At 46.5% G+C, this 288,358-nt stretch overlaps 7 protein-coding genes and 1 non-coding gene across 12 annotated transcripts; 7 read left to right on the plus strand and 1 right to left on the minus strand.

The window, feature by feature from the left end:
• Positions 1-31,639: 31,639 nt before the first annotated feature.
• LOC142784647 (uncharacterized) lies at positions 31,640-33,019 on the plus strand. Its single transcript, XM_075883077.1, has 2 exons — positions 31,640-31,809; positions 32,522-33,019. The coding sequence occupies exons 1-2, from the start codon at positions 31,664-31,666 to the stop codon at positions 32,880-32,882; spliced, it is 507 nt and encodes a 168-aa protein (XP_075739192.1). The 5' UTR covers positions 31,640-31,663; the 3' UTR covers positions 32,883-33,019.
• A 6,142-nt stretch (positions 33,020-39,161) lies between these two features.
• LOC119185470 (palmitoyltransferase ZDHHC2) lies at positions 39,162-41,147 on the plus strand. The gene is made up of 3 exons (XM_075883040.1): positions 39,162-39,403; positions 40,109-40,348; positions 40,757-41,147. Exons 1-3 carry the CDS (start codon positions 39,162-39,164, stop codon positions 41,145-41,147), a joined length of 873 nt encoding a protein of 290 aa, XP_075739155.1.
• A 14,348-nt stretch (positions 41,148-55,495) lies between these two features.
• LOC142784615 (uncharacterized) lies at positions 55,496-238,034 on the plus strand. Its single transcript, XM_075883041.1, has 8 exons — positions 55,496-55,712; positions 56,310-56,394; positions 60,414-60,593; positions 69,135-69,203; positions 70,565-70,625; positions 78,386-78,571; positions 236,066-236,135; positions 238,031-238,034. Exons 2-8 carry the CDS (start codon positions 56,377-56,379, stop codon positions 238,032-238,034), a joined length of 588 nt encoding a protein of 195 aa, XP_075739156.1. The 5' UTR covers positions 55,496-55,712; positions 56,310-56,376.
• LOC142784703 (mediator of RNA polymerase II transcription subunit 28-like) lies at positions 98,601-125,274 on the plus strand. Of its 5 annotated transcripts, none has more exons than XM_075883200.1 (6): positions 98,601-98,931; positions 103,467-103,560; positions 108,650-108,716; positions 111,754-111,866; positions 119,066-119,389; positions 123,633-125,274. In XM_075883200.1, exons 2-5 carry the CDS (start codon positions 103,513-103,515, stop codon positions 119,351-119,353), a joined length of 516 nt encoding a protein of 171 aa, XP_075739315.1. In that variant the 5' UTR covers positions 98,601-98,931; positions 103,467-103,512; the 3' UTR covers positions 119,354-119,389; positions 123,633-125,274. The 5 variants fall into 5 exon arrangements, with proteins under 5 accessions (XP_075739315.1, XP_075739313.1, XP_075739317.1 ...); XM_075883198.1 differs by having other exon boundaries at positions 123,637-125,274; XM_075883202.1 differs by having other exon boundaries at positions 98,601-98,915; positions 123,637-125,274.
• Positions 131,540-131,612, plus strand: TRNAT-CGU (transfer RNA threonine (anticodon CGU)). The gene has a single exon. It is a non-coding gene; the product is annotated as a tRNA-Thr (tRNA).
• On the minus strand, positions 143,130-146,038 carry LOC142784725 (uncharacterized). Its single transcript, XM_075883227.1, has 3 exons — positions 145,933-146,038; positions 144,168-145,815; positions 143,130-143,143 (listed from the first exon to the last, which is right to left on the minus strand). The coding sequence occupies exons 2-3, from the start codon at positions 145,498-145,500 to the stop codon at positions 143,130-143,132; spliced, it is 1,347 nt and encodes a 448-aa protein (XP_075739342.1). The 5' UTR covers positions 145,501-145,815; positions 145,933-146,038.
• LOC142784726 (palmitoyltransferase ZDHHC2-like) lies at positions 184,757-187,030 on the plus strand. The gene is made up of 3 exons (XM_075883228.1): positions 184,757-184,980; positions 185,719-185,958; positions 186,365-187,030. Exons 1-3 carry the CDS (start codon positions 184,757-184,759, stop codon positions 186,819-186,821), a joined length of 921 nt encoding a protein of 306 aa, XP_075739343.1. The 3' UTR covers positions 186,822-187,030.
• Positions 238,035-251,976: 13,942 nt separating the features above from the next.
• Positions 251,977-264,828, plus strand: LOC142784616 (uncharacterized). Its single transcript, XM_075883042.1, has 3 exons — positions 251,977-251,984; positions 253,518-253,792; positions 264,431-264,828. Exons 1-3 carry the CDS (start codon positions 251,977-251,979, stop codon positions 264,691-264,693), a joined length of 546 nt encoding a protein of 181 aa, XP_075739157.1. The 3' UTR covers positions 264,694-264,828.
• The last annotated feature ends 23,530 nt before the right edge of the window (positions 264,829-288,358 follow it).

Genomic DNA, 288,358 nt, shown 5'->3' on the forward strand with positions numbered 1-288,358 from the left:
GATGAAGATATGTACTGTGACGTCCTCCGCTACGCCACCGATTGCCAAAGAGAGGGAAGACCACTCAACCCCTTGTCTATCTGGTTCCCTCTTGGCTATGTGTCTCAATCACTTCCCACATACAGGGATCCGAGCTGGGGCCGGGAAGTAAGAGACGCTGCGATCTGTTCCTGTTTACTGATGCATTTCATTTATTACCAATTGCGAACGGCGTACGAACATGCTGCCCTCTTAAAACAACCGCTACATAAAATTATAACACATGGTTTAGACACTCGCGACGTGTGAGGCAGGATACATAAGGGAAACAACTTTGACAATACAATGGTGCGACAATACAAAGTAAACGCATGACGACACAAACACGATGAAGTTATCAGTTACCAAAACCCGCAATGTCTCAACAAGCCACCTCCCTTCCCGCAAAGCAAATCTAAATAAGGTGCATAAAGTCTGTCTCACGAAAGGTCCATGTTGACGGGAACCTCGGAGCTGGCTGCTCGAGCCGGGGCTCAGGGCTTCTTCCTGGGGTCATTGTCCAATTCGTTAGCGTCTTCATCGTCTTCGTCATCGTCGCCTTCGTCGTGCCTCTCAGTGATTTCCATCTTAGCCCTCTTTCGTAACGTTCCATTCACTCGCCTCCTATCCCTAACTTTCATTCCTCATCGTACCGTCCTTGCCCCAGTCATCATCTCATCGCCTCTCATCGCTATCTCTTCGCACCGTTATCTTCCTTTTCCATTCCGTCTCTCTACCATCTCAAACTCAACGCTCCGTCTCCCTGACTCTCCTCGCATCGTCTCGTAGTCCCTTTTCGTAGGACCCGACTCTGCCCCTCCGTGGCACCTAACCAATTGCCACTGTTGACACGACACATTTCTCTGTCAGTCGGTGTGTGTAATCTTCGACGGCCGCCCCCGGGGCCCGCACCAGTGGAAAACCCTCTCCCAAGCATAGCCGAGTAAGTAACTATGTACAAACTCAAGCCTCAGAGAGAGAGATGGGCGAGCTGTCCAAAGACACGTGAATTACGGGCGAACAATGGTCTCAATGCTCCGACAAAGAGCGTCGTCTGTAATGGCCATCGTCCGGAGTTTCCAGTGTTGTGCCGAAATGTTTTCGGCCGAACCAATTGCCTCGGTTTCTGGCACCCGATGACCCGTTGTCCAGATCAAGTCTCAATGTTTCCATGCAGCTCGGTGTCTCCCGCGAAATTCTCCGTAGCCGCCGCTTCTTCGTCGTTCACCGCCGCGGGCGGCCATCCGCGCAGAACGCAGTAATGAGCCCTGGAGCCACGGAGGCTGACGAAAAGTCAGGCTGGGCCCGGCACAGACACTGCAGCAGGGTCCCATTTCCCGAACCAACAAAAGGTGCTCTGCTGCTCCCCCAGGCCACAAATCTGAAGGGTGCGCGCGGCTATTGCCACCGTACACTGTCACACTGTCCGTAGACAACAAGCTGCCACCCAGTCCTGGTGTTTGCGCGCGGGAGGGGGGGGGGCGAGAACTGTCGACATAATCCTTCCAGGTACTCCACTCCGGAATGCACATTCGTTACTCCAAGGTTTTATTTTTCTTTCTTTTTTTAATGCGTGGGTTTAAGAAACGAACGTAAACATCTTTAAAGGGGCGAGGTTCAGTCCGTGTTTGCGGGGACGTCACAGAACCTTTAGCATTTGGCTCTCCTCACTTTTACCTTTCTTTCCTTTGAGCAGCTTCCTCGCCTTTAATTCAACAGTGGCATCACTTTCTTTTATGTCGTTCAATGTTCGCGGTTTCTGAAATTCGGTGAAGCAGCAGGCAGTACCTGACCTCGCGCGGGTGCATCACGTAGGCTTGCTTCTTTTGCAGGAGACAAATTCGTATTAAGCCTAACGTTGCAGAGTTTCGGGAAAGGTTTAAAGTAGATGTCTTCTTCTCTCTCATAGATGCGCGTGCACGAGACACAGGAGCTGTTTTCATGACGCAACGCTGAGGAGGGTGTTCACTGTCTTATTGACACCGAAGGCCACATCGTAATGGTAGAAGTGGTACTTAACTGCTAACGAGTCAGATTTGTCAACGTATATGCGCCCGTAAAGAGGTCAGAAACGAGCGGGTTTTATAAAGGTGTCCGAAATTTTTTGATCGAGCCGATATTATTCGCAATGTTCATGGACTGTCACGCTGCTTAGCGGAATCCAGGAGCGTCCTCTCATCAATGATCATTAGGCAGACGCTCCGAACGCTCCCTTGTTCGGCGATGCTAGCCTCTGTGTTGACGCGTAAGCAAGGAACAAACACAAACCACTTTGTATGTTGCGTGCATCAGTGAATATACTGGACCATCCGTGACGTGAGAAATCTTATTCATTCGTGCGAGAGGCGAAGTTTTCGTGAAAATACGTGACAACTCACGCTTTCGATTATAGCCCACAAAGTAAACATATCAGCTTTGCTAGCAGCTGACGATCAACGATCAGCTGCTAGCTCGTGAGCGGCGAGTTCCACTTCTCGTCCTGTCGTGCGTTGATTCTTTTTTTTTCACTCTCGCAAGTCACTTTGATTGTATTTATTATATATTATCCTTCAGCGAGCTAAAGAAAACAGTTCTTTTTGTGCGTTACATACATGCTAACTACAGTGAATATTAAAACGCTGCATGCTGCCAATGCGCTTGAGCTCGACCAGCGAAGCGAATTGATTGGAGCAATGAAATATGCAGTTACGACTACAGTCCACGCTAACTTCTCCTGCACTTCCACGGTGCCGTTCAAAAGACGTAGTTGTTCCACAAATTTTTACAATTTTGACGTTGCGAAAAGCGTAGGCATGTCTTCGTTTCCATATCCTTGTTCCGATCGCGCTGATGGAACCTGCAACATCCGAGTTCAGCGAATTGCGCACTGTTAGTCTGATCATGGCTGGGACAAACATCGCTACTTAATGGGAAGTTAAATGCTTGTGTTCCGTTGGAGAAGTAGCTGCATGATGCTTACAGCGCAAGTAATGACGACAGCGTAATATGTTTGCAAGCCATCGCTACGTTAAACATTCTGTCCTGTGCAGCCGCGACGGCCCACTACTCGCTAGGGGCCTACTACTGCGGCAAACTCGGCGGGCAGGCATCTCTGAGTGCCGTTCACTTCACACATGAATTCTAGTTCACACAGTTGTCTGTAGCACGTACAGTATTACGCAAAACATCGCTGATACACGGACGATCAGCTGACACCACCACCATTCGCAGTGCAGCAGGAAGCGAGGTAGCGAACATTCAGCAGTTCCTATAGTTTGGGAAAGTAATTTGGTCCGATATACATTCATGAGACGATCAAGAGTTCGTCTGGTGAAAGCGGCACGGAGATTACGTCCGTGAGTTCTATATTTTCCTATGCGAGTTCACGGGTTCATCCTTCCTCCGCAGCCATCGTGGATTGCACGGCGCGCCACCTATAGGCCATAGGCGTTGCGAATATTTGCTTGTTGGACATTTCAACTGCGTGCTTGATACTACACGGGACGTCAGGGGTCTCGACCAAGGCGCCAACAATTTTTACGCCAGAGAACTAGAGCAATTAGTTAAAAATGTCAATTTAGCTGATGGCTGGTTAAATCTACATTGAGTAAAGCTTGTTGCAACCTATTCTTGTGGCATTCACCAAAGCCGAATATACAGAGTTTTAGTACCCGATGACTTTTTAGTGAACCTACAAGCATGTGAGGTGGTATAGCTTGCGCCAAGCCAGCACAAACTCAGCGATCACGCTCCGTTACTCTTCACCTGTAACGTGAGCACAACAAAGAGAATCCACAAATCTTGGAGGATAGAACCAACTATTCTTCAAGATGACGAAAGTATTTGCGGGCTTCAAACTGAGCTGGCGGCCTCAGAGGCAGAAGTAGGTTGCATAACTCCGAGTACACCGACTACACGGGGCCACTTGAAATCTCACCGGCACCTCATATCTCAGCAGGCCAGAGAAGCACACCATGCTCGCTTCAAGGCCAAGAGGAATGAGATTCTCCGACGCATTCAAATCATAGAAAGAGGTGGGTCAACTACGTTCCCTGGGTTCGAATACGTTGAAGTACAATAAAATCAAATATTGAAATCTTTTAAAGTAGAGGTCTTTGGCTACAAGGCTCGCAAAAGCAATGCACATAACCACAGATGAAACCGAGAACTTCACTTTTGCGCAAAGAAAACGTGATGCCAGCCCTGCTACATCGATGAGGTGCTGAAAAAGGATAGTATCATTGTTAATGACGCGGATGAAGTTCAAGAAGTTTTCCGATAGTACTTAGCAAAAAGTGTTTGCTGCAGAGCATCACGCTTAGGACGACGAGCTTAGTGCCAAACTCTCAGCCTTTCGCGAAGGTTTGCCATCGCTAGGCTCGGAAGATGGTTTAGTATTAAATACGGAAACTGATAAAGAAGAGGTATGAGACGCCCTAAAATCAATTATTACGTCCATGTCACTGAGCCCAGACGGAATACTCACGAAATTTTATCTGCTTTTCTTTGATATTTTGGGAGATGCGATCATTTATCTCGTAATTATTTTGTTAAGTGATGGCGAAAAACCACAGTCTTTCTCCGAAGGAAAAGTGATCCCATCTGAAAAAGGCTATGGAGGCGTCACATCCAAAATCGTGAAGGCCTACTACCCTTCTAAACACAAACTTTAAGTTAGTAGCCACGCAGCTATCACGGTGGCTGCGGCCTTTCTTGGAAGAGATCATGTCACCCTTGCAGTCATGTGCAGTACCAGAGCGTTCCGTCTTATTCGTACCTCTAACAATCATCAAAGACCTCTTCGCGTATGCCAAAGAAAAACACATCACAGCATTATTTATTTCTCTTGATAAGGTCAAAGCACTGGTATCTTTACACTATTTTGTGCATTTTTGGCCTCCCAGAGCAGTCTGTGTGACTGGTAGAAAGACTTTATGAGGACCTGTCAGGCTGTCTTTGCTTCAACAATGAAGGGACCAGAAGCTAAGCAATTTAAAAAGGAGTGAGGCAAGGCTGTCCGTTGTCTGCGGTATTATTCATTTTGTCTCAAGATCCTTTCATTAGAAAGGTTGCAAGCTGCGAGCGCATAGTTGGTTGCAAGTTGCCAGGCAAAAAAATCTTCAAAATTGTTGCATACGCCGATAATATTTCGGTATTTTTTCGTAACTTCTCTGGCTATAGTACATTCCTTGACATTTTTGCTGAGTATTCCTATCTTTCTGGTGCTCTTATAAACATTGCCAAGTGTAAAGCATTGCGCTTTGGAGGCTTCAGACAACTATTACCAGGAAACGTAGAATACGTTCAAGCTGCTAAGGTTTTGGGCAATTACTTTGAGGAAGGAAATGTCTCAAAAAGGACCTGGGATGGCGTGCTTAAGAGATCCACCGATGTCATATCAGCAGCCATTCATTTTAACTTGTCACTAAAGGCAAAAGCAGCAGTCATCAAGCCACGGGAATGCGCTTTTGCGTTTTACATAGCACACTTTGCCCTTCTACCTCGCCGTGTAATAGGGCGCCTTACCTCTATTGCAGAGACCTTTTTTTGGGAGGAAAACCAGCAAAGGTACAAAGAAAATTTTTGCAGCTTCCCACAAACCGTTGAGGCCTGGGTCTCCCAGACATACCGATATTTGCGAGAGCGGTGGCTGCAAAAAACAATACAGAAGCTATTTGATGACGGCAACCGCCTTGGTACAGGCTCTTTATGTACTGGAGCAGTACCCTAAAAGGAACTTTCACGGCAAATACTTACATTGGACCATGAGCGTGATTCCGCTCGTGGTCCAATGTTTACAGAGCATTACATAACTGTTTTACAGAGCTGCCAGTGGGCTAAAACGAACAGTGGAATCAATAGGTTCATGCAGTCTGGAAAATGTTTCATCACGGTAACTAAGTAGAATAGTAACCAGTAGCATACAGAAAAAAAATAAAAGAGAAATAAAAAGCATCCTGCATGAAAAAAAATGGAAATGATGGCATTGCAATCGCGTACCTAACTAGGTGCGCGAGTTTGACTCGTTGAGAAGATGGACGGCATTGCCTACGCGCGACCAGTTAGTGCATTGGGGAGTCGTTCGAAATGACCGATGTCCAAACTGCGACAAAAGAGAGATGGCACAACATGCGCCGTTTTAGTGCTCGGTGGCGAAAGGTGTCTGGCACATGGTACAACGCCTCTTTGGGTTTCGCACAGTGCCCATGTGTACAGAACGTGGGCTGTTTGCAAGACTGGTCTTTGCAGTGACCTTGTGCGTACTGTGGCGGCGACGCTGTTTAGTGGGAGAGCGACACAAGCCTCATAGAGGCACCTATTCTCACTCCGGAATATACGGCTCATTGTGTGGATTTACCTAGATCAGCCGCTGAAAGCGCACCGTGAAGAGGCTTACCTTCGACGATGGCACACACGTTTCTTCAGAGTAAGAGAAGGACAGCTGAAGTTTCCGATTCCGTACTAGTCATGCGCCCTCTCTAGTACGCAAGCATACGTGGAACTCTGTGAAATGTGATTGACTTCAAATATTTTATTTTCCTTCAACTTGTAACATTTCGATACGCAGTGATCAATTATATTTTTGGGCCCATTTGTAAGATTTATACACGGTCTTCACAAGTTTTCGATGTTTATTTTGTGTGCGTACAATTTAAGTGTACAATAAACTTCCCTTTCTCAATCGCCGAACGCCAATAGCTCACCATGCCCTTAGTAAGATGACTCCCGTGGCCGACATCTTATGATTGGGACGGCTTCACTCGTGGGCAAGAATTTCCACTCCAGCCTTTTTTTTTAATCTCCTTGGAAACGATGCTTTGTTTCATGGCGTGGGAGTCATTGGAAGCTAAACAAGCGCATCAACTGGTACCAACAGTGCAATATTTCATGATTGATTTCATGTAAAGTCGGACATCACAGCTTTACAAAAAAAACATTCTTAAAACCTCGTGAAGCTGCTGTCGTGAGCCTTTTAGCATCATTAGGTTGTGATCGACCCTTTCTCAAACGCAGCCTAATATTTTCTTATTTTTGTCAACTGCATCACCTCGCTTGTTATATATTAGAACTTCTCCATGGTCAGCCTTGCATTCACTTTTCATTCTAGCGAATAAACACACAAAGCCAAAGAGGCTGGGAAACTAGGACAAGGAGGAGGAATAAAATTTATTATTCGAAACCAGCAGCTTTAGGTGGCCGGGCCTTGGCCTCCCTTGAGAAGACGTCCAGGGCTTGCCTGAGAGACTAACTTGTCTGATTTTTTTTTAAATGCTCTTTATTTTGTTTTTTATGTCGTTAAAAATATGCCTTGCAAGCGATAGGAGGAGAACTCAAACAATCACGACGACCACAATACTCATTTCTACTTTTATTTCTGAAAAGGTAAGTCTCTTTTCGGACGGTCAAGTCCCCTCAAAACTCTGGACGAGCGGCGAAACGAGAAGCGAACACCATGCCCGAACGTTCAGCTCGAACACCCACTACTACCACCTCATTACCATACTTTCGCCTTAGCCGAACATTCGCACATTGCCTTGGTTGTATTTTGTATGTTTTTGACTGCGGTAAAAAGGCAAAACCGGCAATCTTATCCTTTTACAGTGCTTGAAAATCATTTTCTCAACAGAAATAAAAATAGTGGGTAGTTTGGCACCTACTTCCATGTTAGTGTTCGTTGTTACAGTACGACTTACAAATCCGAGTTTTGCTCTAATATGATTTATCAACAACTCGCTCAAGCCAAGATTCCAAGTTTCGCTCCAAGGAACCATTTTTTTCAATTTAGCACAAAGCGAGCTTTGACGTTTTCATTGTGCAGCGCCTGGTACTCCTCCCTTTCATCCATGTTACCCACTTACTCGCTCTCCGTGAAAATGCTTTCCTGGCAGCTTATCCACAAACTACAGCTCGTTCGTCATATGCTGTATTTCTATTCCCACATACCTCTTCTCAAAGCTACTCATCAGGACAGACAACCATAAAATATAATCAGGCAACCAACAATACAAACTGCTGCGTTGCAGGGGATGACCGTTTAGGTGATCTGTATCGGACAAATTACAACTAAATGGTAATAAAATGTTTACCCAGTCAGGCACATTTTGTATTTTTCTTTAAGGTTTTACCAACATACAAGTTGATTCGTACAAGTCATTACATCGCTACATCTCGTGAACATAAGTACATATCAAAGCCTTCTGTGTGCGCTTAAGTGATTATTTACTGCCGTAACCTTTTCAGTCACGGTGTCCTCATTTGAAGACGTGAACTTCAAAGGCACGTCACACGCCACGTGTTTCTTCAATGGCTTGAAACTCGGTCTATACATTCCTGCAGGCACCTGAGCGGACAGCTATCGGTCATTTATTCCATTGCACTGCGTATTGCTGCAGAGTACCACTTTGCTGAAGACACTCCCATGTTCAACGATCGTTCGACGCGTCGTGGTCAAGGACCAACGTGAGAAGTTTTTTTGTTCCCAGTTCTAAAGAAATAAAACCGAAAACCAAAGTGAAGTATGCATGCATTTATAGCCTAACATCCGATTCTTTTATGCAAGTATTTAAGCTGACTGATAGCAGTATAGTTCGATAATTAGTTTCACACTTATTACCAATAGTTACTGACACTCACACTAACACATTCATTCATATTTTTTGTCGGAATGTGTTACTGAGTGCCTTGAAATTATGCTTAGCAAAGTTCGAAACATTTTTAACAGTGCATCATATTCGTGACTGAAGTCTGAAGATGATAAAGAAGACAATGCCTATTTTAGGTCTCAAGACAAGGAAAAATTTGTAAGCACTCATGGTTGCTTTCCACATAACCTTTGGCGTGTATAGGGAGAACTTTAATTTTATGAAATCAATCTCCCGCAATCAACCATCAGAAGACTGAGAGGGTGCCTGCCTTGCCTATATAGATGCGTGACGACACGTTTCGCCAAATTTGAATCTGGAGGACAGACTCAAGTCTTACTGAGAATCGCAGCGGGAAATTAAAAGAAACATACATGAACAAACAAACAATTCCCACAGCGTAGGCACTGTGGCATGTGCATAGGGGTTTTTATTTGTTGCTGCTTACTAATATTTATCTTGAATAAGAATCATCCCTTTCGGATCATTTGCATTTTAATAACCTATTTTCTGAATCATTGGAAAATCATAAGTTATTAAGCCTCCGGAAGCGCTCGGAAAAGAAACAAGGGTGTCGCTCCTTGCTCAAGCCGCTAAAAGCTATCATACTGTAATAAGTACGCGGTATCATGCTGTGGCATTGTTCGCCAGGAGTTCAGCCTTTTGATCTAATATAGCATAGTGACGCTACGACTTTTGACAAGTAGCGCCAACTTTGACAGAAATGTAGAAACCGAAATGTTTATCGCGCGTTCTCCCTTCCTTCCAATGCGCTGCCGCTCGCTTACGTGCTCGTGTTGAGCGCGCCCCTGACCACCTGCAGTGCGGCTCCATAAAGATCTCTGAGCTGGACAAGCACTTTTGTGAAGCAACTCTAACAAAAAGAGCAAAAGCTCGTTAGTCACGTTTGTGCTTTGAAGCAGACGACGGAAGATGAGGATGCCCGAAACACTGCGAAATGCATTTCTCAGGTCCTTCGTAATAATACCGTGTACGACGTATGTCTAGAAGTAACTCTCATTCAGTTGGCATGAAGGCGCGTACTCTCTTGATGTGCTTTGTCGACGTTTATTACAACCATATAATTGTTGTTTTGGTGAATCTAGCAGTGGCAGCTATGTACTGCTATGTGCAAACGCTTGCGGCGTGCTAAAAAATTAAAACTGAACCTTTACGGCCAGGGCAATAAAATGTCCACGAATCTTTGGAGTCGTGTCCCGCTTGCCGTGAGAGCATGACCCACTGACTTCGCCGCGAAGCAGTAAGCTGCGCTTTAACCACTGCGAGTCTCAAGTCGAAGTGCTCACCTCATTTTTTCCGGCTCTCGTATCATGCTAGCGCTGTCTTACGCGAATGCGGCTGCGTTCAATTTCCCGACCTGACCCGCCAGATAAGCGATACAGCTTTACACGTGGAAAGCGCCTCTTGGTGCTAGCTGCATTGTTGTGGCCACCCAAAATACATCTATACTTTGGACTTCAGTAATGTTTCCTCGGAGCCACTTCTTTCCTAACGGAAAGGGAATTTCGCACAGCGAGTATCTCGATTTAGCGCGTGAAACTGACAGCACGGCGCCAAGAGCCCCACATTATAGGAAGGAGGGCTTTGTCCATAGTGGTGGGCTCTTCGACCGCGGCGCTCTGCCATGGTGGTCTAGTGGCTAAGGTACTCGGCTGCTGACCCGCAGGTCGCAATATCGAATCCAGCTGCGGCGGCTGCATTTCCGATGGAGGCGGAAATGTTGTCGGCTCGTGTGCTCAGATTTGTGTACACAACCCAGCAGACTATCACACAAATGAGCGTCCAGATTGAAGCATTGTGCAGACGGGCATCGACATTTTATTCGAATCCTCTGACGCCAATTATCGTTCAGAATTGTCAAATATATGGGATGTAGAAAAGTTCTAGCCTTTCTTTCCAAGACTTATTGTTCAGTCCTACTCGCCCCCCTCTTCTGACCTTTCTGACCTTCTTGGGTACATCGTGAACTTTCTTACAGCGCAACACCTGAAAAAATACAGGACAGGGAAGAAGTGGAACAGAGAGAAAAGACGGTGCTGACTCACAACTGTTGTTTATTGGAAAAAACGGGGTGAAAAGTATATATAGGTCCCGGCAGCCTGCACCACAACATGCGCAGAATACGAGGTGCACCGACGTAGCGTTATCACACTCATGGCAATAAACAAGCTTGGGTGTCCTGGCCCTTGCGAGGATTTATTCGCTGGACTGTGGTCCATTAGCTGAGCCGAGTTCGAGATCCCATCTGTGCACGCTTGAAACACAGAAATAAAATGGCTGTGGCTTTAACTCGTTATGCTTGGTTGTGCGTAGCGAGAGGTACGGTAGATCATATTGTTTAGCTCGGTTCTCTTAACGGTTACGCTTCTCGAGGCATGCGGCTCGTTCTAACTCCACATCCTCAGTTCACTGCCTTTTCTTGATTTCGTTCCGACGACGAAGCGTGGCTTCTTTTGGTCTTTCCGACTCATTTATCATATCCGGCGATGAATCCCACCAAGCCGTCCCTTCTGTATATATACGACGCAACGCCGGCGCAGCCTCTGTTGTTGCAATGCAGTTTTACCGGCTCCTCCCCTGCGCTTCGTCAGAGAGCGTAGTGAGCAGCGCTGCCGGCTGTGGTGCTCGATGGATGATGGCTCAGCTCGCGGTGTGGCGAACGGTCACAGTGAAGCGGCTAGAATAAGCCAATGCAGGCCTCGCTACAAAAAGTTGCTTTTACCCCCAACGAACCACGGCGCGCTGGCCTTTTTTTGATGAAAGACAGTCGGGTTTCCGATCAAACTACTAGTATATTTTCTTGGCTAATGAAATTATTGTATACTAGTCTTGCCTTTGCAACAAAAAACATCAGTTTTGACTAGGAAGTGGGTTCAGAATAACTGACTAAATTTACAAGAATATGTTCAAGTTTCTGACGTACCACCGGTGACACCAACGTAGGTGTCTACGGAAAATTCGATAATCTAAAATACTCGTGAAGTGCTTGGCGTCACAAAATGTAATACACGCTATTGAAACCTTTTAGGTTGTTAGTTTTCCCGACGAGGACGGCTTCCTGCTCTTCTATAGTAGAATACCACGTATTCTAAATTGTTTAACACTTTTCCTAAACCCACAGTTCCACGATTTCGTAGCATAAGCTATGCGGGCCGAGTTTGAGCAGTTCAGCGTGGCTTACGGTGAGCAGTTCTGCGCAGGCGTGATAAGCAGTGACGTCAAAAGGCGCACAGCTAGCGTTTCGGAGAAGGCCTGGAAGTAGCTCCTGAAGTGGCGCGCCTTTAGTGGGCTGGCGCTTAACTTGCGTGAGATTGTTCACTCGCTAATCCGTTCGTCCATCCATACATCCGTTCATCCATCCTTTCATCCGTCCATTCATGTGTGTTCATCCATCCGTCCGCCCGTAGCTTCTGTTGCGTATGGGAAGCCAGCGCTGCCCAGGTGGTGCGCCTACCCTTTCTTCATATGTGCTTAAAATTTATGAGATGCGTCGCCCTGGTGAGCTGGTTGAAAACCAGTTATTAGAACAAAGCCGCCGTGAGGTGTGTACTATATACGGGCTCATTTTAACGTGCCTTCGAACACGTCGCGCGCGCTTAAACTCATGGTGAACGCCTTGCGGCACTACCTCAGGCTTTTCTCGATGTGCGTCGTGTTGTGAATACTTTGGAACGTGCAATAACTGCGAAGAATTAGACACTTCGCTGAAAACTTCAACGCAGTGCGCGATCAGCGACGCCAGTGATTATTCTTCGCTATGTATTCAGCGATGTAGTGGGCGCGGTCGGAGACTTACGCGAGACTGTGTTGTCGGAAAGACGGACGCTGTCCGCTGAGACGTACGTCTATGACACTGAAGACACAGTGTGACCTTTCGACGTAATTCCAAGCATTGTACGGCGCAAACTTACAGGTATGTGTGTAGTGCTTGCGAAGCTCGACGTAGTGTGCCGGTGGCTCGTTACGTGCCTGTTTTGAAGTAAAATTTGTAGTTTCTCAGGCAGCACAGAGATAGCATTCGGCCCAGTGACCGCTGTTTTGAGCGAGAACATCCCATTTGCGTAGTTGGTAGTCGCAGCTCTTCCACTAAGTACTACAGAGGATGTTTCGCTACGCGCTTTCCTTTATGGTGTGCTCAATGGCTAGCGAAAAATCCACAAAATATTTGTATCACAGTCTTTTTTATAAACTTTCGAGGCAGACGGTGAGTCGCGAAATGAACCTCTAAGGCAACTGTTACATGAAAGGCCAATGTAAAGCGAGGATTAGCGATGTTAGCGGAAATGCAAACGTGACGCAGTGGTCGTGCTTTAACGAAGTCGACTCGCCGTCGTCTTCAGACGGTTCGCAAGCTTGCTGTCGGCCGTCGTCTAAGCATGATACCTAAAAACATGCCTTTCAACAACCTGCTGGTAACTGATCTTCTGGTGGTTACTTGCTTGACGTGCATTGTGTTGTAACATGCATAAGTAATCATGGTTTTAAATGCGAAGCATTTCTTAGCGAACTTCGGGGACTTTGAGCGTATCTATCTATCTATCTATCTATCTATCTATATATATATATATATATATATATATATATATATATATATATATATATATATATATATATCTTTCTATCTAGCCGCCTACGACCTTTAGCTCTCCTGGCCGTTCCGCTAATGGTATCGACAGCAAACTAGGTATAGCATAACATGACTGTATGACGACCATATTTGACTAGTCGTAACATGAAAACTATCACATATATGTCATCAATGTCATGATTTCAATTTCATGGTCCTGCTGCTCTTGCTGTGGCTTCGTTCACAAAAAATGTTGCAAAACTGGTATGGTATGACATGATTGCATGGCGAACACAAGCAACAGGTCATAAAATGAAAATCGACATTCATCTTATTAACATGGCTACATGCCACGATCATGATGCGCTCGCGGCCGTTTCGTTAGCGTCACATATACTGATTCATTGATATGTGGGGTTTAATGTCCCAAAACCACCATATAATTATGAGGGACGCCGTAGTGGAGGGCTACAGAAATTTCGACCACCTTGGGTCCTTTAGCGTTGTTACGAAGCGCGCCTCCGACGACGTTACGAAGGGTGCCACGAATCTCGCCGCTGACCTCCACTGTTACAAAAGACGGGGACGCCAACACCATCCAAAAGGCGCCACTGCTCCGATCTCCGCCGACACGGTCATCAGCCGTTCGGTAGCGTAGGTTTCTCAGCTCGCGACTGCTTCTGCGCAGAGCTGATAGACGAGCGGACGAGACGATGGTGAGTTAAACAAGGTTTATGTACAGCATATATACAGAGGCGCTGCAAATTCGGCACTGGGGCTGCCAGCTTAGAGACTCGGAGAGCTGAGCTCTCTTTTCTGACACATATGTCTACCGCTCGCGACACGCAGCAGGGCTTTTATATGCATTGGGTGGATTCTTTAGTAACCAAATGTCCAACCAGAAGCGCCGCTGGCCGTGAGGTCAGAATCCTCCAATGGGGTCACCGCTGGGCCACGTCATTCTCATCGAATCCGGAGCCGCTGTGCTGCACGTGGCTGCACTCAAGGACGAGTGACGTCGCCACGCGATGCGTCCGACTCGCCAGACAGGAAGGCGCCGATTGCTTCGACGGGCTTGCCGGCTGAGGTGACTCACTGTGCGTGCACGGCAGAAACACAACGCTGCGCGATGACGCCGTTGAGTTGTTCGCGTCAGGTGGGCTCGCGTGCTGGCCTTGACACAGATTGCCTTTTTCAGAGGCATGGACGTTCGCTGTGGACTCGCAGGCATAACAGCGTGCACCCAAATCTGAGCACACGGGCCTAGAACATTTTAGCATCACATGTACCAAACTTGGTGCTACGGTACATGAATGGGTGACGAAGGTATGCGACTTGTGCAAACATGATAATCATGTGATGTGTGCCATGTAACAACATGACCACATGCCACGCTCATGATGCTCTGGCGGCTGTTTCGCTAACTTCCCTTATACGAAATATGATATTACGGAACGTGAATGGATGACGAAGGTATCAGACTGGTGCAAACGTGATAAAACATGAGATGCGTGTCATGTAACAACGTGACTACATGCCACACCCATGATGCGCTCGTAGCCGATCACTAGCTTCACATATGCTAAATTCGGTATTACGTGACCTCAATGGAGACGAAGGTATGTGACTAGTGCAAGCATGATAATCATGAGATGCGCGTCATATGAGAACATGACTACGTGCCACACTCAAAGCGCCAATGCATCTCGACGTGACATGGTGCACGTGCGCGCTGGCGTTGCCACGCCAGGCGCCAGTCCTGCCAATACTCACAGGCGCACCCGCGCTGCATTGCTTTGACGCATGCGCATTTCAGCGCGTCCGGCATCCCTCCGTCACGAAAAGAGGCAGATGCAGGGCTGTCTGGGTAACATCGGCTCGAAATGCAGCATGTCGCGCTGAAAAGCTGTCAGGCTTGCCGACAAACGCTGGTCGCTCCAGTCGCGCCTGGCATCCGTCACTGTGCCTAGCGTCCGCACGCGCCAGCGTTGCGTTAGAGTACATAGAGCCCTTCATGACGTGCTCGCGACCGTTTATAGCTCCACGTATACAAAATTTAGTGTTACGTGACTTCAATGGATGACGATAGTATAGGACTGGCGCAAACATGATAATCCTGACACGCGTGTCATATAGGAATATGACAACATATCACTCTCATAGCATGCTCGAGGCTGTTTGCTAACTTCACCTATACTAAATTTGGAATCACGTATCGTGAATAGATGACGAAGGTAAACAACACTTCTAAACATGACAATCATGGCACGAAAGTCATCATTTATATCCACCTCGTGACGTTCGGCTGATTTTAAAGTGGCACATGAACTTCCTCACGTGCTCCGCATATAATCAATTTTACTGTTCGTGTAATCGGCCAATTTTTTTCTGGCATTCATCGTATTGTAATTCGGTCTGGAACGGTGCACGGGACAGTCAGATATGATACCGTATTTACTTGAATGTGACGCAAGGTTTTTTTTTCTTTCATACTCTTTCTGATAAAGTCGACCAATGCGTTCAGAGTACCGAAATTTCATCTTTTTGAGGGGTGAAGTCTTCGCGCCTTGGGTCATATGCCCCGTGTCGTCGCACTTGTCGTAGTAGCCAGTTGCATAGCATTGCATGTAAAAAAAATGGCGTCACAGCATATTCACAGAGTGAATGATGATCAGTTAGGCGAAGCGTTCGTCAGTCCATCCGTGCTTTCGTGCGTCCGCCCCACCATCCGTCCGTCCATCTGTCCGTCCTCGCATCTGTCCGCGCATCCATCTATGCATCCGCGCGTCCATCCATCCGTCCATCCGCTTTGCCCCACTCGTCATGATTCACCTTGTGGATATGCTGTGATTTTTTTCTTCCAAAGTTAATGAAATGTGTGGGGGGGGGGGGGGGCGTGCGCGCATGCGTGTGTATACAAAAATAGGTAGCAGGGACGCGCGACTGAAATTACTATTATTAGTCTTTTTTTTCTATGCCGAGCGTGAAGGTGGCCTGATATTACCGTTAATAAAGACATCACTGGCGCATAAATTCCGCCAGCTAATATTATTTTCTGCTGTATTTTTTTCTACTAAACTTTAATATGCACCGTACTGTAATATGTGACAATTTTCAAAGTGCCGAGTGTATTTTGCATCAAAAGAGGTATTGGTGCTCTCTCTATTACACCCAAAAAGAGGGCACCACTACAAAGGCAGGTTAAGCATCTCCGTCGACAAGAGTAGAGCCTAATGGAAGAATGCCGTGAATTTCTTTCAGCCAGCCGTATATGTACAATGCGCTGACCCATTTCGCTGGTGGGGAAGACAACCGTATAATTAAGCCGAATGCCTTTTGCCGCTTGACCTACCATCTGTTTCCCTCCTAAAGCTGCGCTGCAGTGAATGCACACCTACGTCGAGTTGCTAGAATTCCTACACCCTACATGCAGGCTGAAACCCCGGGCACGCGTCAAGAAATTTCTTCCGGCGCCAGTCTCATACCATCCGGTCCGCTGAACCGCGTGGCCTGGCGAGCACTGCGTTTAACGTGTTGCTCTAACTGTCGGATTTTCAGACACGATCGCTTCCTTACTCTGCCTCATACCTGTTTACCTGAGCATCCTAACTTGCTTAAGTATGATCGGTCTCTCACGCGATCATTTAATTAGTGGTGTCAGTTCGAAACGCTAGCAGTATTCCTGGACAAAGCTGTTCGTTGCAATTGGTGTGGAAAAGCAGTTAGTGTGTCGACTGACCTGTCGTCGGTTTACGGAAGCTTGCAGCACGCTGTCGATGCGGACGGCATCGTGTGTACTTACTTCGCTATAAAGCCGTGCCACTTGCGGCGTCGTGTTGTGTAGATACCACAGAGTCAGTACGAAAACACTGAAGTGATCCGGGAGGTAAAAAGAAAAAAAAACTACAGGAGGTTGTTTGCACAAGCACTGGCAGCCATGCGAGTATGTGTCTGCGTGCGTGTGTGTTTTGTGCATTCCTCTTTCCGTGCCTGTCTTTTTTTTTCGTTCAAACATTGAAACTATGAAGAAACGAGCCCACATAGCCACACATGTGCTGCCATGCCGTTGCAACAGCTCATGCTAATTTCAGCGCTGCCGTTTTCTTCATTGCTTTGGTTAAACTCGTATTCCTGTTTTCGTGTCTCGTCTGCTCGTTGCATCGACACCCGCAGCAAGTTTGGTTTACAGCACATTGCTTCCGGATGTTCTTTCAGTCTTTTCACGTAGTTGTTGTTTCTTTAGAGATAGGTTTGTTTATAGAAAGAAAAAGTCAGAGAGGTCGCTCCGAGCAATAGCATGCTCTAGCCGGCTACTCTGCACCAGGGATGAAAAGGGGGTGGCAAAAGAGCAATGCACGGTTGATAATGGTGAGACAAACAGGTGAATATATACAATACTTTCCAGCTGAGAGAATTGGTATAGCCACACATATAGCCCAGTTGTTTTTAAAAAGGCTATAACCAATCTTATGACCACAGTTGCACTGTTGGACTCAGGCTAGGGGTCCAACACTGTCTCATCAGGTATATAATGAACTATCGCGAAATCATTCACTATAAAAGAAATAAGTGTTTCTAGTTGACCTACGTATGCTGGGCAATCACAAAATATGTGCTCCAGTGTTTCTGGCACATCACAGCGTTCAAAATTGGGACCTGTGTCACTATAGGCGTAATTGTTTCTTTTTTGTTGAACTCTCCAAATGAAACGTGTGCTGAGAGAGCAAGATATCGGAGAAAGCCATTCACACAACGGTGGTGAAACTATTCTGTTTATTTCCATACATGAAATACTTGTTTGCGTACTTGTTCCACGTGCCACGGTCAATCACTTATCTCGAACCGTATTTTACGCCTGAATACTTCACTCTGAAATACAAGTTCACAACGACTAAACTATTTATTTATTCAATATGTGTGATGTTTTCGTGTGATGATTTTAATGGGTTCATGTGGTCATCTGGTGGGGCTTCACAGACATATAGTAACATAAAAATTTTAAGAGTGGGCACTCGGGACAAAAGCCGTGGAGCTACGCAAGTTCACGTCAGCCGTAAGATGGCAACACATCACTCACTGCTTCAACAAAACGCGTTTTTTTTATTTACTACAGTACCTTTTATAGTGCATTATACATCTACCTCTCAGGGGACCAGATTTACGTTAGCCTAAGCTGCCATTCTGTAGCCACCAAAACAGCAATTCTCCCGCTCCTTTTTTTGTTATTGTCACTCTTGACATGCTGTACAATAACTTTGAAAAAAGAATTCCTGGTATTATAGCATGGCTGCCTATTGTCAGGACCAATGATTAGACATAGTATATAAATTAAGCTAACATTATACAGCAGTAACAAACGTAACAGCTAAAAATACATATATTAATCGGTCTTAGAGGTAACCTAATATACATTCAGTGAAGTGATTAGTCATCACGCATGTAGTGTTTTTACGTGTAGAGTAGGAGGACGCTCACCAACATGACCCTTTTGTTCTGTTTCGCTCCCTGAGTCTCACCACATTTTCATCATCTAGCAGTACACATGCCTCGTCACAAATACTGCGTTTTAAAAATGAAAAAAGGTATGTTCCTTGATTTACATCTAATTGCTTAGCCATTATTTGTCGCATCTGAAATCATGCGGGTTGTTCGGCCCTTCCGTACACTGCTGGTAGAGTACATACACACCCCGACATGGGCATGTATTACGGGTAACTATAGCGAATTATAGGATTAGACACAATAATAAAGAGATCTAACAAACAACTTTGCCAATGACAGTATAAGGGGAGGTACTATTAGTAATTGTGATGTAATTGTGAGGAAAGGAAAGTGGACGAAAAGATAGCTTTCCGGGGGAAGGTACCCCACTGCGGTCATTGGTTGTCGCTGTTTAATTGAAAGAAGCGCTGTCCTATTGTTACGAAGGACTATCTTCGCAAATGTTTCTGCTACCACTTTCCCATCGCTTTTCCGAGCGAAGCTGTTCTTTGTCGACACTTGCACACCCGGGATCCGTGGTTGTGTTGCGTCATAAACGACTATGTGCCACAGCCATTGAATAAACATCACTGCTCATTACTGCATGGTCCGCCAAAAACGGAGGTGACAGTTAGCCCAACAAAACGAGTATGTGCCGCCGAAATATGTGTGGCTTATCGGAAAACTATCATCGTCATGAAAACGCATATGCCACAGATGTGGTGAACTAGAAGGCTAATTCAATACAGCCACAGAAATTGGGTACACGCAGCTTTCAAAAAAATAAGAAGAAGAGAACAGCTATAGTCAAACAGATGTTGTGCTCGATACTACAGTCACACTAGAACTACGTGATCCTATGTGGTTATAAAAGGTGGTGACTATACGACCCTTTCAAAGCTCAACAAATGGCGTTTATTAAAGAGCAGCTTTGCATCATATCGTAGCATCTTAAACGAAGACTTCTTCGTGAACCTGTGTATAAGAGCGGTGTGGTCACGATACATTGAATAGATACTACTCCCATCAATATGTATTAACGAGACTTCACTTAAGAATATTTATACAACATATCTGAAAGACATGGAAAACATCAAAAAGCGTTCGCTTCCAGCTTAGCTGTTTCATTGGTGTCCACGAAGAAGACCTGGTTGAATTTTTCTCCACTATGTTTAAACACTTACAACCACCTATAAAGCTGCGGACATTGGCCATAGGAAGCGCCCAATTTCGCTGAACCGCATAATATAGCAGTTGAAATGGCTCACAGCCTCCCCATCATTTCACTTGGTCCATCTTTTCATCACATGCTTCCTTTGCAGCACGTTTATCCAACAGGCTTTGAAAAAACTAATTAATGTAGCATTGTCTTATGTTTCGCTATATACACCAGTATGATCAGCTTTCCTTGTATGTGCCGTTTGTGAGCAATCAATTCAAGGAACTGCCGCTCGTGCACGCCCTCGACCCTGTAGAAACCAAGCTTTCAGATCATCTTGGGCCACTACACCAAAAGTCGAATTCGCAGGACCGTTTTCATCCGCAGTCACCACTGCTAGAGCATGCAGGGCATCGACCGGAAGATTGACGACACGGATGGCAAGAAGCAAACAGACCTACCGCAATACATGTGGCCAGTACAAAACGCCTATCCGACACCAGGCAACGTCCAGGGTTGGAGCCAGAACCCATTTCAAGTGACGAGTCAAAGCCAGTGGCCTGCTTCAGGTGCTGTTTACGGACCTTCCAAGAGTGGCCTTCAGCCACCCCGTGGAATCGCACCGCAGTTCACACGCTCTGCTCTACAAGCCACGACGATGCAGCAGAAAGAGGCGAACGACAAACAATACACGACCATAGACCCAGCCCTGTCGCCAGTGGGGCAGCCAGCACGTTCGGGTCACAGCTCAGCGTCTTTCTCTTTCCGAGGGCAACACCCCCACCTGGGCGACGGCAGCTGTTGTGACTCGATGTCCAGCTCCACGTCCAGCAGTGGCCACTGCTGCATCTGCAACGCGATGAGTGACAGTGACCTGATTCCTCCTCGCATTAGGCGCCGCCTTGCAAAGGGTAGAGATGGCAAACGGGAAAACAAGTTCTCCTGGACAACTTGCGCCCCCGTGGTATGTGTGGCGTTTGTCGTCACCTCTTTGTTCCTACTCGGCATTTCAACCCGGTTACCATTGCACCGCGTGGCATTCTCTTTCGCCGTCACGCAGCAAATGCGAGAAGCTGCTAATGAATTGCATAAAGAAACGTCTCCGGCTAGCGACTCGCCGGCAACGAGCAAGTTGACTGAAGAAAAAGGAAACGAGGACACTGCAAAAACTGACCTGAGCATGACGACAGAGGGCGCAACGAAGCTAACTGAAACATCTGCACCAACGGTCAGGGCTAAAAACGTGGCTCCAGGTCTGAAGAAAAAACACACCAAGCATGCTCTGAAGACGCATTCTTCACCCAAGGGAACTTCCAGAAAGAGCGAAAAGAGAGGCCGGAAGGAACGCGAAAAAACCCGGGCCATTTTATTACAGCAAGCAGTGAGTAATTACAATTTTTCGTTTTGAAACTTACGTGTGTGAATATTACGGTATCAAAACTTCAATTTCAATTAACGCTGGCATACTTCTTGGCGTCGCAGTCGAGTTTTCTCCACATTCATGTTGTATTTTTTGTGTACTATATGTAGAGAACTTTGTAAGAGGCTACGCAAAATTAGTTATCTTGAAATAATTTGACCACTACAGGCTCTAGCGCTGTCTCGAGGAGTTAGCGAACGGGTGATTGCCGAAGAATTTTGCGATCTTATACTGAGAAATGGAGAGACCGCCCAAACGAGCGAATATAAATCCTCAGCAGAATCAGCTTCAGCGGTTGTAACAAAGTCCTCTGCGATCAGTTCATCAGATCTGGATGACAGCTTCACACTAGAGGAACTCCAATATGTGTTGTCTTCAGTAAAACGAACAAGTTCACCAGGAACAGATGGAGTTACATACACTGCTCTTGCTAATTTGTGCAAAAAAGGAAAATTACACCTGTTGGACATCTATAATAAAATTTGGCAAGAAGAAAAAGTTCCGGAAAGTTGGAAGATATCAAAAGTAGTACCGTTGCTAAAGCCAGGGAAGAGCCCTATGCAGTTGGACTCGTTTAGGCCGGTTAGTTTGACAAGTTGTTTTTCAAAAGTGATGGAAAAAATGATCAATAAACGAATTTTATGGTGGCAAGACATGAAAAAACTTCTACCAGAAAGCATAGCCGGCTTCAGAAGAGGTAGATGCACAATGGACTGCATTCTGGATTTGGTCACAGATGTGGAAAACCAACGAACGCAAGGAAACATCACTGTCGCTGTATTCCTTGATGTCCACCAAGCATACGACACAGTGAGTCACGTTCACGTTCTGGAAGGCCTGGCGTTACAGGGATTCAAGGGCAAGATACTGCGTTGGATCGCTGACTTCCTGAAGCACCGGAAAATTTTTGTAGTTACGCAGCAGGGCCCAACGTCAGAACATGTCGTCAACCAAGGAGTGCCACAGGGCAGCGTACTAAGCCCTACTCTCTTTAATGCAGTCATGGCGCAGCTCCCGTATAATCTTCCACCCAACATCAGATGTTCAGTATATGCTGACGATATAAGTATATGGACGTCGGGTCCATCGTTTTTGAATATACAACAAACTCTACAAGAAGGATTGGATAATGTAGACCATTTTCTAAAACAAAGAGGTATGGCACTGAGTCTGGCCAAAACAGCCATACTTCCGTTTACATTAAAAAGACCTGGAAATTTCCAGATTATTCTGCAAAATCAGCCTATTAAAATGGTTAAAACTCATAAATTCTTGGGAGTAATTTTAGACCGGAGACTAACATGGTCGCCTCATGTCCAGTCCCTGGAACAAAAAGTGAATCAGGCCATTCGAATCCTCCGGCATCTCTGCGGGGCCAAATGGGGTGGTACTACAGAATCGTTATTAGCCCTACATGTTGCCTGGATACGCCCCATCGTAACTTACTCACTGCCCCTGCTGCACGGACTCCCAGCCTCCACCGAAAGGAGACTTCACTTGTTATTGGCAAGGAGCTTGAGGGTATGTCTGGGTTTACCATGGTCAACTTCCAGTGATTTGGTGTATGCGGAGGCTCGAGAGCCACCTTTGGCAGTACTGCGAACTAAAGAAACATCTCGAAATTTATTTAGAATTTTCACGCAACATGAAAGTCATTTTTTATCTGGTGCACTAACACAAAGAACGGCAACGAGACTACAGGATACTATATCATCATTTCAAGCAGTAGTACCAGAATTTAAACAATGGAAACCTTCAAAACCACCTTGGACGCTGCCACTTCTCAACGTTATCCGTGAAATAGACGGCATAGAGAAGAAAGCAGCCATGGCACCTCTAGTAGCGGCACAGTTGGTACTTCATCAGCTTCATGTAATGCATAATGAAAAAACGAAGATATATACAGATGGATCATGCACAGAAGAAGCGTCAGCCTGTGCGGTCTTTATACCCGAAATGCAGGAAAAGAAGATGTACAAATTATCGCACAAATCTTCATCGACGACAGCAGAATTGGTGGCTATCTTTGAAGCAGTTAAGCTTATCTGCGAGAATCCAGATCCACGAAAATGGGTGATATGCACTGATAGCAAACCTGCTCTTCAGCTAATCAGAAATGTGAGATCACCTTACAGAAATGGTGAAATACCACAATGTATCGCAGAAACTGTGGAATATGCCTCATCGCAGGGTCACAACATCGTATTCCAATGGATACCCAGCCACATTGGAATAAAGGGAAATGAAGATGCTGATAGTCTCGCAAAGAAAGCATTGAAGGAAGGACGGGATTGCACAATACCTATATCTGGGACGGATATTCGACATTTTATATCGCAAGGAGCTAACCATTGTTCGATGGAGAAGTGGTTTGAGAGCCCTAAATCAAAGGAAACGGTACTTTATGAAGTTGATCCACACAGAAAATTTTCCATAGCGACAGACCTTCCACGACACCTAGAGACATTGATCCACCGACTTAGATTGGAAGTAGCATACACAAACAGCTTCCTGCACAAGATACATCGATCACACTCACCGGAATGCCATTGTGGTCATGCAGAAGAAAATGTTCGCCATATTCTTTTGGAGTGCATTAAATACGCGAAAGAAAGAGAAAAATTAAAGAACAAATTAGCAAGTTTGGACAGACGGCCCCTCACAATAAAGAAACTACTTGGACCATGGCCTGAGATGCATCTTCAGAAAAAGGCAATAATCTTCCTGACAGACTTTTTAGTGGAGACCGGACTGGACAAGCGCCTATGACTGACAGCCAGAAATGAGTATCATGTAAAGTGTGGTCATGTATATACTGGCATTAGAGTAGGAAGGTGTGCGTGAAAGTAGTTTATGACTGTGTGAACTGCGTGAAGAAAACTGTGTATTGACATGTTATTTGAACTGGTTTCAGTGTGCTATTATGTGTTTTTTTTCCTTTTCCGTATTGTTAAATTTTGGGTACCGTTCTGTATTATTATTTTATTTTTCGCTGCAGAACTCTGTGATATGGAGTAGCCGAGGCAATAAGCTCCTCAACCTCTCCACAGCAAAACAGCTAAAACAACAACAACAACAACAACAATTTGGCAAAGTGTTTGTTAACACACAAAGACATATACTTCAAAAATACGGGATAAATTACTACAATTTTTACATCTCGAAGTGACCGACAATTGGCCAGAACGTGTGTATGTATCGTAGTAAAAAAAACATAATATACTGTGACATATTCTAGCAATTTTCTTGTGTTGTTATTAGGCTTTATATTTTCAAGTCATGCTTAAAATTATCAAAATTGTCTTGTTGCGCAGCCTAGCGAAAGAGCCTTGAAGCTGGAGTACGGAATATGGAGTCAATTCCTTTGCTGAAGTGGGTGCCTAGTCTAATGCTGTCGTGCGTGACAGTCCTCAAACTTAGAATATGTATATTATTATACAGCCCCACTCAGTTTTGTGCCACTTATGTTGTAAAAGGAATATCACCGTGAAAAACGGTGCTGCCGTCGCGGCCACCAGTGGAACAAGTTGGGCCGTGGGGCATAAGCGCTGATTGCACGCATGCACAGTAAACTACCACGCACACACTGTTTGCAGCATGTGAGCATAGGAGTTTGTATTCACTGCAGATAGAAAAAAATCTGATTACAAATCTTTCGCGGCATTCACCACTCTATCGTTCTGAGATCAGACACATTGACGGGCAAAGGCCTGACCCCACGTACACGTCGCAGCACGTCGGCGCGTGTCTTTTTGACGCGGCACAGAGCCCTCTTTCACATGGAGAGAGCCACGTGCCCGTGAGAGAGCCACGTGCTTCACGTAGCCATGTGTCCACTCCCTCTACAGAGAGAGTGAGTGGGATTGACTTTATTAAACATATCCTGAGGAGGCCGATAAGGGGCCATTTCGCCCCTAATTCAGCCTGAAGGCTCCATTCATGCAGGATGGAGCTCGCAGCCGAAGGCTTGTAGCGATGTCCCAGGCCTTCTAGACCGCCTGTAGTTGCTGCTTGTATTTGTTACTCTTGAGGGCTTCCTGCCAAGCCTCTTGGGTATTTAGTTGTGCTGCGCTGTGGGTAGGGCACAGTCAAAGCATGTGTTCGAAGTTGCAATAGGGATGGTTGCAAAGGCAGCATGTGGGTGTTGTGTCGGGGTCGACTCTATGTAAGGGTAGACTCTTAGAGTTAGAGCTTGTGCTTTCTTGAGTTTTGGGTGTGGTGCTGGGACGGCACGTCTTTGTCACCGGTAATGTGAAGTGATCTCATGGTATGTGAGTGTTTTTTCCTAGCTGCAGAGATTCCCGTACCGCCCACCCCTCTACGGGTCGTTGTCCGAGTTCACGCGCCATGCGGTTGACCTTTTCGTTGGGATTGCAGTGGTCGAGTCTCGATACCTGTCCTAAATGGGCTGAGAACCAGGATACCTGAATTTGAGCTTTCTCTTCTTCAATAGAAGTTTCTTTGCTCTCGTACTCTCTCATTGCGTTTACGGTGGGTTTTGCTGTGCTTCCAGCTACTAGGCCAGCCGCGAACGTTCGTGCCATGGTCTTGGAGTCTGTGTACATTGTGGAATGGGCTTGGAAGATTTGCAAGGCTAGCGCGATCGCCATTTCCTCGGCGTTTGGGTGGTTGCCGCGTTTATGAGGTTTCCGTCTATATCAACTACACCTATGGCAAACGCCTCTCTGCCGTAGTAGCGGGCGGCATCTACGAATAGCACGTGCGTGTTGTGTTTTTGCCTTGTTTATGAGCGCCCTCGTTATGTCCTTCCTTCGGGCTTTATTGAACGTTAGGTGAACGTTGCGGGGGATTGTCTCAACTCTAATGTGTTTCCTAGTGTCATTGCTAAATTTGGTTCTTTTCTCTGGTTGTAAAATTGGGTGGATTCTTGTGCCTCGAAGGATGAGTTGGCCGGCCTGCGTCATCGACAGGCGTGTGATCTGTGCCACTTTCTCAGCCTCAAAACTTTCTTCGGCCATGTTGTGCAGACCCAGTTGCTCGCGTTTCTCGTTGCTCGTGCTATTAGGCAAGCCGAGTGCCATTTTCAGTCCCTTATGGAGCATGAAGTCGATCTTTATGATTTCAGCCTTCGTAAGTTTCAGAAACTGGAAAGCGTATGCTACGTCACTTACGAGAAAGGCATGATACGCCTTCATGATGTTGTCTTCAAGGAGGCCTGCCCTCTTGTTGGCGATTTGTTCGTGCTTTTATCAAGGCGCTTGAGTGGTTCCGTGTTGTGGCTCTCCTTGTCTCTTAACGTTGGCCCTAGTACCTTAACCGTGTATACTTGCGGTATCATTTGGTTGTTCTCAGCTTTGAGCAATACTTCCTGCTCCTCTTTTTGCGAATTTCGTCGAGGATGAAAGAGCGTTAGAGTAGATTTGGTGGGGAAGAGTGCGAGTCCAGTTGGCCTAAGAAATTCATTGGTTGTAGTTTCTTTCAGTATGTGTTCATGTTTTACGGTGGCAAAGGCACTGGCCAGGTCCAGGGCTAATATGTCTTTGGACGCGTGGAGGAGCCCGTAACATGTGGGCTCTCTTAGCATAAACATGGAGTCCTGTGTGGCCCTGCAGAAGCCAATAATATTGTGTCAAAAGGGCCCATTGTTCTCAATATGGTCCATGATACGGTTTAGTATTGCATGCTCAGCTACTTTTCCAATGAAAGATGTGAGTGATATGGGCCTTATCAATGCTCAGCGGTATGGTTTCTGGATGAGCGAAACCTTGGCACTATACGCCATTCTTTTGGCACGGTACCCACTTCCCATGCGTCATTTATCTTCTTAGTAATGATTACGATTGTTCTATCGTCAAAGTTCTATAGCAGCTTATTGTCGATGCCATCTGGCCCTGGCGCCGACTTGCCATTGAGTTGCTGCAGAGCACCGTAATTCAGCTTCGCTGAATGTCCAGCTTTACTTGTGGTCAACCTCCATATGAGATATTTTCGTTTTCCCAGGCTACTGCTTTGCTTTCCAGTGGGAGATATTTTTCGCCCAGCGTTTTGAGGAGAGCTTGGGATCGATCCACCACTGTCCTGGGCGTGCTTGTGCACCAATCGTTAAATTTGCAGCTGGGTGCCGCCTCTGGTGGGTTTGTCGCTGTCCGCCATAATGTGTTTGAGCAGCCCCCATTTGCTTCCCCTCCGCATTTTGCCATCTGCTTCATCACATGTGCTGTTACACTGCTGGGCGCAAAGCGTTTTGGCGTGAGACATAATTTCACGGCCAAGGGCCACGTTTTTTGTGCGTAAGTGTCTGTAGAGCTTGTTTTTACGCCACGCTTCTTTTAGTTCATGCTTTTTCTGCAGCAAACTGATCAGGTGAGAGTTCGTGGCCTGGATGGATTCTTGAGTCTCAACTTCTTTGGTGGCCTCATTTGCTGCCATTTTTATTTCATGAAGTAGGGCTTTATACGCTAGTTCTGTACTGCACTTCTGCTCCCTTATTTTACGAAACTGGTCCCTGTCTATGATGAGGAATTTTCTTGGCGCTTTGACCTCGTTCACAATGGTAATTTTCAGGATGCAGTGGTCGCTACCTAGGTCCTCTGCGAGGTTATCCTAGGTAGCTCTGACGTTCTTGGTGAAGGTTAAGTCGGGCATTGTGTCCGGCTGTACCAAATTACCTTTTCTTTAAAGGAGGGCAAGGTCGTTTATAAGTGGCAGGTTCAGCGCATTTGCGCTTTGTGCAAACTTGGTGTCTTTGCCTTCACTTTTTATGTATCCCCACTTGGTGCTCCTGTCGATAAAATCACCCGCTACGATAAGCAGATTGTCACCCGTCATTTTTACCGTGGAGGTAAGCAATCTGTTGAAGTCTCTTTTCTTATATGATGGAAGACTGTAAAGTTTGAGCACAAAGATGCTTGTTTTAACAGCCCTGTGTGCTAATATTTCTCCCTTGACCGTTTCCAGGCCTTTTTTGTATGCGGCGGCGTCCTTTTCGGTGAACATTATGTCCTTCCGGATGAAGGTAGCCACTCGTCGCGTCTTGTTCTGCTTGAGGTGCAGGGTCGGCCTGGTTAACCTGTACCCCTGTATGCCAATGCTTTTAGCAAATTTGCTTTCTCCACATTCCTGTAGCAATATTATATGTGGTTTTTTATAGGCTAGCAATAGTTGTGTTACTAGTGCTTTGCCTTTCTGAAGTGAGTTACAGTTCCACTGCCAGGTCTTAATATTGTTACGGTCAGCGGCCATTTTGGCTTGGTAGCTTGTGTGTGTCACGGCTCGTCACCTCCACGAGATTGCGTACTTCGACTGGTCAGACTTTAGCTCTAGAAGTGATGCTCGGCACACTTGCCGTAACCGCTGGTTTTTCCACGCTTAGGTTCTGAAGAACAGCCACCACAGGTGGGTTGGCTACCATCTTTTCCTGGCTCACGAACCTCTGGTCAACTTTTTCAGTAGAAGTCTTGAAAGTTTCCATAAAGTTGCAAGCGTGTTTACCAACGCATCAATTTTGTCGTTGAATTTAGTTATCGCAGACTCTGTGTTTGTCAGTGGGGCTTTTTTATTGCTCGAGACCATCTCAACCTCCTACGTCGTATCGCTGTCGCTGTCTATGGCTTTGCCTTTGTGTGTGTTATGGATCATTTGTTGTATGCGTGTTGTCGGTTGTGCCGGTGAGCTCGACTGGTTAATTCCGTGGCTGCTCTCTATTCTAGCTTTTGAGGCCTGGAGCTCTTCAAGCTCGTTCTTGAGCGCCCTGTTTTCTTGTTCAAGCACTAGTATGCGAGAATCAGGAGCATGCTATGGCTGTGCCTTACCTTTGGGCTGGCTACTTGTGCTTTCTGATGCACCTTTAACCCTGCTGGCCCAGGAGTCATTACTCAGCATCTGCTGCGGCTGCTACGTGGCTGCTGGTCTTGTTCTTTTTCGGGATCTCGAGCACTCTTGAGATGGCAGGTGGTTGTTGAATCTCGACAGGGTTGAGGGGCACCCTCCAGAACGAGAACGCCCTCTGGATCAGGAATGCCCTCTAGATCAGGATCTTCCCCTGTATGGAGAACGGTGATGAACGCTCGAGGTGGTCTCCTGTACCAGCACCTGGTTGTGGCAGGGCTCCTTGAACGTGACGGATGTTGGCGCGTCTTGACGTTGTTGTGCTTGCTGCTCTTGCTTTCTGCGTCTTCTTCTCCTTCTCACTATGTATGTAATGTACAAGCGTTTTTTTGCATTCGCGATCGCCGGTGAGTTGATTGCCATTGCAAAGCTTGCATTTCGGCTCGCAGTCATGCACGCCGTCTTCTTGTAGCGTTTCACCGCAGTTGTGACATTTCTTGCTCGTTGCGTTTGTGTGCAGGCCAACATCGGCGTGACGACCGACTCCTCCGCACGTTCTGCAAAAATCAACTTGTCGCTCGCTTGTAGAGCGAGCAGGGAACCATGGCGATTCCGCACATCACCGTGCTCAGAACATCCAACTCGTCTAAGAGAATTGTGACGACTTGGTTTTTTATGCGTCTTGCCTCGACGGCAGAATAATTTCGGTCGTGCACAATCAGGGATTTGAGCGCTGCGTCGTCAAGGGAGAGATCAACGTTCTTGATGACGGCCTTGCATGTTATATCGGGCGCGGCCACGATTGCGGCAATTTCGAACAAGCCTTGGTTTGTGTAGTTTCTGCACGCTCACGTATGATGTGGCATTATTTTGGTGAGGTGTAGAAATAACAATGTTTTGCGTTTTGTCTGGGCATAACGTGTCCTCCCGTGCTTGTTCGTCAGCGATCTTGGCGGCCATGATGACGGCTCTCACCAGCAGAACGAGGTCAACTCTGGCTATGTCCAATCCTTCTCTTGGTCTCATGATTACCCTGATCAGGTCATTGGGTAGGTGGGGTAGCCTGGAAGCAGATACCACTCGATGTAGTGCCGATTGACTCTTTTTGAAGCCCCTGGAATTCTTCGGTTGGCTGTTGTGCTCGACCGTCCCAGTGGCCAGCTCGTTCGGCGGAGTCGTCTGTCTAACGGCGTATCATGGTGGTGGCCCATCCTGGTCCGTCGAAGATCTCCGCACTTAGTTTCATTCATTCCATGGTTATGGTGGAAGGCATTTTCAGTGTCAGGTTGTCGGCTGCGGCGTACGGAAGATGATGCAGCAGCTGCCGCGTCTGGTCAGGCCCTTGGCTTCGTCTAACGGCCGTACTCCTCACCAACCCTGGGCGTGGTTAGGCTTAGCGGAGACGCTCGCCGCTTCTCAAATTTAAAGTCCAAAAAGATGTTCAAGAGTTCACTAAATGCCAAAAATGGCATCTACAGTGAAACCGCAAAGCTTGCTAGTTCGAATAAGCAGAAAGTCAAGTGATCTTGCAGAAAAAAAAACAACCGAAAACATTTAGGAAAACGGGGGTTGATGTTTTCACGTCCGCACTCCTCGACGCCACCTAGCGGTCCCCCCTTCCTACAGAGAGAGGGCGCGGCGCCACGTCAAAAGGCTTCGCGCTGACGCGCTGTGACGGATACGTGTGGTTAGTCCTTAAATGGACACTAAAGGCAAATACTAAGTCGACGTTGATTGTTGAAGTAGCAGTCCAGAAACCTCGTAGTGTTACTTTTGTGCCAAAATTGGGCCCATTTTGAATTAAAAACACGTTTTAGCGGTCCGCATCGGGTTAGCGCACTTCTAGTTACCTGATTAAGAAGCAGACCAACCAGACCGATTCACGTCACTATTGCCGTGCACAACCTTGCCAGACTTTACTGCACTAGTATCAGCAGACCAAAAGCAGCGGGAGCCACAGCAGCAACAACGGCCATTGATCAATTTTCTGTCATTGGCTTCGAGATTGCAGACATTTTTTTTGTTTCAACTGCACCCGGTAGATGACACCACCTGTCCCGTGTAACCACGTGAAAATTGATTTTTCGAACCACTCACGTCATTCTCTATAGTAACCACAGGTGGTTCTTTTTTCCATGATTCAAGCGGAAACGAACTAGAAGCATTTTATTGCGTCTCTTGATGTACGGAAAGTTCTTTTTAGTGCGGTTAGATCGATTACTAATGATTAATTGTAGGCGGTCCTTCTGATGTCATCCTGATCATATTGAAAATGTCCTACTGCAGCGTTTGTGCTCTTGTGAATTTACTTTAATTTCTCGGTAAGTAGGGCACTGTTGTTGATAATATTGTCATTTTAGATGTCATACATTAAGCTTTCACTCTGACGTAAATTTTTATTTGATTTAAGGTATCGTTAGGATTTACTTTGCACTAAAGAAAATAGGCACCATAAAAATAGCTGTTGGTCTCTTTAACGCAAATGGCTCTTGCTTCCTTGCGTGCAGATCCTTCCTAAGTGTAGTCATGCATTCTACACTTACTGTCGGCGTGCTCAGCGCGAATTTTTCTACCTGCCCGATACCAACATGTGTTACGAGTCCAATGGGGTGAACGTCTGCACCAGAGGAACAAACAGGTTCGCCACCCTGGAACACTGCGTTCACAGTTGCGTTTCTACCACGCACCCGGCTGGCAAGTGCTTCGGCAAGCCGATGTTCACGCGTTGCGCAAGGTATGTATAGGACATCTTACGATATGTCTCGATCTGTGTTTTCCACTACAGACCTGAACTGTGAAGGGAGAGTAGAACCGGAAAGGAATCTATTTGGTACTGTCAGGTTCTAAATACCATTTGCATTCATAATCAATAAGTCGTCCAGCAATGTTAAGTTCTGATCGTACAGTATGGTTAGTGGTGGCATGTTGCAGTTCTTGTTAGGTGTCATACAGCCTCGGAATACTACTGGTGACTCACGAGCATATATAGAAACCACCATAACCATTAGAATACGTCTTATTTAATATTCCTGTGACTCCATAAAACTCTCTAACCCATTACTGCATAAACCACCTTATTTTATCTTGTTTAGCCCGTTGTCCAGCATTCGTTATTGCTCATCTAACCAGCCACTCGCATGATACGATTTCTGAAACCTCTAGCGTCAATGAAATGTGAGGATGGCATTTTAAGGAGAGGTGGATTTAGCATGCGATAAATACAAAAATACCACGTCGTCGTAGTCGCCACGTTGCTGTCTTATCCTGCACCACCTCTACTAATCTGCTACAAGTATCTCATCTCTCTGTTACACGCAGAGGACAACTCGCACAGATAATGTGTTTCCCTGTAGTACATTTAGCATGATACGGTAATACCGTATCGTAAACGTTACAGTATATGCGGCACTGCTTCTGAATTCCGCCGCGTCATTCGCTGTGTATAGGCGAGATGTCCTGTCCGACTGGTGGTACTACGACCACAGCAAGTGCGTGCCCTGGTCCTTTCCTTCTGGTGGCTGCCCGGCCAACGGAAGTATGGTGTTCGCAACGGCCAAAGAGTGCGAGAGGCGTTGCCGAGATCCACACCATGGACCCCGCTGCGCAAAACCTGACCTAGTGGCCTGCAGTCGACGCCACCTCAAGTACCCGTACTTCGCCCACGTGTCATCCGAAGACGGCCGCATGAGGTGTTACCGCTCTTCGTTGGCCACACTGCGGCAGCACCAGTGCCTCGTTGGTGAAAACCGGTTCCCTAACTTTGGAACCTGCGCAGTCGCCTGTCGGCAGAAGCCGCCATCTTACTAGCAAAGGCGACACTGTGCATCGTTGTCGTGCTCTTGATCGTGTTCCTCCCAGTTTTTGCGCAGCCCGAAACCCCAGTTTTTCGCTCGGCGTTTGTGTACACGATGTTCAAAAGCCAATTTTTATGCAAATTGGTTGTTATGAAGGATGTCACAACCACTTAGCAATCGTTTTTTTCACTCTTTCAAGCGGAAAATATATTTAATCTTTAATAGATACAAGTATATTATGGTCTTCAGATAAGTAACACGTAAAATTTGATGCTTCAGATATCCGTTTAAATTAAATATATCAATGTATTTCACTATATCTTAAAAGCATGTAAAGATGACAAGTATATTTCTACTGCAAAGTCACAAATATTCGAAAATTGAGAAAGCCGTCAGGAATTGCAAACTTGGCATGGCTAATCACCCACTATAGTTTTTTTTTTGAGCACACCGCTACACATAGGACATATTTAAATATCGACAACATTGAGGTGATGAGCAGTGTGATGGAGCCCCGCCGCGGTGGTCTAGTGGTTAAGGTACTCGGCTGCTGACCCGCAGGTCGCGGGTTCAAATCCCGGAGGCGGCGGCTGCATTTCCGATGGAGGCGGAAATGTCGTAGGCCCGTGTGCTCAGATTTGGGTGCACGTCAAAGAACCCCAGGTGGTCAAAATTTCCGGAGCCCTCCACTACGGCGTCTCTCAAATTCATATGGTGGTTTTGGGACGTTAAACCCCACTAATCAATCAAATCAATCAGTGTGATGGAAAAATTTTATGTTAAGCTTGCCTTTTTACGCATATTGCGCTGATTTGAGATTGCTGGGCTGAGCACTGAAATGGCAACTGTTATGGCTACATTCATGTGAACTTGAACATAAACTGCAGGCTACATAAAGGGCGAGGAAAAGCTTCATATTGAAGGCTGTTTCAAACAAATCAAGGTGTTTTAGAGTCTCGTGCTTGCATGCGGACCCGAAACTGTATAGCACACCTTAAACGGAGATGGCAGTCATTGAATGAGGCAAACAATTCGTTATATGCTCTAAAAGCTGTCGTCACTCTGAGAGTGCATTACGTTAATTCAGAAAACATTCTAATTATTACAGCGGCAATAGCTCAATTTCCATTTTGCATTACCAATTTCGAATACGTCAGTCGTTATTCAATCTCCGTAAACATTTAGGTTTATTAACACATCAATTGTAAATATAATGAAGGTTCGCATCGCTATTTTCTCATGTCAACACACGCGCTTCTGCGACAGCTTCTGAACGTAGTAACAACCGCATTCTATCACGGTTAACTACAGCTAAAAAATAAAATAAACGCACACACTTCCTTAACAGGAATGAACAAAAGATTTTTTTGTTAATTTTGGGTAATGGGATGTTGCGATGGGATAAAGGGTAAAAAAATGAAGTATATAATTAAGGTTGGCCTTCTCTGTCTTCTTAGCATAATATTAAAAGGCCTCCTGAATGTCGGGTCTCGAGCTGCGGAAGGCAGTTTACGAATACTCCTTGGCCTCACTATAGGCATTGAAATATAGAGGAAAGGCTGAACACCGCTTGATGTGGTTTGTCTGCGCTGGAAGCGAGTGAGTGAAACAACATTATTAGGTTCTCAATAGACGTGAGTTAACTCAGCGTCACCTGACTAGGCCCACTCGGGGACGGTCAGGTTGCGCGGGCCCTCTAGACGGCCAGGATTGATGATATGTGGGGTTTAACGTCCCAAAACCACCATATGATTATGAGAGACGCCGTAGTGGATGGCTCCGGACATTTCGACCACCTGGGGTTCTTTAACGTACACCCAAATCTGAGCACACGGGCCTACAACATTTCCGCCTCCATCGGAAACGCAGCCGCCGTAGCCGGGATACGAACCCTTGACCTGCGGGTCAGCAGCCAAGTACTTTAGCCACTAGACCACCGCGGCGGGGCGGACGGCCAGGATTTGACGCAGGTTTTGCTAGAAGGGAAACTGCAGTCCGGAGGGAGGGAGGAGCGTTAACGTGTGTCCGCACGGTACTAAAACGAAACGTGGAAGTAGTGATGTGGCCGTGGCTCAGGAGACGGAATACAGCGATTAGAAAGCGCTGCTTCTATAAATCTACAATGCAGCATACAATGCAGCATGTCACGGCGCCTCTAGAAGACCTGTCAAGTTGTAGAGAATGGAAGATGGGGAGAAAGGCATCCCTGGTCCAGCATGTAGTGAGGGACAGGTGTCACGTCCAACAGGGAATTCAACCCCGCGTCCTCAACGTAATGCAGCACCCACTTGAAAACGGCTGTGCGGGTGGGCACGAAGAAGTAGATCTGCATGTGTCGTCAATGGCAGTGAATATCGGTGAACATGGTGGCTCGCTGTGGATGTAGCGCAGGTCAGTGACACAAAGCAGGTAGCACTGTGTACGTCGGGAAGGACCTGGTAAAACCAGGGCAGTGCACGAAGCTAACAAAACAAAGCACGACATCAGAACTTCATAAGGACAAGATCTTATTAACAACTCACTACAACAACTTCTCATTACTCGAGATAGGCACGCCCTCAGGAATGCCGTTGGCGGGTACTATGCACTAAATTGGCTGCTTTGCAACTCCGTCTTGCGATGGGAGTTGAGGTTGACCCTATGTCTAGTTTCTGACTTCAAACTTATTTCTTGGTACATTAAGAAGGCAATTTTTATCGTTTCCTGGTAAAATTAACTCTTTCGAAGATTTTATGTCCTGTCAGCCGATGTGCGGAAACGTCCTCACTGCAGCGAGCTCATACGTGTCAATGAGCATCAATGCAGAGTGCGGCGTGCATGTATATACGGAGTGGCGAAGTTGTGTGCGCGTTAGAAAACGCGTGGACGCTGCTCACACAGCCCAAAATCTTTGCAGGTGCAAGTTTGTCGCACTCCTGTATACACGCCGCGCCTGCTCAAGAGTGAAATTCATAAGAGCACTCAGTTCAGTTCAGTTCAGTTCAGTTTATTCATTCATTCAAAATACAAAATTCGTAGAGTGTAGTATGCAGACGAGGGTCCCAAAGTCAAGCGACTGCAGGGGGACCCTCGGTTAATTATAACAATAAAATTATTAATTATAACAGCACGTAAAATACGCAACACAAAGAAAAATAAACATTGAACTTACATAAAATAACATCAAGTAAACAAACAGGCACTCATTCGCAACAATGTAAATCTGGGCTGTTCATCTTGAATCATACTGTTACGTGAAGGATAGTCGCTTGCACCGTAGACCATTTACAAGGTATATTTACAAAAGCGGTCCCACTGCTGACCGGTTCAGGTCAGAGTGCGAAGCGAGAGACCTTCGTTCTCTTCGTCGGGCGCAGCGCACGCGCACATGGTTCGAGAGGCTATAATTATGCATGAAGCAATAGTATTTGAGGACGGGCTGGTGTTACGTAAACTCTGCTAATAAGTCTGCTGCTTCAATGTCGAACTTTCGTATTAACTTTTTTAGTACAATGAATTACTCTATCTTGAAAAAACTGTTGTTCGCATAAACCATATATACGCAAGCACAATGAATTCAAGACAATATCAATTCACTTCTTTGAAACCTATTTGAGCCTTTGCTTAAAAAAAATGATGTAATTTATTCTTCAATAATAAAAAAACTGTACTGATACTACTGTTCTTGTTCTATCTGGCTACGCATTTGACGATAAAATTTTATTAGGTGCCTACTTTGGCTTTAGCATTACCTCTGAAATTGAAGTCTAGCCAAAGGCAAACCTCAATGTCGGGTCACAAATCTGGGCACTAGAGGCAGTGTTGGCTCTTATGGAAGTGTGCCAGACAATATTACGCGAATCGGCTAGAAAGGGAGACGATGGAAACGAAATGGGGGCATCATTAAGCATTAAGTTTCTTGAGCACTGTACGTTACGGAACTTGAAAGAGCGCCAGTGATTTCGCAGTATTTTATGGCGTAGCATGTACGAGCCAAGATGTTCAACTAAATGGTCATATTTCGGCATTCTTCGGCTGCAGGCAAAGCTAATGTTGTACTGGGAGCGTTCTTACTCTTGCTCTGCTCAAGCCTGTCTATCGAAATAAATAGTTATGTCTTTATTGACTTAGCTGACGCATTATTCAGCGCCATACCAACATGATACCTCAGAGAGCTCCATAGGCGTCCGCGAACCAAATACACACATGAAGTCATGAAGCAAATTTCAAATGTGAACAGAGTAGTAACGTCGCCTCAGACCACATAAGCACCCTTAATCAATCAAAGGTTCATAATGAGCATGGATTACAACCTGAAAAACAAAAGAGCAAGACGATTGCAGCTGTCGGGTTTGGGCATTCTATAGGAAACCATGAACCAGAAATTAGCATTCCAAAACGCGGAAGTATCCGTTCTCCAAGTGGAAGTTTCTCGGATTCAATATAGCTGTGCCACGCTCAATCTTCAGCGAAAGGTAGCGCAAAGACGTGTTTCGAACAGCGAGAGTCGATTCTTTCAGCGTATATCGAGTCTCGGCTGTGGACCTTATTGTATTGCCCTGACGCACACATTCCAAGCCTTCACTCCGGCCTTTAAAGCAGCCTACATGCAGGTGTCCGGGACAGCTTGTGCTTAAAATACACAGATGCACATGCATCCGGTACACATTACCGGCGTCACTACCGCAGCTGAAACTTCTCTGCAATGTTGTCGCTTTAAAAAAAATTCGTTGCCGAGCAGCATGTTTTACGGCAGCACAAATGCAGCTTGCAGTGGGAGTTCGCAAAGAACTTGCGTCCCAATTCATTCAACATTACTGAACGCGAGAAAGGACACTGCACAATTGAAGGTTATACCATGTGTTTTCTATAGCACTTATTAACATTGTCATTGCGCACAAGCTAGGACCTCTAAACCTAACTTTATAAATTGACCCTATTCAACGTCAACTGGAAGCCCATGACGCAAGTCAATCGTGCCAGCTGTGCGTGTTACCCTATTCGGTCTATAAGAGCATGCAAAAAAACACATTTTAGAAAGCAGGAAAAGGCATACAAGGCGTGCAACACCCACATTTTTTTAACCTGGTCCAAGTGACTCATTAAATGCCCTTTACGAGTCCAGTCTTGCGAGAAACTTCAATGCGAAAGACTTCTGAATCCCAGCTAGGTCGGCTCCCTTCGTGGCTTCTTTGCCCGATGGGAGCTTCTGCGGCAACGCATCTGCCAAAGTGCGCGCACTTTTGCGGCGTCGGACACAGGCCAACGACGACTGCTTTCAGAGAGATCGGTGCCGTGCCTGCGTCAATGTTTGTCGCATACTACCAGAGCACCTGCAAACGTTACAGCAGTGCCTGCGCTTTTTCCTCAGCTCTCCAGGTAAGACGTTTGCTCGTTATTTCTGTCCGACGAAGCACCAATGCTTCAGCACGCTTCGGGTGTCAGTCAAAAGGGTTAATCTGATCACTCTTACTCAGATTTGATCCTTATCGCTAGGCTAAATCATTGCGGAGCTTTAGTGCAGACAACAAAATAGATCACAGCGTGGCGTATGTATTCCGAGTGATTAGAAATGTCAAAATATAGAATAAATATTTTAAAATATTTGTAAAACTCTAAAGCAGGCAGATAGCTTTCTCTAAGCCAACTACCGGGGATTGAAATGGACCACAAAGCTCGACGCCATACTGAAACCTAAGAAGAAGCAGTGCGAGTTTCATGCTTGCTTTCGCATGTTCTTTTCAAAAGAGCGCAAAAATGTGTTGACCCTGTTTACTACGAACTAAAAAAGAAAGAAAGGAATATCCACACGTAAATATCCTAGGGACTACGAAGTTTCCGTGATTTATCCAAGTGGTTTAGGTGGCCAATGTTCATAGACTTAATAGACACAACTAGCACATAGTAAGCTCTTTCAACATAGGGACGTGCAGACTTAAGCAACACTGCCGAATCGTGGGCAGTGCTAGATTGCATATAGCTGATCTCCGTGGCCGATAGCTGATCCCTGTTGTTGGAGTTTCTGATAGTGGAGCAACACTTCGCTTGGTTGGCTCGATTGCTGCCCAGTTAAGAAAGACATCGCCGTACCCCGCTTTTCAAAATTTAGGTGGAGGGCTAACTTCATCTGCATTTTCTGGTTGCATGATGGCAAACTATTATATAAATTTTGTTATACTAATATATTTTCTATTTTCTTTTTTTAGTTATAATACATCAAGAGAGTGAATAAATCTTCTTCATGTCACGTTCTTGGTGAACTCTTTCATGTAAATAGGAACATCATCATCATCAACATCATCTATAACAACGCATGCTGCCATCGGTCGACCGGCCAGTTACTCTCATCGAGGATGGTAGCAACGCCCTTCGGGGGAGCTTCACAAAGCCCCGTCCGCTCGCCTGGCTTCCCGTGTTGCTGGTGTCGGCGCTGATTTCCTGTGCCTACTACGCCTACGTTCTGGTTTTCTGCCGGCTTATTGTAGCAGAGGAGAGCATAGCCAAGGCCATAACGTTCAGCACCGGATTTCATCTGCTTCTGTCCATGAGCATCTGGTAAGACGCAGAGTGCCTAACCGGGACGTTCGTTTCTCTGGTGCTGTGCACATGTTTTGGGTGTCGCTCCTATAGGTCTTCTTGCGCTTTGTTTTGCGCGGGCACGTTTCTACGGGAGTGAGAATATTCGAAATAAATAAATACCGAACGCAATATATTTACAAATGTACACGGGAAGTCCTCCAGCCAAGAGGGTGGAACACCACAACCAACAACAACACGAGTAAAAGTGCAATCGTTATCTTCAGCGTCTCGATTGATGGAGCCTTCCTTCTTATTCGTCTCGACTTTTAACAATAATAGCAAGCTTATGGCATCTGATATCAGAGTAACTTGAGGAATAATGTCATTGCCAACGTCACATAGCTCATTGCATTTGCTATACGAGAACGTTGAGATCAACTACACAGATCCTGGGGAACGTGGTGCGATCACTTTCGCATCAGGCTGATCACCTGCGCTCGTACCATCACTGCGTTCGTACGGAGCAAAAGCTTAACTTCGTAACAAACTTTAATTTGCTGCGTCTCCCCCCAACCGTTTAACATGCGCTTCAACTTCTTTCTTAGTCTCTGAAATCCAAACAGCCACCTCATATATCATCTTTCCCACCCTCATTCAACTATATTCTGCACAAGTGTTTTGCGTTGTGGAATTTAGTATGATTTATTGTTTACGTCGTACTGCTCACGTGTTATTTTAGAGGTCGTACGCGAAGACGACGGCGACGGCGATTCCCGACGTTCCACCAGCGTACCTGTTGAGCGTGGACCAGGAGCAGGTTCTGGCCAACTGTCGAAACGAGCACACGTGGCATGGTCTGCTCGAGATGCTGGCATCGCAGAAAGGCGTGTTCACTCGGGGGCCTGACGGTTCCGCGCGTTACTGCGTGTTATGCCATCTCCTCAAGCCGGACAGATGCCACCACTGCTCCACGTGCCGAAGGTGAGCCCGCGTACACTGTGCACTTGAACATGGGACGTCATCTGGTGGCTATAAAAGAGATTACTGCATCAATAAAAGATTTTGTTAGGGATGCATGTTGACGCTCCTTAAAAAAAAAGAAGTCAAGAACCTACCCTTCGTTTGAGTATCGTGCTCCTTTGATGTGTGAATGCTTTCTGTTCATAAAGTTTTCTCGTTCTGAGGGGCGTGTCATCTTTTTCGTCCTACAGTAGATTTGTATACGGACGCGCGCGTAAAATTAGTGACTCTTATAGAGCGGTTTTCCTCTTTGTATGTTATTCCTAAAGTGCTTACAGTACACCGAACTGAGGATTATAATGTTTTACGACCTCTCTCGCAGTTTATCGATATGCCACAAACGCAGACCTCCCATAAATATTTTCTCAGATGCGTCATGAAGATGGACCATCTCTGCCCGTGGTTCAACAACTGCGTCTGCATAAGCACCTACAAGTTCTTCTTGCTCACTCTCTTCTACACGGTTGCACTGTGCCTATACGGCTTGGCCACCCTGACAGCCCACTTGGTTGAATGGTGGTCGGACGCGTGGCTTCGGAAGCCGTACGCTTTCCACGTGGGCTTCCTCCTGGTCGTGGGCACCGTGCTGGCCGTCGCTCTCGGCTCCTTTCTCGTCATGCACCTTTTCATGGTGTCAAAGAACGAGACGACGCTCGAGAGGCTGCGCGACGCGACGTTTCAAGAACTCGGGGACTCGTTCGATCTCGGGAACCGCTACGAAAACTTCGTAGAGGTGTTCGGTCCGCGAAAAATAATTTAGATGACTCCAGTATTCACGAGTGTTGGTAACGGCATCCGTTTCCCGACCCGGCTGCACCCCACGCGAGTCACGGTCGAGCCTCGAGTATCTGCCGTCGTGGTGAACTATTCTGCGGCTACCTACTCGATGGGGTCATCCGGTTTCGATAGCAGAGCTGACGTCGTGAATATAGAACGATAATCGATTGAGGCCTCTGGAGACTCCTCTGAGAAACGTAACACGACTGAATTTTGATGGTTTTTTCTTTTGAATTACGTTCTCATATGACTTACAATAAGCACATCACATGCTCTTTGTTGCCCGAGCGTGGTGCTCCGTCTCCTTTTGTGCCAAGCTACACCACTTCTGTTCATTATATTTATCTTTGTTATATTATTTTGGTACATCTGCGAATCGAATATAGGTCTCTCATAACCTTTCACGCCCCCCCTCTTCCCCCTTCTGCCGCTTTCACCACACCGAGCTTCGCACAGTACCAACTGAGCACAAATAAGGATTAATTTCTTTTAGTAAAAATGACACCTCTTTTAGGATTTTCAAGATAGCCACACCGCTATCTCGACTCCACCTCGTATCTCCAACAGGTACCATGCTGTGATCCTACGACATGCGCAGACCAGTACTCTACTCGTACGTAAAACCGCCTTTATGATAGGCCGCAATGAATACAGAAATGCTTCAAACGTGGAACGCACCCACTTTTGAGAAATGCACAATGAACCTATATGAAGTAACTACCAAAACTGTATATATATATATATATATATATATATATATATATATATATATATATATATATATATATAGTAGATTGTAGTGAAGAGGAATGCCCACCACTACCCAAGCGACATGACACGTTCGCGCGAGGCGCGAGCTGGGACTGCCTGGTAGCTGCTGCGACGACGCCCGTATATTCGGCCAGCTCTTGCTGCTTCTGTCCTGACGCTGCTACCTCTTATCGTCTTGCGTTTACATTATATTTTGGTGGAGGCTGCTGCGGTTTACACCGACCCTGGAATTGCGTAGCCGAAAGCTGCCGTCCGTCATGCCTGACGACGCTGTCTCCACTCCCCCCGGGCTTCGCCACCCAGGGGCTGTCCCGGTGCCCAGCTCCTGCGTGAACCCGACATCTTCAGCGGCACAGACGAGAAAGACGTTGAGGATTGGCTGGAATCCTACGAACGAGCCAGCGCTACCAACAAATGGGAGGATGCCATGAAACTGGGTACCGTCATGTTTTATTTAACGGATGTCGCCAAGCTGTGGTACAGAAACCACGAGGCGGACATTCCTACTTGGACGACCTTCAAGACCTGCATCACAGCTGTTTTTGGACGCCCTGGGGTGCGCAAATTTTGTGCAGAACAACGCCTACGAAGCCGGTCCCAACAAACTGGTGAGACATTCACCAGCTACATCGAGGACATCCTCGACCTCTGCCGGCGTGTTGACCCGACGATGCTGGAAACTGACAAGGTACGACACATTATGAAAGGCATTTTCGACGACACCTTTTAAATGCTCCTCTCGAAAAACTCGGTCAGTGTCTCGGAGCTCATTGAGCTGTGTCAGAGTTTTGACGAACTCCGACGACAGCGTCTTCTCACGCGAAACCCTAACGTCCCGGATGACACCCTCTCAAGCTTGACAACCACCTCTGACCATCACTCGCTGCTATCGCAGATCAAGGAGTTTGTTCGCGCTGAGGTCGCTCATCAGCTGTCGCTGCTATCAACAGCCGGCCAACCACCATCACATCTGCCAGCGAACATTCCTTAGGTCATCCAGGAGCAAGTTTGCGCGGCTCTGCCACCTGCCCGTGACACTTCGCCGTTGTCGACCCCTGTGACCTGTGCCGAGATGAATGCACCTCTAAGCTATGCTGAGGTTGCCGCAAGGCCACCTCTGCAGACATTTAGGTCACTACCATTGGCTGTGCCCATTCCTACGTTCACTCAGCCAAGGTCCCTCCAGAGTAGTGGACAACGGCGTACACCCGACAATCGGCCGATATGCTTTGCCTGTGGGTTGCCTGGCCACATAGCGCGATACTGCCGCTGGCGTGTCCCTGCCTATCAGCAGAACTACCCCCAGAGCTTCGAACCTGTCTCTTATGCGCCACAGCGCCCTTCGTTCGCAGGCTCCCAGCATCCCGTCCAGATGTCATCGTACGCCGACCACCACCCACCTGTTAACTGTTGCTCGCCATCACCTCGACGCCGCTCGCCATCGCCGATGCGTCGTCGTCCTTCATCGCCGAAGCGGGAAAACTGATTGCCGCAGTTCCAGAGGCAGGAACTGCGACACCCGCGAAAAGACCAAGGCCTCTCTCTTCACCGACGAATGTACTGGACGTATATGTGGACGGCGTCGCTGCACTCGCTCTCGTCGACACTGGTGCCGCAGTTTCAGTGATCAGTGCCACACTCTGCTGCTTGCTCAAACAAGTTATGACGCCACAAGCAAGTATATCGCTTCGTACAGCAAACACAGAGCACGTCACGCCGGCCGCATATACTGCTCGCATTGCGATTGACGGCGTTATATATGTCGTCGAATTACTGGTGTTAATTCCTGCTCCCATGACCTCATTTTGGGCTGGAACTTTCATTCCGCTAATAAGGCAGTCATCGACTGTTCGCGCGCTGAGGTGGCATTTGAAGTGTTTAGCGATGCTACTTTACACGACGCTGTTGAAACCGGGGACAAACTATTTGTTGCTGAAGACGTTACGATACCGCCGCACTCTTTCGCCCTTGCCATGGTGTCTTGCAACGTGCTCGCCGAGTCAAGTGCCCTTTTCACGCCATCTGCCGTTTTCGTTCGTCGCAAATGTTCGCCGCTACCTCATGCCCTTTTGGAACTTCATGACGGTGTCAGCAGACTGCTCATCTCGAATATGCTGTCATCTTCTGTAACACTACTTCGGGGCGAGTGCGTCGAGGTGTTTACAGTTTCGACCCTTCTGCAATTATTGACATGCCAACTGGTTCTTTCGCCAAACACGGAATCGCTGGAATAACGTGTGCCTCTACGCCGCCACTAGACCTGACATACTGAGCAGCTCCATCGCCGACACGTTAACCGTTTCGCAACGTGCTCAGCTTCTACGACTCCTGAACAAGTTCCGTTCTTCCTTTGTCTGCCAGCATAGTCCCCTCGGCCGCACATCGGCTGTGTGTCACCGCATCGACACGGGCACCAATGCACCACTGTTTTTTGCGTGTCCACGACAGAGCGCCAGGTTATCAGTGACCAAGTAGCTGACATGCTCAAGCATGGCGTCATCCAGCCTTCGAATAGCCCCAGGGGATCTCCAGTCGTTCTTGTTAAGAAGAAGGACGGGTCAATTCGCTTCTGTGTTGACTACCGTCGTCTTAACAAAATAACTCGAAAGGACGTTTACCCCTTACCGAGAATCGACGATGCCCTTGACAGCCTCCAAGGGGCGGAGTTCTTCTCTTCTATTGACTTACGGAGCGGCTACTGGCAAGTCCCTATGGTGCCTGAAGATCAGCCTAAAACGGCCTTTGTCACACCTGATGGCCTTTACGAATTCCGCGTCATGCCTTTCGGTCTTTGCAATGCGCCCGCAACATTCGAGCGGATGATGGACAATCTTTTGCGTGGCCTGAAGTGGAAAACATGCCTGTGCTACTTAGATGACGTGGTTATATTTTCGCAAGATTTTCCCACGCATCTCTGCAGGCTAGATGAAGTACTACAGTGCCTAACTAACGCCGGCCTTCAGCTCAACCTGAAAAAATGCCGCTTCGGTGCAAGTCAGCTCACGATCCTCGGCCATGTTGTCTCTAAAGACGGTATTCTTCCTGACACCACCAAGCTTCAGGCAGTTGCAGAGTTCCCTAAACCCTCATCTTTGAAGGATCTGCGAAGCTTCCTTGGCCTCTGCTCATATTTCCGCCGCTTTATTCGGAATTTTGCGATGATCACCGCCCCCTTGACTGAACTTTTACGGAATGACTCGAAAAGTTACACTTGGTCACCCGCCTGTGATGATGCCTTCAAAAAGTTGCGCCACCTGTTAACCTCACCGCCAATCTTGCGTCACTTCGACCCGACTGCTCCGATTGAGGTGCACACCCATGCAAGCGGTGTTGGACTCGGCGCCGTTCTCGCGCAGCGCAAATTGGGATTTCAGGAGTACGTAGTCGCTTACGCAAGCCGTACCCCTACCAAAGCGGAGAAGAACTATTAACAGAGAAGGAGTGTATGGCAATTATTTGGGCTCTAGGTAAATTTAGAACGTACTTATATGGTAACGCTTTCGACGTTCACCGATCACCAGGCACTTTGTTAGTTATCCACGTTGAAGGACCCCTCCGGCCGTAGTTTGCTGGGCTTTGCGGTTGCAAGAGTTTGACATGCGCGTTGTCTACGGGTCTGGCCGACGTCACACTGATGCCGACGCGCTAACGCCTTCACCTGTATCATTGGAAAGCTCTGCTTGTCTATATGCCGTGGACGAAACGGTTGCGTTTCCAGCAAACTGCGACATGGCGTCTGAGCAACGTAAGGATGACTGGATCAACGCTCTTCGGTGATTTCTATCAGACCCATCGACTTCTTTATCTTCTCGAACATTGCGCCGTCAAGCGGTTCCCTTTGAGATCCGCGATGACCTCCTTCACCGCAGGAATTACAAGTCTGACGGCCGAAAGTGGTTACTGGTCATACCTCGCCATCTTCGTGCTGCAATATGTTCGGCTTTCCACGCTGACCCTCAGTGCGCACATGCGGGCATCTTCAAAACATACGCTCGGCTTTCCTCCCGGTTTTATTGGCGAGGCATATACACCTTTCTGCGCAAGTACGTTCAGTCATGCCCGCAGTGCCAACGACGGAAAGCTCTGCCTCAACACACCTCTGGTCCGATACAGCCAATTCCTTGCCCAGCCAGAACTTTCGACCGTATTGGAATCGATCTGTACGGACCTCTTCCATTCACGGCTTCAGGAAACCGTTGGATCGTTGTCGCTGTTGACTACTTGACGCGATACGCAGAAACAGCCGCTTTGCCTGCTGCCACAGCACGCGACGTATCATCTTTCCTTCTGCGGAACTTCATTCTCCGTCGTGGCGCACCGCGTGAACTCCTCAGCGACAGAGGACGTGTGTTCCTCTCTGAAGTCGTCAACGCACTCCTCGACGAATGCCGTATCATTCAACAGACTACCACTGCCTACCATCCCCAAACGAATGGCTTGACGGATAGATTCAACCGTACCCTTGGCGACATGATATCTAAGTATGTTGCCTCAGACCACTCCGATTGGGACCTCATTCTGCCTTTTCTGACATACGCCTACAGCACTGCTCCACAGGAGACTACGGGCTTTTTACCATATTTCCTGTTATATGGCCGAGACCCTTCCACCACACTAGATACCATTCTGCCCTACCACCCCGATTCCTCCGAGTCTACGCCAATCTCTGAAGCTGCCCGCCGCGCCGAGGAATGCCGTAAGCTCGCCCAGTCGTTCGCAACCATCGACCGATGGAGACAAAAATCTCGGCATGACGATAACCACCCGTAACCTAACTTCGTTCCGGACACCTTTGTGTGGCTTTGGAATCCAGCTGTCCCTACAGGTCTTCCTTCGAAACTTGTTTCAAAATACCAGGGACCCTACCGCGTTGTCTCGCAGACTTCACCTGTTAAAAACATCATCGAACCCGTGACGCCATCCACAGACCAGCGCTTTCGGGGTCGTGAAACTGTTCACGTACAGCGGTTGAAACCATATTACGATCCGCTCGTACTCTGTTTTCCGTAGGTTGCCAGGATGGCTCTCTTTCTGACGGGGAGAATATGTAATGAAGAGGAATGCCCACTACCCAAACGACATCGACATGTTCGCGAGAGGCGCGAGCTGGGACGGCCTGGTTGCTGCTCATAGCGTCATATATATATATATATATATATATATATATATATATATATATATATATATATATATATATGACGCTATGATGAATGGGTGACGTGGCCTGGCTCATACCCCATGTTTATTCTACTGACTTCTTCATCCTCTGCTTCTACCAACCGTCGCTACCTTCTTACATCACATGATTCCCCCTCCCCCCAAAAGAATGCGCGAGCTACAATTTAGAAAGCATGAACAAATGGAGTTTTATAATAAAAAAATAATGCAAGAAAATGCAGAAGTTCCATGCCACACGGCGGTTCCATGCACTTGCACAAAATGTTCACAGGAAAGGCAGTCCGGTGATATCTAGGAGACCTCAGGTGGGCGAGGTTGGCTGTTCCGTTCTGGAGAGCATAACCATGCCTTCAGCGTTAAAAAGAATGATGGCACAACCTGTTTAGTATTGAGGAACGAACAAGGTTGGGAGTCCTTGTAGCGTTGGAAGGTCGGATGTCTCATGCGTTGGATTCTGAGTCGTGGCTGCGACAGACGCTTTGCTTCTAAAATGCGTGCTTCTTGACGGATTGTGACGACGTGATGCCTGCGGGCTGGCGGTATGCAAGAAGTGCTTCCGCATCTTTCTTGGCGTTTTCCGTGGTGTTGCGGTCTGTGTAACTGCAGGCGCAGGGAGCGTCTCTCGTGACTTTCCTCTGTGCGAGAAAATTTGAAGTCTTGGAATACTTTTTGGGTTAGAGATCTTATTTTCCGCTGTTCTTCAAACGGTGAGTGTGCTTCCGTTGAATTTCGCATTTGTCGATGCCTTCGTTGCAGTCTATTTTGTTGTCGCATGAGGTTGCGCGCTTGGCTATGCTTGCTTTGCTGATGCTGCTCAGGAGATGGCTGTAGTGGCAAGCCTTCCGGAATGGGACATTCATTTACTTTGAGGTTTGACGCGTCCTGTAAACAGCTGATGCATGGTGAACAGGTTTCTTGCTTATCGGGCATGGTTGGTGGTGCGCCATCATTGCTAGCCTGCCCTTCAGAGGCTTCTGTGACGTGGTTAATTACGGACGCTTCTGAAAGACAACTGTGTACGAGGTTTGATGTATGATTTGCTTCCGAATTGGTTGAATTCTTGTATTGGTGACCACTGTATGAGGGTACCACATGTGACGTCGCATCACCAGGTTCAAAATGCAAATTTTGGCAAGTTTGCGAGGCCGTGGAAATGAACTCTTGCGACAAAAAACATTCAGAGTTGGCAAATAGTTCATCAAGGGCTTCTTTTTCGCGGCTCACTATGAATGGTTCTTGCGCCTGATAGCATGCGACGTTCGATGCGTCTGAGCCTTCTGTGTTTGGAGTTTCTGGTGGCTGCGCACTGGACGGCAACAATGCAACAGGGGTAGTTCGGTAAGGTTTTAGTTGTGAATGGCCCTCTTTCTGTGCAACTAACGATGCGAGCTGTTCTGACGCATGAATCTGGGTGGTAATTCCAAGGCTTGGCGTAGCATCGTCCGAGCTCCGCAGCTCTATCCCGACCAGTGTGAGCATGCTAGATGTGAGATGGACACTGTGAATCACGAAAGAGCCAAGCGATGGAAAACCAGGAGGCGGGCCAAGTCTGCGAGATGGGGAGTAAGCTGCTCCAATGCGTGAAGACTGATTTTCACTCTTTGAGTCATCTTGGTATTGTTTGGTATTTTCCCCATGTGTCAGCTGGTCTACCATGAACAAGGCGTCCTTATGACACGAATAGTGACCGTTAGGAGCCTTTGAAGAGCTGCGTCGTAGAAAACTAGGTGGTGGGCCATGTATGCGATACGAAGCATGAAAGGCATCAGTAGGGTGAGCGACGTCTCGTGTCGTATGTTGGTGCCGCGACTTTGAAAATGCCGAATTTCGTGAAGAGAAACCTGGTGGAACGCCACGTTTCTTCAAAAATAAGCGTGGGCTGTGACGGCCGAGTGTGGTTGTACGCAGATGGTCGGTAATGAGGAAGTCCTTGTCGTAATCGTTAAAACGGGCAATCATCTCTTCCCTGATCTTTTGCCATGATTCGTCGTTTTCGAATGTGTGTGCCAGGTAAAACTTGAATGCCTCACCGGAGATGTAGTCAGTGAAGTTGGTGATCATTTCCCGTTCCGACCATGATGCAGCGACGGCATGAAGCTCGAACAGGTTGAACCAGTCCTATACGGGTCCGTCGTCCGCTGATCCGGTGTACTTAGGGATGTCAAGGTCGTCTGATCCTGTTGTCATGATGCTTGGTTATCTTGGTGGTCCGCGTTCTTCTGTGGTCCGCGTTCGGTCACTGCGTCTCGCTGAGGTCTTCGATGATGATGGCCGGGCGATGAAGTGGTTGCGAGGTCTTCATCCTGTCGACTCGTGTGACGCTATGATGAATGGGTGACGTGGCCTGGCTCATACCCCATGTTTATTCTACTGACTTCTTCCTCTTCTGCTTCTACCAACCGTCGCTACCTTCTTACGTCATATATATATATATATATATATATATATATATATATATATTTATATATATATATATATATATATATATTGAAACCTTTGACTGTTTCGCCTGCGGGACAAAGCACCAAATATCCAACAGCAGCCACACACAGTGCGCCTAAGATCTACCCCTGCGCGCATTCCCTCTGCATGCGCCATCTTTACCAGGACAGCAGAACAGCGAACAAAGCCCACACCAGTCTTGCCAGTTCTCCTATCATAAAAATGGCGATGAAAATCTGCCTAAACCGTACACGTTTTGGGTCAATAAGAAATGTGACACGTCAGGGGTGGTAACCTGCAGCACGGCGGCGGAATGCCGCCCGTGGAGCAGTAATATGTGGTCCTCAGCACGACGTCAAAACTTGCTATCTCCTTGTCACAGGCCGAAACCATTATCCACTTCATTTCTAACACGCTTGTTGGGCATGCCCCAGGAAATAAGCTGTGCAGATAAAGCCGTAGCAGTTGTGACATCAAGTGGGATTTTGATAAGTAACCTATCTTTGTAACCGACCCTTCTGAACGGTCGCAGCCAGAACGCCCTTCCTGTGTGCGTTTTTGCTTTCTCCTGAGTGCACGTGCGTTTTTTTTCTCTCCCTCTCTACACCCTCTTTCTTGGCCTTATTTCTCCAACCCCAGTACTGGGTAGCAAACCGGATGCCAATATCTGGTGAATCTCCCGGCCTTCCTATTCTCTCCCCCTCTCTCTCTCTCTTCCTCTTTGCAACCTTTTGACATGTATCCTTAAAGTTAACATGATATCTGTTCCAGCTTAGATGCATAATTGTCTACTCCCAAAATTTTTCTCTTCAGCAACAAAGCCCCTTCTCTCACACCCCGGACCACACAATGTCACCTTGATTCGACCCGGCCTTACGCCTCAAAACGTTGTTGACCCCTGCTATAAGTTCCGTCGTCGGTGAAGTTCGACTACGCGAGTGGACGCAATGCCATTAGAGGGGGGAGTTAATGCATCATTTTATTAACTTAGAATTGGCCGAATCTTACCTCTGATCAGCATTATTTTTTTACCATGGCCTGTAGCTCCAGCCCGTGTGCTTCTCGGACAGTTAAAACAAGCATCGAGGAACTGAATGATTCCCCCTTCCGGCTATTCATGCGTGAACTTTAGGCCTTTTGAACGAAAACTAAACAACTTTGAAATACTCCAGGCGCATTTATTTTACTCGTGAGGCTCTACGCCCCCTTAGCACCACCAGGCAATCGTTCACATATCTAAACATTTTTTGGTCTAAAAGTCTGATTAATAGGCACTGCAATGCTTCTTTCACAGTTTGCTAAAATCATTGTGCTTAAAATGGGAGCTATGCTGCCAGTACACTTTGCATCTGTCTTAAGAACTGGTCTTTAAAAAAGTGTCTTGGCAAGATAAGAGTTACATAATGGTCACGTGATTGCGGAGGAAAATAAACAAGTAGTGGGGATAATTATTTACTTATTGGGGGCATTTGTACTCAGGGAAACTCCGAATACAGATAGGCTCTAAAAGACTTTTTAGGAAAAGCAATTTAAAAAAAACTTCCAGTCAAATGCCCGGAAGAGCTGCGAAAGTTCGAAGAGTCTGACTCCTCGATAGCATGCTTTACGTTCCTGAGAATGTTAGGCTGAAGAATAAAACTTAGAACTTATACCAGAACAATTAGATGAAGTACGGAATCACTTCAGGGCGATCCACAAGTTTCTACGTCAGTCACGCGTCCAAGGGCTTTGTAGAGAACAAGCAACGCTGCTTCACCGGTAAAGAATTGACCGCATACAGGCCGGCTTGGTCATTCAAGACTGTGTGAGGCGTCTCCCCGTTTTGTGTCTTTTGTGGTGACATTGGCGGCATCGAACATTCTATTTGACTGCGCTCGAAGTTTGACAGAGAAAGAACAAAGATGGTACACAACTTGCAGAAAGGTTCTCTCAAGCACAGGACATATGAAGATGTCATTTTTCCCGGAAGAACCCATGGCGGCGAGGAGGAGTGTGTAATGGATCCTGATGTCGTTCCATGAGACACTGGGCTGAGTGAAATTTGGTGATGAGCCCCTCTAATTCAAGAGATGTTAAGGCGGAACAATTGCCGGTCATTTATGCCAGGCTAACCTCGCCTTTGCAGCATATCACAACCACCACCTCCTCCATTACATCATACCGCTACCCGCGAGCACATCAGCCGAGCTCCCTTCAGGCCACAGGATACCCAACCCATGGCCGAAGAGATCGAGGTTGTACAAAACACCTATTTGTCACTACCTCGACACTAAAGACTGGAGTGACGGGTGTAACCTCCAACGCACCCAAAACCGACTAAAGAAGGAAGCGTGTCATACGCCCGAAAGCAACATACACGGAACATTGATGCACCACCTCTATCCAACGAAATATGGATAAATGTACCCGCTCTACAACGTACCGGATGTCTCGCACTTGCTCTTGGAATGTCAATGTCATGCAAACAACACAATCCGACCGAAGAGGAGGGTGAACTAAGCACCAAAAACGAATCACGACTACCTAATCGAAACATGTGGAAGGCCAAGCTCGTCCTCGAGGACCCAGAAGACCAGTGACAACTCGTCGCCAGGGCCAAGAGGGCAGTCGAAGCCAGAGGTTTCCGGGACTAGAGGGAACCCGTAGGGTGGCAGGCAACACTGCAGGTTAGTGCAACCATGTACTGTCGAGCACTAGGCAAGACGTGCGACTGTACATGTTTAACCAGTGCCTGGTGGCCGACCTTCTCTGCCTGCCACAGCAGCGGCAGATGCTCAACTATTTCACCAAGGCTGTGGTGGATTAAGGTAAGCCCCGGGGCCTTCGCAGAACCTTATGGGGCTACCCTTCCGGATGAGTAACCAGAAGCAACCGAAAGCCACGTTGGTGTACTCTTCTACCCATTGAGAAAAACGGGTGGGTTCTGCGGTCGGCACTGGGAATCGAGCACGGTACCTCCCGCATTGGTAGCGGACGCTCTAACCATGTAGCCACCGCTGAGGGGAATGACATCGGGCTCGGAACACTGTTTCGGCATTAGATGCTTATTTCTCTCTGTCTTTCGGCATCAATGGAAAATGCAAAATCTGACTTCGAGGAATTTTCATTTTTCCGAAAAAATTCAAGCACTTCATCAGAGTTCCGAACCACAAAAGGATCAGTGACATTTAATGCCACACAAATGTCGCTGGAGTAATCCAGAAGTTTCATTGTGCCGCTTAACCTCCTCTGTGATATTGTGACAACTGAACGGTCGGGAACATGGTCTTTATGAATTTTTACCGTGAAAAAAAAACTCATAGGAGTCTTTGTTAGCAGCAAGTACTTTTTTTCAGATAACACAAATTGAACTCTTAGCACTATGCAGCGGTCTCGTGCCAGCGGCAAGTTACATATTTATCAAGTTTTGTCCACATTTACATTACATTTACTTCTAGTATCATCCCCTATACTTTCCCTGGCATCATTATCTGTTAGTTCTCATTATAAATATGTGTTTGACAGAGAAAGCGAGCCCTTAAATTTACACTTCTTTCTTACGATGCCAGCGCCTGCTTTTTAATCTTGGCTTAGGCAATGTTTGCAGCTTTGAAGTGCTTCGGAATCGCTTCTTTTGCTTTCTCACAGTATATTGACATATATATAACGACAAATGCACCTTTTTAACGCCTAGCAGCCGGGAAAGCAAATATTTGCAACTGTAAAATTCGTTCCCACGCTCTAATGATGCATAAAAAAACCGTGATGTGCACTTAGCACAAATTTGACAAACTTTGACAGTACTGTGGCCTGGCAACCCTTTACGGAGTAGAAATGTCCAAAGAAATGCAGCAGAATTTGACATTGAGTGTTACCTTTTTTTCTATCACAAAACATGCTGAGTGAGCACTCCTTTTCCTGATGCAGGTGAAGGATCAGGAGAGAAAGAGAGAGAAAGAACTATTTACTGAAAAGCAGAGAGTTTAACCGGCATATGCGAATGGCTGACTCGGCGTTGGGAAGGGAATTGAAAGTAGGGAGAGAGAGAAAATCACATAAGGTGTTGAAATAGAATAAAAGATTATAGAAGACGTCCTCGTTGCAGGTGGACGCAGCTGTTCTTATCTTTCAGGCTCCCTGTGTGTTTCTTCGCACAACTGCAACTGCAAGATAAATGTACATATGCATATAATGAAGAGAGGAGGGCCTTATTTATGCCTTTTTTGCTATCAAAATGATAAGTATGCAGACTTTTCGGGGCACGACTAAGATAGGAAGTGTGCAAGCTTAGACGATGTAGAAGCAGCTTTATTTCTTGCAGTAATGCACCCAAATGCATTGTGACATTCACTTCATGAAGGTAGTTTTTGTTTAAAGCGTCTTATGCGACCATTTTACTCAAAACCGAGTTTCGCTTTACACATTTGAATTTCGCGCGTAAAGAACACTGGTCTGGAGGGCATCATTGCATGAAAGACCACGGTTTTCCCTTTGGCTTGCGACAAAGTAGACTCACTGCTTTATTTTAGTCATTGTATTACTTTATTGATACACATTTTTGAGTACGGCGTAGTGGGCGGAACAGGTGCTTAGATGACAGTTGATTGAAAGACAGGGCCTTTGAGATTTGTATTTTTATACAGGACACCGCAGAGAACACAGAGTTTCATACAATAATACCTAGAGGGGAATCTGGCGATAGTGTCTACGCGGGCCCCTTCAGCAGCGCTTGTACCCTCATGGGAGTACAGTGTACTAGAATACTCTAGTACACTATAATGGGACTTATGGGAAGTACACGCTTCGGATCTGCTTCGAGTGGATCACGTTCTTGAAATTCCCAACACTTGTTTGCTGTATGTAAAACAAAGTAATTTGAATGCATGTCTAACCAAAACTCGCTAAATTTTTTCTACACAAACTTTATTGCAAAAGGTTCTTGTGACTAGGTGGTAAAAAGTAAAACCTGGACAAATTTAACCACTACGGTGCGCATTGCTCTGCCATAGCGTTCGAGATTTGGCATCAACAAGTGTAAATAATTATTCTTCAAAACATTTCAAAACGAACACTTTTGTTTTGCCTTCGAAAGTACGTAATAATTATTTATGTAAATAACAGTGCAGTATTAATTGAGAAACACTTAACGTTTTTTCTGCTGCGATGTCAAGTTGTCTGCCCCCCACGCACCTCTCGTTTTGTTGTGAAGTCGAATCGGAAGAGAGTGGTGGTGCGTCGACTTCATGTCGCCATTGTTTTGCACTTATTTTAAACAACTTTTGACCAGACGCGCTAAAAACAAACGTGAACGCGATGTAATACCCTGCATTAGCATGGGACGCTACATCTATGCACAGCAGTGAGTAGACGACGCTTCGCTCATACTGTCAATCCAGCGTTGCAGTAAATTGAGAGGCCTAGCAAGTTTCAGCTTCTTTTAACAACAAAGGCGCAGCTTCAGTCAATCGCACCCACACCACTACCAACTCCACACAAAGAACGAAACTGAAACTGTTGAAAAAGATTCGTAGACAGTTTGCTGGCTAATATGATCCTAGTCGAAGCCTGCAAATAATTCCTCTGAGGCACGCAGGAAGGAAAGGTTTTTTTCCTTCCTCCGTGCTCTGAGGGTACACGATTGCAGCGCCAGATTCCTCTCTAGGCATCATTGTATGAAACTCTATAGCGGAGAACGCCGTCTCATTAAAAAAGATAGAAAAGAAAGTACAACTTTTGAAGTGTGCACCTTCTATTATAAAAATATTGGTATCGTAGGCACATACACATTGTCACTTTTTTTAAAACTAAGAGAAGTTTTGGTTTTGAAGATGACAGCTAGCGCCAACATAACGTCACGGTAAACAATTATAGAGGGCGACACCTGCGCCTCATGGGCCACAGAGCGCGCGCGCTGCAAAAACAGAAGTGTGGTCGCCGGAAGTATCGCTGTATGAACGAAATATGAATCAGCCGCTGGCTTCCGCGGGAATTTCCTCGGTGCCTCAGAAGTGACTAGGTAGCCCACAAACTCCTCATTCTCGTTTAGGTGCTTCAGCATTCGATTCCGTTGTTGCGTTGCTCCTTGGGCCAATGAAACCAAAAATCGAGCACAAGTGGTAGTGTGTAGGTGTTCTGTGGCGAGCAGTGAGCGACCACTTTTCAGCGGCTACGGTGTAAGGTTTGTCAGCTTTCTTTTCTCTTTTAGTTCATTGTTTTTTCACTAACTGATTAATTATTGATTGATATGTGGGGTTTGTTCTCCCAAAACCATCATGTGATTATAAGAGACGCCGTAGTGGAGGGCTCCGGAAATTTTGATTACCTGGGCTTTAACGTGCGCCCAAATCTGAGCACACGGGCCTAGAGCATTTCCGCCTCCATCGGCAATGCAGCCGCCGCAGCCGGCATTCGATCCAGTGACCTGCGGTGCTTTTTCACCAATTGGCAAGCGTTTTTCTGCGCGCGAAACTGCTCTCATTAGACATTGTTCGGAGTATGATGCCCCACACGATTATCTTTGCCGGCCAAAGCCGAGTACGTACGGCAAAGCCCGTCTTTGCTGTACGTACTCGGCTCTCCAGAGCGGAGAGAGGGGCTAGTTGGGCTAGATCACTTCGTACTGCCGAGAGAGTGCTCTACGAAGTGCTCTCTGGCACTGAGTCCCTGTCGAGCTCGAAGAAGCGACCTCGGCAATCTCGTAGCTCACTCTGCCGCTGTACTTAGTAACCTTGCCTGTGCTCACTGGTGCTTGTTTTCTTGGTGTCTGTTGGTGCAGTGACCCGGCTGTACTCGGACCATTTCGGGCTTGCAGCGTGCCTTGGTCGCGACTTGATCTGCCAGTGATGCCGAGGACACACCAGGTGAGCTGCTTGAAAATTCCAACTTTTCTTGCTCGGTTCTGGTAAGCATCGCCGGTTGGACCTCATGGCGAAATGTTTGCATAATAGTGGATCTCTTTGTTTTCGTTTTTCTAACACAACATGAGAAATTAAATCAGTGTACGATTTCAACTGTGTTACTCATTCGACAGTAGTATGCAAAGCATGCAGCACATTAGGGCACCGAATGTGAGAGTGGAACAAAATTTGCTTTAGGAAATATGGTATGACACGAAGAATTGGTAATGACCATTACGTAAACATGAAATAGGAGGGTTGCACATGGGCGTGGCCCACGAGATGGCGCCAGCGTCGAAGAGGCAACGCATCCATCTTTGTGGTCTCCCTCCTTGCCGCCGCGAGCAAGCAGTCGCAGAACTTACACTAGTACGTGGGTGTTATATGGTACACTCACGGCTGCGCGCCTGTGCAAGATTCCTGACCTGTGCTCATAATGGTGAACTGTGCCTTATTTGGTTGCTACAATCACTCGAGTAAGATGGCTGGTCATGACAACGCGTCTGATGTCGGCTTTTTTTTTCACGCCTAAAATGATTGTAAACCGATCGAAAAGGTTTGAATGGTTCAGCTACACACTATGCTGCATGTGCGTTAAACATTTCATTTCCGGTAAGTGTTCAGAACCTATGCAACATCATAGAGGCTCGATTTTGTGGTGAAACACTTGTGTTTTCGCGACGTGCGCTATGAAGCTTTGTTTACGCAGCAAGAGAGACGAGCGCGCGGACTACGACCGCGATCGCTGCTTATCACCGGTATCATTCAGGTAGGTGTGGCGTGTTACTGATTTCGGTGTGTTAGTAAACAGTCAGTGACGCAGTGCGTTCTCGTTTACCCATGCTTTAAAGAGCCGAGCACATTAACGTCGATCAGTTACAATCGAGACCGTATGTGATTTCTGAGTGCGCAACTACCCGACGCGCGTGATTGGACCCTGCAGCAAAGAGCATTTTTTATTGCAAGCGGCTTGGGCTCAACCATGAACAAACTATGCCAATTGTATCACCTCACATGCTCTTGCAAATGGTGAAGCCCTTCCACACAAAGAATTCGGGAAACGACACCACCGCGGTGAAAAAAAATATTTGTCCGAACACTCAGCAAGAGGAACCAGTTTTGTTTCCGTCGACGACGTGGCGGCTGTCTCTAACTCGATGCTGTTGGACCCATCCGCTAGAGACATAGTTGTGGAAGTCCATCAATTTACAGGCTTTAAGCTCGTCCCTTGTTGCAAAGCTTGGGACGCCAACAAGGTGGTCCTTAATGTCCGTGAGCTTGATGCGGGATTAAGACTTCACATCCCACACAGATTCATCGCTGCTGAAGTCGATCAGGTCGATATCCGCCGCAAATGTGAACCTTATGTTCGTAGCGAAGTTTCGCCGGACTTCGGAAGTCACGCGCGTAAGCACTCAGTGGAATTTCACCACGTTTGTACCGTACGTAGTGGCACGCACACAACCTCTCACTGCCGCTCGCCACTTCAAAAAGGGCGTGCTTAGACCACTGACATGGCGGTAAAGGCAAACGCCGCTAGCGCCTCAAGCGGATGACGTCACGTGCAACCCTCCTATAGATATGTTCCCATTCAACGTGAACTTGGTTTACAGCGCGACACCAGAAACACGGACACAAGGAAGCAGGCAGGCAGAAGAGAAAGAGACTCCAGAGCCCTCCACTATGCCGTCTCATAATCACATGGTGGTTTTTGGATGTTAAACCCGACATATCAATCAATCTATCGCGAAAGAAATGACAGCATTTTGCATTAACGAGCTCATACCAGTGCCATCCTGTCTTTTCTTTTTCTTTTTTCTCTTTTGCTCCTTCCTTGTGTCTGTGTTTTTGATGTTTCACTATAAACCAAGTTCACTATAATTCCCAGCCAACTGGCCCAACTTTCTGTCTTACCAAGATATGTCCCTAAATGGACTGATTTTCTGTGGCTGGTCTATCTTTGCTTATATGTTGCTTTGTTGCACTTGGTTCTGTGTATACTTTCTGTGTACTTTCTTCTTAACTATTAGCATTCTTAAATGCATCTTGAGATGCGCAACATTACTGCCTCCACGGTAAATGGGTTCTGCGGAAGCTCACAAGGCCAGAAGAGGCTCATTTTAGGCTAAAATGAATTTTCTTAACACCGAAGCTGCTTAAGCCTGCCATAAAAAGCTTTGGACGGCACAAAAAGCTATCAACCTCGTTAACCATTGACTCACCCAAAGATAAATACCGTGGAGGCACGTTTCAACTTTGCTGAAGCATCTGTGCGGAGCGCTTAAGCGGTGCATATGAGAGAATAACTAGGGAACTGGAAAGGCAGCGGCCACTGTGTGGAAACATCTCCCACTCCCCCCCCCCCCCCCCCCGAAGTGACGGAAGCCCTGAGCGAACGACGACGTGCCCATAGATTTATGGGAGGTGCGAACACCGTATTTCAGTGAGAGTTTCTGTGCCTGGAGCTAGGGCATCCGTTTTGCGTCTGCGACTCACTGTGGTTTAACTCGCTCAAGCCTCTCTTCGTGGAGAAGCAGCCAACAACACTTAGCCTTGAAACTACCTACAAGGAAGCAGATCAAACTTAAAAGTCAGCCAGATTCACTGTTTCAGGCCTTGCATGACTTAGCGGTAGCTTTGCCACTTTTTTACACTTCACACTTTTATTTTTCTGATGGTGGTCATCGTAGCTTCATGCTGCGAGTGGTAGGTCACAATCTTATCCTTTCTGGTTGAAATGTTTCGAAAAACTTTCAACAGAGGAACTTCTGTACTCTGCCACCTGAGCCTTGGTTTAATTGAAAAGTCCTGCTTGAGATGGTTTAAATACTGGCGGTGGCTAGTGATCTTCATATAGTCTGCTAGAACATGGTTGTCATGCGACAAACCTTTAGTAATGGCAATGCGAGATGGATTTGTTTAGTATGTGTAGCTTCTACACTTAAAATGTTGACAAATAATGATTTCTTGTAAATACTTACTTCATTCTCTCTGTGGTAGTTTTCTTTGTGATGCACATTAATTTCTTTTTACAGTGGAAAAAAATCTTTGTACTCGGCTGTGATTGGGGACAAGATTCTTGAAGTCAAGTTTAATTATCGTTCAGCCTGAGGATTTCTCGTAGCACCGATATTAGCATGTTCATCCATTAGGCTTGCCTCTCATGACGCCAAATATATGTGATATATTAATGTAGTTTACTAGCAGCTTTGCAAGTTGAGAGTAAACTTTGCAAGTTGAGAACAAATCAAACACTCTACATCGACGAGCCACCGAGACAACCTTGTGACTTGTCCGCACTTTCACTGCAGTCTGAGAAGCTTAATACATTAAACTTGTTTAAGTCGTTATTGGTGCTAAATTCATAATTTGCCATCGTAAATACTCTGTAGAGTGTGGAAAAAAGGCTTCAAGGACAGTAGAGCTTCCTATTCACAAGTAGAACAAGAGAGATAGCATGATGAGTCTCTCTTTGCATAGTTTCGTCATTGGCCTTGGCTTTGCTTCTCATTTCACGCCACAGTTGTTGCTACTAGAAAAGGAACATATGGGTCCTTAACATTGGCTGTAAATCTTAAAATCGCAAAGAAATTTAAGAAATTTCTGTGGGATTTTGTAGGTACAAGCTTGACTGCTGACTCGAACGTGGCGGGATCGCAGCCTGGCCGCAACCGCTGCATTTCTGATGGAGGCAAAATTGGTTGAGGCTTGTGTACTTCGATTTAGGTGCAGTTTAAAGAAACATAGGTGGTCGAAATTTGCGGAGCCTTCCACTACGACACCCCTCATAATCGTATAGATTAATATTCTATGCACAGATGCACTTCTAGCTGATTTAAGTGCATTGTCATCAAGGACTGCTATAACGAGTGTCTAGCCACTCCGGGTTAGACCAGACACCCTCAGTTCTGAACTGATTCACCGCCTTCTGAGGGCACGTTCCTGAACATTATGGACATACCATGCCCTCTCAATCGCTGCAGGCTCCCCAAGGTGCTGCTGCCTCCAGCTCTGCTTCAAAGACGGCCTACTGCCAGCACAGCCTCGCACATCGTGGTCGCCTGGCAAACGAGCCAGTTAATTTGTACGTCGCTTCAGCATGGCCACTGCCGAATGGCTCACCTCATGGCCTGGAAGACTCTGAAAAAGACAGGCTAGGTCACGTAAGTTAACGCAGTTTGCACTAACACCTTCTGTTCAGGTACTACCAGTTGGCTTTGCTTCATGAGGTTTCTCATGTCTGCATCTGCTAGTTGGCAGTGTCGACATGAGGACTTAGTTCGTTTCTCTATTCATGAAGTCAAAGTTTTTCCTAAGAGAAACTCTTTAGTTTGTTTTAACTTTCAATGAGTGTGTAAAAAAACTCTCTCAGGCAGTAGAATTACAGTGGCATCCCAGAATTCTTGTTTAGATTGGTTGAGAGAAGTTGCTACTGGGGGAGTGTTGCAGTATGCGAATGTGCAAAAGCTGCTAACCTACAGAGTAATGCATGAGACCCAGGTTATTGAGGGGTTCTTTTCATGGCAAGTTAGTTAATGTGTGATGTCTGTGATCCTACAAAGCAAATGGGTGTCCAATATGATGATCGTTTGAGAGTGCTTTTTTTATACCGCACAATACGTTTGAATGAACTAGCGGGGGTTTTCCTTTATGCTGTTCAATACTCTGATATTTGTGGGCATTAAATTTTCTCTGCTTAGAACTAATGTATATTCATTTTATTTGTAGCATCTCTTTATTGTCCACTCTGCTGTATTCTAATAAAATCTGTATCTTGAGTTTTGTATTTATCATTAACCTTTCTTTGTTCAGTGGGCTTTAATACTCGGACGGTGTGCTACTATATTATAGGAACAATGCCCATAAATCTATCATTTCCTTGCAAAGCAGTTCTCTTTGGTGTAAATGAAACGTTATTTTTAGGCGTGTGCAAATTTTCGAATGCTTCGAATATTCAAACGAATAGTAGAGTATTTGAATTCACTTCGATTCGAATTTAAATATAGAATGTTTCGAAGTATTCGCCTTGCCGTTGACTTGCCTTACCAGAGAAGTCGCATTCGTATGGAATGAAGAACAGCGAAAATCGTTTGACGAGCTGCGGCAACATCTTCAGAAGCCACCAGTCCTCGCACACTCTGATGATGACGCCCCGACAACAGTGCACACTGACGCTAGCAATGTTGGCTTGGGAGCTGTACTCGTGCAGTGGCAGGATGGCGCTGAACGAGTAATTGCTTTCGCGAGCAGAACTTTTTCACTTGCGGAAGAAAACTATTCCACCACGGAAAAGAGTGACTTGTGGTAGTGTGGGCCGTTATGAAATTCCGCCCATATCTGTATGGCCGTCCTTTTAATGTTGTCAGCGGCCATCACTCCCTCTGCTGGCTGACAAATTTAAAGGACCCTTTAGGACGGTTTGTGCGCTGGAGCCTGAAGCTTCAAGAAAATGACATGACGGTGGCCTACAGATCGGGGAAGCGACACTCCGACGCCGATTGCTTTTCTCGTGCGCCATACGAACCTGCAACAGCAGATGATGACGATACAGTCTTTGTCGGGTTGTAAACACTGCTACTATCACACAGCTGCAACGAGACGACCCGGAACAAGGACCCGTATTTCGTTTTTTGGAAGGTCACGCTTCAGCTGTACCTAGACTGTTTGCGAGAGGGCTTTCGTCGTTTTGCTTGCGCAACGACGTCCTGTATAAAATGAACTTCACGTCACACGAAAACGGCTACTTACTTGTCATGCCAACATCTCTAAGGAGTGAAGTATTACAGGCATGCCACGATGAACCAACATCCGGCCACTTGGGTTACACGCGTGCGCTGTGCTGAGTGAGGCAGAAATACTATTGGCCAAGACTGACGGTGACTGACCGTTCAACACTATGTTCGGACGTTCCTTGATTGCCAGCGCAGAAAAGTCCCGCCCGTAAAACCAGCAGGCCTCCTCCATCCTATTGACGTGCCCGTTACTCCATTCGCTCAAGTCGGAATGGATCTTTTGGGCCCATTTCCCGCCTCATCGGCAGGTCGCAGATGGATTATAGTAGCCACCGACTACCTCACTCGTTACGCCGAAACCAAGCCTCTGGAAAGGGGCACGACAAGTAAAGCAGCCCGATTTTTCGTTGAGAATGTGGTGCTGAGGCATGGCGCTCCTTCAGTGGTAATAACTGACAAGGGAACTGCATTCGCAGCCGAACCATTACGGACGGTTTTAAGACTTAGTGGCACATCCCACCGGCGAACAACAGCGTATCATTCGCAAGCGAATGGTCTTACGGAGCGTCTCAACAAGACACTTGCGGATATGCTCTGTTTGTACGTCGATGTCGTTCATAAAAACTGGGACGAGATCTGGCCGCATGTCACGTTCGCCTATAATGCGGCTTATCAAGAAACAAGAACGCCATTTCGCCTTCTTCATTGTCTTGAAGTCACCATTATACTGGATGCTATGCTGCCGCACGAGCGCAAAAAGGTTGAGACGGATGCTGATTATATCACCCAGCTTGCCGAAGAAGCCAGACAACTTGCACGCCTACGTATTAGTCGCCAGCAGGACTACGATTCAAGATGGTACAACTTTCGTCACCGTCTAGTCTCATACAAGCCAAGAGAGAAAGTTTGGATATGGACTCCTATTCGGCACCGTGGCCTCTCGGAAAAAAATGTTAAGACGGTACTTTGGGCCCCTATAATGTTCTACGACGTCTCAGTGACGTTAATTATGAGGTTGTTTCTGATACTGCGCACTAATCCTTAAGGCGTCGAAGGAGTGCTCCAGAAGTTGTGCACGTTGTTCGGATTAAAGCTTATTTCTTTGAATGAACTCGTGCGTTTCCAATGAGTACAAACCACTTTGATCATAAAGCATTGGAACTATGCTTTTTTGCATGGGAGGCTAATGTCACGGCTAAAGGCCAGGCAAGAAGACGGAGGACTACGAAGTGATGAGCGTAGACAGCACCCACGGTTGCTCCAAGGAAGACGACGACGAAGCGGCTGCTTTTTTGATCTGTTAATACAGACCTCGTTTCTCCTGGTTGCACCGTCCTGTATCCTATTATTTTCACGTCGCGACAACATGAACGAATAGATCTATACTTGTCCCCCTTGTAACCACCTGTAATGGTAGTTTCACTGCAATGTAGTGGTGTTGAGCCATGAAATCGCCTTGCTAGAAAAATTTAGCTTTGCCGCGAAGTCCTACTTTAAATTTTCAGGGGCCCTGCAACACTGGTTAAGCATGGCCAGCTGACGCTGCTAATCGGTAGTCGAGGCAACGGAGAACGTGTGAGCTTAATATTATTGCGCAGCACGCGACCTGGAATTCACAAATTCTCAGTCGGATAAAAATTGCTCTCTTATTATTATTTACAATACTGCTAACCCCAATGATAGGGGCTCTAGCAGGGTGGTACAAAACATATAACAAGGTTTTTTAACAAATACACCAAATTCAGACAATACAAAATTCAACTGACAATGCAGACAAGCATTTCGTAATACAAAATACATCAGGGTTACAATTGAAGGAGAGCCTGAACTGTATCGCAGTCAACTACCGTTACTACGTCTTTATTGAGTTCATTCCATTCTGTTACAGCTCGGGGAAAAAAAGAATATTTAAAAACATTGTTCTTGCATTTAAATGGCACTAATGAGTATGGATGTCGTAGCCTTGTAGAATAACCGCTGGAAAAAGAAATGTAGTCACACGTTCGGCTCTGTAAATTAAAGGATTGCTTCTTTCAGCAAATGACGCCACTATGTCAAAAATCGCTCGTCACAGCCATTGTACCAGCCATTGGCTGATTTGAGCATGGTTGTTATTGGGGCCGCCGTGGGTAGCCACGTATTCAAAGAAAAAAAAAGAATGCCCAAGGTCACGACACACACCCAACATATTTTCTTTCCCTATGCCATCTCTCGCGGCTTTGCTTCAAGCGCTTTCGTCGAGACAAGAAGGGAGAATGAAGTTGTAGCATGTGGGAAATCGCTAAACTCCGTTCATACTGGACAGGCTCTAGAAGCTTTTGCAGCGGTTAATTCGCGAGGCAATAAGCTTCTTTAGTGAATCCATTCCATGGCTACTTGAAAAGTTGTTGAAAAACCCTTTAAATGAACACATGATCCTCAAATCGATTGAGCATTTTTTTAAGCTTAAAAGCTTGCTTTGTTGACTTATAGATTCTAACTGTAATGAATAATGTTACGTATTTTACAGGTTATCACTTGCATCCTACCGAAAGTCAAATCCTGCTACTTCTCTAAGTTGTCTTGACTTCATTTGAACGGGAAAGAAAATAAAGCACTTTTGCATAGAGGCCTTATTTATATTTTAAAAAAATTGTGCAGGACAGTTAGGTCATGATAAATATGCCCATTTTTCTTTTTACATCGTATATTTTATTTGATTCGAAATTATTCGACCAAAAACCCTATTCGCTTTGAACTTAAAATTCACTGTTCGTACAAGCTTAGTTATTTTTGTTGTAACACCTTCTACGGTGATACTCTTGGGCAAATCGTAGGCTACGAGTGAATGCACGACTCATGCGCCAATGAGTGCAAAAAAAATTAGATGCCTTGTCTCTAGGTCTTAATTGCTACCACCCCAATAATCCTCTGTTAAACAAGGCAACGAGAATCTCTTAGTGGTAGCTAACACTTCAAATAAGGAGGTGTGCATATGATTCTTATTAAAATTATGTACTTTATCCAACTTGTAGCAACACAGACCGAAGTTTTTCTAGACTCCGTTTTTAGTATGGCACGTGGAAATGAAAAATTTATCTGTGAACGCTCATTTAACTGTGCTAAACGAGTGTACCGATTTATGTGTCGTGATATTAGAGAAAAAAAAACTGTGCAATCCATTATTGTAACAGCTTCATGGCACCGTCATGCAGTCGGACCTGGCCTGTTGAGTCGGACGCGTGCGGCCATCGGAATATTGGCATTTTTTCGCTGCCACTGTTAAGCAAGGTGGCTTACAGCTTGCGCATTGGAACAACCACATTGTCTGAGTGGATGTCGAGACTGATTTCTTCAGTGCTTTTAGCCGCTTAATGGAATTCACCACCTGCCCCGATGACCTGGCCAATAACGAGGGCTTATCATAACTACGTAGCTGAGCCAAAGCCAGTTTTAGTTCAAATTGCCGTTTTTAAATTTAAAATTGAGGTTGTCACGTGCTTGTGTCAGTGATAAAGGCAATACTCGAACTAGTGAATATGGAACTGCATATTTTAAAACCTGTGTCCAGAAAATGAGACAACCTGTGCAATGAAACGATAGTCAAGCATAGTTGTCAGTTTTTGTCCGTAATCTTATTATCGATGGAACATTTCTTCTATGCATGCATGGTCAACTATTGCAGTGTTATCGCTGGAATGTTCGATAATGTATGCATAATTGCTAAACTCTTGTTGCTTGCATACATTGGAACAGCATAAGCAATGAAAGGTTTCAGAATATTTTGGCGTGGCCTGTCCCCATAAGCGGTTAGAAACGTATGCTTTAATAATATAGAAATAGCTGTGGTCTAACGTCCCAAAACGACGTTATGATTATGAAGAACAGTGTAGTGGGGGCAAGATGGCAAGATGGGCCAGTTGGATTACGTTCATAATTTAATATAGACCACTAAAGTATGGACGGGCAGAATACTGTACTTGTCAGCCTCTTCTGTCCGTCCGTTTTAGTGCGCTTCAACAAAATTTTCAAATATGAACGTAGTAGGGGCTTTGAAAATTTTGACCAGGTTCTTTAATGTGCTCCTAGAGCCAAGTACATGAGCCTCGCACATTTTTGCATTAATTGAAAGTGCGGCCAATACCGCTGGTATTCGGTCCCGCGACCATAGGGTTAACATTCGAGCGTAATCGTCACTACACCACCATAGTGTGCATGTATTGATTTTGTGAAGGAATTTGACTAGGGCAGGAAAATACAGATGCACCTGTGACAATATTGGGCACTGTACATTAGTCAAAAATGCAGTTAAATGTACATACAGTTAAAGGCAGTTAATTGTACGTACAGTAAAATGTATGTGCATGACACTCCAGTGAGGTTACTACAGTAATTCCTTAACTCGAAGCCGTGAAATCCAGGGAAAATTTCGAGATAAGCAATATTTCTACTTAAGCAAAACGTCGAAAATATTTGCCCAGGTCACTGCAAAAGAAAAGCCAGTGTTGTTGGGAAAAGCCGCACTGCACGAGAGAGCTACTGTAAATAAAGGCACAAGAATTCGCAGGGAAAAAGAATTTATCACCGAGGACCAAAAACTGTGTAATTCTCGTCTGTTTCGCGTTCTTGCTCGGTCCGAGAAAGGCGTTTTACAGTTGCTCAACTCATCGTATGAGCCGTTGTTCGCCACCACTGCATTCGGCCTTGTTGCGGAGCAAGTGTAGCATGTGTAGCATAACATAGAAGCACTGATGCAGTTTTAGATTTTTTTTTCTTGAAGGCAGATTAACATAGACTTGCACCCTACACCAACATGTCAGTAACTGTGCTTTTGCATAGCATTTGTCTACGTGAACTTCAAGTATTTAATCTTTCTAGTGCAACATGTAGATTACGAAACATTAATCAGTTTATCGTGTTAGCAGCAACATCTTTTTTTCAGAAATGGAAGTTGCAGCAAATTGACAGGCAGTGTTTCAACAATGTGTAATTGGTACTGACTGAAAAAAAAAAGAATGTTCAAAGTGCTCTTGAACAGAAGTTGTATTGCGAGCTCATCTAGATGTCGAACAGAGTTCGGGTTTTTGTATCTAGCTCATGAGTGGGACTAAATCTACATTCTACTTTAATCGTGGAGGCGATCTCTAGTCGCTTCTATCATTTCTATCATCTGGGTGGGGCCTCTCCGGCCTACCAAAGTTATTTCAAACTGTAATGTAGATTGTTTATGTGCCTGTTTCAATTAAAGTCCTTCCATTGCAAGCTTTGAAACTGGTTTGCATGTTTTGCTCGCAAAATTCCAGAACTTGAGGTAGCAGTGACTCTACTTGGGCTCGTCTCTTTGTAGCTCTGTTTAGCACAATGATTGTGTGCTAGGCTTTGTTGGAATGTTCACTTGTTGTTATTTAAGTTTTGTTGACAGCGCTTATCTTTGCGAACCGTGAAAATGCTCTAGGCATGTGATTCATAGTGCCATACCTATAAGACCAGGGCACGCTATTATGTAAACATATCCCGAGTACTTCTTGTTGGGCTAGTTGGTAAAAACATGGCTGAAAATAAGGAATGCAAGGCAGAATACGGCTTGGGTTTTACTTGTATAGAGTCTAACCTGCATATATTGAGATCTCGAAGATATTGCAACTATACTTTCTTTCAGAAGTTCCCTTCAGCACTGTGAAGGCTGCAGGGCCCCCTGCCAATAAGAAAGGCGATCAGCCCCTCTACATGTATTCATCCGCGCTGTGTCGGCTCATTGAATTGTCCTTCCACACTCATTGCATGTAACGTGGGTGGTTTATGAACTTTAAAAAATAAGTAATACTGTCAAACTGGCCATTACTCTTCAACTTCAGGAAGTTTGGCGTCTTAACTATATGATTTGTGGCTCTACGGAAGATCGGTAGACGCTCGTGCCAGCAGATATCTTCCCTTTGTGGCTCTCTGACGCTGTTCGTGGCTCTGGTATGACTGCTTCTCTTTCGACGTGTTCCTTCTAGTCTCTCGCTGCAATGTTTCTTGTCTATCTTTTTTTGTTTCACCGAAAGAGCATCTGACACACGCGGAACGCTGTGCGAGGTCGCATGTCTGATATTTGGCGATGCAGTGTTTTTCGCCTGGCGGCACAGCCCTGGCATCGGCGCGTTAGGCTTATCAGATATGGCTACACAAGCAGCATATCTCACTAATAACGACAAAATGTACCTGATGCTTCATCCTCAGAGTAAGATCAAACAAATCGATGGCTCATTTGACCATTTATTTGTTGCTGTCAGTGCAGTGGGCGTTTAGCAGGTGCAAGTTCAAATCAAGCGGGCGCTGCCATGTTGAATTGTAACCATAGTTACTGCCAGTAGCTGACACAAAAAATTAGATGTTCAGGAAATAAATGCGACGAAGAAACACATTGCACACACCAAGCAAATGTCACTTTTCGACAACCCTGCCAATTTGAAGGCACTTGTATGAGGGGCTACGTTTTGCTACACAAGCGTGTGGCTTTGTTACACCCCGTAGCTTTGGTAGTGCTCAACCAAAGTGGTGTAACAGAGTATAGTTCAATATATCGTATGATTCAATAAGGAACATTAAAAAGGATCAGCCATATTTTCAGTGTGAAAGCTTATTTTACCGCACTGCTTTATGTTAATGCAAGAAAGGTAGCTTTACAGCAGTGCGTGAGGACTCTTTAAGCTCTTATTTTTCAGCGTTAGTAGTTACATGTGCAGGTTATATATGAAAGCAAGGATCATGTGCAAAAGTAATACAGCATCTATGTAAATAGCACCACTACCCACATGTGCAGCTATGTGAGCTCTTTCGGCGCCAAAAAAGCCATTAGTCTGCCTCGGCCTGAATTTCAGCCTTGTTCTGTTGGCATCGCTGAATGTCACTCTTCGGCTTGCTACAATTTCGCATGTGGCATGTGTTGTCACATAGCATAACATGTGTTTAGTAACTCGGCCCTGCATTCTTTTTCGTGTGCCCTTTCAGTTCTGGGCACAGGTCTTGGAGAAACCTGACACAGCACTTCTCTTGTCACCCAGCCGGCAACGACCACGGGTGGGTTTCTGCTCCTTGTGGCGTTGCTCTAAGGTTTTGGAAACATTTTGCAGTACAGTATCGTCGGGAGAGTGCAACGCTGTTTGCATTATGCTTCCGTGTTTGGGGCTTACGTACCAGTGCCTTGAAGAACTGTTTATTTTTCACAGCAACCAGTTCTAGGTACAATAGAATGAAGTTTATTGGACCACATTTGAGAGTACTCAACGTTGTTGGCCAGGCAATAAAGAGCACGCTGCGTGAAGTCGTCATCGTGCTTACTCAATCTCATTGTCGACTCTAATGTAGATCGACCTTTTACAATTGCTCTGCATAACACACCCACAAAAGAAAATCGTGAGCGCATTCAATAAAGACATTTATGTACCATGTCGCTGAAGAAAAAGTGAGATTTCAGTTTAGAATGGTGGCTTCATGGCGGCACCTCAGACCTGTACAGACAAGCTAGCTTCAGGGCAATTGGCAAGGATTATCTGTAGAAAAGCTTCTGCGAATCATTGCTTAAAGTACTGCTTGCATGCAAGGAAATGTAATATATTTCACAGGCACGGCCGGAAGATAAACTTAATGTTGTAATCATGCCACAGCGTGCCTGATTTCTTGTTAATTTAGGTTTCGGTTGTAAGTCTACCTTGGAAACTAAACAAATTTTGGTTTCGATTGAAGTCAACTGCCCACAAATAATTTCAGATTTAGATAAAATGGGTATATCTACAATGGTATAAATATGGTACTAGATAGGGGAAGGGGAAGAGATGCAGGTAAGGTGGGCATTGGGGCTTTTTGTGCCAGTGCAAAGGAGGCAATCAAAAGCGAGCAGCTAAGCTAAAACTGAGCTCTCCACATGGCCGATAACAGAGGCAGCTGGCGCTCCCCTTATCTTGCAGATATCATGAAATGATTGCCAAAACTGGGCAAAATGACTGGCTACTAAATGTGTGTTGTCTCCACACACATGCTCAATATTGGAGGTGACACGACCGAAAGGTAGAGACATTGTGTATAGGCACTAGAGCTGCCTGTGCAGTCTATAAGCACTACGAAATTCTTTCAACAGCAAGTGTTTCACTTTTTGTTTCTGTATACGTTGCTCGGAACGGTGGCTTGACTGTAAAAGGAAAGTTTGGGGTGCCTACACCATAGGTCGGTATAACAAAAGTGGAACTCACTCAGTCGAAATACACAATTTGTGTTTTGCACTCGCTCGGACTCAGGCTCGCCAAAATATTGCGCCCCGATTCGTAGCTTGATCTGTGTTTGAGTGAGTCCAAGTGACTCGACTTATGAGTGAGTTCGCCGACCTATGGTCTACACCACTCTTCGCTTCTTCACATCTGTGCCTACAATTTTTCTTTCCTCAGGTGGCTGATGGTGGTAGAGCTGATAAGAAGACAAGCAAGTGCTCGTCAACAAATATTAAAGGTAAGCTGCACACCTCTGTCAAAATATGCCGCTGTGAAGTGCAGGTAGAAAGGGAGTATGGTTTCGCTTAAATACTGTACGACATTGTAGAAAATAAAGGTGTTAGATAAGGGAAGCAGCATGGAAGGCAACCCCGTGGCAGGCTTGCAAAAAGGCAGAGCAACGGGAGAACGTGCAGAGGGCGAACACATAAACCGAGCTTCGGCGAGACTGCACTCCTGTGTTTATTGCAGGTAGTTTTATGGAGGGAAAAGAAGGGCGATTGGCGAGCGAGGCATGGGCAACATGACTGGCATGCCTTCACTGGGTTGGTAGCAGGAAAAGGGCATTGTGGAGGCCTATCTCTACCCAGTGTCATGGACAGTGTACTTGCATGACACCAGGGGTCTCACGACACAACAAAAAGGATTTTTACAAACTAAAAGTATATCAACTACGATGCCACATGGTTGGGATGAACAAAAGGAAATGCAGTCGGTAAAGATGGCACATTTTGTTGGCCAATGAGAGAAACCAATGCTCAAAGCGCAATGAAAACAGCAGGGATAGACACCAGTCATATGAAATCTGAAAATCCGTCGTTTTTTGCTCATCAGTGTAAAACTTTCTGCGTTTTTGCAGAGGAGTGGAAACATTCAGAGACATTCGCAACCTGAGCAGGCCAGTACCTGCATGTGTAACAGGTCGTTACATAAAAATGAAGGGCATGTGGCTTTACACTCTCAAAAAACATAGTCTTGATGTTTGAAACTGAAAATAGAAGCGAACCTTTCTTGGTGGTCTAGTGGCTAAGGCACTCTGCTGTTGACCTGCAGGTCACAGGATCAAATCCCGGCCACGGCCGCCGTATTTTCGATGAAAGCGAAAATGTTTCCAGCTTGTGTGCTTAGATTCAGGTGCACGTTGAGAACCTCAGGTGGTCAAAATTTCTGGAGCCCTTCACTAGGGCCTCTCTCATAATCATGCGGTGGTTTGTTTTGGGACATTAAACTTCTACAAGAAGTGGGCAATAAAAAAAATCGCCACCATATCCACAAAGTGAGTCACCTTACAGGAGCTTACTCGGTGGTGCATGGGGCCTTTCTTGGCGAGACCATTTCTGTAGGAACGCGTGTTAACGAGCCAGCGCATGATGGGTACGCTGAAGGCAGCATTGTCAGGCACGTTAACCACCTGTCCCTTTATGCTATACTGGCCGCTGGCTAGAGTCTAATTCCTAACGCTCGTAAATAGCAGATGTGGAGCTATCTGGCGTTTTTCATTGGGGTTGAGAGCAGGCAAGTGTTTTTTTTTTCCTTCCAGTTCGGAGGCGGCGCGAGTTTGCACGCGACCAGACCGAACACCACTGACACCCTCCTTTTTTCCTCTCTTTAACATTCATTTCTCTCCTCCACTACTCATCTCCCGTGTGGTGGTGTTGAGGTAACCTCCTGAGAGAGAGACAGTTATGACGCCACGCTTTTCTCTTCACTCTTCTTTTTTACAAAGCCACTTTGTGGGGAAGAGTGGGCAGGTTATTGAAAACCGAAGCCTTAGGTGGCAGCTTGCCATCTAGTGAACATTTTGGAATCACCGGAGAGGCAACCTTAAGCGGCGACCGCAGAAGTGCACACACTGGCAACACTAGTGTACACGCCGGCAGCCGCCGTACATCAAGCCGTGAGCAAAAGGAGCAAGCTCCTAATAAAGCAAAATGTGTCCTCCAATACTCCAACGCCTACAACACTGCTCAAGGGGGGAGGCTACCACAGAAGGGTACCTTTTTTTTGTTGAAATCTCCCAATGAAATTTCAGGGTAGTCTAATTATAAAGCCGTTTGAATAACCACAAAATTTCATGCATTTAGGTTTACTGGTTCCGAAATTACAGCCATTTATTAGGGTAGTGCACATAGGTTTTTCAGTCAGGCGCTTGTGAATTTAATCAATGGGCTAGCGCCGTGAAATTCACTGTGATGATTTTTGGGTGGATGCATTACACTACGACAGAGACCTTTTTTTCAAATTCCTTGCAGAAAATTTTTAGCAGAGCAACAAATTTGGTGTTTGCCATTGAGATTTTATCAATGAAATTTTAATTATCACAAATTACAGATGCGACAAATTTAAAAAGCAGTTCTGTCACTGTTTGGGCTATTTATTCGAGTACATAATAAAACAAATCTGATAGAAATGAGATGAACGGTTGAAGAGATATCGCCAGACAAAACAGCCTCACTGGCCAAAACAAGTCATTTTGAGAAAACGGGCTTTGAAAGTTTCGAACTCGTATTTTGGTCTAAAATTACCCTACAATGTAGCTAGAAATGTTTTTTAGGACTCTTTTCCTTTTCCGCTTTTCCTGCTTGTGTTGCAGCCGTTCCTGAGCCTTTTTCACTAGAAAAGGGTCTTTCTCCGCTGCCCATTGATTGCCGGCATAGCGCTGAGGTTTGGTTGCAAAGCAACACGTTCGCTTTCTTCCGCAGCTAAATCCTCGCATGTCCAAGAACCTGTTGGCACAGTCGATGACGCCGTTGCACAGTTGACGACGCCGTTGCACTGTTCAAGGCCGTAATCGCTGCAGTTAGAGAGCACAGCTCGTCAGGCGCAATTGAGCACGAAACCCCAACACCAGCCTCACTTGTGACGAAGGAGCGTTGCGCGGATGGTGTAGCAACCTCGACGTCATGATAAGCATCAATGCAGTCATCGTCTTGAAAAGACGAAGAAGAAGCTGCTCAGCATCTATGCGACTGTCGCCCAGCATTGGCACGTGAACAAGCCTCACCATGCGTACGAGCCTCATCGGACGCTTTCTTGAACAGAACGCGTGCAGAGTCTCAAACTTTGCCCTGCTCACTCTTAGCGACAGAACAACAATCAGCGTCCCGTGAACAAGGTGAAAGATTATCTCATAAAAGCGGTAAAAGATTGAAGAGCACGTGTGAGAACCGAGGGAAATGATGGCAAACGGGACACACAAAGCACGCCCAGAGAACAGTGGTGCTTGCAAGGCCGTGCCGAGCAAGCACAACTGTTCTCTGGGCGTGCTTTGTGTTGCAATTTATCGGTTTTCAAAGAGCGAGCCCCTCTTAAGGCATTCCTTGTGGACAACTTCAGGTCCTGCATGGTTTCACTGAGAGCTTGCACTGCCATCTGACATGCATAGCCGCGTAGTCTGAAGTGCCGAGGCGCTCTAGTGCTTTGTGTGGAACTATCGCTGTAGAAGTTTCATTAGCCCACATCTGCATCCAGACACTCGTTGAGCTTCTATTTCTCGTGAAGTCATTGAAGGTGTTAACGACGGCAGTCAGTCGTTCACTGGTTCTTGATGTCCACATGGGCTAGTTGTCTGGCTTCTCAGGCACGCTGAAGGTACATGGTGATGTCAAGGTTTTCTTCGTCAGTGATGTTGGGTGGTATGACATCGAGCATGATTGTGAGACTATTATCATGAGACAATTTGAAAGGCTCCATCTGGGTGCTTTCTTATAGTGCCGTGTTGCAACCAAAAGTTTCACGGGTTGAGAGTGTCCCAATTTATGTATTCGATGTTGACTTACAATACTACCGTCTTGACAGCTGTCTACAGCAATGCAAAAATTTGTGAGAGTTGGTAGAGCTTTGCTGTCGTTGAGTTTTTCTTTTTAGTCTGTGTGTGTGCATTGTTTTAAGACTTCAACTTTTCTTGTGAACCTGTGGCACGTTCTGTACAGGTCTGGCTTTTTTGGTGCAATTAACGGAAATTAAGTGCACTCAATTAGGGTTTCTTCTAGTATTACGTAGGTGGCATGAAAGAAAAAAGTAGCCCTTCATTCTTTTGTAGCACAAAGGTACAAGAAAAGCTGTCCGCATTTTCTCGAATATGCCTATATATTGAACTAGTTATTTCAGAGTGTCGTGCTCTAGCTAGGAGTGGTCAGATGTGCCTTGGACATTGTAGAACAACATAGTTCTCCTCACATAGTTACTGAGGCATCCTTTTTGACACGTCAGCTGGGGCTTGCATGGGGTGGGGAGTCCTGTTTGTTTGCAGCTCAAGACGTGGTGACAGCTCTGCTCTTGCAGCTCTTGATTGCTCTGTCTAGTGACAGCATATGTGTCTCTGGCACGTGTTTTGCAGTGGGGATTGTGAGCAGGTTCTGTACGGTTTAAAATCGCTGTTATTGAAAGTTCTGCAGCAGAGGAAAAATTCATACTTGTCCCAGATTTGAACCCGGGACTACCTTTCGAGGACTATCTCTCTTAATATCTGAGCCCGCAAGGAATCTAGTAGATATCGGCCTTAGGGTAAATTAAAAGCCGTTAGCACGGGATGCAGACATTCTAATTTTGCATCCCCGAGTTATGAGTTGACTACTGATTTTTGCTGATGCAATCAGTACCACTGGTCAGCATAGATAACAGCATTTTCACTTTCGCTCGGTAGTGAAGTGTAAATTAGTAGAACAGAACTGCTTCATATTTGCTTCATATGTCCACTGTGTGTACGGAGGGCCAGAATTTTAGCAGGCAATGGGTGCAATATGAGAATTCTCTTGTAAGCACATTGCCTGTAAGCATCTTGTGCTTCCTGTCAGCTGAGCCTGTTCATGATGGCCATCTGCAGGCCGTGCAGCTGCATTGACAAAAGACCAGTGTCGATCGCTGTTTACACTGGTCCAGCCTAAGGAAATCACCGGCTGCCAGGTTTCACGGTTAGCGCGTCTCGTCAAATCGTCTGTGCGGACAGGTGCCAGCAACGAGTCTGAGCAAGCGCGAGCGCTTCCACAAAGTAAGCAGTTATTGTCGTTGTCCCTAACACGTTGTGGTGGCTTAGTGGTGTAAGCACGACGGTGCCATTTTAACTCTTAAAAGGAACACTTGAATGAAACAGTGAAGTTGTCTGGATTAATAAAATTCAAGGACTCTGTAATGTCACGAGTATTGCGTTCGTAAGTTCATCATTAGGGGAAGAAAGCGAAGTAGAAGTGTCGTATGCAAATTTCTCGCTGAAGCCTCCGCCCGTAACTTCACCGATTTCAACACGATTAACAGCTATGCAGGACCGAGTGATGGTGTTTGGTGTGGAAATGGCAAGGCGGTTCCTGCACCTTCACTTTCGTTTCATGCTTTTTCTCACTTGCGATGTGTGGCCTCATGATCAAGTGGTGTCTTCAGGAATGTGGAATTGTACTTTACTGATACAGTAGACTCCTTTTAAATGAAACCGGAAGGGACCAGGAAAATGCGTTTCCTTTAAGAGGAGTTTTGTTTATTGAGGGATGAACAAGGTTACAATATTGAAGTACGAAACCAAACATATCACCGGCAGTTGTTCCATTTAAGCAGCAATTTCATTTAAAAGAGTTTCGTGTAAAAAATACTCTTTCTTTAGTGTCCCTCTAAGCTGGGGTGAAACCTTAACAATGAGTTAGAAAATTTGGCTGTAATGTAGTAATATAAGCTATGGCTATGAAATTTGCAAGGAATCATAAAGACAGATGCAGCTTGGCACAGGGGCTCAAAATCATTTCATCTTGTAGTTTTTATTTTTATTTTTTCTACATAGCAAATTTAAAAAAAATAAGCTATCTGCAGAGCGTTGCAAATTTGCAACAGTGTAACTTAAACACTGCACAACAAAAGCTTGATTTATGTTTTTGCATTTCTTAATGCATGAAAACTGCCAGTTAGGAATGTCATTTTTTTATATACTAAAATTCAAATGCACGTATGCTACAGATTCTAGTTGCATCTATCTAAATGACTCAACACACATTAGAATTTTGTTTGCCTATGCTCTATATAGTTCCTGAAAAAAGATACATAAGCCTCTCAAATCCTTTTGAGAGAAATGCAGAGACCACACGAAAATACATGCTCATTTCTCATCAACATTTCCAAGCCCAAAACCAAAAGTTATTTTTGAAAAAGTGAGTACCTAAGTGGGATAATTTTTTTGAAAGGTAAAGAAATTTTCCATCAGGTGATGGCAAAATCGAATTTTTCTACTGAACAAAGTCTCTCTGCACCATCGAGTGGAAGACTGTTTTAGACACAAGTTGCTTTAGTTAGTATGGTATACTTCCGTGAATATGAATTTTCGTGGGCTTATATCGAGCCCAATTGTTATGTATAATGTGGAACTTCGACTGTATGTCATTCGGTTTGGCGACGACCCGCATTTTACAACGAATCTGTTTAATCCCAGCAAAATCCTCATAGAAGCAATGTAAATAACCCTTGGTTATATAACAGTTTTATGCGGACCCCGCAGTTTTTGACGAATTTGATTCCATCGAAAGAATACTAGAACCAAACGTCGTCCAAACATTCAAGAGTGCAAAATATAAGCTTGTGTTCCCTCTGGCTGGAGTAGTTACCTACAAGCTATAGCCACAAAGAGTAGCTTCAGCTGGCCGAAGAGCTGATATTTTTCACGTTTTCAATCCGTGGAAACTTGCTCTGATCGACATACAGCTGATCTCTTTGCTTTGTTGCAGTCACAGGCTCGCGCATGCATAAGGGGGCGACACAGCTGTTTTCACAGTGCAAAATTACTTTCACTTGATGTCCATCTTCGTGATAATAGCGAGAGATCACTAGTTGCACTTCACAAGCCAACAAATTGCAACGCGCACAGCTCAGTCGTGCACGAAGGCATTATACGCGAACTCATGGTCTGTCGCCATTGTGTGATAGCAATGACACTGCGACTCTTCTGATGGGAGGCTGCTGACAACACTGTTTCAGTTTCGTTTTCTCGAACTGCTTATACAAGTTTGATAATACGACGCCTGGATTATACAAGTATTGCATTTTCGCATGGTCCCCTGAAAGTTGTATAATGGTGGTTCCACTGCATCAGACTATTATTTTTAAATGATTCACTAGAACTTCATGGGATCATGTTTTTGATAAACTGGCTACTGATAAATGGTATAGTTTAGCATGTAACGCAAGATCATCTCTTATCTGACAACCACTTACGATCATAATAGAAACTGATATCGCTAAAAGGGCTAGTATCTTCCAAGTAGTCTCGATCGTCAAAAAGGTCTCAGTGGTCTCTTTTGCTGGTTGTCGAGGTGTATCAATCGGCCAATTCCGCCTAATGCCGAGGCTAAGTTTAAAAAAACATTGCTGAAGAAAAAGGATATATGCCCAGTCAAAGCACTCGTAACTGTAACACACAGAGTTTAGTGCAAATTTTTTGCTGAGTGCATTGCTACAACAAGCTTTATATATCTGACCAAGTTTTTGGAGAAGCTTCGGTCGCCCATCGCTCGGCTACTAATGCCTAAAAATTCACAAGTTGATCATATTCCATGACAAAATTAACAAGTTGAGCAGTGACGAAAGGGGGATCCTTCCAAGGAGGGCGTGCAGCGATTAGGATGGAAAGGTGGGCTAGTTGGTAATTCATAATTGTTCAGCCAACTGGGAGTGTGGGAGGAACACACACAAAAAAAGCAAAGAGGAGGCACGCAGCACGAACGCTCGTGCTGTGTGCCTCCTCTTTGCTTCGTCTGTGTCTTCCTCCCACGCTCACAGTTCGCTGAACAATTATGAGCAGTGATTAGTTTGAAATTTGACCTCTTTCAGCTGCGCAAAGTGATGCATATCTTGGCAGTCGTAATCATCAGCGCCCAGTGTATGCATCGCCATTGTCAGCTTGAAAAACTCGAACGTGGTAAGGTTCTCGCAATGTTCTGGCATCAAGGGTGTAAATTGTAGATATCACACACTTAGAGTATCCAGATTTATCTGCGATATCTAAACATTCGTCACTCTCTACAGGTATTCCTGCCAGTCCTTTGTCTTATTACTGGCGGCGGCGAATTGCTGACATTCAGGCTAAAGGAATCTCGAGCAAAAAGGGGTCAGAGCTGCCACAACACATAAAGCCATCTGTACCACTGGCAGAGCATAACGACTCAGAGCGGAAGCCAGCACGCCCATTGCCTGTAGATGCACTTCCAACAGGTACGCAGACGTTTTTTTCATGCTTCTTGACATCAATAATGCATGGTAGGTACCCTGTTTATAAGAGACACCTCATATAAAAGGCGAAAATCGCTGTCTGGAGCATGCCTTATAAAGGTGTTCATCTGTATATTCAAGTCATTGCAGCCACATAATGTCTCATTGAAGTACGCCCCACCACATTCGTTTGACAGGAAAGAGTTTAAACTTTGAAGTTATTCGAAAATAAAAATTAAGTGAAGATGTATTTCTCACAGCAGCCTGTTTTTGGTCCCCAACTTTCCAGGAGCAAAAGTGGTACTTAACTGTTCTTTCAATGTAAGACCACTGTTTCTCTGCTGCCGTTACCAAAAAATGCATGGGCCTAATCCTGTGCTTTAAACAATGGTGGGACAAGCATACCTTTTGGAGCATATGGGGCAGACATGGCACCCCCCCCCTCTGACTTTCGTGCGTAGGCGGTTGTACTCTTTCCGAATTTTGTGGTAAAATTTTGTTTTTATGTTTTCTTAATGAATATTATTGCATTTGAGTCCCAAGCTCACAGTAAATGATTTAATGATCAAGTCCACACATTCTACTTAACCTTGCCCCTTCTGCCCACCATTTCACCAAACACTCAATCCCGCACTCACGTGCTTGGCACTTTTGCAAATGACCGAGAAGACAAACAGGCGGTGCTGTAGGTTTTTTGCCCTTCTTATCCACAGGCAGTGCTATAAAGTTCCTTATCACTGTCTGCAAACACTTTGAAAGACGATAGTCTTTCTTGGGGACCTTCGACCAAAAAATTTTGGTCTGTCTGTCTGTACATTTGTCTGTTTTGCCCAACTATATTCAACGTTACTAAATCATCTAGTAACGTTGCCTATATTGGTCTGTCTGTCTGTACATTTGTCTGTTTTGCCCACCAACATTGCTTTAGATTCAGCATTCATAGTTATGCGATTGTCAATTAAAAAGCAATTATTACACATATCTGAGGCGCCATAACAACACGTCGATGTTTTGTATGCGTGCCTTCATATTAGAAGAGGCACACACAAGTAACTATAAGGACTGTAGCGTTTATCGCGCTGCACTGACAGTGCAATGTGATGCTCGAAAAGTTAACCGTTTCCAACACTTTGCTAAGACCACGCGGTGGTGGCACCTGCCCGTCACTTTGCGTTCTACACCTTATCACCTCCGAGACAGGCGCGCATCTTTCTCCGCAAGCGCGCACGCCTTCGTTTACGAAGATAACTGCTAGATGGTGCTCTGGTCTAATATGCCTCTATGCACTCGTTCGCCTCAGCTACACGCTCGAGGCACTCTAACGCAGCGCCTCCAGAATACGATTCACCGATTTTCTTGCGCAGAACATCAAATAAACGTTTTGTTCACTCTCTCCAGACACAAGACTATCGTCTTTCGACGACGTTTGCAGTTAACATCCAGATTCGGGACCAATTTTTTTAGTCGTAAGCACCATCTTTGACATTTGACACGGATGTAGGTTCTCTCTACACTGCTCGCTCCCCTTCAGTAGAAAGGGTGAGATACCGCAGACGTCTCTGCTCCTCGTGGTTATGAATGTCTGCTCAGTTCAGAATAGGAGTAGCCTTTGCCATGGCAAGACGCACGCTCGTGATTCACACACACGAAACTACTGCTGAATCCTCCTTGGTGGTGGCTTCCTCCGCGTTGTTCTTGTGCTCTCTTATGACCCATTGCTTCTTGTTAGTGTTGCATATTTAGTTGCCTCATTCGTGTCTCGGTCTCCCTGGCGCTTACCTCGCACCCCTCGTCTTCGACAGGCAGCCCGGGCACCTTCGAAAGCTGCCCCGTCGCAGTGGTCTAGTGGATAAGGTTTTCGGCTGCTGACCCGCAGGTCACGGAATCGAATCCTGGCTGCGGCAGCTGCATTTTCGAAAATGCTGTATGCCCGTGTGCTGATTTGGGTGCACGCTAAAAGAACCCCAAGTGGTTGAAATTTTCAGTCCTCCACTGCTGCTGCTCTCAAAATCATTTGGTGGTTTTTGGACATTAATCCCCACTTAACAACCAAATCAACCTTCGGAAGATGCCAGATGTGACACCTAGCTGAAGGCACGTGTCGCGTCTGCCACCTTCCAGATAAGTCACCGTGGCTTGCCCTAGATAAGTCACCCTGGCTTACTTTTTTTCCGTCCCACCACTTTGTTTTTCTTCCTCCTGCGCTCTCTCACAAAGGTGCCCTATTCATTTTGTTTTTCGGCCGGGCCACTTTTGTCGACGCTGCCAGCCTCTTTTTCACTGCTCGCTCCATCCTTTTCCTTCTCCTCCTCTTTCTTACCTCTATCTTTCCCGTTGTCTTCCTTCAAATCCGGATCCAAATGTGCAGCTTTCTAGCCGCTGATGTCTGCATTCTGCGTGGTCTCACTTTCCTTTTGCCCGACGGTGTTGTCGGCTGTACCTTCCCAGCTTTAAGTGCTGCTGTCGCTTCCTGTATTCTCATCTCCATTCTCTTCAACAACCACCTCTTCACCATCCAGGGACATTACAACCTCATCACCGTTCTGAGACTACTTGACCCAATTTTAGTAGTACCGAGACAACTTGAGCTCTTCACCTACTTGAAGTCATTCCCTTCACTCATTTCCATGCATTTCATGCCACTCATGTTCGCTACACTCTCATCATCCCCTGACCCTGCCTCATAGTTGATATTCTTCATGTCAGTGGCGTCATGCAGGTTCGAAAACCAAGTTTTGGTAGGCATGGAATCCCTCTTGCAGTGCTGCTGTATCTGACATCATCTGACGATGCCTCATCGGTTGTGGCCCGTTATTTAAGACCCCTCTAGCCTCGAGCGATGTGCTGGTCCCTGCGTTGGGACCAGCACATTGTGTTGGGACCAGCACAAAAAGATCACGCTGTGCGCCGGTGTAGGAGCTTCAAGCCCTGCCTGCCCACTGTTTCACAGGCTTCGAGTTCCATCGCGCCTCTCCCACAGGGACGCAACTTTACCGTGCCGTCTGCGGTTAGAAGTAGCTTTCACGAAAGCGTACTCTTTTAGGGGCGAAGTTTCTCAAGGCGTGGGTCTGTCCATCCCTTATATGTGTGTATGTATTAGTACGTAGCCACCGATGGCACATACCCACTCTAGAGCGGGTATATGCCACAGGGGATGCAAGATGGGGGATGGTGGTACTTAAAGTGTTCACTAAATGGACAGACGGACAAACAGTCTAGCAGATGGACGTGCGGACAGGTGGACGCATGAACAGACAAACAGACAGATGGATGGACAGACTCGCAGACGGATGCATGGATGGATGCAAGGATGGTCGCGCAGACGAATGGAAGCAAGAACGGACAGACTGAAGCACGGATGGGCTGACGGACGCTTCGCCCCACTCATCATCTTTCACTCCGTGGATATGCTGCGATTTTTTCTTGCATAGGAATGGCAGGTGCGTCCAGGTGTGACTCGTGCGATAGTGATGAGTCAACAGAACATCAACTGTGTTCCTGTGATTGTTTTGCGTGTGAACGCAATGTGCTGCATAAAAGGCTGAACAACTTGATGATAGACCTTTTTTCAGAGGGCAGATCCTCGGATCATAGCTCTACACGTCTCAGGCCAGCAAAGCGAAGCGGGCGTTGCTAGGTTTTTTAATGTCAACTGAAGTAAATGAGCGCTTGTGAGCGTGCAATGGACAGGCGCACATGTACTCACATGGAAGGCATGGTTCAACAACAAAGGCATGGTTCAACAACATGGAAGAGCTCCCCAGCTGGGACGTCTGTGAGATGAAGTTGCGCGAGTTATTCGGTCAATCTGTCGGGTGCAAGCAGGCTGCTACGAAAGAACTTAGTAATTATGTCCAGACATCCACGGAGTCTTACCTGGCCTATATTCAAGATGTCTTGACCCTCTGCCGTAAGGCTGATACCACCAAGACCGAAGCCGACAAGGTTGCGCACCTACTCAAGGGCATCGCTGATGAGGCCTTTAGCCTCCTTGTATTTAAAGGCTGTTCGACAGTTCAAGACGACATTAAGAAGTTCTGACGCTTTTAAAAGGCCAAAGTCGTCACATTGCTCACCACTTCACCCGTCTTTCCATCACCACTGCAACGTCAACTTGTGAGCACCTCGGTTTTGAGACCCAGCCCAATCCACCCTCTGCTGACATTACGGGGGTCGCTCGACGCGAAATCGAAGCGATGTCACCAGCACCCTTGAGGGTCCCGACGCCGAACGATCCTCAGCCCACCATATCCCTCATACAGAGCATTGTGCGCCAAGAATTGGCAAACACGGGCCTTCAAACGATTTGTTCTGTGCATTGACCTGATGTCCATTCACCTACCTTGAACACCCGTCAGCACTACTGGCATCCCGCTCCACGTATCCAAGATCCAAACGCATAGAGGACGCCTGACGACAGGCCAATTCGCTTCCGGTGCGAACGAGTGGGACACATTTCGCGTCTTTGCTGAAGCATGTGGACCTTGCCCTCGTGCACAAGCCCAAACTTCACGAACTTCGATGCATAAGCCCGCCCTTCTAGCCAAGAACCACCCTGCCGTGATGACTAAGCTCATTACGACATGACCGCCACGACCAATGCCCAATACAGCCGCTTGCCTTCACCGCGATGTAGATTCTCGCGGTCTCCTCCGCTGCCACCCCGCTCCCCATCCCCGTCCTTCGCCTGAGGGTTTTTTTCGTAAAACTAACTGGTGCAGCTCCTGGAGGTGACGCTGCTGCTACGACTTGCCCTACAATTCCTCTGTTGACCCTCCCGACCAAACAGAACTTGATTGATGTAAACGTGGATGGTTTATCTGTTGAAGTTTTAGTCGACACTGGCACCCTAATTTCTCTTATGAGCTCGCACTTTCGTGACCGCTTAAAGAAAGTCTTGACTCCAGCCCCTTCACGCTGTGTTCGTGTTGCTGACGGCAGTGCAGCTGCCGTCGATGGTGTCTGCACAGCACAGGTTACTATAGCCGGCCATCAAACCTCCGTCCTCTTCACTGTTCTCACCAACTGCACGAATGGCGTTATCTTTGGTCTAGACTTTTTGCCGGCCACGTGACATCGCCGACTACTTGACAGGAACTCAATGGACACCACGAAGTCCTTCCCGTTCGCCGTCGCCCAGCCGCCGCATGTCACCGCACCACCGGCAGTACTCTGGCCCAACGCGGGGCCGGTCTCCAAGCCCGTATCCCGGGAAACTAAGGGCAGCAACCGGTGGAGGTGCGGTTGCTGTGCGACGAACTACCGAAGATCCTCCGACGACGACGACGCCGCGACGGAGCTTTCCGAGCACAACGCCAACCAGGCAAAGCCCTGACGGCGAAAGCTCACTTACTGAAGGTGGCCTGACGACGCAACATGGAAGCAGCGGAACAAGCCGACGCAGCCGTGACCCGACGCCACGCCTTAACTGTAATGCAAGACGGCGAACTAGCGACATCGACGTTCTTATCGATGGCCACAGTGTGACCGCTCTCGTCGATACTAGAGCCGACTCTTCTGTCATCAGTGGGTCGTTCGCCGCGAAGATAAAGAAAGTTAGTACAGCTTGGAAAGGCCCTGAAATCCGCACAGCCGGAGGTCATCTCGTAACGCCTGCAGGCATCTGCACAGCGAGAGTCACCATTAACGGCCGTATTTACCCTACAGACTTCGTAGTCCTACAGCGTTGCTCGAGAGATGTCATCCTTGGCATGGACTTCTTATGCCTCCATGGTGCTGTCATCAACCTAAAAACAAAGTCGATAACGTTATCCACAGAAGAAGCACTACCGCCGCGCACGCCGTCAGGACACCATGCCTTGAATGTGCTGGAAGAACAAGTCACCATTCCGCCTCGCTCAAGCGTCATTATTTCAGTCGGCGCTCCTAAATCACCTGACTTGGCAGGCGTCGTTGAAGGCAGTCAGCATCTGTTGGTCACCCGAAATATTTGCGTCGCAAGGGGAATTGCAGAGCTGCGGGGAGGCAAAGCAACGGTTATGCTCACGAATTTCAGCAATGAGTACAAACATGTGAACACAGGAACAACGGTCGCATACATCGAAGAAATTGTCGAAGCCACCAGTGCTTTCGCCCTCGCCGATTCTGCGGAACCTGCTCAGAGGAACCAAGCCCCTCCCATAGCTTTCGACGTCAATCCCAGACTTCCGAACGATAAGCAAGAACAGCTCAAGGCCCTGCTCCTGCAATACGAACATTGCTTTTCGTCGTCATCGAAAATTCGGCAGACCCCAATCACGAAACATCGCATCATAACCGAAGAAAATGCCAGACCACTCCGTCAGAGTCCGTACAGGGTTTCGACGCGAGAACGTGAGGCCATGAAGAGACAAGTTGATGAAATGCTGCAGGATGACATTATCCAGCCGTCCAAGAGTCCATGGGCATCCCCCGTGGTGTTAGTGAAGAAAAAGAATGGGACCCTACGTTTCTGCGTCGATTATCGCCGCCTGAACAAAATCACAAGAAAGGACGTGTATCCTATCCCACGAATAGACGACGCACTTGATCGGCTCCATAACGCCAAGTACTTTTCGTCAATGGACCTCAAGACTGGCTATTGGCAAATCGAAGTCGACGAAAGAGACCGAGAGAAGACGGCGTTTATAACACCGGACGGCCTCTTCGAGTTTAAGGTGATGCCCTTCGGCCTTTGCTCAGCGCCTGCAACTTTTCAACGCGTTATGGATACAGTACTGGCAGGATTGAAGTGGCCGACTTGCCTTGTGTACTTGGACGACGTCATCGTGTTTTCCTCGAGTTTCGACGAGCATCTTCGGCGCCTTGAAGCTGTACTTCAAGCCATCAAGACTTCCGGACTCGCACTGAAGCCAGAAAAGTGCAGATTTGCGTTTGAGGAGCTCTTGTTTCTGGGGCACGTTATCAGCAGGTCTGGAGTTCATCCCGATCCACGGAAAACAGCCGCCATCGCCGACTTCCCGCCGCCCACTGACAAGAAAGTCGTGCGCCAATTTCTGGGCCTGTGCGCCTATTATAGGCGGTTCGTGAAAAACTTCGCCCGCATCGCCGATCCTCACACTAACCTTACCAAGGCCGACGTGGAGTTCAAGTGGGAAACGCCACAGGAACACGCTTTCCAAGAGCTTAAACATCGCCTCCAGACGCCTCCGTTACTTGCTCATTTCGACGAATTCGTCGAGACAGAAATACATACTGACGCAAGCAGCGTAGGTCTTGGCGCCGTTCTTGTGCAGAGGACTGACGGACTTGAAAGGGTTATTAGTTACGCCAGCCGATCGCTATCCAAAGCAGAAGCAAATTATTCCATAACAGAAAATGAGTACCTCGCCATCATCTGGGCTACGTCGAAAGTTCGCCCCTATCTTTACGGCAGGCCCTTCAAAGTTGTGAGCGACCACCACGCTTTGTGTTGGCTGGCCACCTTGAAGGACCCTTCAGGTCGCCTCGCACGATGGAGCTTGAGACTTCAAGAATATGACATTACTGTCATTTACAAGTCCGGCAAAAAACACTCCGACGCCGACTGTCTCTCTCTCGTGCGCCTGTCGACCAACCACTACCCGACGACCCGGATGACGACTACTTCTTGGGAACGATAACTACCGACGACTTTGCTGAACAACAGCGGGCCGACCCGGAACTTAAGGCCCTAATAGAATACCTCGAAAGCAGGACCGCCGAAGTCCCGAAGGTATTCAAGCACGCACTTGCGTCGTTCTTTCTCCGAAACGGTCTTCTACAAAAGAAAAACTTTTCACCGCTTCGAGCTAAGTACCTCCTTGTGGTGCCTTCAGCTCTGCGACCAGAACTCCTGCAGGCCCTGCACGACGATCCGATGGCAGGGCACCTCGGTGTTTCTCGCACGCTCGCGAGGATACAAGAAAGGTACTACTGGTCACGTCTTACCACCGACGTCACTCGTTATGTGAGGACATGCCGGGACTGTCAGCGACGCAAGACACCGCCGACAAGCCCAGCGGGACTTCTGCAGCCAATTGATCCACCTTGCCGACCTTTCCAGCAGATTGGTATGGACCTACTAGGGCCGTTCCCAACGTCGGCTTTCGGAAGCAAGTGGATCGTGGTAGCTACCGACTACCTCACCCGCTACGCCGAGACAAAAGGTCTGCCAAAAGGCAGTGCATCTGAGGTAGCTAAGTTCTTCGTCGAAAATATCGTCCTACGTCACAGCGCCCCGGAGGTCCTTATCACCGACAGAGGAACGGCATTCACTGCCGACTTAACTCAAGCGATCTTGGCATACAGCCAAACAAACCACCGCCGGACGACAGCGTACCACCCACAGACCAACGGCCTCACCGAGCGGCTTAACAAGACGATCGCCGACATGCTGTCAAGGTACGTCGATGTCGAACACAAGACGTGGGACGCCATTCTTCCGCATGTGACCTTCGCATACAACACGGCGGTGCAGGAGACGACGCAGATATCTCCATACAAATTGGTCTACAGAAGGAGCCTGGCAACGACTCTCGATGCCATGTTACCCAACGTCACCGACGAAAAAAACCTCGATGTGAGCTAGTACCTTCAACGCGTCGAAGAAGCCCGAAAACTTGCGCGTCTCCGTATCAAGAATCAACAGACGACAGACAGCCACCATTACAACCTTCGACTGGAATACCAGCCCGGTGAACGTGTTTGGGTGTGGACGCCGATACGCCGACGTGGACTAAGTGAAAAGCTTCTGCGACGCTACTTCGGACCGTACAGGGTGGTTAGACGTCTCGGCCCACTTGATTACGAGGTTGTCCCCGACGGCATCACGAACTCTCAACGACACCGATTGCGACCTGAAGTCGTCCATGTCGCGCGCCTCAAGCCGTTTCATGCGCGTTAACAAACTGAAACAGTGTTTTTTTTTGTATTATTGTTGCATCGTAATTTATTCATTGTACTTTCTTGCATTATTATTGTATCTTCATCTTTAGTTAAAGCATCGGGACGATGCCTTTTTTTCAGAGGGGGGCAATGCCACGTTCCATTTCCCAAGTTTTTGTTATCGTCCCAAAACACCACACGATTCTCAGCGCAAACCGCGCCTGCAGTTTTCGAGAAGGTTCCGGACTGTAGTAGATCATTTCGATAAGATCACGCCCACTGTGCGAACGGTACAGATTGTTCTGGAACCTACGCCATCGCCAGCGATAACGCTAGAACATTCGACGGCAAGAGTATAAATGCCGACGCGCTTCGCCGCTTGTCAGTTGTTGAACGAAGGCCGACGCTCCGTTCGCCGCTATCAGTCCGAGACTGCTATCTGTGCAAGACTGCTGCTGCAATTGACCATTTGCGGGAAAACCACTGCGCATGAGCAGTAACCGCACAGTGTAGCGATCGGGCTATGCCTTGACCCAGCAAGTCATTTGCCACGCCGGATTAGTGCAAAAAAGACAGTCTCGCCACGTCTGGACGGAGGAAGCAACAGAGGCCGGCCCCACGAGACGTCGCCTGCTGATTGACAGCGGCGCCAACGGGATGGAATGTCGCCAAAGAGGGTTTTGGAGCCGCCACTCTATCTCCCGCCTGGGCCAGTCACGCATCGTTGGCGCGTTAACCGGCAAACGACGACGGCGCTGGTCAAAGGGCTCTCCCCAGAGGAATCCACGAACCGGGCACCCCTCGAAAGAGCGGCGCTTCTTTAATCCATTGTCAAGTAGCCGATCGGCTGACTGCCTAAGCCCGCCAGGCATTGTCCCGGAGTACGAGACGTAGTGTCGCCAAGACGCCGCGACGCCACCAAGAGGACAACAGGGACGGCGTCTTCCTGGGGGAGACCGCGGCGGCTGCCGCGGATCGCCCCGCTAATTGAGCGAACAAAATCGGCGGACTCTCTGAACTAAGTAAAGTTCAACCACCACGCTCGTGGTTTGTGAAACCACAAGTTCTTCTCTTCTGTCATCTCGACAACTCCCTGTAAAGATGTAAATAAATCTGTTAAGTTTGCTCAAAGCTCTCCCCTAGTCCTTGGCTCGACGGAGCGACGGCGATCGGCCCCGCTACCCGCAGACTTCGGTCGCCGCGACGCGCAACAACAGGTAACGTTCCTGTACATGCGTTTTGGTTTTGGTTGGAAAACATCAGCCTGGCGTTCCATCAATATGACCCGTAGTAACGGCGAACACTGCCGTTTTCACGCAAACACCGTTGTTTTAGTAACGGGCATGCGTTTTTGGTCCTAAAGCAACAAAACAAGCGCATTTAAACCGCTAAACACTGCATTGAGCGTGTAACGCTACGTTCACACTACGGTCGTAAGGCGTCGATTTTTCATAACACGCGTAAGCGGAAGCACAACAAGCGTATGCGTCTAGTTCAGACTGTGAACGTAAAGGTACCAACGTTCGCAACGAACGCATAAATCGTGGGTGAGAGTGGTAAAGGCTAGGCAACTTTTACGACTGCGATACTACGACCATTACGACACAGCCAATGACCAATCAGCTTTCGGTTTTCAACAACCGGTCACGAGACCTGACGGGACTTCCGTCCTCCCGGATGCAGCAGCATCGCGGAGGCGAATGGCGGTAGCTGCCGGCGCGGGAAGTGCTACTTCGCCATTCCGCGGTGACCGTTGGGTTGGCTTTGTTTGCTCGCAACGTGCGTAAAAAGTTGTTCCGCGCTGCCTGCCGTACTGTATTCATTTGGTGTGGTTTAGTCGTTAGACATTTCTGGGAAGTGAAAAGTGTGCGCAATGGATTCGCTTGCTCCGAACCTCGATGAGTGGTCTCACTAAGTTCTCAAGAAAGTCGAACTGCTGGGGCGACATGCGCATGAAATCATGAAACATCGCAGCGTCTCCAAGTCGGAGCTTGACGAGAAGGTTGTGAAAGTCGCCATCCACGGTGCTGTCGAGGAATACTTGGCACACCCAAACTCTTCTCTGTCGCCTTCGCCGTCTTCGGGCGATTGAATACACGACTATAAGCTCATTTTGAGCGTAAATTTCTTCCAACTCGGCCAGCGCTCGCGTGTTGATGGGAGCCATATTGGACCGCTAGTGACGTCGATTCTACAGCGACAAATATGATTGGCCTATCGTAAAAATCGTAATGTACGTAGCTGTAAATGTGAACAAAGGTATCGGCATAACTGCGGTAACGCTTTTTATAGCCGTTGCGTTCGATACGCCGAACGAGCTGTTACGCACGTTACGACCGTAGTGTGAACATAGCTTTAGTTGACGAAGATGTTTTCCAACCAAAAGCACGAGCGAAACATTCCTGTTTAGACGACAGGGGGTGCTCACTTTTCCGCAAATGGTCAATTGGACTTTCCATTTACTGGGCACAGGTTCGCCCAAATAAACAGTTAAATCCCAACACGAAGTCTCCTGTCTTCGGCCACTTCACGACCCCGTGACAATATGTATTTAAATGACAAACCTGGGCAAATTCACTTGTTAAACACTTACTTTTTAAAATTTTTGCAGGTTTTGTGCGTTACACACGAATAATTCACACATTTAGCTACCTTTAGGTAATAATTTTAAAGTGACGTCACTTCCGTGCGGCGCAGGAGCCACTTCTGTGTGGGTTAGAAGTGTGGCAGCTTGGGCTAGTTGGTATGGCATGACAATAGTTATAGCGCGAGAACAAAACGTCGTCGTTTTGTTCTAGCGCTCGTGTCTTTCGTGTCCTTCTTGTCTCTGTGTCGTCGTTTTGTTCTCGCGCTATAACTATCGTCGTTCTGTGTGGGGTTGGCTGCTGCGCCACGCGGCGAAGGAGACGCTGCCGTATATTATATCATCCACGAACGCTAACGTGTGTACACTTCGTTACATGTCAGAAAATATAAAAAGAAAAGGTGTAAATAATATGTTTAAAATTGTTACCATAATTATTAGGCATCATTATCCGTGCAGATTTTTGTTCTTTGCTGTTTCTAGCGTTCTGGTGCCATTCCACCTTTTTCGCTCCCCCGAAAAAACAATGATGGCGTCGCAGCAAGTTCACATCCACGGTTACAGTGGCTGGAATCAGCGTTGCCATATGGTGAAATTTGGCACCAGATTCTGAAAATCTGGTGAAATTTGGGGGTTACTGGTGTTGATGTGTCGAAATGGCTACACCAGACAAAATCTGGTGAAAATGATGAAAAATCTTGGGAAATGGCTTGCCACTTGAATTTACACCATGTTGTTAGCCTCTTACTGCATCCCAAAGATGGCGCAAATTTCTTGCCCCCTTCAAGACTTTCAACACTTCGTTATGTATATACCTCTAGAGCTTTAGGAAGTGACGATTGAAGCTCGCGCTCGCGAACTAGCGTGCCTCTCACAACGTGTTTGTCGTTGCGCGTGTTTGTACGCGATTGCACACCGCACAAGGAAACGCACGCCGTGTGTGTTGCTGTTGTCCCCGACTCGCACATCCCACTTTCTGCTTCGCCGAGTGCCTTCGCGAGCATGGCCTGGCGTTTGCCGATTGCATTAGTATCGCCTGTGACGGAGCAGCTGTCATGGTGGGGGACACAACAGTGTGTGGTCGCGGATTAAAAAAGAATCTCCCAATTGTGTGCTAAACAAATGAGTGTGCCACTCCTTAGCATTGTGTGTACAAAAAGCATTTGAAGTTTTGCCATCTAATTTAGGCTATCTGCTGGTTGAAATTCCAGGCTGGTTCTCTCACAGCACTCTGCGACGTAAGAACTATATAAAACTTTTTGAAGCTCTTAGAGAGGAGGAGAATGAGAAAAGTAAGCTGAATTTGCCTTTCATGAAGGCATCCTCCACACGGTGGCTTGTGCGAGGGCGCATTATCAAGAGACTGCTTGAAAACTGGCAAGAACTTAAGGCTTACTTCAAGTGTGCCATGCAAGAGGGTTCGCAGGAAGTGAGATATAAAGCTCGTACTCTCTACGACATGCTGCATGACGACGTGAACTATTTTTATTTTTTGTTTTTGTCACCTATAGTTCTCGAGTTTGAAAAAATAAATGCATTTTTTCAATCGCTCAATGCAGACCCGGAAAAAATGCATAAGGAGCTTGACTTGCATCACAAAGCACTGAAATCGAGAGTCGTCAACACACAGGGGCAAAGGCTTTCAATAGCCATGACTGACTTCGGTGCACGTTTCGGAAATGAGATTGCTCGTTGCTGCAAGAGTGATGAATCAATCATAAATGAAACGTTGGCACTAAATATGAAGCAGCGTTGCCAGGATTTTTTGTATGCCTTGCTGCGGGAAAAGGAGAACCGCCTTCCTGGCAACCAGCAGCTTTTTCAAGGCCTCAGTGCCCTTCACCCGTCGAAAGTGTTGTCACAGATGGCATGCTTTCCATTTGAACATCTCCCCTTCCGCCACCTCTTGGAAGGAGAGCAAGACGCATTGGAAGAACAATACAGAAAAATCTTGATGCATGTCTGGGCTGATGAATCTGTCTTTGACAGCAAAGTTCCAGATGACTGCACGCTATTCTGGACTGGAGTACTGAAGTACGAAAACGTAGTGGGGGACAAACCATACAAAGAGTTAGCCATGTATGCGTTAGCTTGCCTCTCCTGCCCAGTGTCGAATGCAGCAGTCGAAAGGGTTTTTAGTCAGGTAACCTGCATCAAGACTAAGTACCGGAACAAGATGTCTATTGAAATGCTGGATGCTATTGTGCGCATTCGCACAACATTATCATTGAAGTCTGGCTGCTGCGTGCAGTTTTTAGTAACTGACGACATGCTTCAAAGATTCACGTCGGAGATGTACAATTCAGTGGAGTGAGCTCTTATATTTGTCCATTTGTTCATCCTATTCATTCATGTTCCATATTTTCAAATGTATCAGTGATGGAAGTGTCTTGTATGTCAAGAGATATTTTGTGTCAGTGTGAATGGACTATGTGAAAAATGTGACTATGTGAAATGGACTATGTGAAATTATTGCATGCGTATTTTGGCAGGAGTGTGCGAGCAATGTGTTACTGCTTTGAGCCACGGTTTCCTTGCTCTGAATGGAAGCTTCTCCTGCTCCTAAAAACCAAGACAAACTACATCACTGTATGTTCAAATGTGCTGGGTGAGTTTTTCTTTTTTACCACTACTTCGAAGTAATGAAAACTCAAACGTGGCATTTTGTATTTCATGTAAACCACAGGTAATCGACTTGTCTTTCAGAATTCCTTGTGCAGGACGTCCCACTGGCGTTCCCTCTATAATAAATTCCTTGCTGACTTGTGACAGTTACAACAGCTCCGCCCTGCCTTTGTCTGGAAAAGCTAGCCGATTATACAGTAACCAGTCAAATAATAAATGCTCGCATGCTATTTATGAATAAATATTACCTTCATGTCAAAATAGGCGAAGCACATCAAGCGTACGTGCCCTTAATAAAAAAAGATAACTTATCGTCTGCACGCGCCGCTTTTCTGCGACTGCGTCCAGGCATTGTCAAACGCCGTCTGCTAGATCTAGTGACACGACCGCAATGTCGGAGACGTTATCGTCTATTTCGGCGCCTGGGGGATTTCAATTGGTATAGTGGCTAACTGAGGCAGTAAAAAAATTTGTATTAATTGTTTCAGTGCGCTTTGCGTACAGCTACAATTACACGTTCAAATTTTCCGCTTTTTCAGCCTCCTAACGTGTGCAGCGGTGGAGACGTGAAACATCACCATTAGACGCGCTTCGCAGCAGCGGTACACTGGCAAAAACAAAGCAAGAGCCGGAAATACATCATAGCCGCCATGTTGTAACGTGCACAAAAAACAAAACAGAAATTGGAAATACGTCATAGCGGCCATTTTGTAGCGCTGGTGTAATTTGGTGAAATTTTCATGAGGCGCTGGTGTCGAAGCCCTTTTTCAATCTGGCAACGCTGGCTGGAATAGTGCAGGCTGGAATTAGAGTGTACTAGAATGGGGGAGTGGGTCCACTGAAGGCTCCACGCTGAGGCGTTTTTTTCGGAAAATCCAGGTGGCGCTACCATCGCCTTCACCTGAAGACTTAGCCGTGGTTGCCATGGTTACAAGTCCCCTTTGCCACGCGGTTCGCGACGGGTGGGTAGTCTGATAGTTCGCGCGGTTCGCGTGCTGCTCGCGCGTCTGGCGCAGTCTCGCAGCGTTGTTGCTTCGTTCGTGCGTGCGTGGCCGTGAACGGCGTCGCACCGTGCTTCCGCGCCAGTTCAACAAAATCTAAATGTTTATATTGCGAAACGCCCTGCTCGTATAGGTAGTCACGCACGCAAGTACCGTGATTTCCACGGTAATTGTTTACAATCAAGAGCGTAAGTTGAATTTGGCTTTTGCGAAAACGTACGCATCGAAAGTGTAATATGAGCATTAACTGCGATGCTTTTAAAAATGTCAATATAACTGGGATATATAAGTAAGTTTGCGTTTGGTGCAAATTTAGACTCACGGCAGCAAATTGAATATGATGCAAGACTAAAGTTACCAGCTGTTATCACGAGAATTAAAGCTAAAGTATGCGAACCCTTCTGCAAATTTGCAGCTATTCGTTAGGGACGCGTGATATTATTGAAAAACTGAACCAGTCCTGTTGCGATTACGTGAGGGTGTTGGCAAAGGAAGTTTAGTCACATCGGACGGCAACTGTGCTATTCGTAGGAAATGACTTATAGGGCGGACGCACGTCCGTCGCGGTGGTTTTATGATGAGTTTTTGTTCGGCATCTAGTGCTGGTATACGTTGTAGGTATTAATGAAATATGTTATATTTTACCTTTTCTCTTCGTGCCTGCGGTACGTGTCCATGCAAACATTTGTTCGAAACATGAACGTGTTTTCACCTATAGATAGGAAGTCTGAAAGACACCAATAAAGAAGTGATATGCGCAAAATATTTTATTTTAAATTGACTGCGCAAGCTTTTCGCATAAATATAAAAAACAAAATAAATATCATCGAAAGACTTCGACACCGTCGCTCAAGGAACGTCAGGCTCTATGTTGTCCTGCTAAGCTTTAAGTGTTTTGCTCTCGCTCGTTTCGAAGCGTTTTCCCTGTTCATTCCCTTCACTAAGAAGTGAAGGCGAGTGAGCACGTAGAACGAAACGAGCTTTGTGCTCACTGCATCTTTGTGGTCTGGACAGCCGACCGCTTTCGAGTTCAGAAAATTAGTTTTCACCAATGAAAGGATGTCAGAGATGCTATCTGTGTGCAACATGGAAACACTGAAACATTCAGTAAACAAGTTTTCAAGTGAGGCAATGAAATCATACAGCTGTCGTGAGGGGTACAGAAGTCCACCCCAGTCGCATTGCTCCGTGAATTGCGAAGGGAGCTGTTCAGCAACCGCGACAGCTTTCTCAAACAGAAGCACTTCTTTGCATTGTACGCATGCCAACTTCAATACACACTTTCTGGCCACGTACCCTGCTGTGTAGTAAATGAGTCTCGAGTCACTCTTCTCCAAAGTCACATCGATGTGGTCAGCAAACTTTTCTGGCATCGTGGCAATCGTGCTTTCGACCTCGCCAAGTTTTCCCTGTGATATAAGATCATCAATTTTTTTGTGCGTGACCTTTAGACCCTGTCTGTCATGCACAGTGACAAGAGCGTTTATCATGTCAGGGTTTGCGTTTGCGCTGTCCACACTGTGCGCCAAGTTATAAAAGGACAAGCAGTTGACGGTTATTAGAAACTCATCCGGAGAGGGGTGCGCGTTGCAGCCACTTGACTGGCGAACGATGCCGAAGAAATGTTCCACGGGATCGGTGCTAAGTCGAGATGTCATGAGATATTTGAATCCAACGCTCTCTGTCAGGTACTTCAGCAATGAAAGGGTATTTGCTATAGTGACCCTAAAACCTATGGCAGTGGACTCGCTGAGAAAGTGCCGCTTGTTGTCACTGAATGATTCCCAGTCATTCAGGAAGTCCAGAAAATTGGACAGGAATGCCGCGTCTGTAGAAGCTGGTCTCAGCGCTTCGGCCCGAAACCTGGAAGTCATCACGGTGATCAGTCGTTGGATCTTCCTGCAAAATAAACAAAAAGAATGTATGTCAGAAGAGCGCTCATCATGCGTTTGAGATGTTTACGATTACACTTAATTCATTTGGAACGTAGGCGCAACTCACGAGAAGAACAGCTGAGTTGCCTCGATGCTGCCACACCTTCTCTCGATGTCCTCCTTGTAGAAGGCCAGGCCCCGTAGGACATATGGACCGAATAGTTGGAAGGCGAAAGGGGTTCTCATCTTCTCAAATGAGTTTGGTTCCAGATGCGTCTCGGTCAAATTGGGCATAACTTTCAGTGTCCTAACACTTCTGTCTAGAAGGTACGCCTCCCGAACCGGATGCACAGACACCTAGAAATATAGGTTGAGGTAATGCAATGTATGCAAAAAACACAATCTTTGTAAAATGTCAACCATGAATCTATACGTACCAATCCGTCTGGTGTTGCAAAGCCTTTCTGGAGAAGACCATTCCTGAGGCATTTTAGCAGATGCGGGAAATCGGAGATAAAGTGCAATTTCCTCATCTCGTCGACAGGATGCTGTATGGCGCCATTTATTTTCTTCGATGACGCCGACACCCCCGCTAGCTTCCACATTTTTCGATTCCAGGGGGCTCCGTCACAAGTGATGTGGTCGACGAACAAGCCCGCCTGTTCCACGAGGATGATAGCTTCCATGAGAATTTTCAATAAAATGTCTCCTCTCACATTTCCTTTTGTCGCAAAAACGCCCACAATTTGGCTCCATTTTCCAGCGAAAGGCACAAACATGATGACCATGCCGTGATCACATTGCTGGTACTTGTCTTCGGGCTTCGTAAATTCTCCAAGGTCCACGAAGCCTTGAATCTGGCCAGACGCCGTCACATTGAAATGTTCTGACAATTTCATTTCGTCCACCAATAGTCCGCCGTGTCTTTCGAGGTCTGACATGCTCGCGGTTTTTTTCTTTAGAGTGTTCATTACTGCTTGATTAAAACCGAAGGCCGACTCGTATGACCTCAAGTATCTTTTCAAAGTAGTGTTGCTGGGCATCATGAGAATTTCGTTCTTTCTGATGTGCTGATAAAGCCGGGGACTCTTTAGTTTCATGAGTAAACACTCGAGGATCCACTCCTGATTGTAGCGCATGCCCTGCTTGCTGGTTTGTTTGGCAGCTTGAAAGCAAGCGCGAACACTTGCCTGCTGCTTTCGCGGTAGTGACGATATTTTATCCTCTAGTATTTTATCCGCGACATTCGCATTGTTTGCCCTCATCTCTTCGAGACGACCAGCAATGTCCAACAGCCTTGTCGCCATCCGCTTGTTTCTCTGACTCAGGACCCGCAGTTTGGTGGAGACTGAGTTTCTTCGCTCTTTTCGTTTTAGGTAGCTTTTTCTGGTGAGTATTACTTTCCTCACGTACTTGCATGAAATGCATGAAGAACCTGGAAGTATACGAGAAAAAAATTATGAAGAGCTTCCAGTTTTTTACCATGCATGTTTGAAACGCAATTTATGCACTTTCACTTTCTGTAGGCAAACTATTCTTTCGTAAATGTTAATGAGTACTACAAAAATTAGGGGCCACACAAATGTTCTAGCATTAAACAGGTTACTGATTGATTAATTGTACAATTACAAGTGACGTCTCAATAAACGTTTGCCGCACTCACCTTGTTGTTTAACCGCTCCTTTGCACGTGACACTGAAGACAAGGCCGTCGGAATGAGAGATTTGCTGCTCCAGTTTCTTCGTAAGAACGTCATAGGTGAAGTCCTTCGCCCTACCTGCTCCTCTGCAAGGGTGAAGAGATTCTGCGCAGTCCAGGACTTGTTTGGCATCTTCAAGGTTATAGGCGACCTTTTCGGAGATCAGCGTCTTCCGAACATATGTCCGACAAATCACTTCACTCCGGTCGGTACCGTAATTCATGAGCACAGTCTTTTCGATGCTTACGAGTTCACGACTTAGGGAGGCCGAAACATAAGCAATTCCGTCATAATGACGAAACTTGTGCATTGCCCAGTGGTCGTTTGGCCGGACAACGTCTTCAAGTTCAAATGCGTTGTCGCTTTGCCTCGCACTTTCGCAATCTTCAAATCTCAGTTGCGGCTCAACTGATTGCAGCGCAGTTCTTTTTGACGGCTGGTCTTCACAGGTTGGTGGTGAAGCCGCTCTCTTCTTCGTTGACTGCTCCGGTGTGGGCTGCTCGTCAGGACACTTCAGGAGATGAGGTATAATTATGGGTACAGCATCACTGCGAAGTTCCGGCTTTCCCCGCTCTATATATACTTCTCGGCCTTCGATAATATGTACATATTGCCTTAGTATGTATTTTTGCTCGAAGTGCAGCTCGCAAATGGCATCGGTGACTTGCAAGGGCCGATCAGCGCGGTTGAGATTCTGGTCCCATAGCCGGCGTCTTTCTTCGTCTTGAGGTACTCCAAAGAGTGAGAGCTTGGGCTGGTTTTTAACTCTGCTGTATCCGGTTTGGCAGCCTACGACACAACAGTAATTTCTACGCCTAGACGTGCTCATCCTCTAATCTTTTGAAGCAGCTTGGAACGCTCCGTTATGCAACCAGCAGACACATATCTGCGCACGCAAACGTGCCGTCTGCCGCGTATTCTTTGTCCAGACGGCTTTGCTCAAAGGGAAATACAAACCTACGCGTTCACGAAAAAAAGCATACATTTTATTTCATGTCACTTGTTTTTGTCTCTAATAATGTGTAAAAAAAGAACCAGGAGACAAATTGTGAAAACAGCGCACGAACGACGGTGCATCGAACAGACGACGGCGCGTCGAGCAGACGACAACATCGAGCGCTCAGCGTCCCCGCCAGCGCGTCGTGCGGCCCGAACCGTCACCCCCGGAAGCTTTTTGAAAAGATTTTCCGGGGGTGACGCCCGAACCGCCGCACGACTCGCACGCTCCCGCCGAAACTGACGTCACTTCAGGAGAAGGCTACTGCAGCGCCACCAAATTTTCCGCCGTTTTTGCTTCACCCGCACCGCTTGCCGCCGGCCACAGTGGACCCACTCCCCCATTCTAGTACACTCTACTGGAATAGCCACCGTGGTACAGTCATAGAGAAATAAAAAATAAGGTACAGTGGCTATTCTAGCCACTGACCACGGTGTTCAGATCCATCCTTTCTCCATGTTCACATCGAACACGGAGGAAGAAACGGTCCTTCCTCCGTGACATCGAAGCTTGTGAGCGAGCTTGAGTGCGTGTTCATTAGGTGATCTGTATTCATCGAGCCGGGAGAAAGGAAGACAGTGGTGCGTCGTGAAATATTTTATTTCCCACACATGGAATCACCGAGAATTTGTGTGCGAGTGATATTGTCAGCGAAAGGGGGACTCTGAAAGTGACACCGGCGAGCTACCAGTCTTCAGCGACACCAGCTGCTTGGAAGAAAAAGTGCGATTGAAAAACTGTACGTAAAACCAATGACCATTTTCCCCAACTGCTTTGCATACGGGGTCAGTGTTTCGGTTTCTCTGATACGATAAAAGCTGTTTCATATGCCGCGATTGCAGCGAAATAAATCGTTACCGTGAACGGTTACGAAGGGCTTGCTTGTTTCGTCATTTAGGAACACTTTCCAGTCTGAATTCATTTTAAAATGCACAGCATCGGCCATTACCAAAACAAACACGTCGACTCTATTTCGACGGCTTGGCCGAACCAGCCCTATTTCGACGGGTCCCAACAAAAATCGTTCCTGCTGCTGCGATCACAGCGAAAATTTCCAACATGTTGGAAGCTCTCCGCGGACCACTGCGGCGGGAACGAACTACCTTTTTTTTTTTTTCATTGCGAGCGAATTCGCAGCCTGAAAATCGCAACTTTTTGTGTCATGTGAAACGGCCTTAACTCGCAAAGAACATGTTATTTGACAAGTTATTTCGCCGATGTAGTGCAGCGACTGCTGCTTGCGGGCCAAACCTCATAAGCGCGAAAATGCACGCGACAAGCGACGCGACGTAGATCGTCTTCGCGCGATCAGTCGCTAGCGCAGGCAAACCTCATTCACGCGACGGCTTCGGCGAGCGAAATCCACTGTTGCTGGCATGAGGCCGTCTACTCGCACCAAGAAAACTGCGTAGCGAGCGGTATGTAATTCAAAAATAAGATATATTGTTGTGTAATGAAGCGGAAAGTGTTTATTATTGCCTTGCAGCACTTTATTATATGCACATGCGTAATAAACATTGCGTTATTTTTTTGTTGCGCATACGTGACTCGAGCAGGGTCACGTGCACCTATGTAGTCTTTGTCTTTTCCGGTTTTTCGCTATTGGCTGCTTGAGCCCAGCACTTCAGGGCGATGAGCGATGGTTTCCAAATCTGGAGAACCGAGCGATCGCGCGAAAATGAGCACGCGACACGTCGCGCGAACGCCCTGTTGTCGCTGTCGCGTGCATTTTCGCGCTTATGAGGTTTGGCCTACCACCTTGGATTTGAAAAATAATAAGCGTAGCCATTTGAATTCTGGTTGCAATAGTTACAGGCGCAACCGCACGGCATAGCGGAAGCAAACAGCCCAGAAACGCAAATGTTCGCTATGCGAGCCACGCGCAGCCATGAAAAAGCACCGCAAGTCGCGCATCTCCACGCGCAAGTGCAACCGCGAAGGAGACCAGTCATCGCGCAGATACAGCGACGGAGAACGATTCGAAAGGGGCAAGGAAGGAGAGAGGAGGTTGCGCGCGTGGCGGCTAGTTGGTACGGGACAGTGCGTAGCGGGACGTCTGCTGGTACGTTGCCAAGATAGAGGGAAACAACGGAAGCCAACGTTACAGAAGAGAAGCGAAGTAGCCGGGATCTTGAGTAGCGTCGAGGCATCTGTGAATATTAGTATAAATGTTCACTGATATTAGTCGCTGCTGGAGCACCGAAATTTTCGCATAATTTTCGTGTCGATTGGCTGGTCCGTGAGCCCTTGGCGTCACCGCAAAATGTCAACGGTAGCTCTGGCGGCGTAAAGGATAGAGGACTGCGCCAATCAAGAGACCGATTCCACCCGTTTCAGTGTTATTTCCGTGCTCGTGTTAAACCGACATTGCACTTCGGTGAGTATGTAAGTGCTAGCGGCGCTGGTGAGTGACCTATGTGTTATGGCCAAAATTCCTTTTGGCGTTGCATAAGTGGTTGCCAGACTGCCGCTAAATTTGCCTGCAATTTTTTTTTTCTAGTTGTGGCTTTTCCGTGAGAATTTGGTGCCATCCGCGGTGCATTTCGCGAACGAGCGACGCTGGCCGTTTTAATTAACGGAAGGAACCGCGCCTAGCAGTAGTCGAGCGCGGTGCTGCTGTGCAATTAGGAGCCCATTTAATTAGCGGAATGAACCGCGCCTAGCAGAAGTCTGGGCGCGTGCTCTTGCTGTGTGCGCAGCTGTGCAATTACGCGCTCAGAGATCGCGATTGCCGTGTACGCTGCGCAACGCTTGCGTATTCTAATCGCTGTGCCTATCCTGTGGTCTAGACCACAGGATACACGCTAGCTGTATTCTGTAGACCATATCACAAAATAACCTGCAACTTTATTTTGTGTAACCCACGATAAACGTGTGGGCCGTTGGCCGGGCAGAATGCGCTGTAGCCCTAGCCGCCCGCCTCGCTTGACGACTATTTCTGTGCAGTAGACCACAGAATATAATCCCAATTTGTTCTGTGGACCAGACTACAAAATTATCGCACTGATCCATTGAGTGCTGGACATTTAAGTGACTTTCACCACAATGCATTTTGTTCGCCTCGGTTGGTCAGTGACTAGGGTGCACGGCTCGGAAGGTCGGGGGTTCGATACCGGCCGTGACGATGGCATTTCTATGGAAGTGAAGTGGTAGAGGCCCGAGTACTGTGTGATTTTAGTGCACGTTAAAGAGCACGAGATGGTCAAAATTTCTGCAGCCTTCCGCTATAGCATCTCTCATGGTCATATCCTGAGTTTCGGACGTAAAACCTCAAATATTATTATATTATATTATATTGTATACATTCAATTTCAGCCACGCCAAGATGTGCACTACGATTTGCACAGGAGATTCAAAGTTGAGTAATTCTCCCAATTGTACAGACACAGCCCTAAATCTCTCCCAAAACGGCTCCAACACCATCGTTAGAAGGGAATAATAACAAATAACAGCATTCCTAAATTTTTCTAACCATCAATCTGTCACGTGTGGAACACGTCATGTTCATCGCTGCACGGCCTACTGTACTCCTGACCTGCCCATATAGCGTAGTTCTTATGGCAGCGCATGTCCCTGCTCTCGTTCAACCACTTGCCGTTGGCGACTACCTATAACGTGTTTATCTGCTACTCTGCAGCTGTTTGAATGGCACTGGAGTAAGAACGCCTGCATTTTGTGACAAACTGTCAGCATATATATGACTGTTTCTGCAAACTTCGACGCCTGGTCACGCAAGTTATTAAGTGCAAATATATTGCACGCTGGATGACTAACATGAGCAGCCGTAGACTTTCATAGTGTAGGACCGCCTACGTGCCATCACGTCCATTCAATTGCAACAAATTTCAGGATCACTTCTACTGTAATAATTTCCAAATTATTTTGTATTTATGCATAATAATTATACAGTGATCACTTTGTTGACTGAAATATAAACACAAACGCTGAAGTTGACGTCAGCAAACAAGTGCTGACTAGCGTCATACCACCCTACTGGTAGAAGGTACGAACTATACATGGGCGGTGGAAGTGGGGACATCTGGGCAGATCAGGAGTACAGTAGGTCATGCACCGATGTACATAAGTATGTTGCAAAAAAGCGGACCAGGATTGTCAAGATGTAACTGCAGCTGCCACTGGGTATAGCACGTTTGCGGACATTTCAGTAAAGTTTTCAGACGTTGGGGTTAATGCTGGCGGGTGCATGCGTGCGTAACAAAGGGAAAATTGTGCTGTGTCCTTTATCAAGCAGAAGACCTGGCCAAATTTGTTGTGCTGTTTTGTGTGACACAAATATACTGGCTCAAAAGCGACTTAAACACTTCGCATTCGATCAATCAACATCAGAAAATTTTGTTGTTTTTTTTTCTTGGTGGCGTGAGGACTATTTTTTAGGTGACTTATGTCTACACCCATATGGGAGGATTGCACAAAATTTGCAAGTTTCGGAGGCAAATCGAGTGAGATCCATCTACACATGACAGGTGAATTGAAAGTAAAATGAGGTTCAGAGTTTTTCACCCATCAAGCGAGTTATCAAGTAATCAGGGTGACTTTCTGTAACATTAAACACACCTTTCTGTCACTGTTTCAGTTCATAACCCCAATGTTCATAACCACACAGATAAAAGCATTCTTAAAGTAGGCTTTGCACTTCAAACTTTTTTTGCATACAACTGTACACCATGTCTTTTGTTATGTGGCATCGCTAGATGCAGGCGCCCTTTGTTAGAATATAACCTCCTTGGTACGGTCATTTTCATATTGCCACAAATAAAATCTTGTCATTTGTGATAAAAGCTGTTGTTAAGAGAGATGGTTATCTACAGCATAGTCTGGTCACACAGAAGTGGATTTTGGTGTGGTCCACGAAATGAAGCTCCGGTTTATTTTGTGGCCTGGTCCACAAAATAGGCACTGCGTATTCAAATCTATTCCTGTAGACAACATAGCTGCGTCTGTTCTGGTATGTGTGTAATGAATTGGCGTGTCAAGTGTGACACATTACAGCTATGTATTGCATTCTACTGCCCTCTATCTGCAACTGTCTTTTGTCTATGCAGCGCACAGGTGGCACACTTAGCACATCAAAGCTATGTGTCGCTTTCGTCTGTGCTTCAAGTAAATGGAACCCCACACAAACTGCACGCTCGAGTGTTTTTTTTTTTTTTTCCATAAAGGATCGCCATGTAAGACATTGCATTTTGTTGAGGCCTATGCTCAATGCTATCGAACCAAGTGCAAACAATATAATTATAAATAATGCCTTCGCAGATTTTCATTCACCAAGTGTACGTGAGGGACTGGCACCAGTCCAGAAATGGCTTCCTCCAACCACATCGTGGACGATTTTGAGAACTCTTTTCAGGTACGGTCCTACTCCATGTTTGAAACTTGGGCAGCAGGTTCAAGTTTGCTGGGGGAAGGAAAAGAGAAAATGGCAGCAGTTTATATTCAAAATGCAGTCAAATAATTTAGCTAGTGGAAATTCACCAGCAGGTAGTAAATTAGCTGCTCAAGTATAGTAGATTTCAATCCGAGAAAATATCAGCTCCACCTGCAGCCAAACTCCTATCTCACACCAGAAGAGGTGCATATTTGCATTTTTGTGTTGTCAAACACTTCAGCATATTTAAAGTAGTTAAATTTTATTATAAAAAGGAAAGTTTGTATCATTGGCGTTAAATGGAAAGCTTGAATGTCCGAACGAATTTATCAGAAGCTCTGACATTCAGCCAAAAATATTTTAGTCGGAAAAAATGAACATTATTTTTCAGCATGTCTGGTACTTACATTAGATAAGCAAAAAAGAACTTGTGCTTTAACCAATACCAGCTGGTTGCGGTCATCATTATCCGAAATGCTATTATAAAAGTAAAGGACACAGGCGCACCATGTTTTGTGGGTTCATCTTATATTTATCCGTAGGCTGTAACAGAGTATACCTTAGTTTATTTTCATGATGTGAGGCACTTTTGTGTGCTTAAAGGGACGCTGAAACGGTTTTGAAAATTTTGTACATTGGGCCAGTAAAGCAAATCCTAAGGATCACTTTCAGGTTAATTTAAGCTCTGCATCAAGTGTAATTTATTATAAGACTTTAAATATGCGAATTGCTGTAGATTGCAGCGGGTGCCTGAATGAGCTTTCAACTTCCCACTTCGGTTCTATTAATTTGAACTCACAGACAAGAAAGCCAAAGAATGTTTTCTTGTCTGTTAGTTCTAATTAATGTTTTGTTTAACAAAAAGAAACAAGCCCTCAAAATTCCCCATCTTTCGCTTCATTTCTATGTTATACTGTTCCACTATATATAACACTGGTGATCAATCCTATTGTCAGTAAACTGATTGTCCATGTCACTGAACCTCTGGTGGACAGCGAGCATCGTCAGCCTGTGTTACAATGTGCATAGTGCCAATGTGAGCTGTACGACATTTATTTTGAGGTTTCTTTCCTCGAACATCATGAATTTTTCCTTGTTGCGTTGTGTGCTGCTAATCTAGTGTCTAGTGACTTGTAAAGCTGTGACATCTTGTGAGGCACCTTAGGGAAGTGGTGGATGGAGCCAGTTCATCTAGTCGATGTAGTAAGCGTCAGGCTCTCGCTATCCGATAGACGCCAAAATCCACACACTTGTAGCTGTATCTTTACTCCTAAAACACACAACTACATTGAGTTGAAAATAAAGAAGTGGGGCACGGGCTTGGGGCGACGCCCCAAGTCTTAAAAATGTGTCTACTGATGTTCAGCTTGATGGTCAAGCACAGAAACGCAGCCGGTCCCCGTTGAACCATGTTGTTCCTGCTTTCATTCCATCTAAACCAAAAAAGACTCCGCCCAGTAAAGTACTTAAAGAAAGTATTTTGAAGAAAGTTGTCTCCGCACCGATTCTTACACCAAAATAGCGTCCCTGAAAGTTCTGCAATGGAATTGTCGCGCTCTATTTTCTGCTATTACTTACTTACATTGTCTGTGTGATAAACTAAATCTCCATTTAATCTTACTTTAAGAATCTTGGATTGCTCCAGATACCAATCTTTAGTATAAAAATTACCGTTTGTTCAAGTTAGACCGCTCTATGAGAGGTGGTAAAATAGTCACAATGATTTCGAACAAACTTTGCTATAAAACCAAACAGACGTTAGAGCTCCTCTCCCTGGCATACGAAATATTAGTTGTAGGCTTAACTGTCTCTATTGGGCAGGTTTTGCCAGTAGTAAATGCTTACTTTCCTTCAGGTGTACATGACACTCGGCCATTCGATACTCCAATATCCACGTGTGGAGGAAATGTTTTATTAGCAAGTTACTTCAACACCTGTCATATTACATGGGGAGAAAAAACCGATATGTGCGGCCGCTGATTGTGGCATTGGGCCCAAAATAATCATTTTTCATGTCTGAATTTGGGAAGCCCAACATACATGTGCCGTCATACTTCTTCAGCGCTGGATTTAACTTTTGCAAGCTACAACTTTAATGTTTCATTTTGGTCAGTCGTTGGTTTTGCAACACATAGCGAACACTTACCGATAACTTCCGAAATGAAAATCATATAGCCTCATCAATCTCTATCACTCATACGCATATAAATTACTCGAAATTTAAAGATTCCTTTCTTTCTTTTGGCTTTTCTATCGGATAAAAGCACGAAGTCGAATGCTCTGAAGTTTCAGCTCTTCTTCCTGAAGTGACGGTGCTAAGCTTGATCGAGTTATATATAGGTTCGTTCATGCTACTAGACAAATACTCACGTCAAGTTTTCATTATGAAGGAGGAACGGTATGGGTTAAAATACCTGCTGTTGTTTGAGCTAGTCTAGGTACTTCTATCACTGCCACATGGAAACGGGGATGTTGAGCATGAATTTAGCAAAGACTCAAGAGTCCTGCACGACAGGTCAAATTTTACTTTGCCAAGTGTAAATGGCAATTGTCACATAATAGAGGTTTGACATAGAGGTTTGACAGTGACTTGTGTTCATTTACAGTAAATTAAGATGTTATCAAGGATGCCAAGGGGGCGCCAAGATGGTATGCAGATCGTTGCCTTCATGTTAAGAGCGACCATCAAAGCGTATGCATATAGGTGCAGAGCAAAGCTCACCAATTGTGGGAGTTACCAATAATCAAGCTGAAAAAGAACTGGCTGAAGCAGAAGGGATGATTAAATATGCTGCATTGTTGATACAGCGGGGCTTGAGGTCTAACTTCTCTGACATTGAGAGCGAGCAAGCAGTGCTTGCTCAAGCACGAGAGATAGCCGAGTTCTACTTACGTCCTGAAAAAACATGGAGGAAAGCTTAGTGCTGTTTCATGCGAGTGACATGCGTTTGTTATGTATATCAGTGTATCCATTCCTTCATGCATCTGTGATCCTTGATTAAAGCTTGCATTAGTTGTGTCTTCTGTGAACTGATACACACACTGAATGTAATACTTTATACTATAAGATAAAAATAGCATTAAAACGCTGTCTGATGGCTTTTTCATTTTTGCAACTTGCTATGAAACTGAGGGGAGCTGCTACAAATCATTTTTCTTGCTACCAAACCTGATACAAAGCACTTTTGGCAATTCCTCTTACTCAAGTTACAATTGTAATCTTCGAGTGGTCATCGCAGTGAACAGGAAAGGGCTATGTATAGTTGAAGTAGTTGCTGAGCGCAATTTTTCCAAACAATTTCAGGTCACCCATACTGTGAAACTTCGTTAGTTTTCTGTTACTACTAGGCCATACTGTGAGATTACATTATTGAGTTCTATCTATAAAATAGTTGATGACTTTGTGGATACAGTCAAAGCAAAGTAATAATGACTTAGTAGTTCTTGGGCGACGGTCTTACTTGATTGACTGTATTAGCTACAGTAATTCAGTACGTGTGTGTAGGACGAATCCTTTAATGTTTTTATTTTAACTTGAAGTGCTATTTGTTCTTGTTTACTTCTAAAATATTGCATGCTGGTTGTACGTATACCATGTGCTATACAGTGAGTGTTGCTTTGCTGAGAAAGCATGGTGTCCCAGTGTTCTAGTATATTTTGGGAAGTGTACATGTAGCTGAATGCTTGCTTGGGATTTTTATGGTAAGCAGAGCAAATATCTGTGTTATGGTATATTTTGCATACAGATATACAAAAACACCACATAGCTTACATTCAGCACCCAAACAAGTTTGACTATGTTGTGCATGCATATCAAGCAAACAAAGAAAAATACAAGATGCCTTTACATCGCATTGTATAAGCCATAAGTGTAGCTGTCTTGAGGCGCAAAATTCTCCAATCAAGTTGCATTGCAAGAAACCGCAAGAATTTTACGCTGTTGGTGTGTTTCCGAATAAAACTTGCAGAAAAACAGCTTTAGTGATGAAGTTCTGCTTTTTTGTTTTTCCATGACACATCGATGATTACAAGGAAGGCCAGCGCATTGGTTGCTTGATACCATGTGTAGACCAGTCAGGGCTTGTCCAAACAGGCGATTCACTGAGGTCATGCGGAAGAGGGATTGCGACTGGCAAGCAAGCTGGAACTCGAGGCACTTGCAACTAGCACCGGTTGTGCTAAACTTTTTCCACTCAATGTGTTTGATGGTCACACCAACCAGTGTAACTCTATGCAGTTTTATGCCTCATTTAATGCTTAACTAGTCCCAATCAATCTCAATTACATTCCTTAACATTGTGAAGTTATGATCAGTTATTTGACTAGAGAAATTTGAAATCCTTGCGCAATGCTTCTAAAGCTTTTTGTTGGAAAGCAAGGTGTAAACACTCAAACACAACGGGAAAATATGTTCATTTGCTTTGAGTCATCTGAGTGCTCACAGCAATATGTTTAGAACTATCAATACCTCTGATGTCTGATTGATATGTTGAATCAAATAGACCTTTGAATGTAATAAGTTTCATCTGCCATAGTGATGTGTGCATGATGGCCGATGGTAGATGACATGCTTGACAACCTGTAAAGCATACATTTGTTTTTACAGAAATGCCTCTTGTAGTGTAAAGCTCAGCGTTCTCGTTTATGACTATTACACCAAGCTCATCCACAATCCAGTGCATTTTCACTTGGCTGTCAGTATGCGCTACCAGTGCAATCAGACAGCTGCCTAAGTCTGCACGCAGTGTCTTCCTGTGCCATAATGCTGCACCCATGTTTTAGAAGGTGCTAGGTTGTGACACTACAGCGCCACATTTGAGAATTGAGTGTCTAGGTCCAGTGCATCATGGAAAGTGCATAGTGTGCAGGGAACTTTGGCTGAATCGTATATACCTGTTAGTTGTTATCTATATCTTGTCACTTTATTTTTCTGTATATTTTGGTGTTTTCAACTGCAAATTTTACTGGGAAGATGGGAGTTGTCTGCTTTGTCCCTGCTATAGCTGTCCCACTGTACACCCTTTAAGATGCCTCACCGAGCAACCACTTTGCTAATCCATTTTTTTATCAGGCATGTCTGGCTGCAGTCACAAATCCAGATTACTTCTATGTTCGTGACTCAGAAGAAGTAAAAACAGGTATGATGGTTTATTAATATTCTTCATTAGTAGTACTTTGAATGCATGTTTGCAGCTTGTAATTGCTATCTCATGTACCAACACCAAGCAGTGCACAGACCTTCTTCAATAAAGAAGGGTCTCTTTATACGCGTGTTTATGCATCTTCTTCCAATGTGACATAATAATTGTTAGGCTTTTACATCCAAAAAAACAACATGATAATGAGAGACACCGTAGTGGACGACTCTGGAAATTTCGACTTCTTGAAGTTTTATAATATGCACTTAAATCTGAATATGGGGGCCTCTAGCTCATTGCCTCCATCAAAATGTGGCTGCCATGGCCGGCATTCGATCCCACCACATTTGGCTTGTGATGTTATAGGATCTGATATCTGAACTTGGGCAGTATTCACCTACAGTAAAAACTGGACTATAGGTCAAAATTTTGTTCTGGAAGTCAACTACCACGATTTAAATTCATCCGTTGTTTTATACACCGGTTATCAGCAGAAAAAATACTGAAGTCTGGCCACACTGGATGATAAAAGTCAGCCGGGGTGCAAATCAAGACGTCCTCCAATTTCGTCATGTTGTCATATTTGCCATCTGGTCCACTTTTATTGGCCCAGAGGACTGCTGCAGCATCTTTGGTAAAGAGTGCCTTCATTAGGAAATTTCACAATATGGCAGTGTTTTCAGGGTCTAGGAATGCACCTCAGTGTGTTATAATAGACACTGTCAATTCATTGACCATGGCACATGGCTTTGGTTTTTCATTGAATGTAGTGTGTGCTATGCTGCCACTGTAAAAGAGGAAGCAGAATAGAAGGACAATAAAAAAAAAAGGAGGCTGTTCTCATCATATCAGGATGACATGCTTTCTCTCTCCTAGCACTTGGAGAGCACAGTGGAGTGGCATTGCTTGCGGACTTTTACTGAACGAAGGAGGGAGAGTGTAGGCTCTGACAGTGTAGCTTGCCTCCTGGAGGCATGGCAATCAAGCAGTGTAATTTCTTCTAACGTATTCAACAATGAACCAGCACAAAAAATTTTTTAGTAAGACACTTCTCAGAAGACACATTACAACTACTAACAATTCATCAAAACATGCATAAAGACCTGGTGAGAGGCCCTTTAAATATTTTTACATTAAAGTGAAATAACAGATTATTAAGCTATCCTTTGGAAATGCTCCTGTTATTAAGTTCACCATCCTAGGTTTATTATTAATGGAGAAAACCAAGGTTAAGGTTTAATTTTTATATCTTGGATTGAAACGTCCACATATGAATGTCAGAATGACTCCATGGATTTCAACCTGTTATTTGCATTTTAGCTACAATTAGTCAGTGAAATTTCCTGAAGGTCGCTGTTCCCTGGTCCCCTCAGAAGACTATGAGCTTAATTTTTTTTACAAATAAAAAATTTTGTTAGCTCTAGCATACAGCATCAAAATCTATGACGTGGGTTGATCTGGGAACTGCAAGTTGGTGCTACCACCTGTGTTTTTTTTATGCATTTGTCTACTTATCAAGTGCCTTCTCGTGGCCATGTTAATGCTTTCGGTAGTTTTTGTGAAAAGGTAGTTTTATTATAATAAAGAAAGTCAGTATTTCTCTTCAATGTCATGTGCCATTTGCTCTCTGCCTGTGAAATGCTGGGCAAGTCAGTACATATCTTAAATAAGGGGTTATCACTGCTCACATGTCTTTATATTTCTTTGTACCACGGGAGTGCTACTAATCCCTCATTTTGATGTATCTACCTAATGCCAGCCACAGGTGTTCTTGGTGAGGACTGTAAAGATGCTTATGTACACTCTACAGCAAAACTTTGCTGGATGAGGGTTTGACTGAAGATAGATGACGCTCTTAATCTGGTGCTTGACTGTATAATCTTTCGCAGGTCCGAAAAAAATGCTATCACGCTGGGCTGCACACGGAGCACAAAGGCTGATATCACGCCTATTTAATGCAGCCTAGGGAGCATTACGGCGGCACCTAGGTAGCCGTCTATGAAAAGGTCTATAGGTTTCAAAAAGAGGGTTTGAAGTCTGTGTTTCCAGATAAAGTGGGAATATAGCTTTTTTTATTAATGTTGAACATTACTCTAGTGCTCTCGTTGCTCGTGCTGCTAGTTTGGGACACGAAGACCTCCAAAATATTTTTGGCTGTGACTTTAGTCCAGTTCAAATGCTTAGCGTACAGAGCATTCAGCCAGCAGGCAGGCAGGAAACAAGTACAAAATAAATTACTTTGATATCGGGCTTCTATCATACAAAAGGTGTTCAACCCTTTTCATTCTCCCTATGTGCTCAGTAGCACGAATTGTCATGCTTGCTGCTGGTCACGTTGCTGCTGATCCTACATGGTCACGTTGCCATCTGCAGTGGTGTACTGAAGAAGTTGGCATGCTGTCGTGTGGTTAGCGTGGGTATTAGCAAATTTTAGTACTGCATACGTAGCGTTCTTAACAGCGTTGCCTACGTAAGCAACCAGAGTTTCGCACAGAGCACACAAGTTATGCTCATGCACAGTACATGAAACGCAGCCTCCTTATGTATGAAACGTTATTATGGATGCTATATAAGTAGGAGCAAGATAGCAACTTGCTCTCACACACAATTACATGGCATTACATTGTACAATAGTTGCATCAGTTCAGCATGTTGATATGCATTGGTGTCACTAAAAGTTCAAAATGGCACAAGAAAAAGGAGGGGGGGGGGGGGGACACTAAAAAATTGATGTTAGCTGAAGGGCAAAGAAACAGACAAGGGAAATATCAGCAGTATATACATGCTCTTAAGTGTTAAAAAATGTGAGTGCTTTAACTGGTGTAAATACTTTACTTTTCCCTTCAAAGTGAGCTTTTAGCTGCTCCTGTAGGTGATCTAATTTCCTCACACAAATAATATCGCTGGACTAAAATTTGCATAGATTGGAAACAAATATCTTCTTCCTAATTTGTACAGCATAATGCTTAACTCTATAATTTGTTTTTAGGATTCACTGAGTTATAAAACTGTTACTGATTTGGTTCATTGCTTTTAGGAGTAGAGCAGACCATACAACGGTTCCTGGATGCTGCTAAACAGATGGAAAGTTTCTTCCTTCAGAAGAGGCTTGTACTGTCGGCTCAGAAGTCAGAGCAGATGGTCATGGAGGTGAGCCCCCTTTTGAGGAAATCAATTGGATTTTGCAGTGATCTTTCAGAGTATTTTATTTTCTTGTCCCTTTGTCGTCGTTCTGATCTTGTGCTCTAACAACCGTCATCGAAATCATAATGTTACATACCAAAAATGCTGTAAAAAAATATGGTTTAACGTCTATTCACACTGCTGGTGCGGCGCTTCGTTCAGCATCTGAATAGTGCATAGTATGTGGATTGCTTAAACTTTGACATTTTGGCTTTGAACATTCTTCTGAATTTTTGAGTGAGCATGTCATTTGGACCTCAAATTTTGCTCTATGGCATTATTACTAGTTACCTATGATTTCTGTCATCATTTAATTTTCAGAACATTGCAAATAAAATTTGTGCATAATACCTGAAATAGTATTTTAGTGTGGACTTGACTGCCCAAATGCTATTCAGCAGTGTATAGCAGCTCTGAATCGTAGAGAATTATGTACTGGCGATGACCTTAAAGAATGAAGTTGCAAACACAAAACACTTCTTTTAAAGTAAAGAAAATGTACTAATCGTATGTGACAAGTGTGAGCATTAATAACTTAGGACAATATAAGAAAGCACAGTTTTATTTTTAATAAAGCCATGTGATATTACAGAAATTCACGAATTATTCATTATTTACATTGTTGTTGAATTACTTTGATTTCAGGTTTCTTTGTTGGTAATATTAGCAAAAAGCTCTAGACTTAAAGGTAATACAGTTGGCTGCTTTATAACCTGTAATTGAATCTTGCACCTTGATGACAAGTGACACCTTGAGAAACCGTGTGTGTTCCATCATCGTGGTGACATGCTAAAGTTCTACTATTGCACAAATCTGGTGACAAACAGATGTTAACGAACTACTGGTCGATTTCCGTGTCTTCTCACTCATGTAAACTTCTTGAACACATAATTTACAAACATATTATGGATTATTTGGAAACCAATAGTATACCAAGTGACTGCCAGCACCGTTTTCGTCGTAGTGTGCGCACCTTCTGTGTGCAAGACGTGCTGATGCGTCCGCGTTGTGTGATCCTCCAGCTTCGTGTTGCTCCGATACCAAATAGGGCCGAGAAGGAATTGGGCTTGCGAAGTATACATTGAGTGTGTATTGAAGGTTTCAAGCTCACCTCCCGCATTCCTCGCATTATGCTTTCACGGCTTGCAATGAACCAATTAAAAAATTCTAGTGATACAAAGCTTTTCATTGGGCACCTAACAACTTCCACTGTCTAAGTAAAAATTCTCATGTGACCTAGTGAAGCGCCATTTAAGAACTAAATGACAAATAAAACAAAAACCACATGAATATCGTTTTTTCAATGTAAACTTTACTTTTCCCTGATGACACTCCACGGTTTCACATTTGTTCTTCATCGTCCTGCCGCAGCACAGAAGCACCTTCTGCTCCCTACGCAAGCGAGGAGATGGCGAAGAGATGCCTAGCAGATGACGCGACGCAGATTAATACCTGTGTTTAGGCTTATTGACCTTCCTATTGGAAAAAGGTCTTGTAGGCTTGACAGTGTTGAAAGTAACTTATGAGATGGAGTATAAGCTGCACCCCACTGTGTTCCAAACGCTCAATTTTACCGGGTAACGCGAATACCAGACTCCAGCGGTACTTGAAAGGAAAATTTGAAGTTAAATACTGTTTTGATAGGCACAGATTTTGAATACAGGCATTTATAGACACCATAAAAACACTATAAAAGCTCTTCTTGCCCTCTCATTTGTGCTCATATGTCAGAATTGCACGATAGGAACACAAGTAACAAAATAGGCATTTGCCTATAATCCGGTTTCTAGTAATTTGCGTCGTCAGCACTTTCTAAAAAGCTAGGAGAAAGAGTCGTGTACAATGCATGCGGCATGAACGCTGCCAGCCATGCTCTAGTAAAAAAAGACAGCGGCCGTAAATATCCTTTGATCTTTTTTTTTTTTTCCAAAACGTGAATGGTGCTAGCACCCCAGGAAAATGCCATGAGATAGCTGTCGTAAGAACTTGTGCCACTAGCTAACAGATAGGATGGCACAATGAATATTTTTAGTCAAGAACATGCACAATTTATTACATCTTTGTTTTAAATTGTGCATTTCAAACAGAGCCAAACAGTAGATTGCACTTGACTCTCCGTGATGGTGGGTGCTCCGGAAGAGCACACCACGAAGGGTTGATCACATATGTAACAGTGATGAAATGCCTTTTTTGGCCGACTGTACCTTGGTCATACTTAATGTATTGGTTAACAATTAAAAGTAAGGGTTTATGGATGCTTCCCTTTATTATATGCCTTTATTATGGATGCTTCCCTTTATTATGAAGCTTTTATGCTTCAGTAATAAGTTTTCCTTAAAAGAAGTTTACATTTGCACTTTAGGAATCCTGAAATATTCATGTGTGTTGAATAGTTAGTTTTAGCCCTCAGCAGCTTTTATGCTTCAGTAATAAGTTTTCCTTAAAAGAAGTTTACATTTTCACTTTAGGAATCTTGAAATATTCATGTGTGTTGAATAGTTAGTTTTAGCCCTGAAGTAATAGTATATTAAAAACGATCTTTCCCCTGAAACTGCCATAAAAAACCAAATCAGTGTCGTGGCTACTGTCGTATACAAAAATATAAAAGCCATAGCAAACTTATTATCTAGACTAAATGATTCATAAGATGGGGCTCGCCACTTGAATATTGTATTTTTTCGGTATTGCTCACTGCGAGTGCGAAACATGACAGCAATCAGAAGGTAAAGTCATTGAGATTTGCACTACCAAGCTGAACATCAGAATGGGTCCCATAGATACTGAGCGGGCTCACAAAATTGACAGGTACGATGTTTCTAGAAACAGACCAAATATTGTTATGCTGTCTCATTTTAAGATGAAACAGCAGATTCTTTCAAATACTGAGCATTCAAAGGTTCCACCTAACACCCGGTTAGTGCATAAACAGTTGATTACATTTGGAAAGTCCCAGCAAAAGCCGTTTCAACTATGCTACAACAAGCTCAACCTAGACAACAAGACTTACAAGTACGATAATGAAAGACATAGCATTGTATCAACTTCATAGCTACCTGCTACCACATCTGTGAAACCCACCCTATGCTCTTTATTCTTTCTCTACACTAACATAAAAAGCACATCGAAGCGCAACGAGCTTTGTAATCTGCTCACTAGAACTGACTGCAAATTTGTACTAACTGAAATGTGGCTCAATTCAATCGTCCCAGACACAGAACTCGGTTCGATCTTTCCAGATTGCAACGTCTTAACACATGACTATGAGGTTAAACAAGGTGGTGGCATTCTGATAGCTTTTTATCAAAACCTGTAATGCAAGATCATTAACATCACTTCACCCCTCAAGATGTTGTAAGATGTTGTTTGTGTTGTGCACAGATATGTTCCCTCAAACCCTTATCTGTGTATATGCTATCGGCCATCTGATGCAAATGCTTTTTTCTCGGTTCATTTCCACAAAGATTTGCAAACAATTGCTTCATTCTGTCATGCACCGTTGCTTCTCTGGTGACTTCAACTTCCCCGATATAACTTGGCTTGAAACTACCCTGACGCTAGCCAAGAGGAAGCCTGAAAGTACATTGATCAACTTGTGCCTCACTTTCGGACTAACTCGACTTGTATAAAATCCAACACGTGCAGTAAATGGGAAATGTTCAAACATACTTGACCTCATTTTATTGTCTCATCGTGACAGTGTATCTCCTGTAACACATTTTTCAGGACTAAGCGATCATTCTGTATTACTTGCTGAACTCGCAAAAAAAAAGTTAAAACGAAAATGCTTTATGATAAAGGCGATTATGACGATTATGATAACAGATAGCATCAATGCCATGCTGACCGATTTCTGCAGCCATTATATGACTGAATTTCCAAAGGATTAAATTGGACGCCTTTTAAGAACTAATAAAACTCGCAGATATGTTCATCCCAACCATTACCACTATAACAAAACGCCCCATCCCCATGGTTCGACAGCACACTAAAATGTCTAAACAACAAAAAGAAAAGGTTATTTCACTCAGCCAAATGCTGAATTTGTGCATTCGCTTGGAAGATACTCGGCACAATGGAGAAGTTTAATTTATAGTCCCCTAGTGCTGATCGCTTATTTTATCCAGAAACACTGCCTATCATGCTACAAAATAACCTGAAACAGTTTCGGAAATATATTATCCCAAAGCCACATAAAACATTATCATTAGTGAATGACCTCATTATGGTCATTGTGGTGTTCCTATACCAGATCACAACGTAACCCATGTACTCAACACTGTTTTTGTCTAGCGTACTCACTTCTCAGCCCTGCACTCAGCTTCCTGAATGTCCTTAGCTAGACCACCCACCAGTGTCTGTATGTTTGAAGCAAAACATTATTGTTAAACTAATTGAGGTGCTTAAGTTAACGTCCTCAGCTGGCATCGACGTAATCAACTCCAAACTGCTAAAAGATGCTAAACACGCCACCAGTATGTTTTGCATCTTTCAGCAATCTCTGTCATCTGGAGTAGTACCTCAAGATTGGAACATCGGCAAGATAATTTTAGCACTGAAAAAAGGCTCATCTTATTCATGTAGTAACTATCGTCCCATTTCCCTCACCAGTGTCTCTTCCAAATTTATAGAGCATGTCATCTATTCTGATGTGGTAAATTTCCCAGCATCTTGTCATTTCTTCAATACTAATTAGCATGGTTTCCAAAGGTCATGTCTTGCGAAACGAAACTCTCTCTTTTCACCCATTACATATCCTTTCACCTTGATTGAAATATACCCGTTTATTTCCTCTTCCTACACTTTCAAATGGCATTTAGCTAGGTTACTCTTAAGCGGCTCTGTCTAAAGTTCGGACAATTAAATTTTAACACTCCTGTTTACAATTGGCTCTGTGATTTCTTAACCGCCAGCAATTGGTTTACGCTAACCAAAATGATCACCTGTTGTCTCCGGCATGCCACAGGGCATGGTCCTGGAACTGTTGCTTTATTTAATACACAATAATGACTTACCTAACGGTTGTATATCTAAAATTTGTTTGCTTGCTGGTTACTCTGTAGCTTATTGCTTTATACTTAATGCTGGCACCTCACCCTGCAGTTACCTTTCTCTCATAGAATCCTGGTGCTACAAATGGCTAATGTCTCTAAACATTAGCAAAACATCGCTCCAATTTTTTGTCATCAATCATCCATTTCCACTTTTCATTGCGAATCATTCATTTCCACCAAATTGTACACAGTAGATCGCTTGGAAATAAGTGCAGTTTCATAATACAAATACCTTGGTGGTAACTTTGCAATAACCTCATTTGGTCCGTTCGCATTCCGAACGTCACAAACTCAGCTAATCACGCACTTGGCTATCTGGATCGTAACCTGCGCCTTCTTCCTTCCCCGGTAAGACTACTAGCATACTCAACATTTGTTTGACGAAAACTTGAGTACACTTTCTCAGCGTGAGACCCGCATCAAACCAACATCTCATTCATGCTAGAATTCATACAAAATCGTGCAGCTAGGTTGGATCATTTGGACCATTCTTATTGCACCAGCATCACCAAACTGAAGTCATGTCGTCATCTTCAAACCCTTCAGCCGCGTTGCAAAACTGCAAGATTGTCTTTTTCGTAAGTTCTATAACCTGTGTCATTAGACTGATATCGCACCTTTGTGCCGTTCTTCATCCCGTCATGACCATCCAAAAGCAGTTTATCCCTGGCAGCTCGCACGACCGCCTACGCGAAATCGTTCTTCATTCAGACTGTGAAGGACTAGAATCGTCTTCCTGCCGATGTGGTGCAGTTCTCCAGCCATATATCCTTCAAGGCATCAGTCGAAACTTTCAGTTACGCCAACTCCTCATGTAGTACCCCTCACAGGGTATTTGAGGAAGTACCGTATTTACTCGCGTAATCCTCGCACTCGCATAATTCTCCCACCCCCCACAACCCCCAAGAAAAATACGATTTATTTTTTCCTCGAGTAATTATCGCACCCCCGAAAACTGCCGCAAAAATGTCGTCTGCTCGTTTCAGCCACTGATGATGATAGCGTGCGCCATTTGGCACCATCTCTTAAGCATCAAGCATACTATTGCACGCAAATTCAATCCAATCCAGGCCAAGCCGAAGTTGCCAGTGCGCGTTGCGGCGTGTTTTGTATGCTGTGTCGGTAATCTAGGCACGTTATGGTGTGATACTGAAGCTATACGGCTGCTTCAAGTTCCAAGTGATAGATGACAACGGCACTAAACGACGGCAACAGGGCCGCCGGTAGGTTCTTCGGAGTCTACGAGTTTTTGTGATCGCTACTGGTGACGACAGCTGAAAGCCACCAAGACGCGTTGGGCCTGCCGTGGGCCTAAAACTGGGATTGATGGTAAACTTTATTTCGTCAGAAGGAAACTGTGGACGATTCTGTTAAATAGCCATAAGCCCAATACTGACGTCCTACGCTTACCTTTTGAGCGCTCCTGTTGAGCGACGAACGCTACCATTACGCCCGCAACGCCCACAAGCTTTGCGTATGGTATTCTAATTCTCGACTATTTGCTTGCACTTTTTGTGTCTCAAATAAATCTTGCCTTGTGTTGAACCTCTGCTTTTATTGTTGAGGTAATTCTTAATTAGTACTTCTCAAAGCTAGCTGTTAGTTGCTGGTGTGAGAATCCCGATTTGCGGCCACTTCATTTTTTTTTTTTTTGCTCGGTGCGTTCTCGTGAAAAGTTCTCCCAGCGTAATTCTCGCACCCCCCAACTTAGCATCGCTTTTTCGGCTAAAAAAGTGCGAGGATTATGCGAATAAACACGGTAATAGATAAATGAATAAATATCTGGGCATACTAATACAATGCACAATGGTAATTCTTGATTGTTGGGGCAAGTCCTCATCCTGTGGTCAACATAGATCATCAGCTGTTGTTAAGTAGGCTCATTGCTTTTATGGCAGATAATAAATTCTGCTCAAATGTCTACAATACCACTGTCGCACAATGAAAACACTGTCATGCTACGAGAAGAATTTTGTATTTTTTGTGCATAGGGATTTAGTGAGTGCGTTTTCTTTAGGAAGGGTGTTGTGTATTTAATGTAAGTGCATTCTGGCAGTGGCGATAGGAGAGGCGTATTAGAAGCGACTAGAAGCTTAATCAACTCTGCTTATGCAGGATAGCACAGAGCTCAAGAATGAGCTGGCCCGCAAAGAACAGCTGCTGCAGAAATACAATGAGAAAATTCACTACTGGCAAAGCCTGCTGAATGACACAGCTAACGCAACAGGACAGCAGCCACAGCCACAGCCACAAGCACCACAGGGAGGCGGAGCACAGCAAGGCATGCCTTCACAGAACCAGCAGTCTATGCCTATGGGCGGGGCAGCGCAAGGCCTGCCAGGTCCACTAGCCTACTTGGAGCGGACCACATCCAACATTGGCATGCCTGATCCCAGGAGATGAAGGCTGGTGGTACACCGAAGGGACTGAAGCCAGAAGGTAATGCTGTGTGTGAACTCCTGGAAACTGTCGCACACAGTGGTGAAACACAAGTGACCAAGTGTACTATTATGAATATTGACCATTTTTGTCTGCAATCAACCCTCCGTTAGGCTATTGTTACGGTCTTGCTACTTTGCCAACGTCAGTTTACTGCCGCCTGTAGCCAGTGCGCCGAAAGGGGTTGCGATGCTGCAAAATAGTTCTTTTTGCCGCCGGGTGTTGTGGCTCCATCAACAAAAAGGTGTATTTGGGGCGTCTTTTTATCACACATCAGTAATCATCCATCTCGCGCACTTACCTCACGTTATTGCTGCGGGCGCGGTACAGCTCAGTCACGATAGTGCAGCTATCTGCACTACACAGCATTATTGATTGGAAAATGGCGAGCCCAGTCCTTGAGAAAGGCAACGGAAGCAAGTGAGATAACGAGTATTACTGTGTAGTTGAAAAATGCCCCAAGTACTCCTATTTTCCTTAGGGGCTTGACCGAATATGAGAACAGGGGACAAAATTAAAGAGAAAGGTATAAAATCGGGGTCTTCCGAGCCAAAACAGGATGAATTGTGACCACCTAGACTGCTTTAAAAGTCTCTTAGACATAAGTACATGGGTGTTAAGTGTTACGAAATCAAACCAATGGCCTCATGCTCACTAATCATCAATTGATTCATTGATATGTGGGGTTAAACATCTGAAAACTACCATATGATTATGAGAGACGCCGTAGTGGAGGGCTCCAGAAATTTCGACCACCTGGGGTTCTTTAACGTGCACCCAAATCCGAGCACACGGGCCTACAACATCTCCGCCTCCATCGGAAATCCAGCTGCCACAACCGGGATCCGATCCCGCGACCTGCGGGTCAGCAGCCGAGTACCTTAGCTACTAGACCACCGCGGCGGGGCTACTAATCATCAATGCGGGTACAAAAGCTTTTCTTTTTTTTAATAAAGTGCTACCACATAAACAAAAAATACAAAAGGTTTGTTCATGTGAATTGAACCCAACATCACAGTCGCAAGCTCAATTATTAGTATTATGCTTTCTGGTAAGTACAGATGGTGACAGTTTTTTTTTAATTTTTGTTTGGAATAACTGACTTGAATAACATTTGTACTGTTTCCAACCTAAATATATGATTGAGTAAAATATTACTGCTGCGAAAATGCGAAAAATTGCACCTCCTCATTATTCGATTTACATTCAAAGCTATGTAATCGTATTCAATTCGTATTCGAAAATTTTGATATTCGCACACCCCTAATGAAGTAGTAGTAGTAGAAAAATTTATTAGGTACATAATCCAGACAGGCTAGAACTCCAGTGCCCCGAGGAATATACAGGATGAAGAGCGAAGTCTGTCCGGCAGGGTGGTGCCATTATTCCAGGGCCCCACTGGCGCGAGCCATTCGTTCAGCTCTGTGGATCAGTCGCAGCTGATCCACCAGGGCTGCGCTAGACAGCAGCCCCTCCCATTCCTCCCATGTTCCATTGGTGTCGTGCTCTGCACACTCCCACGTGATGTGAAAGAGTGTTAAGGTGGCTCCACACCACGGGCATATGAAAACACTGAGGCAGATGCTCTTAGTGCTCCCAGGAAAGCTGTCCGCGTTGTTTGACGAGACGAACCGAGACTGGGTTCAAGCTTGCAGGCGCTGCACAACATAGCGCCAATACACCACGGGCATATGAAAACACCAAGGCAGATGCTCTTAGTGCTCCCAGGAAAGCTGTCCGCGTTGTTTGACGAGACGAACCGAGACTGGGTTCAAGCTTGCAGGTGCTGCACAACATAGCGCCAATAAACCAATTTTGTATTTCGCAAGTGCGCTTTTCCGCACTGCATATTTGATCAAGTAATGGTGGCACCTGTCGTGCTTCAAGCGGAAATGCAGTCCTATTTGAACGTGATGGAGCTTGTCTACTATGAGTGTTTACATCAAGAGAGACGATTTTTCACATCATTTCGTAAGCAAACCGTGCTTGAACAGGGTACTTTCACTGAATGACAAGCCAACTGCGTAGCAGGAAAGCTAACTTTACAATTTTGAAAAAGGTCTATAGTGCGAAGTTAACAGCGTCATGAAAAACTGCATCCGGAGGCCGAACAGCGCCGAGCACAGGCCGATGCATGTTGAAGCCAAATACGGCTCGCTTTCGATGACAGTCTGCAAGCAGTGACTACTAATCCCTCCGTACTCAATACACACACGCACTACCCTGTTAACTTATAATAAAACAGACAGTCAAGGGGGCGTGTGATTGAAAAACGACCTGCCGCGTGAGCATCTTGCATGAGAGCATACATCAGCATTTCTTGTTTTAGCAGCTTTCGTGTATCGCTATTTGATATCCTGGGGCTGCCAAATAGGTCAATTTTATGAGCCATTTAACCTCATCACGATCAAATTTACGGTCGCAAGGCTCCCTCGCGGACTGGCTCTTTACACAGCCACTGATGAAGCAATTGTGCAAATCCATTGACATTGATTGATATGGAGGGTTCAACGTCCCAAAACCTCGATAGATTATGAGGGATGCTGACTGGGGATTTTCATACGCCTGTCCTATTTTTTTATTTCCGTGGAAATTCCTTTTTTTGTGTGTGTGTGTGTTATCATTCCTCGCGGCCGATTCCACGCAATCAGCAGCAGTTTTGCAGCAACACTAGCGAAACGGGAGTGTCGACAGTAAGCGGAAGAACGCCCCTTTTTTCCCCTCATGTTTCGGCAGCACCATCCACATATCACGCTATCTCGGTTTTGAGGCTATTTGCCATGTGCTCGCATGTTCGAACTTATGTTGCTCACAATTGTACATTTTTATTAGATGCGAAGCAACTCTTTGACAAGCCTGTGTAACGCTGTCCCTCCGTCCGCATCGATCCTCTCACCGCAAGTGTTGAAGCAGTGCCAAGTAGCTCATGCCCTCCTAGCAGTGCGCGGTGACGTCTCTCTCCATTACCTGCCGCGCGCTTGCCGCGTGTCAGCTCTTTCTCGCTTCACCCGCGCCATCTTCCCCCATCTGTCAGCGTGAGTCGGCAGCCGGCGGGTACGCCGAGAGCCGACGAGCGCGCGCGCTGCTTGCCGCGCGATTGCGCCGACGGGCGGGACGCCGCCGCAGCATGCTCCCCACTAGTGTGCGCGTACCTTTCCAGGCTGTCGCCGGCGTTGCGAGGGTGGATGACGATATGTGGGGTTTAATGTTCCAAAACCACCATATTATTATGAGAGATGCTGTATTAAAGGGCTCCAGAAATTTTGACCACCTGGGTTACGAGGGTTAGCGAAGCCGATCGCGTTCGCGAATGGGGACCGCAACACTGACGAGGCGTGAGCCAGGGAAGCCGAACACAAGTGTCGCAGCGTCACAACGTGAAGCGTCACTACTCTAGTATATATTTTTTTGATGTCACATTAAAGGGGCCCTGCAACACTTTTTGAGCATGGTCAGAAAACGCTGCCTATTGATAGTCAAAGCTCCGGACAACACGTACGCAAGCCAAATATTATAGTGTATTATAGTGCAGCACGCGGCCTGGAATGCACAATAAATTCCCAAACTCAGCAAAAAAAATTGCTTTATGTTCTCTCGGCAAATCATGCTACAAGCTCAAAAAGTCACTTGTCACAGCCATTGTATCAGCCATTCGCTGGCTGAATTAAGCAAGGCGCGCTCTGTCGTTACTGCGGCAGCCACAGGAAGCTGCGACTTGTCTTCGCGTGCAATTGCAACTGAAAAGCCGCATATTCGAAGAGAGAGAGACAAAAAAGAGAAAGCGCTCAAGGTTACCAGGTGTGCTTGACATATTTTCTTCCCCCGTGCCATCCCTCCAGGCTTAGCTTCCAGTGCTTTTGTCGGAACGAGCAGATTTGCAACTCCGTTGGTACTGTATGGATTCTGAAGATTTTTTCGGTGGTGAATCCATGAGGCAATAAGCTCCTTTAGGGAATCCATTCCATGACTACTTGAAAAACTGTTTCAGGGCCTCAATAATAATGAGATGCGTAGTAGCCAGAAATTATTTTAGGAGGAGAGGGGGGTTCAACCATACTTTGTATGTTCGTGCATGCATTTTTATGTGTGCATGTATGTAAAGCACAATTAAAAAATTTTGGAAGTTTTAACCCCCACACTCTTTCTCCCCCTGGCTACGTACATGCATGACTTTAGACTTCTGAGCTGCAATTGAAGAGTGGCGCTGCCAATGCAAATGTCAATTTATTTTCTTTGTTTCTAGTTAGGAGGGGAAGGAACATCCGCGCATGCGCCTGCGGCGGGAAGAATGGTGGCAACGCCTGACATGCCGGCTCGAGCGACGCCAGCCCGCCTCGCGCACACCCGCACGCACGAATGAGCGCTCCTTCTTGTCTCACAATCACCGAGGCTTCAAGCGCCGCTGCCGTTTTGCGCTTCGTCGTCAGTGAGGCAACCGCATGGGACGATGGTCGAGCTAAAATGACAAAATTCAGGGCAAAATTCCTAGGTTGTTGATGGCGAAAATCCCTTATATAGGGGTTGTCTCTCGCTGCCAATTAATAGATGTCACAAATACATCTGCATCTATGGAGTAACGGCGGGGAATAAGAAAAAAATCGTAATATCGGAGAATTTGTTGTATACAAATTTGTTATAGGCAGGTTTAACTGTTTAATAAAATTCAAGCTTGTTATAGCCAATTGCTGAAGCCATTTAAAATATTCATGTGCCATAAAGATTACATTTTTATAATTGGGTTGTGTGGAAAAAAGCTATAAGGCTGATGGGGGACACTGGCAGAGCTGCTGGTACTGTACTTTACTAGTGCCCCTCCACAATTTTTCCTCGACTGCAGATTCTGTTAGCTCGTTTAAAACTAAAAAAAGGGGACCTCACCTAATGCGTGACGTCGGACGCACAGCTTTATTAAGTGAGCAACATATCTAAAATAAAGCTCTAAGCAGATGATTGCATTCTCTGTCAATTCCATTGACGATCATTACCATCCTGCACAATCACTCATGTCTTTTAGCAACTGGCGTGACATGAGGTAAATGAACGTTAACCGCATTTAAACAGTTGCGACATCTTTTATCAATTGGCGCAACCCGTTATGACTATTCTCTACAAATATTTAGGAGTGATTCAAACAGAACATTTCTCATAGGTATTGATTATTTATGCAGTAATGCGCTAAAAAGTTAAGTCATTTGTAGAGCAAATGACTTAATTTCAGTTCAGTACCAGTTCAGTACCAAGTTCAGTACCATTTGCTCCTTGAGCAAATGGTACTGAACTGCTTTTATATAAAGCACTCATTCACCCCATTCTTGAATAAGCATCCGCAGTCTAGTTCCCTTACAAACATTGCAAAATAAGCTTTCTAGGTAACATTCAGCAAAAATCTATCCGTTTTACTTTTCATAGCTATGTATAGCTCCAAATTCTCCTCGACCTCAGTCTTTCAATCATTAATTCCATTACAACTCTTGTGATACCAAAATGAAGCTTTAACATTTTTATACAGAATCATTAACTCCTTCTCCGGCCTTTCTGATGATAACCTCATCACATTTACTGATGAAAGTTGTACTCGTAGTTGCCAGGCTTTGAACATTATAACACCTTTCTTGTGTACTAGAACTGTGGAACGCCCTGCCTGGCAATATTCGCTCATCACTAAAAGACTTCATAGTAGCTGTCAATGAACATTTTACTAACGTGTAATCACCTTAATTTTCACTTTTACAATGTTGCATGTGTTCTCGCATTACCATTTGTATTCTTTGTTTGAATTTTTTTTCTGCTGCATAGAATAATATAATGCCCCATTCCTGCTACAGCCCTGAATAGGGCTGGAGTATGTATAGATAAAAAAAATAAAACCCTCAAGTTTTCATGTGCTCTTGTGTTCAAAAGCTGCTTATTCCTGCAATTTTTAGACTGTAGATCAAATGTCTTGTCCTACACGCCAATGGGCACCTTACCCTAACAAAGCGAGCAGGATACAAGCCCAGTGTCCTCCATGTGTACGATAAGATGGTGTGTATCTCTAGCATCCTTGTTGAAGTCCTTCAAAAAATTGGGAGAGCATGCCTGACCTAGTATTTTTTCTTTCTTTCTACAGAAGGGTTGAAAAGCGAGCTAGTTGGTATTGATTCATACTGAAATATTGGCAGTGCAAACTAACGGAATGCAAAAAGAGGAGACAAACAAGTGTAACAAACTGCGCTTGTTCGTCTCCTCTTTTTGTGTCCCGTTAGCTTCCACTGCCATTATTTCAGTACGAGTATTTCTGTTGCATTGTGCAATATTCCCTCTTATAGCCTTTACCTTCCTACAGGCAACGATGGCAGTTGTGTGTGAAACGGTGAATTGCTACGAGAAAATGGGGCAATATGAAATGACAAGTGACCTTGACAAAAGATATTTCACACGACCGATTACTGAGAAGCCCACAACTGAGAAAGCATCAATTATTGGAAAACAGCACATATAAATAAACATCAGACTCTGCCCAGGCGGCGCTGTGAAAAACGCCACCACCAGTGCTCTCACCACCGCCCTTGCCACAACTGAGCCATCCGCAAGCGAGTGTACATAGCCCCCCTTCTTTCGCTGGTGTTGAGACGCAGTTTCCTGAAAATTAAGGACCTGAAAAGCTTCTTTTGTCAATCCACCATTGCTTCAGAAAAGTAGGAAGCTCATAAAAGTGCAAATACAATGCAAAAAATTGTTTCAGTTAGTTTGGCGTGCTGCAACAGTGAGCACCGCATGACATCGACTTTGAGGCAAGCACTCTGACGTGCGTTCTGTAATGTCTATAAATGTGTTAAATTTGGACATACACATAATGTCAGAGCGATGAAGGACATACACGAGCAATGTATCTTACGATGAGTGGTACGAAGCTCACTTTATCAGGCATGAATGCCCTTGGCGATTTTCGCCTTTGCAGTTGCATTCTCTATCCATCTCTCGGTTCCTGGACATTTAACTGTTTTATTACGCATCCTCAAATAATCTGTTGGCGGCTGTCTTCTGTTTGTATACACTGCAAGAGAGGATACAAGCGTTTTCACCCTCTCAGTGTACGACGAAAGGCAGAACCGAAGTCTCGGAGATAGCTCCGGTAATCGCGGAGACCACGGGCAGAAAAACGTGATGGCAGTCATGACCAGCATTTTGTGACTTTATAGTATGACGCACGTGTTAACTGTGAGAAAAGCAGGTGTAGCCTCCAGTTTAATCGATGATGGTGTTGATTCTCAGCATTGGAAAAGGAATGAGCAGTGTCTGGCTATTTATTGCTCTGTTATCTGTGCGCAGGCACCAGCTACCATCTTCCTTTGGAGTGATGATGACAGGTGAGGTAAATGGAGACACTGATTGATTGACTGATATGTGGGGTCTAATGTTCCAAAACTACTACAAGATTATAAGAGACGCTACAGTAGAGGGCTCCGGAAATTTCGACCTGTGGTTTTTTAACGTGCACCTAAATCTGAGCACACGGGCCTACAGCATTTTTGCCTCCATCAAAAATGCAGCCACCACAGGCAGCATTCGATCCCATGACCTGCGGGCCAGCAGCCGAGTACCTTAAGGCTTGTTCACACCGAAGGCGGGGCGGCCAAAATGGCGAGGGAGCAACGCGGTAAGCGGGAAAAACCTCCCCTTCAGGCGGCGAAAGCGGGAGAAAAACCAGGCGGCAAAGGCTGATTGCTCTCAGCAATTTTTAGCCGCCTGCCGAGGCTCGCCACTTTGCCGCAGCCAATCAGCATGCCACGCGAAAGCACTGACATGTCATAGCGACACGTGCGCAAAATCGCGAGATGCCCGCTTCTTCTGCCGTGCGACCAGACGAAGGAGGCATGCGGTCCCAACAGGTTCACGCACTCACCTCGCCGCCTGCTGCCTCAGAAATCTTGCTTTGCCGCGCCACCTTCGGTGTGAATGAGCCTTTAGCCACTATACCACCGCGGCGGGGCAAATGGAGGCACTGAAGGGCAAATTTACTTTGGTATCTAACATTTCTTGTGCCATGCTTTCTTCTCTTATGTCAAGTTATAAAGCTTTATCTTGACTATTTGGTTGTAAAGCAGGAACAGAACCTTGAACTTTGTTGTTGTTGGTGGATACCCTCCCAAGCAAACTAGTCTGGGGTACCGTTGTGAAATTTCACTGTTTTTGTTCGATATCCACAGGTGGTCTGCTTTGGGTTTTGGCTCCGCTTTGTCATCTTCTTTATTAACACACTGCATCATCTCAATTCAGCCTCAACAGCCTCATATCCGGACAAGCAAAGAAAAAGTCTACACCAAAGTGTCTAAAACTAGGCTACAACTTCCGCAGTTTCAGACTGGTACATCACTTTCAGACAAGCTTGACAAAAACAAACAGCCTCGTTTTGTGCCTTAGGGTCAAACTGAGAACTCTTCATTTATTTCTTTTTTTTTTCTCAAATCTGTGCAATGAGCACTCCTCAATCATGGACTCTATCTTGGTGCGACTCGTAGTGACCCGTCACTTGGGAAGACTTTGGCAGCTGCTCACGAAACTCCTGATGCTCCTGTCCTTTGAACATTTTGATGAGACTTTGCCTTCGTCTCCATCTAATGACGGGCTATATCTTGGAGTGACTGCAGCGATGTCTCCAGAGTTTCAGGCAATCTAGCTTGAACCGTTGTTACAATTCCTAAGGCAAGCTGTGTATGACTAGTGCTACAGCAAAAGTCGGTGGAAGATCTGGCTTTGGAAGTAGCAGCAATCGACACTTCTCAATGTAATAGCAGAGTCCTTCAATAATTTTACTGGTCATGAAGCTTCGCCGTAACTCTGTGGGAGAGCTTTGTGCGCTGCGAGCGGAGGCGGCGCTGCATCCTCGTGCCGGACATAGGGCAGACCGGAGGAAAGCTGGCTACCGGTGCCGTTTTGTGTTCACTGCATATTATCGTGGCGTGTCATCACGCAGTTTTCACCATGTGATTACTATTTTGCCTAGTGTTCTGTGCCTGAAGATCGACAAGGATGCCGTGTACCTGCTGTGTACTTGGTTGTCAACCCGATTATAAAAGAAATGAAAAAGTCTACAAGTTCTTGCGGCTTAGAGATGGTGAACGGGGGAAAAGTGGAAGCGCGCAATGCCACGACAAGACACTGGGGGTTTCACATATGATTCGCCGAATGTGCATGAGTGCGAAAAGCACTTCAATGAGAGTGACATCATTCGCCTGGACCAGTGGTTAATCAAAGGTGGTGTGAAGTCACCGTGCGACGTTCCGAAACTTCTGCCAATGCTGTGCTGAGGATTTTTCACGGCCTCATGGTGTATTGTTATGGTGCAACAACATGCAGAGCTCACCCGCCTAAAAGTGTTGATGGGAACCGTCAACGAGCTGGATACTGTTGAGACTGCAATGAACTGTGCATGAGCCCTCTTGACATAGCTGCAATAGATAATGACGCATTTAATAAAGGTGAGCATACCGGCCGCCTCTTCCTCGTTTCATGCCAGTAGGTAATACAGAAGCCCGATTAGTGAAATGCTCATCATTTTCGTTTAAAAAGGCACTGAGATGACCAAATGTGTAGAGGTGATATGCCTAACAGGTTGGAGCTACATGCAGCTCCTCACAGCTTGGAAAAATCAAAGCACACATCTGTTGCATGCAACAGAGGCTTCGGCGCTACCAATAGAAGCTTGCTAGAATGACAGCGCAAGAGAGGTTGCACCAAAATGATATGCAAAATGTGTGCAAGCTATAAAAGCGTGAGAAGTTAATTTTCAATATGAATGTGTCTTGAGCAGGAGAAGATAACTTTTTGAGTTACATGTTGACATTGCCGGCGCGGGACGCAGTCGGTCAATTTTTACGTTTGCGGAAGTGTGTAAGGCTTTCGACTTAACAGTGAAAACGATAAAGAACAACAAGGAAAACACAGCACGAGTAAACTACACAGCAGAGTAAACGATTGGGAAACTACATTGCCAGCCTAACTTAGAACGCACTAAGGCACCATAGTGATAAATCAACTCAAAACAGGATAGGAAAATAGGGTAAAAGTCACATGAAGTATTGCTTGATCCTCATCACTTTAATTAAAACCACTGATTCATTCAAAGTGGCTCTTGATTTAATAAATACAAGGCAAATTTTAAGATATATATCTTCACATAGAAACACCGAATGCATATGTAGCCTGAAAGGTTGCATATGTGCTGTTAAATGTTGGAACCACTACACTTGGGCGATGCGTTAGGAACCCCCAGAGTCGTTGAGGAACTCTGGGTTGTCGACAAATTTTCACTAGGTGCTTCAGGAAAAATTAAAGAAGCATGCTTTTATAGCCATAGCATATCTCACAGTGGACTCAGCATGCCGTCAAATTTCTAGCTTCAAGGCCTCATTCTACCCTAAATTTCACTGTATTAGGGCCTCCCCGAATTTCCTAAGGTAACATCACTCTTAAAGACTTATTCAACCTTCACGGCTACATTTAATGGCGTTTCACAGCTCTGGCGGATGCTATACAATCGCAGCCGCTCCGATCCTCAGCCGTGGGCGAGGGCGCCCCTAGCGGTTGCTCCTGTCCCTACATCAAACTTTCGCTGAAGCTTCATGACCAGTAAAATATTGACGGACTCTGATCTGACTCTCGAACCACAACATTACTATGTCGAACCACAACATTACTCATGTGGGAAAATTGGTGCATGTTGACGGAATATCGACGAAAATATTGACGGAATGGCTTGGTTTTATTGCTCAAGCAGCTCCCATGAAATGATAAAGTAAAGCCATCAATGTTCTCCATGGATCATATTCTTGTTCCATAAGACGCAGTTTGTATCATTTTTGTGCACTGCCAGTTAAAAACGGGAGTGTATGTTTCATTCGTTCGTCTCTATCGCAGCCGTTTTGTCTACAGGCGTATTCAAAGAAAATAATCCATGCCTCTAAATTTCCTCAAAGATCAAAGAGTTCTGGTTTCACCTTGATAGGATGGCTTTCTTTCAGGCTCAGAGCCGATGAGAAGGTCTGAATCATTCCATTTTGTTGACAAACTTAATTTTGCTGAGCTTGAGTTGCCTGAAGAGTAACAAATAGGTTTGTTTGAGAGGTTGGCTTTGATGAAGCTGGCTTCTTCAGTTTCAATGTTACAAGGTGGTTGAAAAGGGAGACTTGAAGATCTTCACGGACTTTTTTTTCCAAGAGTTTGTCCAGAGACATAGACGCCATGTTGAGAACTGTACAGACCAGCTCACCTGTTATCACGTCGATGGGAAGATAAACAGGCTGGTCTTCAGGAAGTGTGTACTTTGTGAAGGCCAGGCTGGCTGTGGCTAACTGAACGAAGAAGGTAAGTTACATCATCGATCGTCAAAGCCGGCTGCGCCAAAACATGTAATAAAACTTCACGTAATCACCGACACTGAACACAGTTTATCTTGTTCTATCGAACTTCCTTATTCTCTTCAACAACTGCCCCTTGTCTTTCCGTCTTGTTCCTACTAATATGTGTAGACTGCTCGCCTTACTTGAATATATATATATATATATATATATATATATATATATATATATAATGAGATATAACAGACAGTAATGCCAAGGAATGTACAGGGGAAGTTATTAAAACCAATGGAATGTAAATAAGAAGAAAGAAAAGTGGATGAAAAAATTAGCAACTGTGAGCAGGAATCCAACCTACGACCTTAGCTCAGTGGTTAGAGCATCGAATGCGTAATTCGAAGGTCGTAGGTTCGATTCCTGCTCACAGTTGGTAATTTTTTCATCCACTTTTCTTTCTTCTTATTTACATTCCATTGGCTTTAATAACTTCCCCTGTACATTCCTTGGCATTACTGTCTGTTATATCTCATTAATATTGTGTTAAAACACGGAAAAACGAGCCCTGAGGTATACACTTCTTTCCCTTATTTCATTGAACGAGGGTCTCGTACTGGCAGACTTGGTGTGTTTAGGTTGTATAAGAGGGACAATTAATCAGCTGCCCACTCGTAATAAGTTCACGTGCTACGTGACGCCAAACATGCGCATAAGAGTGTTTTCACACTCATCGTTTGGCTTATAGATGGCGCTGACTGTCACTCCTACTTCTAAATTCACAGATAAACCCAAAAAAGTGGATGGAGGGAGGGCTGCTGTGATAGCTCAGTGGTTAGAGCATCGAACGCGTAATTCGAAGGTCGTAGGTTCGATTCCTGCTCACAGTTGGTAATTTTTTCATCCACTTTTCTTTCTTCTTATTTACATTCCATTGGTTTTAATAACTTCCCCTGTACATTCCTTGGCATTACTGTCTGTTAGATCTCATTTATATTGTGTTAAAACACGGAAAAACGAGCCCTTAGGTATACACTTCTTTCCCTTATATATATATATATATATATATATATATATATATACACACACACACACAGTAGGTGTACAAGCACACACAAACATCTGGGACATGAGGACAACAGCAAAAATTTGTGGAGTGTTCATATAGCAAGCATTGCGCAGCACGGCTGTTTTCTTGTGAACGGTTTGCATAAAAAGTGGGGAAAAGTGCATCGTAATTTTTCAGATTTAAAATTATGAAGCCTTTTTCCATGCGACAATCCTTGCTAGCTGAGAGTTTCAGTTCGATCTGCACTCATCCATAGTGCGAGCAGTGCATGGTGTGATTGGCTAGCATTTCTGAAACAAAATTTTTTTACGATAAGGTGGAATGATGCAGTACGCCATGGTGAGTCAGTGGTTCGGCTGCTCAGCTGCTGACCACAAGGTCAGGGGTTCAATCCCTGTCGTGGTGGTTGCACTTCGGTGGTGAAAAATTGTAGAGGCAGGTGTGTTGTGCAATGTCAGAGCAAGTTGAAGAACACCACGTGGTCTAAATTTCCGGAGCCCTCTACTACACCGCTAAGATTACTGAGATTCACTATTTCAGATTCATGAGTAAAGGAAAGAACTATAAATTTAAGGGTTTGTTGTCTTTGTTGAACACATGATAATGAGAACTAGCAGAAAATGATGCCAAACAAACTATAGGGGATGTTATCAAAAGTAACTAACAAAATTGTGAAACGAAAAGTGAACAAAAACGTAACTTGGCAACGTTTTTTGACAATTGAATTGACATTACTTTTTATAACATCCCTATATTTTACTGGGTAATGTTGTTGGGTAATTCTCATTATTAGAGTGGTGAGTAGGCTGACAAAGAAAGCATATGGCATTGATACTTCATTTGAACACCTAATAGTTTGAGGACCTTAAAAGAGCGGAAGCTACTTTGAGTAGACCAGAATATTTAGTTGGAGCAAAAAAAACTTACACACATTTTTACCAGGCTTTTTAACACATTTTGAGACATAAAAGTGTATGCTGCCAGTAATGTTAGGTACCATTACTTTTGTCACACTATGCACTGTAGCAGGTGTAGTTAGAGTCGTGATAGTGAAGGATTAATCAAGCACGCCACCAACTGCGTTTACATCAATGGTAGCGTATTTTAAAAATAAACCTGTTGTATAATAAAAAAAAAGTTTAGAGCATTTATGATTTTATCCAATTCAAGTTAAACTGTCTGGGTAAGCAAGCCCTTTGCACAAAATCAAAAGGCATAAAGTGATTCATGTATTATAACTATGTGAACAACTTCAGCAACGCAGGGCAAAGTGACAACAGTTTTATTAAAAACCCCTCTCATTATAACATGCATGAAAAGCACCACACCAAAATCTTTTATAGTGCATGTAATATCGAGACTACTAGACTGTCTATTGACCTTTTAGAAGAAGGGTATCTCCTTCACGTTCTAGGGGCAACCACTTAGCCTTTTCCTGAGCTTTTCTGTGAATATTTCCTGACTTTCAGATATCATTAGGATTGATTTAGAGTGAACAGATTTTGCTTATGCATTGAAACCTAGTTCTGTATTTAACTGCAATTATGGGTGCTAAACCACCTCCAATTAATTTTTAACATTTAACTTATTTTTTAACTGCAGCAGCACAACTAGCTATGGGTGCCCAAAAAGTAGCTACAAACAATACCTTTACCTCTTTGAGCCTTTTCGAAGTGTTCAGCTTCTCAGTGCTCACCTTACAACATTTTTTTTAAATACGTGTTTGTGTGCCCACTACTCTTGCTCCTTGTACAGTGAGGAGGAGCACATGGCAAGAAGAGACAAGAAAGAAGCATAACGAAAAAAAGCGAAATAAGTGAGGCCCTCTTTTGTATCGTACAATATGTGTAACATTACTATTGAGACAAGATATAGACAAATTATCACGACTATGCATCCATTGTAGAGTCATACACAGCTGCAACACCACAACTAAATTTCAACCTTGTGTTGGTTTAGGATCCCTTTATAGTGGCAAGCTAATGATATCTGCATTTGTTTGGCACACATTGAGATGCAGCGAAAGTTGATATGGTAATCTCATTTAGAATGCACGTCATGTGGCTTCATTGTATATGTGGCCACAAGTAACTCTGGTTGCAAAGCAATATGGCAGAGCCTAAACAGATGTCACCGAACACTCCAATTTGAACTTGCCTTTGCTACTTGCCCATTATCATCCCAGCAAAAAATGAATAATTGAATCTGCTACAGATATGTGCTAGCTTATGCTAAGGACCAAGTATGAACGGTGTTTTGTCATTATTGAGATCAGTTATTTGTTCACGAACACTTGCTGTCAAACACAAAGACATTGCTCTCGAAGCATCAAGACTCAAATATAAAGCAAAAAGAAGTGTCTCTTTAAAAATTTCAGGCCACAAGGTGCAAGATAAATATTTGATATACTTGGGATGTAAGGCACTGTTACGGATCCCACCGCTGCCACCAGTTGTTGTGGCTCGGGGTGCTGAGTCGTATCCCACCGCTCTCGACCAGTTGTTGCGGCTCCCAGCACTGAGGGCCCGTTGTTGCGGACCGGGGTCTGCCCGGTCTTTTGTGCTAGCGTGGTGTAGCTTCGGGTTGAGGAAACGAGCGCTTACAAGATGGGGATACGAAAAAACAAACAGGTTTATGGCACTATTTACACTTATTTACAGCATAGAAAGGTTAGGAGTTCACAAACCACAAACGTGGTGGTTGAACCGTTACATGGTCCAGAGCGACGTCCCGCACTCGGCGGCGTCGTTATAAGCCCTGTCGGGCTCCTCCTTCTTGAGGGGAACACCAATCACACACACACAACAGGCGAGGGGTACGAGCATGCACGGCGCAGGTGAACATCCAATATTGAGTCGTGATCACTGCACTGCAAAGTGGCGCCAGAGGGGCTCTTCCTCATCGTGTGTCTGCCACTGGTCGAGGGGTCCCAAGCTCCTGACAGCAGACATCAAACGGTCCGCCGATTTGTCCGCTCAATTAGCAGGGCAATTTGTGGCCGCGGTTTCATCCAAGGAAGACGCTGTCTTTGTTGTCCTCTGTGGAACGGCTTACAGCTTCGTGGCGACACGTCTCATCCTCCGGCTAGCAGGGACAATACCTGGAGGGCATAGGCAGGCGGCCAGTCGGCTACTTGTTTGAGGAATAAAAGAGCACCGCTCTCCCGTCATCTCTGGACGCTGGTTCCAAGAAAACTGGGTTCCAGGCGTGGGAACGCTGCCCGGCTACGCTTCTTAGCAACAGCATGGCGCCTGCTGACGACGGTCATAACAGCTTCCCCCTCGCCAGATGAGTCACGGAGGGCAGCAGTCACCGCTGCTGCTCGCAGGGACGACGAAAGGGTCCGTAGTCGAATCCCAGGAACTGGCCTTCGCTTGTGGCATGGTCCGGGTGATTGCCGAATCTTCGACAGCATCTCTGATACTCGACCACATGTACAAGCAAGCACTCGGCCCCCTTCGAACAAACCAAGCCAAAAGAGGGATAGCAAACCAATTTTAATTACTAGCTTTAACAAAAGCTCACACTCAGAACTCTCAGGACTCATTTGCGCTGAGAAACCAGACGTGCTACCTTACACAATTCACATAATAAGATGCACGAAAAAACTAAAATATCAATTTTGATACATCAAGAGCACACCTAGATAGATTAGAAAGAGCGTCGGAGCATGTCAGCGTTTCCATTCAATTTGCCCTTTTCCTAATGCCAAAATGATATTTTCGAAGAATCAAGCTCCGCCTCACAAGGCGACTGTTCTTTGATGTCACGGTTTGCAGCCAAGTAAGGAGACACTGGTCTGTCTCTACTTTAAATTTAGTACCCCTGAGATAACACTGCAACTGATGAATGGCCTACACAATGCAAGCGCACACCTTTCCTGAAGCGCGGTACATTATCTCATGAGAGCCCAATTTCCGGCTCAAGAAGAGTGCAGCTTTGCTTGTTACAATTGTCGTCCTGACATACGGCTGCCTCCTTCTTTCCATGGCCAACTACTTTCATCGGTTCTGTCCCGCTGAGAGCATCGGTCAAGTACGCGAACGCTGAACAAACTCGGATTCAGCGAGGGCTACAATTGTAGTAACGTCTGTATTTTTCTGCGGCGGCAATAACCACCTGCTACTGAGACAGTGGGCTCGCAGCCTCCCAAAACCTTAACCTACGTTGTGACCTAACGGTCTACCTTGATGTTTAGGGAAAGCTTAATCATCCGTTTATATGATCTCTTGATCAATGATTCTTCAAAGAAAACAACAGCAAAACATAGAATACAAACACTGCTTTCTGGCAGGTTCATTTGGTTAATGTAAACTGTCTATGCTAATGCCTCTGAGTAAAACTCACTGGGCTCTCCTGAGCAATCAATTACTCTCATTTCTACAGCATTGCAAAATACACGGCACTATTAACCAAACGCATAATCCCTCCGAGTTTTTCTAAATTCTCAATCAAACGTTACGTTGTAACACACCGTGTACAACAGGAAATATATTCCTAGGCAAAAACACCTAAAACAAAATTGCATAGGTTTTATGCTAAAACCGTGCACTAGATGACTCCTAATTCTCACAGCACGTAACGACAATTCCACCGTGTCCCGCCTAACTTAATCATTTTACGACATCATTTGGTCTATGTTAACATCTTCCTCCTTAAATGCTCATTCTCACCAAATCCACGTGACAGTGAAGGCATACGACATTACCCTCAGTCTTTGAAAATACTAGAAAAATAAAAATTTTCCAGTTTTTACCTTCGGCACATATTAACCCTAATGATTAAAGCACATCGATGTTAACTTTCAGCCTTCGGTTCGGCGGTTTTCCTTCTGAAAAATGTACACCACATCACGTTACTTACAAAATTAAAAGGACTGAAATTACATCTACAAAGTAAAACTAAGTAACCATACTGAACACGCATGTGTTACTCAATCTGACCACCCCCTTTTCTCAACTAGATTCGCTTGAATCGCCCACGGTGGGGTCGCGGTCCTGGTGGTTTTCGAACACGCCAGAGGCTACAAAACGCATGAATGCTAGGCTGTGTCCTGTTGTCACGCCTCATTCTGCACTTCGTCCTGTTCCCCTCAGGAATTTGAAAGGGACGTGAGGAGCAGGGGTAAAACCTGTGCCGTTTTTCTTTTGTGTTCTCCCATACGTGGTATTAAGCCAGTCTGCGCTTTCGACTTTGACCCACCGAGCAAGGCCGCTTTCCCGAAGTCGTCGAACGCAACCGCGCTTCTCGTTGGGGTGACGCACTTCGTTTGCCCCCTCTACACCTGGCTCGCCGCTTGTGCTTCCCTGAACGCCACCATTGACGTTCCTTGAAACAGACTAACGGCCTACCCTCTCGTCTTTCTTGCGACTGAGTGGGACCTGTCCTAGGCTCACGCAGTGACGAACGCTTCTGCTTCTTTCTTTTTGGGCGATGTTTTCTTGCCTCCTTTCTCTCGATGCCACCATCATGTCGCGTCGGGAACTGAGGCGTCGGGAAGCTCGTTGGAGCTTGTGCTAGGTCTTCCCTCCCGCTAACGCTGTTCGAACTTTGCGTCACGACGGACTGTTGGGCCAAATTATCTTTGTCAATGCTGATGAAACCAATAACTGGGCCCTCTCCGATGGCATCGCTGCACTCCTGAAGCGTCGCGTTCTCACTCTGTTTAGCAACTGCGCTAACATTGCCTACATTTGACGATGTCGAAACATCCTCTTGAGGCACGAAGAAGGTTTCCAGCTTCTTACTGGGCCCATTAGGGCTGCTGGCACCTTCCTCATCCACGCAAGGAGCGTCTTTCGACATCGTCCCTACCTCCAGACCGGCCAAGGCCTCGTTCTCTACATGCTCTACCTTGATAGATTCTAGAATACGCGGGCCCTTCTTTGGCACGATCTCTGTTTCTAGCGCTTCATGACGCGCCTCAACTGCCAGCGCTTTGTGACGCGCCTCACTTTCAGACTCCGGTGCGAGTCTTTCTTTCTTTTTGCTAACAGAATCTCCAAATCTTCTGATTAGCTCTGCTTTCACAGCTTCGTAGTTGTTCGCGTGCTGCTCACTGAGTCGCGCAACAACATCCACTGCCTCGCAGGGCAGAACCGTATCTTCTGAGACCACGTGTCTCGCTCACACGACAGTTGCCTACACTTTCGTTCAAAGAGTCTAAGATACAGGCCCATATCCCATGATACCTCATATGGCTGCATGTACCTAGACATCTCGAACTCTGCCTCATTTTCGAGAAGTACTCCTTGCTGGGGTCCCAACCTCATACTCAACTCATAGTCTTGTTTGAAAAACTTTCTCTTGAGGCCTTCTCTTTAGTCTCCACTCTTTCCTTCCATCTGAGCTTCTCTTAGTTTTCTTTCGATGATGAGGTCCCATTCTTCACTTAGTTCCTCATCATCAGCCCCCAAATCATTAATCGCTTGAATGATTATGGGTTTTCGTGCTAAACCCTTTGTATCGATCCCCACTTCCTCACAAAACAGCAACAAGTCTGACTTCTGCAGCTCCCGTAAGTCCATGATCGTACCGAGTGCTCGCTACTTCCAAAATAACTTTCCGAAACGGCGAAACTGAGTCTTTCGGCAAAGTTAACTACCAGTTCTAAAATTTAATCCTCTTTTAGAACCTGGTTCACTCAAAGGAAAAGCCAAGCACTCACCCATACGTGATCCATGTCTCGAGCCAGCTGCTTCTCCTGGGCCGACTGTTATTGTCACTTGTAGCTCCGTATCCCACCTCTGCCAACCAGTTGTTGCGGATCCCACCGCTGCCACCAGTTGTTGCGGCTCGGGGTGCTGAGTCGTATCCCACCGCTGTTGACCAGTTGTTGCGGCTACCAGCACTGAGGACCCGTTGTTGCGGACCGGGGTCTGCCCGGTCTTTTGTGCTAGCGTGGTGTAGCTTCGGGTTAAGGAAACGAGCGCTTACAAGATGGAGATACGAAAAAACAAACAGGTTTATGACACTATTTACACTTATTTACAGCATAGAAAGGTTAGGAGTTCACAAACCACAAACGTGGTGGGTGAACCGTTACATGATCCAGAGCGACGTCCCACACTTGGCGGCGTCGTTATAAGACCTGTCGGGCTCCTCCTACTTGAGGGGAACACCAATCACACACACACAACAGGCGAGGAGTACGAGCATGCACGGTGCACGTGAACATCCAATATTGAGTCGTGATCACTGCACTGCAAAGTGGCGCCAGAGGGGCTCTTCCTCGTCGTGTGTCTGCCACTGGTCGAGGGGTCCCAAGCTCCTGACAGCAGACATCAAACGGTCCGCCGATTTGTCCGCTCAATTAGCAGGGCAATTTGTGGCCGCGGTCGATGTTTCATCCAAGGAAGACGCTGTCTTTGTTGTCCTCTCTGGAACAGCTTACAGCTTTGTGGCGACACGACGTCTCATCCTCCGGCTAGCAGGGACAATACCTGGCGGGCATAGGCAGCCGGCTACATGTTTGAGGATTAAAAGAGCGCTGCTCCCCCGTCATCTCTGGACGCTGGTTCCAAGAAAACTGGGTTCCAGGCGTGGGAACGCTGCCCGGCTACACTTCTTAGCGACAGCATGGCGCCTGCTGACGACGGTCATAACAGCACGAACAAGAGATGCTGCCATATTATACTTTTCCTTGTGTTGAAAACTGCTTGCTTTACTCATCCAACACATCTGTAAAGATGCCGTGAAAACACCAAGCAGCTGATGCAGCAAGGTTGAACACATGTCCAGGGATTCCACCATTCCTAAGCAGCCCTACAGCCCCCACAGTCCTGCAACCATTTGTAAGATAAATATAGTTCTGCCCAAAGTTCTTGGTTTACAGACACACATGCAAGACGCATAACCACTCTATAGGAAGTTTGCATCATAATGCGCTGGGTAGCAAAACGGATGCCCATATCAAGTATCCCGGCCTGCCGCTTCTTTCTTTCCGTTCTTGATTAATCAATTCATGGTTAATAAATGTTCCCCCAATGTGAAGTGTACTGGCAGTCCGGTGAAGAATTGCAACGTATTTCAAACACAGTCCAATTCATGGCAAGTAAGCATGCAATAGCGTTTTGTCAGCTGTTCGAGAAAAGAGCATGAAGTTTAGCTAAAACCCATGTTTTTTATAAACACCATTCAATTTGATATAAAAGTTGTGAGCATTATGTGAAGGAACACCGATTAATGTTTAATCAATGATTTCTTATAATGTCCTGATATGAATGCAACTAACTGAATATGAAACGATAACTTTTGCTTGAAAATTTAGAGTTATGAACACTATCGCACTTGCCAGCTGAATCTTGTCCAAAACAGCGGCAAGATAGGCTAGTTTCTGTAGGTGAGCAGTAATGAGCAGTGCAAAGTAACAACAAGAAACACCAGTAACAACAGTATGGAGCAAGCACAGACTGCCAACTGTATAATTTATTGCACAAAAGTTTGCCTGAATATCAGTCAGACAACTCGTGCAAATGAAGGTCCAGTTGGGAATGAACAAGTTACGAAATCAACAATGCCTGCTTTCACTAACAGGACCCTCATTCACATAAAGTATGCAGCGATAGGCCCCTACCGAGGTACGTCACAGCATGATGTCACTGGCACATGTAAAAGGTGTGGCTGGAAAAACACTCCCGCTGCTGGCTCAGCCCGGTACAGTCGTGCGGTGTTTGGGGCAAGTTTTAATTTTTCAAAGCTTACACTTCACGTTACAATGTCGACATTAGCTGTAGTATGTGTCAGCAAACATCTAGCTGTGTGGTAAACTGTGTGGTAAAATATTTGCCACGCTGTCTGTTTATCTTGAAGAAGTGAACACACGTGGTGGCCTGTGCGAGGAACAGCGGCATAGTCTTCAAAAATGTGCACTGTTGATTGCGGCATGTAGTGTGCATTGAAAGGTATTGAGAATATCTGTTCAACTGAGAATATTGTTTGTGGTGCGTGCAGTGTCAATAACAATGTGTCTTGTTTGCGAAGACGTTAGCACTCATGGCAGGGATCGGTCGATGAAAAAACTTGATTCGACATTTTAGTCAAGGTAAATATCCACTTGACGCGAACATCTGCGAGTGGGTACATCTCGGTGTTTGCGCTGTGTGCAGAAAAAAATTGCATGGTCACCGGGCTGGAAGATACCATTTGCTGAAGCTGCATGTATGAATCGCCCCGACGAGTACGCAAGCCCAATAAAGGTATAACTCGTTTTATCGAAGGCCTCATATGTCTTCATGTAATAAGCAGAGATTCTTGTTTCACATATACTCAGTACCTTTACCGCTCGATATTCATGAAGTGACAATGCAAACAACAAGTTTGTGTGTTAGGTCCTAAGGGAGCAATGTAAATATGCAAATAAGTTGTAGGTGTCAGATGCAGCGATGTAACTTCGCAAAATATTACGTATATATTAGGCTACAGGTTTAGAATCGCATACATCTCAGTGGTCTATCAGGAACGTCACAAACAACTTCCTTGCCAACCAGCCCTTGCACAGAAGGAGGGAATGGCTGGCACGGTGGTTGAAGTGACATCACACTATTTGCAAACATAGAGAGGTTTCTTACTTAGGCAACACTTTGCACAATATATTTTTTAGATGCAGACTGTACTCGTCCACATTGATCATACTGATGTCTTTTGTTGTTACTTTGTGCTGTGAATTACTAGGCATTTAGTCACCATGATCTTTTAAAGCTAATTTCAGTGTTCTCTCTGATATTGCTGACAACTGTGTTGTTGCATAAATTGGGCAAAAAAGCAACACAGAAAGGCTGTCACAATAAATGCACCAACATGGGTATTCTCCTGCAAACAAAAGTCGGCACTGGTCCTGTCATTACCCGTCTTCCTTCTCCCTTGTTGCGAAACTGCTTCCGTGGCTGCCACCGATGCCACCACTGTTGCGAACGACGGGCCGATCCCGCCGAAGCCACCACTGTTGCGAAGCCACCTCCGAAATCCCACCGCTGACCTCCACTGTTGCGAAAGACGGCGACGCCAACACGGTCCCGAAGGCGTCGCTGCTTTCAACTCCGCCGGGAAGGTCACCAGCCGTTTGGTAGCGTATGTTTCTCAGCTCGCGACTGCTTCTGCGCAGAGCTGATGAGACGAGCGGACGAGACGACGGTGAGTTAAACAAGGTTTATGTACAGCATATATACAGAAGCGTTACAATTTCGGCACTGGGGCCGACAGAGACTCGAAGAGCCGAGCTCTCCTCTCTAACACATAGGTCAGCTTTTCGCCTAAAACCGCCGACTCACACACATGTCGGCTCTCCGACACGGGGCCTCCTCTCACTCACATAGGACCGCCGATCGCGACGCGCCGCAGGGCTTCTTTTATTTACACCGGGTCCAACCAAAATGTCCAATCAGAAGCGCCGCTGGTCGTCAGGGCAGGTTTCGCCAATGGGGTCGCCGCGCCAGGCGTCAGACCACCAGACACGAGGACGCCGGCTCGCTGTCACGTGCGCCGGTGACTCAATGCACGCGGCCCAGAGAGGCGCCGCGCGTGTTCACGCCGTTGAGATGTTCGCGTCCGGGCGGACTGGCCTTGACCCAGATTGCCTTTTTCAGAGGCACGGACGTTTGACGAGGACTCGCTGGCATAACAGCACCCCCGCCGCCAGACAATGCACCGGAAAGACGAGCTGCTTCCACGGGGCTCGGATGTCAGGTGCGCTCGTTCGCCAGGTCCCTCCAGGTTCGCCTCCAGAGCCATGGGGAGAATACAGCTCCAGACTGTTCCGGAAACACATCCCATTTTTGACGACGGATCCCAGCTCCACTGGCTTGTCGCCACAACTTGCTGACCAGCTTCACTCGTCTCTTCTGACCATCTTCGGTTTCAGCACTTGTCGATGGTTCTGCAACTTGCCAAGAACGGATCGACAACAGACAACACACGACACACGCAAGTGCCCTCGGTCACCCGACAGAACACCAGACAAAGTATAGTACAACATATACCGATCTACGTGTCTATCGGAATTTTGTTCCCTCTACATCAAGAGGCACATGTGGGACACAAGACTCTTAAAGTAAGAACTTGAATTTTTCACAATTACAACAACGCAACGAATTAGAATACCACATAAAATTGGCCCCTTGAGATCACTCTGAACGAGAGCGCTCAGCCCAGGTCGTGATGAGGTCAAAATTTTGCCCCGAATCACCAGCCAGAAACCGAAAGGTTGAGAAGGTACTAGCTAGAACGCACTGCTCAATGCACCTGCATTAGCGTTTAGCTTCCCCCCCCCCCCCCCTTTTTTTTAGCGCACGTCAAAGTTGCGCTGTGGAGCAACATGCTCCACCTTAGTAACTGGCCACCTTTAGGCGACGATACCTATGCGGCACCAAGAGCGGCTCACACTTACGACGTTGCACAGGGGAACAACGATACGGCTTGCTACGGATTGACTCCTCACCGCTTAGCTCGATATCGTGTTCGATCACCCTCGTGTTTCCGGGGCGGTCCGAAAACACGTCTTCAAACTCGGAACCAATCTTTCTCAGGTCCTCTTTCTCAGGTCCTCCTTCACTTAAGCTAGGCTCTAGGTTTATCTGCTCCCGGATTACTTTCGATACCCCTTCAATTACCTCACTAGAACTCAAAATTTCTGCTTCCTCTTCCTCTGAAGCATGCAACAACAGATTTACGACCGCTTGATGTTAAACGTATGGTTTCATCAAGTTGTAAATTTTGTCCGGCCGCCTTCCTAATTTCACTTCATAATTTGTATCGCAAGGCTTCGATAATACTTTGGCGGGCCCTTCCCAATCAACCTCAAGCTTGTTCCTTTTGGACGGCTGCAGCAGCATTACCTGATTATCAACTTCAAAAGCACGCTTCTTCACCGATTCCTCGTAGTGCTCCTTCGACAGCACTTTTGCCGCGGTTTTCTGGCTTTCCACTAGCGCTTCAATCGAGAGATCCTCACGCTGCTCTCGAATGAGCGTCTCTCGATCAACTCTCGGCGGCTCGCTCCAACTTTCCGCTACAGGCGAGAGCGTTGCAGCCCTCTCGCTCTGATCCAATGACGCCATGTCGTCTCCCTTTTCTACGGAAACCGCGCCGGCCGGTTCGGCGACGGGCCGCTCGCGCGACTGCGCACATGACTCACGCGGAAAATTTCCTCTCTGAGGTTCCGTCGACCCGCCGACAAGGTCACTTGAGAGTTCACCGCTTTGAACAAGGTCAAGCTCTTGCGAGAGCTTCCGCGCTTGCGATCGCGTGAGGGCCATGTACGCTAAGTTGGGAAAGAACGATTTACCCTGCTCTTTGAGAAGCTGCTCTGAGTTGTTGGAGAAGAGATAAGGAAAACGATCGGGAAGCGTGGCAGACACAGCCACTTCGGTGCAAAGCTTACCGAACGGGCCTTCAATGACAACCGTGGCGATTGGTAAGCAAGCACTCTGCTCCTCGGCGACTTGCCTGATCCACGCGCATTCTCCGGTAAAGTCATCCGGAGACACCAATGAAGGATGGACAACATCCATGGTTGCCGCGGAGTCTCTAAGTGCTCGACACGCTTTCCCATTCACACTAATTTCTTGGATATACGGCTCCAACAACCGCATGTTCTTTTCCGATTCTCTAATTGTTGCAAAAGCAAACTTTTGCTTACAGTTTATCGCGATGTGCCCTTCCTTTTTGCAGTTGTAGCAGATTAGTGGCTTCCGTGACTCAAACGCCCGTGTGGTATCAGTGCGTTGTTTAGAAACCTCACTCGATTTTTCCGCTTCTATTTTCCCTTCCTCCACAGTGTCCTTCGTAAGAGACGGGTCCTTTTTGAAATTACGGTGCGGATCGGGTTTCCGTTGATCAGGTTTCCTTGAAAAGCCCTCTTTCCTTTCATCCTTTTCAACGCGCACTGCCCTGCTATGCAACTTTCGGCGAGTATAATACTCCTCAGCTAACTCAGCTGCCTTGTTTAACTGTACTTGCCCAAGTCTGTCCTGCAGCCAAAGTTTGACATCCTCCTCGATGCAGCGGTAGAATTGCTCCAATGCAACGCATTCCACCACTTTATCGCGGTCGTCATAAACACCTTCGCCCTTGAGCCATTCAATCAAATCGGCTTTAAGACGAAACGCGAAGTCAACGTGTGACTCATTCCCCTTTTTAGCATACCGGAACCTTTGCCTGAAAGCCTCGGGTGATAACTTATAACGTCTCAAGAGCACTTCCTTAACCTCGTCATAGCTCTCAAACGCTTCCCTCGATAAGCAAGTTATCGCGTCGGACACTTCGCCGGGAAGAAGAGCTAACAGGTTCCGCGCCCAAAGAGACCGCTCCAAAGCGTTTCGCTCACAGACGTGTTCAAACTTGACGAGATACTTCGCCATGTCCTCGCCTACTTCGAACGGTGGCAGTTGGTCACGAATTCTAAAACCGCTGACCTGAATCGTCGGAGAAGCTACGCTAGGCGCCTGCGAACACTGTAGGATTGCCAATTCTAGTCGTTTCATCTCAAGGCGCTCCTGTCTCTCGGCCTCCTCGCGCTCGCGACGTTCTACTTCTCGCCTTTCAGCCTCCTCACGGCGTGCTTTAATATCCACCCAGGCCTCATCGACTTCCTCAGCCGACACTCCCTCATCCTTCATGATCTCAAGGATCGCTTGCTTTCGTTTCGCACGGCCTAAAGTAATGCCGAGTTCCTCACAAATTTCGATGAGTTCCTTCACTTTAAGGTTCTCCATCGTTCACACTAGCCTCTTGCTGTTTGCCCCTGTTAACAATTTACTTGCCGTACCCACTATAAGCCTACTAGCACGACGCGCAAGCAATATTTCACACTCCCGTGTTTACCCCCTCCGCATTAACTTCGGTTTCAAAGCACTTCGACTTTGCTTGAAACGATCAAAGCTCACTACAATGCTTCACACAGCCCTTCTCTAAACTACTACAACCTGAGCTAGAGTAGTCTGGTGAACTGAGGGGAAAACATCAGGCACTCACCGCATCGATGTCGCTGACGCCGGCCGATCCCGCAGCTGCCAACCACTGTTGCGAAACTGCTTCCGTGGCTGCCACCGATGCCACCACTGTTGCGAACGACGGGCCGATCCTGCCGAAGCCACCACTGTTGCGAACGACGGACCGATCCCGCCGAAGCCACCACTGTTGCGAACGACGGGCCGATCCCGCCGAAGCCACCACTGTTGCGAAGCCACCTCCGAAATCCCACCGCTGACCTCCACTGTTGCGAAAGACGGCGACGCCAACACGGTCCCGAAGGCGTCACTGCTTTCAACTCCGCCGGGAAGGTCACCAGCCGTTTGGTAGCGTATGTTTCTCAGCTCGCGACTGCTTCTGCGCAGAGCTGATGAGACGAGCGGACGAGACGACGGTGAGTTAAACAAGGTTTATGTACAGCATATATACAGAAGCGTTACAATTTCGGCACTGGGGCCGACAGAGACTCGAAGAGCCGAGCTCTCCTCTCTAACACATAGGTCAGCTTTTCGCCTAAAACCGCCGACTCACACACATGTCGGCTCTCCGACACGGGGCCTCCTCTCACTCACATAGGACCGCCGATCGCGACGCGCCGCAGGGCTTCTTTTATTTACACCGGGTCCAACCAAAATGTCCAATCAGAAGCGCCGCTGGTCGTCAGGGCAGGTTTCGCCAATGGGGTCGCCGCGCCAGGCGTCAGACCACCAGACACGAGGACGCCGGCTCGCTGTCACGTGCGCCGGTGACTCAATGCACGTGGCCCAGAGAGGCGCCGCGCGTGTTCACGCCGTTGAGATGTTCGCGTCCGGGCGGACTGGCCTTGACCCAGATTGCCTTTTTCAGAGGCACGGACGTTTGACGAGGACTCGCTGGCATAACACCCTTTGCCTTGTTTTTGCTGAAACAGCCAAACACCTGATGAGTTTGATGAGAAATATTAACGCATCAAAACTATAAGTGCTTGCATCAGCAACTACACAACAGCGTGATAACCGCACCGCTGCCACACAGCAGCGAAACATATTTTGAACATGCTGGCAGTGTATTACTTTATAAAAAGCAACTCTGGCAGATTACAAAATCTCACATTGTGCATGCAAGTTTTCTTCGAAGTCTGGCGTACAATCTAGGTGCTGGCCGGTATATTATTAGTTACAAGCAAAAGCGTCTTTCAGGTACACATGCAGATTCCACGAACACCTGTCTCTCTTTACACTAGGCACACACATTATATCTTTTAACAAGCACACGCCACTGTTTAGGGGCATAATGTTCTACCGTGAACGTATGCTAATCAACCCACTTAGGCGGTTGGCTAGGTGAATCGAGCCAAGTTACAAATTGTATCACCCGCGAACGTAAACAAAATGCTGCTTTGCATCAAATGGCACTGCAGGCTTCGTTTAATCAACAACGTAGCAAGCGCCATGTGCATCTTCCTCACTACATTGCACATATGAAAAAATCGATCACCATACACATGCATGTTGCCGCAGTTGTCTCGAATTAGCTCCAGTAAGGCCGCGCCGATGCGCCATGGCTCTGCTGGCGTTAGCGTTGTCAAAGCGAATCGGCAACCGCACTCGCAAAGGCGCGTAAGGTTGCCGTTTCACGACGCCTCGTCGAGTGCAGCAACACACACTTGCACTGAGTGGCATACTTGGTCTACATAAAAAAGTGTCCCCCTTACCTTTAGTTTCTTTCACACTGTCCTGAGGGAAGCAACCACAGGCGTCAGCCGTCACCTCGGAGTCCTTCGAGCGCCCGCCCAACCCGCCGATTCCTTGGACGACTCGCACTTGATCCGCACTCGAACAACCGCGGGAATAGGGCGCAATCTTAGCACATCACACGAACGAGGAACGGCGCTTCGTTGCGTAAATTTAACATTTCAAGCTCTCGTGTGTAGCAGCGCGAACACATGAGAGACGCACCGAAACGGCGTTCCCACGGAAACAAAGACAAACAACATGTGACTTTAGCTGTGAATGGATTTGGCTTGGATATCTGTGTATCTGTGTGAGGAAAATAAAAAAAAAACATCTGTCGCTGCTATAAACTGAAAAAAATGTAAGTTATTTGGCAAAATAACTTTAAAAGTGATGAACGGTTATTCAAAAAACAAGTTACAACTTATGAATATTTTCGCAGGTCTTTGTTTTGTTTTTGCTCTAGCAGACGACAGCCTCCTACTGCTTCTACGACAGACGTAGTGCAGTTTCACGTTCGGTGCGTGTCACCGACGCAAAGCTCTGCAGTAGTGATATCAGAGTTATCAATTCTCAGTGAATCATAGGATGGCTACAAAGCAGTAACATTTTGACATAGTGCAGTACGCAATCTTTCAAGATATGACATTTCTTTGCTCTGAAGCAAATCGAAGCAAGCCGGCCGGCGCAATCAGCTGATGTCGCCACTACGCGAGGCATGGTCGTGCGCAATAGCGTCCCGCCCTGCGCTCGATTTGTCATCAAGCGATAGAGCTACTAAGTGGAATACAGCTAGATGCAGGGATTAATGGCGTATCACTCTAATTCCCTGTGGTGGCCGACTTAATCGCAAGAGAGCCCCGGGAAACAACCTTCAACTGCTCAAGCTTGTGTGTGGGTGTAAAAATACTTCTTTTCATCCGCGGCGGGGCAGCAATCTATAGTTGAAAGACATGCGAAAAGCATGTAACGTATAAACAGTCACAAAACATATGCACACTACAATAGATACGATCGCATATCGTACATAAATATACCAACACATAGCGTGTAAAAAGCATATTTATATACATAACTTAAACTCACGTGAACTGTTCAGCGCAAATAGTTTAGTTGTGAGGAGCGAACACTTTTTTTTTCAAGCCTAAAGCAGCACTTCACTTTGGAAAGGAAATCTGTATTACTTGGTGATTTTAACTGCGTCCTCAATGGGCGAGATCGAGCAAATGGACGCGCCAATTACGATAAAAGTAGTAGGACGCTAGCGGACGTAGTTACTGAATTCGAGTTAGAAGACGTGGGCAGCTGTATGGAGGGAACGCGGGAGGTGCGTTTCACACATTTTCAGGGGAATAGCCATGCGTGCCTTGATCGTATTTACGTGTCGCTCGAATTAATAGCCCACTGCAAGACATATGCTGTTTACCCAATACACTTTAGCGATCATTGTTTAGTTGAATGTGATATGGGAGAGAAAACACAAGGTGGAACTTTCTCATGGGAGCTGTGGAAGATGAATTCCACTTTGATCACTGACGGATATTTCTTAGATCAGGTTATGAACTGCATCAATGAAATAAATATGGATGATGGAGCTAAACTTGCAGAACAATGGGAAGAGTTCAAGCAGCGAATAAAAATAAAAGCTATTGATCGTTCTTGCGCATTGAGTTACGAAAAGAAGAATCAAGAAAAAGAACACCGAAAGACTTTAGAAAGACTAATTAATAGACTTGGAGTGCAAACAACCGGGAGAGTATAAAATTGACATACGCAATATCAAGCAGAAACTTGCTCTGTTTGACGAGGAACGCTACCGCGGGGCACTCGTCCGTGCTAGGGCTGAGGCTTTAGCGGCTGGAGAGACGCCAACCAAAAGAGCGTTATGGGTGGAGAAAACGAACTAAACCTAGAAAGATTTAAAGAAGAATATTTAGGACGCATGCCGCAAGTGAGTGAGGAAGTGAAAAAAGCTTTGGAATTATCTATATCTGCATCTGAAGTTGGACGGGCCATTGATAAGTTAAATCCCGGGAAATCTCCAGGACCAGATGGTCTTTGTGCCAAGTGGTACAAATGTTTTAAAAGTGAGTTTCCTTCAATACTTGCGGGCGTTTTTAATGAGACATATTAGGAAAAGAAATTACCACCATCCTTTGGTGAATCGCGTACCGTTCTGATTCCGAAAACAGACGAGGTTGAAAAGCTCAGTCACGTCACAGCATACAGGCCAATCGCACTGACAAGCGTAGACTACAAAATATTATTGAAAATTTTGGTGGCTAGACTTCAGTCAGTAATGAAAGATATCGTCGGTCCACACCAAACGTGTGGAATCAAAGGTCGGTTCGTAGCTACAAACGTTCATAAAATGCGATCCGTGCTCGAATGTGTTGACACCGGTCAAGCTCGTGTGGCCATACTCCAGTTGGATCTAGAGAAAGCGTTTGATTGCGTTGCCCACGCTCTTTTGTTTGCAGTATTGAAGCAGATTAATGTTGGTAAGAGAATTATTGACGGAGTAGCCATGGCATATTTGAATGGTAGTACGAGACTAATTATCAACAAGACATTGAGCCCCCCCATTAGAATTGAGCGCTCAGTGCGTCAAGGTTGCCCTATTAGTCCACTGTTCTTTTGCATCTATATTGAAACTTTATGTCGGTCGATATTGCAGTATTACATCATTAATGGGTTTAGAGTACAATCTTCAAAGGTCGAACTACTCGCATACGCTGATGACGTTGCGATTTGTAGCACTTCCTATGAAGGTATTGAAGAATCAATCAGAGTTTCTAAATCTTTCGCTGAAGTTACAGGAAGCCTCATAAACTGGGGTGAATGCCTCGGCTTCTGGCATACATATTGACCTTCAACACCGGAATTTTTTGCAGCCATTAAATGGACAAGAACGCCAGTTAAATATCTCGGAGTACCGCTCGAGTCATACAGAAGTACTGATGAATATTGGGCACAGCAAACGAAAGAAATTAAAGAGAAAGCGAATAGGTGGAATGCCACTTATCTGTCCATGTTTCCTAGGCCTACTGCATGCAACTGGTTTTTTGTGTCAAAGCTGTGGTATGTGATGCAAGTGCTGTACTGTTCCCGGGTCAATGTTCAAAAATTACATGGGTGTTTGCGATATTTGTGTTGGGGTCTAACTGGGAAAGGTGCAGTCGCACGAATTTGTTTAGACGGTTGAAGTGTGGAGGCCTTGGGCTAGGACATCTGTTTATCAAGCAGTTAGTAAATAGGTTTTTCTTTTTTCGTGAGACAAGAGATCCTTTCCTACTAACAGTGTGTCAAACAAGACTAAGTAGACTATTGCCCGAGTTTGTTGTGAGCACCCATGTTACCACAGGGGCTATGCAAGGATACATGAAGGAAGTTGTGGCCAGCGTGTAGTTTTTGTGTGTTCGTTTTTCAACTTACTACCTGTGGTCTGTTGGAAAGAAAAAACTGTACAAAGATATATGTGACACGATGCTCCCCATCCCACTGTACAGAGCGCTGTACACAGCACGCAAGGGTCAGAATGTACTTAAACGAGTTAAAAAATTGCCAGCAGCTCCAAGTGCGAAAACGTTCTTTTTCAAATTACACACTGGAACACTTCCTGTAAGAACCTTTCTAGAGGAGCGTGGGTTTTATATGCCTTGGGGATCTCACTGTCTAATCTGTAAGAAACCGGAAACTATTGACCATGTTTTCCGGCACTGTTGGGAAGGAGTTTATTTTTGGGACGTATTACAAAGGACAATCAAAATAGAGTTCCCGTTAGACCCTCATGGGATCACGTATTTTGCAATAGAGAATGAGGATGGATTACCTTTCGATTTTATCATGATGACTGCCTTGCACAGTATATGGCGCTCTACAATGACTGGATTTCATTGTGACCCAGACAGAATACCAGCACAAGAGTACTTTAAAGAAAGCATCTCAAGATTACTTGAGGTAGTAAGAACAGACGAATGTGTACCTTTATGTGTAGAAAGGGTAGAAGCCCTACTGACAATGAAAGAATTTTAGGACGTGATGTGTTATAGTAATGCTTGACGGACTTAGTTATTTTTAAGTTTTTTGTATTGTTCGTTGTTAATTGAAATATATTTATCTTAGCAACCCGTTTGTGAAGTTTACCGGAAATAAAAAAAGTGTGTAGCCTAGTGGTAAAGACACTCGCTGTCGGAGCATGAGGGTGCGGGGTCAAATCCCAGCGTCTAGATGAAAACTTAAATTATTTTATTTTTGCTGAAGGCAATACGGGGTCTGACCAACCACTCGTGGCGCTGAAAGCAGCGCAGTAGCTGGGCCGCAGGGCCCTACGGGAGTGTCCGCTCTTTATGTAACTATGTTTCTCAATGCCTCAGCGATGCTTCCGCGGAGCCACTTCTTTTTTAACGGAAAGGCAACTTCGCACAGTGAGCGTCTCGATTTAGCACGCTAAACTGACAGCATGGTGCCGAAGTTCCCCGCACCAGTTGCAAAACGCATTACACAGGGCACACATGCTCACGCTTCGGCTAAACGCACTGACTTGCCGGCGCCCTCACCCTCGCCTATCCTCAAACTCCCCGGAGCTCGCCGCCAGAGCCAGGCGTGGCCTTGTCATCGCTCCGCGAAATTGAGCTTTGGTTCGTTACAGTAGCCTACAGTAATCAACAACTGGCATGGCGCAACGCGTCTGCAAGCGCGATTCAAGATTTCACTTTCTTTTTTTTTCGAGTATTGATTGAAGTATTTTCCCTGCCTACGCCCAAGTCAGCCTTCAAGCGCTGTTCTCCAAGAAGTCAGAGCTCGTACTTCGAACAAGTATTAGGAGCAAAGCTCCTCTTAGTCTATCTAACCTTGTCCCGCACTATCATGCACCAACTCGCCCAGTGAGCAGTACTTGCCGCGTCAGTCGTAACCAGTTGTATCTCCCGAGCCGTATAATAGATGGCGCTTTCTGTTTGTGCTACGCGCAGTAGCTTTTTTGGGGGGCACGTGGGCCCTTCGGGGTGCAGGATAGCTAGTAACGAGGAAAACATCCAGGGAGACTCTTTGACAGGAGGTATGGATAGATACGATTCAAAGTGGCACCAGTATCAAAGATAGGTAGAGTCCGGGTCAGAAATAGACGTAACCACTAGCGCCGAGCCAATTCCGACATAAGGTATATTAACATGCAGGGTGAAAGGAACATGCTGAAGTGGGAAGAGATAGAAGAACAGCTAAAGGAGGAGAGGCCGAAGGTATGCGGTTTTGTAGAAACACATCTAAGGGACTTGGAACAACCACCTAAAAATCTGGACTACGTGTGGGAATATTGTAATAGAACAGAAGGCAGCAGAAAGAGGGGTGATATCGGGGCATTCATTCATAAAAGTACAGACTGGCAAAGGGTCAAGCAGGAATGCAAGGAACATTTGTGGCTAAAAGGGAAAGTGGCGGGGCAAGCGACACTCCTTGGTTTTGTGTACTTGTGGACGGGAGTAAAGGCCAGAGAGGAAAACCAGGCAACGGTAGAGAGTATATCAAATGACATTAAGGAATTAAGAGGAGAGTGCGAGATAATTATACTAGGAGATATGAATGCACACATAGTAGATATAGATTGGTATACCGACCCGACAGGCAAAACGATGCGTCTCTCATAATCATATGGTGGATTTGGGACGTTAATCCCCACAAATCAATCAACAGGCAAAATGATGGATGTATGTGAAAGGTATGATTTGATCATTTGCAGCAGTACCGAGAAGTGTGAAGGGCAAATAACATGGGAGGTAGGAAGGCTGCAGTCGACAATAGAGTATGCACTGATGTCACATAGGATGTATGATAAGCTCAGGGTAATGCACATAGATGAAGGTAGCTCCAGAAGTATGGGTAGTGATCACAAACGTATCAAGCTGAGTTTTGGAAGAGCAGTGAAAGTGGGAAGGAGACAAGATGAACAACTACAGGAAAATTCTTATTCAGAAAGGCAAATAGAAATAGCTACTAAACAAATTGAGAAAGTAATCACTGAGGATATTAAATCTGTGTGGACATACACGAATATTATTAGAATTGTTTGAGCGAGAGCTTGCCAAGGCACGTGAAAAGTCACCCCAGAAAAGATGACACAAACCCAAAAGTTGGTGGGATGAGGAAGTTAAGAGAGCTATAGCAAAACGTCGGGAAGCCTCTAGGGAACACAGACATGCTAAGCAGCGCGGTGAGCCTACAGATGATGTTGAAAGAAAATGGGAAATCTTTCTCAGCTGTAGAAGGAATGCATCTCTTCTGATCAATGAAAAGATTAGAAAAAAGGGAGCTCAGTGGCTGGAAGAAGTACATAAAAAAGATAGAAAGGCAACTGCGAAATTTTGCAACCATTTCAACTCCCTAAGAAATGAGAGGAGCTTACAACAGAGGTTTATAACTACAGCTCAAGGTACTAGGCTAGAAGGGGACGAAGCTATTAAATATTTAAGAACAAGGGTGACAGAAACATTTCAACAAAGAAGTGCTTTATGCACCGCAATAGACAAAAATTTGTTTTATTTATTTTATTTTAATTATTTTTATTTATTTAGTAGATACTACCAATCCCTTTAGGGATTATTGTAGGAAGAACACAAACTATAAACAAATCAACTATAAACAATGAATGAAGTGGCGAACTGGCTTTATTTTCACAACGAGAGTGGGAAAGGGCTGAGAAAAGGGTTCCTAGTAGTACATCAACAGGGCCAGATGGCATTCCAATTACGCTGATAAAGACATTAGGTCCGAAGACTAAGCAGGCTTTGAGAGAGGCAGTGAGCAAAATAATAATCGATTGTGAAGTCCCCGATGGATGGAAACTTAGCAGGATGAGCATGATTTCCAAAGGAAAGGGGGACAAAGCTGACATAAACAACTACCGTCCTATACCAGTGACATCAGTGGTCTAAAAGGCTGGCGATGCAGATTATAAAGGAAAGAATGCAGGCATGGATGGAGGATGAGAGGGTGCGGGGGGAACTGCGGAATGGGTTTTGGAAACACAGGAGGTTGGAAGACAATCTGTTCTCACTGATGCAGTGCATCGAAATAGCAGAAAAGGAACACAGGCACCGGTGGCTAGCGTTTTTGGATATCAAGGGAGAGTACGACAGCGTGGTTCAAGAGGAATTGTGGGGAATACTGGACACACTAGGCGTGGAAGATGGAGTCACTAATCTTTTAAAGGATATCTATAAAGGTAACAAGGTAGGTATAAAGTGGGAAAAACAGGTATCCAAGCCTGCAGAGGTAAAACGGGGGCTTAGGCAGGAGTGTTCTCTGTCACTGTTATTATTCAAGATGTACCTACAAGGATTAGAGGCCAAATTAGAGGAAAGTGGACTGGGATATAACCTCTCTTTCATCAAACAGGCACTACCAGCATTGACGTACGCAGATGATATAGTGCTAATGGCCGACAACAAGGAAGATTTGCAGAGATTGATGGACATCTGTTGTAATGAGGGTGATATGTTAGATTTCAGATTCAGTAAGGAAAAATCAGCATTCATGTATTTTAATGACAATGAAGGCTTAGAATACAGAATACAGGAATACAATGAAGGCTTAGTATACAGGAGGTTACGCTAGAGATAACAAATAAATACAAATATCTGGGCGTATGGATAAGCAATGGGGCCGAGTACCTGAGGGAACACGAAATATACGTGACGGCTAAAGGTAACAGGAATGCAGCAGTGATAAAAAACGGGGCACTGTGGAGTTACGATAGGCATCATGTTGTGAGAGCAATATGGAAAGGGTTTATGGTTCCTGGTCTGACGTTCGGCAATGCGGTCTTGTGCATGGCATCAGAAGTGCAAGCAAGATTAGAAATTAAGCAACGTGGAATAGGTAGGCTTGCCTGAGGAGCTGTCGGGAATACACCAAATCAGGTAGTACAAGGTGATATGGGATGGACATCATTTGAGGGCAGGGAAGCTAGCAGCAAGATAAAATTTGAGAAGCGATTGAGAGAAATGGGGGAGGAGCGTTGGGCTAGGAAGGTATTCAGCTACTTACACATGAAGAATGTCGATACAAAATGGAGGAAGCGAACCAGAAAATTGACTGGTAAATACTAGAAAACAGCAGGGAGCCAAACGAAAAAGAATTATCGGTTAAGAAGAAGGTGAAGGAAGCTGAGACCGCTATGTGGAGAATCGGCATGATTAAGAAGTCCGCACTACAGATCTATCGAACGTTTAAGCAGGAAATTGCCAAGGAAAGAATATATGATAATACTCGGGGTAGTTCTCTACCGTTTGAGGCCAGGACGGGAGTATTGCGAACCAAGACATATCGGGCCAAATACGAAGAGGTAGACACGGTATGCAGTGCGTGTGGAGAGGAAGAGGAAAGTGCCGAACACTTGATAATGTACCGTAAAGGGCTTCACAAAATAGTTGATGATGGCGCAGATTTTTTCAAAGCACTGGGGTTTAGGAACAGATAGGGCAAAAAGGACTTTAAGCGCGTAGAATTAATTAGAAGGAGGTTATCTGATTGATGGCCAAAGTCAAGGCACGAGTGAAAATTAAACCCTTCACTGCAAAGTACGAATGCTAAACCTCACTATTTAAAGAAAAAAATAAATCTAGTTTTTGGTTCATTAAGTATTACGGCTTGGTGGCGCTAGCGAACACCCGATCTAAAGGGTACAGCCATATCCATCCATCCATCCATATACAAACTGCAGTTCAGTGAGGATATTCTTGGTGCCGCTGTATCGCTACTCTCCAAAAAGCTCCTTGATCTTGGGATCAAGGGGTTTTAACTCTACTATTGCCTTCTACGTGGGATGTGCCTTGGTGCGCGGGAAACGAGGGCCTCCCTCTGTCTCCTGGATCGTCGCCGTACGTGTCACATCGTTTGTGGGGCATAGACGAAGCAGTGCAGCGGGCGCGGAGTGCCGCTGCTCTCGTGCTTGTCGCCAGAGAGACAGACAGACAAAACACAGACACACAAGCAGACAAACAGACAGATAAACGGACGGACAGACGCATGGACGAATTCACTAACGCACGGACGGACAGATGCTTCACCACACTCGTCATCATTCACTCCGTGGATATGCTGTGATTTTGTTGACTTTCGACATATTGACCTGAAGCTTTTTACCGCAATACAGTGTAAAACAGCGTAATGAATGCATTCAGAAAAGAGCTACTAGGCGTCTTCGTGACAGTCATTCATAAAAGTCGGTTGCTCTCACCGAAATAGATCCACATAACGTCAAAGTGCACGCAGATACATCAGTTTCACTGCACTCGCTTATCGACAGGGGTGCCACAGCACTGGCACGTGCACGTGTATTAAAAAAAAAAGATGTTTTCAACTGTTTTTGCACGCAGTTCAATCCACTAATGATCACATCTTCTTGAAGGGAAGCGCTTTGTTTTTGATCCTTTTAGAGGGACGGCTCAACGCTCTCTCATAGTTGAGTACGAAGTATTCGAAATCGTTAAACATTTTCTCTAAACACACGGCACTGTCTGAGAGCGCTGTCTCACCAGCACCATAGAGGTTTTAGCGGGACGGCTCAGTTCTCTCCCATAGTTGAGTACGAAGTACTCAAAATCGTTAAACATCTTTTTCTAAACAGCAGTCCGTTAACAGCCCCACCTTAGGAAGGAGAGTTTTGTGCACAGTGGTGGGCTCTTCGACCACGGTGCTCTGACGTGTTGGTCTAGTGGCTAAGGTACTCGGCTGCGGACCCGCAGGTCGCGGTATCGAATCCCGGCTGCGGCGGCTGCATTTCCGATGGAGGCGGAAGTTTTGTAGGCCCGTGTGCTCAGATTTGGGTGCACTTTGAAGAACCCCAAGTGGTCGACACCGCGCGCGCTTGAACTCATAGTGAACGCCATGCAGCACTACCTCAGGCTTTTCGCAATGTGCGTCGTGTTGTGGATACTTTGGAACGTGCAATACCTGCGAAGAATTAGACACTTCGCTTAAAACTTCAACGCAGTAGGCGAGCAGCGATACCAGCGATTATTATCCGCTATGTATTCAGCGATGCGGTGTGCGTGGTTGAATACTTACGCGAGACTGTGTTGTTGAAAGGACGTACGCTGACCGCTGTGAAGTACGTCTATGACGCGAAAGAAACAGTGTGAACTTCCGACGTAGTTCTAAGCGTGAACTTACAGGTATGTGTGTAGTGCTTGCGAAGCTCGACGTATCGGCTCGTTATGCGCCCGTTTTGAAGTAAAATTTGTAGTTTCTGAGGCAGCGCAGCGATAGTATTTGGCCCAGTGACCGATTTTTTGAGCGAGAACATCCCATTTGCGTAGGTGGTAGTCGCAGCTCTTCCACTATGTACTACAGAGGATGTTTCGCTACACGCTTTCCTTTATGTTGTGCTCAATGTGAACACATAGGATGCTTGTTTCACAGTCTTTATTATAAATTTTCGAGGCTGACAGTGAATCGCGAGAGCAACCTCAAAGGCAAACCTTTACATGAAAGGCCAGTTTAAAGCGAAGATTAGTGGTGTTAGCGGAAATGCAAACGTGTCGCCGTGGTCGTGCTTTAACGAAGTTTACTCGCCGTCGTCTGCAGACCGTTCGCAAGCGTGCGGTCAGCCGTCGTCCAAGCATGATGCCTAAAAAAAGAAGAATGCCTTTCAACAACCTGGTGGTAATTGACTTTGTGTAGGTTCCACAGTTGACATGGTAACATACATAGATCATCACGCTTTTTCTGACAGTCAACGTATTGTAACCGGTCTAGAACTGTGCACGTGATGGTCAGATATGATACCGTACTTACTTGAATGTGACGCAAGGGTGTTTTTTTTTTCTTTCAGATTTTTAGGGATGAAGCACCTTATAGCGGCACCCGTTCGTCCCTCGTAGTCGTAGTAGTAGTCGTAGTGTGTACACAGTCTTACATTTCGACCTCCAAGGTGGTTCCGGTGAGAGATTTCTTCTGTGCGTTGTTGAACAATAAAAAATTCGCACCGTCCGCGTTAACTAAAAGCCGTATTCTCCTGTCTCTCATTCCCCCTTAGCAGGCATTGGCATGTACATTCAGCACTATCTGACAAGAAAGGGTTGCTATGTTATACTCACTGGGCGTAACCTCCTTGGTTTTAAAAAGGTTTAGCGAGCATTGGACCGCAGTACCATGAATACAGTGAACTAGTATATACCATGAACTCGAGGTGGTTAAAGGTGGGAAGTAGACACGAAGTTCAAGCCATAAGAAAGTAAAAGCTGAATTCTCCTGTGTCTCATTCCCCCTTAGCAGGCATTGGCATGTACATTCAGCACTATCTGACAAGAAAGGGTTGCTACGTTATACTCACTGGGCATAACCTCCTTGGTTTTAGAAAGGTTTAGCGAACATTGGACCGCAGTACCATGAATACAGTGAACTAGTATATACCATGAACTCGAGGTGGTTAAAGGTGAGAAGTAGACACAAAGCGCAAGCCGTAAGAAAGTAAAAGCCGAATTCTCCTGTCTCTCATTCCCCCTTAGCAGCCATTGGCATGTACATTGAGCACTATCTTACAAGAAAGGGTTGCTACGTTATACTCGCTGGGCATAACCTCCTTGGTTTTAGAAAGGTTTAGCGAGCGTTGGACCGCAGTACCATGAACATAGTGAACTAGTATATACCATGAACTCGAGGTGGTTAAAGGTGGGAAGTAGACACGAAGCGCAAGCCGTAAGAAAGTAAAAGCCGAATTCTCCTGTCTCTCATTCCCCCTTAGCAGCCATTGGCGTGTACATTGAGCACTATCTGACAAGAAAGGGTTCCTACGTTATACTCGCTGGGCATAACCTCCTTGGTTTTAGAAAGGTTTAGCGAGCATTGGACCGCAGTACCATGAATACAGTGAACTAGTATATACCATGAACTAGAGGTGGTTAAAAGTGGGAAGTAGACACGAAGCGCAAGCCGTAAGAAAGTAAAAGCCGAATTCTCCTGTCCCTCATTCCCCCTTAGCAGGCATTGGCATGTACATTGAGCACTATCTGACAAGAAAGGGTTGCTACGTTATACTCGCTGGGCATAACCTCCTTGGTTTTAGAAAGGTTTAGCGAGCGTTGGACCGCAGTACCATGAACATAGTGAACTAGTATATACCATGAACTCGAGGTGGTTAAAGGTGGGAAGTAGACACGAAGCGCAAGCCGTAAGAAAGTAAAAGCCGAATTCTCCTGTCTCTCATTCCCCCTTAACAGCCATTGGCATGTACATTGAGCACTATCTGATAAGAAAGGGTTGCTACGTTATACTCGCTGGGCATAACCTCCTTGGTTTTAGAAAGGTTTAGCGAGCGTTGGACCGCAGTGCCATGAATACAGTTAACTAGTATGTACCATGAACTCGAGGTGGTTAAAGGTGGGAAGTAGACACGAAGTGCAAGCCGTAAGAAAGTGTGCCTGTGCCACCTCTCGTTTAGTCCTTGGAATGTCCGCTGGATACTGTTGCATATGCGGAATATATATGCGGAACAGATAGCAGTAGTAGTCATAGACTTTTATTCAGCCAGAATTTACAGGCCGATCATTTCGACCGCCTGTGCGACCAGTCGACTCTGTTCTTCTTCCCCTTCGGCGCCGATCCAGTCGAGCCAGGAGGTGATGGAAAGGGATGAGGGAGGGTAATAGCTGGATTGCTGAGCAGTTGGGCAGTAAAACAGGCAGTCTGACAGGTCAGCGTATGGGGAGGGGCAATTAGGACAGCAGGGGTTAGACCTATATTTATAAAGGAAAAGGCGAGAAGGGGATATCAGGCAGTTCATTTGGATGTTCCATAGAGTTCGAGCCTCGAGCGCAGTGAGTGATGGATGAGGGGGAAGGTAAAGACGCTTGTCGAGCCGGAGCTGGAGATATACCTCCTTCATAGTGTGACGCAAGGAGATCTGCCTATCGTTATTCGTGGAGCTCTCACTGTCTTCCGAAGGTGTGGGCCAGGGAATGAACGGTGCCCGGTGCAATATATCGCTGGCAAGCTGATGAGCTAGCTCATTGCCGTTAATACCCGAATGCCCAGAAACCCAGCGGAGGAAGACAGTGGAGGGCTGAAGATCAGAGGCCGCTCGCTCAACCTCTTGTTGAAGAGCAGGGGGCAACGTATTGTTCTGTATGTGACGGATGGCGGCGTGAGAGTAGGAGTAAATCGTGTTCTCGGGGAGAGAAGGGAGGGAGGAAAATGACTGCATGGCGTGGACATCGGAAAGGACCTCGAGCGAAAGCACATTTGTCGGGTGTAAGTGTGGCCCGCTGGTATGCGTGTCAGGTGCCGAAAGGTGTGGATGGTAGATAACGTAGCCACACGAGCCCCGAGGAGCCATGTATGAGGCATCCCTGTAGGCAACTCCCTGTGTAGAGAGAGTAGGAGAATGATGCTGTGCTGCCGCATGACGCCGGCCGGCGTGAAGAACGGGAGAAATACTGGATGGGAGGGGAAGGATGCGAAGGTTAGAAGCAGTGGTGCTAGCGGCAGAAGGCAAGGTGGGAACGGAAACGGGAATGGGAGAAATACCGGCTTGGGCTAATAGCCATTGGCCTTGACGAGTGAGAGAAAGACGGGAATCTGAGAGTCGTGGTGTAGAGAAATTAGAGAACGTAATGGATGGAAGAGGCCTGTGGCCAAGAGCTTAAAGGTAGAGGTACTGACAGGGAGGTTTAGAGCTGCCTTGTAGAGGCCTAATAGAGCTCTTTCGAGTGTGTTGAGTTGCGTTTGGGTGAAATGAACGTAGGGTACAAAGTACGAGAACTTGTTAAGGGCAAGCGCATGTGCAACCCGGCACGCATGAGCCTCGTGGAGCCCCGACTGTCGAGTGACAACGCATCGCAGGAGGTGGGTCACCGAGTGGCAAGTCCTCACAGCTTGATGAAGGGCCTGCGCGTTCTTTGTCGCGTGCAAAGGGAAGCCAAGAACTTTGCATTGCTGAACAGTGGAAATGAGAGAGCTAGAAAGATGTAGGGAAATGAGGGTATTGTGGGAGCACTGGTACGCAGACTTGTTTAGGAAAAGTAGTTCACATTTCTCCGGTGCAGGGGACAGGCCAGCAGTAGCGAGAAAGGAAGCGAGAAGGTCCAGGCCACATTGCAAAGTATCCTGCACGTGGCCGGGACATCCAGACGTACACCAGATAGTGATGTCGTCTGTATAAAAAAATATGGTGGAGGTCAGGTATTTAGGACAGGCGGGAGGCAAGGAGGGCCATAGCCGTATTAAATAGAGTAGGAGATAGTACGGCACCTTGAGGAGTGCCGCGAATGAGGTAGTGTGGGTTAGACTAACGAGTATCCACTCTAAAGCGAGCAACTCGATTGGAAAGAAATGATTGGATGTAAGAATACGTGCGGGAGCCACATGACAGGGAGGAGAGCTGAGCGAGTATGTGGTCATGACTCACGCCATCGAATGCCTTCCGTACATCGACAGTTACAAGCGCATGGATCTGACTACGAGAAGGTCAAAGAAAAGTATGCTGAAGAACAAGGAACATGTCCAGCGCACAAACGTGGCATCGGAAGCCAATAAGAGAAGGAGGGAAAAACTATTTCGCCTCAATAAAATCAGACAGTCGAGTCAAGGCCATTCGCTCAAGAGTCTTGCCAACGCATGACGTCAAAGAGATATTGCGAAAGTTGGAGAGAGATGGAGGTTTGCCCGGCTTCGGAATCATGCAAATTAGACAGGATGTCCAAGAGCTTGGAAGACAGCCGCTGTTCCATGCTTCGTTCAATGTGTGTAAGAAACATTCCTTCGCGTTGTCGGGGAGATTACGTAGTGTAGTATATGTTATCTCATCCTCCCCGGGTGCCGAGCGGGTAGTTTGGGTGGCTAAGGCAGCTTCCCGCTCCCTGAGCGTGAATGGGCGGTCTAGGTCTGGGTTAGCTTCGCCACAGTAATCTGGGCAGGAAGGTGCGAGGGGGGGAGATACAGAGATTTTAAATTTTCAAACACAGTAGATGGAGTCTCTTGAGCGAGAGCTTTAGCAAGGGTAAGAGCAACGGCAGGCTTGGTACCTAAGAGAGACCTAAACAGAGACCATGTAGAGCGCGAGTGCAGTGCGGAGTCAAGGCCATCACACAGCGTGTTCCAACGAGAGTGCTCAGGAGAAGTGCCATAAGCAATAATTTGAGCCCGCAGAGCATCAATTCGGAAGGAAAGTTCGACGTTGTGTGGCTGGGAGCGGAGAGCGCCTTTCAAACGTTGATGACGTCGCCATAAGCGGAGGAAGTGAGGATAAGGGTCAGGAATGGGGAGTTGAAAACGAGCGCGGCGACTACAGGATGTCATTGCTGCGGAGATCCGCGACGTTTAGTCGTCGTAAGTTTTAAATGAGTCAGACAAAAGGTTATTACAGAATGCTTCCCAGTCAGTGTGAGCGACTCGTTGTTTCCGCCTGTTGAGGGAAAGAGGGGTTGTGATGTGTATCAGAAAGTGATCACTGAAAAGATTTTCAGCGGACACCTGCCAGTGAAAAGGAAGGGAACTCCGAGAGAACGTGAGATCGGGTGTAGTGGAGTGCTGTGAAACAGTGCCCGCTCGAGTAGGGGTGTCAGGTGTATTAAGAAGGGTGAGATGGCGTTCCTGGGTGAGGCAGTGTAGAAGGCGATGTGGTTTTAGTGTTTGGGGGTAACCCCAGAGCCTATGAGGGGCATTAAAGTCACCCCTAAAGAGGATATGGGTGGTCGATGGAAGGGAGTGCAGGTATTTGCCAAGAGCACTAATCAAAAAGGACGTGACAGGGGGGTTGTAAAAGTACATCAGAGCGAGAAATACGGGTAGATGGTTGGTAATAGACCACACCAACTAAATGTTTCAGAAGGGGGGAGGGTACGTTTAGTGGTTCAACGAGAACGTCTTTGCGTACATAAATAAACGCAAGTGGCGTTCCCGTCGTAGCGTGATATGCATGGTAGTCCGGGACGGCAAGGGCCGCCCGAGTCTCCTGTATAAAGAGAAAATGGGGTAATGTTGTGCGGGTGAGAAGATATTGGTGGAGAGGGGTCCTATTATGACGAAAGTTGCGGCGGTTCCACTGCAAAATATCGAGGTCCTTTTCACTCGCCATCTAGGTGTTTGAAGTAGAGGAAGCGCCTACGCGTGCGCGTTCCTTCTTTTAGATGCGGAAGCATCTTATACTCGCGCCTTGTAGTGCGCCGTCCGCGCCGTCCGCACCGCTTCTCGAACATTCGACAGCTGACGCGCACGCATGCGCCGTCGCGCCGTCGCCCACCATCTGTGCCGCACGCGCTTCTCCTTCGAGAACATTCGACAGTTGACAGCGCGTGCGCCGTCGCGCCGTCGCCATCTGTGCCGCGCGCGCGCTTCTCCTTCGAGAACATTCGACAGCTGACAGCGCATGCGCCGTCGCGCTGTATATATACTCAAGGTCGGCGCTCGCTCGCTCAGTTGCCGCTCGTCCGTTGGTTTGTACGGCGCGTCGACGTCCGAAGTCGCCGTGAAATGAATGCCAACGAATCCACAAACAGAATGATCGACGTCCCTTCGACCAGCGCCGGCCAAACTGTTGGCGGAACCGCAAGCGTGTTCACTCATTTAACACCCCATTTCACAACCACGTTAACCAATTTAGCCATCGACCCAAGTAAGTCGCAATTTAACACCCGTTAACCAATTACATGCTTCCGCATCCTCCTCAGTGTTCCCCCGAGGGAAGCTGCGGGCAATTTTTTTTTGCCGGAGGAAGCGACCCTTGCAGGGAGTTTAGCATAAAGATGAAAGATTCCAGTTTCTTGGATTGGGTTTCGAGGGTCGTATGAATCCAGACAATTGAATTTCCCAGCTGGACCAAACGAGTGTGATGCGCAGTGGTGGTGGTTTCGACCATGTCGGCCAATTTGGTTACATGGGAGCTGGAGGTCGGGGCGGTGAGTGTGCAGAGTTGCTTATTTAGCTCCGTGAGTTGAGAGGTAAGAGATGTGGTAGTTGCGAGTGTCTGCGTCAGTGTGAGTATTTTCTGTTGTAGCTCATCTGAGACGCGTTGTTGCTCACGCTGGTTGCGCTCCAACATAGCCAGTCGCAGATCGAAGGAGTGGCTCTCGTTACTTAAAGATCGTGAAGGCGTGTTTGATGAAGAAGTGCACATGGGAGGTGTTCCCTTAACCTTATCGGCGTACGAGCCCGGGGGGGGGGGATGTTGCGGGAGGTGATAAGAACTCATGCGCTGAGGAGGAGGGCGGCGAAGGCTGAGTGGCTCGGCGCATGACTGTGCGACGGAGAAAAGCTGATTTGGTGCAGTCGCGTTGCTTAGCTAGAAGGTAGGGGCAGGTGGAGTCGAGAGATCAGTGAATGTTGACTTGGCAGTGTATGCACCAGGGTTGGGCGCAAACGTGAGCATCGGGATCTGCTGGTAGAGGAGACGCACAGCGGCGGCACTTGGCCGGAACGCTGTGTTGGGGGCATTGATGAGCACGGTGCCTTATAGCAAGGCACCGAGTTCAAGTAGGGGGTTTAGGTTTATGTGGACGGCATCGGGAAAAGACGCGTTTGAAGTACACAAAGCGAGGCATGATGATTCCAGCAAATGTTGTGAGGATGGATCTAGTGGAGCCCATCATACGTGCAGCGAGTATGTCTGAAGTAAAAGATTCGAGGTTATGCAAGAGCTGAGATGATGTGAAGTGACCACCGACGTCGTGTATGACGCCGAGACATGATATTGGAGGACTGCGGGCATAGGGCTTAATGGTGATCGGCTTACCATTAAGTTCCAGACTTGTGAGGGAGAGTAGGAGGTGGGCAGTGAGAGGTGAGAGCGTTTTCAGAAACACAAGGCTCTGAGCAGGTTTGGCCTGAAGGGTGACCTCCGCACTGGTCTTGGGAGAGAGATTTGTGGCGGCTATGATGGTAGAAAGCAGGTCATAGAGAGGCAGTTTTGGCGTGAGTGTTCCGGGTGGAAGTTGGATTCCGACGGTGATGAGCTCGGAGCGGGGGCGGCCGGTTGAGACAGGTTTTCGTTTGGCACTGACAGTATTCCAGCTGCCTTCAGGAGATGGCGTATTGTCTTCGTTGACCTGCGACGCCGCGAAGTCTATTTCCGTCGATAAGTCGTCAGCTGAAGTGATGGAAGGCAAAACTTCGGTGATGGAAGGAACGATGCTAGTCAAAACGCGCTTGTCGACATAGTCGGAATTTCCAATGGGTAGGCCAGACGTAGATAAGGTGGGGAGAGCAGCAGGCGTGGTTGATTGCAACGCCGAAGCTGCATTACGGCTCTCGGGCTCCGGCGTTTGTGTGGCTATCAAGCTGGGAGTAGCAGAGACGCCACCAGCGTTGCACGTTGCTGGACCGTGCGCGCTGTTGAGGAACGCTGCCTGTTGCTGTATTGTTGTCGGCGCGGGGCTGGTGACATTGCCGGATGTTGACAGCGGAGGCACGGCTGTATCAGCGGTACGGCCGGAGGAGGCTGGGCTTACCGACAGGGCGTCAGTTGTCGTTGGTGTCGAGTGTTGGTCGGGACGGTGCATCGTGAAGGTGCAGGCGCAGCGCGTCAGGGTTAGCGCGGCGCCGCGCTTCTTCGTAATTTTGAAGGGGCCTGGAGTGCCAGCCTGGGGTCGTACCAGGCCCGAATGGTGTCGGCGTGTCCCGGAAGTCTTCTAGAAGGAATAGTGAGCTTGTCCAGACATGGGCGGGGCCCGGTAACGAGCCAAGAACACGTGAAAACGGAGCACTGTATGCGGCCAGCCAAACAAAACGGCGCCACCCTGCGGTCTCTGCGGAACAGATAAATACAAATATCTGGGCGTATCGATAAGCAATGGGACCGAGTACCTAAGGGAACACAAAATATACGTGACGAATAAAGGTAACAGGAATGCAGCAGTGATGAAAAATAAGGCACTGTGGAATTACAATAGGTATGATGTTGTGAGAGGATTGTGGAAAGGGGTCATGGTTTCTGGGCTGACGTTCGGCAATGCGGTCGTGTGCATGAGATCAGAAGTTCAAGCAAGATTGGAAGTTAAGCAACGTGGAATAGGTAGGCTTGCTTTAGGAGCTCACGGGAATACACCAAATCAGGGAGTACAAGGTGATATGGGATGGACATCATTTGAGGGCAGGGAAGCTAGCAGCAAGATAAAATTTGAGAAGCGATTGAGAGAAATGGGGGAGGAGCGTTGGGCTAGGAAGGTTTTCAGCTACTTGTACATAAAGAATGTCGATACAAAATGGAGGAAGCGAACCATCAAATTGACTGGTAAATACTTGACTGGTAAAAAATGACTGGTAAAATATGTGCTCAAGTGTTTCTGGCACATCACAGCGTTCGAAATTGGGACCTGTATCACTATAGGCGTAGTTGTTTCTTTTATTGTTAAACTTTTCAAATGAAACGTGGGCTAAGAGAGCTAGATATCGGAGAGAGCCATTCATACAACGGTGGGGACACTATTATGTTTATTTGCATACATGAATTGTTTGTTTGCGTATGCTTGTTGCACGTGCCATGGTGAATCACTTATATCGAACCATATTGTATGGCAGAATACTTCACTCTGAAATACAAGTTCACAACGGCTAGAGTATATTTTCACTATGTGCGACGCTTTCGTGTGACGATTTCTAATGGGTTCATGTGATCATCTGGTGGGGCTCCACACATAGAGTAACATAAAAATTACAAGAGTGTACATTCGGGCCAAAAGCAAGTTCACGTTAGCCGTAAGATGACAACACATCACTCACTGCTTCAAGAATAAACGCGTACTTCTTATTTACTACAGTACTTTTTATAGTGCATTATATGTCTACGTTTCAGGGCACCAGATTTACGTTAGCCTAAGCTCCTATTATGTAGCCACCAAAACAGCTATTCTCCCGCTCCTCTTTTTCTCTTATTGTTACTCTCGACTTGCTGTACAAGAACTTTGAAAAAAGAATTCCTGGTACCATAGCATGGCTGCCTAGTGTCAGGACCAATGATTAGACATACTATATAAATTGAGCTAACATTATACAACAGTAACAAACGTAACAGCTAAAAATACATATATTAATCGGTCTCTTAGAGGTAAGCTAATATACATTCAGTGAATTCATTAGTCTTCATGCATGCAGTGTTTTTACGTGTAGAGTAGGAGTCAGCTCAGCAGCATGGCCCTTTCATTCTGTTTCAATCCCTGAGCCTCACAAATATTCATCATCTGGCAGTAGACATGTCTCGTCACAAATGTTGCGTTTTAAAATTTAAATAAATTGTATGTTCTATGATATACATCTATTTGCTTAGACATTATTTGTCGCATCTGAAACCATGCGGGTTGTACGGCCCTTCCATACACTGCTGGTAGAGGACATACGCACCCCGACACGGGCATGTATTACAGGTAACTATTGTGAATTATAGGATTAGACACAATACTAATGAGATCTAACAGACAACTATGCAAAGTACAGTATAAAGGGAGGTAATATAAGTAATTAAAATGTAATTGAGAGGAAAGGAAAGTGGACAAAAAGATAGCTTTCCGGGGGCAGGGTCCCCACTGCAGTCATTGATTGTCGCTGTTTGGTGAAAGAAGCGCTATCGTACTGTTACGAAGGACTATGTTCGCAAATGTTTCTGCTACCACTTTCCCATCGCTTTTCCGAGCGAAGCTGTTCTTTCTAGACACTTGCACACCCAGGATCCGTGGTTGTGTTGCGTAATAAACGACAATGTGCCACAGCCATTGAATAAATACCACTACTCATCACTGTATGGTCCGCCAAAAATGGAAGTGACAGTTAGCACAACAAAACGAGTATGTGCCACGGAAATCTGTGGGGTTCATCGGAAAGCTATCATTGTCATGAACTCGCATGTACCACAGATGTGGGGAACTATAAGGCTAATTCAATACAACCACAGAAATTGGGTACACGATACTTCCAAAAAATAATAAGAAGAGAACAGCTATAGCCTAACAGGTGTTGTGCTCGATGCTACAGTCACACCAAAACTACGTGATCCTATGTGGTTATAAAAGGTGGTGACTATACGACCCTTTCAAAGCTCAACAAATGGCGTTTATTAAAGAGCAGCTTTGCAACATATCGGAGCATTTTAAACGAAGGTTACTTCGTGAACCTGTGTATAACAGTGGTATGGTCAGGATACAATGAAATGATACTACTCCCATCAATATGTATTAACGAGACTTCAATTAAGAATATTTATACAACATATCTGAAAGACTTGGAAAACATCGAAAAACGTTCGCTTCCAGCTTCGCTGTTTCATTGGTGTCCGCGAAGAGGACCTGGTTGAATTTTTTTCTACTATGTTTGAACACTTACAACCGCCTAAAGCTGCGGACATTGGCCATAGGAAGTGCCCAATTTCACTGAAACGCATGATATAGCAGTTGAAATGGCTCACAGGCTACCCATCATTTTACTTGGTGTATCTTTTCATCACATGCTCCCTTTAAAGCGCGTTTATCCAAAGAGCTTTGGAAAAATTAATTATTATAGCTTTTTGTTATGTTTCGCTGTATGCACCAGTATGATCACTTTTTCTTGTAAGTATGTGCCGTTTGCGAGAAATCACCATCAAGGAAGGGCCGCTCGTGCACGCCGTAGACCCTGTACAAACCGAGGTTTCAGATCATCTTAAGCCACTACACCAAAAGGCGAATTCGCAGGACCGTTCTCATCTGCAGTCACCACTGCTAGAGCATGCAGGGCATCGACCAGAAGATTACCGACACGGATGGCCAGAAGCAAATAGACCCGCCGCAATACATGTGGCCGGTACAAAACGCCTATCCGACACCAGGGAACGTCCAGGGTTGGAGCCAGCACCCATTTCAAGTGACGACTCAAAGCCAGTGGCCTGCTTCAGGTGCTGTTTACGGACCTTCCAAGAGTGGCCTTCAGCGACCCCGTGGAATCGGGCCGCAGTTCACGCGCTCTGCTCTACAAGCAACGACAATGCAGCAGAAAGAGACGAACGACAAACAATACACGACCATAGAACCAGCCCTGTCGCCAGTGGGACAACCAACGCGTTCGGGTCACAGCTCAGCGTTTTTCTCTTTCCGAAGGCAACACTCTCACCTGGGCGACGGCAGCTGTTGTGACTCGACGTCCAGCTCCACGTCCAGCAGTGGCCACTGCTGCATCTGCAACGCGATGAGTGACAGCGACTTGATTCCTCCTCGCAGTAAGCGCCGCCTTGCAAAGTCGTGAGGTGACAAACGGGAAATGAAGTTCTCCTGGACAACCTGTGCCCCCGTGGTAGGTGTAGCGTTTGTCGTCGCCTCTTTGTTCCTGCTCGGCATTTCAACCCGGTTACGATCGCACCGCGTGGCGTTCTCTCTCGCCGTCACGCAGCAAATGCGAGAAGCTGCCAATGAAATGCATAAAGAAACGTCTCCGGCTAGCGACTCGCCAGCAACGAGCAAGTTGACTGAAGAAAGAGGAAACGAAGACACTGCAAAAACTGACCTGAGCACGACGACAGAGGGTGCAACGGAGCTAATCAAAAGATCTGCACCAACGGCCAGGGCTAAAACCGTGGCTCCAGGTCTGAAGAGGAAACACACCAAGCATGCTCTGAAGACGCATTCTTCACTCAAACGGACTTCCAGAAAGAGCAAGAAGAGCGGCCGGAAGGAACGCAAAAAAACGCGGGCCATTTCATTACGGCAAGCAGTGAGTAATTACATTTTTCTATTTTTAAAAGTTACAACTGTGAAAGTTACGGCATCAAAACTTCGATTTGAATTAACGGTGGCATACTTCTAGGCGTCGTGGTCGAGTGTTGTCCACATTCATGTTGTATTTTTTGTGTACTACATGTGGAGAACTACGCAAAATGAAGTATCTTGAAATAATTTCGCAAGTGTTTGTTAATACACAAAGACCTATACTTCAAAAATACGTGATCAATTACTACCATTTTTACATCTTGAAGTGACCGACAAAACGCCTGAACGTGTGTATGTATCGTAGTAAAAATCAAGAAAATCATAAAATACTGTGACTTATTCCAGCATTCTTCTAGCGTTTTTATTAGGATCTATATTTTTAAGTCATGCTTAAAATTATCAAAAACCGCCTTGTTGCGCAGCCTAGCGAAAGAGCCTTGAAGCTGGAGTACGGAATATGGAGTCGATTCCTTTGCTGAAGCGGGTGCGTAGTCGCATGCTGTCGTGCGTGGCAGTACTCAAACTTAGAATATGTATAATATTATACGGCCCCTCGCAGTTTGTGCCGCTTATGACGTAAGAGGAATATCACCGTGAGGATCGGCGCTGAAGTCGCGGCCGCAGTGGACCAAGTCGGGCCGTGGCACATCCGCACGGAGTTCACGTATGCGCAGTAAACCACCACGCGCTCACTGTTTGCAGAATGAGAGCATAGGAGTTCATATTCACTGCAGATAGAAAAAAAAATCTTACAAATCTTTTGCGGCGTTTACCAATCTATCATTTCGGGATCAAACACATTGACGGGTAAAGGCCTGACCCCACGTACACGTCGCAGCACGTCGGCGCGTGTCTTTTTGGCGCGGCTTCGAGCCCTCTTTCATATGGAGAGAGAGCGCGTTGCTTCGTGTAGCCACGTGCCCACTCCCTCTACAGAGAGAGTGAGTGGGATTGACTTTATTAAACACATCCTGAGGAAGCTGATAAGGAGCCATTTCGACCCTTAATTCAGCCTGGAGGCTCCACCAAGGATGGCGCTTGTAGCCGAAGGCTTGAAGCGATTTCATGGGCTCTCTGGACCATCTGTAGTTGCTGCTTGTATTCGTTGCTCTTGGGGGCTTCCCGCCGAGCCTCATGGGTATTCAGTTGTGCTGCGCTGTGGGTAGGGCACAGCCAAAGCATGTGTTCGAAGTTGCAATAGTGATGATTGCAGAGGAAGCATGTGAGTGGTGTGTCGTGGTCGACTCTATTAAGGGTCGACTCTTAGAGTTAGAGCTTGTGCTTTCTTAAGTTTTGGGTGTGGTGCTGGGATAGTACGTCTTTTTCCCCGGTAATGTGAAGTAATCTCGTGGTATGTGAGTGTTTTGTCGTAGCTGCAGAGATTACCGTACCGCCCACCCCTCGACGGGTCGTTGTCCTAGTTCACGCGCCATGTGGTTGACCTTTTCGTTGGGATTGCAGTGGTCGAGTCCCGGTAACTGTCGCAGATGTGCTGGAAACCAGGATACGTGAATTTGAGATCTCTCTTCTTCAATAAGAATTTCTTTGCTCTTGTACTCTCTCATTGCGTTGACGGTGAGTTTTCAAGTGCTTCTAGCAACTATAGGCCAGCCGCGAACGTTCGTGCCGCGGTCTTGGAGTCTGTGTATATTGTAGAATTGGCTTGGCGGCTCTGCAAGGCTAGTGCGATCGCCATTTCCTCCGCTTCCATTGGACGGCTGCCGCGTTTCTGAGGTTTCCGTCTACATCAACGACCGCTATTGCAAACGCCTCCCTGCTGTTGTTGCGGGCGGCATCTACGAATAGCGCGTGCGTGGCGTGTTTTTGCCTTGTTTACGAGCGCCCTCACTGTGTCCTTCCTTCGGCCTTTGTTGAACGTTAGATGAACGTTGCGGGGGATTGGCTCAACCCTAATGTCTTTCCTCACGTCATTGCTAAGTTTGGTTATTTTCTCTAGTTGTAAAATTGGGCGAATGCCCGCGTCTCGGCGGTTGAGTTGGCCTGCCTGCGTCAATGACAGGCGTGTGATCTGTGCCCCTGTCTGAGCCTCAAAACTTTCTACGGCCATGCTTTGCAGACCGAGTTGCTCGAGTTTCTCGTTGCTGGGGCTATTGGTTAAGCCGAGTGCTGTTTTCAGTCCCTTACTGAGCATGGAGTCGATTTTTTTTATTTCAGCCTCTGTAAGTTTCAGAAACGAGAAAGCGTATGCTACGTGACTTACGAGAAAGGCGTGATACGCCTTCATGATGTTGTCTTCTAGGAGGCCTGCCCTGTTGTTGGTGATTCTAGCAACGCCTCTTGCAAAACTGTTCATGCTTTTTTTTCAAGGTGCTTGAGTGCTTCCGTGTTGTGGCTATCCTTGGCTTAACGATGGCCCTAGAACCTTAACCGTATATACTTGCGGTATCGTTTGGTTGTTCTCAGCTTTAAGAACTACTTACTACTCCTCTTTTTTGCGAATTTGGTTGAGGGTGAAAGAGGGTTAGTGTAGAATTGGGAGAGGGGAGGGTGCGAGTCCAGTTAGCCTAAGAAATGTTTCGGTTGTAGTCAGTGCTTGTTGAAGGATTCTTTCCAAGGCACCATATGAGTGACCACATGGGACCCATATTGTTATATCATCCGCGTATGTGGCATGGTGCACGGATGGGATTTGAGAGAGCTTCTCCGACAACCTGTGCATCGCTAAATTAAAGATCAGTGACGAGAGCACTGACCCTTGTGAGGTGCCGATATCTCCGAGTCGTTCGGGTTCGCCGCATTGCTCTCCTGTGCGTATGGTGGCGGTTCTGTTCTCCAGAAAGGCTTTGATGTAGTTATACAATTTTTCACCTGAGTTCATGTGTGATATTTCTCCTGGTATGTGTTCATGTTTTACGGTGTCAAAGCACTTGGCCAGGTCCAGGGGTAATATGGCTTTGGGCGTGTGGAGGAGCCCGTAACGTATGTGCTCTCTTAACATCAACATGGAGTCCTGTGTGAAGAGTGCCCCGCGGAAGCCAATAATGTTGTATCAAAAGAGCCCATTGCTCTCAATGTGGTCCGTTATACAATTGAGTATTGCATGCTCAGCTCCTTTTCTAACGAAAGATGTGAGTGATATGGACCTTAAGTTATCGATGCTCAGCGGTTTTCCAGGTTTTGGGATGAGCGAAACCTTGGCACTACGCCATTCTTGTGGCACGGTATCCGTTTCACATGCCTCATTCATCTTCTTAGTAATGATTATGATTGCTTTATCGTCTAAATTCTATAGCAGTTTATTGCCGATGCCATCTGGCCCTGGCGCCAATGTGCCATTGAGTTGTTGTCGAGCTCCGTATTTCAGCTTCGCTGAATGGTTCGTCTAGCTTTTCTTACGGTTGACCTCCATATGAGGGATTTTCATTTTCCCAGGCTACTGCTTTGCTTTCCAGAGGGAGATATTTTTCGCCTAGTGTTTTGAGGAGGGCTTGGGATCCACCACTCTCCTGGGCAGGCTTGTGCACCAATTGTTCAATTTGCAGCTGGGTGCCGGCTCCGGTGGGTTTGTCGCTGTCTGCCAAAATGTGTTTGAGCAGCCCCCATTTGCTTCCCCTCCGCATTTTGCCATCTGCTTCGTCACATGTGTTGTTCCACTCATGGGCGCAGGGCGTTTTGGCGTGAGAATCGATTTCGCGGCCAAAGTCCGCGATTTTCGTGCGTGTCTGTTGAGCTTGTTTTTACGCAATGTTTTTTTCTGCAGCAAACTGGTCAGGTGAGAGTTCATGGCCTGGATGAATTCATCAGTCTCGACTTCTTTGGTGGCCTGATTTGCTGCCATTTTTAATTCATTAAGAAGAGCTTCATACAACTGTTCTGTACTGCCTTTCTGCTCCTTTACTTTACGGAACTGGTTCCCGTCCGTGATTTGAATTTTCTTGGCGCTTTGACCTCGTTCTCAATGGTAATTTTCAGGATGCAGTGGTCGCTACCTAGGTACTCGGCGAGTTTATCTCAGATAGCTCTGACGTTCTTAGTGAAGGTTAAGTCAGGCATTGGGTCCCGCTGTACCGAATTACCTCTTTTTGAAAAAAGAGCAAAGTTGTTTATAAGCTGCAGGTTCAGCGCATTTGCGCTTTATGCTAACTTCGTGACTTTGCCTTCGTGTTTGTAAGTGTCCCCACTCTGTTCCCCTGGCATTAAAATCACCCGCTACTATAAGCAGTTTGTCACCCACCATTTTTACCGTGGAGGTGGGCATTCTATTGTAGTCTCTTTTTTTATGTAAAGAAGGACTGTTTGAGCACCAAGATTGAGTTGAAGTTTGAGCACCAAGATGCTTGTTTCAACAGCCCTGTGCAGTAAGATTGCCACCAGGACCATTTCCAGGCCTTTTTTTGTATGCGGGGGTGTCCCTTTCGGCGAACATCATGTCCTTCCGGATGAAGGTAGCCACTCCTCGCGCCTTGTTCTGCTCGGGGTGCAGGGTTGGCCTGGCTACTCCTGTATGCCAATGCTTTTAGCAGTTTTGCTTTCTCCACATGCCTGTAGCATTATTATATGTGGCTTTTTTGTAGGCTAGCAATAGTTGTGTAAGTGGTGCTTTGCGTTTCTGAAGTGAGTTACAGTTTCACAGCCAGATCTTAATATTGTTACGGTCAGCGGCCATTTCGGCTTGGTAGCTTATGTGCGTCGCGGCTCGTTACCTCCGCGAAATTGCGTGGTTTGACTGGTCCCACTTTAGCTCTAGAAGTGATGCTCGGCACGCTTGCCGTAACCGCTGGTTTTTCCATGATTAGGTTCTGAAGAGCAGCCGCCACAGGTGGGTTGGCTACATCTTCTTCAGGCTCACGAACCTCTGGTCAGCTTTGTCAGTGGAAATCTTGAAGATTTCCATAAAGTTGGCAAGCGTGTTCGCCAACGTGTCAATTTTGTCGTTGATTTTAGTTATCGCAGACTGTGTTTGTCAGTAGGGCTTCTTTATTACTCGAGACCATCTCGACCTCCTTTGTCGTATCGCTGTCACTGTGTATGGCTTTGCCTTTGTGCGTGTTGTGGATCGTTATCGTTTGTTGTATGCGTGTTGTCAGTGGTGCCGGTTAGCTCAACTGGTTAATTCCGTGGCCGCTCTCTATTTTAGCTATTGAGTCCCGGAGCTCTTCAAGCTCCTTCTTGATCGCTTTGTTTTCTTGTTCAAGCGCTAGTATGCGAGATTCGGGAGCATACTCTGGCTGTGCCTTACCTTTCTGCTGGCTACTTGTGCTTCGTGATGCACCTTCAACCCTGCTGACCCAAGAGTCATTGTTCGGCTGGTGCTAATGCTGAGTGGCTGCTGGTCTCGTTCTCGATCGGGATCTCGCACTCTTGAGATGGCAGGTGGTTGTCGGATCCCGACAGGGTCGAGGGGCACCCTCCGGAACGAGAACGCCCTCTGGATCGGAAACGCCTTCTAGATCAGGATATCCCCCTGGATAGAGAACGGTGATGGACGCTCGAGGCGTTCTCCCGTCCCGTCACCTGGTTGTGGCAGGGTTCCTTGAACGTGACTGATGTTGGCGCGTCTTGACGTTGTTGTGCTTGCCACCCTTGCTTTCTGCGACTTCTTCTCCTTTTCACTTTGTATGGAATGTGCAAGCGTTTTCTGCATTCGCGATCTTCAGTGGGTTGACTGCCATTGCAAAGCTTGCATTTCGGCTCGCAGTCATGCACGCTGTTTTCTTGTAGCGTTTCACCACAGTTGTGACATTTCCTGCTCGTTGAGCTTGTGTGCCGGAAAACATCGGCGCGATGACCGACTCCTACGCACGTTCTGCAAACATTCACTTGTCGCTTGTAGAGTGAGCAGGGAACCATGGCAGTACCGCACATCACTGTGCTCAGAGTGCGCTACCCGTCGAAGAGGATTGTGATAACTTTGGTCTTTTCGAAGCGTCCTGCCTCGATGGCAGTAGAATTTCGGTCGTGCACAGTCATGCGTTTGAGCGTTGCATCGTCAAGGGAGAGGTCAAGGTTCTTAATGACACCCTTGCATGTATTATCGGGTGCGGCCACGATTATGGCAACTTTGAACGAGCCTTGGTTTGTGTAGAGTTTCTGCACATTCACGTATGATGTGGCATAATTTTGGTGCGGTGTAGAAATAACGATGATGTTTTGCATCTTGTTGGGGCAGATCGTGTCCTCCCGTGCTTGTTCGTCGGTGATCTTGGCGGCCATGATGATGGCTCTCGCCAGCAGAACGAGGTCGACTCTGGCTACGTCTAACTTGATCTCATGATTACCTTGATCTGGTCATTGGGTAGGCGGGGTAGCCTGGAAGCGGATACCACCCGGTGTAGAGCCGATTGACTCTATTTGGAGCCCCTGGGGTGCCTCGGTTGGTTGTTGTGCTCGACCATCCCAGTGGCCAGCTCCTCGTTCAGTGGATTCATTTTCTTCGGCGTCGCATGGCGGTGGCCCATTCTGGTCCGTCGACGATCTCCGCGCTTACTTCTCCATGGTTATGGTGGAAGACATTTTCTGTGTCTGGTTGTCGGCTACGGCGTGCGGGAGATGATCTAGCAGCTGCAGCGCCTGGCCGTGCCCTTGGCTACGTGTAGTAACCGTACTCCTCGCCAACCCTAGGCATGGTTAGGGTAAGCAAGGACACTCGGCGCTTCGCAACTCTAAAGTCCTAAAAGATTTCCAAGAGTTCACTCACCGCCAAAAATGGCGTCTCCACTGAAACCGCAAAGCTTACTTGTTCGAATAAGCAGAAAGGCAAGTATCTTGGAGAAAAAAAGACCAAAAACATTTAGGAAAGCGGGAGCTGACGTTTTCACGTCCACGCTTTTCGACGCCACCTAGCGGTCCCCCCTTTCTACAGAGAGAGGGCGCGGCGCCGCGTCAAAAGGCTTCGCGCTGGCGCTGCGACGAATACGTGCGGTTAGGCCTTAAAGAAACACTAAAGGCAAATAATAAATCGACGTTGATAGTTGAAATGGCAGTCCAGAAACCTTGTAGTGTTACTCTTGGGCCAAGGAAGGGCCTATTTTGAAATAAAATTCCGTTTAATAGTCCGCATCGGGTTAGCAAGCTTCAAATTACCCGCCTCAAGAAGCAGACCAACCGGACTGATTCACGTCACTGTTGCCATGAACAACCTTGCCAGTCTTTACTGCGCTAGTAGAAGCAGGCCGAAAGCAGCGGGAGCCACAGCAGCAACAACGGCCTTTGATCAATTTCCCGCCATTGGCTCTGAGCATGCAGACGTTTTTTTGTTGTTGTTCTTGTTGTTGTTGTTGTTGTTCATGTTGTTTCAACTGCGATCCGCTAGATAACACTGCCTGTCCCGTGTAACCACGTGGAACTTGAATTTTCGAACCACTCGCGTCATTCTCAATGGTAGCGTCAGGCGGTCCTTTCTTCCATGAATCAAGCAAAAGCGAACTCGCAGCATTTTATTGCGTCTGTTGATGTACGGAAGCTTCCTTATTTATTGCAGTTAGATCGATTACTAATGATTAATTTTAGGCGGTCCTTCTGATGTCATCCGGATCATTTTCAAAATGTCCTATTGCGGTGCTTGGGCTTTTGTGCGTTTACTTCAATTTCTCGGTAAGTAGGACATTGTTGTTAATAATATTGTCGTTTTAGGTGTCATACATTGAGCTTTCACTCTGACGTAAATTGTTATTTGATTTAGGGTTCCTTTAAGATTTACTTTGCACCAAAAATAAGCACCATAAAAATGGATGTTGGTCTCTTTACCGCAAATGGCCATTGCTTTCTTGCGTGCAGATCCTTCCTAAGTGTAGCCATGCGTTCTACACGTATTGTCGGCATGCTCGGCGCGAATTTTTCTACCAACCCGATACCGACATGTGTTACGAGTTCAATGGGGTGAATGTCTGCACCAGAGGAACAAACAGGTTCACTACCCTGGAACACTGCGTTCACAGTTGCGTTTCTACCACGCACCCAGCTGGCAAGTGCTTCGGCAAGCCGATGTTCACGCGTTGCGCAAGGTATGTATAGGACATCTTACGATAAGTCTCGATCTGTGTTTTCCACTACAGACCTGAACTGTGAAGGGAGAGTAGAACCGGAAAGGAATCTATTTGGTACTGCCAGGTTCTAAATACCATTTGCATTCATAATCAATAAGTCGTCCAGCAATGCTAAGTTCTGATCGTACAGTATGGTTAGTGGTGGCTGTAGTTCTTGTTAGGTGTCATGCAGCCACGGAGTACTACTGGCGACCCCACAAGCATATATGAAAGCCACCATAACCATTAGAATACGTCGTATTTAATATTCCTGTGGACTCCATAAAACTCTCTAACCAATTACTGCATAAACCACCTTACTTTATTTTGTTTAGCCCGTTGTTCAGCATTCGTTATTGCTCATCTAACCAGCCACTCGCATGATACCATTTCTGAAACCTCTAGCGTCAATGAAATGTGAGGATGGCATCTCAAGCAGAAGTGGATTTAGCATGCGATAAATACAAAATACCACGTCGTCGTAGTCGCAACGTTGCTGTCTTATCCTACACCACCTCTACTAATATGCTACAAGTATCTCATCACTCTGCCGCACGCTGAGGACAACTCGCACAGATAATGTGTTTCCCTACAGTACATTTAGCACGATACGGTAATACCGTAGCGTGAACGGTACAATGTATGCGGCCCTGCTTCTGAATTCCGCCGTGTCATTCGCTGTGTATAGGCGAGATGTCCTGTCCGACTGGTGGTACTACGACCACAGCAAGTGCGTGCCCTGGTCCTTTCCTTCTGGTGGCTGCCCGGCCAACAGAAGTATGGTGTTCGCAACGGCCAAAGAGTGCGAGAGGCGTTGCCGAGATCCACACCATGAACCCCGCTGCGCAAAACCTGACCTAGTGGCCTGCGGTCGACGCCACCTCAAGTACCCGTACTTCGCCCACGTGTCGCCCGAAGACGGCCGCATGAGATGTTACCGCTCTTCGTCGGCCGCACTGCGGCAGCACCAGTGCCTCGTTGGTGAAAACCGGTTCCCTAACTTCGGAACCTGCGCAGTCGCCTGCCGGCAGAAGCCACCATCATACTAGCAAAGGCGACACTGTGCACCATTGTCGTGCTCTTGATCGTGTTCCTCTCAGTTCTTGCGCAGCCCGAAACCCCAGTTTTTCGCTCGGCGTTCGTGTACACGATGTTCAAGAGCCACTTTTTAAGCAAATTGGTTGTCATGAAGGATGTCACATTCACTTGGCAATCGTTTTTTTTTTCACTTTTCTAAGCTGAAAATATACTTAATTTTTATAAATACAACTGTATTATGGTTTTCAGATAAGGAACATGTAAAAATCGATGCTTCAGATGTCCACACAAATGAAATATATCAATGTATTTCACTATATTCTAAAAGCAGATAAACATGACAAGTATATTTCTACTGCAAAGTCACAAATATTCTAAAATTGAGAAAGTCGTCAGAAATTGCTAACTTGGCATGGCTAATCACCTACTGTAGTTTTTTATTGTTGAGAACATCGCTACACATAAGACATTTAAATATCGACAACAATGAGGTGATGAGCAGTGTGATGGAAAAAAAATAGATGTTAAGCTTGCCTTTTTTACGCATATTGCGCTGATTTGGGCTTCTAGGCTGAGGACTGGAATGGCAACTGTTAATGTCTACATTACAGTGAACTTAAATAAAAACTGCAGGCTACATAAAGGGCGAGGCAAAGCTTCACGTAAGGCTGTTTCAAATAAATCAAGATGTGTTTTTGAGTCTCATGCTTGCACGTGGACCCGAAAACTGTATAGCACACCTTGATATAAACGGAAATGGCAGTCATTGAATAAGGCAAACAATTCGCTATATACTCCAGAAGCTTTCGTCACTATAAGAGTGCATTAAGTTAATTAGGAAAACATTCTAATTAATACAGTGGCAATAGCACAATTTCCTTTTTGCATTACCAATTTTGGGTACGTCAGTCGTTATTCATTCTCTGTAGACATCTAGGTTTATTAACACATCAATTGTAAATATAATGAAGGTTCACATCGCTACTTTCTCATGTCAACACACGCACATCTGCGACAGCTTCTGAACCCATTAACAACCGCATTCTACCACGGTTATAAACATTATAAAAAATTAAACGCACACACCTCCTTAACAGGAATGAACGAAATATTTTTTGTTATTTTGGGTTAATGGGTGGTTGCGGTGGGATAAAGGGTAAAATGAGGAAGTATATAATTAAAGGTGGCCTTCTTAGCCTTTTAAGCATAATTTCAGAAGGCCTCCTGAATGTCGGGTCCCGAGCTGCGGAAGGCAGCCTAAGAATGCTCCTTGGCCTCACTATAGGCATTGAAATATTGAGGAAAGGCTGAACACCGCTTGATGTGGTTTGTCTGCACTGGAAGCGAGCGAGTGAAACAACACTATTAGGTTCACAATAGACGCGAGTTAACTCAGCGTCACCTGACTAGGCCAACTCGAAGACGGTCAGGTCTCGCGGGCTCTCTGGACGGCCAGGATTTGACGCAGGTTCTTCTAGAAGGGAAACTGGAGCCCGGAGGGAGGGAGCAACGTTAATGTGTGTCCGCACGGTACTAAAAAAGACGCGGAAGTAGCGACGCGGTCGTGGCTCAGGAGACGGAATACAGCGATAAGAAAACGCTGCTTCTATAACTCTACAATGGAGCATGTCACAATGCCTCTAGCAGACATGTCAAGTTGTAGAGAATGAAAGATGGGGGGAGAAATGCGTCCCTGGTCCAGCATGTAGTGAGGGACAGGTGTCACGTCCAAAAGGATTTCAGCCCAGTGTATCATCTCAATGCAGCACCCACGTGAAAACGGCTGTGCTTATGGGCACGAAGAAGTAGATCTGCATGTGTCGTCACTGGCAGCGAATATCGGTGAACATGGCGGCTCGCTGTGATTGTAGCGCAGGTCAGTGACACAAAGCAGGTAGCACTGTATACGTCCGGAAGGACCCGGCAAGACCAGGGCAGTGCACAAAGCTAACAAAACAAAGCATGACATTGGAACTTCATGAGGACAAGATCTTACTAACAACTTACTGCAACAACTTCTAATTACTCGAGATAAGCACCTTCTCAGGGTTGCCGTTAGCGGGTACTATGCGCCGAATTGGCTGCCTTGCGACTCCGTCTTGTGACGGGAGTTCAGGTTGACCCTATGTCTAGTTTTTCACTACTTTCATACTTATGCCTTGGTACATTAACAAGGCAATATTCATTGTTTCCTGGTAAAATTCACTCTTTCGAAGATTTTCTGTCCTGTCAGCCGACGTGCGAAAGCGTCCTCACTGCAGCAGGCTCAAGGAGCATCAATGCAGTGTGTGGTGTGCATGTATATACGGAGTGGCGAAGTTGTGTGCGCGTTATAAAACGCGTGGACGCTGCTCACACAGCCCAAAATCTTTGCAGGGGCAAGTTTGTCGTACTCCTGTATACACGCCGCACCTGCTAAAGAGTGAAATTGATAAGAGCACTCACCCGCAACAATGTAAATCTGGGCTGTTCATCTTGAATCATACTGTTGCGTGAAGGATAGTCGCTTGCACCGTAGACCATTTACAAGGTATATTTACAAAAGCGGTCCCACTGCTGACCGGTTGATGTCAGAGCGCGAAGCGAGAGAATTTCGTTCTCTTCGTCGGGAGCACGCGCATGGTTCGAGAGGCTATAATTATGCATGTAGCAATAGTACTTGAGGACGGACTGGTATTGCGTAAACTCCACTAATCAAATTCAGTCTCCTGCTTCAATGTTGAGCTTTCGTATTAACTTTTTAAGTGCAATGAATTACTCTGTCTTGAAGGAACTCTTTTTTGCGTAAACCATATATACGCACGCATACTGAATTTAGCACAACATCAGTTCGCTTCTTTGAAACCTACTTGCGCCTTGAAGACCGAAGTAGAGAGAAGATGTTGATATGGTTTTGCTTAATGAAAATAATGTATTTATTCTTCAATAATAAAAACAGTTGTACTGATACTACTGTTCTTGTTCTATCTGGCTACGCATTTGACGATAAAATTTTATTAGGTGCCTACTTTGGCTTTAGCACTACCTCTGAATTTGAAGTCCAGCCAAAGGCGAACCTCAATGTCGTGTCACAAATCTGGGCACTAGAGGCAATGTTGGCTCTGATGGAAGTGTGCCAGTCAATATTACGCGAAAGCGGCTTGAAAGGGAGACGATGGAAACGAAATGGTGGCATCATTAGGCATTAAGTTTCTTGAGCACTGTACGTTACGGAACTTGAAAGAGCGCCACTGATTTCGCAGTATTTTATGGCGTAGCATGTACGAGCCAAGATGTTCCACCAAATGGTCATATTTCGGCATTCTTCGGCTACAGCCAAAGCTATTGTTGTGCTGGGAGCGTTCTTACTCTTGCTCTGCTCAAGTTCGTCTATCGAAATAAATAGTTATGTCTTTATTGACTTAGCTGATGCATTATTCGACATCACACCAAAATGATACCTCAGGGAGCTGCATAGGCGTCCACGAACCAAATACACACATGAAGTCGTGAAGCAAATTTCAAAGGTGAACAGAGTAGTAACTTCACCTCGGACCACATAAGCACCCTAATCAATCAAAGGTTCATACTGAGCATGGATTACAACCTGGAAAACAAAACAGCAAGACGATTGCAGCTGTCGGGTTTGGGCATTCTATAGGAAACCATGAACCACAAGTTAGCATTCCTAAACGCGGAAGTATCCGTTCTCCAAGTGGAAGTTTCATGGATTCAATATAGCTGTGCCATGCTCACTCTTCAGCGAAAGGTAGCGCAAAGACTGTTTCGAAAAGCGAGAGTCGATTCTTTCAGCGTATATCGAGTCTAGGCTGTGGACCTTATTGTATTGCCCTGACGCACACATTCCAAGCCTTCACTCCGGCCTTTTAATGCAGCCTACATGCAGGTGTCCGGGACAGCTTGTGCTTAAAATACACAGATGTACATGCACCCGGTACACATGATACCGGTGTCACTACCGCAGCTGAAACTTCTGTGCAATGTTGTCGCTTTAAAAAAAATCATTGCCGAGCAGCATGTTTTACGGCAGCACAAAAGCAGCTTGCAGTGGGAGTTCGCAAAGAACTTGCGTCCCCGTTCGATAAACGTTACTGAACGCGAGAAAGGACACTGCTCAAATGAAGGTTCCACCATGTGTTTTCTATAGCACTTATTAACATTGTCGTTGCACACAAGCTAGGCCCTCTAAACCTAACTTTATAAATTCACCCTATTAAAAACTGGAACCGCATGACGCAAGTCAATCGGGCCAGCTGTGCGTGTTACCCTATTCGGTCTATATGAGCATGCAAAAAAACACATTTTAGAAAGCAGGAAAAGGCATACGAGGCGTGCAACACCCACATTTTTTTAACCTGGTCCAAGTGACGCATTAAATGCCCTTTACGAATCCAGTCTTGCGAGAAATTTCAACGCGAAAGACTTCTGAATCCCAGCAAGGTCGGCTCCCTTCGTTGCTTCTTTGCCCGATGGGAGCTTCTGCGGCAACGCATCTGCCAAAGTGCGCGCACTTTTGCGGCGTCGGACACAGGCCAACGACGACTGCTTTCAGAGAGATCGGTGCCGTGCCTGCGTCAATGTTTGTCGCATACTACCGGAGCACCTGCAAACGTTACAGCGGTGCCTGCGCTTTTTCCTCGGCCCTCCAGGTAAGACCTTTGCTCGTTATTTCTGTCCGACCTAGCACCGATGCTTCAGCACGCTTCGGCTGTCAGTCAAATGTTTAATCTAATCACTCTTAGTCACATTTGATCGTTATCGCTAAGCTAAATCATTGCCGAGCTTTAGTGCAGACAACGATATAGATCACAGCGAGGCGAATGTATTCCGAGTGATTAGAAATTTCGAAATATAGAATACATATTTTAAAATATTTGTAAAGCTGTCAGCGAGGCAGATAGCTTTCTCTAAGCCAACCACCGGAGATAGAAATACGAGTAAAATAGACCACAAAGCTCGACGCCATCCTGAAACCTGAGGAGAAGCATTGCGAGTTTCATGCTTGCTTTCGCATGTTCTTTTCAAAAGAGAGCGAAAATGTGTTGACCCTGTTTACTACGAACTAAAAAAGAAAGAAATGAACATCCGCACGTAAATACCCTAGGGACTACAAAGTTTCCGCGATTTATCCAAGTGGTTTAGCTGGCCAAAGTTCATTGACTTAATAGATGCGACTAGCACATAGTGAGCTCTTCCAACGTAGGGACGTGCAGACTTGAGCAACACTGCCGAATCGTGGGCAGTGCTAGATTGCTCATGGCTGATCTCCGTGGCCGATAGCTGATCCCCGTTGTTGGAGTTTCAGATAGCGGTGTAACACTTGGCTTGGTTGGCTTGATTGCCGCCCAGTTAAGAAAGACATGGCCAGAGTACCCCACTTTTCAAAATTTAAGTGGAGGTCTAACTTCATCTGCATTTTCTGGTTGCATGATGGCAAACTATTAGTATATATTTTGTTATAATAATATATTTTCGATTTATTTAGTTATAATACATCAAGAGAGTGAATAAATCTTTATGTCACGTTCTTGGTTAACTCTTTCATGTAAATAGGAACATCATCATCATCACCATCATCCATAACAACGCATGCTGCCATCGGTCGACATGGCAGTTACTCTCATCGAGGACGGTAGCAACGCCCGTCGGGGGAGCTTCACAAAGCCCCGTCCGCTCGCCTGGCTTCCCGTGTTGCTGGTGTCAGCGCTGATTTCCTGTGCCTACTACGCCTATGTTCTGGTTTTCTGCCGTCTTATTGTCGCAGAGAAGAGCACAGCCAAGGCCGTAACGTTCGGCACCGGATTTCATCTGCTTCTGTCCATGTGTATCTGGTAAGTCGCAGAGTGCCTAACCGGGACGTTCGTTTCTTTGGTGCTGTGCACATGTTCTGCGTGTCGCTCCTATAGGTCTTCTTACGCTTTGTTTTGCTCGTGCACGTTTCTACGGGAGTGAGAATATTCGAAATAAATAAATATCGAACGCAATATATTTACAAATGTACACGGGGAGCCCTCCAGCCAAGAGGGTGGAACACCACAACCAACAACAACACGAGTAAAATTGCGATCGTTATCTTCAGCACCTCGATTGATGGAGCATTCCTTTTTGTTAGTCTCAACTTTTAACAATGTTAACAAGCTTATGGCATCTGATATCAGTGTAACTTGAGGAATAATGTCATTGCCAACGTCACATATCTCATTGTCTCTGCTATACGAGGACGTTGAGATCAACTACACAAATCCTGGGGAACGTGGTGCGATCGCTTTCGCATCAGGCTGATCACCTGCGCTCGTACTATCACTGCATTCATACGGAGCAAAAGCTTAACTTCGTAACAAACTTTAATTTACTGCGTCTCACCACAACCGTTTGGCATGCGCTTCAACTTCTTTCTTAGGAATTCAAATGAACGTCATGTTTGTTTCCGTAGTCTCTGAAATCCCAACAGCCACCTCATATATCATCTTTCCCACCCTCAGTCAACTATACTCTACACAAGTGTTTTGCGCTGTGGAATTTAGTATAATTTATTGTTTACGTCGTACTGTTCACGTGTCGTGTTACAGGTCGTACGCGAAGACGACAGCGACGGCGATTCCCGACGTTCCACCAGCGTACCTGTCGAGCGTGGACCAGGAGCAGGTTCTTGCCAACTGTCAAAACGAGCGCACGCGACATGGTCTGCTCGAGATGCTGGCATCGGAGAAAGACGTGTTCACTCGGGGGCCAGGTGGTTCCGCGCGTTACTGCGTGTTATGCCATCTCCTCAAGCCGGACAGATGCCACCACTGCTCCACGTGCCGAAGGTGAGCCTGCGTACACTGTGCACTTTAACATAAGACGTCATCTGGTGGCTATAAAAGATATTACTGCATCAATAAAAGATTTTGTTAGCGATGCATGTTGACGCTGCTTAAAAAAAGAAGTCAAGAACCTACCCTTCGTTTGAGTCTCGTGCTCCTTTGATGTGTGAATGCTTTCTGTTCATAAAGTTTTCTCGTTCTGAGGGGCGTATCATCTTTTTCGTCCTACAGTAAATGTGTATATGGACGCGTGCGTGAAATTAGTGACCTTTATAGAGCAGTTTTCCTCTTTGTATGTCATCCCTAAAGTGCCTACAGTACACAGAACTGAGGATTAAAATGTTTTACGACCACTCTCGCAGTTTGTTGATATGCTACAAACGCAGACCTCCTATAAATATTTTCGCAGGTGCATCATAAAGATGGACCATCACTGCCCGTGGTTCAACAACTGCGTCTGCTTCAGCACCTACAAGTTCTTCTTGCTCACTCTCTTCTACACGGTTGCAATGTGCCTAAACGGCTTGGCCACCCTGGCAGCCCACTTGGTTGAATGGTCGTCGGACGCGTGGCTTCGGAAGCCGTACGCTTTCAACGTGGGCTTCCTCCTGGTCGTGGGCACCGTGCTGGCCGTCGCTCTCGGCTCCTTTCTCGTGATGCACCTTTTCATGGTGTCAAAGAACGAGACGACGCTCGAGAAGCTGCGCGACGCGACGTTTCAAAAACTCGGGGACTCGTTCGATCTCGGGAACCGCTACGAGAACTTCGTAGAGGTGTTCGGTCCGCGAAAATCACTTTGGATGATTCCCGTATTCACGAGTGTTGGCGACGGCGTCCTTTTTCCGACCAGGCTGCACCCCACGTGAGACACGGTCGAGCCTCAAACTTCTGCCGTCTGGGTGAACTATTCTGCGGCTACCTACTGGATGGGGTCATCCGGTTTCGATAGCAGAGCTGACGTCGTGGATATAGAACGATAATTGAACGAGGCCTCTAGAGACTGCTGCAAGAAACGTAACACGACTGAATTTTGATGGTTTCTTTTTCTTTTGAATTACGTTCTGATATGACTCACAATAAGCACATCACATATATGCTCTTTATTTCCCGAGCGTGGCGCTCCGTCTCCTTTTGTGCCAAGCTACACCACATCTGTTCATTGTATCTATCTTTGTTATATTATTTTGGTACATCTGCGAATCAAATAAAGGTATCTCGCAACCTCTCACGCCCCCCTTCCCCCTTCTACCGCTTTCACCACCCCAAGCTTCGCACAGTACCAACTGAGCACACATAAGGATTAATTTCATTTAGTAAAAATGACACCTCTTTTAGGATTCCCAAGACAGCCACATCACTATCTCGACTCCACCTCATATGTGTAACAGGTACCATGCCGTGATCCTACGACATGCGCAGACCAGTACTCTACTCGTGCGTAGAACCGCCTTTATGATAGGAGCAATGAATACAGAAATGCTTCAAACGTGGAACGCACCCACTTTTGAGAAATGCACAAGGAACTTATATGAAGTGACTATTTAACAAACCTTTGTATATATATATATATATATATATATATATATATATATATATATATATATATATATATATATATATATATATATATATATATATATATATATATATATATATATATATATAGTTACGTTTGAAAGAGACTGGTAGACGTTGAAAGGGGCCGTTTATTAGGTCGTGAGGGGCAGCTCAGAAGCGGCCAACTGGTTAAAGATCCCCCTGATCCTCTTCTTCCTCTCTCGCTCTGGGCGACAAGTGCGTTCGCCGTATACGCTTCTTTGTCTTCGTGCATGTACGCAACATTCCTCTCCGCGCAGACGAAGGCCGCCGGACCAGTCAGTCGAGTTGTCGTGGCGTGTACAGTTTCAGGCGGGCAACTTGAACCACTTGAGTTTTGGCAGCTCGTCGACCACTCGCCGTGAGACGAGCTATTACATAGTCGACCTCTGTAAGTCTGTCGACAATGACAAAAGGTCCATCGTAAGTGGCCAAAAACTTTTGGCATAACCCGCGCTTGCACATCGGAGTCCACAACCACACCAGATTTCCACGGCGATAAATCACTGGTCGATGGTGAATGTCATAGCGTGCCTTCGCTTTGTCTTGCGATGCCAATGTGCGTAGTCGAGCTATGCGACGCGCCTCTTCGGCGAGGCAAAGTCTCGGTGACAGTGATGTTGTCGTGGTCACAGAAAGGCAATATTGTGTCGATTGTGTGCCGGCACGAACGTGCATAAAGCAAAAAAAAGGGCTATAGCCCGTAATCTCATGCCTCGCGTAGTTGAACGCGTAAGTAATGAAAGGGAGTGCGTCATCCCAGTTCTTGTGATCGCATGAGACATACATAGACAACAAGTTGATAATGGTGCGGTTAGTACGCTCCGTCAGCCCGTTAGTTGGGGGGTGGTATGATGTCGAGTGACGCAGGCGGGATTCACATAAACGGAGTAGCTCCTCCACGACATCCACTGTGAATTGTCGTCCACAATCACTGATAATCATGTGAGGTGGGCCATGTCGGAGGATGACGTACTGTAACAAAAACGACGAGACTTCACTGGCAGTTGTGGAGGGGACGGCCGCCGTCTCGCAGTAGCGTGTGTGGTAGTCGACGCAAACAAAAATCCATCGGTTGCCCTTAGCCGATTTTGGGAAGGGGCCCTTAAAGTCAATGCCCACTTGTTCGAAAGGTGCGCTTGGAGTAGGCATCGGCTGTAGAAGACCAGCTAGACCAGTTGATGGACGTTTGTGACGCTGACATTGCATGTAGCTTGCTACATAACTCTCAACAGACTTCTGCATACCAGGCCAATAAAAGTGATCTTTAGTCCGGTGAAGCGTCCGCGCCAAACCTAAACGTCCAGATGTAGGGTCGTCATGCATGACACTCATAATAACTGTTCGCAGGCTTTCCGGGACCACTAGAAGGAAACGCACGCCACTGCTGGAGAGGTTCCTTTTGAGCAACAGTTCATCACGCATACCGAAACGGCGTGCACTAGTGGAAGTGGATGCAGCGGCGAATAGTGGTGCTAGTTTAGCGTGCTTCCGCTGTTCTGCTCTGAAACTGGGATAATCCGGGAACGTAGGTAACACAGACGCTACAAGCTGGTCAAGGTCATCGGATTCACAGTCTTTTGTGCTAAGTGACATACGTGAAAGACAGTCCGCGTCAGCATGTCGACGACCACTCTTGTAAGCGACGGTAAAACTATATTCTTGTAGCCGGAGTGCCCAGCGTGCAAGGTGGCCACAAGGGTCACGAAGGTTGACAAGCCAACACAACAAGTGGTGGTCGGTTACGACTGTGAATGGGCGTCCGTACAGGTAAGACCTAAACCACTGAATTGCAAATAATACCGCCAGGCATTCTTGTTCCGTAACAGTGTAGTTTTGTTCCGGCCTGCTAAGGGAGCGACTTGCGTATGCGATGACGTGTTCGCGGTCGCCGTATCGTTGTACTAAGACGGCTCCAATACCTACGCCGCTAGCATCCGTATGAAGCTCTGTCGGAGCAGAAGAACTGAAGTGCTGAAGGACGGGTCGTGACGTCAGCAAAAACTTCAATTGACGGAATGAAGAATCGCACTCCGGAGTCCACTCAAAGTAATTCTCCTTTCGTAAGAGGCATGTGAGAGGATACGCAACGTCGGTAAACTTCAGAATAAAGCGGTGGAAGTACGAACAAAGCCCCAGAAAACTACGAAGCTCCTTGACGGAACGCGGCGCATTGAACGCCTCAACTGCTGCTGTCTTCTGGGGGTCAGGGTGGATGCCATCCTTGTCAACGAGATGTCCGAGCACAAGCGTCTGGCGGTCTCCGAAGTGGCATTTCTTCGAGTTTAAAATTAGGTCAGCGTTTCGGATGCAGCTCAAAACAGTATCCAGACAAAAGTTGTGTTCACTGAACGTGCGTCCAAAGATGACGACGTCGTCGAGGTAGCACATGCAGAGGTTCCACTTCAAGCCACGCAGAATGGTGTCCATAAAACTCTCGAACGTTGCCGGTGCATTGCACAGTCCAAACGGCATCACGTTGAATTCGAAGAGCCCATCAAGGGTTACGAAGGCAGTCCTTTCCTTGTCCTCTAGTTGCATCAGAATTGGCCAATAACCGGATTGTAAATCTACGGAGGAAAAATAAGAGGCCGAATGTAAGCAGTCTATTGCGTCCTTTATACGGGGCAGTGGGTGTACGTTCTTTTTAGTCACGGCATTCAGTCGGTGATACTCGACGCAAAATCTCCAAGATCCATCTTTCTTCTTAACAAGGAGTACCGGTGCTGCCCACGGACTGGCTGACTCTTGTACCACTCCCTTTTGCATCATTTCCTGCACTTGGTCGTTGATAATTTGTCTTTCTGACGGGAAAACACGATATGTTTTTTGGCGAATCGGACTTGCTGCGCCAGTGTTGATGGTATGGCGCGTTCGAGACAGGGAGATAGGGATTACTTTGCCCTTCTGTGCAAAGTCAAATACCGAAACGTGCTTCAACAGCACATGCATTAAAATTTGGCGCTCGCTTGAGCTAAGCGACTTATTTATCGTTGCCATAATCGTCCTGTCCAAATTGTGACAACCAGTTCCGTCACGTTCTTCCGTCACGTCTGTGAGCTTGACCACTGATAAGTTCGCGTGTTCTTTGCTGACCGAAGCTAATTTCAAACCATTGGGTAGTGTCACGAGCTCAGAGGAACAGTTTACAGTCCATAGGTCAGTTCGTCCGCCATCAATCGCAACCACACAATGGAGAACCAACACATTCTTCTTAACGCAGTTTATGTGCATTGGTTCTACGCTCGCATTGAAGCTGTCAGAATCCGCGCCGCGACAAACAACAGGAACACGTACGGTAGACAACGCAGGTATGAACGTATCGCCAAAGACACACAGCGTAGTTTGGTCATTCGCTGTAGTTTCCAGAAGTTCTGAAGGCATCTGGCCACTCACAAAGACTTTCCCCGTGTGACAGTCTAGAGTGGCACCACATTCTCGCAAGAAGTCCATGCCGAGGATGATATCATGTGTCAACCGAGGAATAATGGCGAACTCTGTCGTTATCATAAGGTCTTCCAAAAATACCTCAGCACTGCACACACCAATAGGGCGCAGTGGCTCTCCACTCACTCCAAAGAACGTCCAAGTTTCATCCCAGGTAAAAACAACTTTCCGCCCTAACACGTCTTTAAAAGAAACACTCATCATGGAAATCGTTGCACCTGTGTCCACCAAGGCCATCACAGGCACATGATCCTCAAAAACATGCACTTTGTTTTTAAACATACACACAGGAGGTATTTCTTTCAACCACTCCTGTCAGATGCCGGGGAGTGGTTGCGGAAGTTTCTGGGCCAATATTTGTCATCAGGTGGTATGTGGGCCGGTAGATGAACGCGATGCATTTCGCCACTGATGCACCCAATGTCTGTCTGTGACTTGGAATAAATGTCATCTTACTTGTGGATAAGCTGCTTGAATGCCAACTGTTGAGTTTTATTTAGATGTAGTACATTACAAACTTCAACACCTTGCAAAGACGCGCCCATGTTAGCCGTGGTGTGGTTTTGTGTACGAGAATGGAGGATGTCTTTCCCTTGGCGTAAAGTCATGGTGTCAAGGCCCAGCGACAAGTTAAATAAACAAGCACTATCCAAGCCAAGAAGTTGCTCTTCATGCCTTGTAGATCATGAGCCTGATTTCTCTTGTCACTTTTCCTATCTGTACCTTTAGATTAACGTGACCCAAAGTTTTGGTAGATGATGTGACGGACTTCTTGAACTGAGATGCACGAATTCCTCATTATTTGCAGGTGAAGTGCCTTCAGCACTGTTTCGCTGATACAGGTAATCGTAGCTCTGGTATCAAGAGTAGCGCTGACAGGGTACCGTTAATGAGGGCATCCAACTGAATTACATGAACTCTGGATCGCCGTTTCCATTTTCCTGGTTGGTGGAGAGGGCGGAAATGCTTGCGCGTCGTGGGAATTCATTATGCCAGTGCATCTGTTGGGGTAAGCCATCCATCGCGCAGTGTTTGCACTCGCGCACGGGTGTTCGTACTGGGATATTGCGTAGACGCTGACTACTTCTGTCACTGGTTGCGTTAATCTGTGTATTCCGAGCTGGTGGAAAGCGATGTAACTTCACTCTCTGCATGGTTGACTCTACACGAAGTGCAGCTGTAAGCCATGCCCCTGGTGTAGATGAGGTAATCCCAGCAAGCGCCATCTCCATATTCGCAGGGAGGCCGTTGATGAGCCCTGATATAAGGTGCGTGTCCTTTAGGTCGGCGAGGCGTCCGAGAGACATTTTTTTTCATTATAATATTCCTTCAAGCTCTGGCCTGTTCGCAACCGGCAATGAATGAATTGGCGAAAAGGATCCGCGACGCCGCTCGTAAAGCGTTCCTTTATGCGTTCACATAAGCTCTCCCAAGACGCGTCGGTGTCGAAAACCTCGGTGGGAAACCATCGGAAAGCCTCACCTTCAAGGTAATCGGAGAAGTAGCACAGCTTGTTTCGCTCAATCCATGCTGCGGCCGCAGTCCTCACCTCAAATAGCCGGAGCCACTTGTCAAAGGGGACGTCCGTAGATGCTTCCGAGTACTTCGGGATGTTGATGACTTTCTTGGATGTCGCCATGATGATGGGCACGGTAGATCCTGTCGACTAGTGTGACGCAAGAGAAGTGATGGCTGTACGATGAACCATTTATTTGTCTTCGTATTCCTCCTTCTCTACTATTCCACCACACCGTTCTCGTGGGGTTCGTCATTATATATATATATATATATATATATATATATATATATATATATATATATATATATATATATATATATATATATATATATATATATATATATTGTAGTGAAGAGTAATGCCCACTACTGCAGCGACATCGACACGTTGGTGCGAGACACGAACTAGGACTGCCTGGTTGCTGCTGCGACGCTGCCCATACATCCGGCTAGCTCTTGCTGCTTTTGTACCGACGCTGATACCACTTGTGACCTGGCATTTACATTATATTTTGGTGGAGAGTGCTGCGGTCTTCCCCAGTCCTGGAACTGCGTAGCCGAAAGCTGCCGTCCGTCATGCCTGACGACGCTGTCTTCACCTCCCCCCCCCGGCTTCGCCACGCAGGATCTGTCCCGGTGCCCAGCTCTTGCGAGAACCCGACATCTTCAGCGGCACTGACGAGAAAGACGTTGAGGATTGGCTGGAATCTTATGAACGAGCCAGCGCTACTAACAAATGGGACGATCCCACAAAGCTTGGTACCGTGATGTTTTATTTAACGGATGTTGCCAAGCTGTGGTACAGAAACCATGAGGCGGATATACACACTTGGACCACCTTCAAAACCTGCATCGCAGATGTTTTTGGACGCCCTGGTGTGCGCAAACTTCGCGCAGAACAACGCCTACGAGGCCGGTCCCAACAAACTGGTGAGACATTCACCAGCTACATAGAGGACATCCTCGACCTCTGCCGGCATGTCACCTCGTCGATGGCAGAAACTGACAAGGTGCGACATATCATGAAAGGCATTTCCGACGACGCCTTTCAAATTTCATTTCATTTCATTTTATTTGCTTAAAGACCCCATTGAAGGGGTATTACATAAGGGGTGGGTACATATATGAAAACGTGAAAGCCATTTTTTTTACAATGCAAGGTAATTTGTTACGGTGTTCAAAAAGGTGGTAGGACAGGTTATGGCGGTGATTTCGTTAGAAAGGCCGTTCCAGTCGGTAGCTGCACGAAAAAAGAATGAGGACGAAAAAGTGACGGTGCACGTACGCGGCCGCTCAACTTGTTGCGGGTGACCAGTGCGATGGGAGATGCGTGCCGGAGGAAGAATGTATGGTGGCCTGCCGAGCGAGCTGTAAAAAAACTTGTGAAAAAGGGAAAGACTAGAAATGCGGCGACGAGATGCAAGCAATGATAGGCCAGATTCTGTTTTCAGTGCTGATATGCTGACGTCGTAAGAGTACGTAGAATGCACGTTAAAGAACCCCAGGTGGTCGAAATTTCCGGAGCCCTCCACTACGGCGTCTCTCATAATCATATGGTGGTTTTGGGACGTTAAACCCCACATATCAATCAATCGAGTACGTAGAATGAATAAATCGTGTGGCTCGATTTTGAAGTGACTCGAGTTGATTGATGAGATATGCTTGATGGGGGCTCCAAATGGCTGATGCGTATTCTATCTTCGTCCTTACGAGAGATTGATAAGCTAGTAATTTGACATTATTAGGAGCGTGAAGCGAATGGCGTTTTAAAAACCCGAGTGTTTTGTTAGCAGATGCAATGATGTTAGTAATATGCGTTGCCCAGGTTAAATCACTACAAATGGTTACTCCGAGATATTTATAGGAAGGAACTAATTCGAGGTTTGTGTCAGCAATTCGGTAGGGGAATACTATCGGATTTCGACGGCGGTGAAGGGAAACAGTTTTACATTTGTTAGGGTTGAGTTCCATTAGCCAAAGGTTACACCAATCCTGTAAGCTTAGTAAGTCAGTTTGAAGAGACGTGTTATCCGAAACGTTGTTTATTTTACGATAAATAACGCAGTCGTCTGCAAACATGCGTATGTTAGAAGATACATGTAATGGTAGGTCATTAATGTAAATCAAAAACAGAAGCGGGCCTAGGACAGACCCTTGAGGGACACCTGAGGTTACCGGGGTAGTGTTAGACATTTGATTGGTGACGGAAACTGATTGCGAACGATTAGTTAAGAATTCTTTAATCCATGCTAATACGTCATCATTTAAATTCAACGCGGCAAGCTTTAGTAGTAGGCGCTCATGAGGAACTTTGTCAAATGCCTTTGCGAAATCGATGAAGATGGCGTCAGTCTGAAGGTTAGAGTCGAGGTTAACATGCAGGTCATGAACAAACATAGCTAGCTGCGTTTCACACGAATACCCTTTCCTAAAGCCATGCTGCGCAGGATGAAAAAAATTATTGGAATCAAGGAAGTCCATGATATGTGTGTAGATGATATGCTCGAGGAGTTTGCAGGGTACGCTGGTTAATGAAATGGGACGATAATTTAATGGTGATTGTTTGTTACCTGATTTGTGGACTGGAACGACCTTTCCGTGCTTCCAATCTGGAGGCAGCATTCCTGTTGAAACTGATTGTGAAAATAGTAGACACAGATACGCTGCACAGATATGTTTAGTATTTTTCAGGAGTTTGGATGTAATGTTGTCTACACCAGCTGAAGAAGAAAGTTTAATTTTGTCTATTAGTGATGAAATACCGCTAGAAAAAAACGTAATTGGTGGCATGGTACATTCAAAGTTCGCATGAGGGATGGTAAATGACAACTCAGTTTCTTGGGTGAAAACGGATGCGAAGGCGGCGTTAAACACGCGTGCACATTCCGTGTCACTTAGGGCATCCCCTAACTCAATACATAGTGTTATATTGCGCGTGTCCTGTGGGTTTATGACTTGCCAGAATTTTTGGGGGTTGTTCTTAAGCATGTTCGGTACGTCCAAATGGAAGAATGAGTGTTTGGCGTGACGTATGGCTTGCAGATAAGCAGATTCAGCGGCTTTGTACTTGTTCCATGCATCAGGGGTGTTACGGGACTTGGCTGCGCGGAAGGAGCGTTTTTTCTTGTTTTCTAATCGTTTCAGTGCTTTAATAAACCAGGGTTGGGCGGTATTAGGATTGATGTTAATTTGGGGAATGTATTTATCAACCATTTTGTTTAGCTTATCTCTGAAAATCAACCAGTTTTCGGTTACATTATGATGAGAAAAGGCAGTGTCAAAAGTGGAGTAAAAATTCGTTAGTTCAGAGTTAATTGCTTCGTAATTTCCTTTATCATACAAACGGATAGTTTTTTTATGATCGGGGCTAAAGCAGGCTTAATCACGAAGTCAGCATGAATGACTTTATGGTCACTGATTTCAGGCAGGTATGCAATGGAGGACACGCACTCGGGATAGCTGGTTAATATAAGATCCAGAATGTTTTGGCAGTTATCGGTAACGCGGGTTGGTTCTGTAAGAACTTGAGATAGGTTAAAGTTAAGGCATACATCAAGGAAGTCGTTCGATTCTCTTGACGTAGCCGCTGGTGCAGGCTGGCTTGCCCAATCGATATTAGGAAAATTAAAATCGCCAAACAGAATTACATGCATGTTAGGGTGTTTGGTCGTTATTTCGCTTAGTATATTATTGAGCTTAGAAGAAAAATCGGGAGTACGGTGAGGGGGCCTATAGCAAACGCCAAGTAAAACTGAGTGCGGTGCGGCATGGCATTTAAGCCACAAGATTTCAAGGTCGGACACAATGTTTATAGACGAACAGGATATGTTGTGACTGACAGCGACGAGTACTCCTCCTCCTCTCGTGCCGCTGCGATCGTTTCGAAACACTCTAAAATTGGGTAGGTCAGCGAGTACCTCGCCGTCAGTCACGTCACTAGTAAGCCATGTTTCCGTTAGTATCAGAAGGTTGCTATCAGATGATAACACCAGATTAGAAATAATGTCACGTTTTGGAATAAAGCTGCGTATGTTAGTAAAGATAGCAGAGAGCCATAAGTTTGATCGAGGGGCGGATCGAGGGCGGTGAGGCCTATTTTGTTGATGGGGCAATTGCTACAACATTTCCTGAACAGAATCTGTGGAGTGGTCATACACGTAGCGTTTGGTACCAATGTGCAATGTTTTGAACCGCAATGAGTAGGAAGTTGATTTTGATTTAGCGAAGGTGATCAGTTTTTTACGAGCAACTCTAACGGGATGAGAGAAATCTTCACCAACACTGAAATTGCTTCCCTTAAATTTGGGGCCATTAGAAAGTAGAGATTCTTTAGTTTTGAATTGATTGAATTTTACAATGAGTGGCCGATTATGGCCTCCTGTGTGGCGTCCTAGGCGATGTGCGCGTTCAATGTGATTAGGGTCAACGGTGAACTTCAAGTGATCATGACAATGACGGGTGACGATTTCTTCAGATTCTGCAAATGTTTCTTCAGGGTTTGGGTCGGGAATGTTATAAAAGATCAGGTTATTGCGACGGGACCTGTTTTCGGTATCATCCATCTGTGCAGCAAGACGGTCAATCCGGTTAGCCATTTCAGTGGTATGTGTTTTTATAGTGTCCAGGTCGGTTCGGATGGTTGAAATGGCGTGATAATGTCCTTCTAAATCAGTCATGCGTTTATTGAGGTCCGATAGGGTTTTGTCTGTTGTTAGTAGCTGGTTTTTGAGGTCTAGCATATCAGTAATCAGCTTTGACTGGCCAGCCGATAGCTTTCTTAACTCGTTCATTACGTCCTCAATACTGGGAGGGCCAGGGTTGGTTTCAATATCTCCCGCCAAAAGCAAAAGTGACCGCATCGCATGAACACATTCAACAACAATTGTAGCGCAACACCGTGGGCTCGGTAGCTGTATAAGAAAGTAATTGCTAGTTTTTTTTTCAAAAGAATGAGACATTCGACTAACCTGCATGGCGAAAAGCAACAGTTTAGTGGTCTGCGCTGAAGCACAGCCACCGAGCCCACAGAGCGTGCGGGACGACAGGGGCGGTTTTATAGCTGACTTGGTGTATGATGTTGCTGACGATAGCGCTTTCCAGGGTGATTGGGAAACCAAAAAGGGCAGTGGCGGCGCTGTTGGGCACGCTAAATTGGTCGCGGACGGAGCAGGGCAGGGGCCCGCACCGGGCGTGCTGGAACGGTTTGCTGTGATCGCTGTAGCTTGAGGGAAGGCCAGAATTGCGGGCAAAAGTAGTCCAGTGAAGAAACTGTGGACCTGCATGGCGAAAAGCAACGGATTAGTGGTCTGCGCTGAAGCACAGCCACCTAGCCCACAGAGCATGCGGGACGACAGGGGCGGTTTTATAGCTGACTTGGTGGATGATGTTGCTGACAATAGCGCTTTCCAGGGTGATTGGGAAACCAAAGAGGGCAGTGGCGGCGCTGTTGGGCACGCTAAATCGGTCGCGGACGGAGCAGGGCAGGGGCCCGCACCGGGCGTGTTGGAACGGTTTGCTGTGATCGCTGTAGCTTGGGGGAAGGCCAGAATTGCGGGCAAAAGTAGTCCAGTGAAGAAACTGTGGACCTGCATGGCGAAAAGCAACGGATTAGTGGTCTGCGCTGAAGCACAGCCACCGAGCCCACAGAGCGTGCGGGACGACAGGGGCGGTTTTATAGCTGACTTGGTGGATGATGTTGCTGACGATAGCACTTTCCAGGGTGATTGGGAAACCAAAGAGGGCAGTGGCGGTGCTGTTGGGCACGCTAAATCGGTCGCGGACGGAGCAGGGCAGGGGCCCGCACCGGGCGTGCTGGAACGGTTTGCTGTGATCGCTGTAGCTTGGGGGAAGGCCAGAATTGCAGGCAAAAGTAGTCCAGTGAAGAAACTGTGGACCTGCATGGCGAAAAGCAACGGATTAGTGGTCTGCGCTGAAGCACAGCCACCGAGCCCACAGAGCGTGCGGGACGACAGGGGCGGTTTTATAGCTGACTTGGTGGATGATGTTGCTGACGATAGCGCTTTCCAGGGTGATTGGGAAACCAAAGAGGGCAGTGGCGGCGCTGTTGGGCACGCTAAATCGGTCGTGGACGGAGCAGGGCAGGGGCCCGCACCGGGCGTGCTGGAACGGTTTGCTGTGATCGCTGTAGCTTGGGGGAAGGCCAGAATTGCGGGCAAAAGTAGTCCAGTGGAGAAACTGTGGACCTGCATGGCGAAAAGCAACGGATTAGTGGTCTGCGCTGAAGCACAGCCACCGAGCCCACCTGCTGCTCTCCAAATGCTGCTCTCCAAGAACCCTGTCACTGTCTCTGAGGTCATCGAGTTGTGTCAAAGTTTCGACGAGCTGCGACGACAGCGTCTTCTCACGCGACGCCCTGACGTCCCGGATGACACCCTCTCAAGCCTGACCACCACATCGGACCTTCAGTCGCTGCTATCGCAGATCAAGGAGTTTGTTCGTGCTGAGGTCACTCGTCAGCTATCGCTGCTATCAACAGCCGGCAAACCACCGTCACCTTTGCCAGCAAACATTCGCCAGGTCATCCAGGAGCAAGTTTGCGCGGCTCTGTCATCTGCCCGTGACACTTCACCATTGCCGAGCTCTGTTGCCTGTGCCGAGGTAAATGCACCTCTAAGCTATGCTGAAGTGGCGGCTCGACCACCTCTTCAGACTTTTACGACACTTCCCTCAGCCCTGCCGCTCCGACCCACTCCTCGGTTCGCTCTGCCAAGGTCCGTCTAGAGTAGTGGACAATGGCGTACACTCGACAATCGCCCAATATGCTTTGCCTGTGGGCTACCTGGCCACATAGCGCGATACTGCCGTCGGCGCGTCCCTGTCTACCGCCAGAGCTACGACCAGGCCTTTGAACCTGCCGTTTATGTGCCACCGCGCCCTTCGTTCACAGGCTCTCAGCCCCCCGACCAGACGTCATCGTACGCCGACCACCACCCTCCTGTTAACCGCCACTCACCATCACCTCGACGCCGCTCGCTATCGCCGATGCATCGTCGTCCTTCATCGCCGGAGCGGGAAAACTAATTGCCGCAGTTTCAGAGGCAGGAACTGCGTCGCCAGCGAAAAGACCAAGACCTCTCACTTCACCAACGAATGTTCTGGACGTACATGCGGACGGCGTTGCTGCACTCGCTCTTGTCGACACTGGTGCCGCAGTTTCGGTGATAAGTGCTAGACTCTGCCGCTTCCTCAAAAAAGTTATGACGCCACTAGCAAGTATATCACTTCGTACAGCCAGCGCAGATCACGTCACACCGGCCGCTGACTGTACTGCTCGCATCGTGATTGATGGCCTCATTTATGTCGTTGAATTGCTAGTGTTGGATTCCTGCTCCCATGACCTCATTTTGGGCTGGAATTTTCTCTCCGCTAATAAGGCCGTCATCGACTGCTCTCACGCTGAGGTGGCATTTGAAGTGTTTGACGACGCTTCATTATATGATGCTCATGAAACCGGGGACAAACTATTATTGCTGAAGACGTCATCATACCACCGCACTCTTTTGCCCTTACCATGGTGTCTTGCAACTCTCTCGGTGAGTCTAGTGCCCTTTTCACGCCATCTGCTCTTTTCGTTCGTCGCAAGTGCTCGCCGCTACCTTATGCCCTTTTAGAACTTCATGACGGCGTCAGCAGACTGCTCATCTCGAACCTGTTGTGATTTCCTGTAACACTACTTCGGGGTGAGTGCGTCGGGCGTGTTTACAGTCTCAACCCTTCTGCAATTATCGACATGCCGGCTGGTCCTTCCGCTGAATACGAAGTCGCCGGAGTGACCTGTGCCTCTTCGCCGCAGACTACTAGGCCGGACGTACTGAGCAGCTCCATCGCCGACACGTTAACCGTTTCGCAACGTGCTCAGCTTCTACGACTGCTGAACAAGTTCCGTTATTCCTTCGACTGCCAGCATATTCCCCTCGGCCGCACGTCAGCCGTGTGTCACCGCATCAACACGGGTACCAATGCGCCATTGCGTCAAAGACCCTATCGCGTGTTCGCTGCTGAGCGCCAGGTTATCGATGACCAATTAGCTGACATGCTCAAGCGTGGCGTCATCCAGCTTTCGAACAGATCCTGGGCATCTCCAGTCGTTCTCGTTAAGAAGAAGGACGGGTCAATTCGCTTCTGTGTTGACTACCGTTGTCTTAACAAAATAACTCAAAAGGACGTTTACCCGTTACCGAGAATGGACGATGCCCTTGACTGCCTCCAAGGTTCTGAGTTCTTCTCTTCTATTGACTTACGGAGTGGCTACTGGCAAGTCCCTCTGGCACCTGAAGATCAGCCTAAGACGGCCTTTGTCACACCTGATGGCCTTTACGAATTCTGTGTCATGCCTTTTGGTCTTTGCAACGCACCCGCAACATTTGAGCGGATGATGGACAATCTTTTGCGTGGCCTGAAGTGGAAAACATGCCTTTGCTACTTGGATGACATGATTATATTTTCACCGGACTTTCCAATGCATCTCCGCAGGCTAGATGCAGTGGTGCAGTGCCTAATTGACGCCGGCCTTCAGCTGAACCTGAAGAAATGCCGCTTCGGCGCAAGTCAGCTCACCATCCTCGGTCATGTTGTATCTAAAGAGGGTATTCTTCCTGACACCGCCAAGCTTCGGGCAGTTGCAAAGTTCCTTAAACCTGCGTCTCTGAAGGATCTACGCAGCTTTCTTGGCCTCTGCTCGTATTTCCGCCACTTTATTCGGAATTTCGCTATGATCACCGCCCCCTTGACTGAACTTCTACGTAGTGACTGAAAACGTTACGCTTGGTCATCCGCCTGTGACGATGCTTTCGAAAAGTTGCGCCGCCTGTTAACCTCGCCGCCAATCTTGCGTCATTTCGACCCGACTGCCCCGACGGAGGTACACACTGATGCCAGTGGTGTTGGACTCGGCGCCGTGCTCGCGCAGCGCAAATCGGGATTCCAGGAGTACGTATAGTCGCATACGCAAGCCGTACCCTCACCAAAGCGGAGAAGAACTATTCTGTGACAGAGAAGGAGTGTCTGGCTATTATATGGGCTCTAGGTAAATTTAGACCGTACCTATATGGTCGCCCTTTCGACGTAGTCACCGATCACCATGCGCTTTGTTGGTTATCCATGTTGAAGGAACCCTCCGGCCATTTAGATCGCTGGGCTTTGCGGTTGCAAGAGTTCGACATACGTGTTGTCTACAGGTCTGGCCGACGTCACACTGATGCCGACGCTCTATCACGCTCACCGATATCCTCCGAAAGCTCTGCATGTTTATCTGCCGTGGACAAAATAGTTGCGTTCCCAGAAAACTGTGACATGGCGTCTGAGCAAGGCAAGGATGACTGGATCAGCTCTCTTCTGCGATTCTTTTCAGATCCGTTGACTTTTCCATCTTCTCGAACGTTGCGCCATCAAGCGGCTCACTTTGAGGTCCGCGATGGCCTCCTTTATTGCAGGAATTACAAGTCTGACGGCCGAAAGTGGTTACTGGTCATACCTCGCCATCTTCGTGCTGCAATATGTTCGGCTTTCCACGCTGACCCTCAGTGCGCACATGCGGGCATCTTCAAAACATTAGCTCGGCTTTCCTACCGGTTTTATTGGCGAGGCATGTACACCTTTTTGCGCAAGTACATTCAGTCATGTCCGCAGTGCCAACGACGGAAAGCTCTGCCTCATCATACCTCTGGTCCGACCCAGCTAATCCCTTCCCCAGCCAGGCCTTTTGACCGCAATGGGATCGATCTGTACGGGCCTCTTCCATTCACGGCTTCCGAAAACCATTGAATTGTTGTCGCTGTCCACTATTTGACGCGATACGCAGAAACAGCCGCTTTGCCTGCTGCCACGGCACGCGACGTATCTTCTTTTTTCCTGCGGCACTTCATTCTTCGTCACGGCGCACCACGTGAACTTCTCAGCGACAGAGGACGTGTATTCCTCTCTGAAGTTGTCAACGCACTCCTTGCCGAATGCCGTATCATTCACCGGACTACCACCGCCTACCATCCGCAGACGAATGGATTGACGGAAAGATTTAACCGGACCCTAGGGATATGATATCAAAGTATGTTGCCTCAGACCATTCCGACTGGGACCTCATTCTGCGTTTTGTGACATACGCCTACAATACTGCTCCACAGGCGACTACGGGCTTTTAACCATTTTTCCTGTTATATGGCCGAGACCCTTCCACCACACTAGATACCATTCTGCCCTACTACCCCGATTCCTCCGAGTCTACGCCCATCTCTGAATCGGCCCGCCGCGCCGAGGAATGCCGTAAGCTCGCCCAGTCGTTCACAATCATCGACCAATGGAGACGAAAATCTCGGCGTGACGATAACCACCCGTACCCTAACTTTGTTTCGGGCACTCTTGTGTGGCTTTGGGTTCCCGCTGTACCTACAGGCCATTCCTCGAAGTTTTTTTCAAAATACCAGGGACCCTACTGTTACGCCATCCACAGACCAGCACTTTCGGGGACGTGAAACTGTTCACGTAGAGCGGCTGAAACCTTATTACGACCCACTCGTATTCTGTTCACCGTGATTCGCCAGGATGGCTCCTTTTCCGACGGGGGACAAAGTGTAGTGAAGAGGAATGCCCACTACTGCAGCGACATCGACATGTTGGCGCGAGGCACGAGCTAGGACTGCCTGGTTGCTGCTGCGACGCTGCCCGTACATCCGGCTAGCTCTTGCTGCTTTTGTACCGACGGTGATACCGCTTGTGACCTTGCATTTACATTATATATATATATATATATATATATATATATATATATATATATATATTGTCGCGGGTTATAAATTACAGGGGGTTTATTTGAAAACACGGACAGTGGGACTTGTAGAGACGTTCTCAGAGAAGGCCGCTAAGATTATCGTCTTCTTCACTCTGCTGCGCTGCGCCTCTCGAGCAAATCCGTGTTCTTCGTTGTCGTCGCTATCTCGCCGCTAAATTCAGCTATGCACGCGGCATTACCCTCCCGCCAGAGTGAGCGTCGTCCCGACGCTCAACAGGTAGAGATGCGGCCATCTAGTGTTTACATCACTGAGAGTGGTAAAGTTTCATGCGGACCACGTGCACTGTCTCAGGCAGATGCTGGCGACGTTTCAAACAGCAGGAGGCGTCGGGCACAACTTCGTACGTCACGTCACTAAGACGGCGCAGAACCTTGTAGGGTCCGAAGTATCGGCGTAGAAGTTTCTCTGAGAGGCCTCGTCGTCGTACAGGAAACCAAACCCAGACTCTATCTCCTGGTTGATAAATGACGAATCGATGGCGAAGGTTGTACCGTTGGGCGTCAAGTTGCCGCTGGTTCATTATTCTGACGCGGGCAAGCTGCCTTGCTTCTTCGGCGCGCTCAGTGAAGTCTGCGGCGTCTGTCCCTGAGTCATTGCAATCGTAAGGCAGCATGTCGTCAAGCATTGTCGTAACTTCTCTGCCATGAATTAGTGCGAACGGCGTCATTTTTGTTGTTTCCTGGCGCGCCGTATTATACGCGAATGTGATGTACGGCAATATTCGGTCCCAATTCTTGTGTTCTACGTCGACGTACATGCAAAGCATGTCAGCGATTGTCTTGTTAAGTCTTTCAGGAAGCCCATTCATTTGTGGATGGTAAGCTGTCTTCTTATGCGCTGTGCCACTGAGCGTAAGCTCAGTGCGCAAAAGCTCGGCTGTAAACGCGGTACCTTTGTCTGTTATGACGACAGCTGGAGCACCATGTCTCAGAACAATGTTCTCAATGAAGAACTGGGCCGCTTCAGCTGCAGTGCCACTCGCGATTGCCTTGGTCTCCGCGTATCGGGTGAGGTAGTCCGTCGCCACTATAACCCGTTTGTTGCCACTGTCCGATGTTGGGCATGGGCCCAGCAGATCCATTCCGATTTGAGAAAACGGGGTTTCTGGCACGGGCACAGGATGTGATAGTCCAGCGGGTTTGACAGGTGGTACCTTGCGCCGCTGACAGTCAATGCATGTTCGGACGTAATGTTTAGTTTAACCTCTGCTGCGATTCTTGGCCAGTAATATTTTTCTTTGATGCGTGTCAGTGTTCTTGTGAAACCGAGGTGGCCCGGAGTGGCTTCGTCATGGCAGGCTTGTAAAATTTCGCTGCGGAGAGCTCCAGGAACTACCAGCAAATAGCTTCTACCTGTCGATGAAAAGTTCTTTTTGTACAGAATTCTGTCCCGTAAACAGAATGACGATAAGTTCTTCGAAAACACTCTTGGTACATTGGCGGCTCGTCCGTTCAAGAATTCTATAAGCGAGTTGAGCTCCCGATCATCTTGTTGTTGCCGAGAAATGATAGCTGCATCAACAACTCCTAAAAAACTTGGGAAATCATCATCCTCTATAGCCGGTGATTCAATCGGTGACCTTGACAAACAGTCGGCGTCTAAGTGTTGCCTTCCGGACTTGTAAACTATGGTCATGTCGTACTCTTGGAGCCGCAAGCTCCATCGTGCTAAACGTCCAGATGGGTCTTTCATGTTGGTCAACCAACAAAGAGAGTGATGGTCGCTTACGACTTAGAAAGCGCGGCTATATAAGTACGGGCGGAACTTCGCAACTGCCCAAACGACGGCCAGACACTTCTTCTCCGTTGTTGAGTAGTTGGACTCGGCGCGTGTAAACGTTCTGCTTGCGTAGGCAACCACTCTCTCCACACTATCTTGGCATTAGACAAGAACAGCACCTAGGCCCACATTGCTGGCGTCTGTATGGATGGCTGTTGGTGCATTCTCGTCGAAGTGAGCGAGGACAGGTGGAGTTTGTAGACGGTGTCGCAGCTCGTTGAATGAAGCTTCTTGCTCTTCACCCCATACAAATGCGATGTCTTCCCTCGTAAGGCGGGTGAGTGGAGAGGCGATGTGTGCAAAGCCTGCTATAAATCGCCGGTAGTAGGCGCAGAGACCCAGAAAACGCCTGACCGCTTACTTATCAAAAGGCCTTGCGAACTTTGCGACGGCTGCTGTTTTATCTGGGTCAGGCTTCACACCTTCGCGACTGATCACGTGTCCCAGGAACTGGAGTTCTTCGAAGCCGAAGTGGCATTTTTCCGGTTAGAGTGTGAGTCCAGCGGACCGTATGGCTTGAAGGACTGACAGTAGCCGCTTGAGATGCTCTTCAAACGTGGCCGGAAAAACGATCACGTCGTCGAGGTACACAAGGCATGTTTTCCATTTCAGGCCGGACAGAATGGTATCCATGAGTCTCTGAGACGTGGCTGGGGCTGAGGATAGACCGAAAGGAAGGACTTTGAATTCATAAAGTCCGTCTGGCGTCACGAAGGCGGTCTTTTCTCGGTCGCGCTCAACTACTTCTATTTGCCAGTATCCACTTTTAAGGTCCATTGACGAGAAGTAGCGCGCATGCTGTAGCCTGTCCAAAGAGTCATCGATCCGTGGTAATGGATAAACATATTTTTTGTAACATGATTCAGCTTATGATAATCGATGCAGAAACGCAAGCTGCCGTCTTTCTTTTTCACGAGTACCACTGGCGATGCCCAAGGACTCTTTGATGGTTGGATAACGTCATCCTCTAGCATCTTCTTGACTTGCTGCTGGATCACCTCACGTTCTTTCTGAGCGACGCGATATGGGTTCTGTCGGATCGGTCTTGTTGTGTCTTCCGTAATTATGCGATGCTTAGTCAGAGGCGTTCGACCCACTCGTGATGTCGATGAGAAGCAGTCCTTGAACTGGTCGAGCAGCTCCATAAGACGGCTACTTTCAGTCGGTGTTAGACTCGGACCGATATCAACTGGTGGTGTATGTGGAGGTGATTGAGCTGTGGCTTCCCCTTGCATTAGAAGACAGTCGTGAGAGTAGTCGAGCTCTTCGAGGTACGCCACAGCCGTGCCTTTACCGATGTGCCGGCGCTCATTCGTGAAGTTGGTCAGTAGCACGTCTGCGCGCCCATCCACTAAGCTGACGATACCGCGAGCGATGGCGATGCCTTGGTGAAAAAGAAGGTCAGTGATGCGTTCGGCTATGGCGTCTTCATTACAGTACACGGCGCAACACACGGAAACAAGACTACTAGACAGTGGTGGCACGCAGACGTCGTCGTCGACCACAAGTAACACCCTGGGTTCTTGGTCTGGATCAGTGGTCACAGACTTGTCAGCGGCGAATGTGATCACACCGTCGCGTACGTTGACCACAGCACCGTACTCTCTTAAGAAGTCCATTCGCAGAATCATAGGTTTGCAGCACTCCGGTAGGATCAGAAATGTGACTACAAAAGCCACATTCTCAATAGTGAGTCTTGCTGTACATTTTCCCGTGGGAGTCATTATCTGGCCTCCAGCACTTCGGATATAAGGGCCCGTCCATTCCATCCTGACTTTCTTGAGTTCGTCTGCCAATCGTTCACTCATTATGGAGAAGTCTGCACCCGTATCGACTAAGGCCGTCACTTCAACGCCGTCAATCGTAACAGCGAGGTCGGCAGTCACAGTTTTCCCGGCGAAGTCTTCATCGTCGTCTCTCACGTGTTTCGGCAGCAGTGGGGGTTTTTCGGCAATTCGATGGCTTGCAACCTTCCCCCCAGAGGTTGCTGCTTTCAGTTTCCCCGCCGTGGGCTGGGAGACCGACCTCTGACGGCGTCAGTAAAACTACGGCGGCTTGGTGAAGCAAAGCGAGCCGGTGATGGTGACCGCGTCCAGAAGGTAGAAGAGCCTTCCCGCCTGTTAGCCTGGTCGTCGTCGATGGGGGCACGGCTTTCGTCGAACTGTCGGCGCGTAGCTGTAGGTGCACTACCGTGGTATTCAACTCGGCGATGTGGGCAAAAACGGCAAATGTGCCCTGGCTCTCCACAGTTATAGCAGAGTGGTCGACGATCCGCAGTGCGCCATATGTCGGTCTTCCGCATATAGGGTCGCCTGACAGAATCCTGCTGAGCCCAGGCTGCCACAGGATACGGTTCGAGGTACTGCGGCGCTGGCATGGGCGTGGGTCGACGAACAGCGTCTGCATAGCTGTATCCGTTCGGCTGGTACGATACTTTTGGAGCCAATGGACGACGCACAGCGTCTGCATAAGTACACGAGTTTGGACGGTGCGGTGGAGCGGAATATTGCTGAGGAGAGGCAAACGCTTGTCGAAGTTCATGGCGAACGATTTCAGCGACGGAAGCTACCGTGGACTCCTGCTGCGGGGGCGCCTGTGACTGCAATGTGTATTTTGCGATCTCCTTCGCGATCTCCTCACGCACGATCTGTCTAATCAGGTGGCGTAGTGAAAACTCGTCGTTTTCGGTAAGTGCGGTGGCGCCTGCAGCTGCGCCGGTGGCCGGGTGATCAGACTGTCGGTACCGTTGCTGTAGCGCACGCTCTATTGCGGTGGCCTCCCTGGTGAACTCGTCCACTGTTGTCGGCGGATTGCGCACAAGACCAACAAATAGCTGCTCTTTGACGCCCCTCATGAGATGGCTTAGCTTTCGAGCCTCGGGCATGTTGGGGTCCGTGCGGTGGCACAAGCGCACCATATCCTCAGCAAAGATGGCGACGCTTTCATGCAGCTGTTGGGTGCGTCCTTCAAGAAGGCGTTGTGCGTTTTCGCGTAGGTCCGCGTTACCGAAGGTGTCAAGAAACCGACGACAAAACTCCTCCCATGTCGTCAAGGTTGCCTCCCGGTTTATAAACCACGTCTTCGCGCCGTCTTCAAGGGCGAAGTATACGTGGAAGAGCTTTCCATCGAGACTCCAGTAGTTTGATTTAGCTACCCGTTCGAACTGCTCAAGCCAGTCTTGCGCATCTTCGTTCGGCCGGCCATGAAATGGTTCAGGAATGCGCATATTCTGGACTGTCACCTGTGCAGGACTCCTTGGCATTTCTTGAGTAGGGGTGGTTGTCGGAAGTGTTGCTCCCTTTAAAAGGCCAAATTCTGGTTCAAGACCTTGAAGGCGACGGCTTGAGTGGTGCACAGGCGTCTCCACGCGTGACTGTCTCGTAGGGCTGGACTCGGGGCTTCTCACAGGGGTGCTGATCATGAGGTGGTAGTACCCAGCACCTCCACCAGTGTCGCGGGTTATAAATTACAGGGGGTTTATTTGAAAACACGGACAGTGGGACTTCTAGAGACGCTCTCAGAGAAGGCCGCTAAGATTATCGTCTTCTTCACTCTGCTGCGCTGCGCCTCTCGAGCAAATTCGCGTTCTTCGTTGTCGTCGCTATCTCGCCGCTAAATTCAGCTATGCACGCGGCAATATATATATATATATATATATATATATATATATATATATATATATATATATATATATATATATATATATATATATATATATATATATATTGCCACATGTTGTTAGGCATCTGCCGAAGTCCTGCGCCGCTGCCTGCTGCTTCGAATTCTGCCACACCAACGGACAAGCCAAACGCGCCATGCAACGCTGGCTGCACGTGTCACCACATCACGCACTGGACAAGGAACGCTGGTGGTTTTTCGAGGAGCAACTCGAGGCGAGACGCAAGAGAAGTTGACGAGGTTTTGACCAGTGAGCTCACAACCTTTGTGTTTTTAGTTGACGGGCACAAGTTGACCATTAATGAATAGCTGTTTTAGCATCCGGCACTGTATTTGTTCGTTACAAACTGGTGGAGGTGCGGGGTATGATTCCAAGCCCATCTCAGCATAGGGAACATAGCCCAGAACCCCAAAGGTTGGAGCCAGCACTGTTGACTCCCGTACACCGACGAACGAGTCGTCCCCTACGAGGTGAGCAGCCCGATTTTGGTGCCCTCTTCGATTCTTCGAGACCAGCGGAGGACGTAAGTTCCGGAGCCCCTGCAATGGCCACACAAGCGACTTCATTTCCATCGCATATCGTCATGGACCCGCCCCGCATACCAGAGGTATTTCACGGTGATATTTTTGAGGATTCCGAGGACTAGCTCGACGGTTTCGAACACGTTGCCAGACTGAACGGTTCGAACGAAGACCGGAAACTTCGCTACGTCTACGTGGCCCTGCAAGATTCTGCACGTACGTGGTTCGAAAACCACGAAGCATCCTTATTATCGTGGGACGACTTTCGAAGAGAGTTTCTTGCTACGTACCCAAACACGGACCGCAAAGAAAAAGCAGAAGCCGCTCTTCAGACGCGAAACCAACGGAACAACGAGAGCGTCGCCATGTACATTGAAGACATGTCTCGACTGTTCCGCCGGGCCGACCAGAACATGGCTGAGGAAAAGAAGTTGCGGCACCTGATGCGTGGAGTAAAAGAGGAGCTTTTTGCAAGCCTGGTGCGTAATCCACCGCGCTCTCTTGCTGAGTTCAGATCAGAGGCGACCATGATAGAAAAGTCCCTGCAGCGGTGCGCGCGCCAATACGACAGGGACGTAAGCGTCTCATCTGTTAGCGCGGCGTCGACAACCTTCACGAGTAACATTGATCTCTTGCGTGAAATTATGAGGGCTGTCGTAAGGGAAGAACTGCAGAAAATACACATGACTCAAGCTCGTCCAGCGATGTCCTCACTTGCTGACGTTGTGCGCGAAGAAGTGCGGCAAGCGGTTCTACAACCACAACCTCAGGTACTACAGCGCGCACAACCGGAGCCTCCTCCTCAGTTGTCGTACGCGCAAGCTGTACGACAGGACCTCGGACGCATGAATCGGAGAGTTGCGACTGCTGTGATGCCTCTGACGTTTTCTCCGAGTACGCCGCTACCAATGCCGGAAGCAAGACCACGTAAGAGCGATGTATGGCGCACTGAAGACCGGCGGCCCCTTTGCTACCACTGCGAAAAAGCAGGTCACCTTTACCGGGCGTGCCAGTATCGTCGAGCGGGACTGCGTGGTTTTCCATTCAATGAACCATGCCCACGGAACGGTGAACGGCCCTACGAAATCGAAGAACACTTGTCTTCACGCTATTCACCTCAAGACGCGCAACAACGTGAGTCGCGTTCGACAGCACCGATGCGCTATCGGTCGCCGAGTCTTCGTCCGTCATCAAATATCCGAAGATCACGTTCACCTAGCCCGCGGCGGGAAAACTAGAGCCAGCGACCTCTGGAGGTGAGGCCGCTGATATACGGACAACTGAAGACCCTCTATTGTTAGCCCGACAGGACGGTGGCAGTTCCGCAACGACGGTCAAGTGCAGTAGTAGCGACGTTACCTCCGAGATATTAGTCACGATCGACGACGTCGAGGCCGTTGCGCTAATAGACACTGGTGCAGACTATTCCGTTGTCAGTAATGCTCTCGCAAAGAAGCTTAAGAAGGTGATGACTCAGTGGACCGGACCTCAGATACGAACCGCTGGAGGGCACTTAGTCCCGTGGGGTTATGCACCGCAAGGATAGGAATAAGAGGATTTGTGTATGTCGGCAGCTTTATTGTGCTTCCTGAGTGCTCCCGGGAACTGATTATAGCCATGGACTTTTTGCAAACAAACAATGCAGTCATTGACTTGAAGAGTCCCAAGTTTCGTTTTCTACGGAGAATGCCATCGCCTTCTGTCATGCGGAGAAACCAACCGTTCTACCTCTCCGCATTGTGGACAAAGATGTAACCGTGCCACCACGTTCCAGTGTGACCGTTCTTGTGAGGAGTGAAGTTCTTCGTGACTGTGACGGATTAGCTGACGGAAACATCGGACTGCTACTAGAAAAAGCACTATGCGTGGCAAGAGGCCTGGTGAGTCTTCGTGATGGATGTGCGTATGTCCTATTAACTAACTTTCGAAATGAGCTGCAGCATGTTGCGAAGGGAACATCTGTAGCATCGCTGCATGAGTACGTGCAAGTCTCAGATGTTTGCACTCTTGATAAAGCTTCAGAGACAGTAGATAACGTACTCCAGTCAGTAGACATTGACAGAGAGCTCTCGTCATCTCAGAAGCAACAGATTGCTGACCTCATCAGAGAGTTCGCCGAGTGTTTCTCTACCTCGTCGAAAGTCGGACGTACTCCCGTCGCAAAGCACCGTATCGTGGTCGAAGAACACGTGAGACCTGTGCATCAGCGCCCATACCGAGTAGTGCCAAAAGAAAGGGAAGCCATCAAGAACCAAGTGCAGGAAATGCTCAACGATGATGTAATCCAGCCATCCAACTGTCCGTGGGCATCACCGGTAGTGCTAGTCAAAAAGAAGGACAACACTCTGTGGTTTTGCGTTGACTACAGAAAGTTGAACCAAGTGACAAAGCGTGATGTTTACCCACTTACACGGATCGATGATGCCTTGGATAAGTTACGCAATGCTCACTTCTTTTCTTCATTGAACTTAAAAAGTGGATATTGGCAGATCGAGGTGGACGAACGAGATCGCGAGAAGACGGCGTTTGTGACCCCAGACGGACTATACGAGTTCAAAGTGCTCCCTTTCGGTTTGTGCTTTGCTCCCGCTACCTTCCAGAGGATGATGGACACTGTGCTCTCTGGACTCAAGTGGCAATCGTGTCTTGTCTACCTCGACGATGTAGTGGTTTTTTCTTCTACCTTCGAGCAGCACATCCACCGACTGAGAATGGTACTAGATGCCATTCGCGTGGCAGCACTGACCATCAAACCGCAAAAGTGTCACTTTAGATTTCGTCAGCTTCGGTTCCTCGGGCACATAGTTAGTGCACAAGGCGTCCACCCAGACCCAGAAAAGATTGCAGCAGTTGAAAATTTTCCGAAACCGCAAGACAAAAAAGCCGTCATACAATTCCTGGGACTATGTGCCTACTACAGACACTTTGTTGAAAACTTTGCTAAGGTCGCTGCGCCTTTGACACGGCTAACGAAAGAAAGTGTACCATTCTCTTGGCGGGAGGAACAAGAAGCGGCTTTCTCAGAGTTGCGACGCCGTTCGCAGTCTCCTCCAATACTTGCCCATTTTGACAAAAAGGCCGATACAGACATACATACCGACGCGAGTAACGTTGGCCTCGGTGCCATCCTCGTTCAGTGGCAGAATGGAGAAGAAAAGGTCATTGCTTACGCGAGCCGCACTCTATCAAATGCTGAGTCTAATTACTCAGCGACAGAGAAAGAGTGTCTCGCAGTTATATGGACCATCAGCAAGTTTCGCCCATACCTCTACGGCAGACCGTTTCGAGCAATCAGTGATCATCATTCATTGTGTTCGCTGGCAAACATCAAGGACCCTTCAGGAAGACTTGCTAGATGGAGCCTGCGTCTGCAGGAACACGACATCACTGTGGTCCGGTCCGGTCTCAAGCACAATGACGCCGATTGCCTGTCTCGCGCACCTGTGGAGTCTCCATCATCTGACCAAGAACAAGACATCCCATTTCTTGGAGTTCTGAATGTGTCGGAGATGGCTCGTCTTCAGCGAGAGGACCCGGAACTACGCCCGCTTATCCAATACTTGGAGGGTTACCAAATTGAAGTACCACGAGTTTTCGTCCGTGGTTTGACATCCTATGTCCTCCGTAACGACGTCCTATACAAGCGCAACTTCGTAAACACCGGTGAGACGTTTCTGCTTCTTGTACCATCATCACTGCGAGCAGAAATCTTAGAAGCGGGTCATGACGACCCATCGGCTGGCCATATGGGTAGTAGCCGCTCTTTGGCCAGAATTCGCCGGAAGTATTATTGGCCAAAATTAAGGGATTCGGTGCACCATTATGTTAAGTCATGCCGCGATTGCCAGAGACGTAAAATACCACCATGAAAACCAGCGGGTCTGTTGCAACCAATAGAGCCACCAAAAGGGCCATTTCAGCAAGTCGGAATGGATTTGTTTGGTCCAATTCCTCTCTCTTCATCGGGAAAGCACTGGATTGTTGTAGCAACAGACTACATGACTCGATATGCTGAGACATCACCTCTCGCGAAAGGAACGGCGAACGAAGTAGCCCAGTTTTTTGTCACTCAGATTGTACTACGACATGGTGCACCACAGGTTGTCTTACAGACAAAGGAACAGCATTTACTGCCCGTTTGATGCAGTCTGTTATGAAGCTCACCCACACCGATCATAGAAGGACTACAGCATACCATCTGCAAACAAATGGATTAACCGAAAGGCTCAATAGAGCTCTCGCCGACATAATCTCGATGTATGTGGACGTTGAGCACCAGACATGGGACAGTATTTTGCCGTATGCAACATTTGCGTATAATACCGCAGTACAAGAAACGACACACTTCACGCCATTTCAACTTGTTTATGGTCGGACGGCCACAACGACGTTAGACGCGATGTTACCTGTCGACGATTCCAATGAGGGTGACCCACATATCATCGACTACATAGAAAGGGCAGAAGAGTCACGGCAATTGGCAAGACATCGTATCATTTTGCAACAAGGCTCCGATGCAAGTCGCTATAATCTGAAGCAGAGAGACGTACAGTACAACCCTGGAGACAAAGTGTGGGTGTGGACGCCTATACGCGCACCTGGCCTATCGGAAAAACTGATGCGGCGCTATTTCGGCCCTTACAAAGTACTTCGCCAGTTAGGCACGCTAAACAACGAAGTAATTCCTGAAGGGAAAGTGTGCTCTACCCGACGCAGGAATCGCCCAGAAGTCATACATGTAGTACGAATGAAACCGTACTACGAAAGGCACTGAACTAGACAACTGATAAATGTGCTCAAACATCAGATAAGTACTCCTTTACAAAACTGTTCGACGTCAGCGTACGCATCGGGACGATGCGTTTCAAGAGGGGGACTAATGCCACATGTTGTTAGGCATCTGCCGATGTCCTGCGCTGCTTCCTGCTGCTTTGAATTCTGCCACACCAACGGACAAGCCAAACACGCCAAGCTATAAACGCGCCATGGAACGCTGGCTGCACGTGTCACCACATCACGCACTGGACAAGGAACGCTGGCGGTTTTTCGAGGAGTAGCTCGAGGCGAAACGCAAGAGAAGTTGACGAGGTTTTGACCAGTGAGCTCACAACCTTTGTGTTTTTAGTTGACGGGCACAAGTTGGCCATTATTAAATAGCTGTTTTAGGTTCCGGCACTGTATTTGTTCGTTAAAATATATATATATATATATATATATATATATATATATATATATATATATATATATATATATATATATATATATATATATATATATATATATATATATATATATATATATATATATATTTATATATATATATTAATATATATATTTATATATATACAGATTCTTTGAGCGTCATTCACGCTGGACCCGACGTATTGTATGCAAGAAGTGTCTAAACGTTTTCAGAAGGATGCTCAATGAATCTGACGAAGTCCCATTTACCAGCTGAAAACGTTAAGTAAAGATGCTGCCGTAAAAATGTCGTCTCTTTCTCGCACATAAATATATGTATATACATATATATATATATATATATATATATATATATATATATATATATATATATATATATAGAGAGAGAGAGAGAGAGAGAGAGAGAGAGAGAGGGCAGTAATAATTCAGTTGGGCCAGTTAGTCTTCGTGACGGTATGGGATATGGCACAACGGGAGCGTTGTCAACAAGGATAAATATATTTATTTCCCAACAGTTTCGGGAGGTTCCTCCCTTCATCAGGAGATGAGTTATACATATATAATTTAAAATCTTTGTCTATTTCGCCTACGGGACAGAGCACCAATTATCCAACAGCAGCCACGGACAGTGTGCCTAAGATCTACCCCTGCGCACTCACTATGCATGTGCCATCTTTACCAGGACAGCGAACAAAGACAACACCAGTCTTGCCAGTGCTCCTATTATAAAAATGGCGATGAAAATCTATTTAATCCGTACATGTTTTGGGTCAGCACTAAATGTTACATGTCAATTGCGGCAGCCTGCAGCCCGGGGGCGGCATGCGGCCCGGGGAGCGGTAATATGTGGTACTCAGCACGACGTCAAAACTTGCTATCTCTTTGTCACAGGCCGAAATCATTATCCACTTTATTTCTAACTCGCTTGTTGGGCGTGCTCCAGGAAATGAGCTGTGCAGAGGAAGCCGTAGCAGTTCTGACATCAAGTGGGATTTTGATAAGTGACCTATCTTTGCAACCGACCCTTTTGAACGGTCGTAGCCAGAACGCCCTTCCTGTGTGCGTTTTTGCTTTCTCCTGAGTGCACGTGCGTTTTTTATTTCTCTCTCTCTCTCTACACCCTCTTTCTCGGCCCTATTTCCCCATCCTCAGTGCTGGGTAGCAAACCGGATGCCAACATCTGGTTAATCTCCTGGCCTTCCTTTTCTCTCTCTCTCTCCCTCTCTTGCTCTTTTGCAACCTTTTGACATGTGTCCTTAAAGTTAACATGATATCTGTTCCAGCTTAGATGCATAATTGTCTACTCCCAAAATTTTTCTCTTCAGCAACAAAGCCCCTTCTCCCACACCCCGGACAACACAATGTCACCTTGACTCGACCCGGCCTTACGCCTCAAAACGTTGTTGACCCCTGCTATAAGTTCCGTCGTCGGTGATCGCAACGAGGAGAAAGTTTGACTACACGAGTGTACGCAATGCCATTGGAGTGAGGAGTTCATACATCATTTTATTAACTTAGAATTGGCCGAATCGTACCTCTGATCAGCATTACTTTTTTTACCATGGCCTGTAGCTCCAGCCCGTGTGCTTCTCGGACAGTTAAAACAAGCATCGAGGAATTGAATGATTCCCCCTTCCGGCTATTCATGCGTGAACTTTAGGCCTTTTGAACAAAAACTAAACAACATTGAAATACTCCAGGCGCACTTATTTCACTCGTGAGGCTACACGCCCCCTTAGCACCACCAGGCAATCGTTCACATATATAAATAATTTTTGCTCTAAAAGTCTGATTAATTGGCACTGCAATGCTTCTTTCACAGTTTGCTAAAATCATTGTGCTTAAAATGGGAGCTATGCTCCCCATACACTTTGCATCTGTATTAAGAACTGGTCATTAAAAAAAGTGTCTTGGCCAGATAAGAGTTACAGTATGGTCACGTGATTGTGGAGGAAAATAAACAGGTAGTGGGGATAATTAATTACTCATTGGGGGTATTTGTACTCAGGAAAACTCCGAATACAGTGAATAGGCTCTAAAAAACTTTCTAGAAAAAGCAATTCAAAAAAAACTTCCAGTCAAAAGCCCGGAAGAGCTGCGAAAGTTCTGAGAGCCTGATTCCTCGATAGCATGTTTTACGTTCCTGAGAATGTCAGGCTGAAAAATAAAACTTAGAACTTATACCAGAACAGAATAAATACGCAATCACTTCAGGGCGATCCACAGGTTTCCACGTCAGTCACGCGTCCAAGGGCTTCGTAGGGAACAAGCCACGCTGCTTCACCGGTAAAGAATTGACTCCGCATACATGCCTGCTTGGTCAGTCAAGTCTGTGTGAGGCGTCTCCCCGTTTTGTGTCTTTTGTGGTGACATTGGCGGCATCGAACATTTGACTGCGCCCGAAGTTTGACACAGAAAGAACAAAAATGGTACACAACTTGCAGAAAGGTTCTCACGGGCACAGGACATTTGAAGATGTCATTTTTCCCGAAAGGACCCATGGCGGCGAGGAGGAGTGTGCAATGGATCCTGATGTCGTTCCTGCGAGACGCTGGGCTGAGTGACATTTGGTGACGGACCCCTATAGTTCAAGAGATGTTCAGGTGGAACAATTACCGGTCATTTATGCCATGCTAACCTCGCCTTTGCAGCATATCACAACCACCACCTCCTCCATTACATCATACCGCTACCCGCGAGCACATCAGCCGGGCTCCCTTCAGACCACAGGATACCCAACCCATGGCCGAAGAGATGGAGGTTGTACAAAACACCTATTTGTCACTACCTCGACACTAAAGACTGGAGTGACGGGTGTAACCTCAAACGCACCCAAAACCAACTGAAGAAGGAAGCGTGTCATACGCCTGAAAGCAATATACACGGAACATCCACCTCTATCCAATGAAACATGAATATATGTGCCCACTCTGAAACGTACCGGTTGTCTCGCACTTGCTCTTGGAATGCCAATACCATTCAAGCAACACATCGCGACCAAAGAGGAGGGTGAACTAAGCACCAAAAACGAATCACGACCACCTAATCGAAACATATAGGAGGCCAAGCTCGTCCTAGAGGACCTGGAAGACCAGTGACAACTCGTCGCCAGTGCCAAGAGGGCAGTCGAAGCCAGAGGTTTCCGGGACTATAGGGAACCCTTAGGTTGGTAGGCAACACTGCAGGTTGGCGCAACTATGTACTTCGTTCTGTCGAGCACTAGGCCAGAAGTGCGACCGTACTTGTTTAACCAGTGCCAGGCGGCAGAAATTCTCTGCCTGCCACAGCAGCGGCAGATGCTCAACTATTTCACCAAGGCTGTGGTGGATTAAGGTACGCCCAGAGGCCTTGGCAGAACCTTATGGGGCTACCTTTCCGGATGAGTAACCAGAAACAACCGAAGTCCACGTTGGTGTACTCCTCTACCCATTCAAAAAAACCGGTGGGTTCTGCGGTCGGCACTGGGAATCGAGCGCGGTACCTCCCGCATTGGCAGCGGACGCTCTAACCATGTAGCCACCGCTGAGGGGAATGACATCGGGCATCGCTCGGAACACTGTTTCGGCAATAAATGTTAATTTCTCTCTGTCTCTCGGCATCAATAGAAAATGCAAAATCTGACTTCGAGGGATTTTCATTTTTTCAGAAAAATTGAAGCACTTCATCAGAGTTCCGAACCGCAAAAGGATCAGTGAGATTTAATGCCACACAAATGTCGCTGGAGTAATCCAGAAGTTTCATTGTGCCGCTTAACCTCCTCTGAGACATTGTGACATCTGAACGGACGGAACATGGTCTTTATGAATTTTCGCCGTGAAAAAAAAATCATGGTAGTCTTCGTTAGCATTAAGTACTTTTTCTTCAGACAACACAAATTGAACTCATAGCACAATGCAGCAGTCTCGTGCCAGCGGCAAGTGATGTCTTTATCAAGTTTTGTCCACATTTACATTACATTTACTTCTAGTATCATCCCCTATACTTTCCCTTGGCATCATTATCTATTATTTCTCAATATTAATATCTGTTTGACAGAGAAAGCGAGCCCTTAAATTTACACTTCTTTCTTACGACGCTAGCGCCTGCTTTTTATTCTTGGTTTGCAGCTTTGAAGTGCTTCGGACTTGCTTCTTTTGCTTTCTCACAGTATATTAACATATAAATAACGATAAATGCACCTTTTTGTCGCCTATCAGCCGGGAGAGCAAATATTCGCAACTGTAATATTCGTTCCGACGCTCTAAAGATGCATAAAAAATGCGATCTGCATTTAGCCTAAATTTGACAAAATTTGACAGTACTGCGGCTTGACGACCCTTTACGGAGTAGAAATGTCCGAAGAAATGGAGCAGAGTTTGACATTGGGTGTTCCCTTTCTTTCTATCACAAAACGTGCTGAGTGAGCACTCTTTTTCTTGATGCAGGTGAAGGATCAGGAGAGAAAGGGAGAGAAAGAACTATTTATTAAAAAGCAGAGATTAACCGGCATATGCGAATGGCTGACTTGTCGTGGGGAAGGAGATTGAAGGTAGGGAGAGAGTGAAAATCACATAAGGAGTTGAAATAGAATAAAAGATTATAGAAGACGTCCTCGTTGCAGGTGGACGCAGCTGTTCTTATCTTTTCAGGCTCCCTGTGTGTTTCTTCGCACAACTGCAACAGCAAGATAAATGTACATATGCATATAATGAAGAGAGGAGGGCCTATTGATGCCTTTTTTGCTATCAAAAGGATAAGTATGCAGACTTTTCGGGGCACGACTAAGATAGGAAGTGTGCAAGCTTAGACGACGTAGAAGCAGCTTTTTTTTTGCAGTAATACACTCAAAAGCATCGTGACAATCACTGAAGATAGCTTTTGTTTAAAACGTCTTATGTGTCCATTTTACTGAAAACCTAGTTTTGCACTTCACATTCGAATTTTGCGCGTAAGGAACATTGGTCTGGAGGGCATCATTGCATCATCGCATGAAAGACCACGGTTTTCCCTTTGGCTTGCGACAAAGTGGACTCACTGCTTTATTTTAGGCACTGTATTACTTTAATAATACGCATTTTTGAGTACGGCGTAGCGGGCGCAACTGGTGCTTAGAGGACAGTCGATTGAATGACAGGGCCTTTGAGATTTGTATTTTTATACAGGACATTGCAGAGAAAACAGAGTTTCATACAATAATGCCTAGAGGGGAATCTGGCGATAGTGTCTATACGCGGGCCCCTTCAGCAGCTCTTGTACTTTCGTGGGAGTATAGTGTACTAGAATATTCTAGTTCACTATAATGGGAGTCATGGGAAGTACAGGCTTCGGATCTGCTTCGAGTGGATCACGTTCTTGAAATTCACGACACTTGTTTGCTGTGTGTAAAACAAAGTAATATGAATGCACGTCTAACTGAAACTCGCTTAATTTTTTTCTACGCAAACTTTATTGCAAAATGTTTTTGTGATTAGGTGGTAACAATTAAAACCTGGACAAATTTAACCACTAGGGGGCGCATTGCTCTGCCATAACGTTCGAGATTTGGCATCAACAGGTGTAATTAATTATGCTTTAAAACATTTCAAAACGAACACTTTTGTTTTGCCTTCGAAAGTGCGTAATATTTATTTTTGTAAATAACAGTGCAGTATTAAGTGAGAAACACGTAACGTTTTGTCTGCTGCGATATCAAGTGGTCCGCCCCAAATGCACCTCTCGTTTTGTTGTGAAGTCGAATGGGAAGAGCGTGGTGGTGCGTCCCCTTCACGTTGCCATTGTTTGCAGTTTATTTCAGCGAGTTTTCACCAGACTCACTAACAACAAACGTGAGCGCGATGTAATATCCTGCACAAGCATTGGACGCTACATCTATGCACAGCAGTGAGTAGACGATGCTTCGCTCAAACTGTCAATCCAGCGTTGCAGTTAATTGCGAGATCTAGCAGTTTTCAGCTTCTATAAACAACAAAGGCGCAGTTTCAGTCGATTGCACCCACACCACTACAAACTCACACAGAAAGAACGAAGCTGGAACTGTTGAAAAAGATTCGTAGACAGTTTGCTGGCTAGTATGATGCTATCCGAAGCCTTACATAATTCGTCTGAGGCACGGAGGGATGAGGGTACTAGGGTCCCTAGATGAAACACGTTTCCAAGGTAGCGACACCCTCCCTTTTCCTCCTCGCTTATTTGCCTGAAGCGCCCCCTAGAAGGTTCAAAACTTTCATCCAAAAGCGAATGTTTGGGTTCTGTTGCTACGGTGAATATATGTAAATGAAACAAAATGGAACGAAATAAGACGTAGAATAAACAGTTACCTTTATGAACATAAACGGCACAACACAAGAGCAAGCGGGATGTGCCTTACTCAACCAGCAACGTTGTGCAGTTCCATACTTTACACCACTAGCCATGGTATGGTGGCTAGTGGGGGGGAAGTGTGACGGGCAAGAGCGGAGGGCTGTACGAATTCCCGATGAAAGATGGCGGCCACACCAGGTGGCGCTACCTGCGCCGTAGGTGCTTGCGGCGGTATTTGCCTGCTTTGCGTATGGCTGCTAGACGTTAGTTTCACTTCTTTCTAATAATCGCTTATACACCGCGCCCGTGCTGTTAAAGGCACTACGTGTTTGTTTCGCTAAGAAGCATGTGTTGTAAGTTCTGAGCGGTGCTAAGCAATAGAAAAAAAACAAGAATGCTTTTAAATCAGACGGAGGTTATCATATTTAAATGTTTCCTAATATCGGTTTCCTTTGACATGTTCAATCTGCAACAGCGTGCAAAACTAGGCTAGTTGGTTGATCTTCATGGTAAAAGCAGCGCAAAAGTACGGCGAGAAGGAGAACGACAGAGGACATGCGCTAAATTTTCAGCGCCCGTTCTATGTCGTTCTTATTATCGTGTTCTTGTTGAGCTGATTTTACCATGTTTATAGTCTAGTTCAGTTGAAATAAACGACTTGCCGACTTTACATTTCACAAAGAGGGAAAAACACTAAACTGTTTCCATCATTCATAGCGAGTATATTGGCTGCAGTGCAGTGCGTTTTTTTAAATTTTCTCTCAGTCCGTACCCCCCCCCCTTCATTTCCTCTTAATTGTAGGGGCTTCCCTTCGGCGTGAAATCTTTCTCCGCAAGCGCGCACGCCTTCGTTTTCGAAGATAACTGCTAGATGGCGCTCGGGTCTAATATGCCTCGATGCGCTAGTTCCCCTCAGCTACACGCTCGAGACACTCTAACGCAACGCCTCCAGAATACGATTCACCGATTTTCTTGTGCAGAACATCAAATAAACGTTTTGTTCACTCTCTCCAGACACAAGACTATCGTCTTTCGACGACATTTGCAGTTGCCATCCAGATTCGGGACCAATTTTTTTAGTCCTAAGCACCATCTTTGACATTTGACAGGGAAGTAGGTTCTCTCTACACTGCTTGCTCCCCTTCAGTAGAAAGGGTGAGATACCACAGACGTCTCTGCTCCTTGTGGTTATGAATGCCTGCTCAGTTCAGAATAGGAGTAGCCTTTGGCACGGCGAGACGCACTCTCGTGATTCACACACACCAAACTACTGCTGAATCCTCCTCGGTGGTGGCTTCCTCCGCGTTGTTCTTCTTGTGCTCTTTTATGACCCATTGCTTCTTGTTAGTGTTGCATTTTTAGTTGCCTCATTCGTGTCTTGGACTCCCTGGCGCTTCCCTCGCACCCCTTGCCTGCGACAAGCAGCCAGGGCACCTTCGGAAGCTGCCCCATCGCAGTGGTCTAGTGGATAAGGTATTCGGCTGCTGACCCGCAGGTCACGGGATTCAATCCTGGTTCCTATGATTGTTTTGCGTGTGAACGCAATGTGCTGCATGAAACGCTGAACAACCTGATGATAGACCTTTTGCCGAAGGGCAGATCCTCGGATCATAGCTCTACATGTTGCAGGCCAGCAAAGCGAAGCGGGCGTTGCTAGGTTTTTTAGTGTCAACTGAAGTAAATGAACGCTTGTGAGCGTGCAATGGACAGGCGCACATCTACCCACATGGAAGGCATGGTTCAACAACCAAGGCATGGTTCAAAAACGTGGAAGAGCTCACCAGCTGGGGCGGCTGTAAGATGAAGTTGCGCGAGTTATTCGGTCTATCTGTCGGGTGCAAGCAGGCCGCTAAGAAAGAACTTGGCAACTGTGTCCAGACATCCACGGAGACTTACCTGGCCTATATTCAAGATGTCTTGCCCTCTGCCGTTAGGCTGAGACCACCATGACCGAAGCAGACAAGGTTGCGCACGTACTCAAAGGCATCCCTGATGAGGCCTTTAGCCTCCTTGTATTTAAAGGCTGTTCGACAGTTCAAGACGTCATTAAAGAGTGCCGACGCTTTCAAGAGGCTAAAAGCCGTCGCATTGCCCACCACTTAACCTGTCTTCCCAACACCACTGCAACTTCAACTTCTGAGGACCTCCGTTTTGAGACCCAGCCCAATCCATCCTCTGCTGACATTACTAGGGTCGTTCGACGCGAAATCCAAGCAATGTTACCAGCATCCTTGAGGTTCCTGACGCCGAATAATCCTCAGCCCACCATATCCCTCATGCAGAGCGTTGTGCACCAAGCATTGGCAAACAAAAGCCTTCAGGCAATTTGTTCTGTGCACCGATCCGATGTCCATCCGCCTGCCTTGAACACCCGTCAGCACTACCGGCATCCCGCTCCACGTATCCGAGGTTCAAACGCATAGAGTACGCCTGACGACAGGCCAATTTGCTTCCGGTGTGACAAGTGGGGACACATTTAGCGTTGTTGCTGAAGCACCTGGACCTCACCCTCGTGCGCAAGGCCAAACTTCACGAACTTCGATGCATTAGCCTGCCCTTCTAGCCAAGAACCACCCTGCCGTGATGACTCGGCCCATTACGACATGACTGCCACGACTAATGCCCAATACAGCCGCTTGCCTTCACCGTGATGTAGATTCTCGCTGTCTCCTCCGCTGCCACCCCGCTTCCCGTCCTTTGCCCGACGGTTTCCTTCGGGAAACTAACTGGTGCAGCTCCTGGAGGTGACGCTGGTGCTACGACTTGCCCTACAATTCCTCTGTTGACCCTCCCGACCAAACAGAACTTGATTGATGTAAAAGTGGATGGTTTATCTGTTAAAGCTTTAGTTGACACTGGCGCCCAAATTTCTGTTATGAGCTCGCACTTTCCTGACCGCTTAAAGAAAGTCTTGACTCAAGCCCCTTTATGCTGTGTTCGTGTTGCTGACGGCAGTGCAGCTGCTGTCGTTGGTTTCTGCACAGCACACGTTACTATAGCCGGCCATCAAACCTTCGTTTTTTTCACTGTTCTCGCCAACTGCACCAATGATGTTTTTTTTTTGGTCTAGACTTTTTGCCCGCCCATTCGGCCCTCATTGACTGTTCAGGTAGCACTCCCCGCCACGGTTGTCTAGTGGCTAAGGTACTCGGCTGCTGACCCGCAGGTCGCGGGATCAAATCTCGGCTGTGGCGGCTGCATCTCCGATGGAGGCGGAAATGTTGTAGGCCTGTGTACTCAGATTTGGGTGCACGTTAAAGAACCCCAAGGGGTCAAAATTTCCGGAGCCCTCCACTACGGCGTCTCTCATTATCAAATAGTGGTTTTGGGACGTTAAACCCCACAAATCAATCAATGTTCAGCTAGCACGTTGCAACTTGACCTGTCCTGTACGACTGATACGCCCAGTCCGCCCCAAGTTCGTCTCTGCTCTGCTGAACATGTCCATTTGTCACCGCAAACAGTTAGTTACCTGCATTGCCGTAACAGCGGCGCCACCTGTACCTGATGGAGACTACGTGCTCACGCCCATTACATCCGTCCTTCTGACTCACAGTGTTACTTTTCCGCACATTATTATTCCGTTACGGAAAAACCGTGCTTGCATTACTTCGCTGAACTTTGCTCTGTGTCCACAAGTGCTTCCGTGTGGATAGCTCTCGCCACGCTGACACCCTCTGAGGATTGCATCATCTCAGCTTTGTACCCCAATGGTGTGCGTCGCCCCAACTGCACGCGAGTCTGTTCTTCGACAGAGAGTCCATCTTCTAATGTGGAAAAAATGATCGCGGTGGACCTTTTGCCACATCAAACTGACGCGCTCCATCACGTCCTGGAATCGTACTTTGATGCATTCGACTTCAGGGACCGTCCGCTAGGTCAAACCAGCATTGTGAAGCACTGCATTAACACCGCCGATGCATCTCTGGTACATCGACAGCCGTACCACACTTCCCCTGCGGACCATCAGGTCATTGAAATGGAAGTCGACAAGATGCTCGCCAAAGACATGGTTGAGCCATCTTCTAGTCAGTGGGCTTCCCCTGTTGTTCTTGTAAAGAAAAAGGACAACAGTTGGCGATTCTGTGTCGACTACAGACATCTGAACCGGATCACTTAAAAAGATGCCTACCCGCTACCGCGCATTGAGGACGCCCTGGATTGCCTTCATGGCGCTAAGTGTTTTTCCTTCATCGACCTTCTCTCAGGGTACTGAAAAATTGCTGTCGACGACAAGACTGCTTTTGTGACCCCTGGTGGTCTTTACCAGTTTAAGGTCATGCCGTTCAGATTATGCAACGCTGCAGCCACCTTTGAACAAATGGTGGACACTGAATGATGGACACAGTGGTCGATTTGCCTATGTTACCTGGACGACATCATTGTATTTTCCCCGACCTTCGAAACACACCTCGAACGCCTTTTCTCCATCCTTTCTGTTTTTCGTAACACAGGACTGCAACTGAACTCGCCGTAGTGCCACTTCGGATGCCAGCAAATAACCACCTTGGGCCATCTTGTCGACTCTGGCGTATGCGCTGGTCCTGATAAAGTTCGAGCTGCGCAAAACTTCTCCGTCCCGAACAGCACTAAGGAAGTCCGCAGCTTTATAGGTCTACGCTCTTACTTCCAACATTTTGTAAATAATTTTGCGGACGTGGCCCGACTTCTTACGGACTTGCTGAAGAAAGATGTTCCACTCTCTTGGGGCGCTGTGCAGGCTTCGGCGTTGCTCATCTCATCGCGTTGCTCACAACACCACCTATTCTAGCCCACTTTGACATGTCTGCCCCAACAGAAGTTCGCACTGATGTTTCGGTGCAGCATCAAAGTGGCTGCACCAGTGTTATCGCATATGCCAGCCGTCTGCTCTCTGCGGCCGACCGGAACTACTTGATCGCTGAAAGGGAATGCCTTTCTCTAGTTTGGGCGGTTGGCAATATTCGACCCTACTTACATGGTCGCCGTTTCACCGTCGCAACTGATCATCTCGCTCTCTGCTAGCTCTTGTCATCAAAGGATCCCACTGGGAGTCTAGTCGCTGGGCACTACAGCTACAAGAATATGACTACTCAGTGTCTTACAAATCTGGTCGTTTACACCATGACGCTGACTGCTTGTTCCGCCATCCAGTAGACCCCCCTGAGACTTTAAATGAAGCGCGGCCATGTGTGCTCTCTTTCTTTCTGCTTTCAGCAACATCCGGGATGAACAGCGCCGAGATCCCGTCTTGCGTGACATTATTGAGAAGCACAACTCTCCGACACCCCATCCGTCTACTCGACTGTTTGTGCTTAAAGAAGGCACTTTGTACCGCTACAATGTCAACACAAATGAGTGCGAACTGCTCCTCGTGGTGCTTTCCCACCTACGTTCGAGTGTTATCGCCCAGCTCCATGACACCCCCACCGCCGGTCACCTTGGTCTCTCTGAGACTTACGACCATGTTCATCGCCGATTTTACTGGCCTAGGCTTTATTGCTCTGTTCGCCGCTGTTTTGTCGCATGCGACCAGTGTTTACGTCGAAAAAAAAATCTCCTATTAGTCTTGCCGGACTTTCCAGCCACATGATCTTCCTATTGACCCGTTCTTTCGTGTTGGTCTTGCTTGACCTTGTGGGGATCTGAGGCACGCCCGCAACCATTTCGTGGGCATTCCACCGCACAGCTACATCCTTTTGCTTTTTCTGCTCTGGTAACGGTGTGTGGCGATAGATGGCGCCACGTGCGGGCGCGGCACGTGGTACATGTGCATTGAGGGAGCTCTTTCTCCTCCGTGGTTGGCGCCGGGTATGCACGTGTTTCCTTCGTCCACTCCCCCTTTGGGAATCGCCGGACTGTAGCCTGCCTGGGGTGGCCTTTTGAAACCTCGGCAGGCGTGTTTACTTGAGTGCTAGCTTCGGTACCGTACGCTAAGGCCACAGCGGTGCCCAGTACTTGAAGTGGTCGTACCACACCGAGCCGTACTTGCCGTAGGCCTACGCGTACGAGGTTTGCCCTAACACTTGCGACCAGGCCCAGTGGCCATCGTGAGAGTGCGCAGCATAGCCGCGAGGGACCTTTTCCCGACCGGCGTGTCAAAGCTCGCCATTGCCAGCTGCGACATGCTCGCGGTTTCCCCTTATTGTGAACGTCTGCGTGCGGGTGCCTTTGCTCCCCGCGTCTCGGGAGAGGACGTTGTACTGTTGTTCGGGGTGCCGCCACGGGCAATAAAGTGTTGTGTATTTTTGTATTGGAACACTGTCTGTCTTGCCGCGTCACGCTAAACGCCTTATTTGATGAGCGCGCGCGGAGCGGTGCGCTACACGCGAGTAGGTGGCAAAGTCACGGCCCTGTGGCTCGCTAAGCGTGAACCTGCGGTGATCATTCGCTGCAGTTAGTAGCGGGGTCACCATAACCTCCTAGGCCCTTTCCCTCAGTTTACCTTCGGAAACAAATGGATTGCTGTCGCTATGGATCATACAACCCGGTACGCCATCACGCGGGGTTTGCCAACCAGCTGGGCCACAGATGTTGCCGATTTTCTTCTGTACGATGTCACCTTCCATCATGAAGCTCCATGTCAACTCCTCACAGATCATGGACGCTATTTTCTCTCCTGAGTTTTTGACGACCTGCTTCGCTTTTGCAAAACCAAACATAAATTTAGGACGGCCTACCATCCACAAACTTATGGGCTTACCGAACGATTCAACCAGACTTTTACTGAAATGCTCTCCATGTACGTCTTCTCTGACCACCTAGACTGGGACGTTGCATTGTCCTTTGTTAAATTTGCATAGGATTCCTCACGCCACGATACAGCAGGGTTTTCACCATTCTATCTCATATTTGGCCGCGACCCAGCTCTATCTTTCGACGCCATCTTTCAGACAGCTGTCAATTCGCCGACTGAATACGCCCGTGACACTATCACCATGGCTCGCAAAACACGAGAAGTCGCTCGGAAGTGCCTCTTAGCATGGCAAGAGCAACAGAAGCAACGTTACGACGCACATCATTGCGACGTCTTCTTTGCGCCATGTTTCCTTGTGTTATTTTGTACCCCGACTCAACATGTTGGTCTCTTTGAGAAGCTGCTTTCCGGGTACTCAGGACCCTACCGGGTCTTGCGTCAGGTGACCGACGTTACCTAGGAGATAGCCCCGCTGAAGCCATTATCTTCCTTTGATCTATTGTCTACAGACATTGTTCATGTCTCCCAACTTGAACTCTACTACTCCTCAACACCATAGAAAGCACTGAGACGGTGTTTCTGCACCCGGGGGTCATGATACAAGACTACATCACGCTGAAGAAAACAGCGAGAAAGACAACGTGATTCTGGAATGTGGAGCGCACTCTCCCTTGCCATCTCAGCTAAGGCTTGGCATCGTGCAGATATATCTCAATTGTCACCACGTTTCGCTGTGTGCCCTCCCGTAACAACACAAAGAAAAATAAGCATATATGTCATGACCTAACTAGTCGACGCAATATATATATAAATATATTTTTTAAATTTAAGTAAGGCCTGTGCAAATGTCATATTTTCAGTTCAAAGGAAGTCGAAACAACTTTGAATAGTAGTCGGTGACTTCTGTTATACCCGTGCCACACGGGCAGAAAAAATGGCATTTACCCCCGAATGCCTTCAGATTTATTGCCATTCGCGCGGTGCCACACGGGCGAACAAAAGGGCATTCATCCGAATGCCATTCGAATGCCATTCGCCACCAACTGCCTTCACCACAACTCAGTTGACTATGAAATGCCTACTCTCGACGACACAGCTCGCGAAGTGCGATTTACCTGAAAGTATGTAAAACAAATCATATTGAGCTAAAAATGAAATTTCCCGTCTTTTATTTTCACTAAAGTCTTAAGAATATGCTTTGAACGTTATACGATGAAAATAAAGGATTGATAATGAAACGCTTGTCAATTTTAGTGTCTATTTACGCTGTGGATCTGACTAGTGTTGGCTTAGGTTGCTACGGTCGGCTGCAACGTTGTAAAACAAAGCAAGAAACTAAAACTTAGGACAGCGTAATACGCTTATTTCTACATTTGATGATTATCTGATGTGTATGAAGCTTGTGAATGCTTCTTAATTTTTTTATTGCTATTCACTCAATGCTCACTTGGAAGGTGCTGTGATCGACATCATCAAGTCAAATGTCATTCGCTTTGGACGTGTAGCAGCGCCGGCGAAACGAATGTCATTCGGGAACTGAAGGCCTTCGCCACCAAATGTCATTTTCTATGCCCGTGTGGCACGGGTATTAGAATGCAAGTGACAACCTGTAAAATATGTTGCGTTCTAAAATTTATTATACTTTGAGCATATAAGCCGACATAACAAGCTTTTGATCTGACATATAAAGAATATATGTGAGGGTAATATGTCCATTGAACCTTGAATTGGGGCTTCACGGTAGTGCAGATTTTTTCTATAAAGGCAATATTCTTATTCATAATGCCGCACTCCTCCGCTGCAGTGAAACCACCTTCACAAATGGGTTACATGCGAACCAGCATACACCTATTCATTCATTTCTTTGAAATTTCTAATAATATAAATCTGAATTGAAGTGAATTCAAATACTGTAATATTCGCTCAAATATTCGAAGCTATGAAATATTTGCATAAGCCCACTCGATAGTAATGAACAGACCACTCATTTGTCATGGTGTGGCCCCGGTTTTGCCGTGTCGTTTTTAAACAAGTTTCTGCTGTCCCAAAGGGAATATCGTTCACAACTCGTGTTTCAGGTCAAAAAGCAGGTTTGACAGCATTTCGACGCTTGTGTGCACATTAGATGGCTACCTTCTGTGCTTACGATTTGGCTTGCTAAAACGGTTTAGTGGGCTCCTGGAAGGCTGCTCCTTCAGCTTATACTGTTATGTTTGTTATGTTTTCCCAAGTAAGAAGTCAATGCTTTTTTCCTTAATATTGTTATGAGTGACTGTGTTTATTTAAAGATGAGGTGAAATGGTGTTGTGAAAGAGCAGCGTACTTCTGAGACAGGCCTAGAACGCTTCACCCAACCACACAGTCCAAGCGCCGCTCCACTACTCTTCTTCTTCCGCGCCCCGTAGGCTCGCGCATCTTTGTTTCATTTCCTCGGGCGGCAGACAAAGCTCGCCGAGCGAGTTAAATAGGCCTATGATAGTACTGTTGTAGGCGGGCTACGTGAACAATTTGCGTAGTGCGCGAACGCCGGTTATTGGCTGTGTCTCGGGCGACAACGTAATTCACGTCACTGAGACGAGTGACTATCTCGAATGGGCCGGAATAGTTTGCTAGAAACTTTCGGTACAATCCTTTTCTACGAACAGGAGTCCACAGCCACACGTAGTCACCAGGAGAAAACTCTACGAGGATATGCTTGGCATCGTAGCGACTCGTGCTGTGTTCTTGCGAAGAAAATGTTCGAAGGCGCGCTAGTTGACGTGCTTCTTCAGCACGACACGTCTGAGCGGTGGACAGATCTTCCTGATGTGAGAAAGGTAATAGAGTGTCCAGAGAACTCTGTGGATTTCGTGCGTAAAGTAGAAAGAAGGGCGAATGTCCAGTAACTTCATGCGTGGCGGTGTTATACGCGTAACTAACAAACGGTAAGACAGCGTCCCAGTTCCTGTGGTCAGCATCAACGTACATCGATAGCATATTCGTGAGAGTTCGATTTGTTCTCTCAGTTGGACCTTTGGTTTGCGGATGGTAAGGGGTGGAGTGGCGATAAGAGGAGCCACAGAGGCGCAAAATTTCTTCAACCACATCGGCGATAAATTGTCGTCCACGGTCACTGATGACAACCCATGGAGCACCGTGACGCAGTATGACCCGTTGTAACAGAAAAGAAGAAACAGTGGATGCTGTGGCCGATGTCAGTGCGTTCGTTTTCGTATAACGCGCTAAATACCGTAAAAACCCGCGTATAGTTCGGACCCACGTATAGTTCGAGGTGTAACTCGGGGATAGCAAACGCGAGAAAAAAACATTTTCATGCGAATATTGTTCGAGGAAAACAGAAAAAATAGATTTATTTACACACTTGCATGCGCACGCACGTGCACGCACGATTAGTCGTCGTCTTCGTCTGACACACTGTCTTCCGAATCTCACTTGTTCGAAATGTCCTCCCACAGCACCTCATCCTCCGTGCCATCAAGCGCGTTTGAGATGGAGCACTTCTTGAAGGCACGGCAAACGAGCGCCTCGGGAATGCGGGCCCACGCCTCGGCGATCCACGAGCAGAGCAGAGCTGGCGAGGCCCGTTTCAGCCGTCCGGCAGGGGTCACTTCTGGCTCTCCGGACCTCATCCACTCCATATACAGGCGCCTGATGTGGTCCTTAAACGGTTCATTAAGGCACACATCAGGTGGCTGTAGCTAGGATGTCATCCCGGTGCGGGAGTTGCGCAGCAGTCGCTTCACGGAGTCCGCCAGGTGACACCGAAACGAGTCGAGCACAAGCATTGATGGGAGCCCCAGCAGTGCTCCGGGCCGTCGACACCACACAGACTTGATCCAGTCCAACACCAGTGACTCGTCCATCCACCCCTTGTCCTGGCAGCGGACGACAACATTTTTTGGGAACGTCTCCCCCTTCGGCAGCGTCTTTCGTTTAAACACCATATAGGGTGGCAGCTTGCGCCCGTCTGCCGTGCAGGACAGCATTACAGTTACCCGCATTTTCTCGTTTCCAGTTGATCGCACGGTAACTTGCCTGGAGCCTTTTTGATGCACCGTTAGAGCCGAGGGCATATCCAGATACACGGGCGTCTGGTCAGCATTGCCGATCTGGCCCAGCTGAAAGGGGACTTCCTTTCGCAAAGAAATCACTTGCTTCTGAAAGGCGACAAGCAGCTCTTCGTAGCTTTCTGGCAGCTTCTGCGAGACCGAGGTACTACGTCGGAACCCAGCGTGGCGCAGGAAGCGAGACACCCAATGCTTGCTTGCCTTGAAGTCCGCAGGCGGAATGCCTTTGTCTCGAGCGATCTCCCTTGCCTTTGCCTGCAGCAGCTTGATGTGCACAGCAAGTTGTGCAGCTCGTTGCTCCCGAACAAAGTCCGTCAGTTCTCGTTCCACGTCTGGAAATGCTCCATTTTTGGGTCCCCGGAAACTTTTTCTCTTGCCGCAGCATGCAAAAAGGGCTTCCTTCTGCTTCCGCCAACCGTGAATGCTCCGCTCATTCACGCTGAACTGCCGCTCCGCGGCACAGTTGCCGATGGTTTCGGCAGCAGAAATAACTTTCCTCTTAAAGGCAGACGAGTACTGCCTGCGCGGTCCCAACATGGCTTAAAATATCGTAAAATCGTGGCCGTCGTGATGTGCGCCAAGTGATTGCAAAGGCCACTGTTGCTCGCCTGATGCACGCCTGTACCTGTAGGTCTCTAGGACTAACGCTGCTCACGCTACCACGCCACCTAACATAGAAGTGCGCAGACACCTGATAATGATGATAGCACCAACCAATGCCGAAACCAAAACTTAATTCGGGCCGAAACTTTTTTGGGATCCGCATATAGTACGGGGCTGAAATTTCGCACCCTAAATTTTAGAAAAAAAAACACCGGGCTATACGCGGGTTTTTACGGTAATCCACGCACACTATGACATATCGATGGCCCGATGGGGTCTTAGGAAGGGGTCCGAGCAAGTCGATGCCGACTTTTTCAAAAGAGGATGTTGGTGGAGGGATGGGCTGCAAATAACCTGCCGGGGCAGTGGTGGATCTCTTGTGGCGCTGATATATAGTGCAGCTGACGACGTACTGTTTTGTGGTCTTCCACATTTTTGGCCAGTATAACCTCTCATGTAGTCGATGTAGGGTACGTGTGAAACCGAGATGACCGGATGTTATGTCATCGTACACAGAACGAAGGACGACCTGGCGCAGGCTTTCCGGCCCCACTAGAAGCAACTGGAGGCCATCCGCTGAATAGTTTCTTTTATACAGCAAGCCATTTGAAATTTTAAAGTGCTTGTTGACAGAGTTATGTGCAGCTTCGAGCAAGGGTTTCAGTGTAGGGTCGCGCTGCTGCTCACGTTTGAAGCTGCTGGTATTTAAGAAGTCGGACGAGACAGAAACTAAATAGTCATCAATGTCATCGTCGTCAGCGTTAGAGTGTACTGAAGGAAGGCGGGATAAGCAGTCAGCATCTGGGTGACATCGTCCGCTCTTATAGGTAACAGAAAAGCTGTACTCTTGGAGGCGCAACGCCCAACGAGCCAGCCGGCCAGACGGGTCACGAAGTCCTACAAGCCAGCATAGTGAGTGGTGATCAGTCACTATTGTGAACTCGCGGCCATGTAGATACGGTCAGAGCTTCTGAATGGCGAAGACGACTGCTAAGCACTCGAGCTCGGTGACGGTGTAGTTCTTCTCTGCTCGGGTCAGTGTCCGACTGGCATATGCTACGACGTGCTGACGGCTGTTGCAGAGTTGGACCAGCACAGCACCAACACCTAGCCCACTAGCATCAATATAAAGTTCAGTCAAAGCATCAGCATCAAAATGTTTTAGGATTGGTCCTGAAGTCAATAAAACTTCAGCTGTTGAAATGCAGCATCACATTTATCATCCCACAAGTACGGTGTGTCTTTATGAAAATGGACGTCTGTGGGGAGGCAAGTTGTGCGAAGTTCTTAATAAATCGGCGGAAATATGAGCACAGGCCCAGAAAACTTCGCAAATCCTTCACTGTTCATGGTGGTTCAAAGTTGCGAACTACTGCAGTCTTCTGTGGGTCTGGTCGCACGCCTTCTTTATCCACAAAAAAGCCTAATACGAGGGCTTGACGGTCTCCAAAATGACACTTCTTTGAGTTTAAAACAAGGCCAGCTTCGCGTAAGCATTCAAACACACGAGACAAGCGGTGGTTATGCTCTTGAAAAGTCTTGCCGTAAATAATCACGTCATCTAAATAGCACATGCAAATTTTCCAATTTAGTCCACGGAGTACTGTACCCATAAATCTCTCGAATGTCGCTGGAGCATTGCACAAACCAAAGGGCATAACGTTAAACTCAAAGAGACTGTCTGGTATTACGAAGGCCGTCTTTTCTTTATCTGAGGGATGCATAGAAATTTGCCAATACCCAGAACGCAAGTCAACAAAAGAATAATAGGAGACAGAAGGCAGGCAGTCCACGGCGTTATCTATATGTGGCAAAGGGTAGACGCCTTTTTTTGTGATGGCCTTTAGGCGACGACAGTCTACGCAGAATCTCCATGAATTATCCTTTTTCCTGAGTAGAATCACAGGAGCTGCCCATGGACTACACGATTCTTGTATGACGCCCTTCTTTAGCATGTCTTCAACTTGCTCAGCGATGACTTTCTTTTCGGATGGCGATATACGATAGGGGTTCTGGCGTATTGGTGGTGCTTGGCCTGTATAGATGCGGTGTTGCGTACGTGAAGACGGTGGCGTAATGGTAGATGTCTCGTCTTGGGCAATGTCAAAGACTGAGGCGTAGCGTGCGATCACTTCCTGCAGCAGCGACCGTTTAGCGATCTTCGTTTCAATATTTATTTTTTAATTGGAATAACTCTTAGGGTCAGAGGCATTATAGAAGGGAATGGTACACTTAAAGAATACAATAGAAACTTCGTTCCGCCATTCTTGATTGTGGGTTAACTGCAGTGGAAGAATAAAATGGCAAGATTACGTTTAAATAGTTGAAGGTCATCTCAAAGGCAGTATATTCAATTACGTGCATTTTTCAAGATGTTATGATACCAGACTGCGACACTGTTTTTCAATCGCTTCATATGAATCGGCTAATAATGTTTCTAAGCATTCTTTTTTCTGTGAACAATCATAAAGTAGAAGGCCCTAGATGCACCCACCGTTGAAACCAACAGTATAGAATTGTTCGGCTCTTTACTTGCCAGTCGATTACGTGGAGTTCCATTCTTGTGCATTACATGCCTATCGCCTTATCTTTCAACTTGAATGGGTTGTGTGATTTTGTTTTTAGACTTTTTTTTCCTTATTTTTGTCAACATACATTTCGCTCCTCTTTTGCTTCACAAATTGGGTTTGTTGTTTGCTTTATATTGTCTTCATTTTTTCACTGCTGTTTTTCCTAAAATGTTCTATGGATCATTCTTGTTTGCAACCCCACTCTGCAACGACTTTGCCCGGAGTTAGCAGTATAGTCAAATAAAATAAAAATAAATAAAATGTTAGCAGGGGTGGCACCAGGATTATTTTACCAGGAGGCCACCCATGATGAGCGAGTTCCTTCAGGGGGGGGGGGGCTTAGTCATTCTGTTATGACTATGTTTCTTTTCGGGTAGGCAACGGGAGGTAGTGCAGGAGAAAATTTTAGGGGAGCTCCAGCCTTTGCGTGTACCTTGGGTGCCGCCCTTCAATGTTAGCTGAAAAAATAACAGTACAAGTTGTAACTATGCAAGCAAAATGCAGACTGTTAGTGAAATTGCATATTAACATAGTTAAAGAAGTTGCAGTAAAAGTCTTAAGGAAATAAACAAGAATCACAGTTTGCAAAAAAAATGTGATCACATAATTGGTTTATTGCTCAACAGTACACTTGAGCCTAAAATGTCATGAGAATGAGGAATAATAGATGTGATTTATCCTAGAAGATCCTTGTAGTTTTATTAGGTTCTGGGAATAAATGACTGATAACATGTGCGAGTCGAGCATCGCATGATTCCCGCCTTTTGGGGATAGTCACAACAAGTGTCGATGCGCGGTGAAGGGAAAATAAAGCGCTTATGCAGGGTGTGACTATAGTATATTTTGGCAAAGGGACATATGCGGGAGAATTTGTGGCGACGGGCGAGTGACGGAAGCTTTAAAGAGTCGTTCATTCAAGTGATAAAGCAGACAGAATTATATTGGACTAGCTCAAGAGCAGAGGTTAGTACTACGGTGTACTGGTCCCAAATGAATGCAGCATATTTGTGCTTACTTTGTACTAAAGTTTTGTGAAAAAGTTTTAAAAGGACAGGGGTTAGCATTACTAATGATTTCGTTGATGTGAACAGACTAGGTAAAAGTGCTAGTTTCACCCAGGTAGTGATGGGATGGTATGAGCTCGAAAGCGGAGTTGTCAAGCAGATAAGCAGTGTAGAAAGGTGTTCGGGAAACGTTTAAGACTTTCTATTCAGTAGTGTTTAGGGTGTGGCTGAACTAATAGTGTAGCAGTCAAAAGCACTGCATCATGTAGAATACTTCTGGAGGTGAAAAGGACACGTGCGATAGATGGGGTGGATCTTGAAATCGAGTGAACTCGGTATGCTCTGTTTCTGATGCCACGTGCAGGGGACCGCATGCGTGAAACCTCAGAAGCTCTGACGGCTGGTATTGAGGCAAAAATGCACACGCCTATGAGGTGAGTTTTCAAAGCCATTTTTTACAGTTCGACAGAATACTTTAGTCTTCACAGTGATGTAGAATAAAATATACTTGGTTCTGTGCTGAGAGTGATGAAAACTGGCATAGTATACTGCTGAATGCTTTAATCGGCGGTTCTGAACTCTGAAGTAGTAAACTGCATTAGACCTCTTAGAGGTGTCTGTAATATCAGTTATGTGTTCGCATGGTTAGTGTGTGTGTACATGCACTTAGCAGTCATGTAAAATCAATGTATCAATGTAAAAAGTCTGTGAGGAGATGGCTGTGAGCTGTGTCGTTTTATTAAGCCATTCTTGGGTGAACTTTTTCTTTGCAAGAATAAAAATGAAAATATTGGGAGTGATTTCACTTCGAAGCTGGCTTGTCATGCAGCAAGGTGGTCACATGGTGGAGGCTAGACTGCTATGAAAGGCTTGGTTGCGAACGTGCCCATTAAAGTTAAAACCACTGCGACAAGTCTACCATGACACATCACCGATGACTTTACCGTAGCTATGAATACACTCAAACCTCGATATAATGAACCCGGGTATAATGAAATATCGGTTATAACGAAGCAAATGAAAAATTGTCTTGCAATAAAGTGTTTACAATGTATACCTTTATAACGAATTTTCGAATATAGTGAGCTTTTTTATGCAAGATTTAACTTCATTATAATGCAGTTTGAATGTAGACTTCATTGCAATGCGTAACATACGAAAGCCAGCTTACAAAAATAAAGGCTATGCCCATCCTTTTAAAGCAGCCTTCGTCTGTAAACGCAAACGCTTACTGGGAAGAAATGGCTTCTGAACAATATAATCCCTTCAGCAATGGTGTGTGCAGCTGTACACGTCAACTACGCGAGCACATTGCGCATCGCTTGTTTATTCAAACTGCCTGAAACGTAGTGTGTGCATTTGCACAGGCTTTCTTATGGACAGCTAGTTAAAAGTCATTCTTCTGCGTCTTGTCGAGCAGGATGGCTGTGCAGACGTTTCTATGTCTAATGATTGTTTGATATGTCTCGTTCCGGGACCAATGTAAACATCTGCAAAGCAAACTGGGCGTACATATATTTTGAGCCTAAGGTTTAGTTCTCCTTGTGCAGCAATGAAACATAGCTAATTTTGTTATAATTAGATATACAGTGAGGTGCTATTGACGATTAATTACAGAAATGCACACATAACAGCAGGTTACCTAGTTTCCTCTACTAGAATGCGATATAGTGCATTGTAGTGGAGTGTATCGTGTTGATACGCATTTTCAGTCTATCATAATTGTCGTCTGAAGGGGATCAAGTCGCATGGAAATGTGACGGCACTAGAATGTTTCTATTTTATTGTTTGAGGTTTTCTTGGGGCACTGTTTGACAAAACAACACTTGGAATACCAATGACGCGAATGCTCTGCAGGCGGGTGAGCCATGGCTGTGGAAGACGCAAGGCATTCGTATGGATATGCTATATTCACATTTTGTAAGCGTGGGTGTGCATTCTAGTCGATGGCAGTTGCCAGGGGTTCCTTGTCTACTTCAAAATGCTTTAAGTAGTTTTTCCTTCTGAGCACAAACTTACTCTCAATGCATATACGGTTTTACTGTAAAGCAAAATGTGCCCATTAGTGGTGGCAGTGGCTTGATTTCCACCATATGGCTGCGCCAGTGCTTTGAAGTACCTTTCTTGGAAGCCTATATAAAAGCCTTTCACTTCAAATTTTTTTTCACTGAAGCTGCGGCAAAATCATTCCTCCATTGAGCTACACCGTGTCCTTTGTTGAGTACCTAAGTTTATGGATTTATGCGCATTGTGCCTTCATGGGTACTCAAGTTTATAGAATTATCTTGTCTTCAAATGTGTGATTATTTTGCTCATTTGTGTGGTACAGATGAACGCTATATCAAGCGTATGGCCAAAAGCTCTTCAGGCAGTTATACACACAATGCTTCATCCTCTATTATATCCAAAACCCCTACGGCATTGCAGTAATTGCCAACAATCCCAGCACCTAGCACAGTCATGCCATCATGTCATTTCTTGCCATGGCAGCTTTTAACGCTAAGTATGAATGCATGGATCCAATTTATGGCCACGGAATCTGCACCGCAGTTGAAGTTAAATGCGAAAACAGCCATGCGTTTAAATTTAGGTGTGTATTGAAGAACCAAGGGTAGCGAACAGTGTTCCGGGATGTCCTGCTATGTTATAATTCGGAATAGATTTTTGCAAATGGCACTACAGGTTACAACGTGCTTGTGATGGCACAGTAATGCTAGTGACCACTCTCAAGTGATCCTTATTCGTGTGAGCTAGGAATGGGCTACACGTTTGGTTAGGCGAACTTCAGCAGTTCAAGTTGGTGATTTCTCCTCGACGTAGCAACTGTGTAGATGCACAACTCAGTTTTAGTGCGCATTAGCTGTGCCTGGGTGCCATACAGTAAAACATGGGCGAGACGAATGTTGCAGTGTCACTAAAAATATTCAAATCATGTGAAATTCGTATCACCAGACCATATAGAATATATGAGCATCAAAAAAATTTGGCATATGTTTCCATTACTGTGTCTTGGGGCCACAACGTCGCGAACTGCTTTGAATAGTTTCTAGTCAAGTTTTTAGGCAGCAAAAATCATAATTGCAGTCTTGAATGCATGAACTGTGTGCACGTGTGAAATTGATAAATCAAGTGTATAGCGACCTGCGACATACACTAGCGCCTTTCTAATCCTAGTTAGCTTTTCCGCAAGACACCAGAGTACTGTGCCAAAAGTGAATAAGGAGTGCTTTGCAGGCGATAAATGAAGGCGCGAAAATTTTAGAAGTACTGTCCTTTGTTGTTATTACAGTTGAACTCTTCATAAAAAACTGATGTAACAGGCTAATTGGTGTAAGAGACACCAGTGTGCCTACATTAAAATAGGGGTTGATAGGGAAATGCATGGTACCCTGCGTGTAAGAGACAACAAGAATTGCTGCCCGTTGCACGTCCCTCATAAAGGGGCTGAACAGTATTTTCTTACCGCGGTGGTGCTGATGTTTTTTGCGAAATTCAGGGCAATGCCAGCACCACGGGAGAGTTTTCAGGTCTGTGTATCCCCAACAGTCGTGCATGTTGACATTCTGAGGCCTAGCTTTTTTGCCGAGATCGTCTTCTTCCTCTTTCAGTCCTCGTCCACCATTCATAGCATGTCTCAATTCTCGAGGACACTGCCCCCATTGTTGTCCACATGTGGCTGCCACATCGACAGCACAGCATTTCTTGAAGTGTAAAAAAAAAGAGCGCGACATCAATGTTGTCTGTAATCTACACATGAAGGCACACGAAAGTGCATTAAGGCTTTCAAAATTAGTGCATGCAATCTTGGAGGCTACGACATGTCATTGAAGGCATAGTTTACTAAAATGGACGAGAGAGGACTCTGGCACTGCGGTTGTTCAACCACCATGGTAATAATGGGTACTACGCGGATTTCCTAGGCTTCTTGCTTGCGGGCTTCGAACCCACTTGTGGATTTGTTTATTGTGGTTTTGATTTTGTTTTTATTAAAAAAAAGGGAAGGGACCCTTGTGTGCTTCTTGAAACAGATTTGACTTGGTGAGCCTGAAAAGTCAGAAAGGTGTAGCGTAACAGCTCAACCTTTGCTAAATTTTTTTGCGGGAAAGTGGATTGAGGCCACATGGAGCCAAATTGTGCCGACAGAAATTAGATTAGAGAAATTCGCGACAATCGATACACAACAACCATACAAGATTACATTGTGGGCTAGTAAACCTCTGCTGGACCAAAGAACAATTCCCATCACCCCAAAATTTGTACAAGCACTGTTTCTATCACCATGGTTTTACCGTACAATGGGTTTTCTGTGTGAGGCCTCAGAATTAAGTTTTGCTTTTTAATTATATGAACTTACTCACCCCTCACATCTTTGCTTGTCACTGCTACTGTGAACCTTCAGGTCAAAGAGCAGCCTGCGCCATACCGACCGTAACGGCAGTGACACGAGCCTTTCAAGTGGCTGCTCCTACAGCCCATTGCCACCATGTGTAGTGCCGGACTTCAAGACTCCCAACTTAGAGCAGTTCCGCAGCCCTTTCAAGGACTGCACCATACACAGGAATCCCAGCAAAGGTCTTGCCATGCGATACGGTAAGTACATGCTGCATACTTGGATGTCAATGCCTAAGAATGCCAAAAACTGTCAAAAATTACTCAGAAAAATGTGGTTGCAAAACTTTAAGCTTATTTCTTATGACCATTGAACCTCTGAGTGGTCTGGTGAGGGCCACTCTTGGGGTGACGAAAAATTCAAGTTGGAGTGCTACATATCGAGTTTTAGACAGTGTCAAATTAATGGAAAAATCAAGGTAGCAATAGCCTTCTGTAACTTGAGTGTGCTTTTGGGAGGATGAAGGGATTAAATTTAGAGACTTTCTGAAAAAAAATCGCTTTTAGATTTGTGTTCTTTTAGATTGGTGGTGCATTAACGATGCTGAGGATGCTTGGTTGTTTGTGTGGCAGAAGACAATAAAAAAATAATTTTTCTCTCGAGATGTTGGTGTGGAGGTCTTTTACAAAGTCGCGGCTGCAGAGTGGGCAAGATGTCGATTGTTAAAGGAGCATGAAAGAGCAAAATTTTTTTTACGTATTAGTAAAGCACAGTTTCGCTGTCCTGAAAACACTGCTCTTGCCGCGACATGAGGCCTGTTATGCGAGAAAATGTGCGAAAAGAAAATGCGGATGAAGACGCCACAGTGTGAAATTTAAAAAATGGCACTACAAGCTTGATTTTCACTGCTAATAATTAATAATGAACTTATGACAGGCAGACTTAAGGCAACACAGTTCTTAGAGTGCACTTTGTCAATTTAAATGAAGTCATTGTTTGTTTTTAGTTTAAGCATCGACATCAAATTTACTCATCTCAAGATTTTTGCGTCAACTAGTAGCTATCAACCCCCTAGTAGCGATTCGCGACCTAAAACGCATGTGTGACGAATGAGTGTCTGTAATAAAAATATATTCACTATCGAACGTGGTTCGAAATAGGTGGAAAACCCGCCAAATTGTAGTGCTCGCAGCGCTATCTTGCGGCCACGTTGATGCCGCTGCATAGCTGATGCCGCTTTCACAAAAAATGGGGACGTCACACTGGCGTTTCATCTGCTAGGAGCGCACGTACAGTCAGTCCACCAGTGTCACTGAATGCTTAGACATGCCTCTGTCGCCAACATCGTCATCCTCGCCGTCCTCGCTGTCAACATCGGCAAGTAATGATCACAGCGACCTGAAATTGGGCATCGCCGTGATTTGCGACGATCCTTGCTTGACAAGCTCTGTGTTAAACGCTATGTAGTTATCAGTCTCGGCCGTACTCTCGGAGCTCAGGAACACCAACTACACACCTCATGTCGCGGACGTTTGGCAAGTGAATTGCTGCTTTCAGCTACAGCAGGGCACACAATAAAAATAGCCTCGCCCTCGAGAAAAGGCCTTGTACTGCCAGTGAAACCCAACTGGTTCGCCAGCACAGGATTTACTCTGTAGCAACTAGCCACAAAGTGAAGGGAGCAAACGCGGCTCTTCTTCACGGGCGTCCAGCCCCACTGTCCAACGGCGCATATGAAGTCGACCCACTGGCTGCGCTGGGGTTCGTGGCTTGGAAAGTCATGAAACGCCACGCACTTTCCGCTTTTTCCGCGCCTCGATGTGCAGGTTCTCACTACGCAGCGGTTCCCTGACATTCTGGCACGTATTGTCGCTCTGAATGATTGTACTCACTGCAGTGGAGCACAACGCAAATCAGTCGATGTGACACGATGAATCGCACGCATACTTCAACATAGCAAGGATAGCGACTAGTGAGAGCATGGCTGGGAGGCGGCTCTAAACACACTCTGAGATCGTCGACGTCATCGTTACTAGCATATTGTCACTCAGGATGGTATTTGTGGAATGTATCGCACCGAACACGTACCACTAGTGTCGATGTCACAGGGCAGTCTATTTTTCGTTTTTTCTTCTTAGCTTTTCTTTAATGTTTGACGTCGAAACAAAATAACCTTTACGCGATGGATGCCATTCAAGTTTGGCCAAGAAGACCTATGCATACCAAGTGATCGAATGATGGGCACATCTCAATCTTGAAATTTGATGTCAGTGCTCCTTTAAGTGAATGTGTCTGTGTGGGAAAACTTGTTTCCAGTGACTTTAATTTATGGGAGACTCTCTGTTGATGTTGAACCAGAGGACAATCAAATAAAAAAGACAGAAATTTAGCCTCGCTAACGGAAGAGTCACTTACTCATTGGTAACGACGCTTGAGTGGGTGGTAACGTATCAGGTGATTACCCACCGCTGGTTTAATGCCAATTCCGAGTAGCCCATGGTATTTTTGTATGCTACTTGGCTGATATATTACTCCATAGAGTTCATTGCAATTAGCTGGAAATCTCTTTTGTGACCAACACGTTTAGTGAGCAACATTCACACCTCGAAAGCTGCAAAAAATTGAAGACGATTGGATGTGATTGTCACAGAGCAGCAGTCCTAACTACGCAGCAGGTCACTTCAATTTTTTATTTTTTTTGATAATCGACAAAGAATGTTGTAAAATTATCAAACTCTTTCTTCTCAGTTCAAAGTACGTTAGGAAAACTATGATTTCCTAATTGTTTTGCCAATAGCTGCAGACATACAAGGTTCGGTTCTAGACAAACTTTACAGGATCAAGGTAGGGTACTTTTCTGATCACAAAGTATTTTCAAATAGATTAAAAAGCTTAGATGTCTGACATCTAGTAACAAGGAACAAAAATCTTCACTCTTTCGATTACACCTTTACAGAAATGTCATAAGAGGCGTGTGACTCTCCTTAGCCTGTACTACAAATCGCTTGAAATGGACATAGTTATAAAAAATGTTGGTTATTTTTATTATTTTTCAAATGACAGTTCTCCTAAGTGTATATACCTGATCAATAACTATACCAGCTGTTTTTTTTCTAATAATGCTAGGTTGCTAAAATTCAGAGGTAATCTATCTCTGCAATTTTCATCGATATTGGTAAAGCAGTTCAATTGTTGACTTCAGCTCTGCAGAGCCCGTTGATTATGTACTCAAACCTTATTACAACAATGTGTCATGCTACACAAAAAATAAGTTTGTGATATATGAAAATTCGTTATAAAGGTGCATTCCTTACACTCTTTATATTGCAAGATTACTCTGAATTTATTTCATCATAACTGATACTTCATAATGCCAGTGTTCGAGGTTTGAGTGTAGTTGACCTCTATCGACTTTCCATTAGTGACAGAGCCATATTGCTAAGCCTTTAAAGCAGTCTTTATTCAAGACTATCCATAACTGGGTATGAAACGAGACTCCTGTGTGGTTTTCATCCCTCCATTCAGATGACAGCTCTTCAGAGCTCGATTCTCCTGTAAGCGCTACGATCGACGTCAAGAAAACGGTGGCCTTCCCGATCCCAAACACGCCAGCACATTACAGTGAGTTCTCCATAAGAACCTCGTAGTGTCAGTTTTTCATGTGCTGTTGTTTTTGGCTGTTCCAAATAAATGCGTGAGCATGGATAGGCGATTAAATTTGTTTGTAGGACACAAAGTTCTTGATATTTAAAAAAAGCCACAAGAAATATGGGCGAGGTGCAAGTGTTAGTCTCGATATTGCCAGTACTTGAGAGAGCGATAAAACTGTCCTGTGCGATCAAGACATCCTTCAAAACAGTACCGCTCTGATGTCTCCTGTGTAACTCCGCCAAAAAATAGTTTTGGACTGGAAACATAAAGTTGACTGACTCCTCAGTTTGACTTTTGTGGTTTCACTTTGGCACAACCATACGAGCAATTGGTCCAAATCGGAAACCTCACGAGGAGTGTATAATTTTTCATATTATGGCGTTTCACAGGCCAAGCCATAAAGGTTAAGGACATTTTACTGCTTTTATTCATGTCGCTATAGTTATCTCTCATGGAAATGAATGTATAGGCATGCATCATGCGCAGGTCTGTTGTTAGTTTTCTGCCACGTCTGCGGATAACCTCAGTAATGTTCAACACTCTTGCAAAAGTATATAAAACTGTGATTGGCTCTGAACCTTTCGAACGAGGTTTTTAATTTGGGTACAAGAGTACTAACAAAGGAGAGAGCCACTGTGAAGGGAACTCAGATGACCTACACAGCATTTTCTTCAACCACATCATGTTCAACACCATGAAGTACCCCCTCCCCCCTAATTGAGCTGTTTTCACGTCGGGTTTTTCCTCCACACCCTCAAACTCTTGCGATAGTCTACGAAATTGGAATAAATTTAATGCACATTATTTCGAATGACAAAAAATGCAGGTACAATGAGCACTATAGACGGTGCTAGCAGGGAGCACGGTGGGGCTGTAGCTTTTCCAGTGGTGCACCTGTTACCCAGTCTCGGTGTCTTGCGGCTAAAGCTATTGACCCGAGGGCATTATGACTAGACTGCTTCAGTAGTTCATTCCTAGCAGGCAGTGTTGCTTCGCTTCAGCAGCAGTTGGCAACTTTGATTGTAAGAGCGCAGTTGAAAGTGCTGTTGCGCACACACCTTTTTGGCAGATGTAACAAGTGGCTAGTATACCCTTTTACAAGGTGTGCTCCTGCCATTTATGTACTTCATGTTGAGATGACGCACCACAAAAACTTCTTTGTGCCCTGGTGCAGCTGTATTCCCCTAAACAATTCAAAACACTCGATTCAAAATAAGTTCACTACTAAGTCTTAATTTTTATAACGCCATGATTTGTTGCGACCGCATAACGCCATGATTTGTCGCGACCACATTCGTTGCTTCACCTTTGCGGTGAAACTGTTTTTTTTTTTGGTGAGTTTTCATTAGAGTTGTTGTTTATATGCAAGAAAAATATAGCAGTAATTTAACTGGGTCATACTATATCCACTTGCAGCTGGCACACCCGAACCGAGTGGCAGACTTGAGGTGTTCACACTTCCCGTCAATGTGACCATGAGGCGGAAGCGTGCAACGAGGAATGTGTCCCCTATTGTTCTACCGGAATTATTGCCGGAACACCTTACGGAGTATGTCTGAAATCTTTTGTTTTGGCTTCCAATGATGTGTGTGTTTGTGTGTGTGTGTGTTTGTGTTTTAGTCGGTTAGGGAAGTTTTTTCTGTGGCATCTGAGAAAATGACAAGTTGCGAAATAAGTGTGCATTGCCTTTGCATGCTACGAAGTATTTCGAGAGCTTGAGGGGATTTAAGAGCGCAGTTGCAAACATTTTAAAATTCAAATGGTTAGTGCGCGTACACACACACACACACACTTTTTTCAACATTTGAGAAAAGAGTTGTAGTTAAGACATTATTCTGTAAAGAGAAACTGCTTTATTGTGGTTGGGACAAGACAACAGAGCATAAGTGGACAGGACGAACACAGATCGATGTAGAAAGCGAGAGAAGACAATTACCTGTTTGTAGCAGGAAGCCACAATGAAATCCTTGTGTCCATATTAACACAATGTGACTTCAAATTACGCACGCTAGCCAATACTTGTGCCCTCTAGATGGTTTGCGACGTACAAGCCTGCGGGACCCAGCTGCGCGCGAACTGTGTTGGAAAAAAAACAAGAACGTAAAAAAAGAGGCAGAAGTGAATCCTCGAGACAATCTAGCTGTGTTATTATTCTCGGGCACATGTTCGCCCTGCCTACGTTAGCCTGTTAAAAGAGTTCATTGAAGAGTGCGTTACAAATCTGGTGGATGCGCTGGGTGTGATGCCAAGCCCCTCTCGAGTGATGGAGCAGAGTCCAGAACCACAGCGATTTCGACCCAACGGGCTGACGCCTGTTCATTAGCGCTGCATTCAACGCCTACGTGGTGAGGGTCCTGAATTTTCACCTTTATCGACTGCCCTTGGAACATCAACGGCTGTGAACGGGTACGCAAACGACATGACAGCTCAGGTCACTCCAGCCAACATTGTAGTAAACCAGCTTATGCTACTGAAGCCTTTCCACGGCGAAAGCTACGAGGACGCAGAGGACTGGCTTGAACACTTTGAGCGCGTCGCAAAGGCTAACGGATATGGGTAAAAGCGCAAACTTGGAAGTGTTTACTTTGCACTGGAAGATAGCGCACGGACGTGGTATGAAAATCACGAAGCTACCTTCCAGTCGTGGGATGATTTTCGACGGGAGCTGCTCGCTGCTTTCCCGAACACAGACCGCAAAGAGAGAGCTGAAGCTGCGCTCCAGACAAGAAACCAGCGAAATAACGAAACTGTTGACTTATATCTGGAGGACATGTCTCGCCTATTTCACCGAGCAGATTTTAATAGGAGCGAAGATGAAAAGGTGCGCCATCTGATGCGAGGCATGAAGCAAGAACTCTTTACCGGACTAATTAGAAGCCCGCCGCACACCGTCGCCGAGTTTCATTCCGAGGCGACTTTAATGGAAAGGACGCTACAATAGCGACCAAGGTTATACAACCGGGATGCGATCGTCACTTACCTAGGACATGTTGCCACCAGTCTGTGGTAACGGCATGGAAGCACTACGCGAGCTGGTGCGGTCTGTTGTGCGAGATGGGCTTCAGAAGCAGTGTCTTGACCAGAACGCTCCAATGCTTTCGTCTCTTGCTGATGTGATCTGTGAGGAGGTCAGGGAGGTGGTACGCGAACCTTCGAGCAACGCACAGCCAGCGCCGCCACTACAACAGAAGATGAGAATGACGTATGCCGATGTGCTACTACGAGGACCTCCAAGACGTGGGGACGTTGCGGTGGCTACACCTATGCAGTACCTGATGCTGCCGAGTACCCTGCAGCCAACGCCAGAGAGGAGACTAAGGAAGAGCTTTGTCTGGTGCACTCCCGACAGGATACCGCTTTGTTACCACTGTGGGGAGGCTGATCATCTCTACCGATAGTGCCACTACCGCCAGGCAGGACTACGTGGTTTTCCTGTTAATTAACCTCGACCACGAAGTGGTGAACGTCCCTTCGAAATTGAAGAATACCTGTCAAGTCGTCCAACATCAAGTGGCTTCCAACAACACCAACCTTGTGCAACGACAACCGGAAGGCATAGATCGCCTAATCCCCGACCTTCAGCAAGCTCCTTAAGGTCTTGTTCCCCAAGCCCGCGTTGGGAAAACTAGTCAGCGACCTGTGGAGGCAAGGCCTCTGTTGACGCTAATGCAGAAAAACCTCCATTGCTGACACTGAACGATGACCGATTCAGAAACCGGTGCTTCGATAGTGACGTTGCTTCCGATTTACGTGTGTTCGTTGACGACTACGAAGTCATCAGACTGGTACATACTGGCGCAGATTATTCAGTGGTGGGTAGGGGACTTTCTAAAATACTGAAGAAAGTGCTGACTGCTTGGAAGGGACCACAAGTTCGCACAGCAGGAGGGCACCTCATCGACCCTACTGGAATATGCACAGCAAGAATCAGAATGCGGGGTTTCACGTATGTCGCCAGTTTTATTGTGCTGCCTGAATGCTCAAGAGACTTGATTATCGGCATGGATTTCTTACGAGCTAATGGCGCTGTAATTAACTTGCGAGAATCTTCTGTCTTATTCTCGACTAGGCACGCGATTGCTACCTTTGAAACGGAAGAAAACGTATATGACCTTTGTATTGCAAATGATGGCGTCATGGTGCCGCCAAGATCGAGCATATCTGTTGTAGTAATCAAGAAAGCATTCAGGGAATTCGAAGGATTTGCTGACAACAACCCTGCCTTATTACTCCAAAAAGGGATCTGCATGGCATCAGGCCTTGTTAAGTTACGTGACGGATGTACAAATGTTCTACTCACAAACTTTGGAAATGAAGTGCAGCACGTTGCAAAAGGAACCGTCATTGCCAGTCTGAATGATTTCGTCCAGGTTTCAGAGCTGCGCACTTTCAAAACCAATGAGTCTGATTTTGAAGACGTGGAGTCTGTCCTTGCAGCCATCGACATTGAGCCGGGCCTACTACCAAGCGAAAAAGAGCAAATAGAGGGTCTTGTAAGGGAATTCGCCAAATGTTTCTCCTTTTCATCTAAGGTTTGACGCACTCCTATCGCCAAACATCGCATCATTGTCGACGAGTCCAGTGAGGCCAATACACCAGCATCCCTACCGAGTGTCACAGACGATGTAATCCAGCCTTCATCAAGTCCATGGGCGTCACCTGTTGTGTTTCTTGTGAAGAAAAAACACCAAACCTTACGTTTCTGTGATGATTATTGGAAGCTGAATGCCGTCACCAAACAGGATGTTTATCGTCCGCCAAGAATTGATGACACTCTGGATAGGCTGCGAAATGCCAGGTATTTTTCCTTATTGGATCTTAAAAGTCGGTATTGGCAGATAGAAGTTGACGAAAGAGATCGCGAAAAGACAGTGTTTGTGACACCGGATGGTTTATACGAGTTCAAGGTACTCTCTTTTGGCCTTTGTTCAGCACCCGCCACATTCCAACGGATGATGGACACAGGGCTTTGTGGTCTGAAATGGCAGTCGTGCCTGGTTTATCTCAACGATGTTGTAGTCTTCTCTGCTAGCTTCGAGCAACATTTGGAAAGGCTCCGGGGCGTGCTCACTGCGATCAAATCAGCGGACTTGACAATAAAATCGCAAAAATGTCATTTTGGCTTTCGTGAGCTCCTTTTTCTCGGCCATGTCATCGGTGCAAAAGGCGTCCGCCCAGACCCTGCAAAAACTGAGGCTGTAGCGAGATTACTGAAGCCAACAGACAAAAAAAAGCTGTTAGGCGATTTTTAGGTCTCTGCGCCTATTATTGACGGTTCGTTGAAATGCCTTTCGTATGGCTTGCCGAACAAGAGGATGCCATTAATGAACTACGAAAGTGCCTTCAAAGCCATCCTGTTCTGGCGCATTTTGACGAGGAAGCGGAAACCGATATCCATACGGATGCAAAGAATTTAGGTCTTTGGGCCGTGCTCATCCAATGGCAAAACGGACAAGAACAAGTCATTGCATATGCCAGTCGCACTCTTTCGAAAGCTGAGGTGAACTACTCAGCGACCGAGAAAGAATGCTTTGCCGTGGTATGGGCTATCAGCAAATTTCGACCATATTTATATGGTAGGCCTTTTTGAGCTATAAGCGACCATCATTCGCTATGCTGGCTGGCTAATCTCAAGGAGCCATGTGCACGGCTTGCACGATAGAGCTTGCGATTACAGGAGTATGATATCACGCTTGTGTACAAGTCAGGTCGCAAGCACAGTGATGCAGACTGCTTGTCACGTGCTCCGATTCAACCTGCTGCTTCTGCTTCCACCGAGGATGGTGAAGATTTTGTTGTCTTGGGAGCTGTGGCACCATTATAGATGGCACATCAGCAGCGATCCGACCCTGAGATACTCCTTATAATCAAGTACCTACAAGGACAGTCTGTCGATGTTCCACGACCTTTTGTACGCGGCCTGTCAGCGTCCGTCCCTACGAAACAACATCCTGTATAAAAGAAACTCTGACAACAATACAGCGAAATTCCTGCTTGTCGTCCCTTCACCTTTGCGACCAGAAATTTTGGAGGCTTGCCACGACGATCCATCAGCTGGACACTTAGGAGTAAGCAGAACATTAGCACGCATCCGCACTAATAACTACTGGCCGAAGTTGCTTAGCTCTGTACGACACTGTCAGAACCTGCCGGGACTGCCAAAGACGTAAAACGCCACCGCTAAAACCAGCAGGTCTCCTTCAACCGATAGAACCACCAGAAGCCCCATTCACAGAAGCGGGAATGGACTTACTCGGCCCATTTCCTACGTCGTCATCGAGAAAACGGTGGATAATAGTTGCGACCGACTATTTAACCAGATATGCCGAGACAGCGACTCTTGTTAAAGGATCAGCCGTTGAAGTAGCCGAATTCTTAGTCTCCAACATCGTACTGTGGCACGCACGGAGCTCCAAAAGTGTTGATCAGGGACCGAGGAACTGCATTTACGGCCGACCTGATGAAATGTATTATCGACCTACACCAGTCATAGAAAAATGACGGCATACCATCCTCAAGCGAATGGTCTTACGGAACGACTGAAAAGAACGCTGGCTGATATGTTGTCAATGTATGTTGATATAGAACAGCGTACTTGGGATAAAATATTACCCTATGCAACATTCGCCTAAAACACTGCGATGCAAGAGAAAACACGGATGACGCCAATCAAACTTGTTTTTGGCCTGATGGTAACGACATCTTTAGATGAAATGTTACCTATTGACGCCCCAGAATTGCTATGACGTTCACGACTACATACAAAGAGCAGAAGAAGCCAGACAGCTGGCACGATATCGCATTCTCCAACAGCAGAAGACCGACACGCATCGATACAGTCTGCGAAGAAGTGACGTGCGGTACGAACCAGGAGACAGAGTATCGGTGTGGATTCCTGTACGAATGCGTGGCGTATCAGAAAAACTGCTTCGCCGCTATTTCGGTCCGTACAGAGTGCTACGCCGCGTCAGCTCGCTCAACTACGAAGTTATGACAGAGGGACAGGATATTTGATCTCGATGGCGGCATCGCACGAAAACTGTGTTTGTCCTCAGGATGAAACCATATCACGACAGGCAATGAAACGTCGAAGACACTACGTTGTTTGACGTTAACGACATCCCCGACGAAGGTTTGTGAATGACCGCCATGCAGCCAGTTCGACACAAGCATCGGGACGATGCACTCTGGAAAGGGGGGCAAAGACACAATGTGACTTCAAATTACGCGCGCTAGCCGATACTTGTGCCCTCTAGATGGCTTGCGACGCACGAGCCTGCGGGACCCAGCTGCGCGCGAACTGTGTTGGAAAAAATGAAGAACGTAGAAGAAGAGGCAGAAGTGAATCCTCGAGACAATCTAGCTGTGTTATTATTCTCGGGCACAAGTTCGCCCTGTCTACGTTAGCCTATGTTGCAATATGCTTCGAGTTGTCTATGAATTCGCTCTCGCGGTGCCAGTTGCTAGCTCCCTGGAAGAGTGACCGCGCCGTAAAAGCGTTGGTCCCGAGTTCAAATCTCGCATCAGGATGAATTTTTTGGGAACTAAAAAGCTTTTCTTTCTGAGAAATCCGTACGGATTTCCTTGTGGCTTTGTGCTGCAAATGGGTGGTTCTCTTTCTCCCCTTTCTTAATCCCTCCGCCACCTTGCAAGTTTCCGCAGAACTCATCTGTAACAGACTGATTTACTTAAATCACACCAACTTGCTTCCTGGAACAGTGTACGTGCGCAATAAGTCATGACTTCGTGCTGACAGAATGCTCCGTGAAAGCCCCCTATGTACTTTAAAAACCAGCAGATGTTTCGTGTACAAATAGCTCCTTAAAAATAGGACTCAAACGACTATGTGCCTGCCGCTCTCTCTGCTGACTGTCTAGAAAATGGTAAAGTGGCGAGCGGTGATGCGGCGGGGACATTCGGCGGTGTACTTGAAAGGGATCGCACGTGCACGAGAGAGATCCAGTGCGAGATTAGCCTTTCCTTGATGAGATTCAGCCTTGGCAAGTATTGTGGTTTTGGCAGGTAGCAGAATCCAGATGTTACTTCAAAAGCTGGCACGTTTCCAAGCATGTGATCCTTTGCACGTCCCGCGCAATTCAAACTCGGCGTGGTCGTCGGCATTGGGAAATGCCTTTTTCAGCACTTGGACTGCGTGTTCAGTTCGTGTTTTGCATCATTGCAAGAAGCCATCGATTCGAGACAGATTGTTCTGGAATCGAAGTATATCGCGTACACGGCCACTGTGTCCGGAAGTGCACTCGATAAACTCTCGTTCCAAACGGCAGTCAGTAGTGATGTTGAGGTGTGGTGGCCCATTTTGTTATTTTACAGCCTCTTGACGTGCTTGGTGTGCCGTCATTTTTTGTATGATGGCCTGCATCTCTTTTGTCCGAAGCAAGCGTGTCGCAATCTGCGCACGTTTGCACAGGTCTTCGCTATACAGACGATGAGCCCGATGACAAAGGCTTTCTTTGTGTGATTTCGGGGAAGTGCCCTGCGCACGTGCGCTTTTTTTGCGTTTGATGGCATCAAAGCAATGAAAATCGTGTAGGGTGAGTGCCTGCTGCGCACAGTGGCACGAAGAACTGAATAAGTGAGTGCACGCGCCATCTGCTGCCGCACCCGCGCTGCTGCTGTTTTGCTCGGCACGCTTGCCTGGTGTTAGGAGCTTCGTGCCTAAAAAATGATCAAGCTCTTCTCTGCATAAAACACTCCACTGTTACCTGCAGAATGGGAGTGGTGTGTGGCCGAACGACCTATATGTGGCAGACCGGGTTATGTATTAAGCGTTTAATAGAGCACTCCAGCTCACTAGGTGGTGAGTGGGAAGCACCTGCTGTTTAATTGTAGGACATGTGCCAAGAAGTAAAAGCCAGTTTTAATGTGATAACTTCGGAGAGCTCGTTTTGCAGAAATCAGGGCATCGGAGTCATTTGTTGCGAGCGAAAAATCACTTCATCCGTGACCGAAAGAATAAGATGCAAATACAATAAATATTTCAGGGTCCAAGTGGAAAAGCTGTCTGCATGGCAAGCAAGTGTTCTACCTCAGAGTCACAATATTTGTCGGAATAGCCTCGGTGAAAAAAAAGCACTATATCAATGTCATGTAGTGGAAAGAGCCTACGCTTCATATATTGCGTGGCAGAAGCATACAGTCTTGCCAGGCATGAAAAAATGTGAATTGAACAAAAAGTGGGTGCTCTAAAAGCCAACCCATTATAAGGTCCTCGGACATATTTAACCATAATCAGCAGCAGAACCATCAACAAACTGAACAGCTGGATAGGTTTGCGTGTTGCCCTACGGACACGTAGTGGGCCCTCTGCTTATTCACTAAGTAATTATGGTCTAGAGGAACTTAACAACGGGGCTTGTAATAGGCATTCATTGACGCTTTGAAATGACCAATGTTACGCAAACAGTCATTTGGGAAAGGGAAGGAAGTCTCCAATTTCTCCTCGTTGCAATGCGCCGTCGCGCCACCTAAACCATTCTGACACTCTGGGTCGGACATATTCTGTGTTTAGAAGACTACTTAAAAGGAGTGGCCTGTCTGCTGTGCTTGCTGCTCTCCTTCTGGATCGATCTGTGTAAATACACTCGCAAATAGTTATGTTTGGTCTCGTTTTATATAATTTTATCGTGGTTCGTTGGCATAAAACCACAACTAATTATTGAATCGTGGCAGAAATCCATTCCTATTTGTACAAACTGGAAGTTCGTATGCCGTAATTCAAAGAGCATGGAATAGCGGATGCTGCAAGAACATTGGTGTGCAAGGGTCTTCTTCAAGTTTCAGTTTGCAGTCCACACTTTCGTTTTTTTCTTTGCAGGAGATTAGAGCAGGAGCCTGAAGGTGACAAAGATGATGAATCGGATGATAATGATGATGAATCAGACGACAAAGATGATGAATCAGACGAGTCTGACTACGGCGAGGACACTTGGGGCGTGACAGAAATCCCATGTGCTCGAGCACCGACGGTGCCGCATTTCCCAAGCCCGGACTTGGCAGCCTACAGGCGCATCATCCACGAGGAGATGGCCAGGTGTTACGGTGCACACATAGTGTCACCAGCCTCACCAGCCGATTCTCCGGCAAGCACGGGTGAGCATCCTAGTAATTATAGACTGTGATGGACACTGTGGAACAGTTAAGCCTTCACTATAACGGAATTGTCTGCATAACCAACTACAGAAGGCTTTCAGTAAACGGGAAATCCGTTCAATGGACCTGCTGCTTATTAACTGAAACTGCCTCTGGTATCAGTGGTCTCGTACCTGAATTCTACACGCTTGTTTGTTGCTTTGTAAATGCAACTCTTGTTACACAGAACATCCTGGTACCTTTAGGGTCTGTTTGATAAGTTTACTGTTTGATAAGCTTCCTGTAACATGGTGTCCATATTGTCACGTGGTCGTGACGTGGCCGAAGTCAGGAGACTTTGTTTTGGAATTTATCTGTTTATTTGGGCAAACCTGTGCCCGGTAAACGGAAAATCCGATTACAGTAGCAGTTTTGGACTGATAGCGGCGAACGGAGCGTCGGCCGGGGATCAACTACTGACGAGCGGTGAAGTGCGTCGGCATTTATACTCTTGCCGTCGAATGTTCTAGCGTTATCGTTGGCGGTTGCGTAGGTTCCAGAATAATCTGTACAGTTCGCAGAGTTTGCGTCATCTTATCGAAATGATCTACTACAGTCCGGAAGCTTCTCGAAAACTGCAGGCGCGGTTTGCACTGAGAATTGTTTAGTGTTTTGGGACGATAACAAAAACTTGGGAAATGGAACGTGGCATTGCCCCTCTCTGAAAAAGGCATCGTCCCGATGCTTTAACTAAGATGAAGGTACAACAATAATGCAAGGAAGTACAATGAATAAATTATGCTACAGTAATAATACAAAAAACACTGTTTCAGTTTGTTAACGCGCATGAAACGGCTTGAGGCGTGCGACATGGACGACTTCAGGTTGCGATTGGCGTGCTGAGAGTTCGTGATGCCTTCGGGAACAACCTCGTAATCAAGTAGGCTGAGACGTCGAACCACCCTGTATGGTCCGAAGTACCGTCGCAGAAGCTTTTCACTTAGTCCACGTCGGCGCATCGGCGTCCACACCCAAACACGTTCACCAGGCTGGTATTCCACGAAGCGTCGTCGAAGATTGTAACGGCAGCTGTCGGTCGTCTGTTGATTCTTGATACGGAGACGCGCGAGTTGTCGGGCTTGTTCGGCGCGTTGAAGGTACTCACTCACATCGAGGTTTTCTTCTTTGGTGGAGATATCTGCGTCGTCTTCTGCACCGCCGTGTTGTATGCGAAGGTCACGTACGGAAGAATGGCATCCCACGTCTTGTGTTCGACATCGACATACATTGCCAGCATGTCGGCGATCGTCTTGTTTAGCCGCTCAGTGAGGCCGTTGGTCTGTGGGTGGTACGCTGTCGTCCGGCGGTGGTTTGTGTGGCTGTATGCCAAGATCGCTTGAGTCAAGTTGGCAGTAAATGCCGTTCCTCTGTCGGTGATCAGGACCTCGGGGCACCGTGACGTAAGACGATATTTTCGGCGAAGAACTTAGCTACCTTGGATGCACTGCCTTTTGGCAGCCTTTTTGTCTCGGCGTAGCGGGTGAGGTTGTGAGTAGCTATCACGATCCATTTGTTTCCGAAAGCTGACGTCGAGAACGGCCCCAGTAGGTCCATACCAATCTGTTGGAAAGGTCGGCGAGGTGGTTCAATTGGCTGCAAAAGTCCCGCTGGCCTTGTCGGTGGTGTCTTGCGTCGCGGACAGTCCCGGCATGTCCTTACATAACGAGTGACGTCGGTGGTAAGACGTGGCCAATAGTACCTTTTTTGTATCCTCGCGAGCGTGCGAGAAACACCGAGGTGCCCTGCTGCCGGATCGTCGTGCAGGGCCTGCAGGAGTTCTGGTCGCAGAGCTGAAGGCACACAAGGAGGTACTTGGCTCGAAGCGGTGAAAAGTTTTTCTTTTCCAGAAGACCGTTTCGCAGGAAAAACGATGCATGTGTGCACTTGTATACCCTCGGGACTTCGGTGGTCCTGCCTTCGAGGTATTCTATTAGGGCCTTAAGTTCCGGGTCGGCTCGCTGTCGTTCAGCGAAGTCGTCGGTAGTTATTGTTCCCAAGAAGTAGTCGTCATCCGGGTCGTTGAGTGGTGGTTGGTCGACAGGCGCACGAGAGAGACAGTCGGCGTCGGAGTGTTTCTTGCTGAACTTGTAAACGACGGTAATGTCATATTCTTGAAGTCTCAGGCTCCATCGCGCGAGGCGACCTGAAGGATCCTTCAAGGTGGCTAGCCAACACAAGGCGTTGTAGTCGCTCACAACTTTGAAGGGCCTGCCGTAGAGGTAGGGGCGAAATTTCGATGTAGCCCAGATGATGACGAGGCATTCCTTTTCTGTTGTGGAATATTTGGCTTCTGCTTTGGATAGCGATCGGCTGGCGTAACAAATAACCCTTTCAAGTCTGTCAGCCCTCTACACAAGAACGGCGCCAAGACCTACGCTGCTTGCGTCAGTGTGTATTTCTTTCTCCGCGTATTCATCGAAATAGGCACATAACAGAGGCCTCTGGAGGCGATGTTTAAGCTCCTGGAAGGCGTGTTCCTGCAACGTTTCCCACTTGAACTCCACGTCGGCCTTGGTAAGGTTAGTGAGAAAATCGGCGATGCGGGCGAAGTTTTTCACGAACCGCCTATAATAGGCGCACAGGCCCAGAAATCGGCGCACCGCCTTCTTGTCAGTGGGGGCGGGAAGTCGGTGATGGCGGCTGTTTTCCGTGGATCGGGACGAACTCCAGGCTTGTTAATAACGTGCCTCAGAAACAAGAGCTCCTCGTACGCAAATCTGCACTTTTCTGGCTTCAGTGCGAATCCGGACGTCTTGATGGCTTTAAGTACAGCTTCAAGGCGCCAAAGATGCTCGTCGAAACTCGACGAAAACACGATGACGTCGTCCAAGTACACAAAGCAAGTCTGGCACTTCAATCCTGCCAGTACTGTATCCATAACGCGTTGATATGTTGCAGGCGCTGAGCAAAGACCGAAGGGCATCACCTTAAACTCGAAGAGGCCGTCTGGTGTTATAAACGCCGTCTTCTCTCGGTCTCTTTCGTCGACTTCGATTTGCCAATAGCCATTCTTGAGGTCCATTGATGAAAAGTACTTGGCGTTATGGAGCCGATCAAGTGCGTCGTCTATTCGTGGGAGAGAATACACGTCCTTTCTTGTGATTTTGTTCAGGCGGCGATAATCGACGCAGAAGCGTAGGGTCCCATCGTTTTTTTTTCACTAACACTACGGAGGATGCCCATGGACTCTTGGATGGCTGGATTATGTCATCCTGCAGCATTTCATCAACTTCTTTCTTCATGGCCTCACGTTCTCGCGTCGAAACCCTGTATGGGCTCTGACGGAGTGGTCTGGCATTTTCTTCGGTTATGATGTGATGTTTCGTGATTGGGGTCTGCCGAATTTTTGATGACGACGAAAAGCAATCTTCGTACTGCAGGAGCGGGGCCTTGAGCTGTTCTTGCTTATGGTTTGGAAGTCTGGGATTGGCATCGAAAGCTATGGGAGGGGCTTGGTTCCTCTGAGCAGGTTCCGCAGAATCGGTGAGGGCGAAAGCACTGGTGGCGTCCACAATTTCTTCTATGTATGCGACCGTTGTTCCCTTGTTCACATGTTTGTACTCATTGCTGAAATTCGTGAGCATAACCGTTGCTTTGCCTCCCCGCAGCTCTGCAATTCCTCTTGCGACACAAATATTTCGGGTGACCAACAGATGCTGACTGCCTTCAACGACGCCTTCCAAGTCAGGTGATTTAAGAGCGCCGACTGAAATAATGACGCTGGAGCGAGGCGGAATGGTGACTTGTTCTTCTAGCACATTCAAGGCATGAATTCCCGACGGTGTTCGCGGCGGTAGTGCTTCTTCTGTGGATAACGTTATCGACTTTGTTCTTAGGTTGATGACAGTCCCATGGAGGCATAAGAAGTTCATACCAAGGATGACATCTCTCGAGCAACGCTGTAGGACTTTGAAGTCGGTAGGATAAATACGGCCGTTAATGATGACTCTCGCTGTGCAGATTCCTGTAGGCGTTACGAGATGACCTCCGGCTGTGCTGATTTTAGGGCCTTCGGAAGCTGTCCTAACTTTCTTTAACTGATGACGGAATAGTTGACCCATTGATGACGGAATCGACCCACTGATGACGACCCACTGATGACGGAATAGTCGGCTCAAGTATCGACGAGAGCGGTCACACTGTGGCAGTCGATAAGAACGTCGAGGTCCCTAGTTCGCCGTCTCGTATTACAGTTAGGGCGTGGCATCGGGTCACGGCTGCGTCGGCTTGTTCCGCTGCATCCATGTTGTGTCGTCAGGCCATCTTCGGTAAGTGAGCTTTTGCCGTCAAGGCTTTGCCAGGTTGGCGTTGTGTTCGGACAGCATAGTCGCGTCGTCGTCGGAGAAGAATCTTCGGTAGTTCGTCGTCGCACAGCAACCGCACCTCCATCGGTTACTGCCCTTAGTTTCCCGGATACGGGCTAGGAGACCGGCCCTGCGTTGGGCCAGAGTACTGCCGGTGGTGCGGCGACATGCGGCGGCTGGGCGACGGCGAACGGGAAGGACTTTGCGGTGTTCATTGAGTTCCTGTCAGGTAGTCGGCGATGTCACAAGGTCGTTCTCCTGGCTGTGGACGCGGTGCATTGACGGCGAAGCCACGCAGTCCCATCTGTCGGTACTGGCAACGGCGGTATGTGTGTCCGGCCTTGCCGCAGTGGTAGCAAAGCGGGCGGTGGTCAGGGCTGCGCCAGACGTCAGTCTTCCTCGGCGCACTGCGCTTGGGCCGCTGGCGAACGGTAGGACGTCGGTGGGGGTGGTGGCGGCGGTGGCGTCTGGCGACGGAAGTGCGATAGGGCGACGTTTTGGCGTGCGCGTGGAGGAGGGGCGTGGCGGCGGGCTGCAGCGGCATAATAGCTCATGGCTTGCAGCTGAGGCCCTTGAGACTGAGGAACGCCCAGCGATTGCTGGATCTCCTGGCGTACGACGTCCGCGATGGATTCCACGTGAGGCTGCGCTAAAGGAAGTAATTTTCGCAACTCTTCTTGCATGGTCGCTCGGATCGTCTCACGCAAGTCAGTGGTTCTAAGCCCTTGAATGCCGGCGTAGCTTGTAGACGAGAAGCTACGGTTATATTGCCGCGTGCGCATCTCGAGCGTCTTCTCTATTGTAGATGCTTCTGAAATGAATTCGGCGACCGTCTTTGGTGGGTTTCTGATCAGCCCGGCGAAGAGTTCCTGCTTTACTCCTCACATGAGCAGACGGACCTTCTTCTCCTCGGACATGTCGGAGTCAGCGTGGCGGAAAAGTTTTATCATGTCTTCCGTGAATAGCGCCACGTCTTCGTTTGGCATATGCATGCGGGTTTCGAGAAGAGCTGCGGCCTTCTCCTTGCGCACCACACTTGCGAAAGTGGTGAGGAACCTGGCGCGAAAGACGTCCTACGTTGTAAAGCTTCGCTCTTAATTCTCGAACCATGTCCGAGCAGCATCTTCTAAGGCGAAATACACATGCCGGAGCTTGTCATCTTCTGTCCAGTCATTGAAGGCGGCGACGTAGTCGAACCTTTCGATCCAGCTTTCTGGGTCTTCCAGTGGCCAACCGCGAAAAGTTGGCGGCTCTTTGGGTTGTCGGAGCAGGAGATGTGCAGGCTGCACGGGGGCGGTCATGGTTGCAGTAGTTGATGTCGGGATCCGGGTCTGCCTGGCTGCTTCAGGAAGGGGCCCGTACTCTGGTTGTAGTCCCCTCTGCCGACGGCTTGTTTGCTGTTCAGGGTTAGCGACCCTGTCTTCTTTGCTGCTTGGGCTGGGGTCATGGCTGGAAGGGGGCGTCCGGAACATCAAAGAAGCAGCACCTCCACCAGATGTCACGGGGTCGTGACGTGGCTGAAGACAGGAGACTTTGTTTTGGAATTTATCTGTTCATTTGGGCGAACCTGTGCCCGGTAAACGGAAAATCCGATTACAGTGGCAGTCTTGGACTGATAGCGGAGAACGGAGCGTCGGCCGTCGATCAACTACTGACGAGCGGTGAAGTGCGTCGGCATTTGTACTCTTGCCGTCGAATGTTTCAGCGTTATCGCTGGCGGTGGCGTGGGTTCCAGAATAATCTGTACAGTTCGCAGAGTTGGCGAGATATTATCGAAATGATCTACTACAGTCCGGAAGCTTCCCGAAAACTGCAAGCGCGGTTTGCACTGAGCATTGTGTAGTGTTTTGGGACGATAACAGAACTTGGGAAATGGAACGTGGCAATATGAAAGACTGTTTCTGAGTAGTCGAGTTTGTAGGCCTTGCTGCCACAGAAATACATAGAACAGGGGGATTTTTTTTCAGTTGCACTATAGCAAGCATATGCACAACTGAAAAGGAGAGCATGTGTGCATTTCGCAATAAAAGTTCAACTCAGTGAGCATCAAATTTTTTTGTGACGTAACCTCTAAAAATGTTTTCTTTTTATTCCTGAATTGAAGTTTTTAGGCTATTCTATCTTTTAAAAAAATTCTCATTGTTTTGAGTGACCATAAAAGCATTAAGCGAAACCCTAAAAAAAAACTTATGATTTTTTAGAACTAAGTTACTTTTGATAAACATAGCTTGTAGACATATAAAAATAGGCACACCAGAGTACGTTTCTGCTGGACTCTCCAGCAGCAGAGCAACTGGCGCACACTTCACTAGCGTAAGGGTGAGTGTGCAGAAAAAAATCTTTATGGTCATGCACCTATCAAAAAAGGAGAACAAGTGAAAAAGGTATGATAATTATTCGTCTTAATGCCAGCAAGAGAGAGCGTTTCAGAGTCTCCAAAACAGGAAACGCAACCACGGCGGCATTGTTTGTGTAATGTAGTGCCACACCGAAACAGATGTAATTGCGCCTCGGGGAGTAATAAGGGAGAGAGTAACAAGCGGTCACTCTTTAAGAGATTATACACCACACAGCGGGCGGTTTTGCGGGTGCAAAAAGCGAAAAGCACCTAAACGATGAAACCAAACCAGCTGCACCGCTAAAGGCACGCTCAGATGCGCAAGCAAAAGCCAATGCACGCAAGCAAAAGCCAATGCACGCAAGCAAAAGCCAATGCGATGCCGTACACTTATGGCATAAACCTTGAAGCATTAAATCTATTGGTCGCAGATCTTGCTACTTTCTTCACTAGTCATCAAGAGAACTTTAAGTCATTAAACTTTAGTTCAGAGGCCCTAGTTGCGAAAAAGTAGAAGCCAGTGTGCTGTGTGGTGTTGGTGCATGTTAAGCTACAACATATAGTTCAATTTTTTGGAGCCCTTTACTGCGACACGGCTCATAACCATATCATATTTTTGGGGCGTAAAACCACAGGTATACTTTATTGCTGGCCCCAGTGAGATTGAAACCCATCTTTGGTGTTACCTTATTGCTGGCCCCAGTGAGATTGAAACCCATCTTTGGTGTTCCTGCTTCCCAGGTGAAGACACGTGTTCTTGTGATATTTTGTATGTTACTGTCGCTGATCTTGTTTATAGGGAGGCAATTGCCAGGCAGATACCAAGGACCAATGAATGGGCCCCTCCGACGTGCACTACGAAAGCTCAATTTAGAGTAGGCCCTTTTTGTGCAGCAACGAATGATGGTTGTTGTCCAAAGACATTCAGAGCAGGGAGTTCCGAACACAAAATATAATTTAGGTTAGGGCTGCAAGCATCACACGAACTTGTTCACTCGTTTATCAAATACAGTTACTCATAACTCGCAGTGTAACTCAGCTGGTGTTTAAAACAATCGAAACAAACTAATCGCACTACATTTGCAATCTCGTGCATTCAAGAACAGTTTTGAACAATTGCATAATGTATCCAGTCCACACTTCTTGAGACGTATCTCGAATCTTTCTCTTCCATGAAACACTCTCACAAACTCCAGTGCTGATCATGTTTGTTCCCTTCCGCTGTCAGCCTGTTGGCGACACTTCTCAATTTTTCACCATTTCCTCAGCGTCATCATTCAATTCTTTCAGATCAACTGACCACCCTACCAGAATCGCTTGATCAACATAACGTCTTCATTGGTGTCGCTATCCTGCTCGCCTACTCCCTCTGCCACCGCCTGCTTTTATCCTCTCCCTTTTGGATTTGCAAATACACTCAAACCTGGATACAAAGAAATATAAGTTATAACAAAGTCAATGAAGAATAGTCTTGCAATAAACATAGTGCTAAGAATGTACCTTCATAAGGAATTTTCAGTTATAACAAACTTATTTTCATGTAAGAGATGCAGCTATGTTATAATGAGGTTGGAGTGTATTTACCATGATCTGTCTGTGCGTAGCACAGTCATAGCGAAGGAATGGGCAAGATTTTACCGCGAAAGGTGTTATGAAATCACAACAAGTGTTGCATGCGCTGCCGCCGGTGTCCATAATCACTTTCCTTCTAAATAAGAAAAAAAAACACTCTGTAAATAAAAAACAAGGACAAAACAGGATTTTAACTCGTGTGCCCTGCGTGCCAGCCCAGTATTCTGCCACAGAGACACGCCACTGCTTGGAATTTCATTGCAAACTGGCCTTAGGCAGGCTTGATGATGGGAAAAGAATCGCGTTAATATGAGTAATAAAGCACTTCGGAGAACTAAGGGAACAACCAGGTGTCACACAAAGTGAATTGCATAACCAGTGGGTCGTCGAATGCTTTGACCCAGTGGTTTTCAAACGAAGGTCCCAGGGTCCGGGAAGCGATTTCTATGATCCACGAAACTCTCACCCGCAGTTTTCTTTGAGCGTGACTGTGCCATGTATCGATGAACTGTCCAAAATGAAGTGATGTGGACTGTTTGTTTGAAGTTTTCGGTAGCAATAAAATGCATCTTTTTCACGCTCCAGTTGCGTTAACTTACCTACGTACCCTCTCCCCTTCGTTGCAAGGGGTCCCCCATCACTTCCACCAGTTCACTAGGAGTCCCTGACACATCCATGGCCGAGAATCACTGCTCCAACACATCACAGAAGCTTCAGGCATAATTCATTATTGTCAGTCGCAGAATAAAAAAATTGCATGAAATTCCTTGCAGGTGTGTAGTCCTTGCAGTGTGTAGGTGTCTACTTGACAACGCATGCCTAATTGAGCACCCATTTCTAACAGTTTCCAGTTGACGAATCGCATAGTTTGGTCACGTGAGATGGAAGCTTCTGGCTGCGAAAAGCATCCAGACTCCTGCAGATGAAAGCCTCATCCTTCGGCACGACTTGCGATGATTTGTCGCTCCAGCCATTCCTGAACAGTGCCGCACTGTCCAATACGAAACTCCAAATGTGCATCTTGCTGTTCAGTCCTCGTTTCTTCGACACAGAGAATGGCAGCCTTCTTGATCACTGTTGTGAACGAGTGCATTTTTTATGAGGCGAGGGTGGCACTCGTGATGGTCAAGCTCGACTGTTGAGAACAGTGGTAGCACACAACAGCTAAATGAAAACATGCGAGACCCAATGGCGCTTTCGACAACTATTACCAGTACCCCTCAAACAAAGGCCACTGCCTATTAGTACAGCAGCCCTTCAATCAAGGATTACATCAATTATGACGTCTGTGATTGTCATTTGTCAACCTCATGGTGTCTGTATGAACTCAGTGGCAAGTAATAAAATTTCATGAGACGTTTTGAAAGAGCTGCAGAACAGAATCCAATGAATAAGCCAGAAAGCAAATTTTATATTGAAAGCACACTGTAGCATCTTATGGCGCGTTTCACTGGTAGATCAAGAGCAGGTTTTCTTGCTCCGTTGTGACTAATCCAAATTTCACTGGTAGATTTGGAGTGGGTCCACTCTTTTTAGTGGCAGTTTCAGAACAACTCTTTCGAACGCGGTTTTGCTCTCACTGCTTCTCACGAGAAGGAGCATACTTCACTTCCGTCATTGTGCGCGGGCTGACCTTTGCAAAATGGCTGTGTTGACTGCTGTTGAGGAACTGCTGTCTAGCGACGACCACACCCAGCAGCAGCAGCGGACGCACAACCACGCAATTCTCCATGTGCTCTTTCATATTTTTCAGTCAGCACAAGAAAACGGTACCGCTACTTTCCGCCAACACTGTGGTCGAAATGCACACTCGACAGAGGCGACAAGTTTGCCATGGAAACATAGAGAGATGAAAAGGGAATGATTTCCGGAACTGGTTTAGTGACCTGTACGGAAACAACTTGCGAAACAGCCTTCGCGGTGCGTTCACATGTTTCACTGGCAGATTTGGCTTGGTGCAGGATCTCTGCGGCTACTCCCGGTCTCCTAGTGAAAACTTTTTTAGGTTTGTGATTAGTCTTGTTGTTGCTGGCGTTTGATGTTTCGGGCTTTAAAAGTTGACTCTGCACCTTCAGATGTTAAAGTTTAAATCTCGTAAGTCAGCATGTTGTCACGTAAACATGGTAAATACAGTTTACTTGAGACTTCACTTCAGGTTTCAACTGTATGGGCCCACTTTGATATTTTAATGCTTGCCAGCCGAATTGGTCTCAAATGGCCAAATGTCATGAAGTTACAGTTCAACATAATGGCCATGCAGACATTGCATGTGCAGTGAGAAGTTTTTTTTTAATTTTTATCTGCCATTTTTTCCAAGTACATTTTCACAGTGTTTTTGGCGAATAGCAGCTGCACTGTTGTCCCCTTTTTTACTGCTCTTTTCAGTGTCAGGAGTGTCGACTGGCGGCCACATTGCCTCATCTCCAGCTGTGAAGACTACCCCTGCGTCCTCGCCGTCAACACTGGTCACTGCCTTCGCAGGATTGTCGGCACAGCAAAGACTGAGCCCGATTCTCAAGTTGTCATCGCAACAAAAGGGCCACCTGAGTACTGTCTTGGAGTGCACGGAGACAAGCGACAAAGAGAGTGGAACAACTGCACTCGTGAGTTGTGTTTTTTGTGTGCCACAGTTGTATTCTTTTTTATGATCTCTTTTGAAGTAGTCTGCATGTGTCAAGTGCTTATGAAAAATAGTTTCTCAGAGAAACCCGACAGCCTGCTAAACACGCAGTACCAGTGCGTTTTTAAAGCTTTTATACACATCCTAGCATGATAGTGAACGCGAGAACTTTCTTTGCAGGCTGTTCATTGGCAGGCAGCTAACTATGTTCACACTACACTTACCGATTGATTTTACAGGCCTGATGGGGACCACGAAATACAGTTGAACCTACTTATAACGAACCTCCGTATAATGAAATCCTTGATATAACGAAGTTTTTCTATTCCCCGCCGTTGTTCCATAGAAGCACATGTATTTGTGACCTCTATGTAACACAATAACAGTGGGAGACAACCTTGATATAACGAATTTTCCCCCCGAACAATCTAGGAATTTTACTCCGCATTTTGGTACGAGCATGCATGTCCCGCGACTTCCCCGCTGCTGACCGATTTTCTTTCGCAGAACACCAAATAAACATTCTGTTCACTTTCTCAAGACGCAAGACTGTCATCTTTCGACGACATTTGCAGTGTTACATGCAGATTCGGGGCCAATTTTTTACTTCACAATCGCGCAAGCATGAACGCTGACCCCTGGGCGCTGCGTATGGGGGCGGTTGTTAGTAGTATCGCTTGTTCACTTAAATGCGGTTTAAGTATTGTTAAGGGTGGACAAACAGACAAATGTACAGACAGACGCGCCAAAATTTTTGCGTTGAAGGTCCCCAAGAAAGATTATCGTCTTTAAAAAAGCTGCCCGCACATGGCGCCCAGTTTGTCACGACGCGCCGAGGCGCGCTTATCTTTCACGCATACTTTGCCCCGCGAATAGAGGGGTGGGAGAAGGGGGTAGGGGGTAAATGCTTATGCGCGCGCGCTGATCCTTCGGTGAAGAGAATCGCGCGTCTTCGACTTTGACCGGAGTGATTGCATTTTAGTTGCCAGGCGTACAAAGAACACTTCGCTTGCAGGACAAGCGGCATTTGCGAAAAAAGTGCGCTTTTGAAACACCGCAAAGTAACAACTGGGGCACATTGTTGGTTTGTACTCATATCTCTACCTGTTATTACGTTTCGTACCTTGTTTTTGTTTAAAAAGCGTGTTAAGTGTCGAGCGGTAAACGTTGTTAGTTCACTCTCATCCTGTGTATGTTGTTTTCGTGCATCATTTGTGCATGAGCAGCCCTCTGCCCATTTCAATCTTCTTGCCCTTCTCAGCGTTAATTCCAAGTAGTTGCTATCTCATTGCTTCACCCTTGCAGTGAAATTGTGACTTTTGTTAATTTCGGGCAACCGTGTCGTCAACCCGGAGGGTATGTCAGATTAGGCGCTGATGTCAACTCGGAGACCACGGTGACGACGGATATTCAGAGGTCGACTTGTCGCGCGCTTCCATCTTGCGCCGCGAGTTCGCAGGCTGGTAGCTTCCAGATTAGCCGATTAGTTGTGTCAACAACACGACTGCGTGTTGAATGGAATGCAATGAACGTGATAGCAAAAAATTGATATGTTATAAGAAGTAAAGCTGGCAGCCAACTTTTTTGGATCCGATATCGCAAACTCCTACAAAACGCTGGTGTGAGCAAATACGGCCGCTCCAGGGAGAAGTGCTCTTTTCACACAGTCTCTTCGCATTGAAGCCGCACTGATACTCGCCGAGATAGCAAGCACGCCAGCTATCGCAACCGCCCTTAAAATCCAATTTCATTGTTACTACTCGAGCAATTCCCCTCCCGCCTCCCCGCGTTGTTTCATGCTCGTTCAAGACGGGTTGTTTCCTTTCTGTTTGAGCATTCGACGGCAGCTCTAACACGCGGAAGATGTTATCCTATGCACTTTTCACACGATAGAGATGGGCTGGCTCATTTGATCTCTCCTTCAGCTGCGCTCGTGCTTTTACTCGCTCGCGAAAGTTACAATGCGCAGGGCATGTTATCAATTTGTACTTGTTACGGAACATGGCGGTGACGGCAAAAACCCACTGAGAGCGTCCATATGATTGCTATCACAATAACGCAGTTTTTACTCTAAAATGATTGTATTCGGTTAGCATCGCCTTCAGTCCTCTTTCTGTTTCATTTGCACGTTTATTTTCTGAATTTTCGATATCAAACCTGCATATAACGAAATCTTTTTTATAACAAATTTTTGCGAGAATTTATCAATTTCGTTATATCCAAGTTTAATTGTAGTCCAAAAAACCGAACAGTCCGAAAAAATGGTCAGGTCGTTAAAATAAAAATAATTTAGATTAGAAAAGCCTAAAATAAAATACCCAATAATTCCGTGCTTCATGCCGTCCTTGGGGGCGAGCAAACTAGGTTCTATCGGGGCTACGGTAGCATCGATGGCAAGCGCTGGCATTCGATGCCGCCAACCGTTGCTGGCGGCAAAGTTGATGGCTCCATGGAATGATGAAAAGAAGACTTGATGCTCGTCGCAAAACGATTCATGCAATGTCTCGCCTGTTTGGTGGGATTTAACAACATGCTCTGGGCTCATTTTACTTGCACCGACACCGCACAGTACGTGAACCTCCGACATTTCTTCATCAAAACGCTACCGTCATTGCCGCGATTGAACCGGTGTGTTCCAGGCCAGTAGCTCTGCACCATGACCACCAGAGTGCTACTGAACAATCGCGAACAGCAGCTAGCATGTGACGGGCACGATGGCCCGAACACACTTGCACACCGCCAACACGACCACGTGCCCAATGACGACCAAAAAAAACAAACACCCAGAATATAAAAGCAACCTACCAGCGTATAAAGATGATGATAAGGCTGACTTGACAGTTTTGCTGTTCTGCTCGCCAAGAAAGATGAGACATGGCTTCAGAAACTGAATGATTATGCATGATTCTAATCTTGGAGGCCACACAACTAGCCCCTGCTAGCAAAACTCAACCAAGCAAACAAAAATCCGGCATGGTGGCTTTCAAAATTGAGCGGCATAGATTAAAACAAACGATTAAGTTTGGAAAATCGAATTTTGTAACATAAATTCGTTCCAAAAATCAGTCGCATGAATGCATTGGTGCAATGGGAACTTTGATGGCGCATTGGTGAAGTTCGAAATATCCAGCAACTTCGAATTTTTGGAGTCCGAAAAATTATTTGGCGACTGTATTTCTAAATGCATTCTTTCTGAAACTCAAAACTTGGTCTTTTATTGATATGTGGAAACACGCTTTAAAAATTTTTCCTAGACACACAACACTGAAAAAAAAAAATTGCAGCATATTCACAGAGTGATTGATAATGAATAGGGCGAAGTGTTCATCTGTCTGTCCGTCTGTCCCTCGCTCTGTCTGTCAATGCTTCCGTCCGTTCATCTGTTCATACGTTCATTTGTGCATCTCTCTGTCCGTCCTTCCATCAGTCCGTGCGTCCATTCATGCTTCCGTCCGTCCGTCTCTCTGTCTTTTTGTCTGATCCATAACGCAGGACAAAAGCGTGTCCCGTGGCCTTCGCTCATCATACATATGTGTCTTTAGCGCTTACATAAGCTATGGATCATTACCAACTAGCCCGAACCCAGTGCATTCTATGTTTGTCTGATACTGCCGGTTACGCCTGACACAGGACAAGGTTACACTAAGGGGAGCTTCACCCTTGATTGATTGATTGATTAATTTGTGGGGTTTAACGTCCCAAAACCACCATATGATTATGAGAGACGCCGTAGTGGAGGGCTCCGGAAATTTTGACCACCTGGGGTTCTTTAACGTGCACCCAAATCTGAGTACACGGGCTTACAACATTTCCGCCTCCATCGGAAATGCAGCCGCCGCAGCCGGGAATCAAACCCGCGACCTGCGGGTCAGCAGCCGAGTACCTTAGCCACTAGACCACCGCGGCGGGGCAAGCTTCACCCTTAAAGACATTTTTTGTACTTTCTGTCATATGAATCTGTATCGTATTTACTCGCGTAATCCTCGCACTCGCATAATTCTCGCACCCCTCACATCGCACAAGAAAAATACATTTTTTTTAGTAAGTATCGCACCCCCGAAAATTGCCGCAATAATGTCGTCTGCTCGTTCCAGCTATTGATGATGATAGTGCACGCCACCTGTTAAGCATCAAGCGTACTATTGCATGGAGATTCAATTCAATTCAAGCCAAGCCGAAGTGGCCAGTGCGCGTTGTGGCGTGTTTTGTATGTTGTGTCAGTAATCTTGGCACGTTATGGGGCGATACTGAAGCCACACGGCTGCTTCAAGTTGCAAGTGATAGATCATGCACTAAACAACGGCAACAGGGCCGCCGGTAGACCCTCCGGAGCCTACGAGTTTTGTGTTCGCTACTGGTAATGGCAGCTGAAAGCCACCAAGACGCGTTGGGCCTGCGGTGTGCCTAAAACTGGGATTGATGGTAAACTTTATTTCTTTGGAAGGAAACTTCTGACGATTCTGTTAAATAGCCATCAGCTCAATACTGACGTCCTACGCTTACCTTTTGAGGGCTCCTGTTGAACGCTGACCGCTACCGCAACGCCCGCAAGCTTCGCGTATGGTATTTTAATTCTCGACTATTTGCTTCCACTTTTTTTGTCTCAAATAAATCTTTCCTTGTGTTGAACCTCTGCTTTTATTGTTGAGGTAAGTTCTAATTAGTACTTCTTTAATCTTGCTGTAAGTTGCTGGTGAGAGAATCCCGATTTGCGGCCACTTCGTTTTCTTTTTCGCTCTCTGCATTTTCGTGGAAAGTCTTCCTCGCGTAATTCTCGCTCCAATCAACTTTGCATCGGTTTTCTGGCAAAAAAAGTGTGAGGATTATGCGAATAAATACGGCATATATAACAAAAAAATATAAAATTGTGTCCTCACAAATGTAGTTGTATGTTTGCTGTACATTGCTACTATAGAGCTTGTGCAATTTATATAACCGAATTTATTCGCGTAATGAACGCTTTCTCCACATAAACCCACCCCCAATTTCAGTCGTCAAAGTGTGGATTTTTTTCCCCCGCATAATAAATGCACCCCCTAAATTCATCCACTGCAGTCCCGCTAACCGACACCTGGTTCCTCCTCACCCGCTGGATCTCTTCCGTTTTTTTTTATTATTATTATGCCGACCGCCATTGGCCACCTCGGCTCGCTCCCTTCGCCCGTTGCCATGTGCCGTATTGTTTTTCTTTCTATTTGTGCACCACAGCAGGGTTCAAGAACGGTGCGAGTGTAGAGACATTGCAGCTGATAAGCACACTGCAAGCTAAGGTTACGAAACTGCCCGTGTCGACCGTTTGGTCGCTTCCTGCGAATACGAAGCTTTAAAGCCCGACCATGTTCACGCGATTTTCGAGCGATGATGATAGGATTTGCAGTCGCGAAGGGTTATTTGTCGCTATCGCCTCACAAGTTTGTGGAAAACCAGAAAAAATCACTTGTCATCCAGAAAAGATTGCGAAAATTTCCGCAACAAGGTAGCATCTTGATTTTCGCCTCGCTTGTTATCGTCGCGTACAGGAATTTCTGATGTGAAAGCAAGGTTGCGGCAGCCATATTTTGTCGTTAATTTGGTTTTCGACGGTTTGTTTTGGGAGTAGCTTGCTGCAATGTTGGTTACTTGCTACAATGTTAACGGCACCGTCACAGTCATCGTGTGAGGTTGCCGCGAAGTTGGCAAAGTGCGTCCTAGTGCACGCTTCTGGGCGCCTCTCGAGATCACAGCAGATACCACCGTTGCGGTTAAACGATCACGAGAAAAGATAGCCGCAAAAAGCTTTTATTGCGTGCGGGGGCAACGCGACGACAGCTTGCCGAAGATAGCGCAATCAACCACCGAAAATGAGTAAAGTGCAACTAAGAAGCTGTTTCCAAACAGCATACGCGTACGTCAATTGCGAAAGGCTAAGCGACTTAACACTTTTGTTGCATGACCGCATTTTTTGCTCTTCTCAAAAAAATTTTCATGAAATTTACCCTGCATAATCAGTGCACGCCTAACTTTGCTCTGTTTTATTTGCGTTCATTATGCGAGTAAATATTGTACGTAATGTCAGCTGTAGCATCATTTAACATTGGTACACCCACGTTGGTGCTTGGCGGTACATGTCAATCCCAACAACTTGTGTCTATAATCAATGATTAAAGAAACCTTTAGGTAGGCATAGTAGTTGAAAGGGAAAGCATAATAGGATTAAGCGGTGGAACAGTCAAAAGAGCATCCAGAGTGTTGCTGATTAAATCCATAATTTAATAAGCTGATGACTTCATCGTGCAGCTTGTTTAAGAGTTATTGAACATCACGGTCAGGTTAAATGGAACTGCTATGCGTGTCGCGTTTTCTCTAGCCTGGCAACGATTTTTTTGGGGGCGAGCGTAAGTGAAACTGAGGCTTGGACTAAGGTAGCCGCAGGATAGTGCCTCATGGGGATTGACAAAATTTTATTTGTCTTGTTCAAAATGCGTCGTATAGGATGTATGCGTAGCAACGTGTTGCAAGAGCTCACTGTAGAGGCCACATTTCTGATGCATTACTTCACTATTGACCCAAGAGAACTGTGAGAGGAAAGTGCGAGATATGAAAAGCCTTCAAGGTGTATGATGGTGCGGTGAGCCCAACGTCTTTTGTCGTGAACAGAGGGATTGTGGGTTCGACTCCCACTGACGAAACCTTTTTACAGCGAAAGCTGTTGTGAGATCACAAATCGAGTCTTGCACAGCACCATAGTTGTCCACCACCGCCACTGTCCGTAACCACATCGCGCGACATTACAAACAAAAACCTAGTACCAATGACACAGTGAGGCTCGAACTCGGGTCCACTGGAGATCAGGCCCAGTATTCTACCACTGAGCAATGCCGGTGCTTGGGACTTGTTGGCAAACTTGCCTTGCGTTTCAATACGGCGAAAGAACAAGCAGTCGTCGCACAATGCAAATAGCGTAACGAGGAGGTCATCCAATGTTCGAACCCATTACAAAAGTTTGTTTTTGTTCAGCTATTAGCTGTAGCGCATACCCACTTCAGGCATAATTCCTCATCATCATCATCAGCCACTGCATGAACAACTGGCACAAAATTTCTCGCAATAGTTTAGAGGATGCTACGCTTCTCGGAAGAGTGATGAAAAATTGCATAGAAAATGCCGTACTACTACCCTAAAATGTTTATTATTAATGCCGTAGTGGGCATAAAGCAAGTGCGCTTGCAACAGTTACCCAGCGAGTGTTTAGAAAGCGCCCTGAAAGACCGCTCTTCTAGCTTTCGCTGTGACTGTGCTGTGCCTTTAGGCAGTCCTGGCATTTTTTTTTCCTTCAAGTTTTTCTTGGCCACGTTGTCACATCAATTTTTTTATGTCATTTCCGTTTCTCAAACACATCCCTGATGTCTTGGTGAACTCCGGCGTAAATCACTTATGTGTTAATATGCGAGCCTTATGCTGTTCTCACTTTAATGATGGCGGTGTAACCTAGATAATGCACTGCATTCGTTTGGAACTTTATGAAGGCATTACACAGTGCAGGTGATATGCGACGTGAACGTGCACCTTGCAGCCTTTCTGCTGAGCATACTGCCAACACGTAACAAAAGAGGCTCCGGCAGTAAAAGCGTAGGTACTCTGGTTGGTTGCGTGGGCGCTATTCCGACAGGTGTCAGCAGACAGTTCTTATCACTGTGGATGCTCTACTCTCACCACTGGTTGTGTTCAAGCGAAAAACATTCTCACTTTGTTTCCTGCAAAAGTCTTGTTTCCTTTTGCCAGATTTTTATTGAGTTGGGCCATGCCGGATGATGACGTAGCTCAGTAAATGTACATCTCTAGCCCCAATAGCATTCTGTAGACTGCTTTGACCTTTGTTTGATGCTATTATGCCATGGTCTTATGTGCCCGTTTCATGCGCCTGCCTACATACCTTTCAAGTGAGAAGTGTCTTTACATTAAACCTCCTTGTACGCTCAGCAGTTGCAGTGAGCGTCTAAAGAGTTTATGGTGCGCCCTCTCTCTCCAGCTTGTATTGACACTACTTGTTCAATGCAGGTTTGTTGTTTTTCGAGCCTCAAAGTGTAATCGGCAGATGTTCACACTAGCACAATAGCAAAAAATACTAAGAGCTGATGCGCTTGTGAAGCATTTCTTGACATCAAACTGCCGGGGAACTTATCACAATGCTTGGGCCCACCTTGCCTGAAATTTGAATGTATGATAGTCATTGCGAAGAGCTCAGCAAACTTTTTTTTTTGTTTGCTCACCCATCTGCTGCTAGGGGCACATGTTTCTTCTTTAAAATGTACTTCGCAATTTCAAACAAAGTTGGTTGTTTATGAGACAGTGTTTGGGCCACAATAGTCAGGGGATGTGTGTACTGATTACATCTGCAGTGGACCTAACCTTGTTAAATCTTGCTTCTCCAAATTGTGACCTCTGTATGTCCACATTGATAGGCTTGTGCAAATAGTGAATTATAAGTTCAAAGTGAATTTGAAGCGAATAGCATGCCTTCTAAGTGTCATGGATTGTCCTGAGACTCTCGGATTTCGTCCGTTGCTTCCTTCGGTACGGCTCTCATGAACATCTCCCGGAAATTGAAATTTCTGTGCATGCTCGTGGACGCGTCGACGAGATCGGGAGTGGCTTCGACTGGGTGTCTTGGATCTTGAGCGGGCCGTCATGTGTGCGCCCCCGCACAGATTGCAATGGGGGGAACACTGGTGGTTGGGGCCTGGGTTAGACGTCACAACCACGACACACTTTGTCCTTGGGCTTTGGGCACACGTCCATGCGGTGACCAAGTCTCCCGCAGCAGTGACACATGTCGATTTGCTTGCGATACAAGGTGCAGCAAAGGAGATCGCTGCCGTACCTGACGTAAATGGGCACTCGCTGTCCTTCAAACGGTCGTGGTGTTACTGAGCCGTTTGGCTGCCAGGGTGTAAGGGTTACGTGCGTGAACAATGCTGGTGTGAATAAACTTGGTGTCTTCTTCCAACGGGATGCCCTCGATTATTCCCTTCACTGTGTTGTCGGGGGCCGTCTCGTACGCACTAACCTCGTGGTGGCGGTCGCCGATGGTGATGGCTTGAAGCTGTCTGTACTTATCGGCGTGAGAGGCATGGGGTGTGCTCACGACGATGATGTTTTGATGGTTGTTGGAGCACACCGGGTCCTCCCCTGCTTCATGCGCCGGTACGTTGGCCGCGCGGTAAATCGCCGATGCGAGGCACACGGTTCCAGTGGTGGCCATGTGGAGGCCTTCTCTTGGTCGTATCACGATCTTGAAATCGCTCCGTGAGAGTAGCGACATTTTGCTGTTTCTGATAACTTGCTGCTTGATGTTACGTGGTTGTCGATGCGAACGTTGTCGGTTGCAGTCCGCTCCCTCACCGGTGCAGGAGACGGCCCCGTTCTGGGTGTTGCTCTGCGCGTTTGCGCGGTTAACTTGGGTCTTATATTCGATGGTGCACCAATCCGTGCCCTCCAGAAACTCTTCTGGGGAGATATCCTCCCCGTTCACTAGGACTTTCATCGTTGATGGGCGAAGAAAGCGCCCGCGTCAGAGGACGCGTCTCGTCTGGTGGCCGGCTTGCGTGAGTGTCAGGCCAAAAGGGCGGGGGTTGAAAACCTGTCAAATTCGGCAAAAAGTCCTTTCCAACCTTGAATTTTGGTGTCGGTGGAATCCTCGTGACTTTCCGCACGTGTTGTAAAATTCATGGGCTGAATGACCGAAAATCACTGGCAAATAGTTCTTGAAAGACGGAGCCGACGTGATGCGCGTCCTCGTACATAAAGAAAAATGGGCATATTTTTTATGACCTACCTAATGTGCACAATCTTTTTTAAAAACTGAAAGAAGTCTTGTGCAAATGTCATTTTTTTGTTCAAGGGATGTGGAAACAACTTTGAATAGTCGTAGTATTTGACTTGCAATAGAATGCAAGTGATAACCTGCCATATATGTTATGTTTTATTAAAACTTCCTACACTTAGAGTGCATAAGTTGGTATAAAAAGCTCTTAAACTTGAAAAATTATGAATCGATGCAAAAGCAATATGTTAATTTAACGTTGAAGTGGGGTCTTGCAGCAGTGTGGATTTTTTCTGAATAGGTGTTTTCACAGCTTAGCCTTTTTTTGTTGCAGTGAAACCCTCTTTTCAGCGAGTTACATGCAGTTAATACCAAGGCTGGGCAGAGATAACCAAAAAAGTGTTCCGGAATACAGATATCGGAATACACGGTGTGGAAGCCTAAACTACAGATACAGATACACTTGTAATTGGCGTAACGGGATATTTCAGAGATACTTTTGCAAAAACTGAAATACTTTTCTCTATGTCGGGGATAGTCATACTTCGTACAGACATTTGTTATTTGCAGCACAGTATTTAAAATGCGCAGTGCATTAATTTTATTCATTATTTTGTCACCGTTGTCTGAATTCCATTAAAGCATTACAAAGAGGTTTACACTGGACATAATTGTTAATAATGACATATTTACAGATATCAGTTGCAATAAAGAACTACGTATGCTGTATGAGAGGAAGTCAAATGCATTGTACACCGAAATACGGATACTTGGCGGCAACACTATTAGCTATGCTAGAAGTAGTATAGTTCAAGGGAAGGGCTGGAACCATTAGCAAACAAATCAAGAAAAGCTATGCTTTTATTTAACACAAGTCTGTTTTGTTGAAGCATTTGGCACGTCAATTGCACTTGAGCAGCAGTAGCGTCTCAGATAGGCCGTCATCTAGACATCGTCGATTCAGCCTCAACACAAGACTCGCGAACGAGAAAAGTCACTCCACTGCTGCAGAGGAGCATAAATCTGTGTTATAGTGGATACAATTCACATCGATACGGTGAGTGCAGTAAGCCTAATGCGTCAGCAAACAGTGCCTAAAATGCGGAGCCAGTGCCGTCGGAGTGGGACCGCCACTTTAACCTAGGTGCTTTGCCCGTTACAGTTTTGAAATTGTAATGAGCACGTTACTGAGTTATCTAAAAAAGCAATTTACCACCACTAATGCCATTACTTGTAACGCAGTATGGCTAATCCTGCACGAACACACCGGTCAGCGTGTGTCTCTGACAAACAAAAAGAAATAATGCTCCTGAATTCCTTGCTTCCATTGTAACGTCGGGGCTTACTACTCAGTAGACTAGCAGTTCAGGCTAGTTGGTTTTCAGTTTTGCTAAAGTGGGCCAGCGCAAAGCAAGAGAGGAACACATAAACAATGAAGAGGAGCACTTACTTCCAGTTGAAGGTTTAGTATTTTCGAGAAACACAGAAAAAGCAGAAAGAAGAATGAACAAAACAAGGAATGTAAAAGGAAATGCAAAAAAACCTCCTTCCGATCGCCGTGTGGCTACCTCGGCGTCTTCCGGGAATGCTTTGGAGAAAGAAGTATCGTTGATGGCACACGGCACCACACACCAAGTTCTTTAGGTGGTTTTGTGGCTTCCCCGATAAGCTCTTTCAATTGGCATGAGGGAACACATTTTAAAAATGACACTGGTGGTTGGCGCTCATTGTGCAGTATACAATGCTGCTCATAATGAAAATACCACAGCTGGAATTCGAAATGACAGTATAACAGTGTTGGGAAGCTCAAGCAGGCATTCAAACACATTCCAGTTCCGCCTGAAGGTGCACAATGAGATGCAGATAGCAAAGCGACTAGCTCACTTTTAGGAATATAGGAGTCTATCTCACCCTCAGCAGAAATCTAGATATGGTGAGTGCATATCTCGCCGCGGACTGCCAAGGTCACAGCAGAAAAAAGATATTTTCCCATTGTAAACACGTCTCGGCTCATTCCAGAAAAAAACGTAATGAGATACACATGTCCTGGATAGTATAGAGATAAGGACGATACATCCTAAAGTATTTTGCTACTGAGATACAAATACATTTTTTTAAAAGTATCTCGATACAGTAACACAGATACTCAAAAGTATCTCTGAAACACTATCGCTACACTGCCTGGCCCTGGTTAATACATACACTTGGGTAGGTGCTTTCAAGGCTTAGAACCTTTATCTTGCAGTCAAGCCACCTTTACAGGAGGTTACATGTGGACCAATATTTAATAGACATAGTCAAACATTTCTAATACCTTGAAATTTCCCATTGAAGTGAACTCGAATTTAGAATATTTGCACAAGCCTTCACAATGGAGGCTAGAGATTTATATCTGAAAATTGGCAGTTTTTTCTTCCTCTTTTCTTTTTGCTCTTTCAGTGGACTCATCCAGAAGAGTCTCTGATAACGAATGCCAGGCAGCCGCCATTGATTGATGGGAATTTCAGCTGTGTATTACCATCGGTGGCATTCGGCCATGAAGAGCTGGTAAGTTGCATTGTTTTGTTAGTACTACTTGAAAGTGGGCACTATTACCATGTAAAAATTACACTTGCGCTAGCTTTGTGGAACTTACCCATAAATGTCCTCGGGCTGCAGTTGAAATGCAATGCTCACTGCTTGTGCTTTTTTGTTTTTGCCCTCGTCTTTTTGCACGGAGTACAGTGCTAGGTCAGTGATTGGTGAGGTGCAGACGCTAGTGTTTTGCGGTGTTAAGGAGTGCAACACCTGTGCCAATTTTTTTCAATTCCTCGTTTTTGCTTTGAGCTGCACCAAAGCTACGAAATTCACAGAAATTGCACCACGCTGCACCGAAATGCCTGACCAGCCTCGAAACAATTTCAGTTGTGCTACTTTCATTCAGCGAGAAATGAAGCCACGTTGGCCACCTGTAGTTTGTGTCATCAATTAATCTAGGGATTCAAGTGCACAACCTCCAACCTTAAACTAGTTTACTAGGATAGAGGAGTGCGCGGAACGACCGTCGCACCAATGCACAGAAAGCGCAGGCCAAACTGAGTCAATCTGCATCCGGAACGTCAGTTGATAGCCTACGATTTGTCATCGCTTTAAGAGCTGTGCGCGGCTTTGCTGACGTGGTCAAGGGGCAGAATTCCCACTTTCCTCTCAAAAGACCCAGGAGCTGTGGGTGGTAAATTTTTATTCTTTGTGTCACTTGTACTGCTGTGCTGGTTTCCTTTTTTTGAGCTTCAGTTGACACATATTTCTACAAGTAATTCTACGAAATATGAAGTAAAGAAAAAGTTTGACACCGAGGGTATTCATTTGCAGCGCTACCGCATGGGATTCAGTAAAAACTTCATATTTCACGTAAATTTTCGTAGAAATGTATAGCAACTGAAGCTAGATTAAAAATAAAGGGAAGATCCCACATGCAGTGGGAATCGATGATATGCAAAGCACGAAGTAGGAAGATTGATATGCCACTTTAAAATCACCACAACGCTACGATATGGAGGTAAATTGTGCCGTACAGGACTTTCGCGTCATGATTACTATGTTTGGGTGTGTCGTTCACCTTCGTCATCTATTCATGTCACCTGATGCCAAATTTAGTATATGTGAAGCTAGCGAACCGGCCGAGAGCACGCTATGAACGTGGTATGTTGTCATGTTCTTGCATTACACACGTGTCATGATTATCATGTTTGCACCAGTGATATACCTTCACCATCTATTGACGTCACGTAACATCGAATTTGGTATATGTGGAGCTGGCGAAACAGCCAAGAGTGCATCATAAAGTGCCCTATATACTCCAACGTTACGTTGACGCTTGCGCATGCAGGGCACAGGGACACTATACGTTAGCAAAATGCAAAAACTTTATGGTCTCACGCCAGGCACGACCGACGCGACCAGCGTTCATTGGCGCGGCCTGATAGGAACCGGCGGATGCCTTACCAAGACAGCACTGCGCCTGCCTCTTTTCGTGACGGAAAGACGCCGGACGCGCTCAAACATGCATGCATCAAAGCAATGCAGTGCGGCGCGCGCCTGTGAGCATACGGCAGGACCGGCGCTTGGCGTGTCAACGCCGGCGTGACGCCACAAAACGAACGCGGGCACGCACGCGCGCCGGGTCTCATCGAAGTGTATTCGCGCCTTGACTGTGGCATGTAGTCATGTTGTCACACGAAACGCATCTCATTATTATCATGTTAGCACCAGTCACATACCTTCGTCATTCATTGACGTCACATAATACCAAATTCAAATATTCAAAGAACGAATTGCAGCTCATGATTACGGAGTTAGACAAGGAGAGTAGATAGGGGGTCTTAAAATTAATCTGCAGAAAACGAAAGTAGTGTACAACAACCTCGGAAAAGAGCAGCGCTTCGAGATAGGTAATAGTGCACTTCAAGTTGTAAACGACTTTGTATAATTAGGGCAAGTAATAACCGCAGAGCCGAACCACGTGATTGAAGTAACTAGAAGAATAAGAATGGGGTGGAGCAAATTCGGCAAGCACTCTCAAATTATGACAGCTAGATTGCCACTATCCCTCAAGAGGAAGGTATATAACAGCTGTATCTTGCCGGTACCTAGCTATGGAGCAGAAACCTGGAGACTTACGAAGAGGGTTCAGCTTAAATTGAGGATGATGCAGCGAGCAGTGGAAAGAAAAATGGTAGGTGTAACCTTAAAAGACAAGAAGAGAGCAGAGTGGATTAGGGGACAAATAGGGGTTAAGGATATCATAGTTGAAATGAAGAAGAGGAAATGGACATGGGCCAGGCATGTAGCGCGTAGACAGAATAATTGCTGGTCATTAAGGGTAACAAACTGGATTCCCAGAGAAGGGAAGCGGGTTAGGGGGAGACAGAAGGTTAGCTGGGCAGATGAGATTAAGAAGTTTGCGAGTATAAATTGGCAGCAGCAAGCACGGGAAAGGGTTAACTGGTGGAACGTGGGAGAGGCCTTTGTCCTGCAGTGGACGTAGTCAGGCTGATGATGATGATGATAAATACCAAATTTGGCATGTGTGAAGCTAGTGAAACGGCCACGAGTGCATCATGAGTGCGGCATGTAGTCATCTTGTTACATGACACGCATGTCGTGATTATCATGTTTGGATGTGTCATTGACCTACGTCATCCATTCGCTTCACATAATACCGAACCTGGTACATGTGAAGCTAGCAAAACGGCCGCGAGTGCATGATGAGCATTAGCATGTAGTCATGTTGTTACATGACACGCATCTCATTTTTATCATGTTGGCACCAGTTTCACACATTCTTCATCCATTCACGTCCCTCAATACCAAATTTGGTATAAGTGAAGCTAGCGAAATGGCCGCTAGCGCATCATGAGCGGGGCATGTACTCATCTTATTATATGACACGCATCTCATGACTATCATGTTTGCACCAGTCACATACCTATGTCATCCATTCATTTATTGTAATACCAAATTTGGTATATGTGGTGCTATCGAAATGGCTGCAAGCGCATCATGAGCCTGGCATGTACAGTAATTACTCGAATCTAATGTGCACCTTTATTCCAGTTAGGCGAGTTCAAAAATCCCATGCGCTATAGAATCGAGTACGAAAAAAAAAATGAATACGGTCTTTCTATGGCCACCCCCTACGTGCATCGGCATGGTGCGTCGGCCATTTCTGCCTATGTGTTTCCCATGTGTGGCACTTCGTACGTGTGCTGAGTTCGTCATATTCTAGTGCATTGGCATCGACGGCATGGAAGGGCAGACTCCAAAAACTCAAGTGCACTACGATGCCGCTTTTAAAAGAAAAGTCATCGCGTGTGCAGAAACGGACGGAAATCGAGTCGCATCACGGTCGTTCGAAGTTCCCGAAACGTGCATGCGATACTGGCGGAAACAAAAGCAGAAGACTGTCGACAGCAAAGCTTCATGCAAAGGCTTCATTGGACCACAGTAGGGTCGATTTCTACAAATTGAAGAGCTGCTCGGCGAGTATGTGCTTGAGCAGCGAGCGGCACAGTGGGCCGTGACGACAGAACTGCTCCAAGTGCGGGCTATGCAATTAGCCTTAGAAAAAGGTCTAATGCGGAGCCAGGTTAAAGCGAGCAGGTGCTGGCTAACTAACTTTATGAAGAGGAAAGGCTTTTCCCTCCGAAGGTTACCGGGCGTATGCGAAAAGTTTTGCGGAGGAGTGCGATGAAAAGCTTCAGTTTTCAGAGGTTTGTCCTAAACTTGCGGCACAACAACGGCTACCTTCTTGGGCAAATCGGGAATGCCGATCATACGCCTATTTACTTCAACATGCCTGGCACCACAACCGCCGAGAAGAATGGGGGATGCAAGTTCGCCTGCTGACATCGGTCCACGGTAAAACTACAGTGACGGCAATGCTCTGTTACACGTCCGATGAGCACATGCTTCCCCTGTACCTCATATTTAAATGAGACTCTCCCGAAAGGAGTCGTTTTTCCGAGTGGTGTGGTCGTGCGGGCCAGCCAAAAAAATGGGTGTGCGTTGCAATCGATGTCTTACTTTTCTTTTGTCACGGAAATCGAGTGCACGTTACAATTGAGGGCGCGGTTGATTTGAGTAAATACGGTAGTCTTGTTGTTACATGACGCGCATGTAATGATTTTCATGTTAGGGTCTGTTGCTTGTGTTCGCTATGCAGTCATTTCATACCATAGCAGTTTTGCAACATGCCATGTGAAGAAAACCACAAGAGCTGCAGGACCATGACATATAAATCATGACATTCATGGCATACATGTCATGATTTTCATGTTATGACTAGTCAATTATGTTATTCATACACTCATCGAATGCCATACCAAGTTTGCTATCGATACCGTTATTGAAAAGACCAGGAGAGCTAAAAGTCATAGGCGGCTTGATAGATGATGGACAGACAGACAAACAGGTGGGCGGGCGGGCGGGCGGGCGGGTGGGCAGGCGGGCAGGCCGGGTGGCAGGCAGGCAGGCAGGCACGCGGGCAGGCATGTAGCGCCTCAATGCGCTGCGCGTCAAGGAGGAAGAGGTTGGCATTTGGGCCGCGCGGCGCGTGCAGCGCGATAATAAAAAAATCAGTTGAAAACCGAAAGCTGTCAGGGCTGGATCTTTCCCGTTTAAACTCCGACAGTTAATGGTGACCCGATAACGAGCACACAGCCCCGATCATCCTGCATGGATTCCGCCGGCTCTGCCACCAATCCTACCGGTCCTGACGCCCAAGAAGACGCCAGACCTAGCGGTGCTGCAGTCGCTGCGATTCAACATGTCAACCTGCCACCATTCTGGCCCAACAGCCCCAGCACATAGTTTCTGCAGGTCGAGGCGCACTTCCGTCTACGGCAAATCACCAGCCAACAGACCAGGTACTGGCATCTGGTATCCTGCTTACCTGGGGACGTAGCCGACGACTTAGCTGATATTTTAGCGTCGCCGCACCCGACCCTTCCCTACGACACGTTGAAGGCAGCTATCATTTCCCGCAAGTCTGAGTCCGAACACAGCAGACTCCAACAGCTCATCACAGCTACAGAGCTCGGTGACCGTCGCCCATCACAGCTCCTGCGACGCATGCGCCAGCTTCTTGGCGGCCCCTCCGCCCCTCAAGAGGAGAAGCTGTTATGTGAGTTGCTCCTCCAGCGCTTACCGCAGAGCATGGTCCCGGTCCTCGTAGCTGCAGGAGATGTCCCACTAGACACACTCGCTGAAATGGCTGACCGAGTGGCGGACTACTCGCGGGCACATAGCCTCAACGTCGTTACTACACCGCCACCGGCCACCGCTGCAGACCCGCCGCTCGCGAGCATCGAGAACCCGTTGGACGCCCTTGTCAGGCGCTTCAATGACTTTGTACCTGCGCATCATCGACCGTCATCCAGGTTCCAGATGCACAGTCGCTCCTCGACACCCCCACGTTTTCCGGAACTTCGGCCACCCGACGCGCCGCGGGACGTTTCATCCTCAACTGTGTGCTGGTACCACCGCCGATTCGGTGCCTCTGCTCGCAAGTGCACTCGCCCGTGCTCCTGGTCGAGAAATGCGATGAGCGGCCACTGACGGCGGCAAGTGGTACTGGTCGAAAGTCATGCCGCCTTTTCTATGTTTCTGATAAGATCACTGGCGCTTGCTTCTTAGTCGGCACAGGAGTCCAGGTTAGCGTCATCCCGGCCTCTTTTGCAGATCGCCGTCGCAACGAACAGACCTGCCCACTGCAAGCGATCAACAATTCCGCTATTCGCACATACGGCCAACGCTCTCTTACACTTGACCTTGGACTACGCCGTACGTTCCGCTGGATTTTCATCCTCGCTGACGTCTCGCAAGCTGTTCTTGGAGCTGACTTCCTCAGTTTTTTCAACCTTACTGTGGGCATGCATGCTCATCGCCTCATTGATCTCAACACCCGCCTCTCCATCAACGGTGTACTCTGTACTTCCTCTCCAACGGGACTGCGAGCTCTCACACCTGCTTCGCCATATGCAAAAATACTCGACGACTTTCCCAGCGTCACGAAGCCGCACACCAGAGAGTCACCGGTGAAGCATTCCATCACTCATCACATTGTGACAACTGGACCTCCCGTTTTTACACGACCCCGTCGACTATCTGGAGAACGCCTCACCATCGCCCGCCGGGAGTTTGAGCACATGCTTGAACTCGGCATTGTGCGGCCTTCCTCCAGCAACTGGGCGTCGCCACTCCACATGGTGCCGAAGAAAGATCCTGGCGACTGGAGACCATGTGGGGATTACCGCGCTCTCGATGCCCACACCTTACCAGACCGCTATCCACTTCCTCACAAACAGGATTTCACATCAAACTTGGCTGGGTGCAAAATCTTCTCTAAGATTGACTTAATGAAGGCTTACCATCAGATTCCTGTAGAACCCGCCGACATTCCGAAGATGGCCATCACCACCCCATTCGGTCTGTTTGAATATGTGAGGATGCCATTTGGATTGCGCAACTCTGCACAGACCTTTCAGCGCACTATTAACGAGGTCACGCGAGGTCTCGATTTCGTATTTGCCTACCTTGATGACCTCCTTGTAGCAAGCTCATCCGGCCCTGAGCATGCAGCCCACCTGCGCACCCTGTTCCACCGCCTGGATGATTACGGCTTCGTAATTAATCCCAATAAGTGCGTCTTTGGCGTCGCTACAATAGAGTTCCTAGGCCACCTTGTCACTCCAAAGGGTATCCAACCACTCGCCAGCAAAGTGAAGGCTATTCAAGACTTTCCACCCCCTGCTTCACTGAAGAGACTCCGAGAATTTCTGGGCCTACTAAACTTCCATCGCCGCTTTCTTCCAAAGTGCGCCACATTCCCAAAGCCCTTGACCGACCTATTGGCTAAAAAGAAAGACCCGGCTGCGCCACTGGAGTAGCCAAGGACGCTGCATCTGCCTTCGACACTGCCAAGAAGGCTCTGGCAGACGCTACCATGCTCATACATCCCGTCCCTGATGCCCCAATTCGTCTCATCACCGATGCATCAAGCGTGGCAGTTGGCGCTGTTCTCGAGCAGCACGTATCCGGTTGGCAGCCCCTTGGGTTTTTCTCGCAAAACCTGAAGCCACCAGAGACAAAATACAGTACATTTGCCCGAGAACTCCTCGCGGTATACCTCGCCATCAAACATTTTTGTCATTTATTGGAGGGCCAGGACTTTTATGTCGTTACAGACCACAAGCCCTTGACGTTTGCCTTCCATTGCAATCACAGCAATTATACTGCACGGGAGATCCGTCAACTGCGCTTTATTTCCGAATTCACTGTGGATCTCAGACACGTACATGGGCCGGAAAATGCTTCTGCTGATGCACTATCCCGCATTGATGCCTTGTCGACCCAGCCACCACTAGACATGGAAGAGCCAGCAGCTGCCCAAAGAAACGATCCTGAGCTGCATCGTATTCGCTCTTTATCCACGTCTCTATCGTTCACGGAGTGCCCGCTTCCATTTTCTACCTCCTTAATAACGTGCGAAACGTCTACTGGTGTCCCTCGGCCCTTCGTGCCTTCAGCTTTTCGTCATGCAATTTTTGATCAATTGCACAACATGAGCCATCCTGGTATTCGTGCGACCCAGAAACTAGTCACATCTCGTTTCCTTTGGCCAAGCATCAATGCTGATGTCCAACGCTGGGCGCGAACCTGCCTTGAGTGCCAGCGCGTTAAAGTTCACCAACACACTGTCACGGCAATATCCCCGTTTCGGCCTCCAGACGCAAGGTTTTCTCACGTCCATCTCGACATCGTTGGTCAGGCAGGCAGGCAGGCAGGCAGGCAGGCAGGCAGGCAGGCAGGCAGGCAAGCGGGCGGGCGGGCGGGTGGAATTCTAGTTTGATTCTGCCAAAAGAGGAATTCTAATTGATTCTGCAAGTTGAGTAGCTGGACTAACTACTAGAAAGTGCTGGGTGCATGAGAAACAAATTTCACATGCCAAAATCGATGACCCAAAAGCGTCGATCACTATTGATCGATTTGGACAGGCGTGGTAACGAAACAGTTGAGTAATAGTCATACAAACCTAGCTAGGCCACACTTTTTGTGTGTTAAAGCCTTAAAAGCATTTTTATATTACCTCAGAATACAGAAGACTTCTGATTGTTAAATCTAGTCAAACCCCTTTATAGGAGACACTGATACAAGAGACAAATGGGTATAAGAGACACCAGTGTGCCTACAGTTGAAACCTGCCTTCGACGTCAATGGGCACGTTTTTTTCTTGTCGTCTGCAAGGGTTTTGAAGTTTTAAGGTGAATAACTTCTGTCACCTTGCTCCAACTTCTGTATTTCTTGTTGTGTTCATCTCTGTATTCGGCACAACACACAGCCCAGTGCTTCAGAATGCAGGCAGAACAAGGAACATTGCAGGGCCCCTTTAAATCCAGAGTGATGTTGATAACAGAGGGGCTCAAGTTATTTACTCATGACTCTTTGGTCTATATCTAAATGTTCAACAGTACTCTTATCTCTTTGGCTTTTCTCTCGCAGGATCGACAGTCCGAACAGCCCCTTTCAGACTCGCTTCTCTCATTCATAAAACATGAGCGAAGCATTCTGCAAGCTTCCTTGGACAAGGGTGCCGTCCTTTCCAATAGCTGAGCAAGACAACTGTCGAGTCAGACGGCAGTCTTTGTGTCTTCACTTTTGACAAGCGACACTGTTTTTGACAACTGTTTTAAATAGTGCGAACCATTTTACTTTGACCAGCCAACAAAAGGCAGCAGGAGAGGGCCTGCACCAACTCTGGCAATGTGAAAACCTATTAACCTGCTCTTTCAGTTGGCAGAGGTTGTCAGTTTTAGTGCTCTGCTTTTCTTTTCTTTTTACAAGAGCTTCTGCATGCATGTAGGCTCGTACTTAAGACCGTGCAGTAAATTATTGCACCAAAATTTTTTATTGTGGACAAATGGGCTGGCACAATGTATATAGCACTACTCCTTGTCAACTCTGTTTGCATTGTCTAGAATTTCACACTGTAGAACTAGTTTTGTCATCCTGGTACCCCGGGAGGTTGCAAACATGACCAGCTAGATGGGTTTTTAAAATTTCGATACATTAACGAGGTTATCGGACCTTTTAACAATCCTTCAGGTCTCGCATGTAAAGAACAACCTGTATATAGTCAATTGTATGCATCATTTCGAGGCTTTCAACATTTCATTGCTACGAAAACATCGTTTATATGTCTTGTAACAATAAATAATAAATTTACAATATTTAATGTCCGGTCCTGCTGTTTTAGATAAATATAAGCTCGGAATACAGTGCCTATTCGTTTTCAACTTTTGTTCATTTTCAGAATGAGAAATTTTACTTCAGACGCTGCTTGTCAGAAATGGTAGGGCCTTACGCAAAGCCTTAACATTATAACTGGAACACTGCAAAATGGTGTTTAATGATGCAAATATTTATGTGTTCTCTTAGCCATTTGTCAACATACCTTGCAAGAACAAGTGTACATAATTTGTTCTTCTAACTTTTGCATGACAAGTGCCTCGAAGGGTTAAGCCACCATAACTGATATAAATGAATTAAATGATAAAGTTGTCTACATTATTGCCATACAAAAAAGAGGGAAAAGGACCACAGGCTATAAGCTACAAAACTAGCTTGATTGTGCCTGAATCCCAACTGAATACACTGATATCGTATACATGGCTAAAAAACTGCACCCAACAAGCGAAATTCTTTACTTCATGCTTCACAATAAAAAAACTACATTTTCAAGTTGGAACTAGAATGAAATACTCAACCGGTACAATATACAAATAAGCATACGCACTGCACATTACACAATATTTATGTTATTTAGTTGTTGGCGTGCGTACGCAATCGTCATGTTCAGTGTGTCACCGTCCATAAAGTGATAGCATCCAGAGGGATGCACATGGACACACTTCACTTTAACTATTTACTTTCGATAAAACTTGAAAGTGAAATACACATGAAAAGTTACTGACCACAATGTTATAACTGTCGTGGCTCCTTTGAATTCGGTATTGCTAATTAGGCGTCCAAATCGCAACCTAACTTTGCTGCACGTTAAAAAACAAAGTCCAAATATACTTTCTTTGGTAGAAGTTGGGTTCCAGAGTAGCAATTTATACCAGGGCCTGGAGCGTAGCCAATGGGTTCTGTCCAGGAGTTCGTGCACATCATGTCTTCTCCTGAACCAAGGCTCGACTGCTTGGAGCTCTAGATCAGCTTTGTCGAAATACCGCGGCTTCTTTCGAGATTTTTTCGGGGTCAATTGCAGGAGACGAGCCTTTGTTCCTGCTGCGCTAGGGTGCGTGGTGTTTACACTGAACGTTGCCTGGTGCCGGGACGGCGGGGCCCGCGTAGGGGGTGACTTCATGTTTTCTGGTGTGCGTACGGGATGGCCGCTCTAAATTTGCACTGTCTGGTGATGTATTCACTGGGCATAGATACACTTAAGTTTGATTATTCAACGAAGTCCTTTGGTATATGCACACCAGTCACAATACGTACACTAAAACCTCGATATAACAAAGCTGGATATAAGGAAATATTGGTTATAACGAAGTAAACGAAACAGTTTTGCAATTGTCAGGGTTATACCTTTATAACAATTTTTTTATATAACGAACTTACTTTTGTGTAAGATCCAACTTTCTTGTTATGAGATTTGAGTTCAGTTCTCAGTACAATGATGTTCATTTTACGTTGGTAAACTAGCCAGTGATTGACTTCTCTGCATGCCATGATGCCAGGTATGCTGTGGCAGCGCAGGGTGATTGATATGTGGGGTGTAGCATCTCGAAACCAGCATATGATTATGAGAGACGTCGTAGTGGAGGGCTCCGAAAGTTTGACCACCTGAGGTTCTTTTACGTGCACTCAAATATGAGCACGCTTGCCTATAGCATTTTCGTCTCCATCAAAAACGCAGCCGCCATAGCCGGGACTCGATCCCGCGACCTGCGGGTCGGGAGCGCAGGGTGGCTCGGAGGGGAATACTACCTCCGTACAGTGGGGTGGGGAGCACAGTGTCGTGTACATCTTTGAAAATGTTTTTTTTCCAACAGACCTCAAGAAGTCTGCCGAAAAACGGACACACAAAAGCCGCACGCTGGCCGCAACTTCCCTCGTGTAGCCTTGCACTGCACCCGTTTGCTGTAAGATTGCCGGCGCGTCCCGTTTTACGTCTGCTAGCAGTCATTTTCCTGTAGTTGATAGAGTTTGAACCCCGTAATGCTTCTAAACACCAGAGTTGTTCGGTAACACGAACAATGGTCTCAAACTGCACTCCAACATAAAAGTGGAGGTTAAATTGTGTACACGTAGGCACCCATTTGAAAAGAGGCTATAAGTGTTTTGG

This window comes from Rhipicephalus microplus, unplaced genomic scaffold (assembly GCF_043290135.1).
Source record: "Rhipicephalus microplus isolate Deutch F79 unplaced genomic scaffold, USDA_Rmic scaffold_15, whole genome shotgun sequence".
NCBI classification, from domain to species: domain Eukaryota; kingdom Metazoa; phylum Arthropoda; class Arachnida; order Ixodida; family Ixodidae; genus Rhipicephalus; species Rhipicephalus microplus.

Bases quoted from the DNA above. Each gene is read 5' to 3' on its own strand.
- LOC142784703 (XM_075883200.1), top strand. From the start codon at position 103,513: ATGGCTTCCTCCAACCACATCGTGGACGATTTTGAGAACTCTTTTCAG. The intron at 108,717-111,753 runs GTATGATGGTTT...CATTGCTTTTAG, and splicing joins CTCAGAAGAAGTAAAAACAG to GAGTAGAGCAGACCATACAA. The intron at 111,867-119,065 runs GTGAGCCCCCTT...CTGCTTATGCAG, and splicing joins CAGAGCAGATGGTCATGGAG to GATAGCACAGAGCTCAAGAA.
- LOC142784616 (XM_075883042.1), top strand. The intron at 253,793-264,430 runs GTGAGCATCCTA...TGCTCTTTTCAG, and splicing joins CGATTCTCCGGCAAGCACGG to TGTCAGGAGTGTCGACTGGC.
- LOC142784726 (XM_075883228.1), top strand. From the start codon at position 184,757: ATGGCAGTTACTCTCATCGAGGACGGTAGCAACGCCCGTCGGGGGAGC. The intron at 184,981-185,718 runs GTAAGTCGCAGA...GTCGTGTTACAG, and splicing joins CTTCTGTCCATGTGTATCTG to GTCGTACGCGAAGACGACAG. The intron at 185,959-186,364 runs GTGAGCCTGCGT...ATATTTTCGCAG, and splicing joins CACTGCTCCACGTGCCGAAG to GTGCATCATAAAGATGGACC.
- LOC119185470 (XM_075883040.1), top strand. From the start codon at position 39,162: ATGCTGCCATCGGTCGACCGGCCAGTTACTCTCATCGAGGATGGTAGC. The intron at 39,404-40,108 runs GTAAGACGCAGA...GTTATTTTAGAG, and splicing joins CTTCTGTCCATGAGCATCTG to GTCGTACGCGAAGACGACGG. The intron at 40,349-40,756 runs GTGAGCCCGCGT...ATATTTTCTCAG, and splicing joins CACTGCTCCACGTGCCGAAG to ATGCGTCATGAAGATGGACC.
- LOC142784725 (XM_075883227.1), bottom strand. From the start codon at position 145,500: ATGGAGAACCTTAAAGTGAAGGAACTCATCGAAATTTGTGAGGAACTC.
- LOC142784647 (XM_075883077.1), top strand. From the start codon at position 31,664: ATGTGTTACGAGTCCAATGGGGTGAACGTCTGCACCAGAGGAACAAAC. The intron at 31,810-32,521 runs GTATGTATAGGA...CGCTGTGTATAG, and splicing joins ATGTTCACGCGTTGCGCAAG to GCGAGATGTCCTGTCCGACT.
- LOC142784615 (XM_075883041.1), top strand. The intron at 60,594-69,134 runs GTAAGTTAACGC...GTGCCCTTTCAG, and splicing joins AAAAAGACAGGCTAGGTCAC to TTCTGGGCACAGGTCTTGGA. The intron at 78,572-236,065 runs GTACGCAGACGT...TGCCACGTGCAG, and splicing joins TGTAGATGCACTTCCAACAG to GGGACCGCATGCGTGAAACC.